A 275,949-nucleotide genomic window follows, 5' to 3' on the forward strand; every position below is an offset into this window, starting at 1 on the left:
GGTGCAGGGCCCAAGCACTTGGGCCATCCTCCACTGCACTCCCGGGCCACAGCAGAGAGCTGGCCTGGAAGAGGGGCAACCGGGACAGAATCCGGCACCCCGACCAGGATTAGAACCTGGTGTGCCGGCACCACAAGGCGAAGGATTAGCCTAGTGAGCCGCGGCGCCGGCCTTGTCATTTACTTTTAATGGATTCACTGAAATATTTTTGTAGAGACAGTCTTCCAAAAATTACTGTTTGGTTACAGTAAGGGATAGTTCACCTAGAAGAGGCAGGATGAATGTCTGGTTTCTTTGCTGTTAATCAGTTCTCAAATAACCATATGGTTTGACAGTCACTCTGAAAGTGACCAACAGTTGTTGAATTGAAACATATCATGTTTAATCTGTTACAGTTGTTATTCCTGTAGATGCCTAAATTGTGCCACTTCTCCCCAGTGGAGTCATTTTTGTAAAGATTTGTTTATTTGAGGAGCTGGCACTGTGGCATAGTAAACTTCCACCTGCAGTGCTGACATCCCATATGGATACCGCTTTGAGTCCTGGCTGCTCCACTTCTGATCCAGCTCCCTGCTGATGGCCTGGCAAAGCCGTGGAGGATGACCCAAGTGTTTAGGGCCCTGCACACATGTGGGAGACTGGAAGAAACTCCTGGATTCAGATCAGCCCAGCTCCTGCTGTTATGACCATTTGGGGAGTAAACCAGCACTTGGAAGACCTTTGTCTCTCCCTCTCATTAAATAAATAAATAAATAAATCTTTTTATTTATTTATTGAGAGGCAGAGTTAGAGAGTGGGTGAGTGAGCAAGCGATTTCTTCCATCTACTGCTTCCCTCACCAAATGGCTGCAGAGGCCAGGGCTGGGTTAGACTGAAGCCAGGAACCCGGGACACCATCTGGGTCTCGCACCTGAGTGGTAGGGGCCAAGGACCTACACTGTCCTCCACTGCTTTCCTAGACACGTGGGCAGGGAGCTGGATTGGAAGCGGAGCAGCCGGGACTGAAACCATTGCTCAGAGATGGGATGTCGACGTTGTAAGCCATGGCTTAATCTACTGTACCACAACTCAGGCCCCAGTAGATCTTGTTTTTAGTGTTGTGTTGTATCTTTCCATTTTTGTTGTAAGCTCATATACTAGGCCATTTTAGAAAGTTCATAAAAAATGGAAATAAAAGATGTTTATTTTGATGCAAGAAAATTTTGAAATCTATGCTTGTGAGGAGAGTCTTCAGGAAGTTCATAGAAAATGCATATTATGAAAAACTGAATTTCAAAAAAAATTTTTTTTAAAAGATTTATTTTTATTTATTTGAAAGACAGAGTTACAGACAGAGGCAGAGAGAGAGAGAGAGAGAGAGGTCTTCCATCCGCTGGTTCACTCCCCAGATGGCTGCAACAGCTGGAGCTGTGCCGATCCAAAGCCAGGAGCCAGGAGCTTCTTCCGGGTCTCCCATGCGGTTGCAGGGGCCCAAGGACTTGGACCATCTTGTACTGCTTTCCCAGGCCACAGCAGAGAGCTGGATCGAAAGAGGAGCAGCCGGGGCTAGAACCGGTGCTCTGCTCCACAGTACTGGCCCATCAAAAAAGAAATTTTTTTTTAATTTATTTGACAGAGTTATAGACAGTGAGAGATAGAGAGAAAAAGGTCTTCCTTCCGTTGGTTCACTCCCCAAATGGCCACTCCGGCCAGAGCTGTGCCAATCTGAAGCCAGGAGCCAGATGCTTTCTCCTGGTCTCCCATGCGGGTGCAGGGCCCAAGCACTTGGGCCATCCTCCACTGCCCTCCCGGGCCACAGCAGAGAGCTGGACTGGAAGAGGAGCAACCGGGACTAGAACCCAGCACCCATATGGGATGCTGGCGCCGCAGGCAGAGGATTAACCAAGTGAGCCATGGCGCCGGCACCGCCCCTTGGAATTTTCACAATCCCTCATGGGAATGCCTGGGTTCGAGTCCTGGCTCTCCTTGCAATTGCAGCTTCTTGCGAATGTGTACACTGGGAGTCAGCAGATGAGGGCTCAAGCAGCTGGGTTACTGCCACCCACACGGGAGACCTGGACTGAACTCCAGGTCCCTGGTTTTGGCCTGGCCCAGGCCTAGCTGTTGTGGGTATTTGGGGAGTGAACCAATGGATGGAAGATCTCTCTCTCCCTTTCAACAAAATGAAAGTAAATAAAATGATAAATAGGTGTGGCCCCAGGTAGCCTCCACCTGGAAAGATGCGGCTGCTCCTTGATGGAGTAAGAGCAGCCAGGCCTCAGCGCTCTCCCTGCCCCCTGCCCCCGCCCCCTTCCACGCAGCACCACTGGCCCGGAGCGGGAGAGGCACTTTGCTCGCAGTGAGGATCTAGGTAACGCTTCTCAACAGCCACAGCCGTGGAAGTCCAGGCATATTGGCAACGTGGGGCTGCACGTGGCTGTCACTTTCCTGAGGATTTTAAGCCCATGGTTCACAGTGTGGTTCAGTCAGGTTCTTTTCCACTGCTTGCATGGGCAGGCAGGATGGTCTGTGCATCGCTCCCTCCCCTCAGGGGCTGCCTCCTTGGAAGAGTCTCGTCTCTCCTCCTCAGTATTCTCGCACTGTGTTGGGTACCTGCCCCCTCCCCAGGGCAGCGTTTGGCAGCAGGTATTACCAGGAGTCAGCGTGCTGAGTTTGCATTCAGTGTGGGTTTCCAGAAAGCTTCTTACCAGGAGGGCACACCCGCTGTGAGCATCTCCCTTCTCCCTCTTGGCGTGCTGTGGACTTATGTTGAGCTGTGTGTCAGGTTTAATACTTTCTTGCTGGCAGGAATCGTGTTCTTTGTTTATCGGCTGCTCCCTCGTTTGGTTTTCCCCGGGCTTTCCAGTTCTTGGAACACCCTGTAGTCTGCAGACGTCCTTTTGTTTCCAGTTTCTAAGCTCCAGTTAAAGTGCAACTCAGCCAGAGTCGCACAGTAGGGAGCACGCACTAAACCCTCAGTGATGGAGGCAGAGGAAAGTGAGAGGCCTCGTCCGGCTCTTGCTGCGTTTCTAAGTTTAGCTTTGCCTCAGGTGCGAGCCAGGTGCTCTCAAGTCATCATTTGGGTAAAGTAAAGCCTCAAAATACAATGAGTTCATGCCTGAAAGTGCAGCAACTGCTAAGTAGTGTGTTGGAACAGTAATTCTGCTGAACGAGGAGAGCTGCGGAACCAGAGGTCTGGGACTAGGCTCACCGGGCACTGCCCAGGGTGCCAGCTGCAGACCGCTCTGGTAGGGTCTGGTCTCAGCTCCTCTCCAGGTGTGACAGGCACAGTGGCTCGGTGCGTGGTTCCTCTTCAGTATGATTTCCTGCACTCTACTGTTCCTGATCGGTGTGGGTGGAAGCAATGTTTTCTCTCCACATGAGATGCTCCGTAAGAACGGAGGTGAGGCATTGGCAGTGGCCTCAGGTTCCCATCCACACTTCCTTAAATCAGGTTATTAAGCATTAGTTGGCAAGTCCCTAAAAGTTGCCTCAAAAAAACATCTTTAATGCATTTGACTGAATTTACATAATTTTTCTTTAGCAACACAATAATTATTATAGAATTTCATTAACTTGTAATTCCCACATCTAGATTTTAGGGTAAGGGTAGAATTTTTTTCCTTATAAATTTACTTATTTATTTGAAAGAGTTACAGGAGAGAGAAGGAGAGACAGGGAGAAAGATCTTCTATCTGCTGGTTCACTCTCCAAATGGCCTCAACAGCTGGGGCTGGGCTAGGCCAAAGCCAGGAGCCAGGCACTAACTCCAGGTTTCCCACGTGGGTGCAGGGTGGGCTGTCTTCTGCTTTCACGTTAGCAGGGAGCTGGATTGGAAGTGGAGCAGTCAGGACTCAAACTGGTGCCCCTAGGGATGCCGGCACTGCAGACTGCTGCTTAACCTGCTGGCCCCCAGAGGGAGAATTTAACTATTTTTCTGCCCATTTATAAGCAAGCAAAATAAAGATATTTATATTGAAATTAAGAAATCTAATCTTTTTTTTAAAGATCTTTTTTATTTGAAAGGTACAGTTACAGACAGAGAGAGGGAGAGACAGAGAGAGAGAGGGATCCTCCATCCCAAACCAACAGCTAGAGCTGAGCCAATCCGAAGCTAGGAGCCTGGCTTCCTATGTGGGCCTCTGCTGCCTTCCCAGGCTGTAAGCAGAGAGCTGGATCAGAAGAGGAACAGCCAGGACAGGAACTGCCGCCCATGTGGGATGCCCTCACTGCTGGCAGAGGCTTAGCCTAGTATGCCACAGCATCAGTCTCGGGTTTTTTGTTTTTTGTTTTTTGTTTTTTAATTTATTTTTTTTGACCATTCTCTTATTGGGAAGTTCCAAAGATGTAACTTTGTATATTTCTTGCTTGTTTCTTTTAAAAAATATTAGTTTTTAAGGATTTATTTATTTATCTGAAAGAGTTACACACAGAAGAGAGAGGCAGAAAGAGAGAGAAAGGTCTTCCATCCACTGGTTTACTCCCCAGATGGCCTCAATGCCCAGAGCTACGCTGATTCTAAGCCAGGAGCCAGGAGCTTCTTCCAGGTCTCCCACATGGGTGGGAGTGCAGGGGTGCCAAGGACTTGGGCCATCTTCTGCTGTTTTCCCAGGCCACAGCAGAGAGCTAGATTGGAAGAATAGCAGCTGGGACTCGAACCGACATCCATGTGGGATGCCGGCACTGCAGAGTTACAGAGAGAGGTAGAGACACACACACACAGAGAGGTCTTCCATCCGCTAGTTCACTCCCCAAATGGCTGCAATGGCCAGAGCTGCGCCGATCTGAAGCCAGGAGCCAGGAGCTTCTTCTAGGTCTCCCATGTGGATGCAGGGGCCCAAGGACTTGGGTCATCTTCCACTGCTTTCCCAGGCCACAGCAGAGAGCTGGATTGGAAGAGGAGCAGCTGAGGCACGAACTGGTGCCCATATGGAATGCTCAGACAGAGGCGTAGCCTGCTTCACCACAGTGCCGGCCCGCAGCATGTATTCTTCATCCTGTGTGCCCACTGAAGTCTCTGTTCTGTTAGCCATGTAGCTCGTGATGAGGCACTGAATTCCTTAGGTTCCTGGAACCAAAAATATCTCCCAGACTTTCCGATGGGGTCCGTGTGTGTGGGTGCTACCTCAGCACCCAGCTGGGCAGTTGGCTTTGATCTTTAGCATTCAGCTGCAATTCACCCAGAGCCTGAAGGTCAGCTAGAGGTGAATGCTAGGCACCTACTCAGCCTGCTCTGAGCCTTCGGGTGGCCTTCTAGAGTCCTGGGAGTACGCCAGAGCCGCCAGAGTCCAGCTTCCCTGCCGTGCTGGTAAGGCTGGTAAGGCTGTTAAGGCTGGTGTTTGCCTCAGTGTTACCCATGGCTCAGGCAGCAGCACTTGCTACACTTTTCTCTGTGTGTTTCCTGTACCCTACCCTCTCACCTCCGGTAGCCACCTTGGCAGGGGGAGAGGTCCAAGTCTGGTGAGATAAAGGTACCCCCCACCTTTTTTTTTTCTTTTCAAGATTTATTCATTTATTTGAAAGGCAGTTATAGAGAGAGAGAAGGGGAGAGAGAGAGAGAGAGATCTTCCATCTACTGGTATGTTCCAAAAGTGGCCACAACAGCCAGGGCTGGGCCAGGATGAAGCCAGAAGCCCATAGCTTCTTCCTGGTCTCCCACATGGGTGCGGGGGCCCAAGCACTTGGGGCATCTGCTGCTGCTTTTCCAGGCACGTTAGCAGGGTCCTGGAGTGAAAGTGGGGCAGTGGGGACTTGAACTGGCACCCATTTGGGATGCTGGCACTGTAGGCGGTAGCTTAATCCCTTAAGCCATGGCCCCAACCCCAAGGCAAGCTCTTTGAAGCAAATTTCCAGGGACCACCAGCTGGGCTAGAACAAATAGCTGCAGTGCTTTGCATACAAAACCCACCCTGCCCCCACAGTACCAGTACTGCTGCCAGAATTGCAGCCTGGTGCTGCCCTGGGTGGAGCCGAGCTGGAGATTCAGGTGGATTCTGTTGATCAAGCATTTCTTTGATTGCTGCAAGTTTTTGGTTAGTTTCCAGAGTTCAAAAAAAGAATTTGATTCTGCCAGCTTGCCAGTTTTTTCATTGTACATATTGAGGGATGGGCTAGTGGAGTTCCAGACTCGGCTGTTTTTGCTGGTGTCACTTATTACCGTGTTCTGACATTGTGACTGATTCTGAGTTTGCCTGCTTTACGTCCATGTCACCTGATTCCAGAAGAGATTTCGGATGGGTATAAGGGTACATATCACGAAAGAGCCAGTGCACGACCATTGTCAGTATTCCCAGTGTCTGTAGGGCTGAGGGCATGTTAGTAAAAGCTTCCTTCCTCTCAACTGCTGTTCCAAACTTGTCCTACAGCTGGAAATGCTGTTTCCTGGGGTGATCTTAGGTTGTTGCCTTCCCTGTTCCATAGGTGGGAGGGATCCTGGAGCGAATTTCACCTCAGTGGTTTCTCCAGCCTCCTGGCTGTGCACATCGTCTTAAGGTGATAGTTATACCAAGGTAGTGTCCGGCATCAGGAATAGCTGGTCCAGTCACCTCTGAGTTGGTTGTGAGAAATTTGTCTCCAGTGGTTTTCCTAAATCCAAAACTCCTATTTTCTTGGGATATGGTGGGTGAGCATCCTTTTGTCCAGGTAGTTGGAGGTAGTTGCTGATTCCTAGACTTCCTGTCTTAGTGGCAGCCGATGGCCTATGGGGTCTAGGATTGACCTAACTCTGAGACGGTGCACCTCCATCCTGTCTGCTGATATCTGTTGAGGTGGTCCATCTTCTGCTTCCCTGGAGCCAGCCATGGCCCATAGGGCCATCTCACCGATGCAGACTGCTTACTGGGTCCGGCTCAGGGTCTGTGTCATTCATGCTTGAGTAGGCTTTTGTTTTTAGAAGAATATCTTCTTTGAGCCATGCTAGGCAATTTGACATAGTTAGTACTCATTTTCTAGTCTTGTTAAAAATGTTTATTTTTAAAATTTGGCCGGCGCCGCAGCTCACTAGGCTAATCCTCCGCCTAGCGGCGCCGGCACACTGGGTTCTAGTCCCGGTCGCCCCTCTTCCAGGCCAGCCCTCTGCTGTGGCCAGGGAGTGCAGTGGAGGATGGCCCAAGTGCTTGGGCCCTGCACCCCATGGGAGACCAGGAAAAGCACCTGGCTCCTGGCTCCTGCCATCGGATCAGCGCGGTGCGCCGGCTGCAGTGCGCTGGCCGCGACGGCCATTGGAGGGTGAACCAACGGCAAAAGGAAGACCTTTCTCTCTGTCTCTCTCTCTCACTGTCCACTCTGCCTGTCAAAAAAAAATAAATAAATAAATAAAATGTTTATTTTTAAAATTTATTTTCATCTACTTGAGAGAGGGAGCAGTTTTCCATCAGCTGGTTCACTCTGCAGTGCCTGCCACAGCCAGTGCTGGGTCAGGCTGAAACCAGGGGCCTGCAGCGTCATCCGGGTTCTCATGCAGGGGCCCACGCACTTGAGCCGTCACCTGCTGCTGCCATGACACATTGGTGGGAAGCTGAATTGGAAACGGAGCAGCCAGTATTGGCACCAGCATTGCCATAGGGGAAGACAGTTTCCTCAACAGTGGCTCAACAGACTGTACCACAGGTCCCACCCCATTTGCTAGTCTCATATGAGCAAATTCTGTGATAGTATTAGAATGGCTGTTTTTCTATATATACTGGGACTGTCTCTTTTGTTTTATCTTTTAGAAAAACTTATTTTATTTGCAAGATAGAGATCTCCTATGCTCTTGTTCGCTCCCCAAATGCCCTCAACAGATAGGGCCGGTCCAAGCTGAAACCACAAGTCAGGAACTCAGTCCAGGTCTCCCACAAGGATGGCAGAGATCCAACAACTTGAAGCATCAGCCACTGCCCCTCGGGGTGCACATTAGCAAGAAGCTGGAACTGGGAGTAAAGTCGGAACTTGAACACAGCCATTCTTCAGAGGATGCAGATGTCACAGGTGATCTTCATTGTGCCAGATGCCTGCCCATGAGTGACCCCTTTGATCACCACCATCCGCAAACTAATTGAACATTTGGGAAGTTCAAGATGGGGTAAATTCTACTATATAAAAATTAAGACCTCTCTTCATTAATAGACACTGTAAACAATGTTAAACTCAAGCTATGAATTGAGATAAGACATTTAAAACACATATAACAGATTAACAATCAAAATACGAGTATAGTAAGAATTCCTACCAGTGTTGTACAAGACACTAGTTTGCTTGAAGAATAAGGAGACACAATCAGGCATTTAACAGGAGGATAACAAAGGACAAACTTCCCAAGTATTTATATAAGAAAAGGAAAAGACCACTATACCTGTAGGCTTAGCAGAGATTCGGGTGTTGGTGAGGTGTGGATTAAAGAAGTGCTCAGGCTCCTGGGGCGTGCTCCTGGTTACCTGCCCTCTGGCACTTGCCCACTTGCACAACTGCATTGGCGAGTCCTCTGAACTCCAGGTGTGGACTGTAGCACAATGGGTACAAAACGTTTTTTTTTTAAACTTAATTAAAATTTTTTTTTTAATTTGAGAGGCAGAGAGTTCCCATTCACTGGTTCACTCCCCCAAATGCCTGCAACAGATATTACTGGGCTGGGCCAAAGCCAGGAACCAGGAACTTAATCCAGGTCTCCCAAGTGGGTGGCAGGGACTCAGCTGCCTGGGCCTTCGCTGATGCTTCTCCAGGGTCTGCACTATCAGGAAAGTGGGATAAGGAGCCAAAGCCAAGTGTCAAACCAGGTACTCCAGTGTGGGACCCACATGTCCTACCTGTGAGGCCGGATGCCCACCCCTGCAAACTCTTGTAAGGACAGGAGGCTGAAAGTTACAAACTGGGTCCACACGCTGTGTGTCATGTACATTTTATTCTGTTTGTCTTTACAACCTTTTTTGTTTGTTTCTTTGTTTTACAGATTCCTTTATTTTGAAAGTCAGGGTTAGAGGGAGAAACAGAGACAGAGATATTCCATCTGCTGGTTCACTCTCCAGATGGCTGCAACAGCCAGGACTGGCCGGGCTGAAACCAGAAGCCAGGAGCTTCATCCGTGTCTCCCATGTGGGTGGCAACGGCCCAAGCACTTGGGCCATTTTCCGCTGCTTTTCCCAGGCTGTTAACCAGCTGGATAAGAAGTAAAGCAGCCACAACATGAAGCAGCACCCATATGGGATGCTGGCATTACAGGTCACAGCTTTACCTGCTACCCCATAATGCTACCCTGTCTTTACAACCTTTTAAAGTAGCTGCTGGCTAGATTTGACCCATAGGCTGTAGTTTTCAAATCCCTGACACCCTCATCTCGGGCATGTACCCTAGAGAGACTTGGGCAGATGCCCAGAGATGTGCCCATGCATTCAGAGCAGTCTGTTCGTGATCACGAAAACTGGAAGCTGTGTGAAGAGGGTGGGTGTGTTCATCGTTACTACTGCAGTAAACAGTGAGTCAGATGTGTTTGCCTGGGCGGATGGGCACTCACGATGCTGCTGGCAGAAGAGCGTGTATGGCGCTATTAGAAAAAGAGGAGCAGAGGCCAGCAGTGTGGTGTAGCGGGTTAAACTGTTGGCTGCAGTGCCGGCCTCCCATATGGGCACTGGTTCAAGTCCCGGCTGCTCCACTTCCTATCCAACTCTCTGCTATGGCCCGGGAAAGCAATAAAAGAAGGCCCAGTGCTTGGGCCCCTGCACCTGCTTGTGAGACCTGGAAGAAGCTCCTGGCTCCTGGCTTCAGATTGGTGCAGCTCTGGCCATTGCAGCCAACTGGGGAGTGAACCAGCAGATGGAAGACCTCTCTCTCTCTCTGCCTCTCCTCTCTCTGTGTAACTCTGCCTTTCAAACAATAAATAAATAAATAAATCTTTAAGAAAAAGTGGAGCAGATTGGTGACTCCTCACACTGGGTGCAAAAAAATGTTAGGAAAAGAGTTGCAGAACAGAAAGGAGACAGAATACGAACTTGCAGCCAGACCGAATTTATTCAGAGAAAATAAATCCGCAGAGGTCAGCCAACTGCCGTCATGTTCATAGACTGAACACGTGGCAGAGGCCTCGACCCCAGCAGGCTAGGACCTCTTGTATCTTAGGTGGGCTCGGTTGGGGGGGCAGTAGGCAGAGAGGAGTTTCTCTGTACTGGTTCTTCCGCGTTTGGCACACTGGCTTCCAACCCTGGGGAAGAATGCAGGGGGTGGAATGGAGACCAAAACGGGGTGTGAGACAGACGGATCTCTGGAAAGAAGGCGGGGTGACAAGAAACCTAAGGCGGCTTCTGCTCATGTCCTTGTCTCATCAGCACGATGCTTTATGAAGCTCAAGATGAGGCAGGAGAATGTTATTGAAGAAAACCAGGGGTGAAGTGTGGCAAGAAGATGGACGCGTTACTAAACGCTGTAGTGAGCAGAGACGCGTTCTGGTGGTCTACGGCAGTGGTGACTGTCATTACCAAGTCACTGTGTGTCTCAGAAGAGTTGGAAGGGGATTTTGAATGTTCCCATCACCTGAAATGATGAATGTTTAAGGTGCTGGAAATGCTAAGTACACTGATTTGATTATTACATGCTGTTTGAACATAGCAAAATATCATACTGTATCCTATAAATATATGTAATCATGTGTTAATTAAAAGTGAAAATGAACAGAAAAGAACTGAAGGTACTTCAGAATATTCATGGGAAGATGAAATCAATTTTATTTTGTGCAAACATTTTGAAAACCATGCATAGGTTTTTCATAGTAGCATTTTCATGAACTTAAGACCTCTCAGTATGTATGAATTTTAGTAATATTTTGCAGCAAAATAAACTTTTAATTGCATTTTTCTTTTTTTAAGTTTATTGATTTGAAAGAATTACAAAGAGAGAGGGAGAGACAGAGAGAGGGACAGATCTTTCATCTGTTGGTTCACTCCTCAGGTAGCTGCAACAGCAGAGCTGGGCTAGCCAAAGGCCAGGAGCTTCCAGGTCTCCCACGTGGGTAGCAGGGGCTCAAGCACTTGGGCCGTCTTCCCTTCTATCCTAAGGCCATTAGCAGTGAGCTGGATTGGAAGTGGAGCATCCCAGACACAAACCGGTGCCCATACAAGATCCAGAGTTGCAGGCTGCAGCTCTACCCACTGCACCACAGCGCTGGCTGCTAATTCCATTTTTCAAACACTTTTTGAGGTACTCACGGATATGCTAGCAGGAGCATTATGGCACAAAGTTCAGGCTGTTGTTGACTGGAGAGAGACAAGGGTGGGCTCAGGTAGAAGCACACAGGTGGGTGGTAAAACTTGTCTTCAAACAGTGCTTTATACTTCGTGTGTCTGTGTGGGTGCAGACTGTTAAAATCTTTACTTAGTGTAGAATTGGTCTTCTGTATGTAAAGATAATTAAAAATGGATCTTAATGAAGAATGAGATGGGAGAGGGAGTAGGAGGTGGGACGGAAGTGGGGGTGGGAGGACAAATATGGGGGAAAAGCTGCTGTATTCCTAAAGCTGTACCTGTTAAATTTGTATTTATTAAATCGAAGCTTTCTAAAAAAATAAAAGATTTTATTTATTTGAAAAGCAGAATTACAGAGAAAGAAGAGACAGAAAGCTCTTGGGTGCAGGGCCCAAGCACTTGGGCCAGCTTCTGCTTTTCCCAGGTACATTCGCAAGGAACTGAATCAGAAGTTGAGCATCAGTGACTTGAACTAGCCCTTATATAGCAGACCAGTGCACTGCAATGGCAGCCTCTAATGGAATCTTCTAAACAGTCACGTTGTATAAGATTTGCTTAAGTTTTAATATTTTTTAAGTTTTTTTAAATGTGGAAATTTATTTTTTTTCTTTTTTTAAATTTTATTTAAGGTATACAAGTTTCATGTATTTATTTATTTAAAGGCAGAGTTAGAGAGATAGAGGGAGAGACAGAATGAGAGAGAGGTCTTTCCATCCACTGGTTCACTCCCTAAATGGGTGCATCAGCCAGAGCTGGGCCAGGCCAAAGCCAGGAGCCAGGAGCTGATTCCTGGTCTCCCACGTGGGTGCAGGGCTCCAAGCACTTGGGCATCTTCCACTGCTTCCCAGGCCACAGCAGGAGTGAGACTGGAAGTGGAGCAGCTGAGACTTGAACCAGCACCCATTTGGAATGCCGGCACTGCAGGCTGTGGCTTTACCTGCTACGCCACAGCACCGGCCCCTTTGCTGTTGTTGTTTTAAAAATTTTATTTATTTATTTGAGAGAGAGAGTTACAGACAGTGAGAGGGAGAGACAGGAAGATCTTCCTTCTGTTGGTTCACTCCCCACATGGCCACAACGGCCGGAGCTACACCGATCCGAAGCCAGGAGCCAGGAGCTTCTTCCGGGTCTCCCACGTGGGTGCAGGGCCCAAGCACTTGGGCCATCTTATGCTGCTTTCCCAGGCCACAGCAGAGAGCTGGATGGGAAGAGGAGCAGCTGGGACTAGAACCGTGCCCATATGGGATGCCGGTGCTGCAGACGGAGGATCAACCTACTGCGCCATGGTGCTGCCCCCCCTTAGGTTTTTAATTGAGATGTAATTTGCATACTATAAGTTTACTCATTTACAGATACAATTTTTTGGTTATTTGGCTGTTCACAGAGGTGTGTGGCTGTCACCACTGTGTTCCAGAGCATTCTCGTCACCCAGCAGAAAGGCGGTACCCATCAGCAGCACTCCTCCCCAGTCCCCAGCCCTGAAACCACAAGTTGACTTTCTGCCCCCGAGTGGCCTGCTCTGGGTGTTGGGTGGTTTTGTGCACTGGTTTTCCCTCCCTGTGCTGGGAAGAGGGGGGCTGCTGCTTCTCTTGTTCCTGCTGTGTCGGTGCCATGACGGACAGGCCACACTGGGACAGGATGTGGGGGATCCTGGCCAGCTGTGTGAGAGGCCCCCAGTGGCCCCTTCATGAGATGCCCACGTGTGCAGGGTGAAGCCCTGACAAACCTGCTGACCTGGGGTTTCCTGTGCCTTTCGGGACAAGGCTGCCATGAAAACAAGGACTTGAAGCTGTGTCCTGCAGGGTGCAGTGCTAACTAAGCTCTGGGTGGCTTTCACTCTCAGCAGGCTCCTCGAGGCATGAGGCTGTGAGGGTTTCCTGCTTCTGGAAGTCATTTTGTCCCAAAGATACAGTTTGGTGTGAGAGACGGGGACCTCCCCTTCCTAGGTACCTTCTACTGGTCAGGCACTGGTTTGAGTAGCTGGGGCTATGTTCTGTGGAGGAGCGGGAGGGACAGGTGGTGTGTGTGCTGAGAGGCAGGCAGTGCTGTGGGAAAGCACAGAGGTGAGGGAGGCCTGCCTGCCTGGGGCAGCACCGGCAGCACAGTGGCCAGGGCTGTGGGCCACTTCGACCCCTGAGGAAGCACACGGCCAGTGCGGGGAGCAGAGGGAGATGGCCCTGGCCACCCTCGTCTGACAGGCAAGGGCAGTGCTGGCTGCCTTCCTGCTTGGGCACGGCTCAGCAGGTCTTCAGGAGCAGGGCTTTGACTGGCGCTTTGGCAGGCAGAGTCTCTGACCTCCTGAGGTCATTTTGAAAACTTTGTTGTTTTCACAAATAAATTAATTTCTCACAAGGCTCCCAGCAGTGTTCTATTTTATCAAAGCTAGCCCAAGTGTAATAGAACACCCGTTCATTAATCTGTCAGATGTTCTGCTGCCGGCGTTCGGTTTTTTATACATCCCTAGCCTGGAAATGTTCATTTCTATCAGCCTGAAAAAGGCAGCAAAACACAGTGCAAGCACAGGGCTCAGAAGGAGCTGGCCCTGGCTCCGCCGGCCCTGGGTTGAGGGCGTAGGGTTTGCAGCCTGGCTCACCGTGCTGAGTCTCACACTGAGGAAAAAAGGCGGGGTCTCGGGTCGAGGCCTAGGACCTTGTAAGTACAGTCACAAAAACAGATGAATTGGGCAAACAGCAAGTGTTCTTGAGGAAGCCTGTGAGCTTGGAAAGAGCCCTGCCCTGCCTGTTGACCAGATGTGCTGCTGCGGAGGGGGGAAGCCTGCCTCCCTGCTTGGCCCCTCCCTTCCTCACTGGCTGGCTGTGCTGTGCAGGCTGAGCCCCAAGGTGGCGGAGGCGTGCATGCACTGGCGTAGTGGAGCTGCCTTGTAGAGAAGGGCACGGAGGGCTGAGCACACACGCTCCCAGGAAGGTTCAAAGTGTACGCGTTCCTCTTAACACTGTCCGGTGTCCAAAATGTGCTTGCTTTTTCTTTCTTTCTTTTTTTAAGATTTATTTATTTATTTGAAAGGCAGAAATCCAGAGAGAGAGAGGTGTTCCATTCGCTGGTTCACTCCCCAAATGGCTGCAACAGCTGGAGCTGGGCCTATCTGAAGCCAGGAGTCTGGAGCCTCCTCCTGGTCTCTCATGTGGGTACAGGGGTCCAAGCACCTGGGCCATCCTCCACTGCTTTCCCAGGCCATAGCAGAGAGCTGGATTGGAAGTGGAGCAGCCGGGACACAAACCGGTGGTACCCGTATGGCACTGCAGGCGGTGGTTTTAGTAGCTACGCCATAGCGCTGGCCCCTAAAATGTGTTTTCTTAGCATAAAATTATTATGTTTGGCATGTGTTTGGCATGGTGGTTAAGCCAACGGCTAACAGCAATCCAGGTCTCCCATGTAGGTAGCGTTAACTACTCCACTTCCAACCCAGCTCCCTGCTAATGTGCATGGGAAAACAGTGCAAGATGGCTCGAGAGCTTGGCTCCTGCACCCACATGGGAGACCTGGAAGAAGCTCCTGACTTTGGATTGGCCCAGCTCCTGCCATTGTGACTATTTGGGGAGTGAACCAGTGGATGGAAGACCTCTTTCTCTGTCTCTCCCTCCCTCTGTATGTCTGCCTCTCAATTAAACAAGTAAATCTTTAAAAAATAAAACTACATCTCTCAGATACTTTTTGGTTTTTTTTTTTTTTTTTTTTGAAGTATTGTTTTATTTATTTTAAAGGCAGAGTTACAGAGAGAGACTCAGAGATCTTCTGTCTACTGGCTCACTCCCCAAATGGTCCCAACAGTAGGGGCTGGGCCAGGCTGAAGCTTCATTTGGGTCTCTCACGTGAGTGGCAGGAGCCCGAGCGCTTGGGCCATCCTCCGCTGCTTTCCTGGCACTTCAGCAGGGAGCGGGATGAGAAGTGGGGTAGCCTGGACTCGAACTGGTGCCCATATGTGATGCCAGCGTCACAAGCATCACATCACCTACCACGCCCCAGCACTGTTGCTTTTCCATGGCTGTTTTTCCCTTGGATAGGATGATGGGATGACACACTACTTACTTATCTGTTTTTTTGCCTTTTTTTTTTTATTCCTGGCAGAACTTGTCTTTACTAAAATGGAGTCAAGTAAAAAGATGGACTCCCCTGGCACAGTGCAGGCAAACCCACCGCTGAAGCTGCACCCTGACCGGGGCGCTGGGACAGCTGTTTTCGCCCCTGAGCAGGGAGGCTACAAGGAGAAGTTTGTGAAGACTGTGGAGGACAAGTACAAGTGTGAGAAGTGCCGCCTGGTGCTGTGCAACCCGAAGCAGACCGAGTGTGGGCACCGGTTCTGTGAGAGCTGCATGGCTGCCCTGTTGAGGTGGGTGCTGTATGGCCCAGTGGGCAGCCCTTGCTTAGCCTGCTTGTGCCTGGCCTAGCTCCTCTCCTCACCCATTTGTTTGTTTCCCAACAAAATAAACCTCTGACGGTTTTACTCACCCTGGAGGAGGGCCCGGCTTGTGCAGCTTCGGGCGCCTCCGTGAAATCCGCATCTGCGCTTGCTGAGGTCTGTGTAGGCCTTTGTCCCTGCCCAGCCCCCGTCCTCCGAGGGCTCCCTGCTGGCATCAGCTCCTCTGTCTGCAGCCTCCGTCTCTTGTTGTGGTTTGCTCAAGCAGCTGCTGGTTCTGTGGAGGGGATGGAGGAGCAGCCATTGAGACGGCGCTGTCGAAGTTCCAGACTCTGGCGTGCAGGCGTGCAGGCGTGCCACGCCCGAGCAGTAACTCCGTCTGTGCACTTACCTCTGCCTGCGCTTTTGAGCCGTGTCAGTGCTGCCGTGCAGCCCACCGGGGAGGCTAGCGCTTACAGTCCAGCAGCGGCAAGAAGCAGCTTCCTCCGTCTCACAGCTGCTGTCCGTTTTCTGGATGCCACCCTGGGCAGTAGGGGTAGCAGACACGCCTCAAGCTTCTTGTGGCCCTAGGGCACATCACCAGGGAAGAGTTGCCCAACTCCTTCCAGTTTACCACTTGCGCCTGGGCTGCCCAGAGACCCTCTGGCAGGCGCAGCACCCAGCCTCCCTCCTTGTCACTCTCCTCTCAGTGCCTGCCCCAACCCCCAACACAGCCAGTCTTGCCACATATCCCAAACCGTCCACTCTCTTTGGCCTGCTTAGAGGTACGATGACTCTTTTTTTTTTCTTTGATTGATTAATTTGGAAGTCAGAGTTACACAGAGAAAAGGAAGAGGCAGAGAGAGAGGGAAAGGTCTCCCATCCACTGGTTCACTCCCCAGTTGGCCACAATGGCCAGAGCTGCGCCGATCTGAAGCCAGCAGCCAGGAGCTTCTTCCGGGTCTCCCACGGGTGTGCAGGGGCCCCAGGACTTGGGCCATCTTCTACTGCTTTCCCAGGCCACAGCAGAGACCTAGATAGGAAGTGGAGCAGCAGGGACTCAAACTGGTACCCATATGGGATGCCAGCCCTGCAGACAGCAGCTGTACCCGCCTCGCCACAGCACTGGCCCTGCCACGATGACTCTTGAGTTGAGCCTAGTGATGACTTGGTGAACTTAGCACCTGATTGCCCTGCCCCTCTGCCCAGAAAAGGCCTACAGGTGGGTGGGCCACTGGGGAGGGGCTGCCTCCCATGCAGTGGGCACTGGCCTTCCAGTTCGGTGGAGACGATCTGTGTGGAGAGTGTGCTGAATACTCTTAGAAAGCAGGAGCCTGTGAAGCAGCCCCGGCAAGCCGCAGGTGCCGGCGCTGAAGAGCTGCTCCACAGAGAGCCAGTGTGGTTCTGAAATCAGACTTGACTTTCATGTTCTTTGAAAAGGCTTTACTGGGGCACTGAGCTGGCGTTCTACTTAGTAAGTTCCTTTTGGGAAATCAGCATTTAAGAAAGTCATCTCTTTTCTCCTGTGGCTTCACATTTGAACTCAGCTCAAACGCTGCCGGGGGCTCTGGTCCTGGAGAGCGCCTGGCTGGAATGCAGAGCCCTGTGCACAGTGAGTGCAAAAGCCACTTCCACGCTAACGAATTGTTGTGTCTCCCTTCAGCTCCTCAAGTCCGAAATGTACCGCGTGTCAAGAAAGCATTGTGAAAGACAAGGTATTCTTGGGTTTCTGATTCATCGTGTGGTCTGGTGCTGGGCTCATCTTTTCACGGGGCTTGCAGTGCATGCACTGGCACCCAGTTCTGCCTCAGTTTGACCACTGCTGTGGCAGCTCCTACAAGGCTGGGTACCATGTGGTGTAGGCACCAGGACAGATGGCGGTCAGAGCTGTTGGCTGCTTCCCAGCTGTGTGGGCTTCAGGAGGTCCATGACAGTGCTGGCATCAGCTGCTAAGGCTCCTGGAGGCAAGGGTGAGGTGGCCCGGCTGAGGCCCTGTGAGTAAAATCCCCGTGTCTGCAGTCACGGCTGTCCCCTGGCTGTCCAGCCCAGACAGCTTATCCCTGACGCTTCAGATTTTACCTTTGAACTCCTGCTCGTCTGATGAGCTCATTTGGATTTGCTCCCCTGCTGCCCGCAGTGTGTTGTGGTCATCTGACGTGAGACAGCCCATTGTCTCCTCACACGGTGCTGGGTGTCAGCCAGAGCCCATGGGTGTCACTGCACACTGAGCACAAAGGACTATCCGGGCTTGCCTTGCCAGACTCCCTGCTGGGCCCGATCCCTCCATGACCTCTCTGACAGGTGGTCATCCATGTGCCACTAAACCCTACTGGGTGCACTCGGAGTTTGAAACAGTGCATCCTCAGTGCTTAAGATCTCAATAAAAGCATGCGTGGTTCTGCCGTCTGACGACGAGCCTAGCAAGCTTTAGATGGAGGTCGCTAGGCTGCGCAGTGAAGCCTGCTCCGGGGTTTGCCTGTGCAGGGCTTTGCGCTCGCTGGGCTGTTGGGGCAACCCAGGCGGATGCCGGGTGGAGGGCTGCTGGGTGTAGGTGTCCTTGTACTGCTGACAGAACCTGCTCTGGAAGGTCTGAGACCATGTGCCTGTTTGTTGGTTTGTTTGTTTATTTATTTATTTTAACAGGCAGAGTTAGACAGTGAGAGAGACAGAGAGAAAGGTCTTCCATCCGTTGGTTCACCCCCCAAATGGCCTCTACGGCCGGCGCGCTGCACCGATCCGAAGGCAGGAGCCAGGTGCTTCCTCCTGGTCTCCCATGGGGTGCAGGGCCCAAGCACTTGGGCCATCCTCCACTGCCCTCCCGGGCCACAGCAGAGAGCTGGCCTGGAAGAGGGGCAACCGGGACAGAATCCAGTGCCCCATCGGGACTAGAACCCAGGGTGCTGGCACCACAGGCGGAGGATTAGCCAAGTGAGCTGTGGCGCCGGCCAGTGTGCCTGTTGTTTAACACTGACCTTCTGCTAAAGGCTTGGGTGAGTTAGGGCTAAGAATACCAGGTCACTCAACTCTACTCCTTGTCCAAATACTATAAGCAACTACCTTGTTCCCGTGTGTCTAATTGATGTAGCTGAGAGACAGTTGAAACCAATGGGTTTCTGGTTAATTATTCAGAATTATTGTCTCTATTTCTTTTTTAAGATTTATTGTATTTATTTGAAAGAGTTACAGAGAGAGGTAGAGACAGAGAGAGAGGTCTTCCATCTGCTGGTTCACTCCCCAGATGGCTGCAACAGCCAGAGCTGCGCTGATCTGAAGCCAGGAGCCAGGAGCTTCTTCCAGGCCTCCCTCATGGGGCAGGGGCCCAAGGACTTAGGCCATCTTGTACTGCTTTCCCAGGCCATAGCAGAGAGCTGGATTAGAAGAGGAACAGCCGGGACTAGAACTGGCGCCCATATGGGATGCCGGCTCTTCAGGCAGGGCGTTAACCCGCTGCGCCACAGCACCAGCCCCTATTTCTCAATGACATTAATAGCCGAAGGGAAAGGAAAAAGGTTGCTGACTATCATGAGAGAGAAGGAGCAGAGCCGGCTGGGTGCCTGGAGGCCTGGTCTGCTCGGCTGCTGTTGCTCCGGCTCCTCGTGTGTGTTAAAGGAGTGGTTGGAATAAATAATCCAGGGCCTTTCTCTCTGACTGCTTTGCTCTTGTTATACTGGGGTGTGGGGTATGGGGGCTGGATGTTGGGTCTGTGTTTTTTATCTGTAAGGCTAAACTCAGGTGATTTAAGGAGAAAGGAAGCTCATTCATTCCTAGTTAAAAATACCTATTCTGTTGATACTATGTATCTTAAGTCATGACTTTTTATTTTTTATTTTTTTAAAGATTTATTTTATTTATTTGAAAGAATTAGAGAGAGAGGTAGAGACAGAGAGGTTGTTCTCCATCTACTGCTTCACTCCCCAGATGGCCGCAATGGCCGGAGCTGCACCAATCCGGAGCCAGGAGCCAGGAGCTTCTTCCGGGTCTCCCACATGGGTGCAGGGTTCCAAGGACATGGGCCATCTTCCACTGCTTTCCCAGGCCAATCGGAATCAGATTGAGAATCGGAAGAGGAGCAGCCGAGACTAGAACTGGTGCCCATATGGGATGCTGGTGCTGTAGGCCAGGGCATTAACCTGCTGTGCCACAGGGCCGGCCCCAAGTCATGACTTTTTAAAAAATCATGTTTATAAAGGATTGGATTTTACTCCATCTTAGTTTATTTTTAATTCTTAACTGTTGTTGATTCTGTTTTTTGCACTGGTGGAGGTCAGAAGGTTTAACTCCCGGTTTCTCTTACACCGTGGGTGTTATTAACAGATGGAGTGTCTTAGAAATGCCTGAGGACAAAGATGTAGACTGTGTTGTTAGATAGAGTAAGAGTATTTGTTTCTAAGGGTAAAATAAAATTAACACCTGCAAGGTTTTCATTTTCAAAGGAAAATATTTTCATTATTAGATTAACTTTTCTGATATATGTTTAAAGGAGTGTTTTTGTTACAGGAGGCCTGTGGTTCCGTTGTGATGAAGAAGTGGGTTATAAGTAGCATAACCTTAGGAGAAGAAACCAAAATAATTGTTTTATAAATCATCACAGAATATGATCTCTTCCAGGAGTCAGTCTGCTCTTAGCAAGCCATCTGAGCTGTGTTGAGGTGCTTCCAAGCCCTGCTCAAGTCGTTCTGCAGGGAGATCCTGCTCCCTACCATCCCCCACCCCGTAGCTGGCTCCTGCAAGTCCCAGGCGTGCATATGTGAAGTGGCCTCCTCTTCCCTTGACCTGAGATTACATCGGTTAATTGAAACTGTTTGGATGTTACAGAGTGGTCTTTAATTATTCAGTATAATTCATTTTATTTTGGCTTATCTAACCAAAGATGGTCAAGTTCAGGTTAGAGAATTTAAATTGTGTCATTTAGTGGGGCTCCTTCATTCTACTTGCAGAAATTAAGATGGTCCTTAATGCTTCCCGAGGTCCACTTGAGAGTTGCTCTCATGCTCTTTTAAAGTGGTTTTGCCTTGTTCAAAATAGTATGTGTAGATTAAGAACTGTTAATCCCGAAAATAAGTGCCTTTCCGTTGCAGGTGTTCAAGGACAACTGCTGCAAGAGAGAGATTCTGGCCCTTCAGATCTGCTGTCGGAACGAGAGCAGAGGCTGTGCGGAGCAGTTGGCACTGGGGCATCTGCTGGTAGGTCCCACGTGGCACTGCGGCTTTGACACAAGGAACATGAGCCCCTTACTTTGTCCAGCTGTGACATGGCACCTGAAGGCCACGTCCACGCTAGTGCTTCGGAACACAGCCACGAACTGTGGCTTCGGAACACAGGCTGCTGGTCCACGTGCTGTGCTGTTTGTATCTTCACTGACAGAGTTGCCAGTTGTTTTTAAATACTCTCGTTCTATTTAGAATAGAAAAATCTGAATTAGATTTTAATTTTGGAAGTCACATTAAAACCTTTTTTTTTACTATCAGAGTCCACATAATTTCTTTTTTTATTTTTTTAATTTACCTCATATTTTACCCTGTCAGCACATTTGATGTGGGATAAAACAGCGCTCTCAGCAGATGCCCATCTGTCCATCGACAAGGAAGAGTGACTCAGCTCTTCAACGGCAGGCACTAGATGGAACGTGGAATTTGGTGTTTCTTGGTGTATTTGCGACTCTTTGCTGTGAAAACTGGTCTGAAAGCTGAGTGGAAGCATTCCGTAGGAGTTCGTTGTGTGGTGGTTAGAGCATGGTATCTCAGATTAGTATTTTTTCTCTGCCAGTTACAGACTTGGAATGGTTTGTCCTGCAGGTACATCTAAAAAATGACTGCCAGTTCGAGGAACTTGCCTGTGTGCGCGCTGACTGCAAAGAGAAGGTGCTGAGGAAGGATCTGCGCGACCATGTGGAGAAGGCCTGCAAGTACCGCGAGGCCACGTGCAGCCACTGCAAGAGCCAGGTCCCCATGATCACCCTGCAGGTGTGCTGCCCACCACCCTCTCAGCGCTGGGGAGCTTCCTCTCAGAGGAGCTCTTTGGATGACTGTTCTTTTTGTTTTTAAAATATGTATTTATTTATTTGAAAACATAGTTAGGGAGAGGCAAGACAGAGATCTTCCATCCGCTGGTTCACTTCCCAGATGACCACAATGGCCAGGCTTCTTCCTGGTCTCCCACGTGGTGCCAGGGCCCAAGGACTTGGGCCCTCTGCTGCTGCTTTCCCAGGCAGAGATGCCAGTGCCGCGGGTAGCTTAACCTGCTACGCCTGCTACACCGCAGCGCCCGTCCCCGACTGACCATTCCGGCAGGACTAGGGAGAAGAGATGGGAGTCAACAGTGGTTTTCATCTGACTTCATTTTACAGTGAAGCTTTATTGTTTGAGCTTATTTTGATTTATATAGTTAACATTTTCTTTTGCCTTTACTGAGTATACTTTCGAGTCTCAAGAAAATAAATAGTAATTTTTTAAAAAATGTAGAATTCTTAACTTGTCCCAGGGAGTGCTCATGGCTCTACATTTTTTAAGAAATTTATTAATTTTACTTACTAGAGAGCCCCTCTGCTGGTTCACTCCCCAGATGCCTGCAACAGCCAGAGCTGTGCTAGACTGGAGCTGGGAGCCAGGAACTCAATCTGAATTTCCCACATGGGTGCCAAGGACCCAATGACATGAGATACCACCTGCTGCCTCCCAGTGTGTGCATTAGTAGGCTATAATTGAGGGTGGCACCAAGACTCAAACCTAGACACCCAGTATGGGGTACAGACATCCCAGCTGACAGCGTTCTCCTGGCTCGGCATTTTGATGGCTGGCTTGGTCTTTGTGCAGCTGCGTAAGTCATCCCGCAGTATTGAAGCACAGCTGCCGTCTTCAGAGAGCTGAGAATCTAGACTGTTCCTGCCTCAGTTGTTGGCTTGGCGCTCTACCTGTAGGGATGTGTTAGAGTCCTGCCTCTTCTGTGTGCGTCTAAGAGAGGACGGCTGTTGAAGGTGGGAGACAGGCTTCAGGAACAGCACACTCGAACAAGCGTCTCAGAGTGCCTGCTGTGTGCTGGCTGCTCTCCTGGGAGCTGTGGCCTGGGGGGAAGCTCACCTTCTAGCAGGAAGAGAGAATTCAAAAATATGTGCTGTTGGGTAGAGATGAGTGCATGAAGAAAAATCCCCTGGTGACAAGGGAAGTGGAAGTGACTGGGGCTGGCTGCTGGGGCGACAGCAAGGACTGTGTGCTCCGAGACAGTGCTCTTGGGGTCATTGGGTTTTAGGAACAGAGTTGAGATGTGAGGGCAAGGGGGGCAGCCGGAGGACACAGGAAGGCACTGGACCTTGAGTTCTGGTGGCAGAGGTGACAGGCAAGTGGGAGTGGTTGGGGAGGCAGTCCAGGGTGGAGCACAGGGTTGGCCGATGGCTCACAGGGGACATGAGGCGAGGATGACCCTGGGTCTTGTGGTGGGAACAGCTGGGTCCTGCCCCGGAGGGGGTTGGTTGGAGGACAGCAGGCAGGGGAACTGGAGGGCGGGAGGGCGGGGAGGGCCGGTGCTTCTAAGCACTGAGCACATGGGGTCACACTTGGTGACTGGTGGGCCATCAGGAGGGTGGAGACTTGGAAGCCCCGCCAGGGGCCGTGGGCTGCTCTGAGCACTGACCGTGTTGTGCATGAACTGAGGTTTGTTCCGCCTGTGTCTTTTCCTGCCATCCTGCAACTCTTCCAGGGGACACTGCAGGTGCTCCTAGTTGCCAAGAACTCTGAGGAACTGTGTCCAGCACTTGTCATAATTGGATAATTCCTGCAGTAATTAAATTCTGGGGGCTGAGACACATATCTGATGAACAGTTCTCCAGGCTTTACATATATTAGTGTATTTCTGTCAGAGTTAGACTTTGTTTCTCGCAAAAATCAATTATTTACAGAGTAGAATCTAGCAATTAATTTTCATTTGAAAAGGATGTCGATTAAATACCACATTAAGTAACAGACTGGCCCCAGCTGAGGCTGTCGAGTCAGGGGTTGGTGCAGCAGCACTGCATGTGGGTTCCCGAGACCTGACCCGGCACACCCAGCAGAGTCGCAGTCTCGCCTGCAGTCCACCCCTGGTGAAGGAGGTAGCCAAGCAGTGGGGAGTCGTGTGGCTGTAGTTAGGGTGAAGTGGTTACTGCAGCCTGAGCGGGTGCAGCTTTAGTGAGGAGTGGTTTTCAGTTTGGTCTGGGTTGTGAGTCTAAAAACAGGTGGGGAAAAAAGACAACAGGTACTCCAGCACGGCTTGATCAATAGCAAGTTTAAGACCTGAGGCCTGTAAATAAATACTTCTTTTTTTAAAAGTTACACAGAGAGAGGAGAGGCACAGAGAGAGAGAGAGAGAGTCTTCCATCCGCTGGTTCACTCCCCAATTGGCCGCAATGGCTGGAACTGCGCTGATCCGAAGCCAGGAGCCTCTTCCGCGTCTCCCACACGGGTACAGGGGCCCAAGGACTTAGGCCATCTTCCTCTGCTATTCCAGGCCATAGCAGAGAGCTAGATTGGAAGTGGAGCGGCCGGGACTAGAACCGGCGCCCATATGGGATGCCGGCGCTTCAGGCCAGTGCATTAACCCGTTGTACCACAGCGCCAGCCCCTGTAAATAAATACTTCTTACAACTTTTACTATACTACTCATAGAAAATGTTGAAACTAGAGTACACCCTAAGGTTTATGTTGCTGCATCTTAGAGTCTGTGATGGTTATAATAAGCACATGTGTCCAGGGTCACTGCTGGTATAACTCTTCCTCACCCTAACTTGATGCTGTACCCCCACCCTGAAGTGCTGGCACAGCAGGTGCACACCCACTCCTCCCTGACACTGGGACGGCAGGCACACCCACTCCTCCCTGACACTGGGACGGCAGGTGCACACCCACTCCTCCCTGACACTGGGACGGCAGGGGCACACCCACTCCTCCCTGACACTGGGCAGCAGGTGCACACCCACTCCTCCCTGACACTGGGGCAGCAGGTGCACACCCACTCCTCCCTGACACTGGGACGGCAGGGGCACACCCACTCCTCCCTGACACTGGGCAGCAGGTGCACACCCACTCCTCCCTGACACTGGGACGGCAGGCACACCCACTCCTCCCTGACACTGGGACGGCAGGCACACCCACTCCTCCCTGACACTGGGACGGCAGGCACACCCACTCCTCCCTGACACTGGGACGGCACGTGCACACCCACTCCTCCCTGACACTGGGACTGCAGGTGCACACCCACTCCTCCCTGACACTGGCACAGCAGGTGCACACCCACTCCTCCCTGACACTGGGACGGCAGGCACACCCACTCCTCCCTGACACTGGGACGGCAGGCACACCCACTCCTCCCTGACACTGGGGCAGCAGGGGCACACCCACTCCTCCCTGACACTGGGACGGCAGGCACACCCACTCCTCCCTGACACTGGGACAGCAGGGGCACACCCACTCCTCCCTGACACTGGGACAGCAGGGGCACACCCACTCCTCCCTGACACTGGGGTGGAGGTGCACACCCACTCCTCCCTGACACTGGGGCGGCAGGGGCACACCCACTCCTCCCTGACACTGGGACGGCAGGGGCACACCCACTCCTCCCTGACACTGGGACGGCAGGTGCACACCCACTCCTCCCTGACACTGGGACGGCAGGCACACCCACTCCTCCCTGACACTGGGCGACAGGGGCACAGCCACTCCTCCCTGACACTGGGCGACAGGGGCACAGCCACTCCTCCCTGACACTGGGCGGCAGGGGCACACCCACTCCTCCCTGACACTGGGGTGGAGGTGCACACCCACTCCTCCCTGACACTGGGCAGCAGGTGCACACCCACTCCTCCCTGACACTGGGGCGGCAGGGGCACACCCACTCCTCCCTGACACTGGGGCAGCAGGGGCACACCCACTCCTCCCTGACACTGGGGCAGCAGGGGCACACCCACTCCTCCCTGACACTGGCACAGCAGGTGCACACCCACTCCTCCCTTGACACTGGGACGGCAGGGGCACACCCACTCCTCCCTGACACTGGGGCAGCAGGTGCACACCCACTCCTCCCTGACACTGGGACGGCAGGCACACCCACTCCTCCCCGACACTGGGACGGCAGGCACACCCACTCCTCCCTGACACTGGGACGGCAGGGGCACACCCACTCCTCCCTGACACTGGGACGGCAGGGGCACACCCACTCCTCCCTGACACTGGGCGGCAGGGGCACACCCACTCCTCCCTGACACTGGGGAGGCAGGGGCACACCCACTCCTCCCTGACACTGGGCGGCAGGGGCACACCCACTCCTCCCTGACACTGGGACGGCAGGGGCACACCCACTCCTCCCTGACACTGGGACGGCAGGGGCACACCCACTCCTCCCTGACACTGGGCGGCAGGGGCACACCCACTCCTCCCTGACACTGGGCGGCAGGGGCACACCCACTCCTCCCTGACACTGGGGTGGAGGTGCACACCCACTCCTCCCTGACACTGGGACGGCAGGGGCACACCCACTCCTCCCTGACACTGGGGTGGAGGTGCACACCCACTCCTCCCTGACACTGGGGCGGCAGGTGTGCACTCCCTGACTTCCTGGAATGACAAGAGGTTCTGTGACTCCCAGGGCCTCCTTTCAAGTTGGGGGCATGATTTTATTACCAAGTCTTTTATTCTTTTGAGTTTTAAGCTCAAATTTTCATCCTCTCAGGCTGTAAGTATATTTTATTTTACCATTATTTTGAAAATATATTCATTTTTTAAATTTTTAAATTTTATTTAAAATAGAGATCTCCTGTCTGCTAGTTCACCCCTCAAATACTCACAACAGCTAGTGCTGTACCAGTCTGAAGCCAGGTGCCCAGAACTCAGTTCAGGTCTCCTCTCTGAGTGATAGGGGCCCAAATACTTGAACTGTTACCTGCTGCCTCCTGGGTGTTCATTAGCAGGAAGCTGGAATTAGAAACAGATCTAGGCCTTGAACCCCAAGCATCCTAATGTGAGATACAGGAGTCCCAAATGGCATCTTAATTATTGGTGTCAAATGCCCATCCCTATTTTTATTCATTTTTTTAAAGATTTATTTATTTTGGCAGCTGGTGCTGTGGCATAGAGGGTAAAGCTACCGCCTGTAGTGCCAGCATTCCATATGGGCACTGGTTTGATTCCCGGCTGCTCCACTTCTTATCCAGCTCTCTGCTGTGGCCTGGAAAAGCAATAGAAGATGGCCCAAGTGCTTGGGCCCATGTACCCGCGTGGGAGTCCTGGAAGAAGCTCCTGGCTCCTGGCTTCAGGTCAGCCCAAATCTGCTGTTGCAGCCATTTGGGAAGTGAAGCAGTGGATGAAAGACCTCCCTCCCTCCCTCCCTGCCTCCCCCCGCCCCCGTAACTCTCCCTTTCAAATACGTAACTGAATCTTTTTTAAGAAAAGCAGCAGAGTGATAGAGACAGGGAAAGAGATCTTCCGTCCACTGCTTCCCTCCCCAGATGACTCTGACCGCCAGGCAGAAACCAGGAGCCGGGAGCTCCGTCTGGGCCTCCTGCTGCGTGGCAGGGACCCAAGCACTTGGGCCACCTTCTATTGCTTTTCCAGGCCACAGCAGGGAGCTGGGCTTGAGCAGGCACTCAGATGTGGGCTGGGGGCCTCCTGAGTGGGGGCTGCACCTGACCACGCGACGCCTGCCCCCCGTCCCTGTCTGGTAGGCAGACCTAGAGCCCAGGTTGTCCCGATCTTCCTGCATTGCCGTGGTGTGTCCCACGTGCCAGATGGTGAGGAGGACTGAAATCTGCACCACAGCAGTTCTGGCAGGGACCTCCGTCCCGACTGTGGCTGCAGTACAGACGGTGTGTCAGCTGCGTCCAAACGCCAGCCTTCCTCTGCAGTTGAAGTCTGTAGGTCAGCACGATCTCAAGTATCAAGGGCAAAATTCATTTTTTACATTTAGTCTAGAAATTTTTGAATATTGGTCTATTTAAGCACATCTGTTAATTAATGAAAAATCAGGATTGTAAAGATTTCACTTTTGAAAAATGTATCATGAAGGAAGCGTATCTGGGTACAGCCACTTTGGGAAATAATCTGGCAGTATTTTATGGTGTTGAACGTTCACGTACCCAGTTAATTAGCAGCACTTCTCCTGATTATGCAAGAGAAACGCAGTGCACACCCAGAGACGTGGTCATGTGTAGTCAAAGCAGCGGACATCTGAGACAACACGGGCATCCGCGAGCAGGAGCCGCAGGAGCAGAGCCGCTGCGGGGAGCCCATGCCAGGAACACCTGCCAGGGTGCCATCACAAACCACCGAGTGTGCTGTGCAGTGATGAGCGCAGGACCTGCGGCAGTGTGCCCTGGTTGTCAGAGGATGCTTCCCTTTCTGGCTGTGCCAGGCCCCATTGTCATGTGCTGAGCTGTTCTCCAGGGGTCTTGGGGTTCAATGTCTTTATGGCGAGCTGTACTTTGCTTGTGGACAGGTGTCCAGCACTTGCCTGTGACAGGTGCCCAGCTAGTGCCCTAGCATTGGGTTTAACAGTCACTGTCATCCATGTCTGGGAAGTTAACTTCTGTGCCATTCAGAAAAGGGCTAAGCCAAGACTGACCGTATTTTCCACGTGCTAAAGATAATCTAGGTAGGATTTCTGGATCACTCAGTAGCTAGTGCTGTTTTCAAGTCTTTGAGAAGCACTATTTCCAAATTCCAAACTAAGAGGCCAGCGAGAGCCTGCTGGACACGGGCAGGAGGCTAAGCTGTGTGCGCTGAGAGGCAGTGGCCGGGGTGCCACCTCTGTCAGATTCTGCTCCCCCAAGTCACCCCCGCCTCCTGAGTTACCTGAGACCGGAGACGCTCAGACTTCGGGAAATAACGATGATCCAAGCGACGCGTGAGTGTGCTGACTTAGGGGTCGCTGGCAGTGAGCTGAGTGCTTCGTTTTGAGCGTTGGGGCTGCGGTGGGAACTGAGGAGGACAGGTGTGTTTCAGCGCTGATGGCCTCTGCTCTTCTCCGCAGAAACACGAGGACACCGAGTGTCCCTGCGTGGTGGTGTCGTGCCCTCACAAGTGCAGCGTGCTGACCCTGCTGAGGAGCGAGGTAAGGGCTGCTGGGCCGTCGGGAGTTGGGACGTCTTCGGGACTGGGCCCTGCTCTGCTGTCCGGAGCTCAAGTCCGCATCTTCACAGTCCGTGGTGGTAACGTGCGGTAGAGAACAGAAACCGCAGGGACGTGTTTGCAAGTCAGAAGCAAGCGATTGAGAACTGCAGAGCGGTAAATTCAGGGCAGAAGCGTTCAGAGTTGAGAAAACGAGGATGTAGTGCGAGCAAAGGTGACACTTGAAAAAGCTGCTTTCACATCTGTGAGGCGGGAGTCACTGCCCCGTGAAGTCAGTGCGTTCACCTAGAGACACCGGGATCCTGGTGACCACAGGCTCTGGCTTGGGCACCTGTGTCTGTCCTCACCAGCCCCCAGCCGAGGCTGTCTCTCACACCCTTCCTTTGAGAAAGGTAGATTTTGTAGTGCTTGCACTTGATCAGGGTACATCCAGATGGGAGACGTCCGGGAGTCTCCTCAGTCCTGGACCCCTCTGGCTGCCGTTGCAGGAGCTGCCTGCGGCCCTGTGGGCTCCTGGGTGTCTGCCCCGAGGAGCCTGCTCACCTCAGCCTTTCCCAGCAGCCTGAGACTGTGACACTGCACGCTGGGGTGAGGGACGGCCTCCGGCGACCCTGCTGAGTGAGAAGGCCCAGTTGGGCCAAGGGCCAGGGACGACCTCAGGAGCCACTCTGACCTAGAGTTGCCCCAGGCTTGCCTGGTGACAGATCTCTGGGATGGGGGAGGGTCCTGGCTAGTTATTTCCACGGCCAGACAGTACCCCCACTAGTGTGTAAAGGTCGTAGCACTGAGGGAATTTCCAGGGTTTTGTGCATGTTCCTGAATTCTACTCAGAGCTCTGAATTCAAAGCTGCCTCTCTATTGCTTCTCAGGTGCCACTAGGCTGTGGTATAGCTTATTCTTGTCTCTGTTTCAAAGCTCCTGCAGTCTGGTCTCAGAGTGCTGGTGATGAACCAGTGGAGGGACAGGTGTGACGCCGAGTGCGTAGCGGCACACTGAAAACAGCGTGTCCCCAGTGTGAACGTTCGGAGCGTTAGGTGGTTACATTCACAGCTGCGTTAACAGCGCTTGAAAGAAAATGTCTTGGAATTTTAAATGGACTGCTGTGTGCATTCTCCATGCTGTTGCATCATGTGCCTTCTGGGCACATACCCCACGTCCAGGGCCTGTCCCACCACCTTGACTCCACCCTGGTGCAGACCTTGCACAGAGGTTGGCCATGCTGGCTGTCATGTAGGTCTCTCGGCTACTCCCGTCTCTTGAACCCCCTCCTCAGCTGTCTGAGTAAAGCGAGAGACCTGTCCTGGGATCCTCTGTTCCCTGCATTGTAAATACCTGGCTAGCGGAAAGGACCGTCACTGTCCTGAAGGACGCCCTGCACCCTCCAGGGCGACACAGTGTCTGCACCCCTGAGAGTGAGAGCGTGTGTCCCTGGCACACAGGAGTGTGTCTCCAGGACGACACAGAGCCTACACCCCTGAGAGCCTGTGTCCCGGGCACACAGGAGCGTGTCTCCAGGGCGACACAGTGTCTGCACCCCGAGAGTGTGTGTCCCTGGCACACAGGAGCATGTCTCCAGGGCGACACAGTGCACCCTGAGAGTGTGTGTCCCGGGCACACAGGAGCGTGTCTCCAGGACGACACAGTGTCTGCACCCCGAGAGTGTGTGTCCCGGGCACACAGGAGCATGTCTCCAGGACGACACAGTGTCTGCACCCCGAGAGTGTGTTCCCGGGCACACAGGAGCATGTCTCCAGGGCGACACAGTGTCTGCACCCCAAGAGTGTGTGTCCCTGGCACATAGGAGCGTGTCTCCAGGGCGACACAGTGTCTGTACCCCGAGAGTGTGTTCCCGGGCACACAGGAGCATGTCTCCAGGACAACACAGAGTCTACACCCCCGAGAGTGTGTGTCCCGGGCACACAGGATCATGTCTCCAGGGCGACACAGTGTCTGCACCCCGAGAGTGTGTGTCCCGGGCACACAGGAGCGTGTCTCCAGGGCGACACAGTGTCTGCACCCCGAGAGTGTGTGTCCCGGGCACACAGGAGCATGTCTCCAGGACGACACAGAGTCTACACCCCTGAGAGTGTGTGTCCCTGGCACACAGGAGCGTGTCTCCAGGGCGACACAGTGTCTGCACCCCGAGAGTGTGTGTCCCTGGCACACAGGAGCGTGTCTCCAGGGCGACACAGAGTCTACACCCCTGAGAGTGTGTGTCCCTGGCACACAGGAGCGTGTCTCCAGAGCGACACAGTGTCTGCACCCCGAGAGCGTGTGTCCCGGGCACACAGGAGCATGTCTCCAGGGCGACACAGTGTCTGCACCCTGAGAGTGTGTGTCCCGGGCACACAGGAGCGTGTCTCCAGGACGACACAGTGTCTGCACCCCGAGAGTGTGTGTCCCTGGCACACAGGAGCATGTCTCCAGGGCGACACAGTGCACTCTGAGAGTGTGTGTCCCGGGCACACAGGAGCATGTCTCCAGGGCGACACAGTGTCTGCACCCCGAGAGCGTGTGTCCCGGGCACACAGGAGCGTGTCTCCAGGGCGACACAGTGTCTGCACCCCGAGAGCGTGTGTCCCGGGCACACAGGAGCATGTCTCCAGGACGACACAGTGTCTACACCCCCGAGAGTGTGTGTCCCTGGCACACAGGAGCGTGTCTCCAGGGCGACACAGTGTCTGCACCCCGAGAGTGTGTGTCCCGGGCACACAGGAGCGTGTCTCCAGGACGACACAGTGTCTGCACCCTGAGAGTGTGTGTCCCGGGCACACAGGAGCGTGTCTCCAGGGCGACACAGTGTCTGCACCCCTGAGAGTGTGTGTCCCTGGCACACAGGAGCGTGTCTCCAGGGCGACACAGTGTCTGCACCCCGAGAGTGTGTGTCCCGGGCACACAGGAGCATGTCTCCAGGACGACACAGTGTCTACACCCCGAGAGTGTGTGTCCCGGGCACACAGGAGCGTGTCTCCAGGACGACACAGTGTCTGCACCCCGAGAGTGTGTGTCCCTGGCACACAGGAGCATGTCTCCAGGACGACACAGTGTCTGCACCCTGAGAGTGTGTGTCCCGGGCACACAGGAGCATGTCTCCAGGACGACACAGTGTCTGCACCCCGAGAGCGTGTGTCCCGGGCACACAGGAGCGTGTCTCCAGGGCGACACAGAGTCTACACCCCTGAGAGTGTGTGTCCCGGGCACACAGGAGCATGTCTCCAGGACGACACAGTGTCTGCACCCCGAGAGTGTGTGTCCCGGGCACACAGGAGCGTGTCTCCAGGACGACACAGTGTCTGCACCCCGAGAGTGTGTGTCCCGGGCACACAGGAGCGTGTCTCCAGGACGACACAGTGTCTGCACCCCGAGAGCGTGTGTCCCGGGCACAGGAGCATGTTCCAGAGAGGCTTCCCTCGCGAGCAGGCAGCTGCTGTCTTTCCATACTCTTCAGGCATCCCAGCCTGATGCATGACCGCGCCTTGCAGTTCCCTGCCTCGTGCTGGGTGTCACAACTGATTTTTGTGTGATGCCCGCCAATGTTTCAGCTGAACAGAGAGGTTTTTCCTTGGAAGATGCGTTATCTGCCACCAGTCCTCCTGAAGTCCCTTCCATCAGCTAGAGGTGACAGTGTTAAGATTCATGTTGTCAGAATGGCCTGAGGGGTCTTTGAAAGGCTCTGCCACACCGTGGAGGGGAGAGACTTCAGGAGCAGAAGCCCCCTCCAGTTACCCCAAGTGTTACTGAGCGCTGGGCTGTTGAATAAGCCTGCTTGGGAGAGAGCACTCTGTGCACTGTATAGTAGGTGTGTGGCCAGTTGCATCCTAAATGCTTTCTATTTTTTTTTCTTGTGTTTCATGCAATTTTTGTTTATAGTCTTTAAATGTGCATTTCAGTTTACGTTTTTTTATTTATTTTCTGAATTCTGGCACCTCAGACAGCATGCCACATTTTGAACAATTTGTTCTAAAGAAACTACAGGCTTAAGAAATGTGACAGTGAATGTATTTCTGTATATCGGTGTGTATTTGTGTATACACGTGGTTATACTGTATGGTAACTGCATATAACTCTAGAAAGCGAGTGATATAAACACACATAGAGCTGATAAACACCATTCTGAATAGTGCAAGCCGATGCTCTCTGTGCCCTAATATGTTTGAACATTTTCATGCAAACGTTTGTGCCACAACTCATGTCTCTTTCCCGTTGCAGTTGAGTGCACACTTGTCAGAGTGTGTCAATGCCCCCAGCACCTGTAGTTTTAAGCGCTATGGCTGCGTTTTTCAGGTCAGTATCCAACATTTGTCCTTCCTAGTCACTGACATTCTGCCATGAGAGAAAGTTTATATTAACATTTTCATATGCAAGTTCCGGGCTCTTTTAGTCTTTGTCGTGAAACCGAAACACCCTGTTGCACGGGTGATGGAAGCGTGTGCAGCTGCTAGTCCAGTGACTCTTTGAAACTTCAGGTGGATCCTGTACAGAGGAGGAAGTCAGTCTGTTAGGAGAGCTGCTACATTTGAAACAAGCGAGCAGTGGGAGAGAGAGGCTGACATATGGTGGGGGTTTACATGGGTTGATACGGAACTCTTAGGTCTTCCTTGAACATAAGTGATTAACAAACCAGACAGTGTGTCAGTTTCCAGCCATAGGAATCACACGTGGCTTGTGTCATAAATATGTTTTGTGTTTCTGCCTTTGCTGACTCTGCCCCAGCCAGGGACGGATCCAAAAGGGAGCCCAGCCCCTAGGAACCACACTTCCTGGGAAGGAGTGTGGAGAGGATGTGGGCTGCTGCCGCGTATGTGGCATGAGAAACCTGCATCTGGTGGTGGTGGTGGTGGATTTTTTCCTAAACAAGTCTGAGATTGCCAGTGTGTTGGGACTGAAGTTTCATTTAAATGCAAACCTCCCAGCTGCCCAAAGGCAGCACATCTTGCCAGGGAACACTGTGTCTTCAGTGTGTCACCAGGACTTAGGATGAAGTCAGTGCAGGCACGTGGGCGCGTCAGCTCTCTGAGGAAGTGAAAAGACCGAGAGTGAGACTGGCTGTAGCCTCCCTGTGCTTTGGTCTCTGTGGAGACGGAGCCTCCCACCATGTCGTACGCAGCGTCACTCATGCTCTCTGTGTGTGTGTATATATATGTTTATATATAGCCACACTTATATCAACATATATATATGAATTTTCTATGTACAGAGTATATGTTTTGGAGATCATTAAGATGGTTTCTCTGGCTTTTTAATTTTCCAATATTGAAACAGATTATATTTTCATTCTACTTGTCTCCTTAAATACATGAAGTACTATTTCATGTGCGTATTCCTGACTAAAGTGGTCTACATCTTATGTACTCTGTAGATTGTTCATGTTCTGTGTGTGACTTCCTGAGTCCACTTAGAATGGTGAGGAGTGGCAGTTCTTAGGTGCAGTGGATTGGAGCTGTACTGAATTCTGGACACCCTACTTGGCTTAAACATGGTCGCTGGGCTGTGGTAGCAGTATCCAGCTGCAGCGACAGGTATCCAAACATTGTCAACTTACATTTTTAATGGAAAAGGTAACATAAAGAATAACAGGAGCTGAGAGGCTTAGTGTGTTGGTATCGCAAGTGTGGAACGTTGATAAGAAGGCGCTGGTGGTGAGAAGCTTGAGAAGTGGGCAGTGTGCACTTGAGGGCAGCGTTGCGAGGAGTTTTCTAGACTCTGGGTGCTCTGTTCCTCCTCACGACCCTCCCAAGTGGCCACTGGGCGGGACTCTGCTGAGGCTGAGATGCCTGCTAACTACGCATGAGAGACATCAGGAAGCCCCTTCTCTGTGTTTAGTGCCGCTTTTAAACCATGTGTGAGTGTCCTTTGAAATGGAATGATTGGCTCACTGTCTGGCACATTTGCTCTCGCAGGGGACGAACCAGCAGATCAAGGCCCACGAGGCCAGCTCGGCGGTACAGCACGTCAACCTGCTCAAGGAGTGGAGCAACTCCCTGGAGAAGAAGGTAGGCCATGGGTCCAGCTGCTGTTGGGCTTTTCATTTCTTCACATTAGCTAAAGAGGAAAACCTTTATTAGTTGTTAATGAAGAGTTGGCAGATAGATAAGTTATCTTTGCTTGATCTCAAGATTATGAATCAAGGTGCTTTGTTTTTGTGTATTCTTTGTTTTTAAATTGCCAAGTAAGCATGCTTTGCTTTTTAAAAAAATACATACATGTAATCACGTTGTGGTTATCTCAGCATTGATCGAGATCACGATGATCGACACCCAGCCCCAGCTCCTTTTGTGGATGAAGGTGATGACTGGAAAGCTGCCCCCCCCCCATTTGTTTCTGTGGACATGGCGTGTGGACGTCATGGCCCGCAGTGGTTACCACCTGGCTCCTCTGATGGGAGTGAGGGTCAAGGGTCGTCTTCAAAGACTTCTTTGTCTTTTGTGAGAGACAAATAGGCAAACCCATTTCCACCATCACTAGCTCAGGGGGTGACAGCCTGGAAGCTTCCTGCACCAGCCACAGACAGGAGCCCCTCCCCAGATTCGCCTCCTCCCGGCTGTCCTCGGAGGGCCGCCACAGGGCTGTGGGCCCCATAGCAGGCGCCCTCCTGTTGGAAGACCTCGTCCCAGTTGAGTTTGTGGTATGGTGTTCAGCACAGCTGGGTCTTACTTTCATGAGGAGAATATGAAAACTGACAAGAATTGATAGAGAAGGAGCTGTTACAAGATCTCCCATTGTGGCTTATTTATAAAATAAGAGCTTAATGCCGCATCTGGCACTCGTCTGGAAAGCATACAGCAGGAGTGCACGGAGATGAACCAGAGCAGCCCTGGAGTCGGCGTTTGGGTTTTCCAGAGATTCTGAAGGTGGATGTCTTGTTTCAAGTGTAGAGTCCAGGCTGTTTAAAACTAACTTTTTTTAAAAGACTTATTTTATTTATTTGAAAGAGTTAGAGAGAGAGGTAGAGACAGAAAGGGAGAGCTCTCCCATCCGCTGGGTCACTCCCCAGATGGCTACAACGGCCAGAGCTGCGCTGATCTGAAGCCAGAAGCCAGGAGCTTCTTCCAGGTCTCCCAAGGACTGGGGCCATCCTCTGCTGCTTCCCCAGGCACATTAGCAGGGAGCTGGATTGGAAGTGGAGCAGCCGGGACTCAAATTGACACCCATATGAGATGCAGCCCAGGTCTTCAACCTGCTGCGCCATAGCACTGGCCCTGAAAGACTAACATTTTAGATTAAAAATTTATCAGGCCGGTGCCATGGCTCACCTGGTCAATCCTCCACCTGCGGCACCAGCATCCCATATGGGTGCCGGGTTCTAGTCCCGGTTGCTCCTCTTCCAGTCCAGCTCTCTGCTGTGGCCCGGGAGGGCAGTGGAGGATGGCCCATGTGCTTGGGCCCCTGCACCTGCATGGGAGACCAGGAGGAAGCACCTGGCTTCTGGCTCCTGGCTTCAGATCGGCGCAGCGCCAGCCGTGGCAGCCACTTGGGGGGTGAACCAAAGGAAAATGAAGACCTTTCTCTCAGTCTCTCTCTCTCTGACTGTCTATAACTCTACCTGTCAAATAAAAAATATTCTCATTACATCTGACATAAAATAGTTTTTTTTTTTTTTTTTTTGACAGGCAAAGTTATAGACAGAGAGAGAGACTGAGAGAAAGGTCTTCCTTCCATTGGTTCACCCCCCAAATGGCCACTACTGTGCCAATCCAAAGCCAAGAGCCAGGCGCTTCCTCCTGGTCTCCCATGCGGGTGCAGGGCTCAAGCACTTGGGCCACAGCAGGGAGCTGGCCTGGAAGAGGAGCCACCGGGACAGAATCCGGTGCCCCAACTGGGACTAGAACCTGGTGTGCCAGCGCCACAGGCGGAGGATTAGCCTGTGGAGCCGCGGTGCCGGCCAAAAATAGTTTTTAATATAAACACTTGAGAAGAAGCTGAGAAGCAATGACAGGCTGGTGTGTTGTGTGTGCCGGCACAGGCGGGCAGGCAGATTCTGTCAGCTGTGAGGTTGAGCTCATGGTAGATGAACCATGGGTGGTTTTCCCAGAAGCGCCTACTGCTGTTCTGAACTCAGTGACGGTTCACCTATAAATCTTCTTTTCCCTCTTCTTGAAGAATGTGTTGTTTCTGCTCTTTTAAAATTATAGGCATCGATCAAAGGGATGCTTGTCTCATGGGGCTGCATTCCTCATTTGAAAGGTTCTTTTTTTTTTTTTTTTTGATAGGTAGAGTTATAAACAGTGAGAGAGAACGAGATAGGGAGAAAGGTCTAGAAAGGTCTTCCTTCCATTGGTTCACTCCCCAAATGGCCGCCACGGCCGGCGCTGCGCCGATCCGAAGCCAGGAGCCAGGTGCTTTTCCTGGTCTCCCATGCAGGTACAGGACCCAAGAACCTGGGCCCTCCTCCACTGCCCTCCCGGGCCACAGCAGAGAGCTGGACTGGAAGGGGGGCAACCGGGACTAGAACCCGGCACCCACATGGGATGCCGGCGCCGAAGGTGGAGGATTAGTCTAGTGCGCCACGGCGCCGGCCCCGGTTCTTTCATTTTAAGGGTTAGTTTTGTTACAGTGCTGCTACTTACGTAACACTAGAGGTCTGAGTTAGGTGATTACGCAGAGGACAGTGCAGGAGGGAACGTAGCGCTCAGTCGGCATCCAGGACAGGGGCTCTGTGAAGGTGTTCCAGGTCAGGTGTGCTTGTGCCCTTCTTTCTCGCCTCATCGGTTCCCCCTCAGAGAGCATGGTTGGCATCACTGGCACCCGACACGACACTCCCTAGAGCAGCCCCTGCCCCACTGCTGCACCAGCTGCACTGTTGGAACTCCACGTGCTGTGCCCTGGTGACAGTGCAGCACACGGGCTGTGCTTTGCCACGCAGTAGCTGGAATGTTTGTCCCTGGTTGTTGCTCAGGATTCGTCTCTCTGACCCTGTTCGTTAGAAAGGCCGCCCACCTCCCCTGCCCCTGCGTTCCAGCCACCAAGCTCAGGAGAACATGCACATGTGCCCCTCATCCAGAAGTGAAGGCTGGGCACATCATAGAGGTCACTCGTGTCCTGTGTCTTCTCAGAGTGTGAGCTTGTTTCTCATTGTGCACTTCCTCAGGGCCTTGTTTATTTCATGCATCTGTAATAGAAAATAGAATGGTCGAGTTGGTTCAGGAGCAGGCCGTGAGCCTAGCAGCTAAGACACCTGCATCCCGTGTCCAGGTTCCTGGGTTGATCCTCGTCTCTGAGCCCAGCTTCCTGTGAGCAGTGATGGCTCGAGCATTCGGGTCCCTGCGACCTGTGGGGAAGCTGAACTGTGTTCTGGGCTGCAGGCTCCTGGCTCCAGCCTTGGCCCGGCCCCAGCCTGTAGGGGCAGCTGAGAAGTAAGCCAGTGGATGGGAGCTCTCTTTTCTCTCTGTCTCAAATTAGTTAATTAATTTTAAGACGTACTGATCTTCACAGTCATGGTTCAACAAAAGAATGACTTTTTTTTTTTTTTTTTTGTAAAACTGAGACTGGGTCACACCTACCTTAGATCTCTTGGGGAACCTAAGTCGGAGGGACATGTAGAGTACCTCGAGTGCCTCTAGCCAGCTGGGCAGGGTGGAGGCGCTCCTGATGCACAGGGTCCTGGGGAGGGGCAGGGACTGCTTTCCTGCCGCGTGGACGCTGTGCTATGCTTCTCCAAGTCACACCTACCTGGTGGGCTTTCCCGTGCGTACATCTGCCTAACAGATACATGAAAGCCGCGATCCACGGGCACCTGGGAATTAGGTCCTTTGATTAAAACAAATAAATAAAAGGTTATGGTGTCTGTTTTGCAGTGGGAATAAAAAGTCTTGGAATTCCATCCATCTTTTTTTTTTTTTTTTTTTTTTTTTTGACAGGCAGAGTGGACAGTGAGAGAGAGAGACAGAGAGAAAGGTCTTCCTTTGCCGTTGGTTCACCCTCCAATGGCCGCCGTGGCCGGCACGCCTCGCTGATCCGATGGCAGGAGCCAGGAGCCAGGTGCTTTTCCTGGTCTCCCATGGGGTACAGGGCCCAAGCACCTGGGCCATCCTCCACTGCACTCCCTGGCCAGAGCAGAGGGCTGGCCTGGAAGAGGGGCAACCGGGACAGAATCCGGCGCCCTGACCGGGACTAGAACCCGGTGTGCCGGCGCCGCAAGGCGGAGGATTAGCCTAGTGAGCCGCGGCGCCGGCCTTCCATCCATCTTTGACAGGTGGAAGTGACCCTGTCCTGCACTGATGTGGGTTGGTCACTTGGCAGTTCATGGACATTTGAAGCATTCTGTTTTAGCAAAGAAAGCCAATTTTTGCTGAGTAAAATCCTAGGAAAGTGAAGTCATATTTTGTCTGTAAGATGCTGCAAGTTTTATATTCTTTAGTAAATATATATTTGTTTTTAAATAAAACAAACTGTGTTCATTTCCAGCGGTGCTTCTTACTTTAAATATTTTTTCCATCTTATTTGAAAGTCAGAGAGACAGACCTTCCATCTGCTGGTTTACTCCTCAAAAGCCTGCAGCGGCCATGGCTGGACCAGGCCTAAGCAAGGGGCCCGAAATCCCATTTGGGTCTTCTAGTGGGTGGCAGGAGCCCAAGTACTTGGGCCATCGTTGCCTGCTGCCTCACAGGCTGAGCAGTGTCAGGAAGCTGGCTTAGAAGCAGTGTAGCTGGGCCTTAAACCAGGCACTCAGATGTTGGGTGCAGGTACCCCAGGCGGTGACTTAGCTGTTGTGCCCCACACTGGCCCCAGAGTACTCCTTCCTTTAAGGGATACCTGTCTGTAGGCTGCTTGTCCTTCGAAGGGTAGCATCAGGACTTGCTCTTATCACACTCTGAGCTGCCCTCGGGCCATCATGTCTGCCGCCCTTGGCTGGTGTGGTGCCCAGGCACTGGTGGTCGTCGCTCATTGCAGAGGTGCCATCTGGATCGGTCTGCCTCGGAGCCAGTAGCTGTTACACCCCTGGTGGGTGGAGGTGTGGGTTGGTGGAGCGCAGCTTGTTTCGTAGGCGCAGGCGCCCTTGCAGAGAGCTGGGAGGAAGGAAGCTTGTGGGAATCGCTTCCGGACTCCTCATTCCGGGGGCTTTTGTGGATCAGTCCTGGGAGCCAGTTGTTTTTCAGAAAGAAATATTGGGGCAGGCTTTGGCACGGTGGGTTGGGTTTGTGTCCTGACTTCACTCCTCATCAGGCTTCCCGTTAACACACTAGGGAGACATCAGGCTTGGACCCCTGCCGTTCATGGCAGGCCCCATGTGGATTTCCAGGCTCCTGGCTGTTGCAGGCATTTGGGCGGTGAACCAGCACATGGAAGCTTGCTCTCGCTCACTCTCTCTCCCCCTTTAAAATAAATAAATGAAAATTAAAAGAGTTGAAAAAGAAAGTGATTTTGAAAAGGTGAAAGGTGGACTTGGGAATAGCGGCTGCGCAGGCCAAAGCTGTGTTGAGCGTCTGGGGAGAGGACTGGTGTGCTTACGGCCTTGAGGAGATCCCAAGCCACCCATGCGGTCTTTTTTTTTTTTTTTTAGGTTTAGCTTATTTATTTATCTGACAGTCAAAGTGACAGAGAGGGAGAGACAAAAAGATCTTCCGTTTGTTGGTTCACTCCCAAATTGGCTTGCAACAGTCAGATCTGGGCCAGGCCAAAGCCAAGAACCGAGACCTCCATCCTGGTCTTTTACTTGGATGGCAAGGGCTGTCCTTTCCCAGAAGCCTTAGCAGGGAACTGTATTGGAGGCAGAGCAGCTGGGACTCAAACCAGTGCCCTGATAGGTAAGAGGCAGCCTAATCTGCCGTGCCACAGTGCCAGACTACCTTCTTGATTTTTAATTTTCACACTGCAGGATGCAACCCACGGGTAGGTATTGGGCAATAACGTAGCAGGATATAACTAGGAATACTTCTGATTGCCAAATAATAGTTGGATATATTTCTGGGTACAGTGAGACGTTTTGAATAGATGTATACACACAGAATTTTTAAATCAATGTGATTAACATACCCATGGCCTCATGAGTTTTTTGAGACAAAATTTTTTGGTAGCTTTATTTATTTATTTGAAAGGCAGAGTTACAGAGAGAGAGAGAGAGAGAGAGAGAAAGAGAGAGAGTTTCCACCCGCTGATTCACTCCCCAGGCTGGTTCACAGCAGCCAGGCCCAGGCCCATAGGGAAATGCTGGTGTTGCAGCCAGCAGCTTTACCTGCTGTGCCATGACACCAGGCCCATGTGATTCAGACTTCTAAAGTCTTTCTTAGCCGTTTTGAAATACGTGTCTGACGTTATTATTAGCTGTAGTCACCACTGCTGTGGTAGATCTTCAGCAGTTACTGCTGGGGCTGGGCTGGGTTGTGCTGCAGTGGGCTGTCTGATGCTGCAGCATCCGTGTTGGAGCAGGTTCAAGTCCTCATGGCTCCACTCTCAGTCCAGCTCCCTGCTGATGTGCTTGGGGAGGCACTAGAAGGTGGCCAAGTCCATGGACTCCTGCCCCGTGTGAGAGACCCGGGAAGAATCCTAGGCGCCTGGTTTCAGCTTGGCCCACCCTGGCCATTTTGACCATTTAGGGAGTGAACCAGTGCATGGAAGATACCTCTGCCTGTGCATTCCTCTCGCTCTCGCTCTCTCTCTCTCTCTCATTCTCATTCTGCCTTTTAATAGATAAAATGAATTTTGAAAACACAAGACTTACTCCTTCTGTCCTCTGGTACCTTCTTAAGCTTTCACCAACATCTTAGCTCTTCTCATTCTCACGCAGAAGTGAGACGTGCAGTATTCCTCTTCTGTGCTCGGTTTACTTCACTTCGCATCATGTGCTCCAAAGACCAGCATTGTTTCGTTAAGTGAAATAGAATAAAATAGAAAATAGGGCGCATTGGGACTGATTAGGGCAAGTGTGGTTCTGTGAAACCTATTTTTCAGTTATACACACACATAATGTTTCTATAAATGGGGTGAAATATAAGAATGTGCTTGTTATATGTTTCCTGGTCAGAATTTGAGAGCTACTCAAATGTTTTGTTTTCAGCAAAATCTCTAGAAAAGTACCCTGTCCTAAACTTCAGTCAGTTGCTGTACTTTGCTTAAGTTCTGAGAAATGCAATGCACAGGACTCTGTCTTCTAAAAAATAAGATTTCCTTACTTACCTGAGAGGCAGAGTTACAGACAGAGAGAGGGGAAGACAGAGAGAGAGGTCTTCCATCCACTGGTTCACTCCCCAGATGGCCGCAATGGCCAGACCTGGACCTGTCTGAAGCCAGGAGCCAGGAGCTGCTGGGTCTCCCACGCAGGTGCAGGGGCCCAAGCACTTAGGCCGCCTTACATTGCTTTCCCAGGCCATCAGCGGGGAGCCGGATCCAAGCAGAGAAGCGACACCCGTATGGGATGCCAGCGCCGCAGGCAGAGGCTCGGCTCACTGTGCCACAGTGCCCGCCCCTAGGATTCTTTCCAGTTACCAGAACTTCACTTTCTGTGTGGACGGATTTTTTTTCTTCTGGAACTCCGTTGGGTTTTGTGAATATTTAATTAGTCATTATCATTGTTAATTCATTGTTTTGTGAATATTTAATGAGTCATTAGCGTTGTTAATTAATATTCAAACCACTTTTTGTTAAATTGATTGAGGCATTTCTTTTTTAGGTTTCCTTGCTGCAAAATGAAAGTGTAGAAAAAAACAAGAGTATACAAAGTCTGCACAATCAGATATGTAGCTTTGAAATTGAAATTGAGAGACAAAAGGAGATGCTTCGAAATAATGAATCCAAAATACTTCATTTACAGGTAAGCAGCTGAAGCTGTCTGGTCCACGTGTGGTGTCTCCTGGAGGGCTCCTGCCCGGAGCTGGGGACAGGGGTGCACTCCTCTCTCTCCTCTCCTGCTCAAGTGGAGACAGAGAAGGCAGCCCGGGGAGCTGCCAGGCAGCCATGGTCTCAGCCTTTTCTCTGGAGAGCAGGCCTCTCACCCCTCTGCTGTGTTGTGATCTGCTGTTGGCAAAGCAAGACTTGACGCCTGTGTTGTAAAAACGAGCAGGCGTGGTTATCTCGGACTCCGTGTTGTTGGTGAGCAGTGTGTGCAGTGTCTAGGGAGTGAGAGGCAGCTGCGTGGCTCTGCAGCTTTCTGATGTGGGGACCCGCCCCCTGCCCACACGGTCACTCCGTGTCACTCCAGAAGCACTGGAGCAGCCGGAAAGGGCACCCTTCCCTGCTGAATAGGGGATTCTGTCCGCGGGCCCAGTGCCAGCCTCTGCTGGGCACCGTGGAGTAGACTGTCTTGGAGGCCTGTCTGCACTGGGACTGGCACCTGTGCGTGGCAGTGCCCGTGGGAGGCACTGGAGTGATTTTCAGTGTGTTTCCCTGCGTGATTTCTAACAGTGCGGAGCTGTAATATCTTTGAGACTTCCTCTCCTCCCATTTTGACAGTGAGGCTTAGTCATACCTTGACTTGTGTTGGAATTTTAATTTTATCTCATTTGTATTAAACTTTGTAGTTGTGCAGAGACAAGAAATATAGGAAACATTAGATTGTCTTAGAAAAGAGTCAAGCTGTTAGTATTGAAATCAAGCCAAAAGTGTACAGTGTTCCAGTGTACCAGCAAACCTGGAAACTCGTGGCATTTTGCTGAGGACCCAAACAGTATGCGGTCAGACTGTCCCAAGGGGCCAAGCAAGCCCTGTCTCAGGGCCCTGTCCATCCACATGGTTCATCCTCACCTCCTCTGCCTGGGGGACAGGTCTGAAGCTTTGAAGTACAGCACCTGAATTTAACCTTGGCTCAGAGACCAGGGGAAGCCAGGGAAATTGATGTCATGCTAGAAACCTGCCTGTGAGGCTGTCAGCAGGGTCCAGCACTGTGGCGCAGCGAGTTAAGCCACTGTCTGCAATGCTACCATCCCATATGGGCACTGGTTTGAGTCCTGGCTGCCCCACTCACTCGCTGCTACTGTGCGTGGGAAAGCAGTGGAAAATGGCCCAAACCCTGCGCCCATGTGGGAGAATGGGAGGAAACTCCTGGCTCCCGGCTTCAGCCAGGCCCAGTTCCCCAGCTCCAGCCATTACAGCCATCTGGAGAGTGAACCAGCAGATGGAAGACCTCTCTCTCTCTCTCACTCTCACTTTCTCACTCTGATTTTCAAATCAATAAATAAATCTTTAAAAACAAAAAGACTATAACAAAAAGAATGAATAAGCAGTGAGTTAACTTACTTTTTTTTTTAAGATTTATTTATCTTATTTGAAAGAGTTACAGAGAGAGAGAAGGAGAGGCAGAGAGAGAGAGAGAGAGAGAGAGGTCTTCCATACACTGGTTCACTCCCCAGATGGCCGCAATGGCTGGAGCTGCACTGATCTGGAGCCAGGAGCCAGGAGCCTCCTCCAGGTCTCCCACATGGGCGCAGGGCCCAAGGACTTGGGCCATCTTCCACTGCTTTCCCAGGCCATAGCAGAGAGCTGGAGCAGAAATGGAGCAGCCGGGACTTGAACCGGTGCCCATATGGGATGCTGGCACTGCAGGCAGCGGCTTTACCTGCTATGCCACAGCGCCGGCCCCATCACTGAGTTAACTTATTACATCTATAACAGAAATAACATTTATAACAGAAATAATTTAGAATGTACACGATGATGTTTAGAGGCCAAATAGGAAACCTCAAGGTTTCACGTGCCCTTCTTGCAGTCAGCCGGAAGGGCTCTCTGCACAGTGTTTAGTGTGTAATCACTCTGCTACGTGTGTAGAGCATGTTCATATTTTAAAACTTTGCAGCTGAATAAACCGGTAAGATGCAAGTCAGAAAGAAAGGGGAGGTGGGTCGCTGGAGCCCAGGAAAGTGGAGCGTGAGCTCTGACGGGGGTCCATGGCCCCTGTGTGTGGGGTGAGCGGGAGGGCAGTGGCTTGTTCCTTCTCTTCTCTGTGGAAAGAAAAGCACAGAGCAAGCAGACCGCATTTTCCAAAGGAGCTCAGATCCAAGGGCACCAGAGCTTGTGCGGGCACGAGACACGGTTCCCATCACTCCTAGCCTTCTGCTCAGGGCCTCGCCAGACGGATGTGAACGGTGGGAGTTAGTTGGACCTTTGGTGTCACTGTGGGATTGGCAGCCTTGGCTGGAGCTGGGGGAGAAACTCTGGCCTGGCTTCAAGAAACGGTGATGGGAGGAGCTGCGCTCACCTGGGCTCGCCCGCCCCACCCCTGCAGCCAGGGCGCATTGCCCAGGAAAGGCCCACTGTCCACTCGTCCCCTTCCCAGCTCTGCCTCCCTCTGCGCCGCCACGTGGCCCTTTCGCGGTCCTTGAGAGGCTGCTCGCTCCTGCACAGATGTGGCCTGAGCTCCAGGGCCCTCTGCCCCTGCCTGCCTTCGCTGAGTGAGCCTGGCTCCTCCTCAGACACCCTCCAGGACGCCTTCCTCCCTCACCTCTGCCCTCAGCACTGTCCAGTGCTGTGCGTTGACCACCTCAGTGATGGCTGCCCACATCACTGCAGGTCATTCACTCCTCGTCTGACGAGGGTGGGAGTGTGGACACGGTGTGGCATCTGGTGGCAGAGAAGTGTGAAGGGTGTAGGACTGAAGGGTGTGTTTGCTCGTGCTGGCCCGCCAAGGACTGTGTCTTCATATTTCACTTCTTAAAGATCCTGGGTTTTCTTACTTGAAAAACAGCTGAGGTCTGAGCCTGACCCAGTGCTCCTGCTGTCGATGGCACTGGGTGACGTGGTTCTTGCTGGTGGTGCGACCTGCTACTGCGGCTCCACAGGTCCGCGTGCTCTGAGCCCAGGTGCACCGTGGCTGAGAGAGGTAGGCTGCAGGTGGGGAGTGTTGCTGGAGACTTACTTGTCAGTTCTGAGTTACTTTTCCTAATAAATTCGGCACTTGCAGAAGATCTGTGCTTCCAGAAGCACTGTGGCTGATAGTGGCGCCTTCCTAACGAATAAGGCGCGGCTAGAATCTCCTCCTGCCTTGAAGCTGCCCTTCACCCAGCAGGATCATCTGTTCTAAAAATAGAAAATTTCCCCTTGCTGTACATGGGAACTCCTTTCAAGTTAGTGGGTTGAGCCACCTCTCATGTGTCTCTGTGTCCGTGTGCATGTTGCAATGTGTTTGTCCCTGCACACACACCCTGACTCTGCATGCCAGGCTGGGCTTTGACACCACCTGCTGTCAGCTGCAGCTCCGTGCCTCGGGGCCCCGGGCTGTGGGTCACTCCCGCTTCTGTTACTGACAGCATCTCAGGCCATTGTGGGTCCACTTCTCTTTGCCTGTTGTCGGCATCCACATCGGCGTGGCGTGCAGTATCGGCAGAGCGTATGGAAGTGGTGGTCACAGATGTTTCCTAAAATGTGTCTGGGTCTGGATGTCCACTAATGTGAACAGTATTGGCTCCCAGGAAGAATTTTGTAGATTCGTTAAATATTCCTCTCCCAGGTGTATTTGTTTAAAATAAAGGGATGTTGGTATAGAAAGAGGTTTTTGTTTTGTTGAATATTAGCTAACATTAGATTTCTTGAAAAAAAATAGAAAGGGTAACACTTTTTTTTAAAAAAAAAGATTTATTTATTTACTTGAAAGTCAGAGTTACACAGAGAAAGGAGAGGCAGAGAGAGAACGAGAGCGAAGGCTTCCATCCGCTGGTTCACTCCCCAAGTGGCTGCAGTGGCTGGAGCTGCGCCAATCCGAAGCTTCTTCCCAGTCTCCCACGTGGGTGCAGGGCCCAAGGACTTGGACCATCCTCTACTGCTTTGCCAGGCCACAGCAAAGAGCTAGAACTGGAGCAGCTGGGACTTGAACTGGCACCCACATGGGATGCCGGCACTGCAGGCGGTGGCTTTACCCGCTACACCACAGCACCAGCCCCAACATTGTTTTTACACCCAGAAAGTCACCCAGACCTGCCGTGCTCCTTCCTTCCTGGTTGGGAAGAGCAGCAGAGGTGCTAAACCTGCGTGTTACCTGTAGACCTCGAGGGGGCAGCTCAGCCAGGGGCATCAGGGGCATCAGGGGCAGCTCTGGCGCTCAGACCTCCCCAAGCACTCAGCGGCTGACTCGGGAGCTCTGTCTCCCAGTGCAGATCCTTTTCAGAAACGGAAACACTACAGGCCCGGCTGTAGAGAGCGTGTGGTGCTCCAGGCCTGTCACACAGTCGGGGACTGCTGTCCTCACTGCCGTCACTGCTAAGCGTGGCCTGTGTTTCTGAATTAACTGAGGATAACAGGAGTCGGGCCTTGCTGTTGGTGGCCACATATGTCTGTGAGCTTTGTTCCTGCGCCCTGTCCCCTTGTGCTCTGTGTAGAGCAGGCAGAGGGCCCTCAGGCTGTTGCCTGCGTCAGTGCTGTGTAGAGCAGCCAGGTGCGTGGGGCAGCGGCAGGCCGATGCGAGCTCTCTGCCAGGGCCCGGATGAGTTCCCAGGCACCCTCTGCCGCCTCCAGTGCTGTGGCTGCACCTCCCCTGGCCCTCGGCTGATGTTCAAAGAGAAAACAGGGCCGCATGGCAGTGACTCCAGCACCCTGAGCCTGAGGCTCCATGGCAGGTAGCAGGGATTTGGAGCTGCCTGCCCTGGGCACCTGCACTTAATGAGGTGATGCCTCCCTGTGCCCCGGTCCCCTCCTCTGGGAAGCAGGGTTCCCAGTACCTGCGGGCCCTGAAGTACAGACGGATGAAACGGCTGTGGCAACCAGGCCTGGGAGGAGGCGGGGAGGGGCAGGGAGAACCACTGGTGAGTACGAGGGCGGGGTCACGTCCTGGGTCAAAGTGGAGCTGGGGGGATCAGCTGATCCTTGGATAGGACAGGTGGCTGGGCTGAGATGGAGCCGGCCGGAGCTCCTCCCGACCCCGTGTGACACAGCAGAGAGGTTTGCGTGGAACCTCCATCTGATTGTCCCAGCGTGTGTGCACATCACCTCTCTTCCGGTGGCCCTGTGTGGCAGAGCAGTGGATGCAGTGGGCCTGGTTCACTCATTCTCCATAGGAAGTGTCTTTCTAGTTCTTTCCCACCATGCTCCCTGGAGCGGGGCTGGCGCCCACCCCCTGTTCCGTCAGGTCTGGACGCTGGGCGGCTGCTCTGCCCCTGGCTGGCTAGTCCTGGGTAGGTGGTGGCACGTTTTCAGAGTCCTGACTTTCTTGTCTTTTCAACACTCGACGTGGAAGCGAGTAATAGACAGCCAAGCAGAGAAGCTAAAGGAGCTGGACAAGGAGATCCGCCCCTTCCGGCAGAACTGGGAGGAGGCCGACAGCATGAAGAGCAGCGTGGAGTCGCTCCAGAACCGCGTGACCGAGCTGGAAAGTGTGGACAAAAGTGCCGGGCAGGCGGCTCGCAACACAGGTGAGTGCAAGCCTGGGGGACCAGGCTGTGCACCCAGACGAGTGCCGTGTCCAGTGGCAGGTCGGGCGTGGGCCGTGTCCAGTGGCAGGTTGGGCGTGGGCCGTGTCCAGTGGCAGGTCGGGCATGGGCCGTGTCCAGTGGCAGGTTGGGCGTGGGCCGTGTCCAGTGGCAGGTCAGGCATGGGCCGTGTCCAGTGGCAGGTCGGGCGTGGGCCGTGTCCAGTGGCAGGTCGGGCGTGGGCCGTGTCCAGTGGCAGGTCGGGCGTGGGCCGTGTCCAGTGGCAGGTCAGGCGTGGGCCGTGTCCAGTGGCAGGTCAGGCATGGGCCGTGTTCAGTGGCAGGTTGGGCGTGGGCCGTGTTCAGTGGCAGGTCAGGCCTTTGCTGTGTCCAGTGGCAGGTCAGGCCTTTGCCGTGTCCAGTGGCAGGTCAGGCCTTTGCCGTGTCCAGTGGCAGGTCAGGCCTTTGCCGTGTTCAGTGGCAGGTCGGGCGTGGGCCGTGTCCAGTGGCAGGTCAGGCCTTTGCCGTGTTCCTGTGGAGATCCCTGCAGTCAAGATGGAAGCTTCCCCACTCAGGGTCCAGTGGGAGGCCTCAGAGCCCTTCCCAAGAGAGGCTGGGGCCACAGGGCTGGCCGACAGGCACAGGGGACGCCAGGTCCTGATGGTCCATTGCCCCAGGCCGTGCTGCTGTGGTCCAGGGGCAGGAGCTGGCAGGGCAGGCAGCAGACAAGGCCTGCTCAGCACCCCTGTGACAGCCAGGAGTGGAAGTGAGTGGTGGCCTCAGGACCGAGTGGGTGCTGAGTGTGTGTGAGGAGGGTTGGTGGTGGAGAGGAGCGGGAACGCTGTGCGTGTGGGCTGCACCACGCAGGCAGAGGGCTTGCACTGGGAGCGAGAGAGCAGCTGAGACCTACAGGTGGGAGAGTCGTGAGCACACCCTCTCCCAGGGGCTCCCACCAGGCAGACTCCAGGTGGCTCAGAGTTGACCACCCCGTGTGCTTCATCGTCAGCCCCACCCTCCCCCCGTCCACCATGGCTGCTGGGCAGAAAGGAAGACAGGTGGGTGTCCTGAAAAGCCCTCTTCGTGGCAGGCTCAGGCGTGCGCCCCGCTTTCATCCCTGGCACCCAGGTTCCCAGCCGTAGGCACCGGAGTGTGGCTGTGGAGTGCAGATGCTCGCGTGGGTTTGCGCTCGCGTCTCACCTGCCCGATCTCTCCCCGCCCGCCGCAGGCTTGCTGGAGTCCCAGCTGAGCCGGCACGACCAGATGCTGAGCGTTCATGACATCCGCCTGGCGGACATGGACCTGCGCTTCCAGGTCCTGGAGACCGCCAGCTACAACGGCGTGCTGATCTGGAAGATCCGAGATTATAAGCGGCGGAAGCAGGAGGCCGTGATGGGGAAGACCCTGTCCCTTTACAGCCAGCCTTTCTACACGGGCTATTTTGGCTATAAGATGTGCGCCAGGGTCTACCTGAATGGGGACGGGATGGGGAAGGGGACACACTTGTCACTGTTCTTTGTCATCATGCGTGGAGAGTATGATGCCTTGCTTCCTTGGCCGTTTAAGCAGAAAGTGACGCTCATGTTAATGGATCAGGGGTCCTCGCGGCGCCACCTGGGAGACGCGTTCAAGCCTGACCCCAACAGCAGCAGCTTCCGGAAGCCCACAGGGGAGATGAACATCGCCTCTGGCTGCCCCGTCTTTGTGGCCCAAACTGTCCTGGAAAACGGGACGTATATTAAAGATGATACAATTTTTATTAAAGTCATAGTGGATACTTCGGATCTGCCCGACCCCTGACAAGTACCTGGGGAGGTGGATTTAGCAGAAGGTCACTCCTCTGGGGGGGGTTGAACCAGTCTGTCTTCACTGAGGTCCTCGTGCTCAGGAAAGGACCTTGTCGGAGGAACGGAGGAGGAAGCGGCGGAAGGCAGACGCGCGGCCGGCGGGAGGAGCCACCGTGAACACCTGACGCGTTTTCTATAGACTAGCAACACTTCACTCTGAGGAATTATTTATCCCTCGCCGAGATAAATACTGCTGTCAGAGAAGGTTTTCATTTTCATTTTTAAAGATCTAGTTAACTAAGGTGGAAAACATATATGCTAAACAAAAACAAAAAAAAAGTGATTTTTTTCTTCCTTAAACTTGCACACCAAAAAAACAAAACACACGTGGGGACAGCTGGCCACCTCAGCATGTTAAGTGAAAGGAGAGTTTATGAAATAATAATGCAATTCTGATATATTCGTTCTAAAATCCAAGAGTGCAATCTTGTTTCAAATATAGTATATTGTCTATTTTTAAGGCCTCTTCTGGTCTCTGTTCTAATAATTTGTTTGTCAGAAGACCCTGAAATAACACCCAGGTCTTTTTGGAAAGTCTCTGAATTCAGAATCAGTTTTTAATTTAAAGTTCTACAGATAATTATTACTGCAAACATTTTATTTTAAAACGTTGATAGACTGATATTTCTTGGAAGAAAATGTAGAATATCAAACACTGGTTATCACTTGTGATAGGAAAGAGGATCTCCAACCTGCTGTTATTTCTCGTTAGAAATGTGAGCCTTCGTGCTGTCGTAGTCCGTGACACGCCTCAGGGGACTGCGGGGGGACCTGCTCATGGATGCTGTGCATCGTTCTGACTTACCGTGTTTTCACCCTAAAATAGGGCATCAGTTGAACTTTGAAGTTCTAAACAGAATCCTGTAGGTTTTTAAAATTCTGCCCCGTGTTCAGACAAGCTCTCTGTTGCTGACAGCTCGACCTCAGCCCGGGGGTGGGCAGGCGGCGCGTGCTGAGGGAGGCCACAGCAGGGGTGTCCCTTCATCCTGTCATTGCTGCATTCCGTTAGTGATCTCCGAGAGCGTAGATGGCGTGCAGTGCCTGTGCCTTAGATGCGCCATGCTGCTGCTTGACCCTGGGTTGGTGTTCGGCGTCACCCTGGAAGGCCATGGTTTGCCAGACTTTCTCCACCGCTAGGTGTTCTCCGCAAGGGCCCTCAGACAGCTCTGCCTGCCGAGGGGAAGCCGGGCTCCACTGTCAGCCTCCGGAGCCGCCACTGCTTAGTTGTCACAGATTTCAAATCTCTCGGCCCCCGCACGGCCTGCCCCACCCACCCTGAGGGCGGCAGGTGGGGAGCATTAGCCACACCTCCCCGTGTCCCCAGCTGGGGCCCTGGAAACCCACACAAGCTCAACGCAGAACCCTGTGAGCATTCCAGAGACCGATGCTCCGGGGGGCCTGCCCAGGCTGACCCACGGGCGGCCCCGAGCCACCACGCTGGCGGGAGGGATGGCTGGGGCCGCTTTCCCAGCCTGCGCCTGCCCGGACGGCACCCTCCACCACTGTTTACTGTTTCTCAATGGTCCAACTGTGATTGAAGCCTGGAGCCCTGCCCTGTGCCCCTTTTGCTATGCACCACGCTTCATGGTGCTCTTACCACTGATGGGTGCTACACGCAACGGGTGCTTCTTAGACAGAACCAATGTGTGCGAACCACCACATCTGTGCCACTCGCCCAAAAGACGCGCCCACGATTGGCCAGCTGGGCCGCGCACTTCAGACTGCCTGCCTCTGGGCTCTCCCCTTGGTGGCACGGGGACAGCTGGGTTGGTGCCCGGTGGCCCACCTTGTCTCTGGTGCTGCCATCTGTCCTGGGTGTGCCTTCGCCCCAGTGCCTGCTGGAAGTGCCCTCCCTCACGCACACCTATCCCTGCGCCTCCGGGAGTGACCTCCTTGGTTCAAAGCACCTGTCCTGCCCTGTCGTGGTTCCAGCGCGCAGCCGTCCTCTGCTTCCTCCGCCCTCCTGGGATGGCTTTCTGGCCAGAGCCTCGTGTCTTTGCACAGAGAGGAAGGGCTGCCTGCAGAGGCCGCCATGCCCGTGGGTGTCCCTGGCTTTTCCGGGCCTCTCCGCTGGGTTCTACCCTGGAGATCTGGAGGAAGGGCAGCTGCTTGGCCGTCCCTACCTGGCCTCAGGTTTCTCAGGCCAGGGATTAACAACAGAGACCTCCCTGTGACTCCTTGCCCTTCACAAGAAGTCTGTACGGTTCCAACAAGCGTAGGATGAGCGACATCGGGGTCTGGTGAGAAGCCAGCCATTTCCCCTTCTCGGGTTGAAGTCCTGGCCGGGACTGGAAAGCCTCCCTTGCTTTTCCAGCAGCTCCTGGGGGTGTGATGGGCCCTCCCCGCACCCACCAGAGCCCCTGGGATGTGACTGGAGTAACTGGTCCTGCCCCCTGGGAGGAGGGCACGACCTGGGTCGTGTGATCTGGTGACAGCGGAATTGGGGGGTGCCCATGCCTTTCTGCCTGTGTGCGACACTTGAGGCCCAGGACCCGCTGGCGTGGTCTCATGGACGCTGGAAGTGCCCTCCTGCTCCCTGTGCTTCAGGCGGCCCCGTCCCAGGACTCCTCGGTACCCTTGTTTGGTGCTCGCCGCGGGGCCAGCCTTGGGCTGGGTCTCCTTGCGGCTGAGGCCCAGCTGCCCTTCCTGGCAGCGCGGGGCCTCCCCACTTCACAGGGTCCTGGCAACAGGAAGTGAAGGGTGATGGCACGCTCTGCGTCTCTGGGTGTGTGCGTCTTCCTTCCTACAAGTGACATCCCCAGAAGTCAGACCCCCTGAGTCCCTGGCCCTGTGCAGGTTCTCTCCAGTGCTCCCGCCACCAGGGCCGCGGGGCAGCAGGTGGTCCTGGGTCGGACCCAGCTGCCGCTTGTGTGTGTGTGAGCCCCACCGCACTGGCTCTGGGGCTCGTGCCAGGGGAGCGTGAGGAGCCAGAGCCGTGGTGTCCACGACAGCTGAGTGGACGCTTGCTCTGGGAGCAGACAGACCCAGCCCGCGTGGGCTGGCGTTGCCGCGTGGGCCTTGCCTGGGGCTGGGCTTCTCAGCTGCCGTGTTTTTAGTGGCACAGAGGGAGGCAGGAAGGGAGTGTGTGCAGCTGTCTGTCCCCCAGACGTCAAGTCTTGCAGGAGCCTCGGAGGCCTTGGATGCCAGCTGTGTGCTGCTGTGCGGGTGGGGCTCTGGGGGAGGCCCTGAGCCGGAACCCACAGCCCCGCCCCCAGGCAGCCCTGAGCCTACCAGGAAGCTCCTTGCTCAAGCAGCCTCCTGCCTGTCCCAACTTTGTTCCTCCCTGGGCAGTGGACACCCTGCCCACAGGGACTCCCACTGAATTGGCTCTTTGACAAGATGTGCCCTTGTCCACACGTGGCCCTCCCTGGTGAGGATGTGGGTGTCCAGTGCAACCCCACGGGGACAGCCACCTCCTGACCACCAGTCTGCCTCTGGGCTGCCCAGGTCCGAGGCCTCGTGTCCCCGCCGATGCCTGCTGTCCTAGCGTTGTTACTCATGGTGCCCCCTACACTTGACAGTGCCGGGACAAGGTTGTCTGGACAGATCTGTAAACACAGGTGGGTCACTCTCTGTCAGCCCAAGGAGACACCAACGGGTGAGCTGACTCCAGCAACCAGGCCCACCCCTGCTTTCTCCCTCTGCACCCAAGGGGTGGTGCAGGGCCCCGCAGGGTGGCGGCCTGCGCCTCCCTGGGCAGTCCCAGGGTCGGTCAGAAGCGCATTCTCTCCGGGGGCCTCCCGGCACCTTCCTCCGCTTGGGGTCATCAGCACGTTGAAAGGGCTCGGTGGAGCTGTAAAATAGTGGTTTTTACTTTTACTCCAGAGCTTTACTTACTAGACTGTGGAAGGAGTGCTGGGGAGAACTCTGGGAGCTCCTTCATGTTGAGTGCGTGCGAGACGAGAGAGGGTCTGTCACTCAAATTACTTCTCAGCCCAAGACCATGGTTCTGTCTTCCGTTTGCAAATCTCTGTCACTCTGTTCCCCCAAAGTAGAAGAGGTGCCCACGGCGGGGTGGGTGGAGGGCAGTGTCTCCAGCACGCAGATGGTTCCCATCTTGTCCTGGCTGCCCTGGGGGCACCGTTGTCGTCTGCACAGGGGTCGTGGGCAGTGGCAGGGCGGCTGCGGTGCGGGCGAGGAGGCCGGGGAGCAGGGCTTGCATCTCATTTCTGCTGCTGCGCTGTATCTAGAGTCTGTCCGTCCGTCCGTCTGTCCTGTGAATTCTCGCCATGAAAAACGAGGCTAAAAGTCCAGGATCGCTGCACCACTCCTGTAGTTAGTGGTGATTGGTTTTTATAACTCAGTCCCCTTAGACAAGTAAGATAACCTTCAACAGCAAACTCAATGACTAAATTGGAAATCGTGAAAGCCGGCACCGTCCCAAGGATTTCTGTAGGAAGTAGCTCTAGAAGACCTGTGACGCGGGAAGCGTGCGAGCCGCGTAGACACCGTGTGACCCTGTAGGATTGCATTTTCTGATGGCACACCTCTTGCGTTCAGTTCTGTTACCCACAAACAAAGACCAAAGAAGGCCAATCTCTCATTTGACTCTGTATTTTTAATCTGCCTGTTTAAAAAAACAAAAAACAAAAAACAAAAAAAACAGAGCCGTCCGTAGTAGCTGTGCGCTGTGAGGACCCATCTGGACAGCCCGAGTGACCGTGACCAGTGATTCACGCCCCGTGTTTTCTGCTCTTCTAAGAAAAAACAAAAAGACAGTGTGAGTTATTGCTCAGCAATAATCATGTTGTTAATATGCGTTAGCAACATGTCTGACCTGATAGCATTATTATGTTTTATATTTTTGTTGACTGTATATTGTGTGTGGTTTTATTTGGTATTTATTTGTGTTTTTGAGGTCTTGCAATGTTTTTGTGTTTCCTATGCTAATAACTAAAGTTTGTAAGACTGTAGAATGCAAAACTTTGAAATGCTAAACTGTCTTATTAGAGGAAAATAAATCTGATTAAGGAGTCCTGGCTTCTTGTCACACTGCGTCTCCCAGGCCACACGCCGTGTGGCTCTGCACCTTCTAGAACACAGACTTCAGTAAGGACCCTGCGAATTGTGTGCGGTCCGTGGTGTGGCCTCGGGGCCTCCCTTGAAATCCCAGGCCCCGGCTCTCAGGGTGGCTGGCACGGGAGAGGCCAGCCGGTGCCGACCGCCAACCACCGGCCTGGGGCTCTCATTAACCCTTTGTGGGACTTGGCATCTCTGGGCCTGCTTCCGCATCCCTAAAATGGAGGGGCGGTCTCTGCTTCCTTCCTGGAACCAGCGGTCATTAATCAGTGGTTACTAATCAGCGGTCGCTGATCAGCGGTCACTGATCAGCGGTCACTAATCAATCCGGCGGCGGCGAGCAGGGAGGTGTGGCAGAGCTTAAGCTGCCACTTGAGACGCCTGCGTCCCACACGGGAGTCGCTGGGGTCAAGCCCACCCGTCTCCCTCCCTGCTAACAGGCGCCCCTGCCACCCTGAGGGGAGACCCAGATGGAGTCCTGGCCTCGGCCTGGCCCAGCCCCGGCCGTCGCGGAGTGAGCCTCTGGGTGGAGGTCATGCGCTCCTCCCTCCCCGCCCCTCCCTCTCAGAAGCCGAAACCCGGCAGTGCTGACCCTGCTGACCGACGCGCAGGCGGGTGCTGGAGCCCCGGGCTCACCGCCCCGCGGCCAGCTCCCTCTGTCCAGCAGTTGTCTGGGGCAGCCCGGGATGAGGAAACCCCACCTCACCCTGAGGCGCCCCAGAGCCACCCGAGCACCCCCGCCCCCAGAGTACACACTGTCCTGCAGCCTGGGCAGCGCCCTGCCCAGCCTCACTCCCTTCATGGCACTCCGTGGGGCCAGGGCCAGGGATGCCCTCAGCCATCCGGCGTGCCCCCCCATCCTCCCTCCAGAGCCGAGGCTGCTCCCAGGGGCCCTGCACTGGTGCGTTCCAGCCAGGCCCGTGCTCTCAGCCCAGCCCCAGGCTGAGGCAGCCATGCTGGCCTCGCCACAGTCCTGCCAGGCCGTGGTGCCCAGAGGCTGTCCCCGCCCTTGCAGGCCCTGAGTCTGTGAGCCCCTGTGCTGGTGGTGGGGGCCCACGCGTCAGCCTTCTCCCTGGGCTCTGGCCCAGCAAGCTACAGGTGTGGACGCTGCCACCTGGGACCCAGGCCAAGCCGAGGGACGGGCCAGGCCGGCCGAGGCGGCCAACCAGGGTTTCAGAAACTCTTCTTTCACCCCTCTGGAATCTTTTCCCCCAGGAACAGAAATAGATAGGAACCCCCGAAACTGCTGGGCTTGGGCCTGGGCCGGAGACAGATGGGACCCCTGCAGAGCCGGCTTCAGGGGGAGCTGTGCCAACCACACAGTTGGCCGGCAGCAAGAAACAGGTTTGGGCAGGGCGTTTGGTGCCGTGGCTAAGCCGCTGCTGTGTCACCTGGCATCCCCGATCAGAGTGCCCGGGTCAACTCCCAGCGGCTCTGTTTGCAGTGCAGCTTCCGACTCTGCACCCTGGGAGGAAACAGGAAGGGCCCACGTACTTGGGCTCCTGTCGCCCACATGGGAGACCTGGGTGGAGCGCGTAGCTCCCGGCTCAGCCCGCCCCAGCCTTGGCTGTGTTGTACCATCTGAGGAGTGAACATCAGGTGGGAGATGCAGCTCTTTATCTCTTTCTGATGAAAATAAATAAAAGCTCAAAAACACAAAATGATGGGGCCAGCACTGTGGCGCAGTGGGTAAACCACCGCCTGCATGCCAGCATCCCACATGGGCGCAGGTGCAGATCCCGGCTGCTGCACTTCCAGCCCAACTCCCTGCTAATGGCCTTGGAACGCAGCGAAAGGTGGCCTAGTGCGAAGGCCCCTACACGCACGTGGGAGATCCGGATGAAGCTCCTGGCCCCTGGCTTTGGCCTGGCCCAGCCTGGCTGTTGTGGCCATCTGGGGAGTGAACCAATGGCTGGAAGGCCTCTGTCTCTGTCTCTCTCTAACTCTGCCTTCCAAATGAATATTTAAAAGAAAAAAAAAAAAAACACAAAAGAAACCAGATGAGAAACTGGTATTCCAGAGCCACAGGCCCCTGACCGCAGCCTGACACCCAGACCACAAGGGGCAGGAGGGTGGGTGGCACACCCCGCTGCCGCCTTCCTCCTGCCTGTGGGGGTGCTCCAACTCCGACAGTGGACAGGGCCTGCTGAGACTGCCGTCCCACAGCCTGGGGTGCACGGGTGTGTCGCTGAGGGGTCAGTCACCAGTGCAGGGTCACCTGCTGGCAGCTCCGCCCACAGAGGCCAAAACCACCTCAGCCGGACCCCAGCCGAGGACCAGACCTCCGGCAGAAGTGGCTGTCCCTGGCCAGAGCGCTCGGGGGAAAGCCACGTGCTGAAACGTGTGTTCCAGTAAGAAGAGCGAGGCCTGGGAAGGCCAGGGTTTGCACAGGGTCTGGGGCGGCCCCGCCTGCTCTGGCCTCTAGGACAGCCAGGGACCAGCGACTGCAGCCCTGGCCCAGCCCACCTGCTCCCTAGAACCACAGAGTGAAAAGCGTTAGAGGTCAGATCCGGAGCCAGAGTCCAGGGGGTTTCCCGTTTTCTGAAAGAGCCGTGTGATCCAATCCCGAGCCAGCCGCCTCCTGGTGACACCAGCAGGAAAACCGCAGGGCGGTGTGGGAGCCGGCACAGCGGCTGGCCGTGCCCTGAAGCCCCGGCCCGAGTCCTTGGTGAGAAGTTGGGGACGGAGGGCAGGAGAGCCTCCAGGAGCTGTCCTGGACCCACTCCCTGCACTCGGGTGGCTCTCGGTGGACCCTGGAGCTCAGAGCCCACCTGCGCAGGCCCCAGGGAGGGTGCAGGGCCGTGCACCCCCGGGTGTCCCCGTCCCTCGGGGTAACGTTGGCGTCTGTGCCCTCGAGCCTGGACCCCTGCCACCTGCCTGAGGCCTTGCAGCCACCAACAGGCGCCACGGTGGGCTCCGCGGTGTCTGGGGACACGGCCTCTGTGGGCAGTGAGCTGGCCGGGGCTATCCCAGTGAGCAGCGCTCTCACTGGGGCAGTGTCTGGCTGGGATGTCCGCGCTGCCCGGGAGACCGCTCTTGGCCAGCCGTGCTTTAGCCCCTCAGACCACCCTGAAGTGGCCCCTGTCCACGCACTCGTGTCCTGGCAGAGGCAGTGACCCCGACCTCCAGCTGGGGGCTCCTTTCCTTCATCCCCAGGGGCCTGTGACCCCTGTCCCTGCCTCCCGTCTGGAGGGGAGAGGTGGAGGCCGGGCAGCGCTGGCCCCGCGAGAACCCCTCGCATCTTGGGGTGCGGCTCCCGCAGCGCGCCGAGGAGCCCCGGGGGTGCAACAGGGTCAAGAAGCCCCCTCGCCTGGAGCTCTGTTCCCCTCCGCCAGTCCAGGGCTGCAGCGCGAAGGACCCAGGCCCTTGTGCCCTGTAAGGCGGGCTCAGCTACCTCCCTTTGCAGGCGAAGGATGGAACAGGCTGAGTGGTGGAGCTCACACAGCGTTTGAACCAGGACCCGGCTCGGAGCTGGTGCGGCCACTGCTGGACGCCCCCGCGGGTGCCCCAGCTGCCCTCCGCCTTGGCTGACAGCCGTGGCAGCCCCTGGGCACGCAGCCCCTGGGCACGCAGCTCCCGGGCACGCAGCCCTGGGCACGCAGCCTCCTGGGCCCTGCTCTCAGGCGTCGTCGAACGCGGGCCCAGCAGCAAGGCGCCCAGCAAGCCCCCGGCCCGACCCAGCCAGGGACCCGCTCCTCTTCCTGCCAATCAACCTCCCGGGCAGGGCCGCGAGCCCGGCTGGCCAATCAGAGCGTAGCAAGCCTGGCCCTCGGGGATTTGATTGGTGCAGCGTGGGAAGCAGACGCCAATCAGAGCGAGCGCCCCAGCCCGGAGGGCAGCCGCCACGTCCTAGCACCGGCCTGCAGGTCTGGCCCCCCGTGTGGCCGCCAGCGACTCTGCCCGAGTGCTTGGCGGTAGTCCTGTGGCGGAGCCCCGCCGGAGGCCGGGCCGACCTCTGCAGCTGGCCCCGCCGCGCCCGCCAGCAGCCTCACCCCTGCCCCGCCCCGCCAGCCTCCGAACGGTGGGCGCATCCTTGAGTGTGGCGTTAAGGCTGCCTTCCCAGCAAGCCCCGCTGGCCGTCGGGGCGCCCCACTGCCCTCTCCAGGTGGGCAGCAGTGGCTGGGGAGTTCTACTCCCCAAGGCTCAGCGCCCCCGGGCCTGCCCTCGGGGCAGTCCACTTCCGGCCTGCGCAGGAGCCCCCACCTCTGGCCATGCCTTCCTAGCCTCTTGGGCCCTGCGGTGGAGTCCACTTGGCCAGCCCCTCGCAGCCGAGGGTGCGAACCAGGGAGGCCCAGTCAATCAACCTGCTTTCGAGAGATGCGAGATGAGGGGCAGTAGGGTGCAGTCCAGACTGCCACCAGATGCCGGGTCCCGGAGCCCAGCAGGGGACAAGGCCAAAGTCCAGCACTGTGTCCTCTCCCCACCCCGACTCTGAGCCAGAGAGATCCGAGAGTCGGGGTCTGGTGGCCGCTCCTCCCCCAGATGAAGGGTCTGTGCCTGCAGCGGCCAAGCCCAAAGCAGGGCTGCGGCACCTGTGCCCCAGGTGAGGGTGAGGGTGGAAGGTCCCACGCGTCCACCTCCACCCACCCTTCCCTGTCTGCTCACCCGACATCCAGTCCTCTAGCCCAGCGCCCCAGCCCCCATCAGCCATGACCACTGGTCTCCCAGCACCCCCTGCTCACGCTGTCCCCTAGTGTCAACTCATCATCCTCCCCACCACCCCAGCCAACTGCCACCCACAACCCACCCACGGTCCACCCACAACCCACCCACGGTTCACCCACAACCCACCCACAATCCACCCACGGTCCACCCACAATCCACCCACGGTCCACCCACAATCCACCCACAACTCACCCACGGTCCACCCACAACCCACCCACGGTTCACCCACAACCCACCCACGGTCCACTCACAACCCACCCACAACTCACCCACGGTCCACCCACAACCCACCCACGGTTCACCCACAACCCACCCACGGTCCACTCACAATCCACCCACAACTCACCCACGGTCCACCCACAACCCACCCACGGTCCACCCACAATCCACCCACGGTCCACCCACAATCCTCCCACGGTCCACCCACTCACCCATCTGTGCCTCCCAGGACACAAACCCAGATCCCCTCACGACCCCGCCATCGCCACATGCGTGACACAGAGATCCAAGCCTCCATCCTCTCCACACAACCCTCCACCCCCCACCACCCCTCCACCCCCCATCACCCCTGCACCCCCATCACCCCTCCACCCCATCACCCCTGCACCCCCATCACCCCTCCACCCCCCATCACCCCTCCACCCCAATCACCCCTTCACCCCCCATCACCCCTCCACCCCCCATCACCCCTCCACCCCCCATCACCCCTCCACCCCCCATCACCCATCCACCCCCCCATCACCCATCCACCCCCGATCACCCCTCCACCCCAATCACCCCTTCACCCCCATCACCCCTCCACCCCCCATCACCCCTTCACCCCGATCACCCCTTCACCCCCATCACCCCTCCACCCCCCATCACCCCTCCACCCCAATCACCCCTTCACCCCCATCACCCCTCCACCCCCCATCACCCCTTCACCCCGATCACCCCTTCACCCCCCATCACCCCTCCACCCCACCACCCCTCCAACCCCCATCACCCCTTCACCCCCATCACCCCTCCACCCCCATCACCCCTCCACCCCCCATCACCCCTGCACCCCCATCACCCCTCCACCTCCGATCACCCCTTCACCCCCCATCACCCCTCCACCCCCCATCACCCCTGCACCCCCATCACCCCTCCACCCCATCACCCCTCCACCCCATCACCCCTCCACCTCCGATCACCCCTTCACCCCCCATCACCCCTCCACCCCTCCACCCCCCATCACCCCTCCAGCCCCGATCACCCCTCCACCCCCATCACCCCTCCACCCCCCATCACCCCTCCACCCCCCCATCACCCCTCCAGCCCCGATCACCCCTCCACCCCCATCACCCCTCCACCCCCCCATCACCCCTCCACCCCCTATCACCCCTCCAGCCCCCTACCTTGGTCATCCATCCACCCACTCACCCACCTGCCTACACCTCTCACCAGCTGTCCACTCCCAGTTCACCAAAGTCCATTCACCACCCTTGGAGCTCCCCTGCCACTCCCCTCCCCTCATCCAGAGCCCACGCCTTTCCTGCCACCATGCGCTCCAGCCCACATCCTCCAACCCTGCACTCGTGACCGTTATCCACCTGCCCACTGCCCACCATTCCCCTCCATCCAGCCATCCCCTCATCCTGCACCCAGTGACCAACACACACACCAAGCGGCCACTCTCGGCCACTGCCCGCCACACGCTGAGACATCCACTACGCTGCCTGCCGGCTGTGTGCTGGCCACCTGCTGATGACTGCTCACGGCCCACAGTCAGCACCCTGGACCATCCCCGGTGGTCCCGGAGGCAGGGGCGGCCTGGGGGAGAAGCTGTGTCCGAGTTCTGTAGGCCGGCAGACCGCACAGAGAGGGGCCTCGCTTGCCAATCTGCCCCTGCACCCGCCCCCTTCCCAGGGCGGTCCGCCCCAACCAGGCCCCTCAGACCCCGATGGGTGGGTGTGGGGCTGCCGGGAGGCCCCTCCGGAGGGGCCCGGGCAGGTCCGGAAGTAAATGTGTAACCGGCCCCGGCGCCCCCGCCGGTCACGTGGCGCCGGCGGGCAAAGTCTGCGGGCCGCGACGCCGGGCGCAGAGGAGATGGGCGCGCCGGGCCGGCTGGTGCTGTGGCTGCAGCTCTGTGGTAAGCGGGGCGCGGGCGGGTCCCCCCGAGATGTCCTCGGCACGTGGGCGCGGCCTGGCCTCCAGCGGGGCCCCTGGGCGCCCTCCCCTAACTCCCGGAGCTCTGGAGGCACAGCGCTGGCCCTGCCCGCTTCCTTGAGCCCCGGCACCTGCTGAGAGCCAGCCCCAGTCCTGCGCCCCCAGCCCCTTCTGCCGGCGCAGCCCCTCCGGTCCCAGGTCAGACTCCTCCAGGAAGCCCTCCTGCCCATCCCCAGGGGCACTGTCCTCGACCGACCCCGACCTCTACTCTCGCGCCGGACATACTGGGGGCGGGGCGGCCACGCGGGGTGGGTCCCGCGAGCTGGGCGCTGGAGCGGGCCGTGCGGATCCGGTTGGTGTCTGCAGGAAGGCAGGGACGGGGCTCCCATAGGGCCGGCTCGAGGCGCGCAAGGACCCTGGCCCGGGCCGCACGGGACTTGGCCGCGCCCGGCGGGGACCCTCGGGGGCCGGGGCTGGGGCACGCACTGAGCAGCCCCCTCCCCAGCGCTGGCCGGTGCTGCCTCCAAACGCTGGGTTCCCAGCACCAACTTCGACGACGCCGCCAACTGGAGCCAGAACCGGACGCCGTGCGCGGGCGGCGCCGCTCAGTTCCCGGCAGACAAGGTGCTCATGGCCGGGGGTCGGCGGGTGGGGGCGCCGTGGGCGGGGTCCTCACGCCCTCTCGCTGACGCCGCTTCTCCCGGCAGGCGGTGTCGGTCCTGGTGCGCGGAGACCACGCCCTCTCGGACTTGGTGAGACGAGAGGCGGCCTCGGCTTTGGCTGCCAGGGGAGGCCTGGGGGGTCCACAGTCACAGGAGTTCGGGGATTGACCCCGCGGCCAGGCGCGGCTCTAAGGATTCTGCGTTCGAATGCTTATTTGTTTATTTCCATCTAAATGAAAGAGAGAGAGAAAGAAGAGATGCTTCCATCCACTCCCCAGTGTCTGCACCCGCCCGGGCTGGGCCAGGCCGAAGCCAGGAGCCAGGAGCTTTATCCTGGTCTCCCATGTGGGTGCAGGGGCCTCTGCTGCTTTCCCAGGTGCACTAGCAGGGAGCTGGTGGGAAGTGGAGCAGCCGGGACTTGAACCGGTGCCCGTGAGGGATGCTGGCGCTGCAGTACGCCACAGCGACGCCCTGATTGGTTTCTAGCATGAGTGGTGCCCTGCTTTTCCAAACGCTGCCCTTTAGCTGGCCGCTGTCCCCTCCGCTGCGGCCCTCTTGTTTCTCTTCTCACAGCATTGGCCGGGACCCCCACTCCTGCCCAACGGCAGCCAGGAGTCGCTCTCAGAGAAGCCGTTTCAAGTCTGTCCCCTGAGTGTGCTCACGGGAGGCTCTCGGGACATGGCTGTGCACATCCTACTGCTAGCTGGATGGCAGGTTTTTAAATTAACTTATCTGTAAGGCAGAGAGACCTCCACCTGCTGGTTCCCTCCCCAAATGCCTGCAACAGCGAGGGCTGGGCCAGGCTGGAGCCGGGGGCTCCGGCCTGGGCAGTGCTTGCTGCCTCCCCGGGTGGGCGCAGAGCCGGGACTCGAACCCAGACGCATCGCCGTCGACACGTGCCCCGCTCGCCGCTGCGGAAAATCCCACGCAGGCCATTTCCCGCGTCTTTTCCATCCCTTGAGTGCCTCACCCCACCATGTAGCCCGGGAATGAGGAGCTCTGAGGTGACCCGGGCCGCACGGGACACTCCGGGACCCTCCAGTCCGGGCAGGTCGAAGGTTGAAAGAGGCGGAGAGAATTTGCTGGCCCGAGACTCCGCACTGCCCTCTGCTGGGCTCCCCTGGCCCCGCAGCCGGAACCTGAGCAGTGCCCTGCCTTGGGGGAAATGAGTGGTTCTTGATCACCACGCATTTACAACTGAATTTTTAAAATGGTGGGTTTTTTTGTTTTCGTTTGTTTGTTTGTTACAGCAATTGGGTTCAGAGCAAAATAGAGAGGGAGTCAGTCCCTTATGCCCCTGCCCCCCAGTCCGCCCCGCTGCCATCCCCCAGGGAGCTGCACTGGTGCAGGGCACTCGTGGTGTTGCACAGCCTTGCAACAATGCCCCAGTTGGCGCCAGCCCCCAGCTCTGTCCAGAAGTTCTGCTTCGGGATTTCTGAGTAAAATGAGCACATTCTTTCCTATCCTGCGGTGGACTTGTGACCACGCTGACCCCTCCAGGTCTGACCCTGCCTGGCACGCCTGGGTCGCGGATGGAGGCAGAGTGCCGTCCACTCTGCACACCGGGGCAGCAGGGACTGCTCCAGGGCTTGGGCCGCGGCCACCCACGTGGGGCCCTGGCTTCAACCCGGGCCCAACCTGGCTGTTGGGGGCAGTTGGGGAAAGAACCAATGGTGGAAAATCTCTGCAGCTTTTGTTCAAATAAAATGCAAAAAATATTACATTTCAGCCCTGTAGCAATTGGCTGACACTTTTCCTTTCCTTTTTTTAGTTTTACAGAACGACTTCTGTAACAAGAAATTAATTGTTCCCAGAGAATTCAGCAGAGCTCACCGGTGCCAGTGTCGGGCGGGTTTCTGGGACTCCTGGCCTCCCAAGTTTTCATTTTGTAATGCTTACCAATTGTTTAGATTCTCTGCTGCTTCTTGTGTCAGCTTTGACACTTTAGAATTGACTAGAAATTGACATTTCATCCAACTTTCTTCCTTTTAACTAATTTATTTGTTTGAAAGGCAGAGTTACAGAGAGAGAGAGAGAGGTCTTCCATCCGCTGGTTCACTCCCCAGATGGCCGCCACGGCCAGGGCTGAACCAGGCTGAAGCCAGGAGCCTCCTCCGGGTCTCCCACGCGGGTGCAGGGCCCACGCTCTCCCAGGCGCGGTAGCAGGGAGACCCCTCTGGAATCCTTTAAGAAACAGCATTGCTGCTCTTGCTTCCCCTGCTCGCCTGTCCTCTCGGGCCCGCTGTCCCTTGTCAGGGCAGCCCCCAGGCCTGGGCGCACTTGGCCGGCGGGTCAGGCGCGGCGCTCCTGGGGGGGGGGGGGGGCCTGGCACAGCGCAGAGGCGACCTCTCCCAGCCGCTTCCGCGAGCGCCCTCTGCCCAGGGGAGCTCAGAGCCCGGCGGCTGGTCAGCGCTTTCTGACCCGGTTCTGGAACCCAGAGCCCATGGCCTGCACAGCTTCTGGTGAGGGGGCCCGGCGTGGTGGTGGTGCTGCAGCCTGGCCCCTCCCAGAGATGGGACGCCCCCCGCCCCCGGCCCTGACTGCGCCCAGTTTCCCGGTCACCCTCTGGGCTCCTCGCACCTGCGACTCGGGGTCCAGGGTGGGCGCGGGTCGGGCTCGGACCCTCACGAGGCGCCATCTCAGCTGGCGCCTTCCGCAGCTCCTGCCGCTGGATGGGGAGCTCGTCCTGGCCTCGGGAGCGGGGTTCAGCGCCTCGGACGCAGGCTCGGACCCGGACTGCGGCCCAGGTGAGCCGGCGGCCGGGGCGGGGCTCCGAGCGCCGCTCAGCCCCGGGGGCGGGGCGGGGGCGTGGCCTGGGCGGAGCTGAGGGGCGCGCGTGGACGGGGCGTGGCCTGGCCAGTGCTTGGGGTGGCGCGTGGACGGCGTGGCCTGGCGGCGCTGAGGGACGCGCGCCCCGCAGGTGCCCGCGCACTCTTCCTAAATCCCGACCGCTTCCTGTGGCACGACCCGCTCCTGTGGCGCTCGGAGGACGAGGCGCGCGGCCTGTTCTCCGTGGACGCCGAGCGCGTGCCCTGTCGCCACGACGACGTGGTCTTCCCACCCGACGGCTCGTTCCGCGTGGGGCTGGGCCCCGGCGCCGTGCGAGTCCGCAGCGTGGCGGCGCTCGGCCAGGTGAGCGGGGCGGGCAGGTGAGCGGGGCGGGCAGGTGAGCGGGGCGGGCAGGTGAGGGGGGGGCGGGCAGGTGAGCGGGGCGGGCGGGTGAGTGGGGGCGGGCGCGGGGCGGGGCAGGTGAGTGGGGCAGGTGAGCGGGGCGGGGCAGGTGAGCGGGGGGGGGGGCAGGTGCGCGGGGCGGGCAGGTGAGCGGGGGGGGGCGGGCAGGTGAGGGGGGGGCGGGCAGGTGAGCGGGGCGGGCAGGTGAGCGGGGGGGGGGGCGGGCAGGTGAGGGGGGGGCGGGCAGGTGAGCGGGGCGGGCAGGTGAGCGGGGGCGGGCGCGGGGCGGGCAGGTGAGCGGGGGGGGGGGAGGCAGGTGCGCGGGGCGGGCGCGGGGCGGGCAGGTGAGCGGGGCGGGCGGGTGAGGGGGGGGCGGGCAGGTGAGCGGGGCGGGCGGGCGCTGAGGCGACGCCCCGCTGCCCCGCAGACGTTCGCGCGCGACGACGACCTGGCCGCCTTCCTGGAGTCCCGCGCGGGCCGCCTGCGGTTCCACGGCCCAGGCTCGCTGCGCGTGGGCCCCGCCGCCTGCGCCGACCCGTCGGGCTGCGTCTGCGGCAACGCCGAGGTGAGCGCGGCCGCGCGGGGGGCGCCTCCGGCCGGCCCGGCCCGGCGCTGACCTCGCGCTCCCGCAGGCGCTGCCCCGGATCTGCGCGGCGCTGCTGCAGCCCCTGGGCGGCCGCTGCCCCCCGGCGCCCTGCCTCGACGCCCTGCGGCCCGAGGGCCAGTGCTGCGGCCTGTGCGGTGAGCGCGGCCCTGCGCCGCCTGACCCCGCCTCCCGCCCGCCCCGCCCCAGGCCGCCTGTCCTCCGCCTCCCGCCCGCCTCCCGCCCGCCCCGCCTGTCCCCAGTCTCCCGCCCGCCCCGCGCCCCCGCGCCTGTCCCCCGCCTGTCCCCGCCTCCCGCCCGCCCCGCCTGTCCCCCGTCTCCCGCCCGCCCCGCGCCCCCGCGCCTGTCCCCCGCCTCCCGCCTCCCGCCCGCCCCGCCTGACCCCGCCTCCCGCCGCAGGAGCCGTCGTCTCTCTGACCGTCGGGCCGGCCTTCGACCTGGCGCGGTACCGCGCGCGGCTGCTGGACGCCCTCGCGCCGGTAACGGGCTGGCGGCGGGGGCGCGGGGCGAGGGCGGGGGCCCTCAGCCTCGGCCGCCGCCCTGACGCCTGCGCCCCCGCCCGCTTGGCCCCCAGCCCCAGTATGAGGGGCTGCGCGTGGCCGCGTCCAAGGTGCCGCGCCCGTCCCGGCTGCGCGAGGCCGACACGGAGATCCAGGTGGTGCTGGCGGACTCCCGGCCCGAGGCGGGCGCTGCGGGGCGCCTGGCCCGGGAGCTCCTGGCCGACGTGGGCCAGCACGGTACCCCCCTGCCCCGGCCCCCGGCGGCGCTCAGCCCCGACCCCTGGTCCCCGGTCCCCAGCCCCCGGCCCCTGCCCCAGCCCCCGACCCCCGACCCCCGGTCCCCAGCCCCCGGCCCCTGCCCCAGCCCCCGACCCCCGGTCCCCAGCCCCCGGCCCCTGCCCCAGCCCCGGACCCCCGGTCCCCAGCCCCCGGCCCCTGCCCCAGCCCCCGACCCCCGGTCCCCAGCCCCCGGCCCCTGCCCCAGCCCCCGACCCCCGGCCCCCAGCCCCCGGCCCCTGCCCCAGCCCCCGACCCCCGGTCCCCAGCCCCCGGCCCCTGCCCCAGCCCCGGACCCCCGGTCCCCAGCCCCCGGCCCCTGCCCCAGCCCCCGACCCCCGGCCCCCAGCCCCCGGCCCCTGCCCCAGCCCCCGACCCCCGGTCCCCAGCCCCCGGCCCCTGCCCCAGCCCCCGACCCCCGGCCCCCAGCCCCCAGTCTCCGGCCCGCGCGGAGACTGAGCCGGATCCTCCCTCGCAGGCGCGGCCCTGGGCATCTTGGCGGCCACCGTGCGGGAGTCCGGCGCGCCGGTCGGGGGCGGCTCGGCGGCAGGGCTGCACGGGGCCGCGGCCGGCGCGGGGCTCGCGGGCGGCCTGGTGGCGGCGGCGCTGGCGTTGCTGGCGCTGCTGGCGGCGCTGCTGCTGCTCCGCTCGGGGCGGCTCAGGTACGCGCGGGGCGGGGCGGGGCGGGGGCTCCGGCGGAGGCGCCGCGTGGGGCTCACCCGCGACCCGATCGGCAGCTGGCGGAGGCGGGAGGAGGAGACGGCCACGGAGGTGCCCATGGGCTTCCGCAATCCCGTGTTCGACTCGGCGGCGGCCTCCGAGCAGCTGGTGAGGGCTGGAGGGCGGGCGGGGGGCCCCGTGGCAGGGCTGGGAGCCCCAGGCCCCCTGACCGTCTGCTCCCGCAGCCCCCCAGCGCAGCCCCAGAGTCGGAAGCCGGCGCCAGCCACAGCTACTTCGTTAACCCCCTCTTCGCCGAGGCCCAGGCCTGACCACCGCCGACCGAACCCCTGTTCCGCTCTGCCACCCAGGCCGAGGACCGCGGGGCCTTGCGCAATAAAGGGGTTTTCTGCATCTGCCGTGTGGCTGCAGTCCCTCCTGCCCCCGCGGGGAAGGGCCCTGGGCCGAGACGTCCCCACGTTGTCAGCTGCAGGCAGCACAGGCAGCCTGGGCGTGGGTGTCCAGCGTGTGTGGGTGGGGCAGCGGGCACCACGCAGGCGGGAAGCCGCGGGCTCCGAAGGCGCACCGAGGAGCCCTAGGTGCAGGGCTGTGCCTGGGCGAGCTGAGCAGGCTCCCCAGGAGGGCTCCCTGGGAGGCTGTGCGCGTGGCCGGGCTAGCAGGCACAGGTGGGTGTTCTGATTCTCCTTTCACATTTGCGTCTTTTGATCAAGGTCTCTCTCCACAGTGGTGGTCAGTCATCCGGACGGTAAAGGGCGTCTGACCTCGCTGCCCTTGGTGTGCACCCAGGGTGGGGCTGCGGGGTCAAGGGTGGCTCTGTTGTCCCTTGTGTAGGAGCCTCCACTCTGCTTTCCATGTGATGCCACCAAGGGTGCTCCACGCCCGGGACAGGATTGATCTATGTGGAAGGCAGAGCGAGAACTCCCTCTGTTCTCTCTGCTGTGGGATGCTGCCCCGCAAGCAGCAGCTTAACTGCACAGCAACCCCAGCCCAGCCTCGCTTGTCTCCTCTTTTTTGACAGGCAGAGTTAGAGAGAAAAGTCTTCCTTCCGTTAGTTCCGTTAGCAGATGGCCCCAGATGGCCACTATGGCTGGCGCTGCACCAATCTAAAGCCAGGAGCCAGGCGCTTCCTCCTGGTCTCCCATGGGATGCAGGGCCCAAGCACCTGGGCCATCCTCCACTGCACTCCCTGGCCACAGCAGAGAACTGGCCTGGAAGAGGGGCAACTGGGACAGAATCTGGTGCCCCGACCGGGACTAGAACCTGGGGTGCCAGCGCCGCAGGCAGAGGATTAGCCAGTGAGCCGTGGCACTGGCCCCTGTTGCTGTGGATTGGTTTCCGAGAGGAAGAGTGTGGTGGAGGCAAGAGGCCTGGAGTCACCACACAGACCCCGGGAGTCGGGTGAAAGCAGGCCCGAGGCGAGCAGCCCACAGACTCGTTTATTTCAGTTGGTACAGCAGCTTATATAGCCAAGGCAGCCAATCCGGTCAAGGGGCGGTCTATGCCCTAACCAATCACAACCTGTTGCCAGGCAGTTTCCGAAGCCATCCAATCACAGCTTATTGCCAGGCAGGCTCCGTTGTCATGTGGTTTCCAAAACCATCCAATCACAGCCTGTTGCCAGGCAGTTTCTGTTGCCAGCAGCCATCTTGGCATGGCCTTCTCATTCCACCACATTTCCCCCTTTTTGTTTATTTTTGAGCAACAGGAGCCATGATTCTTGGCCATTCCATTGTTGACCCCGTTTCCATGTGGTCTCCGTACGCAGCTGTGCCTGTTTTAGGTTGTCCCCCATGGGATCTTACCCATCGTTGACTAACCAGCACTCAAAATGGGAGACCACAGGAGTGCTTGCTCAGATGGGGGTAGGAATGAGGAACAATGGTAATCAGGAATGGCGTCACTGCACACAGGCTGTGGGCCATTTGAGTGGCTGACCAGAGCCAGTGGGGTGTAAAACAGTAACAGATGTGGCTGTGGGCGGTTTCTCAGGGCAGGATGATAAGGCAGGTGCGTCCGCTACCAAGGCGGACTCTCAGTCTTGGTCAGCTGGTCCTGGTTGACTGTCAGTTGCAGGCTTGATGTTTCTGGCTGGTACCCAAATGGGCTGTCCCACATCCTCTGGACAGATACAAGCATATGCTCGGCCCTTGGTTAGCAGGAGCCTTGCTACAGGCGTTGGAATCCAGGGCCTGAATTCTGCATCTGCTCCTACATTAACGGCAAACATGCAGGTGGGATGGGGTCTAGCGGCTGCCCTGAGAGCCTGGGGTGCCTGGGAACTGCCACAAACGTGGGGATCCTCACTGGGTGCGGATGGGATGACCTCGCATGGGTTATTGCCTTGAGGTTGTCTAAGTTCATCCCACGGATATTTGGGGGTGGCTGACCAGGCATCGCTACGTTGTCTGCTGTCATGTCATTTTCACCGTCAGAGCTCTCTTTCCCTAAGTCATCAACTGTTGTCTGTGAGACAGGGACCTGGAGTGTCAGGCTCTTATCACTCACAGATTCACTATGTTTGGTAATATGTGTGCGCCTCTGAGCGGGAGGTATCTTTCCCATGCTTGAGTGTTTAAGAGCGGCGCGCCACGCCAACTCTAGCCAAAGGAAAGACACGCACAGCACTGCCGCCATAACAATACAGATTCCTAGCACCTCAGGGTTGATGGCATTCTGCAGGGGTTCCCTACATTAGACGAACAGACAGTGGTGTATCAGATCGTACGTATGTCCTGTGCTTAGTGGGGGACTTCCTTGATTCGTTAGGTCAAGGCCGTATGTCCACACGGTGTCTCCAGAGCGTCACCTCTCTCAAGTGAGGGTAGATGACTTGGTTCCAAATTTTGGGATGATCAGTCCCTTACATGAATTCGCCAGGCGAACCGAAAGTAAAAGGAGGAGCCGAGAAGCGGCGTATGCTTCCAGGCGGTGTGTGCCTAACCTGGGGTCACTTAGACTGAGGACAAGGACAAGGAAAGGGTTGTATGAGGGGGTTCTGTGCTCATCCTCACAGAACCGAACAGCACACAGAACACTGAGGGGCCTTCTTGCCGAAATCCAGGGGGGACCTTGCCGAGTCCAACACGCTGTTTCTCAGTCACGTTGGTGTGCCAGATGTTGAAGTCAATTTCTTCTGAGAGGAGGAACGTGGTGGGGGCAAGAAGTGCGGAGTCACCACACAGACCCCGGGAGTCGGGTGAAAGCAGGCCTGAGGCGAGCAGCCTGCAGACTCGTTTATTTCAGTTGGTACAGCAGCTTATATAGCCAAGGCAGCCAATCTGATCAAGGGGTGGTTTATGCCCTAACCAATCACAGCCTGTTGCCAGGCAGTTTCCGAAGCCATCCAATCACAGCCTGTTGCCAGGCAGTTTCTGTTGCCAGTGGCCATCTTGGCATGGCCTTCTCATTCCACCACAGGCCCCCTCTTGTTTTTCTAATAAGAGCCAGTCTAGGGGCCGGTGCTGTCGTGCAGGTTAATCCTCCACCTGCAGTGCCGGCATCCCGTAGAGGTGATGGTTCGAGCCCCGGATGCTCCACTTCTGATTCAGCTCTCTGCTGTGGTCTGGGAAAGCAGTCAAAGATGGTCCAAGCGCTTGGGCCCCTGCACCCATGTGGGAGACCTGGAGGAAGCACAGCTGTGGCCATTGCAGCCATTTGGGGAGTGAACCACCAGATTGAAGAACTTTCTGTCTCTACCTCTCAAAATTTAAAAAAGAACATTATGTTGAAGAGCCAGTCTAACTGGAGTGGGATAATGTATCATTGTGGATTTATTTGTAAAATTTGTTTTGGGGCCGGCGCCGCGGCTCACTAGGCTAATCCTCCGCCTAGCGGCGCCGGCACACTGGGTTCTAGTCCCGGTTGCCCCTCTTCCATGCCAGCTCTCTGCTGTGGCCAGGGAGTGCAGTGGAGGATGGCCCAGGTGCTTGGGTCCTGCACCCCATGGGAGACCAGGAAAAGCACCTGGCTCCTGGCTCCTGCCATCGGATCAGCGTGGTGCTCCGGCCGCGGCGGCCATTGGAGGGTGAACCAACGGCAAAGGAAGACCTTTCTCTCTGTCTCTCTCACTGTCCACTCTGCCTGTCAAAAAAAAAAAAAAATTTTTTTTTGTTTTGAAAGAGAGATCTGGTTCCCTCTCCAAATGCACCCAGCAGCCAGGGCTGGGCCCAGAGCTGGAGCCGGGAACTCAGCCTGGGTCTCTTACGGAGACTGAGCCCTCATCATGCGTCCCAGGGTTCCCGTGAGCAGAACTGCAGTGTGGGATGCAGGTACCCAAGTGGTGTTAACTTTCCAACGCCTGCCCCAACCGTAGCTTTGTAATATTTTAAAGTCAGGAATTGTAATCCTTGCTTTGTTCTTTTTGTTCAAGGCTGCATTAGCTATTCAAGGTCTCTGTAGTTCTGCACAAATTTTAGTATTTTTTCCTAGTTCCGTGGAAAATGGTATTTTGATAGGGATTGCACGGAATCTGTGCATGGCTTTGGGGGTAACACGTGTCTTACAGTGTGTTGCAGTTGATTTCTCAACAATGTTGCAGTGGATTCCTGAGAGGAGGAGCGTGGTGGGGGCAAGAGGCGCTGAGTCACCACACAGACCCCGGGAGTTGGGTGAAAGTGGGCTTGAGGTGAGCAGCCCGCAGACTCATTTATTTCAGTTGGTACAACATCTTTTATAGCCAAGACCAGCAAATGTGGTCAAGGGGCGGTCTATGCCCCAACCAATCACAGCCTGTTGCCAGGCAGTTTCCAAAGCCATCCAATCACAGCCTGTTGCCCTTCTCATTCCACAACAGTGAACAGGGTGTCCTGTTTCTCCAAGTCAGTGTGACGGCTCCCCTTCCTCAGCTCTCTCACCTCTGGCCTAACTGTTCCTAGGTTTTTTACTTTTGGGGGGGCTACTGGAAATGGGATTGTCTCCCTGATTTCTCTCGCACTTATTGTGCTGCTGGTGTGTGACAGTGCTGCCAGCTTCGTATACCACTTTGTACCCAGGTCATTTACTGTGCCATCGGCAGCAGCGGCAGGTGATGGCCTCCCGCCCGGTCTGGGCGCCCGCCCTTGCCTGTGCCCAGCTGCCATGGCAGGGACTCGCAGGGTGGTGCTGCGGCAGAGGGTGTCCTTGTCTCGTCCAGGTCTTAGGGAGAACACTTCAGCTCTTCTTCACTGTGGAAGGCTCGTCACCCGTGGATTTTATATGCTCAGGTCCAACCCTTCTGTTGAGAGTTTTTAATCATGAAGGGATGCTGGATTTTATCCAGTGTCTTCTGAGATGAACATATAATTTTTATATTTTTTTGAAAATTTTATTTGAAAGGCAGTTACAGAGAGGCAGAGAGGTCTTCCAACCGTTGGTTCACTCCCCAAATGGTCGCAACAGCCGGAGCTAGGCTGATCTGAAGCCAGGAGCCAGGTGCTTCTCCTGGTCTCCCATGGGGTACAGGGCTCAAGTACTTGGGCCATCCTCCACTGCCTTCCTGGGCCACAGCAGAGAGCTGGATCGGAAGTGGAGTAGTCGGAATTCAAACTGGCGCCCATGTGGGGATTCCTCAGGTCAAGCTGTGTCAGCACCCCCAAGAGCTGCTCACTGTGAGGTGCGTGCCGCCATCGTCCTGCCGATGGAGAGGGGTCCTGGGGGGGTTCAGGGGACAGCCCGTCCCTGCACACATGCAAACCTCAAGTCCAGTGAGCACACTGTTCCCACACTTGCTTTACTTGATTCATCAGCACAGGTGGGAAAAGCTCTTAGAAACGGTTTTTGTTGTTTTGTTTTTCCCTGGCCATTTTTGTGCCAGATAGAAAGAACCACTACTGACGTGAGTGCTAGGTGTCGCAGGTGTCGGCCAAGGTCGTGAGGGTCATTCTGAGAAGTGTTTGAGAAAGTTACTTTTCCATTCACCTAGGGTTTTCCTTGTAGATCGCTATTTTTTTTCATTTACGCATATGAAAGGCGTTTTTGGGGGTGACCTGCCTGCTAGTTCTCTTCCTCAGATGACAACAGCTGTGGCTGGGCCAGGCTGGAGCCAGGGCCAGGAGCTCTGTGCTGGTCTCCCCTGGGAGGCGGGGGTGCAGCAGTGGAGCTGCCAGCTCTGTTGTCCCAGGCACATCCACAGGGACTACGGGATCCAGGCGTCCCACACACGTCCCACGTCACTCCTCCAGCACCCTGGCCACCGCTAGTCCAGGCTAAACCTTCATGTCCCCAAGCGGGGGACTCCTATGTGCTGGGTTGCTGTGGAGTCACTGTAAATCGCAAAACCATTCATTTGAGGGTTTTCCCCCATCTTTGCCAAAACGCCATGGGAAAAACTGGCAAATAGACTTTGTCCGATTTTTAATTTTTTAAAATTTGAAAGGCAGAGTTAAAGCTTCCATCCACTGGTTCATGCCCCAAATGTCCGCAATGGCCGGAGCTGAGCCAGGCCAAAGCTAGGACCTTCATCCACATCTCCCATGTGGGTGTAGGGGCCCAAACACTCGGGCCGTCTTCCTCTGCCTTTCCCAGGTGCACCAGCTGGGAGCTGGACCCGAAGAGGAGCAGCTGGGGGTTGAACCAGCGCCCACATGGGAGGCCGGCGCTGCGGGCGGTGGCTTTACCTGCTGCGCCGCGGCGCTGGCCCCTTAGTTTCTCTAAATGAAAAAGCGGAGTCAACACAAGCAGAGGGAAGAACCCAGAACTACACATGTTCCCTCACATGTACACATGTAGCCTTCACGTTTGCCTTGTTTTAAAGTTTTTATTCTGTTTATTTGAAAAGCAGACAGATCTCCCAGCCAGTGCTTCATTCCCCAGACGCCCACAACAGCCCGACGCTGGCCAGGCTGAAGCCAGGGCTACATCCAGGTCTCCCCAACGCGAGGCCAGGGCCCAGAACGCGAGTCAGCAGCTGCCGCCCCCGCAAGCAGACCAGCAGAGCTGGGGCCCGGCCCAGGCTGACGGGTCGGCGCCCCTGGGGGGCTCAGAGGTGCCTTTCCCTCGGACTACGGGACGGCGTGAGAGGGGCCTGCTCCGTGTGCCCGAGAATCCTGGCGCCCAGTCGCTCGGTCTCTTGGGGAAGAGAAGGTCCCGCAGTACTTGTCTGCGTTCCCAGGGCTGGGCCCATGGTTGGCTTCCTGGTCTTCGTGGTCCACGTCTGTGGCGCTCACCGTAGCGTGTGGTGGCCAGCCGTCTCGTGGTGAACCACTGCGTGCGTCCTGCAGCAGGCAAGGCTGTGTTGGCGTCAGGTGTCGCTGGCCCCTCACCACTGCGCACTGGGCACTCGCCAATGCGCGCGAACTGCAGCCGCGGCTGCCTCGTCTGCGCAGGGTCAGTGCTGCTCCCCACCACTCAGGGACTGTTCTCTGTCCCCTGAAGGGCCGTGTGGCCCCTGGAAGGGCAGCTGTGGGAGTAAGCGGGCTCACGGGAGCTCCTGGGCAGAGCTTTGGGAGCTGTGCCATGTTCCTTCTGGGCTAGGATCACGGAGCCTGACTGAGGTGGCCTCGGCCCAGGGGCTAGGGAGCGTGCTGGCCAGCATGGCTGTGGGGGCAGAAACTGTTCCATGGGGGCACCACGTGCTCAGCTGCGGCCCCGGCCAGCACTCCTGCTTCCGTGCACCTCTGTGGCGGTGCCGCTGTCCTCTTAGGGGCGCTGGTTAGCCGGAACCTTCCGTGAATGGCAAATCCCAGGCTACCTTGACCCATCAGGCCAGAGCCCCACCCCCACCCCTTGGCTCCTCTCCGTGCACTCTGGCCTGCCCATCCGTCAGGCTGCTGAGGGGGTAGGAGTGCGTGGGACAGTCCCCCCCTACCCTGACCCATGGCGTCTCTCATTGACCCCTGCCTGAGTCTCACAGTGGGACCTGGAGGCCTGGCAGAAGCAGCTGGCCAGTCAGCCCTGGCAGGTGTCCCCCTGGACACCCCCAACCTGGGTCTGAGCAGGTGGAAGCTCCAGTTATGGGGACCAGCTCTGCCCCAGGACTGCGAGTGACTTTGTGTGTGGCTTCTGACTTCAGTGCACGTGACCCAGAACAGCTTGGGCAGGCCAGCTGGCTTCTGGGAAGGAATTCTAGGAGCCCGGACACGGGGCGCAGCCTCAGCACAGGCGACCACTGAGAACTTTAAAACTGCCGTCTCTGCTTTATTGACAGGTAAATTGTTCAAAAATGTTCTCACGATTCAATAATTACAAAGACTCAGACTTACATTAAAAAATTAAAAACCAGACCCCCAGCAGGTGCCCGCCCCAGCAGAAGGCCCAGGAGGAGCGGGCAGGTGCTGGTGTGTGACGTGGCAGCCACAGCACTCAGCACCGCCCCCACAGACGTGGAGGGCGGGAGCACAGGCTGTGTCTGCTGCCAGTCAGTCACAAGCCTTTAAAGAGACAGGGCCACACACTTGATCACTCAACACTGGCTACAGGAAGCAGCGCGATTAATGCGTGATTAATGCGCGCCGCAGGCTGGGGCCGGAAGCAGGAGTGTATCTGGCGGTGGGTGCCATGCGGGGGCGGGGCAGGTGTCCCCAGGCCTCCCCTCAGTCCAGCAGGTGCAGACAGAGGACCCAGCTGACGTCAGCAGGTGCTGGTGCTACCTTGTGGCTGTGGCCCAGCGTGAACTAGCATGCGGGGATGCCGTGTCACTGGTCCCAGGCCTCCCCATAACCAGGTGGTCAGCAAGGACATCCACAGCTGACTATGCAGTGACATGAGGAAAAAGGCCAGATTAACCTGCATCTGCCCCCCCCCCCCCCCAATCTTCAAACTCCTGGTGACTGGGTGACCCTCCCCGCCTCTCTGCTGCGGTGCTCAGGACGTCCAGGGGAGAGCTGACAGATCAGCGCCTCCTGTGAGGGCTTCTGCTGTGGCCGGCGTCCTCGGCCCGTGCGCCTTTCGGGGAGGGTGCGGGAGGGAGGGGTGTGTGGTCCTTCATGTGCAAACGAACAGTGTCACCTCACGGCTGTGCTGACAAGTGATCTGGTCTGCTGCCATGAACAACACAGCATAAAACTGACCACTGTTACAATAAAGGTTTCCTCCATCTCCGTGTCTACATTTCTTTGAACACTGGAGGGTCCGCTCAGTCTTGGCACTGACGTTGGGGGCCGTCCAGACTCCCTGGCCCAGTGGCAGCGGTGGAGGGCTGGCAGCCTCAGGCATCGCAAGGTGGCTGCTCCAGGCCTGCGAGGGGAAGCTGGCTCCGGTGGGGGGAGTTGGGGCTTGGCGGGCCACTGGGGTTGGAGCTGTTTGACGGGGTTGAGTGTTTGGTGGAATCCGAGTCGGGCTGTAAACAAGAGGGGACATGTGAGAGCCGCCTGCCCATCTAGGTGCTGCTGTCCGTCCGGGGACAGGTGTGGGCACTGTCTCCTCCTCTCCAAGCGAGCTGCTCACGTGGAGGACATGAGACAGCCACACACAGCCACCCAGTCCCCAGTCAGGGTCGGGACCCATGACAGACAGCACTCCTGAGAAGCCCACAGCCCCGTCCCAGCAGTCACGTGAACACAAAGCTTTTCATCCTCGCTCAGGAACAAGACAAGGACGCTGCTCTCCCCAGTCTGGCCAGAGCAACCAGGCCAACAGGAAGGAAACCTGAACACACACACAGAAAACACCCATCTGCCAAAGCCTGCTTGAGTCAGCAGTGTAGCTTCAAGGTCACCACAGGTCACCAGTGAACAGCCTGAGAAGGAATTGTCTACAACGTCCAGAAGAGTCACATCTAGGAATGGACTTAACCAAGGAGGTCAGAGAGCCTCCACAGGGGAGCTCAGAGCAGCCCACCAGTGCTGAGATGAGCGAGCCTGCGTCCAGACGCGAGTGCCTGCAGGCAGCAAAGGGTCCAGCACCATCCAATGGAGAGAGCAGACTTAAACACGTGGTGCTGGACGTCCACACACAGAACGAAGCTGGGATCCTACCTCGTGCCATAAACAAACATGAACTCGACATGTATCAGAGGGCTACATATAGAAGCTAACGCATCTAAGCTGCTAGATGAAAACCCTCGAGGGGCCGGCGCTGTGGCGTAGAGGGTAAAGCCACCGCCTGCAGTGCCGCATCCCATACGGGCGCCGGTTCTAGTACCGGCTGCTCCACTTCCAATCCAGCTCTTTGCTATGGCCCGGGAAAGCAGTGGAAGATGGCCCAAGTCCTTGAGCCCCTGCACCCACGTCGGAGACCCGGAAGAAGCTCCTGGCTCCTGGTTTTGGATCGGCCCAGCTCCAGCCGTTGCGGCCATCTGGGGAGTGAACCAGCAGAGGGAAGGGCTCTCTCTCTCCACCACTGTCTCTGCCTCTCTGTAACTCTGCATTTTAAATACATAAAAGTTCCAGGCTCCTGGATTCAGACTGGCCCAGCAGGTACCACTGCCACCCAAAGGGCAGCCAATAGAGAGGGGAGAAGTGCCGGGGAGGGTATGGAGGAGCTGGGACTCCGCCTGCCACGGGGAAGTGCACACACAGCAGCTCCACCCCAGCTGTCTCCACAGGGGATGCAGGTGCCCAGACACACGTTCCCAAGGACCCGAGACGGGGTCAGCCCAAGTCTACCTGCGGGAGAACGGAAAAGCTCATCCACACACAGAGGAGTGATACCCTGACGCACGTCACTACGTGGTGCTCGTCCAGAGGAAGACACCAGACACAAAGGCCAGGCACCCAGGTGTGTGACAGAGACAGAAGGGCAGTGGTTGTGTAGGGGCTGGGGATAGAGGAAGGTGCTTATGGGTAGGGCTTCTACTTTGGAGCAATGGAGCCATGCTCGGTGCTAAGGAGGTGGCCACCTGTGTCATGTGCTTGTCCCCTCAGTTTGAGAGAAGCACACGCGGTCAGGGCCGAGCACACAGAACCCAGCGCCCTGACGAGGACTCAGCCTGTGACACAGCAGGGGTGGGCACAGAAAGATGGATGACCTCCCAGAGTGAAGTGGACATGTGACGGGGGGGGGTGTCATGGTGAGGACTGTGCCACCGTGGCTCTAGGTTGGACGTTGGGCCCAGGAATGTGCTGGCCCCACGCTGGGACAATGTCTTCCCTAATCTCAGGAGAGGGGACGTGCACACTCATTTCTCTTTGTCCCTGGGAAAGCTGGGGAGCTGGGGGAGAGGCATGGGGGACCTCTCACTGTTGATGTGAAAGAACCTGCTTTTCAGAAATGGGCAACAAAAAGGCTGGCCAGATCAGACTGGAGACGGGACCCCTGTGCACACAGCGCCCTTGCCGGGACTCTGGGGCAGGCAGGCGCTCCCTCAGGCACACGCGGGCACCGTCAGCTCGTAGGTCACTTCTAGCTGGCTCTGCACCTAGACAGGGCTAACACAGGTTCCGGCACCTGTGTGTTGTTCATGCCCCTACTTGTTTTCATTTGGAAGGCAGACAGTGTGAGAGATGGGTAGAGGTCTTCCATCTACTGTCATTTCCCAAATGCCTGCAAGTCAGGGCTGGACCAGGCCGAGGCCAAAAGCCAGAGCTCCTGCAGTCTCCCATGTTGGTGGCAGTGACCCGAGAACTTGAGCCACCATCTGCAGCCTCCCAGGGTGTGCCTTAGCGGGCAGCCGGAGTGGCAGGAGAGCAGCCAGACCCCAGGATGGGATGTGGCGTCCCAGGCGGTGACCTGGCCTCTGCACCACATACCTGCTGCTCCTCTGGAAGTCTGACAGAGTTCCGAGAGGCCTGCAGAACCTCCCACCGCAGAGCTTGGGGCGTGAACAGCCCTGACCACAGCTCGCAGGACAGCACAGAGAAAGAAAGGCACAGGCCCCCTTCCCCAGCCCGCCCTGAGCACAATGCCTGTGGCTGCCTGTGTCAAGCATCGGTGTCCTGGCACCCTGGCTTAAGCCCTGCTAGAGCACCTAGACGCGGGGGGAGGGGGCAGGGGCCTGCCTGGCACACACCTGGCTGCGGAGGACATCTGGGGGGTGAACCTGTCTCTCCCTCCTGTCACTCTGCCTTTCAAATGAATATATAAATAAAACAATTAATAATCAAGAGTGCAAGGGAATCTACTACAACTCCCTACATTAACGGGTACGAAGGTCGCTCAGTAAAGTGTGAAGCAGGCATCCGGCCGGTGCACTGGGAGTGGCACCACACACACGTGTACGTGCCCGCTGCCCTCACACACGTGCTTCCAGGATGTGATGGCAAACAGAAGAGGAGTCCAGCAAAGTTCTCGAAGAGTCTACAGGAGTATTCGTCTTCGCTGGAAAGGAGAATCTAGACTGCACAGAAAACAGATTTCTGCGTGGCCAAGCACAGGAAAGATCAGCACTAGCGAGGGGCATCTGCAGCTGACACCTGCTCAGACTCCCGACTCCGGGCGAGGCCACGGCCCAGCGGCACCAGACAGACAAGGGTGTGACACACAGCGGCCCAGCCCTGCTGCCACCTGCAGAGCGGGCACTCCCACCCTCTGCTGGGTGATTCTTAGCCCACTCGCCTGCATCTCACACCCCCCCACACATAGGGGAAACTGAGGCACAGAGCAGTGAGGCCTCAGTGGGCATGAGGTGTTGGCGCCCAACGCCTGCTGCCCAGTGCTTCCTCCTTTCTTCCCACCCTCACCCTCAGCCCCGGGACCCAGGGGCTGCTGGGCGGGGCAAGCACTGTGGCCATGGCACACGCGCCTTACCTCTCGGTCGAAGTCCTGGTCAGGGTCGGACATGCTCCTCAGAGGCCCTGTCACCCCAGACTCCGACCCCCCTAGGAGACACAGGCAGCGCTCGTCTTAGGGGTCATCAACAAAGCTGAACTCAGAACTTGGCTCTCCCACTCCAGATGTGGCCTGGGCGGCGGCCCCCTCCCTACCTGACGAGGGCCATGAGACGTAGGGCTTGTTCCTAGACGGAGGCTGCCGGGACAGGCCGGCAGGAGCAGGGCCAGGCCTTTCCTCCTGGGCAGCGGGCACGGCACTCTGGGGAGAGAACGGCTCATGAGATGGGCCAGGGGCCAGGTGCAGGCAGCCCGAGACATGATGAGTGAAACAGGGTCGAGGGTGGCGAAAACCAAAGCAGCCCAAGTGACATCCGACAGAAAACACAGTGCTGACGTAATGAAGGACAACGTGTGTGCACGCTGGCAGCTGTCTCCTTAGGGGACAGCACTAACGACACATGAAGAGGGCATTCTGGCAGGGACAAGGTTGCGTGGACACCCTGGGTGAGGGCTGTGTCCCCGGGCACGCACCAGAGGCAGGTCCATGAGCACCTGCCTGCCGTCGCCGGGGCCCATGTGTGCCACGTGGTTGAAGTTGGTTGGGTTGGAGATCATTTTGGATCTCAGTTCTGGATCTCTGAGCATCTCTCTGGGAAAAAGAAGATGATTTTGAGATTTGTGACTATGCAAACCTTCGCCTCCAGCCCACCCGCTCCCAGGGGAGGCCAGGCCAGCAGGGGGGCCGCCCTCACCGCCGCTGCTGCAGCCGCTCCTCCTCCGGGACCTTGAAGACAAAGCGCCTTTTGCTCCTGGTTCGAAGCATCTGCTTCCTGCTGTTGTCGGAGGTGTCGGGCACATTGAGCGTCGAACCTGCAGGAGGGACACAGGCCCTGCAGCTACCACCACGGCCTTGATGCAGGACAGGTGTGGGCGAGGGGAGCAGCCGCCAGACCGCTGGGAGCAGTCCATCTGAAAGGTCCCCCTCCTGCTCCCTGCAGAGCAAGGCCTACCCGCGAACTTGCTCTTGAAGTAGATCAGGCGTGGGGGCTCACAGCCAAGGAGGTTGAGGGAGCCGTCGGAGTTCAGTGGTCTTATCTGCACAGGGAACCAGACAAGGTTGGGACACAGGTGGCAAGGCCTGGCCTGCCCACACCCTGGAGGGCAGCCGGAGGCCTTACCCTCCGCAAGCCGATGGTCTGCACCCACTCCATGGTGCGCACGTCAAAGACGTCGACGCCATACTCGCTGTACACCGTGACGTGGGAAGGGCTGCAACCTGACCAGATGGAGCAAGGCGAGGTGAGCAGCTGGCGGGCTCCAGGCCTCACCTGCCTCACTCCTGAGCCAGCCTGGACCTGAGCAGGGCGTCCCCGAGGGGCACCCTCAAACCCTTCTCCCCTGGCCCAGGGTTCAGACACAGTGTTCCTGCGACTGAGTAACACCTGAGTTTCCGTTCACCTGTGACTGCTGCACAACCTATCAGTCCTGGACGAGCCCACGTGAAATTCAGAAGGGGCCGACTACCCCACTGGGAAGCTGACCCCTCCCTCACAAGACGCAGGGACAGGCTCCTGGGAAGGCACCCAAAGCCCCACACTGGATACAGCTCAGCCCCGCGCGCCCCTTGTGACTGCAAGCAGGCCCTGGGGGAATGTTCCAGGCCCCTCTCGGCTCCCCGTGTGCGGTCTGAACAAACTCGACAAGGACACTTCCTTTCGGAGCTGCAGCACTGCCGTCTCCCTCTTCCCCAGGCCTCTGCAGCCAGCTTCCTACCGTCGATTCCAGCCAGGCTGTGCGACCAGCCTTCCCCCCTCCCTACCCCCCTTTAATAAAAAACAAAACAAAACTGGTTTTGGCAGATAGAAAGGAGATGCTTAACTGGGTACCAGACTGCCTCAGAACTGATATTCACAGACAAACCCGTGGGGCCCTCTCTGAGCACACACGGAAAACTGACCCGGGCTCACTCTGCCGACAGAGCCATCAACTCACAGCCAAAGAAAACCTCAACTACAGCTACGAGTGAGACGTGGCCGTGGAGCAGCTGAGCCCAGTTACAGAACCTCTGTGGCAAGGGGCGCCCGGTCAGCACCTGCCCTGAGACGGGCGCATTTCACCAGAGCTCTGGGCTCGAGCCCCAGCCCTGCTCCTGGTTCCAGCTTCCTGCTGACAGGCACCCTGGGGGCAGCAGTGAGGGCTCAGGTGTTTGGGACCCTGCCCCCACGTGGGAGACTCAGACTGAGCGCCAAGCCCTGGCTTTGACCTGGCCCAGCCCTGGCCGTTGTGAACTGGCAGATGGGAGACCTCTCTCATCTCTCTACTCCTATTCAGATAAATAAAAGTAAACAAACGGACTTGGCGTCTACTGTGCTGGGGCGGGGGCGAGAAGACCCTCAGCAATGGAGGGCACGAGACATCGATGCGGGGTCCGTCTGGGTCGCTAGGGCCCTGTGGCTTCTCGGCCCTGACCCTTCTGTTCCAGGAGAAGGACCCTGCTCCCACGAGGTCAGCTTCCTGTACCGGCTGCCATGATGGGGTGTGGTCCCTCTCCTGCCTGCGCGGCACACTGGGGCTGCCAGCACCCACAGGCTGGGTGTCAGTCCCAGTCCCCGGGGACACTGCCGGCTTGGTGAGGCCAGCAGCAGACAGACCCAAGCACTTCACTTCAGGTAATTCAGGAAAGGAGAACACCCACCTGAGCCCAGCCACTCCCTGCCCACAGCCCCGACGTTGCCCACTGCGGCCTTCTGCCCGCCTGACGCGGTGATGCAGGCCCCTCTGAATTCACCAGTGCAAGCCTGGGGTTTAAGGCTTTAGCGTGGAGCCCAGACCCCGGTGGCGCTGGCTTTTAGCTTCCCAGACGGATCAGGGCTCTGGCTTCTGCTGGGCGTCCCCGTCCACAGAGGAGTCTGGAACTAAGCACACTAAGTGACGGCACCGATTTCCAGATGCTTGACCAAGAGGGACTGGGCTGGAACCCAGAACCCAGACTTGAACTGGCCACCGGACACCTTGAGCTGTTTCTACGCTGGGCCAAGAACGCCAGGCGCCTTCTCCTTCCGCCAACAGGTGCTGCGCAGCAGGAGGCTGCTCAAGAGGGGAGGCCCTGGGCACCCACCACGCCCACACACGCCACGTGGACGCGTGCTGTCTACACACGCTGCACCGTGGGGGCCAGGGAGCCCACCGCTCCTGACACATCCGCAGCGACAACTAAGGGAACTGGAAGACAAGTACAGCAAAATAGAACACAGCAACTGTCGAGGTGAGAAGCAGCAGCAGGGGTATGGCAACAGAAAACATATACATACTACAGGCGACAGGAGCCGCAGGCCACATGAGCTCCTGCATGCGTGACCTCCGGCCTTGTGGGTCCACGTACAGTCCCATGTGGCTGAAGCAAAGCAGGTACTCCTCACTTGTGAGTTCCACAGCACAAAGGGCATCAAAAGACTGTTGTGAGAGGAACGTAAGCGAGGGGTCATTGGGATTTACCAGGTTGAGAGCCTGCCCGTCTCCCTGGATGCTCAACAGAGAGAACCCAGAAGGGTAGCCAACACACAGCCTGTCCTTGAACACGGCCATCCACTGCACGTGTCCGGGGGCCGCGAGCTCACTGAACTTCCTGTGGAAGGGCTTAGTCCTCTGGATCTCATAGCAGAGGACCAGCCGCTTCACGGCCACGAAGAGGCAGGTCGCAGAGCTCCCCTTCAGGGTGGCCGTGGCTATGAGCTGGCAGCCTTTGGTTTCCGGGAGCTTGATATCAAAGCTGCCTTCGGCTCCATCCAGAGAGGACCACGGGTAGAGGTGCACGTGGTGGCTGCGGCCACACAGGAGGACGACCATCTTCTCTCGGGGAGCAAGCTCGATCTGGTGCACTTTCTTACAGTCGGCGGCGCGGACGATCACTGGAGCGGGGACAGGAGCGTGAGCCCCGTGAGGCGGCCCTGGGCTCTGACACAGGCACAGGAGCGCCCCGATTCCACCGGCCTCTGCCCAGCCCTCTACACCCCCAACACCAGGGCCCTGCTGGGAAGCCCTACACCCCAGCCTGGAGGCTGCTTGCTGCAGGGAGCCTGAGTTTTTCCCAGCTCATCCCCAAACCAGAGCATGTGGGGAACAAGGGTAGCTGCGGCCTCACTCTACCCACACTCACCAGACGTCCTAACTGGCTAGGCAGCTCCACTCCACACGAGGAGAGCCAGGCCTGAAGGACAGAGCCGCCCTGGGCCAGCCACGGCTCACCCTCGCTCCCCTGTCTGATCCCTTGGGGCGGCTCTAGGCCCACTCTTGTCCTGACAGGTCAGCTGTGTGGCACTCTGCCGTGATTGTCACAGGGACGCCAACGGGCAGCGCTTCTGAGAGTCCCAAAGCACAGGAGCCAGCCAGACGCACCCCGGGAGGCACTCCCTGACCCCCCCGTGCGTCCTCTCCTCGTGGACATCAGCTGTGGGCTGGCCACTGAAGGCCTTGCCCTGTGTGACACGGGGTCATGCACCCGGCCGCACTCACCGTCTCGGGTGACCTCAATGACGTACAGTCCCTCTTCCAGGCCAACTGCTATCCGGTCTCCATCTGCCGGGGATAGGAAGGTGACAAAGATGCACGGAGGAGCTCGTCGACGAGTTCAAGGGCAGCACCTCGGAGAACCCCCTGCCCAACACCTGGCTGGCCACGTGCTGGGGACCCACCCACGATGGCCGCCGCCAGCACGGCCTTGATGAGCGGCAGCGAGCTGTCGTAGGCTTCCTGCGGCACGTGCACCACCTGGTTCCTCAGCCGGTTTTTGTGGAGGATGGACTGCAGTCCTTCTAGAATCCCCACCCACTTCCTCTTCTCATTCTCATTCTCTGTCAGAATGAGCAGGGAGCTGGTCTTGGAAGGTGTACCTAAGAGAGAGGCCGTCACCTTCACGGCGGGAGACAGACAAGAACAGAGAGCAGCCGTCAAACCAAGCAGAGCCCAGGCCTGGTCCCAGGGTCCCTCTGCACCGGGCCAGGCGGACAGCAAAGCGCCTGCCTGTGGTGGCTCCCAGGGCAGTCTACAGGAGGGTGGAACCCAACCACCTCTGCACATCCCTTCCTGCTCAGGTGCAGTTAATTCCGCTCTTGCCAGACTTAGGCTTTCTTGACTAATTATAATCAAAAAGTAGATTATCAGAACGTGTGCCACGAGAACAGGATCCAGGAGACCCCCTACCCTCGCCCGGGACGCCTGGAGGGCTTCAGTCCCACGAGGCGCCCATGACCGAAGCATGAGGGCGGCCCTTTGACCGCGATGTGACTGGGTGAAGGATGGCTCTGGGTGTTTAGGACAGTGCTCAGCAGAGGCCTGGGGTGTCTCCTTCAGCTCCTGGGAGCTCCCTGGCACACAGACTCCAGCAGGGGGTGGGGGCATTCTGCCCCAGCCAGGAAACACCACGCAACAAGGTCTGCGTGTCTCCGGCCCTTTCCTATCTCGGGCGATTGGTGGGACAGTCACGGCTGACCACCAAGAAGCTGCTCATGGTGCTGAAGGTCAGACCCAGGCCGCATGGACACGAGCTCCAGAGGTCGGCTGAAGAGCAGGCTGTGGAGCCGGGCAGGCGTGGGCTGGCAGCAGGACTCTGGGGGAGGCGGGCACCCAGACTCCCTGTATTTTAACCATGGGATTTTTTCTTTTAGCGATTGGAGAAACCATCAGACAGTCCTACCCTGAATATACACGGGACGTCTCGGCGCGTGGCGTGGATGACGTCTGAGGCCAGGACTGAGCTCACAGAAAACTCTTCGTCTCTGACAAGAAAAAAACTATTCAGAGCCCAGTACAGATGGGCACGGCCTGGCCCCACCCTTTGCCAGCATGGTGCCTGCCAGGAAGGGCGCGTCCACCCCTGAGGGCAGCCCCTCTGTAGCCCAGGGCTCCGGCAAAGGCACCAACATCTTGGAGGGGCGGGCACCCCCGCTCTGGTTTTACACTGTAATGTGCCCAAGTCCCATAGCAAAGTGTGGCCTGCACTGACCACAGGTCAACCCTGGGCTCTGTGTCTGTCACAGAGCAGGCTCTGCCCCAGACGGCGCTGGGATTCGAGCCCATGCCAGGCCAGGGCCACAGAAGTGGACAGCGTCACTTTGTGGCTGACGCACCGTTGGCTCTTGCAGTGCTGGGGGGTGCCTGCCTGGTACTCCTGCTCCCAAAGAAAATGCTGGAAACTGGGTCTCTGGGCCAGGCTATGTGGCACTGGGCTGACGACACCAAGTGGCCCTCATGTATGGACGGCCTGTGTGTACTGTGTGTGGCGTGTCTCTCACGTACAGACGGCCTGTGTGTACTGTGTGTGGCGCGTCTCTCACGTACGGACGGCCTGTGTGTACTGTGTGTGGCGCGTCTCTCACGTACGGACGGCCTGTGTGTACTGTGTGTGGCGCGTCTCTCACGTACGGACGGCCTGTGTGTACTGTGTGTGGCGCGTCTCTCACGTACGGACGGCCTGTGTGTACTGTGTGTGGCGCGTCTCTCATGTACGGACGGCCTGTGTGTACTGTGTGTGGCGCGTCTCTCACGTACGGACGGCCTGTGTATACTGTGTGTGGCGCGTCTCTCACGTACTGACGGCCTGTGTATACTGTGTGTGGGGTGTCTCTCACGTACGGACGGCCTGTGTGTACTGTGTGTGGCGTGTCTCTCACGTACGGACGGCCTGTGTGTACTGTGTGTAGTGCATCTCCAGTAATTGGCTTGACCCTCAGCCCAGCCCTCTGTGTGGGCAGTGGGGTCCTTGCCGGTGTCACAGACATGGAGTCTGAGGACAGAGACGCGGGTGCAGGGCTACACTCGCACGGGTCTGACGCTCAGCCCTGGTGCCAAGCTTCCGGCACAGGCTGTGCCTCTGCCGAGTTCCTGCTGTTCGTGGGCACAGAGTCACATGCTAAATGTCTACCTGGCAATTTTTTCTTAGTTTATTTTTCATTTATTTGAAAGGCAGAGAAACAGAAATCTTCCATCCTCTGGCTCACTCTCCAAACGCCTGCAATCACTGGGGTGGGCTAGGTTGAAACCAGGAGCCAGGACGTCCATCTGCGTCCCCCACAAGCTGTCTCGAAGGTACACATCAGCAGGGGCCTGGATAAAAACCCAGGCTGGGACTTGACCCCGGCACTCCCGACAGGGGACGTGGCTGTCCCAGCTACAGACAACACCCACCGCAGCCATCTTTCCAATGCACAGACAGCCACAGCAGTGACGCTCACAGCCTCTCAGGAGTAACTAAACCTGTCCCGTGTTTGGGCTCACAGTAGTTAAGGAGGTGAAGGTGTCGATGAGGTTGAGGGTCACCAAGCACCCAACCCTCTGTGACAGCTGCCGGCAGCTGAGCCGGGTCCCCGCCAGAGCGCGTGGCCAGCACGCCGACACACACCTGAGGTCCAGGACCTGGCTGGCGACGACCCCGGGCTGGGCAGACTTCCCCTCAGGCAGGTCGTACAGGAAGAGCTTGCAGTCGCACACCACCGCGTACGCCCGCTGCCAGCCCTTCTTCACCCCGCTGGGCTTTGGGACCTGCAGACGCACAGTGACCACGCTTCGCTGGGCCAGGGCAGCGGCAGCGGAGGCCGCAGGGCCAGCTCACCACCTGCCTCTGGCGCTGTGCACGTCCCAGCGGCCAGGGCTGTATCTGGGGAAGGCTCCGCATGTGCGGGTCCACCAGCAGCTGGGCCACAGTGGACAGGAGCCTTGCAGTCCTCCCACCCAACCTGACCCTGGACACCTGGCCAGCCGGGGGGATGGGCCCCCAGTGGGTTCCGGTCCTCAGGACCCCCTGCCTCCCAGGAGCACCCCAGGTCACCTCGCATAGGCACCTCAGTGGGTTCCGGTCCTCAGGACCTCCTGCCCCCAGGAGCACCCCAGGTCACCTCACTCAGGCACCGGCTTCAAGAGCAGTGTGGTGGCCCTCAGCCACTAGCCCGGGACGCTGAGGACTGAGTGGAAGGGGCCACAGACTGGGAGGCTGCAGCCCTCTTACCTTGACGTAGCCCTTGTAGGCTGTTCCTATGCCCCTCTGTACGTCCACGCCAAGAGGCCTCTTGGACTGCTCGGGAGGGATGGGGCACACCTGGGGGGCGCTGTCTCTGCAGGAGACGTGGCACGCAAAGGAACACACTGGGAAGGACAGGAAGGCATGTGACCCTCGGGACGTACCCAGGGCAGCGTCACCACAACCCCAGAAGCCCAGCGATCTAGTGCTGCATGGACGTCCACCTGGCTTATAGGAAGGCGGGGCTTGGCTCGTGGTTACGCCATCCCACACAGGCAGGTCCCCAGTCCCCCAGGGCTGCCGTGCATATAGACCGGGGTCCTGGCAAGCAACCAGTGCTTACAAGTTAAAAGGAAAATGCTCCTGCTACCACACGGAGAACCAAGAAAACCACCAAGGCGGCGTCCACACAGCCCAGGGGCGGCCCCCCGTGTACAGCCTCACCCACAGGGCTGCCAGGCCCACCTGGCCAGTGCACACCCCGTCTCTTCCCTGCTGCTCCAGGCCGGCGGGGAGGCGAGGCCGGACACTCACCCTCGCAGGCGTAGCCCTGGCGAATGAGGCCGACCATCAGGGAGGTGCAGTGGCTGCACTGTGTGGGGCTGGAGAAGGACTTGATGCTGAACTGGTGGGCCTTGGGCTGGAGGAAGAGGGCCAAGAACAGAGGTGAGCACGGCTGAGCAGCACACGGTCCCCTGAGGCCTCGCCACGTGAGCCTGGAACCTCCTAGGGCGTGTAGGCCAGAACACATCCACCTTTGCTCACCTCAGAGACACAGGTGGGCTGAGCCGCGGCCCTGGGAGGCGGGGCTGACCCTGGCATAAGCTCCCCAAGACAGACTATGCTGGGGCCAGACTGTCTCTCCAAGCAGCCCTGCACGGGAGTGCTCCCAACAGGAAAAGCTTGGCAGGCCCCAGCGCCGCAATCCACGGACCAGAGACCAACACAGGGCAGGGCTGAGTCCCACAATGCGCTCAGCATGGCACAGGTGTGGCGAGATCGTCGGGAAGAAGCGAGGAGTGGGTGACCAAGCACCCAGGGAGGGGCGCGGGCAGTGGCTGGGCCGGTCACAGCTGTGCTGGGCGACACCCCAGCAGAGCCACTTCTGGGTATCGAATACGTTCACAAAAGGTAGGACGACCCTCTTAACGCGGTCCCTGACTCTTGAAGGCTCTTAAGGCCAAAAGCCAAAGGTCAGCTCATCTTAAATGAACCCCACTTCTTCCTCAGCGGGAACCGGGCAGACGTCAGGGCCACGCCGACGGCGGCATCAGAGAGTCCTGCCACGTGGGCTCAGAGTCAGTCAGGGGGGCTGGGCACCACTGCGAACTGAGTGCTCTGTGCTGTCTACACCAAACACAAAGGAGGCCATGGAACGCCAGGCCACGACACAAATCAGGGAGGCCTGCCTGTGCCGACGGCAGGGCCAAAACGACAAGGCTCAGAACCATGGAGCGACACCCTCAGCACGAGCACAGGCTGTGTGGACGGCTGTGTGGAGCACAGGTGTGGTGACGCCACCGCAGGCTCCTAGGCCGCCACCAACCCAGACCAGCTCGGCACAGGGCACGAGATCCTACTGTGTCCAGAACGCTGTCTTCTTCACACCAGTTATTTTCCGATCTTTCTGAATGACGCACGAGGCCCTACCTTTGGTCCAGCCAGGGCAAGGGCCGGCGTGGTGGGCAGCGGCACAGCGGGCATCCTCTGTGGCGGTCGCGCCAGGTCCTAGGAGACAGGCAGGAGAGGTGAGCATGCGCACCTTGGCGTAGGACTCCCCTCTCTACAACGGGCTGCTAGCAACATCTGTGCCGAAGGGCGAGGCTCCCGCTGCAGGCTGGGGGACAGGGTCTTTGCTCCCCAAGGCAGCACCGCCTTACCTCCTGCTGCTCGGTGCTGGCGGCCACAGAGGGCGAGGCCTCCGGCTTTGCAGCCTGCGCTTCCTGCTCACTGGCTGAGCTGCTCTGCAAAACGAAGGCGCACAGGGTCCCGTGCAGCCCACACCTGCTCCACTCCCCGGGAGCCTGAGTCCCAGGCCCGCACCCTACCCCCAGCTCTCCCGCCCTGGGCACGCCCATGCAGGGGAGCCAGGACTGGGCCACGTGACCTGATTCTTCCGTGATTTTACCTCAGCCTGGCAGTGTGAGGACGAAGGGGAGGCTCACCTGGGCAGAACCCCCTGAAGCTCTCATGCCTCATGGCCATGTTTTGTGTGGTTGCCACAAATTAGTTGCTGTTTACTGCGCATTCCTGAGAGTAAACTTTCCTCATCAAGCCAACTGCGTTTGCTCTGGTGGGTGGGGTGGCTGTGCTCTGGGACCCACACCAGAACCCTCAGTGAGCCGCAGCTGACCCCCACTCCCCATCAGCCAGGGAAGGCGCACAGGAGATGCCCACAGCTGTGCACTGAGTGCAACAACTCGTAAACAAACCACATGGGAAAGGTCTGCTCAGTTATTATCAAAGCTAAAATATGTAAGCAAATGCGCCCCGTAAATAAGGCATGTTAAATGAGCTAAGGTTTGCATCTAGAGATGAATGAGCAGAGTACTAAGTAGTGCAATTTTAGCCACGGAAAAGTCCCACTGGTCCCAGTTACTTGGAGAATTAATGGAAAGGATGCAGTTGCGGAAGAGCAGGGCTAACAAGCTGTCTGCCAACAGGGACGGGAGTGTGGGAGGCGGCACGGCAGGCACGTACTTCCTCCCAGAAGGCCGGCAGAGAAGACAGGGACGAGGAGGAGAGACAGGAGGAACAAAGCAGTCCCGGGCCGCCCGGTGCCCTGGCACAGACATCGACGCGGCCTCAGCCTCGAGCCCCATCTTGGCTGACCAGGCCACGTGGAGCAGACCCAGAGCTGGCCCCACCTGCCCCCAGGATCAGGGGCAGGAAGGAGGGGCGGAGACCGGGCCATGCCGGCCACGCCCTCCTCCCCCAGGGCTGCTGTCTCTGCACCCTGCAGACGCCACGCCTGGCCTCTGCTACCTGTGCTCGCTCCGGCCAGGGGCTCGTCAGAGGAAATACACTCGCGCCTTAAAGTGGACTCCAGCAGAGACAAAGGTCGCGGATTTTGTTTATCTTTTAATTAATGCTTTCTTCCTCTTGTAATTTTTTATTTATGTATTTGAAAGGCAGAGACACAGAGATTTCCATCTGTCGGTTCACTCCCCCCAGGTCAAAGCAGGGAGCCAGAACCTCCATCCAGATCTCTATGTGGGCGGCAGCCTTTGCCTGCTGCCTCCGGCAGTGTGCAGTAGCAGGAAGCTGCAATCAGAAGTAGAGTCAGGACTCGAACCCAGGCACCCTGTTAGGGGATGGGGTATCTTAACCACTGCGCCCAATGTCCACCCACCAATTAAGATTAAAAAAACAAAAACAAAAACAAAAAACAAAACCACATTTTGGCAAGTGGTGGTCGACACTGTGTGCCCAAGATGGCTGCTGGCCTTGCCAACCTGCTAGGAACCTGAAGTAACTAGCTGGTCTGGGTCAGGATGGGGGGTGATGCCGGTCCCCGAGAGGGGGACTGCACGGACACCCGCTGGCTGCCCCACTGATGACACAGACAAGTCTGGCGCCACCGCCTCAACCTGACAGCAGTCGCAGCATAGGCACTCTGGTCTCAGGGCCCTGCCCGGACCTAGCGCCCAGCCGTGCACCCGACACGGCATCAGCAGGGAACATCGGACAGCTCCAGGCCACAGCCGCTTCACCAGACAGTTGGTCTGGACACTCGAAAAGTATTAACATCACAGACAGTGTTGGAGATGAAAGAAACGTGGGGCCGGCCCCGCGGCACAGCTGGCAAAGCCGCCATCCACGACGCCAGCATCCTGTCTGAGCGCCAGCTGGAGACCCGGCTGCTCCACTTCTGCTGCAGCTCCCTGCTAATGCACCGGGGAAGGCAGTGGAAGACGCCCGTGGGAGACCCAGATGGAGGCCACCTGGGGAGGGAACCAGCAGGTGGAAGCCCCGCCTCTCCAACTCTGCCTTTCAAATAAATAAACAAAAAGTGAGGGAGCGAGCTAGGAACAGCGTGAGCAGTGACATCATCTCTGACTGGAGAGACCCTGCTGTGAAGGGGCTCACGGGGTGAGGGTGGCACAGGGCCAGTGCCCCCCCCACAGGACAGCAGCAGCGTGCTGAGCTGAGGGAGCGCCCTCGGCCTTACACATGCCGTCACTGTCGGACAGCTCAGGGGATGTGGGTCTGTGTGTGCAGTGAGACAGAAGCACCAGTGTGGTCCCTGTGCTACAGCGCCCACGTTTCCTAAATAAAAGTTGGAATAAGAAGCACCCCAGCGGCAGCCCCACCGCGTGGTATGCTCTTGGAACCCCAACTCCTGCTGGCTGTTGGTGGGTGCTGCTCTGGGCCCCTCCACGCCGTGTCAGACACCATGGAGCACCCGTGTGGCCTTCTGGAGCTGCCAACAGCGGACAGCAGAGGGCGGGAGCAGGACCTGGACCTGCTCTGTTGGCAGGTGCCACGCCGGATGCTGGTGCCAGGGTCCTGGCCAGGTGCTCGGTGCCGAGTTCATCTCATAACTCACCCTTCCCACCAATCGTGAGACCAATGACAAAACCGCACAAGCCATGGACGTGGCGACACGACTGAATCGTGCTAATCCGAACAATAGCAGGAAACACTCACTCCTCTGCCGGAGGCCTGTGCAGATTTCTCCCCAGAGACGCCCAACACTTCCGTCACCGACTGTTACCTCATGAGAGCGGAGGAAGCCTCTTCGGGAGCAGCAAGGCCTCGGGTGTCCCTAACCTTGCAGCTCTGACGTCCCGTGTCCGTGACGGGGTCGGCAGGACATCAAGCTAAACAGATGTCCGCTCACTGGTGCGTGGGCAGGGGCTGTTACGCTACTTCTAATTTATCTCAGTTTACTTACTCTGAACGTCAGGTCATGTGCAAGAGGTGCAGTGTTGAAGTACTCAAAAATAGCATCCTGAAAGTCTGGAAGTTTGAGCCCTACAAGAAACAGAACGGTGCACATGAGAGTTTAAGCGCTCGTGTGGGAAGACGACTCAGCGTCACCCCACGTCAGCTCCCCAGCCACGCGGACAGAGGACTCTGACGGGATCCTGGCCGAGTGGGGAGCAGGAGCCTCTGCTGGGCTCTAGCGAGCTCCCGGCCACCTCTCACACGCCACGGTCACGTGTGTGTCGGAGCCACGTGTGGTGGAGGTGAGGGCGGTCTGCCAACCATGAACAGAGAGATGCAGCTGATGGATACAGCTACTGCTCAAGCTACACATCCGCACACTCCAAAGGGGCAGCCGTCTAACCTGAGCACCGGCACCACGCAGGCGGGGCACCACGCAGGCGGGGCGGAAGCCAGGCGTGAGCCCCTGCACAGCTGGGGGAGCGGATGGCTTCCCACAACTAAGGGGGGAAAGCCTGACAAAACACTTCACTAGGAAAAAAAAAACTGAACAAGAGAAGATAAACTAAGAAATAATCAAAAGGCTTTAACCCCTAATATATAAAACACCTAACAAAAACTAACACTGAGTTCTTACAAATAGGCAAAAGATACAAACACATAACTCACCGAAGGAAATACAAATCGCCTTAAACACACGAGGAAGCGCTGAACCTCGCGTAAGAGAAGCAGACAAGCTGCACTGAGATGCGACTTTGCCCTTATTCAGACTGGCAAAAGCCAGACCTCCCAGCTGAGCAGTGGGCAGGCCCCCTCCCAGAGCGCGGCAGGAATCCATCGGCCCCGGCACACCGGACAATCCCACGTGAAACACACGGAAGTTCCGTGCGCACAGCTGGGAGGCCCTACGGTGACGGCAAAGCTGGAAACAGCCCAACAATGCGGCGACCCCAGCACGGAGGGCGCGCAGCCCGTGCCCGGCGCACTCCCAGCTGAGAAGCGAATCTGAGAAGAACCGGCCCCGAAAAGCTCAGCATCTTGGATTACCAGGGTCTGCTCTCAAGTTCTCCTCCATCTTCTTCTTCAAATTCTCCATCTCTTCCAGTAACCCCCTGTTTCTGGCTTCGGAGTCCTTCAGTTTGCTACGATAAAAAGTGGACGGCTGTGAGGGGCGGGGCTTCTCGCTGGCGCCCAGGGCCAGCAGATCCCACAGTAACAAATGCTCCAGCGTGGATCTGGCACGCGGCTGGGAGACTCGGGCTCGGGCAGCCCTCTGAGTGCCTGGCGTCCCTGTGTCCCCCGAGGCCGTGGGGCCCAGGTCACTCGCTCAGCAGGTGCAGCCTTTCTGTGCAGCTCTGCGGCTGCGCGAGGGCTGGGGCCTTGGGGACGCTGATGCTGGGGTGTGCGGGCCGTGAGAGCGGAGTGGTGCCAGGTGAGCAGAGGCGAGCAGCCGGAGCCGGGTGCTGCCACCATCAGTGGGTGACACTGGCCAAGGACCCTACTTCCCAAGCCCCTGCGCCCTGGTCAGGGGACAAGAGAGTGTGCCTGACAGTACAAGGGGGGGGTCACGGCAGTTCCCACTGCAGAAGGAACGTGATCAGTATCTGTTTCTCATTATTTTCTTAGCCCCAAACAAAAAGGATTTCATCCCTCCTGAGTGCTGCCCCCACCACCCAGCAGCGTGCCCTGGCCTACCCCGCAGGGCACCGGGAACAGCACCTGCACGCGCCACACCCCACAAGTTCTTGCTGAACTTGCCACAGGAACTTGCCACTGCTGCCACTTCGACTCAGGGAAGCTTCCCAGAGGCATGCCATCTTCTGCCTCCATTTCTAAATATTCACGTTTGTTTAGCAAACTTCTGCGCTGCCAACGCTAAGAGCGCTGAGGTGGACAGGAAGCCACAGAGGTGCGGCTGTGAGTCTTGTCTCCCAACACAGGGGACACAAGCAGCCAGGGGCCCAGCCACGCTCATTTTCTCTGCGGAACACCAAGCACACTGGCAGCAGAAGCCACACCCTCCTCAAGCCCCCTCCTGTCCTCATGGCGCCCTGCCCACTGCGAGCTGGGCTGTGCCTGTTTCCAGACAAGGGAGGCAGGGTTCAGCTGTCCCGCGTCGGACCAACACCAAGTACCTCTCGAAGGAGAGATTTGCATCTTTGACCTTCCTCAGCTCCTCCTGCACCAGCTGCTTGGCCCGGATCTCTGCCTCAAGCGCAGACTGCAACTCCAGCCGTGCAGACATGTCCAGCTTCTGACTGCGTCGGACTTTCCAAAGCGGGTCCTTCAGACGGGGGTTAGGACGTTACCAACATAGTCATATATGTACATATAACTATTCGCAAAAAACTAACACTAATCTGTAGGATCTTTTACTGTATTATTTGTTTTAAAGATTTGCACATTTAGTGGCAGAGTGGCAAAGACAAGGCGAGACAGAAAGCATCTTCCAATGACCAATTTGCTCCTCAAACGGCCACAATGGCCAGGACCCCATCCGGGTCTCCCAGGTGGGGAGCAGGGACCTGGGTATTGAGGCTATTTTATTTCCCCACGTGCATGAGAGCTGGATCAGAAGTAAAGCAGCCAGGACTCGAACTGGCGCCCATGAGGGATGCTGGGGTCACAGGCAGCGGCTAAGCCACTGCGCCACAACGCCAGCCTCAACATTTTGCTGTGTCATCATCATTGCTTGTTCCTAGGTTGTTTTTTTTTTAAAAAAGCTGAGGCTGGAATTATGGCGTCGTGGCTTAAACTGCCATTTGTGACACTGGCATCCCCCTTCAGAGGGCTGGTTCGAGTCCCAGTTGCTCTGCTTCTGATCCAGTTTCCTGCTAATGCACCTGGGAAAGCAGCAGAAGATGGCCCAAGTACTGTGGCCATTTGGGGAGTGAAGCAGCAGATGAAAGATTTCTCACTCTCCGTCACTCTGCCTTTCAAATCAGTAGTGGCCTGGCATGACGGGACAACAGTGAAACCAGCAGAATGGGCCACGTTCTCCCCGCTGCGGAGCTGCCCCTGCACCGCGAGAAGGAAACTGGGGGAGGCATTTCACAGTCATCAGTCCAAGGTGGGAAGGAGGCCGTCGCCTGCTGCCTGCCGGGGGCGCACAGAACAAGGACTGGACCCTGGCAGTGCCGTAGAGGACACGGGCGCCCTGATGGCACCAACCACCCCCCTTACATCAGATTTAAAGGGCAAACTGGCCCTGGAAAGATGGCGACGACAGGTATCTGGCCTGTGGTGAAGGCGCACAGGTCAGGCTGCCGGGTGAGCCTGGACGGTCCACCCACTGGCAGAGCCTGTGCTCCACGGCGCTTTGAGAGGAAGCCGTGTCCTCCTGACAGCTGCCCAGAGGCAGGACCCTTCCAAGTGGACTCAGCGTCAGGGGTCACATGCAGGCTTCGCCGGCGCAGGAGCACCTGGGATGCCCCCAAACACGGCCCCGTGCTGGACGACAAACCCATCAGGGCGGACGCAGGCAACACAAACGCCGGCTTCGGAGCAAAACCTACCAGTGTCCTGGACCCCAGGCTGGAGCTCCGCAGAGCCTCGAGCTCCTCCGCCATCTTAGAAGCCAGAGCCTGAAGGTAGCCCCGGGCGTCCTTCTCGTCGCTGACCCTGCAGGGGGAAACACTGCCTCAGTCAGGCAAGATGGCGCTTTCTGCCATCGCTGCTCTCCCCAGTCTCCTGGGACGGGGCGTCTACCTCCACCTGAGGGCGAGAGGGCGGCGTGGACAGCGCGGCTCCGCTGGCCCCAGTGACGCCCTCAGGGATCTGGGGAGACGGCGGCAGGCCCCGCACCCCGCCCTGGGCACGGCCACGGACATACCACTGAATGATTTCCGCGATCTGGGCTTCCCAGTGCGCGGCGGACTCCTTCTTGGAGGCCAGGTCCTGCAGCTCGCCCTCCAGCTGTCTGTTTTGAGCCGTGAGTTTGTCCACAAAGGAACAAAGCTGAAATTAAACAATTTCACCACACAACCCATTAATTTGGCATCCTTTAATAGAACAGCCCCATTAAAATCGAGACAGCCACAGTCGGTTCAAGACAGGACTTCGGCCGAGCCATTTCCCCACACACAGAAACCGAGTGGAGACAGCCCCGGACTCCAGGTCGCTACAGCTGTCAGCAGCCTGAATCCGTCCCAAAGACAAGCACATTACTTCAATTACCACGAGCACTCAAGCACACACTGAACGCCCAGTGAAGGCACCTTTTCATTCTCAGCTGTTAACTTCTTGTTTTCATCGAGCAGCATCGTTCTCTCCCGCTCGTACTTGTCTCTGACGGTGCCCACCGCCTCCTCCATCTCAGTGTGCCTGCGGGGTGAGGGAGACGCGGCTAGCGCTTCGCGCGGCTCCGGCCGTCGTGGCTCCCCGCCCGGGGCTCCTGGCTCACCGCTCGCGTTTCGCCTTCTCCAGCTTGTCTTTCAGCATCAGCACCTCCTTCTGCAGGGCCAGCTGCTGGCTCTCGGAGTCATGAGCCTCCTTCCTCACACTCTTCACCTCCAGCACGTGCGAGGCCTCGCGCCGGACCAACTCCTCTTCGTAAAACAAGACTTTCTTCTCCAGCTCAGACTTGATCTTGGAGATCTCCTGCTGATGTTCCAGGGCCGCCCCCGGCCCCCGGCCGCCCTGCTTCACCTGGACAGGGAGGAGACACGATGGCGGGCTCTGCGCTGCCCCAGGCCACACCCGGCCTCGGCGTCCCGACCCGGGGCCCTCCTAACAGCTGTGCAGCAGACTGCGGGGGAGGCGGGGTCTGCTCGCAGGGGCTCTCTGCCACACTGCCCGAGTTGGCATCCACTCTTCCACGTGACAACGTCCTCCTGAGGGCTGAGGTGTCAAGCTCCCTTCTGGTGACACCGAGGGCTCTGCTATCGCGGTGCAGGGAGGTCACTGGCACTGAGATGAGGCATGCGATCAAGTTTGTGGGTGGGGAGTGAGGGAGATGGTTAGGGAGGCAGCTGTGAGGCGTGACTCATGGAGCAGCCCGGGACAGGCGGCGAGGGCGCAGGCAGGAGGCCGGGCGCCGACACGCTCACTGGCTGCTGTACGCAGAGCAGAGAGCGAGGGAAGGAGGGAGGCTCAGCCGCAGACATGCAGGGGAGCCAGGCAAACTGCTGCCAGTGGCGAGCAGCCTGCGCCACGGGAGAGACAACAGGGTCACCGAGTGGCAGAGAGGCCCTAGCACATCCGCTTCACAGAGCCACTTGTCTGGGGCCACAGTGACCCTTTACCCAAGCCCACACACAGCCCTCTGGGCTCCCTTCCCGGTCTCCACCGTCAGCACAGGACGTGGGCTTGACTACGGAGCTTTTCCAGAACTGGACACAGCTGAGCTTAGAAAACCAGACCACAGTGAGGCGTAGACGTTAGCTTACCAGGACGACCGCGGACAGCCTGGAACTGGTACACAGGCAGGAAAGACGTGCGCTCGGTTTTGAAAGGAAAGCTAGCACAGAGGCTCTGCAGGCTCTGCCGCCAGCCGGGGCCTCCCCGTGCTGTCCGGCGATGAGCACACTGTGCAAGACCAGTCAGCGGGGTGGGGTGCGGCCCCGACCTGTACTACCCTGAGGGGTGGGGTGCGGCCCCGACCTGTACTACCCTGAGGGGCGGGGTGCGGCCCCGACCTGTGCTACCCTGAGGGGTGGGGTGCGGCCCTACCGTGGGCTACCCTGAGGGGTGGGGTGCGGCCCCAACCAAGCGCTACCCTGAGGGGTGGGGTGCGGCCCCAACCGTGTGCTACCCTGAGGGGTGGGGTGCGGCCCCAACCGTGCGCTACCCTGAGGGGTGGGGTGCGGCCCGAGACCGGGCGCTACCATGAGGGGTGGGGTGCGGCCCGACCGTGCGCTACCCTGAGGGGTGGGGTGCGGCCCGACCCTGCGCTACCTTGAGGGCCTCCAGCTCGCGCTCCACCTGCTTGGAGAAGCTCTCGCTGTGCTCACGAAGCTTGCGTTCCTTGGAGGCCTCGGCGACGGCGTCTTCGAGCTGAGCCTCCAGCTACAAAAGACCCACGGTTCCTTAACACAGAGCGAGCAGGGCCTCACCCGACACACAGGGCCACTGCCAAGTAGGCTGGGAAACACAACTCCGGGCTTCACCAGACGGCTGGTGGTGATGCAGCCAGCGCTAACGTAAACTGAGAATCTGACGCTGAACTTCAAGACAGGACGCTGATTCCTGAATACAGGCCCTTCTGATACCTGTGGAACACTGCTGCGTTTTTAAACAAAATTTCAGTGTCCATGAAAAGGAGAATAGTGGCCCGAGGCCCAGGTGCCGGACAGATGGCTCTGGCAGCGGCCGGAGCTGAGCCCACTCCGTCACTTACAGGAAACCCAGACCCCAGGCCTGAAGTGGCAGTCCGCAATTAGGGGTTTCACTAACTTAGCTGTACTTGACTGTACTACCAACATATCTGGTTAGCAAAGTAAGCTAAGAAGAAAATAAACAGGCGTTCTGAGGCGTGAGGAGAGACCCAGAACCTGGGAGGAACAAGACCTTCAGGCCTTCGAACGCTCGGGCTTTCTCGAACACATCTGAAATCAGGCACTGTCTGGAGGCCCTCGCCCGCGGACCGCAGGTGCTCAGGAGGCCCAGGGCAGCAGGTCCTCTTAGGTGCCCAGCCAGGAGCCAAGCCTTCCTCAGCGCCACACTTGCGAGGCCACAGCATCGCACGTCACCACTCAGACACTGTCCTTTTGTTTTAAAGGGGAATTTTCAAAATTAGTTGGAATCTCAGCAACTTCACAGACACGAGGGTCGAGACCTACAACTCAACTCCTGGCAGGTCCATGTACGCGGCTTCGCACAGCACGTGGGACCCCGGGCACCCTGCCGGCCGAAAGGCTACCTCTTTCCTGAGCTTCTCGGACTTGCGCATCTCCTGCCGCAGCGAGTCCATCTTCTGCATGGCCACCTCCACCTCCTCCTCTCGGTCCCGCAGCTGCCGGGACACCTTCTGCTTCTGGGAGCGGAGCTCCGCCATGCGCTCGTTGAGCTCGGAAAACTCCTGCAGGGCCAGCTTCCGCTGCTGATGCGCGTCTCTGAGTTCTTTGGCCTGGGATTTCAGCCGCTCTGACGCTTCCACCAGTTGCTGGACAGAAAGAACGGCAGCTGTCTCCCGTGAAGGACGGCAAGGCTGCAGCTCAGCTCTTGCTGTGTAACCGAGGCTGGGGTTAACTTACAGCCCTGAAAACCCGGGGGAAGGCCCTCCGCCCTGCCCTACACACAGCCCGGACCTGCACCACTGTCTCAGCTGCACAATCACACAGACAAGCACGAATCGGTTACACACAGCAGAATCAGAGAACACACATGTGCAGATGCCCAAATGTGCCAGTTCTCAAAGTGAGAAGCTGAGAGCCAGGCCCTCAGCAGACTGCAGCCCGCCGGGTCCACCATCCAGCTGTTCAGGCCCTGTCACTGCTGGTCTGGGGGCTCCCCCAGGGCAGCAGGCAAGGATCCCTGTGAGGCCTGGGGTGATGCCACACGTCCCCACCCGTACTCTAGACCCAGCGCAGACTTCAGAAACTGTGGGCTTGAGCCCCTCTCACTTCAGAGAACAGATCAGGAACCACAGGTTCGAGGGCAAAGGGAAATGAACGCGCTGCAGAAACAGGGCTGTGGTGCGGCAGAAGTCGCCGCCTGCAGACCGGCATCCCACGTGGGCGCTGACTCGTGTCCCTGCTACTCCTCTTCCAGTCCAGCTCCCTGCCAATGGCCTGGGGAAGCTGTGGAAGATGGCACAAGTGTCTGGGCCCCTGCACCCACGTGGGAGACCCAGATGAAGCCCCTGGCTTCGGCCTGACTCACCCTTGGCCACTGCAGCCATCTGGGGAGTGAGCCAGTGGATGGAGGCTCTCTCACTGTCTCTCCCTCTCTTTCTGTAACTCAGAGTTTCAAATAAATTAATAAAAAAAAAAAAAAAGAAAACAGGGTATGACTGTGGTGCTAACGTGAAGAACATTCAAAATATTAGTGGAAAATAGAATGAAAGCAAGTTAACTTCAGTGCAAAAAATGAAATTCATGAAGTTTTTCCAATAATATGCATTTTCTGTGAACTTTTTAACACTCCTCATAGGCAAGGATTTAAAAAATGTTTTTGCACCAAAACAGATGTGTCTTTTAACTCCATTTCCCACGAGCTTTCTGAAGTGGCACTGAGCATGTAGCCTGCCGTATCTCACTGGAATCAAGTTCCCACCGGCTGCAGGGCCTCAGCGGTCACGGCTGCCTGTCCTCACTAAGAAGCCCCTCCAGGGAGGCCGCTGCAGGAGGCCGGGGTGGGACAGGAGGACAGGCACTCAGACCAGCCGGCGTGGCTCTGTGGACGCTGCCGCAGCCTCCAAGTCCGGCTGCCCCCGCCCCGAGAATGGGGAGGGGGTCCTGCTTCCTCTGCAGGGCTGGGGTGCAGACCGATAATGCCTGTCAAGCGGGTGCCAGCAGCAGCCAGGGCCCTGCCCTCCTTTCCTGCCCACAGCACGGGGGTCGTCCACGGGTGAGGGTGCTGAGGGCTCTGGAGGTCTCAGGAACGCAGCCTGCCGCAGCCCAGCCCCTGTACCTTGTGCAGGTCCTCCTTCTCCTGTCGCGCCGCGCGGCACTGCTTCTCCAGGCCCTTCAGCCGCTGCGTGCAGTCCTCGTGCTCCTGGCGAAGCGAGACCGTGTCCTCCAGCTGCCGCTCCAGCCTGCTCGAATCTGGCACAGAGAGACCATCGTGCTGCTTCGCCCAGACTTCACGGGCTAACCTGGCACGTGGCCTCAGTGCCAGGGAACTACCGAACGGTGCGCTGAGCTCAGAGTTGACCAGGCTGCCACGTGCTTGCGCCTCCTCCTAGTCACCTATCCAGCGCCCAGTGCCCACGGCTTCTGAGGCCCGGCAGGACGCCCCTCTCCTGCATGGCTCTCCATGCTGCAGCTGGCCTGGTGTGGACCCCTCTCACGTTAAGTGTGAGAGTAACTGGTTCTTTCAAAGCCTTTTTCTGGAGAGGCGGCAGATTCAAGGTGTGACTTGGAGAGGGTGAAGCTAAAACATCACTGGAGTCTCTGGAATTCTTGGTACCCAGGGACCTCCACAGGAGACAGCACAGGCTTAGCACTTCAAACACTGGACAGCCCACCCCACTGGTGAAGGCTTTAAAGAGGAGGAAGCTCTGGCTACAGAGAAACAGGGAAGCACCAGATACTCTGAAAGTTTGTGGATAAAATAGTCGAGACTGGGGTCAATGCTGTGGTGTCATGGGTAAAGCCACTGCCTGTGATGCTGGCATCCATATGGGCACCAGTTCAACTCCTGGCTGCTCCATTTCCTAGCCAGCTACCTGACAATGGCCTTGGAAAGCAGCAGAACAGGCCCAAGTGCTTAGGCCTTCACACCCACTTTGAAGACCTGGATGAAGCTCCTGGCTCCTGACTTCGGCCAGGCCTGGCCCAGCCCTAGCTGTTGTGCCCACTTAAAGAGTGAACCAGCAGATAGAAGATTCTCCCTAACTCTGTCTTTTAAGTAAATAAATATTTTAAAAAGGTTTATTTATTTATTTGAAAGGCACAGTTACAGAGAGAGAAACAAAAAGGCAGAGACAGAAAAATAGCTTCCATCCGCTGGCTCACTCCCCAGATGGCCGCAGTGGAGACGAGCCAGCCCAAAGCCAGGAGCTTCCTCCAGGTCTCCACGTTGGTGCAGAGGCCCAAGCACTTGGATGATCTTTCCCAGGTACATTAGCGAGGAGCTGGATTGGAAGTGGAGCAGCTGGGACTAGCATGGGTACCAATACAGGATGCTGGCACCACAGGCAGTGGCTTTACCTGCCATGCCATGGCACCAGCCCCTATAAATAAATCTCAAAAACATTTAAAAAGTAAAGAAATAGTAGGAACTGAGCCTAGCCAACCGGGGGATAATTCTAAATACAGTGAAGTACCAGGACTCCAGCACTTTGCTCAGGTTTCAGGGTTTGGGGCTGCTCCACCTGATGAAAAGCACTACGCTAGCGCCCACCAAGGAGGTCACGGCCAGGAGCAGAAAAGCCGCGAGGCCTCAGGGCTGCTCCGCTGCCTCTCCTCAGACCGCCTTCCCTGGGTCTCACCTGCTACCTTACTCCTCAGACGTTCAATCTCTTCGTTGAGCTTTTTGATTTCTTTGTCTCGGTTGGAACTGCTCAGGGCCCGAGTGGAGCCGTGAAGAGACTGCACGGTCTGGGTGGACTCTGCGGGAGGGCACAGTGTGAGTGCGGCGGCCACAGAGCACGGCTGTGGACATGCAGCCCCCGCCCCCGGGGCCGCCCAGCACTCACCTTGCAGCTTCCGGCTCAGCTCCAGCTTCTCCTGCGCCAGCCTGCGGATCCTCCTCTCGTAGGCCTCGACCTGCAGGCTGTTCTCCAGGTCTCGCTGCACGTCCTCGTCCTCGGTTAACGTGTGGGTCTGCATGGTGCTCTTCAGACAGCCTCGATCAGAGAAACAGCTGTGGAACAAAGCAGCCGGCTGTTCTCATCTGCTGAGCCCCAACCATTCTGCACCTCTGAAAAGCCTGCCTGCGGTGACCAGTGGGGGCGAGTCAAAGAAAGAGCCTGCAGAGCAGGCAGGGTGATGTCGTGTGGCCACAGACACTCAGCTAGGAAGGCAAAGACAGAGCCGTCTGTGGAACGGCTGGGCCTACTGGGCAGCACAGGCCACTAGGGCCTCTCCAGTTCTGCCTCTCACTGGCTGGGCGATCCGGGGATACCTGCCAACCCCCTGCTCACTGGCCCCTGCAGGCTAAAGAGCCAACTCCCCTGCTCTGAGCTGCGTGCACCAGCAGCAACCACACTCGTGGGCCAACACACAGCTTCGTTCGTGGGCTGTGTCATGCATTATTTAGTTTGTGGGGTAATGTCCAGGAGACGGTTTCGAGTTACTGCACCGAGTCTGACAGAGGCACCAGCACTCACACACACATTACGTCACTGTTTCTCCAGGCTTGGTCCGACAGGGTCACAGGAAGAGACCCCTGCGATCCCTCGCACCAAAATGAAACCTTGGCAGGTGGGCCTGGAGCCGCGTGAGTGACATGTGTTTGGTGGTGGGAGGCCCCCATCAGCCTGCCCACCCAGAATGCACCAGGCGCTGTCTAACTCTGTCACCTCACGCTGAGACCTTGACAAACTCCAGCAGAGGGCCCCTCTCTCAAATTTCACCAACTCAGGTGTCAGCTGCCAGGAGAGGCCACGAACCCCACCCCCAACCTCCCCTCAGGCTCCGTCACTCTTCTCCCTGCTCCCCTCAGCCCACCTTCCGCTCCACACCCTAGGGGACACCAGGCAGCACAACCTTGCAGAGGCCCACCCACGACAGAAGCCAGAAGGCACCAACAGCTCAGCAGCCGTGGGCCGGGAGCCCACGTGGGCGGACACTCAGCGCTCTCCACCAGCACGACGGCAGTCCCAGGGACGGAAACAAGGGCACTGAAGCCAATATCCTTGAAACAGCAAGCAGTGCTCGCACGAGGCTGGCTCAGCCGAGCACAATGGCACCTGCAGCTGAGGCTGCTGCTCCAACTGTCACCAGCACCAACAGCCGATTCGGTCAGAAGCCAGCAGAACACAGCCATGGGCCAAACCCCACCATGGCCTGTTCTCACGCCACACGGCCTGTTGTCCCGCCAGCTTGCACACGGCCTGTTCTCAGGCCACATGACCTGTTCTCAACGCCAGTGTGTACACGGCCTGTTCTCACGCCACATGGCCTGTTGTCCCGCCAGCGTGCACACGGCCTGTTCTCAGGCCACACGGCCTGTTCTCAACGCCAGTGTGTACACGGCCTGTTCTCACGCCACCATGCACACGGCATATTCTCATGCCACATGACCTGTTGTCCAGCCAGCGGGCACACGGCGTATTCTCATGCCACACGGCCGGTTCCCAACACCAGTGGGCACATGGCCTGTTCTTATACCACACGGCCTGTTCTCATGCCAGTGTGCACTAAGAGTGGCTGCTACGATTTCAAATGGTTGTAAGACGAGAAGACCGTGTAAAAGAAACTACAACAACTAAACCACAGCCAGGCAGTGCTGAACGACAGGCACAGTCCTGAGATGCCTGTGTCATATGAGCACCACGGAGCACACACATGCGTGCACACACGTGATCTGACGGGACAAAGGAAGGAAGTGAGCAGTCAGAAGGAACGCACAGTCTGAAGCTGCAACCTGTGACACAGGCTGTAAGACACGCACCCCAAAGCGAGAGGGAGCACTGGTCTGGTGTGAAGAACGTATGCCAGAGCCACGGTGGTCTACGGCCTGCACCCAGCACACTCACACGTGCGACAGTGTGGCAGGTGGGTGCGCCAGCACCACCACGCGGTTTTCCAGCCCCACTGTGACCCCAATCGAGGTAGCACTGCACTCACTGCTCAGCCCCAGACAAAGACTGGGGACCCAACCCAGGGTGTCGCCCATGGTAAGCAGCTGTGTGCTTTCAAAGGACAACAGGTGCTCCTGGGGTGAGCAACACTTGTGCACAAAGTTCTCTGTTTCTTTCATGGGAAGGCAAACCCAGACGTACCTTTCTGTTGTGAATGTGAAACCAATGAATGGCAAATGTAATCCAGAAAAACCTGTGTGAGAACCGGGAGGTAGGATTTCCTGCAAAAGAACACACACCACACAAGTCAAACCCACATTCCCACAGGGAAAAAGAAACGCAGGGGAGCACAGGGAACCCCAACAGCCCGACGGGACACGGCTTTGAAACAAAAGCAGAAGTACTCCACTAAGTCCAAAACAGGGGCCAGTGCGGTGGCTCAGCAAGTGAGCCACCCCTGCAGTGCCAGCCCCATGTGGGCACTGTTGCAAGTCCTCGGTGCTCCACTCCTAATCCAGTGGAAAATGGCCCACGTACCTGGGCCCGTCACCCACATAGGGGACCTGGACGAAGCTCCCGGCTCCTGGCTCCAGTCTGACCAGCCCTGGCCATTGTGGCCATTTGGGGACTGAACCAGCGGGTACAAGGTACTCTCTCTCTCTCTCTCTCTCACTCTCACTCTCACTCTGCCTTTTAAATGAATAAACAGATACATCTATAAATAAATAAATGGCCACCGAGGACCCAGCTGAAGGCTGGAATGAAAGGTACTTTCCTAAGCCGACTGTTCCCACTTTCCAGGAATCCATGCACTTGGAGGTTGACCTGACAAGCGACAGGGGCCACTGTGACCCTCCCACTCACAGTGTTTCTCAGCACATCGTCATCCACATCGAAGTTGGAGGTGTCAGAAGGACTGCTCACGTCAGGGATGTACGGGGCTTCCAGGTTCCGGATGTTTTCCCAGTTCAGGCCTTCAAAGAACGCGTGCTTTTTGAAGTCCTCTATCCCGTTCTGCCCCAGCCGGCGCTCTCTGCTGCAGATCAACCTCTGGATGAGGTCCTTGGCTTCTTCAGAGACATCCGTGACATGGGAGGGGAACTGAAATCGCTCCTGGGTGGAGCCGCAAAAGGAGAGAGAGCAGGTGCTCACACTCAGAGAGCCACGGCCTGCAGACGCCACACTCAGAGAGCCACGGCCTGTAGACGCCACGCTCAGAGAGCCACGGCCTGCAGACGCCACGCTCAGAGAGCCACGGCCTGCAGACGCCACGCTCAGAGAGCCACGGCCTGCAGACGCCACGCTCAGAGAGCCACGGCCTGCAGACGCCACGCTCAGAGAGCCATGGCCTGCAGACGCCACGCTCAGAGAGCCACGGCCTGCAGACGCCACGCTCAGAGAGCCACGGCCTGCAGACGCCACAGGCAGCAGCACGAGGCGCAGCTCCAAAGCAGCGCAGCTCGTGGGAGCCAAAGGCACACCCAAGCCAGCCAGCTTCACATCCTTAGCTGGCCAGTTTTAGTCATGGCAGACTTGGGACCGCACTGCTGCAAGTTCCAACAGGGATAAATATCCACCTGTCAAAGTGGCAAAGGAGCCGCAGGACACGGGCCGTGGCCAGGCACTGCCTTTTCAGGGTGCTTCTGGCAAATACCTGGACCATTCCACTCCTAGAAGTGCACTCTACAGAAACATTCCCCAGAAAAACCAGGACATATTCATGACTGCACCATATTTTGGCCAATATCCTCACCAAAAAGGGAATTGTACAAAAAGATACAGAACACACAGACAGGCTTATCTCTGTCAGAGCAGATGCTGAAAATACATAGAGCGTTTCACTCCCTGCCTATTTGGCCAGGCCGCACCTAAGGACCAATCAGCCCCTCGCTGCCTTGCCTTACCTGCGCTACCCCCAGAAGCAGACAATGCAATTTATCACCTGCTTCATGGGCCGCTGTGTGGAGAGGCCGCCCGCAGCCCCAGCAGGCTTCCTGCTGCTACCAGGCACTGTTCCCACCGTGCCTCTGCAGCCCTGAACGTGGACAGGGCCACCTCCACCACCCACCTTTCGTGCTCTTCTGTGCCCTGAAGGATTTATGGGGAGTACAGTTTTCCACTTTGGGAAAGATGGTTTTTAAAATTTTAGCTTTGCCTTGATTTGCAGTTCAACGGAAAACTTTCTCTATCATAGTGCTATCTGCTTCCTCACAAGAGCTTCGAGGGAGACACAGCTGGAGGGGGCACACACGTGCTCCCAGCACGGAGGGAGACACGGCTGGAGGGGGCACACACGTGCTCCCAGCACGGAGGGAGACACGGCTGGAGGGGGCACACACGTGCTCCCAGCACGGAGGGAGACACGGCTGGAGGGGGCACACACGTGCTCACAGCACTGAGGGAGACACGGCTGGAGGGGGCACACACGTGCTCACAGCACTGAGGGAGACACGGCTGGAGGGGCACACACGTGCTCCCAGCACGGAGGGAGACACGGCTGGAGGGGGCACACACGTGCTCCCAGCACGGAGGGAGACACAGCTGGAGGGGGCACACACGTGCTCCCAGCACGGAGGGAGACACGGCTGGAGGGGGCACACACGTGCTCCCAGCACGGAGGGAGACACGGCTGGAGGGGGCACACACGTGCTCCCAGCACGGAGGGAGACATGGCTGGAGGGGCACACACGTGCTCACAGCACTGAGGGAGACACGGCTGGAAGGGCACACACGTGCTCCCAGCACGGAGGGAGACATGGCTGGAGGGGCACACACGTGCTCACAGCACTGAGGGAGACACGGCTGGAAGGGCACACACGTGCTCCCAGCACGGAGGGAGACACGGCTGGAGGGGGCACACACGTGCTCCCAGCACGGAGGGAGACATGGCTGGAGGGGGCACACACGTGCTCCCAGCACGGAGGGAGACATGGCTGGAGGGGGCACACACGTGCTCACAGCACTGAGGGAGACACGGCTGGAGGGGCACACACGTGCTCACAGCACTGAGGGAGACACGGCTGGAGGGGCACACACGTGCTCACAGCACGGAGGGACACACAGCTGGAGGGGGCACACATGTGCTCCCAGCACTGAGGGAGACACGGCTGGAGGGGGCACACACGTGCTCACAGCACGGAGGGAGACACGGCTGGAGGGGCACACACGTGCTCCCAGCACGGAGGGAGACACGGCTGGAGGGGCACACACGTGCTCCCAGCACGGAGGGAGACATGGCTGGAGGGGCACACACGTGCTCACAGCACTGAGGGAGACACGGCTGGAAGGGCACACACGTGCTCACAGCACGGAGGGAGACACGGCTGGAGGGGCACACACGTGCTCCCAGCACGGAGGGAGACATGGCTGGAGGGGCACACACGTGCTCACAGCACTGAGGGAGACACGGCTGGAAGGGCACACACGTGCTCACAGCACGGAGGGAGACACGGCTGGAGGGGCACACACGTGCTCACAGCACGGAGGGACACACAGCTGGAGGGGGCACACATGTGCTCCCAGCACTGAGGGAGACACGGCTGGAGGGGGCACACACGTGCCTGCAGAAAGTACATCGTAAGCACACACAGGGGAGTGTGAAGCCATCGTCGGAGACGCGTTTGACTAGAAAAAGAAAGCGAGGAAGATACCAGATAAAAAATAATAAAGAAGGCAAGGGAGAGAGAGAAGGAAGCAACACCGACGTGAAGAATGAACAGCTCCGAAAGGAACGGAAGAGAAAGGAGACCGTGGAGGGTGAGGAACGCCCCCTAGGGACTTGTGGCCATTTATGAGAACGGCCTCTGGGGAGCGGACCTGAGTCATGGCTGCTGTCTGACTGACCACGCCGGAGGCACAAAGTGCTCCGCACATGACTTCCCACGTCCTGTGAACCTGCCTCTGCCAGGGTCCCCAAGCTCAGCAAACACCAGACCCCACCCCCAGGGAACTCCCACTCCCCTCACGCCAGCCCAAAGCTCTCCAGGTTCTGTCCGGCCCAGCCAGCCCAAACCCCAGCACCCCGTTCCAAAATACTAGACCCCTTCCTCGCTGCTCGCCCGCCCTCCCTCCTGGCCTGTGCCAGGCACCAAGCGCACACTGTCTTACCTCATGGTTCATGATCTTGCCGTAGGTCTCCACCAGCGACTCGGCATAAAAGGGGGTTTCTCCATACAGCATCTCGTACATGCAGACGCCCAGGGACCACCAGTCACACTCGGGCCCGTACGCGCCCATGCCGTCCTCCATGGCCTGCAGGATCTCTGGGGAGATGTAGTCAGGTGTGCCCACGGCCACAGAGGACTGGACCTGGGGGGAGAAGAGTAGCTGTCATCACGTGTCTCTAATGACATTCTCTAAAACCCAGAGCAACAGAAAATGAAAAGGCAAGGCATCAAAGTGGCGAGTGACCATGATTCCGGAACCTGATGGCCCCAATTCAGTACCAGTAACGTCCTCTGGCCTTTCTGAACTCCGCAGCCCCGGGAAGCTGCGGAGTCTTGCACTCCGTCTCTCAAAACCCACATGCGGGTCCGGCGCTGTGGCATCGCGGGTAAAGCCGCCGCCTGCAGTGCTGGCATCCCAAGTGGGCGCCAGTAAGTCCCAGCTGCTCCACTTCCGATCCAGCTCTCTGCTGTGGCCTGGGAAAGCAGGCCACAGGAAAGCAGGCCTGGGAAAGCCAGGCCAAGCAAGCCCTTGGGCTCCTGCACCCACATGGGAAACCCGGAAGAAGCTCCTGGCTTTGAATCGGCCCAGCTCTGGCCGTTGTGGGAGTGAACCAGATGGAGGACCTCTCTTCTCTCTCTCTCTGCTTCTCTGTAACTCTTAAAAAAAGAAGAAAAAAGGCCACATGCCCTCCTTGGCACCACCGGACCACCCCAGTCTCCCAGGGCTGCATTTCCCACACTTTCCTCCCCTGTTCCCTGGTGGCCTAAGGAACCACGCGTGCCAGGCTGGCCTCCTGCCTGTCCCACACAGCACACAGACCTTGTCTGGGGCTCTCAGCAGCACACAGCTGTGTGTGGGGTCTGCCTCCACACTCCCAGTGGACAGGCACCCTCTTTGCCTCCCAAATAAATTAGACTTCCAAACATCTAAGAACAGAGCCTCAACCACAGCCACAGGAGGTGACCTGGACCAAAGTCCCCAGGGCAGTAAAAGGCACACTGGAAGCAACTGCTGCGCCAGACTGGGCAGTGCGGATGGACACGGCTGGTCACGCCACGGGGTGGTGGCTCCATGGAACAGAGGCCTAAGTCTGGGCCCCTGTGCACAGCTGGGGCAGGGCCAGCACCCTCATCAGCAGTGGGGACACCAGCTGCCCCTGCAAGGCTCCAAGCACCAGGGACCCCCATGCCTGGGTCCACAAAACCCTCAGAGGAAGGCGCCTGCCCACAGGAAATACCTGTCAACAAAACCAGGAACCCAGGACCGACAGCGGGGCCACCCACCTGCCAGGAACCCAGGGCCGACAGCGGGGCCGCCCACCTGACCAGGAACCCAGGGCTGACAGCGGGGCCGCCCACCTGACCAGGAACCCAGGGCCGACAGCGGGGCCGCCCACCTGCCAGGAACCCAGGGCCGACAGCGGGGCCGCCCACCTGACCACCTGGACAGGGCACGTACGGGGTGGGAGCCGCCCTCATGCTTCAGGGTTTGGGGAAGCCGGAAAACTCCCCATTTTAAAAGGCACCCATGTGACTTTTCTGAACATAAAAAACAGTAAAAATGTTTGTAAGAGGACTCATTTCTTAATCACACTAATAAACTTGGCTTCTCAATTGTTACTCAAATTCAGTGCAAAGCCCTTTCTGACCACAAGGCAGACCCACAACAAACAGAGCACACAGAACCTACAGTTCCATCGTCGCTCATCTTCAAGCACGACCCGAAGTCGGCCAGGCGGATGTGGCCGTTCACGTCCAAAAGTACGTTGTCAGGCTTGATGTCCCTGTCACAAAACACACGCACAAATGAGCTGTCTCTGGGCCACACACGAGGCGGTCAAGTCCCCGGCCAGGGGAGAGTGGGCTGGGCGCTGGCTGTGACAGCCACGTGACCACCTGCGCAGTCTGTCCCCAGGGGCGGCAGTCTCACTCCAACCCAGCTAACGCAGGATCTGGGCCTCTCCACCTGCACAGCAGGGCACGGTGCAAGCTGTGGGGAGCCCCAGGAAGGAGACAAGCCGAGGTAAGGAACGAGGAGCAGCGGGGCGGGGGCCTCTGTGGAAGAGGGCGCTGGGCGGGGCAGGGGCCAGGAGCCAACCTGACGCCAGCTGACCTACAGGCGTGGAGCGGAGCTGGGCAGGGGCCAGGAGCCAACCTGACGCCAGCTGACCTACAGGCGTGGAGCGAGCTGCGCTGTTCAGAGTGCGAGTTCCTGACTACCCATCCGCGTCCTTCCTAACCCGTGTGGTGGGGCACAGACATCGGGGCCTGGGCCTCAAAAACTGACTGAACAGTATGGAAGGGAGAAAACTTATCAAAAAAGAGAAGATTATTTATTTATTTGAAATGCAGAATTAGAGACAGAGACAGAGAGAGAGAGTTGTCCATCTGCTGGTTCTCTCCCCATATGGCTACGAGGGCCTGAGCTGGGCCAGGCCAAAGCTAGGAGCCTGTAGGTGCATCTGGGCCTCTTCTAAGGGTGGGACGGGCTGTGTGTGTGTGTGTGTGTGACAGAGACAACTAGTTGGGCCATCCTCTGCCGCTTCCCCAGGCACAATCAGAGGGACTTGGATCAGACGTGGAGCAGCCGGGACACGAACTGGCACTCAGATACGGGGTGCTGACGTTGCAGGCAGCAGCTTAGCTCCCCACACTACAATGCCTGCCCCAGAGTAAACCCGAAAGGCACGAGTGGGCATCTGGCCCAGTGATTAGGCTCTGTCAGGACACCTGTGTCCTGTGTCCGGCGTCCAAGTGCCTGGGTTCCAGTCCCGGCTCAGCTCCTGGCTCAAGCTTCCTGCTAATGAAGATCCTGGGAGGCAGCAGTCGATGGCTCAAGTAACCGGGTTCCTGACATCCTCGCAGCTCCAAACTTCAGACTCCCGGCTGTCGTGGGCATCGGGGGCATGAACCTGCGAATGGGACTGAGTACTCGCTTGCTCTCTCCCTCTCTCTCTCTCTGTGTTTCTCTGTCTCTCAGATAAAGAAACAAATAAAATGTAAAAGTGAAGGCAAAAGAAGACATCCAGTACAAGACCAGCACAAGTGTGCTGTCAGCAGCTGCTTACAACTGGCCAGAGCAGCAGCCACCTCGACACCCACCTGCAGGACGAGGGGCACGGAGCCTCACCGGGAACAACAGGCCGACCAAGTGTTCCCAACACGAATGGGAGGGGGCAACAGCTCCTGCCAGAAACAAACCCACAGGCCCGGGCAGGTGCTGCGGCGCAGCAGGGTAAAGCCACAGCCTGCCATGCCCCAGCCCAACATGGGCGCTGGTTCGAGTCTCAGCTGCTCACTTCCAATCCTGCTCCTGCTAATGCACCTGGGAAAGCAGTGGAAGACGGCACAGCTGGGAGACCCAGAAGTTCCTGGTTTTGCCATTGTGGCCATTTGGGGAGTGAACCAGAGGATGGAAGCATTCTCTCTCTCTCTCTCTCTCTCTCTCTCTGTCCCCCTTTCTCTGTAACTCTGCCTTTCAAATAAATAAAATAAATCTTTAAAAAAGAATCAAAGGTATCAAGGTGAATGCTGATTTAAAAAAAAAAAAAAATCCATGGGCAAAAGAAAACTGGAGCACAGCTCTTCACCCTGAAATGAAAGCCTTCAAAAACACGCAAACAAAACAAAACAAAACAAAATTCCACAATGAACTTTTTTAAAAAGAACTGGACAGAAGCAGGAAGAAAACAGAAACAGCTGATTTAACTCAGGGAAGGAATAGCAGGAAAAAATCTTATCGGAAACGAAGACTAAATCATAAGATCCTCAAAGGAAGATAAATTCAGAGAAAAGTCGAATGAAAGGCAAAGAAACGGGGAAGCAACAAGCATGAGCGAACGGCAGGAGACTGAAAGGGAGGATGGGAAAAATGGCCCAACACACACTTAACTGGAGTCCCTGAGGAAAACAACAAAAACGGGGGCTGACGTGGTAGGTGAGGCCGCCGCCTGCAGTGCCAGCATCCCACGTGGGCACCAGTTCAAATCTCGGCTGCTCCACTTCCAATCCTGCTCCTGCTAATGCCCTGGCAAGAAGACTAGAAGATGGTCCAAGTGCTTGGGCCCCTGCACCCTTGTGGGAGACCTGGGGGAAGCTCCTGGCTCCTGGCTCTGGCTTGGCCCAGCCCTGGCCAATGCAGCCATTTGCTGTAGGAGTGAATCAGAGTATGAAAGATCTCTCTCTATAACTCTTCAAAAAAATAAATAAATCTTTTTAAAAAATTGGAAACTGTAATCTAAAAGAACTTTCCAGAAATAAACAAAGGAGCTGAACGTATAGACTGAGAGGGCCCCTCAGATTCTGTCTCGTAACTAAATGGCTTTCTGGTCGTCACGGGGCTGACTTTGTGTCGTTCTTTCCTCGGCGATTTGAAATACCGTCTTGTGGGGAGCAACCCGGACTAGACTAAGTTACTGGAATTAAGACTTATTCTATGCATCTGCTCTCCCACAATATGGCGCTGAGAAGGGAGAAGCAGCTTCTACACAGCTGCCTCCAGTTCAACCAATAAACAGCAGGACCTACTCCTGATTGGAGGAGAGCAGCGTACTCGGCGTGTGGGTAGCAGAGTTGGGATTGGTGGAAGAGGACTATAAAGGAGGAGAGAGACAACATGCACCGGGAACATCTATCTGAAGGAACACCTGTGCAGCCCCCGAGAGAGCCGGCCGGCCGGCGGTGTGCCGCTCCCCCGCGGAAGTGGGGAAAGTGGCAGGGGGAACCGCCCTTCCACGGAGGTGGAAGGGTCGGTAGCCAACCCGGGAAGAACCAGCAGCAAACCTGGGGAGGGCCGAGCAGACAAAAGAACAGTGCAGGGTCCTGTGTCGTTCCTCCACGAAGAGGGGGAGCGACACGTCTTTGTCGCCCAGCTTCTCCAAGTGGCTGGGCTGTTCTGTCTACGAGCTAGCACGTCCTTCCGAGTGGAGCCTGGGGGTGGGGGGGTGGGGGGGCTCGCGAGCTCCTGCGCTGAGCCCACACACGCAGTGCCTGTGCTTTCGTGTCGCTCATGGGCTCAAGAACGTGGGCCCCTGCCGCCACCGGGAGACTCAGCCTAAGCCTGATCCAGCCCCAGCTGTCGCAGGTGCCTGGGGAGTGAACCAGTGGATGAGACAAATACTTTTTAACAATTAAAGGGAAGAAGGGATAGACACATGGTAAAACCATGAAATAAACATCTCATACAGCACACCCACACACAAACATATGAAAACAGGGCCAGTGTTGCGGCTTAGCGGGTTAAACCACAGCCTGTGACACCAGGATCCCATACCAGAGCCCTAGTTTGAGTCCCAGCTACGCGGCTTCTGATCCAGCGCCCTGCACATGTACCTGGGAGGCAGAAGATGGCCCAAGTGCTTGAGCTTCTGCCACCCGGGTGGGAGACCCAGATGGAGCTCCTAGCTCCTGACTTTAGCCTTGCCCCAGACCTGGCTGTCTCGGTCATTTGGGGAGTGAACCAACAGCTGGCAGATTCGTCTTTCTGAGTCTGTGCATCTGTCTTTCTCCACTTCCCTTCCCTCCACCCGTTTCTCCTAGCCTTCTGTTGCTCTGCCTTTCAAATAAAAATAAATCTTAAAAAAATAAAAATTATGTTCAAGTGTTTAGGAAAGGTGAAAAAGTATTTTTTCTACTTCTCTCATCCACCAGAAGACAGAAACTCCGAAGTCTGCACACTCTGCTGCAAGGCCAGAGCACAGCAGGCGAGACAGGGGCTCTGCACAGGAGGGAAACAGGAGGGAAACCCGCACCACAGCTGCCAGGCGTCTCCTCCAGCATCACAAACACAGAGGAAGAAGAGATTAAGAAGACAAGACACGGAAACGCAACGTGTGACCCCAGACTGCACTCTCCAAAAAGACGCCCCTGGGTTACTGGACAAAACCTGAACTCAGGAAGGAACAGGAACAAACCCTCCCGGGGCATCCAGTCTCCAGAAGTCACGCGGCCCACGCACAGGAACACCCAGCACACAAGTGAAGAGAAAACCGCACACGCTGTGTGTCTGTGTGTGTACAGGAGGGCAACATTCACATCAGGTGCACCTGGGAGACGCTAGGTGGGTGTCCTGCGTACTGTTCTTGCAATCTGTGTAAATCTCAAGTCAGCCCTTTTGAGAGTAGGCAAGCATCTGGTCTAATAACTAGCACCTCATTTAAGACTCCTGCATCCGACATCAGAGCCGACACTCAGCTCCAGTTCCTGACTCCAGGGGCTGGGACCCTGCCACCCCCATGGGAGACCTGGACTGAGTTCGGCTCCCAGCTTCAGCCCCAGCCTAGCTCAGCTGTTGTGGGCATTCAGGGAGCAACCAGAGGCTGGGAGCTAGGTCTGCACTCATACTCCCTCTCTAAATTAAGAAAATTATAAGTAAATATTTTAATAATTCTGATATCTTAGTCATAATATTTAAATAAGAATATAATATTTTAAAACAGGCCAAGACGATTTACGGCAGCCCCTAGCCACCATGGCTATTGAGGTTTAAGTTAAGCTAAATAAAATGAAGAATTCCGTTCTTAGCTGCACAGCCACATTTTGAGTATTCAGTAGCCACATGTGGATGGCGGCCGTGAACGGCACAGCACGGACTACTGAGCAATCCACCACTGCAGAAAAGCTCCAATGACCATGGGGGGCGGGGACGGGGGCAGGGGCAGGGGCAGGGGCAGGGGCAGGGGCAGGGACCGGGAGCAGTGCGGGGCTTCTCACACGGCTGCTGGCCGCCAATGAATGCATTACCGATCTCACACACTCCTCCATGCCCCGTCACACACAGATTCTAGGATAACTGCCATGGCTAGCGGTCTCAGCCCTTCTCAGAATAGCAGTTAAGTCAGGTCAGTATAACCAAACTCAAATCAGCCACAGCTCCTCTCTGAAAACTTACTTGTCCGCCATGACATCTGGGTAAGCACCAAGCACCAGTTATCTCCCCAAACTCACAAACAGTGACCCTGCCTGTGCTTGCTAAAGTCCCAGCTGCAGCAGGAAGGAGAGCTATGGGGGCTGAGGTAGGGGCGAGAGGAGGGGGATGTGGGGGCCAGCAGTGGCGTCTGCTGAGAAGCTGCCCCCAACTGCCCTTCTTTGGGCTGCTGTGACTCCGGTTAAGAGAGGCTGGGCGGAGGGGCCGCTGCCTTGGCTTGGCTTTTCCCACCCCCTCTTTCTGGTCTGCTGAGAAGGGAGGCTGGTCTTGGTCCGCAGGGAGGCGCTTCCTGCTGACCGACAAAGGGAGTGCTCTCACGCGGCGGGGGTGGCTCCCGAGCCCCTCGGACCCCTCAGCTTCACTCTCCAGCTCCTGCCTTGCTCGGATTTCTTCTACATCTTCTGCCTTCTTCGCAAGTTATTCTCCCGCATCTCTGTTTTCTGAGATCCTTTCCTTTCCTTAGGTTTGTATCCCATTCTTGCTTCATCCGGGCAGCACACCTGGGCCTCTGCGGAGACCCAGTGCCCCGTCCTGCTTTTGGCTGCAAGGCTCTCCTGGTGAGCTGTCCTTCCTGGGGTCCCCGCTGCCCACACCAGGCAGAGCTGGGGGCACAGAGGGTACCATCCACAATCACAACACAAAGGCAACCCGGGAAGGGGTGCGGCCCTGCTGGAGCAGCCTCCAGCCCCTCACAGCACCCCTCCAAGGCTCCTGTAGCTGGGCTGCCCACACAATCTAACTTTGTTCTCTTTTTAGACTGGGTTGTCTAGGCACCGGGTCTGAGGGCGGGGGATAAGAGCTCCGTATTTTCAAGTCTTTGCGTCTGGAGGTCCAGCCAATAATGCAAACCAAGAGGAAGCATTCACCTTGGAGACAGAGGTGTGAACGACCAGCAGAGCGGTCAGGCTGACGCCCCTGGACCTTGGGCTGTGTGTCGGGGGATGCCTCGTCAAGAAGACAGAGCAGGAAACCTGAGTTCCGGAACCACAGGAAGTGGTTCCGCTACACAGAGGCCACACTGACAGAAGGGCACTGCCTGGAACCTCACAGCTCGCAAAGCGGCGGTGTGTCCCTGGGGCAGCAGCCCTGGAATCTACACCCCAAGCTCCACTCTGTGGATGACCATCACAGTCGTGGGTGGAAGGAACAGAAGATGTCCAAAAAATGACCTCACACCCCTTTTCCAGAGGCCACTGACGAGGTGTGCTACCCAAAAAGGAAATAAGCCAGAGAAGGGAAGATGACTCAGAAAACAAGGATCCAGGCCCAGAAAGGAGGGCTCTCTCCCGGCAAACAGTCTCGGGATGGGCACGGCACGGTGAGGCCAAGAGCCACCGAGGCTGATGGGGGAACTCAGACCACAGCCGCCTGGGAGGCCTGGGCTGGGAGCTGGGTAATTTGTCCCTGATATTTAGGGATAATTAGCAATGGTTACACAGAAAAGGATGATCATGAAAAGCAAGAATATTATTAACTTCAAAGGAAAGAAAAACTTGTATCATATACTACAATGCTCAGTTTTAATATTTATGCAATCATTATATTATAAACACAAAATACCGATTTAACAGAAATTGCTATTTTACTAATTGAGACCATGTGGGAGAGGGGGAGAGAGAGATTTATGCATGAGAGCTAAACCCCATTTTAATCAATGTCATTTAACACCAACAGAAGGGGCAGGCCAGGCTGTTATTCAGGAAATGAAGGGACTGGGGAGGAACAAGTCCACACCGTGACTGCAGCAAGGGGACCATGATGGGACGGGCAGGGTGGCTCCTTTTTTGTTAGAAGCTCTATAGAACTACTTGACTTTTAAGAACTATTACCATAAAATCACTTCAAAAAAAATGAAACTCAGGACCGGTGCTGTGGCGTAGCAGGTAAAGCCACAGCTTGCAGTGCTGGCATCCCTTAGGGGTGCTGGTTCGAGTCCTGCTGCTCCCCTTCCAACCGCATTCTCTGCTGTGGCCTGGGAAGGCAGTGGAGGATGGCCTAAGTGCTTGGGCCCTGCACCCGCGTGGGAGATCTGGAGGAAGCGCCTGGCTCCTAGTCAGCACAGCTCTGGCCATTGCAGCCATCTGGGGAGTGAACCAGCGGATGGAATCTCTCTGTCTCTACCTTTCTCTGTAACTCTGTCTTTCAAATAAATAAAATAAATCTTTAAAAAAGGGAAAAATGAAACTTTATAAAAACAAAAATAAAGGCCGGCGCCGAGGCTCACTAGGCTAATCCTCCGCCTAGCGGCGCCGGCACACCGGGTTCTAGTCCCGGTCGGGGCGCCGGATTCTGTCCCGGTTGCCCCTCTTCCAGGCCAGCCCTCTGCTGTGGCCAGGGAGTGCAGTGGAGGATGGCCCAGGTGCTTGGGCCCTGCACCCCATGGGAGACCAGGAAAAGCACCTGGCTCCTGGCTCCTGCCATCGGATCAGCGTGGTGCGCCGGCCGCAGCGCGCCAGCCGCGGCGGCCATTGGAGGGTGAACCAACGGCAAAAGGAAGACCTTTCTCTCTGTCTCTCTCTCTCTCTCTCACTGTCCACTCTGCCTGTCAAAAAAAAAAAAAAAAAAAAAAACCAACTCCAGGACTGAACCTTGGAGTCTCAGAATGAGATCCATGTAAAAGTCACGGCAGCTGGGACTTACGGAGCTGCCTCCCTGCAGAGGGGACAGGCACCGAGCCAAGTCCCCCCTGCTGCTGACCCCAACACCCTTCCGAGTGCTCCGCGGGTTCAGGACTGCAGGCTCTCGTGGGGTCACAGGACAGACTGAAGAACAGGGCAGAGACGATGGAGACACAGTGGGGATCCAACACGAGGCACGGGGATGGCAGGCATTTTGGGGAGGGGATACAGGCGGGGAAGCAGAGCCACTGTCACATAAAGGTCAGAGGTCAAGGTGGCTTCCGCTGCCAGAGTTAGACACAACAGTTAGACCGACAGACGCTGGGGTCCAAAGAGGCTGGGGTGAATCACCCCGTGTGGCAGCTGCTCCAGGGGGCTCAGAGTGGCTTCCTGGGGAGCCCTGGCCTGGGGCGCTCGCAGGTGTGCTTACCTGTGCACGTAATGGAGCTGGTGGATGGAGTCGATGGCCAGCACCATCTCACCGATGTAGAACCTCGCCATGTCCTCCGGAAGCTTGTCCTCAAACTTGCTGAGCAGGGTCAGCAGATCGCCCCCCACGTAGTAATCCATGACCAAGTACTGCAGGGTCGGGTGAGAAGAGAAGACGCGGCTGTCACCAGGGAGCCCACAGCGAGGCCACGCCTCCCCCAGGGGCTCCGTGGCTCCTGGTCTCGCAGGATTCCTCCTCTCGGAACACAAACTCCCTGCAATGCAGCTGCAATGTTAAGTTATGCACAGGGCAGAGAAGACATGAAGGAAGCGGAAATGGGTGCAAGGTGTGAGGCTGCAGGCAGCGTTCTGACGCGGACGATCCAAAGCAGAGCCCAGTTCTGCCCGTCAAGCTAGCCCTGCTGGGCGGACATATGTCTGCAGGCCCTCGGGGCGCGGCAGCAGAGTGACCCAAAACCACTGGTGCATCAGCAGCTCCTCCTGGCGAGATGCTGCCACCCAGGACCGAAGGATAAGCACTAGCGGGTTCCCTCCTATGGACAAATCACAGAAGCTGTTGCCTAACGAGAAGTCAGAGCAACGGGAGAAGAGCCAGCTGCTCACAGGGCTTCGCCCCGCCTTACAGGAGCTCACTCACCACAGCACCACAGGCCGGCCAGGGGCAGGCGCTGCAGGCCCCACGTGAGCCCACACGGAGGCCCACCTGACCCCCTGCTTCTCAGAAGGCTCAAGCTAGGGTGGGCCTCAGGCCTTGCGGTTCAGATGCCAGTTAGGACCCAGAGAACCTGGGTTTGATTCCGTTCCAGTTCCAGTTCGCTGTGGGTGTGGACATGGGGATGCAGCAGTGAGCTCGTGTACTTGGGTCCCTGTCACCCTATGGGAGACCTAGACAGAGCTCCTTGCTCCTGGCTTTGCCCTCAGTCAAGTCCTGGCCTCTGTAGGCATTTAGGCAGTGAACCAGCAGACAGGAGCTTGGCCTCTCAAATAAATAAAATTAAAAACAAAACCAAATGTGGGTCAGGCCCTGAAGCTGAGGGCTCAGAAGTCCTGGCGGGCACACCTCCAGGAGCCAGAAGCCCAGGTCAGGGTGGCGGCCAGGGTCATGGGGCTTCCCTGGAGCCCAGGTGTGGGGAGCTGCCAGCGCCGCCCCGAGCCATCTCCTCTGGCTGCCCAGCTAGCCTTCGTTCACAGGCAGGGAATGCCACGTCCTGGTCCTTTCAACTCATTAAGGGCCACTGCTCGGTGTCACCAGCCTGTGCTGGGCCCTCAAGCACATGAGCTGCCCTCTTCCCACTCCTCAGGTGCTGTGCAGGCCCCCGCTGGCATTCAGGTAACATCCTGCTCAGCACGTCCCAACCAACCGCCCGCTGTGGGGCCTGTGTGGGAGAGGCGGGCTCCGGGCTGTTCTCAGACAGATCTCCCAAGACCGTCCCCGAACGCAGCCCCTCAGCAGAGGGCAGCTTACGGCCTCCCTCCTTGCCAGCTCTTCCCACGAGGGCGGGGCAGGCGCCCACAGGGACCAGGACGCTGCCTCTCCCGCACCTCGCCTGCCTCCTGACACACTAAACGGTAGAGGGTGGCCTGGCCAGCTGGCCCCTGCCTCCTTGGCTCACTCTCACCACAGTCACCCCCTTGGAACCTCCTGCTCCTCGGAGCTCAGTTAGTAGAAAAGGCCAGAGAGTGAGAAAAGCCATGGAAACAGCAGGCCCGGGGAATGGCCAAGCACGGAGCACCCAGCTGGTGGACGCCCAAGCAAGGGCCTGGGGGGCGGCCAGGCTGTGCTCCAAAGGGAAGTGCAGAGAGGCCAGGGGCAGGTGGAAATGGTGGCCGTGCCTGGCGGGGAGCAGAGAGGGCCCTGTGTGGGTGCCGTGTGCAGAGGGCAGTGGAGAGGGAGGACACAGGATGGATCCTGGAGGCACTGTGGGGCAGGAGAGCAGCGGACGGGCGTGTGGGGGTGAGGGAGAGCAGCGGACGGGTGTGTGGGGGTGAGGGAGAGCAGCGGGAGTAGCAGCCAAGACCTCAGGTCCCTAAAGCAGCAAGTCGGGCACCACAGCGAGCTGGGCCCCCATGGTTTTCACATCTGCCTAGAAACCTGCAAAGACAAACAAGCCTACACAGCAGTGCTAATCCGGGGGGTGGTCTTCTGGAAAACAATTCTCTAAGAGTCGACGGCCATGGCTTAGGAGGCAGAGAAGCACAAACTTATTTTTGGAGTAAGAACAAGACCAGTTATTTCCCCTGTTCCATGACACACGCAGTGGAAAAACAGGCTGACTTTCTACGACATGCAGAGCTGGACACCGACAGCAGGAACCACACCATGACCCAGCTCTGCGTGCTGAGGGCACCGACGCCCACCCAAGCCCAGCCACACGCACCGCCCTTCCAACGGGCAATGCCACGACTCTCACCAGGAGTCCTAACTGACGCCTCTCAGCTCAGGATAAACCTGGTGACGTCCAATGTCTCAGGAAGCAGCATGCTACTCATAGAAACAACACAGAAGCCACAATCGTCCTCTGTGCAGACCCACACTGCCTGGAGTTCCCTGCCAACCCCGCTCACTTCTCAGCAGAAGAGGAAACGGGAAGCAGGCACCGGCGAGAGGCCACGGTGTTGAGACGTGTGCCTTCCCTACCAGAGAGCCTGGGTTCCAGTCTCCACCCTGACCCTGATTCCAGCCCCCGATAATGCACCTGGGAGGCCGCCCAAGTACTCACATGGGAGACCCAGATTGAATTCCTGGCTCCTGGCTTGGGCCTGACCCCCAGGCATATGGCATAGGAGGAGTGAACCGGTAAACGGAAGCCTACTCTTTCTCCCCTGCCCCGACCTGCTCCTCTCCGTTGTTCTGCTTGTTGACTGTTGAATAAATCAATCTTTTTTTTTTTTTTTTTTTTTTTTTTGACAGGCAGAGTGGACAGTGAGAGAGAGAGACAGAGAGAAAGGTCTTCCTTTGCCGTTGGTTCACCCTCCAATGGCCGCCGCGGCCGGCGCGCTGTGGCCGGCGCACCGCGCTGATCCGATGGCAGGAGCCAGGAGCCAGGTGCTTTTCCTGGTCTCCCATGGGGTGCAGGGCCCAAGCACCTGGGCCATCCTCCACTGCACTCCCTGGCCACAGCAGAGGGCTGGCCTGGAAGAGGGGCAACCGGGACAGAATCCGGCGCCCCGACCGGGACTAGAACCCGGTGAATAAATCAATCTTTTAAAAAAAATTAAAAATCAGCATTTCCATGAACTTTTTGAAGCCCCTTGTATACCGTATTTTTTTTTTTTTTTAATATTTCTTTATTTATTTGAAAGGAAGAGTCAGAGAGAGACACACAGAGAAAATTTTCATCCACTGGTTGGGGAACCAACCAGGGCCAGGGCTGGACTGGGCCAAAGCCAGGAGCCAGGAGCTGCATCTGTGTCTCCCGCATGGGTGCAGGGACCCAAGCACTGGGGCCATTAGCACAGAGCTGAATCGGAAGTGGAACCGCTGCAACTTGAACTGGTCCTCACAGGATGCCAGCAGCACAGGCAGTGGCTTAACACAAGGGTCTCGGCTCCTGCTGCCCACACGGGAGACCCAGATGAGGCTTCCGGCCTGGGCCTGGCCCAGCACTGGCCACTACAGCCATCTGCTGAGTAGATCAGCAGATGGAGGACCTCTTTCTGTCTCTCCCTCTCTCTGTAATTCTGACTTTCAAAATAAACAAATCTTATATATTAAAAAAAGTGTAAGAATCCCTTTATATAAAAAGAAGTGGGCCCAGCTCACTCCGAAGAATAAACAGATGACATGAGCCAGAAACAAGCATTACCCAGCCTGAGTGACGAGGCCTGCAGGCTGGCGCAGGGGCCCTGCTGGCGACCCACCAGGCAGAGGGAGGGATGCCCATGGGGCCAGAGCCGGGGCCTTCAAGTTCCCGCGGCAGTTTCTTAGCCTTCTGTGGGATTGAGGACAGGAAACGTCACCCAAACGTAACAAACCCAGAGATCAGAGGGAACTCACTTACTCACCCAAGGCTTTCTCAAGCTCACTCTGCAGTGACAGCACAGAGCAGTGCAAATACTGAACCCTCCCGGACCCGGCCCCCAGCGCCCCAGGCCCCTCAGCCCCCAGCACCGGTGCCTACCAGGTAGTTCTCGTCCTGAAAAGCGTAGTGCAGCGTGGTGATCCACTGGCAGTCGCCATTCACCAGCACGTCCCGCTCCTCTCGGAAACAAGCGGTCTGCAAGGGCGAGGGGACGGTCAGCCCGTGTTCACCCGGAAATCCCCAGCACTGGGGGGGCTCTGCTGTGACACAGCTCCAGGGACAGCATCACCAGCTCCCCAGGCTGCACGGAGCCTGGTCTTCATCTCCCCTGGGCCAAAGGGACCCTGGCCCTGGATGCCCCCTGCAGTCCCAGGGTGCTGGCCTGGACGGCGTCACGGGCCAGAGAAGGCACGCAGCCTCTCGCCCCGCCGCTTCTCCAGAGCCGCCCACCCTGCACATGGACTCCTCCAGCCCAGGGCCACACCAGCTCCTGCAGCTGCCTGTGGGGTGCGCCCTGTCTCACACCATTGCCGAAAGCACACACATCTGGTTAGCGACCCGAGTCCGTTACGTCCCAGAACTGTGACTTCCTCCCGCACACTGGTGAGGGCTGTCACCCATTATGGACGGCCAGTGGCGTAGGGGCGAGGCTGCGACGCTGCCTGGCAGCCTGGCATCTCTGCAAGTAACCAGTCTCTGGCTTAACTGTAACAGTTTCTTCTCTACTGAGCATACAACATACTAAGATTTAAACTCATTCTTCCATCTAAAGCTTATAAAGCTTAACAAAAATCAAAGCACTTTCAGGGCGAGGGTTTTAGCGGCTCTCTCACCAGTCTCGGTGGCCTTTTTCATTCTGAAACTTTCTAAGTCTGTCTTTCACAATGAAATGACTGGGGCTGGTGCTGTGGCGCAGTAGGTAGTCCTCTGCCTGCAGGGCTGGCATCCCACATGGGCACCAGTTCTAGTCCCCGCTGCTCCTCTTCTGATCCAGCTCCCTGCTGTGGCCTGGGATAGCAGCAGAAGATGGCCCAAGTGCTTGGGCCCTGCACCCTCACGGGAGACCCGGAGAAGCTCCTGGCTCCTGGCTTCGGATGCTCCGGCCGTTGCAGCCATTTGGGGAGTGAACCAGTGATGGAAGACCTTTCTCTCTGCCTCTCTCTGTCTGTAATTCTACCTCTCAAATAAATAAATAAAATCTTAAAAAGAAAATGACTGAGGTAGATGTGCCTCAATTCTACTAATTATCACATGCGGGGAGGGGACCCGCAGCCCGCTGAGGACATTCTGACACAAAGGGACAAGCAGTTCCCATGAGACTACCTCCCACAGGGAACGGTGTCACAGCAGAAGCCTGTCCCCTGTTCTAGGTGCAGACAGCCGCCTGTCTCGTTCTGTGTGTACATGGTAACCTGTCCCATTCTACCAGTACTGACGGCCGCCTGTCCCCTGTTCCACACGCTGACGGCCGCCTGTCCCCTGTTCTACAGACGGTTGCCTGTTCCCCGTTCCACACGCTGCCAGTCGCCTGTCCCCTGCTCTACAGATGGCCGCCTGTCCCTGATCCACACGCTACCAGCAGCCTGTTCCCTGTTCCACGTGGGTAGTTACCTCTGCTCTTTTAAGCATCTCCCACTTGTTGAGGATCTTCATGGCATAAATTCGTTCAGTGTTCTTCATTTTGACAACAGCAACCTAAAACACAAATGTGAGTTTAACAGAAAGTTAACAGACCCTGTAACACAGCTACAGCCAATACCAACTGCCCGAGAGCTGTCGAGGAAGGAGCAGCTTTCTACGTGGACAAAGCTTTGTCCTCCTGTGCCTCAAAACTCAATGGAACCATCCTGCTACTGGAATGCCTCCTGGCTCAGCTCAGCTCAGCTCTCGCCCCAAGCCATGGGAACACGCAGCTCTCTGTACTCTGCCTGGAGAGACTCATTTAAAACAAAAAGTTTTAAATGTGGCACAGCAGGTTAATGCCCTGGCCTGAAGCGCCAGCATCCCATATGGGTGCGGGTTCTAGTCCCAGCTGCTCCTCTTCCGATCCAGCTCTCTGCTATAGCCTGGAAAAGCAGTAGGAGATGGCCCAAGTCCTTGGGCCCCTGCACCCACGTAGGATACCTGGAAGAAGCTCCTGGCTCCTGATCGGCGCAGCTCTGGCTGTTGCAGCCAACTGGGGAGTGAACCATCGGATGGAAGACCTCTCTCTCTGCCTCTCCTTTTCTCTCTGTGTAACTCTGATTTTCAAATAAATAAATAAATCTTTAAAAAAAATAGTTTCAAAATTCGTTCATGACTCCCAAGCTTCGATCCCTCACACCTAAGCTCCCCCTCCCACTTCTGGCTCTCACTCTAGCCAATCTGTGCCTGTGCCAACTCCTGCATCTGGAATCTTCTTCCACAGGGGCAGCAGTTTCTGGTGTTCTACTTGGCAAACTGACTTCAGCCTCAGTTTCCACAACTCCAAAAGGGGATCAGAGCAGGACTGGCCTCCCAAGACTGCGGTGTTGGTCACCTGAGTCATTACATTTCACACCCTCAGACCAGCTAGGCACAGTCAGCACTCAGCATGACTGTCAGCCATGTACTTAAGGCAAAACTGAAAGGCCACCTCTTCCAGGAAGTCCTCCTGGATATTTCGGTCTTTGCCAAATCTTGAAAGAGCTCTTCCATCACTATCAACACCCACACACCCATGGTGATGTCTGCGCCACCGCACGGTTATGTCTGATCCTCAGCTGTCAGCCACGCACTGGCCCACATTCCTGCCTTGACACTGCTGCAAGTGACTTCAGTGCGCCTGGCTGCCAGCGGCAGGGTCAGCAGTCGCCTGAACACAGCCGCCAGACAGAGCTGAGCAGTGGAAGCATCTGCTCCCTGCCTTTTTTTTTTTAGGTTTATTTATTTAGTTTGAAAGGCAGAAGCAGAGAGAGAAAGACAGAGAGAGAGAGAGAGAGAGACAGAGAGAGGAAAAGACAGAAAGAGAGGTCTTCCACCCGCTAGTTCACCCCCCAAAATGGCCGCAACAGCAAGAGCTGTGTTGATCCGAAGCCAGGAGCCAGGAGCTTCTTCCAAGTTTCCCATGCAGGTGCAGGGGCCCAAGGACTTGGGCCATCTTCCACTGCTTTCCCAGGCCACAAAGAGCTGGATCGGAAGTGGAGCAGCTGGGACTCGAACCAGTATCCATATGGGATGCCGGCACCACAGGTGAAGGCTTTACCCGCTGAGCCACAGCGCCGGTCCCTGCTTCCTGCCTTTCTAAGCATCATGGCTCACCCAGTAACATCGCCAAGGCAACTGCGGGTGCCAACACACCCAGAGCCCTCCCCACACACCAAGGACAGCACGAGGCAGTCCCCGTCCCTCATTTAATGCTCACGTCAGTCCTGGGTGGTAGAGAGTTTTAACACCCATTTCTTTTACGTGTGTGGAATTTGAGACTCAAAGTGTTCACATGAAGCAGCCAGGCGTCTCCCTTTCAGACACGTGCTGTTGCAGACCGCACCGTGACCACGGTGACGGCGTAGTTAAGTATGCTCCCCTGGGCAACAGCAGGGGTCCACAGTGACCAGGGTCACAGAGGCCTGGGAGCGCCTACTTTCCCTCTGGTCCTGTTTTGGTGCTATGGTCTCAGAAACTAACAGCCGAGCTTGCTGAAATTCTGAATTAATCAGAAACAAGTGGTGCTCCCTGATGTGTCAGGAGTGAGGACTCAGAGGCACACACTCTTCTCCTGAGAGCCACTACAACCCAGGTACGTGGGTATCAGCATTTCAAGGAGCTAGAGTACTTCTACAGCAACGCTCTAACTGGAAGGGACGGCAGAGGTGGGGACTTGCTAAGGAAACACTGGGGCCAGTGCTGTGGTGTAGTGGGTGAAGCTGCTGGCTGCGATGCCAGCATCCTACAAGGGCTCACATCCTGGCTGCTCCACTTCCGGTCCATGTCCATGCTATGGCCTGGAAAGCAGCAGCAGATGGCCCAAGTGCCTGGGTCCCTGTACCCACAATGGAGTTCCTAGTACCTGGGTTTGGCCTGGCATAGCCCTGGCCATTGTAGCCATTTGGGAGAGAACCAGTGGATGGAGTCTCTCTCTCTTTGTAACTCTGCCTTTCAGATAAATAAAAGAAATTTTTTTTAAAGATTTTTTATTTATTTGACAGGTAGAATTATAGACAGTGAGAGGGAGAGACAGAGAGAAAGGTCTTCCTTCCGTTGGTTTACCCCTCAAATGGCCACTACAGCCGGAGCTATGCCGATCCGAAGCCAGGTGCTTTTTCCTGGTCTCCCATGGGGTGCAGGGCCCAAGGACTTGGGCCATCCTCCACTGCCTTCCCAGGCCACAGCAGAGAGCTGGACTGGAAGAGAAGCAACCGGGACAGAATCCAGCGCCCATTTGGGATTCCGGTGCCGAAGGCAGAGGATTAGCCAAGTGAGCCACGGTGCCGGCCCAATAAAAGAAATTTTTCTCAAAAATTTCTTAAACAGGGGGCGCTGAGGGCACAGAAAAAAGGCAAAAGACTCTGGTAAAATCCATGAGGAATGGATGTGACCACAGAGATCTTGCCAAATCAAGAATGCATGGAAGCAAAATTTAACACGGAGAACAATCCTGTGCATTAAACAAGTTTCCTCTATTACAAAACAACTTATAATTTATAAGCAACTTGTAGAAAATCTTGCTTGGCTTACCAGAGAATTCTTCTTGTCCAAAACCTCAATTGTAATGGTTTCAAAAAGAGGTCAAGGAACTGGCGTTGTGGCACAGAGGGGTAGGCTGCCACCTGAGACACTGGCATCCCACTTGGGCACCGGTTCAAGTCCCAGCTATCCCTCTCCTGATCCAGCTCCCTGCCAATGGCCTAGGAAAAGCAGCAAAAGATGGCCCAAGTGTTTGGACCCTTGCCACCCATGTGGGAGACCAGATGAAGTTCCTGGCTCCTGGCTTCGGCCTGGCCCAGCACTGGCAGTTGCGGCCATCTGGGGAGTGAGCCAAGAGAGAAAATATCCCCTCCCTCCCACCACATTCTGATTTTTAAATACATACATACATATATACATGCATCTTTTTAAAGATTTTTTATTTATTTTTGAGAGGTAGAGTTACAGACAGTGAGAGAGAGACAGAGAGAAAGGTCTTCTGTCCATTGGTTCATTCCCCAATGGCTGCAATGGCCAGAGCTGCACTGATCCGAACCCAGGAGCCAGGAGCTTCTTCCAGGTCTCCCATGCAGGTGCAGGGGCCCAAGGACTTGAGCCATCTTCTACTGCTTTTCCAGGCCACAGCAGAGAGCTGGATCAGAAGAGAAGCAGCTGGGACTAGAACCAGTGCCCCTATGGGAGCCGGCACCGCAGGTAGAAGATTAACCTACTGCACCATGGCGTAGGCCCCTATACATAAATTTTAACATGGCCCAAGTACCTGGGTTTCTACCACCAACATGGGAGAGACCTGAATGGAGTTACAGGCTCCTGGCTCAGCCCAACATTGGTGGCCACTTAGGAAGTGAACCAACAGATGAAAGATTCTCTCTCTTTCTCCCTTGTCTTTCTCTCTCTCTCTCTCTCTCTCTCTCTCTCTCTGTAACTCTGCCTTTCAAGTAAATAATCTTGGGGCGGGGGGATGATCAGAGTGGGTATCATGGCAGTGAGGTAAGCCACTGCTGGAGATGCCCACATCCATATCAGAGTGCATGGTTCAAGTTCAGGCTGCTCTACTTCAATCCAATTGCCTGCTAATGTGCCTAGGAAGGCAGCAAATGATGGCTCAAGTACTTGGGGCCCTGCCACCCACATGAGAGGCCCAGACGGAGTTGGGAAGTGAACCAATGGATGAAGATATCTGTCATTCTATGTTTCAAATAAATAAATAAAACTTAAAAACTAAACTAGTTTCATTCTAAAGCTATCTCCAAAATTAGCCAACTAGCAAAAAAAAAAAAAAAACTTTACACAACATTAAAAAGTGATCCAAGGGGCTAGTCCTGGCTGCTCCACTTCGATCCAGCTCTCTGCTTCGGCCTGGGAAAGCAGTAAAAGAAGGTCTAAGCCAGAGGAGGCTCCTGGCTCTTGGCTTTGGACTGGTGCAACTCTGACCATTGCAGCCATCTGGGGAGTGAACGAGCAGATGGAAGTCTCTCTCTCTCTGTGCCTCTGCATAACTCTGCCTTTCAAGCAAATAAATAAATCTTAAAAAAAAAAAAAAAACCAGCAGCAGAGGAGCCAGGAGTCCACCTGGCACTCTGTATGTCACACTGGCACAGACAGCAGCTTAACCCACTGTACTGCAACAGCAGCCCAGGAGGTGCCCTCTGGTCCCTGTGCCAGCGGCTCAGCACCTGGTCCTTCTCTGCAGCAGGGCTCACGGCAGCGCCTGGCATGGCCACAGTGCCAGGTGCACACAGCAGCCTCTGGTCCAGCAGTAACTCAGGACCGCGTGTGAGGAACACGTCTGTCTCCAGAGCTGACACCTCCCTCACATCTGTGATTTGCTCAGTGTTTTCAGAGACCAAGACTGAACTGGGATGTGACTACAACAGCAGCCCGTGGGGGTCACGGGGAGACAGCAACACAGCTGCAGAACCCAAAGGCCTAGCTCACGTGGCAGGGAGGGCTGGTGAGAACCTGGACACAGGAGCAAGCAAGAGGAGTGGGCAGCAGCAGGAGCTGGATATGGAGGGCTGGGGCAGAGTCCAGCCACAGGGGCCCAGAGAGGACACCAAGGGATGACCTGGGTGGGGTGGGATCTAGAAGTTGCTAAGGGGGCAGGTGTGGCACCGTGGTTAGCCCATCGCCTGCACGATATGGGTGACAGCACCCATATTGGAGCACAGGTTCACTGAGTCCTGGCTGCTCTTCTTCTGATCCATCTCCCTGCAGGAGGGCCTGGCAGAGATGCCGTGATGGCCCCTGCCACCCACGTGGGAGACTCAGAGGAGTTCCTGGCCCCTGGCTTCAGCCTGGCCCAGCACTGGCTGTTATAGCCTTTTGGGGAGTGAACCAGTGAAAAGATTCTCTATCACTCTACATTTCAAATAAATAAATAAAATCTTAAAAAAAAAACAAAAAAAAAAAACAAAAACCAGCCAACCATGGTAGTTGCTACAGGCTACGCAGGGAGGGAAGCAGAGGAGGGGCCCGTAGAGGCAGGGCCCTGGGCAAGCCCACACTGGTCTTGGGCAGCAGGAGCCTCCCAGGGGCTGACCCCTCACAGATTGGGCTCTGACAGCTGTCTCACCCCCCGGTGGGCCCTTCCTCGACTTCTGAGCCCGCTCCTGGTCAGTGAGGCTATCACTGGGCCCTGGACGGCCCTGGCTCTTGCTCCTTGCCGCTGCCACACCGGCACAGGGCCTGATGCAAGGACGTTGGGCTGTCAGCAGACAGCCTCAGTGCAATCTGGTCCCACTCTGAAAGGCTTTCTGGTTCCTCTCGCCAGCACAGAAGCCTCGAATCACAACTGAATGAGCTGTGTGCCCCCAGGAGGGCTCTTTCGTGTGGACTCCATTCTTCCTGTGGCTCCTTTTATGGAAAATTCCTTGCTGGTGGCAGAGTTGTCATCTGGCAGTGGGCAGGGCCTGGCACAGGGAGAGGCCTAGAGAGGACTGGGGGACTCTGTATTGACGGGAGTGCGGGTTACGAGGGTAAGCTGTCAACTCGAACTACACACTTAGATCTGGCATTTTATGTAACTATATTTCAGGATTTTTAAAAAATTTTAAATTTTCTGTCCCACCCCAACCCAAAGTAAACTGAATTTGGCTGGGAGTCCTGAGTCCATGGCGGGCCAGGCCAGGCCCAGGGGGAAGCTGCTCCCCTCTCCCCCTCTGGAGACAGTCACAGGGCTGGTGCTCAAAGACAGGGCTGGGCCAGACAAGAGAAGCACAGGACAAGAGACACGGAACCAGGCTGGGGTCTAATCTGAGGCCACGGCAATTTTCAAGGGAGAAATGAAGGCCGGCTCGGGCAGGCAGTTTCTCATTCGAGTATTTTTGAAGCACTTCCCCAGGAATGCTTTCTCCTGTGTAACCTACGTTAGACCTGCAGGTAAGGCAGGCGTCAGCAGGGACGTTTCAGTCTTCATAGAAGACACCAGGATGTCTTTCACAGCAGCCCAGGCCTGGTTCTCCTCAGTATTTACCTGTGAGGTATCCCAGGCCAAAGAGGCATCGCCAAACCACATGCACCACTCTGGTGGCTCTTCGGGGAGGCTGGGCAGAGCAGCCGCCACGACGCGACTCGGGCGTCTGGCATCCAGTCGTCCTCAGCGAACAGCACGCACGCTCCACGGCTGGGCAGAGCCTCGGGGTGAACGCACTTCACCGCTTACAAAGCAAAGCTCTTAGGGTGCTGTGGGCTGCCCGGGGTCTTGGCAGAAAGGCCACGCCGTGCGCCCCCGCCTCCCAGGCAGGGCCCTGATGCAGCTCCCCCAGCCGGAGCCCCACCCTCCTTCAGCGTGAGGCCGGCAGCACGCTCCACACTGCGACAGCCTCACTGAAACCTCCGACGTGTTTTAGGAAACGCCAACAATTCTTCAGTTAACGTGTTTTAAAAAACTTGTGTTTTTAAGAAACTATATCTTTCCACACAGCGTTCAGGGTTTTTTTTTTCCTCTCAATCTCTTTCAGAGCGTAAGGTTCAGGAACTCCCCTGACACCAGTGGGCAGCCACGGGAGAAACGGGATGCACCTTACCTCACCAAAAGCGCCTCTTCCGATCACTTTAATTATCTCAAAGTCTTCTCGATGAAGCTGCATTTCTTTCACCAGCTGTGTGAACGGTTTAGCTACAAATTTTTAAGAAAAGTAAAATTAACACTTTCATCTAATAGACACGATATAAAAATGCAACTGAGCATCTCACTATATTACACTCTTTTTTTAATGTTTACTTTTTTAAATATTTACGATGTGAAAAGCCCTGGAAAGTCTGTGTTTATGCTAATGAATGTAGATGAATACCAGCAACTCTGAGGGGTCTTCAAACAAGTTCATAAAAACATGACGACGAACATGAAGAAACCATGCATGGAGTGCATGCAAACTGTTTTCTGCCAAAATAGCTCACTTTCTAAATTCCATTTTCCCATGAAGCTTTACAAGTACCCACGAGCACGTCACCATCTTCTATAACCAGCGCCATTGCTACAAAATTTCCTGGTAGAAATCTATTCCCCTCCAGGCCTAAGTCCAAGAGTGACACAGGCAGGTGGGCTGCACTGCCCTGCGAAGGCCACCTGCCCCAGGCCAGGCAGCTCTCAGCCCCACAAGCCACACAGGCTCCAGGACCACAGCAACGGCAACCTTGAGAGTGCTGGCCACACCCCAGGCACCCTAAAGGGTCCTGAAAAAGCCAGATGGAGTCTCACAGGGACACGCAGGGACCAGGCACTTTAGGCTGCTGCTCACACCCTCCGTGCAGGGGCTCTCTGAGCCTAACCTGTCCTTAGCATGTTTCACACACAGAACACCCAGCCTTGCCGCTGCAGACCATGCACGAGGGTGAACGGTGTCCCCACGACGTGTGTCTTCATAGGCACAACCACGTTCAGATGAGGCCACAACCTGGAAGAGGGTGGCGCTAGCTGCGACATCACCGGTGTCCGTATAAAAGGGAGAATTCTGACGCAGAGACAGAGTGGGGAGAGCCGCGTGAAGACGCGGGCCGTGGCTGGAGAGATGCAGCCTCACCAAGCAGCGCCGAGGACAGCCAGCAGCCACAGAAGCTGGGAGAGGCAGGCAGGATCCTCCAGCACTCGGGGCGCAGTCCTGCCCGCTCCTCCTGTGACAGGACCGTCGCTGCTGCTCTCAGGCCCCCGGTCTGTGGTCACTGTCTCAGCAGCCCAGGACACGCCTACAGAGAGGTTAGGCTTCCTCCCAGGAGCACATCCTCATGGCCACGCCCACCTGCCCATGCTCCAGCCCACCGAGCTGTCAACTACATTTCTTCTTTTTTTTTTTTTTAAGATATTTATTTTAAAGTCAGAGTTACACAGAGAGAGAAGGAGAGGCAGAAAGAGAGAAAGTGAGTCTTCCATCCACTGGTTCACTCCCCAATTAGCCGCAAGTGCTGAAGCTGTGCCGATCCAAAGCCAGGAGCCAGGAGCTTCTTCTGGGTCTCCTATGCCAGTGCAAGGGCCCAAGGACCTGGGTCATCTTCTACTGCTTTCCCAGGCCATGACAGAGAGCTGGATCGGAAGTGGAGCAGCTGGGACTCCAAACAGCGCTCATATGGGATGCCCGCACTGCCCACTACGCTACAGTGCCGGCCCCTCAATTACATTTCTTACACCCGCTCTTACATCACCATCGGGCCCAAATCCCTAAGTGTATTAGCACTGGGAAAACTGTGCCAAGTGTATAGGAGATCTCTCTTTTACTTTTTTTTTTTTTTTTTTTTTTTTTTTGACAGGCAGAGTGGACAGTGAGAGAGAGAGACGGAGAGAAAGGTCTTCCTTTGCCGTTGGTTCACCCTCCAATGGCCGCCGCGGCCGGCGCGCTGTGGCCGGCGCACCGCGCTGATCCGATGGCAGGAGCCAGGAGCCAGGTGCTTTTCCTGGTCTCCCATGGGGTGCAGGGCCCAAGCACCTGGGCCATCCTCCACTGCCCTCCCTGGCCACAGCAGAGAGCTGGCCTGGAAGAGGGGCAACCGGGACAGAATCCAGCGCCCCGACCGGGACTAGAACCCGGTGTGCCGGCGCCGCTAGGCGGAGGATTAGCCTATTGAGCCGCGGCGCCGGCCTTACTTCATTTTTTTTAAAGATATATTTATTTATTTGAAAGTCAGAGTTACACAGAGAGAGGGGGGAGGGAAGGAGGGAAGGAGAGAGAGAAGTAGAAGACAGGGCTTCCATCCGCTGGTTCACTCCCCAGTTGGCCACAACAGCCAGAGCTGCGCCGGTCCGAAGCCAGGAGCCAGGAGTTTCTACCAGGTCTCCCACACGGGTGCAGGGGCCCAAGCACTTGGGCCATCTTCTACTGCTTTCCCAGGCCACAGCAGAGAGCAGGACTGGAAGAGGAGCACTCGGGACTAGAACCTGGTGCCCATGTGGGATGCCGGCGCCACAGGTGGAGGATTAACCAAGTGAGCCGCGGCGCCGGCTCCCGATTATGATTTCTACTAAGTGACATAGTTAAATGAAAAAAGACAGTAGCATGGAGGAAAGGCATTTACAGCTATTGCATCTGACAAAACCAAAATCAAACCATCATACGCCTGGTTAAAAAGATGCAGAAGCGAGGCAGGTGCTGGGGTAGCCGTGCAGAGGCCGCTTGGGGTGCCTGCACCCCCCAGACTCAAGTCTCAGCTCCACTCCTGCTTCCATCTTCCTGCTGACGAGCTCACACGTGAGACGTGGATGAGGTGCCTGGCCTCGGCCTGGCCCAGCCGTCTCTTATATGCACTCGAGAGACTTCTGTCTCCTTCTTTCTCTCTGCCTCTCCAGTAAATGAATAAATAAAAACTCTAACAAAATAAAAGACCAAGATGCGACCCATGCGCAGATGTGCTGGGCAGACAGTGAACAGGGTGCGTGTGGGCAGCCAGGCACTCGGCACTGGGCACCAGGGGCTGTGCCGCAGGGGCAGAACTTCGGCGCCTCCTGTTTTGGAAGACAGACCGGAAGCCTCAGAGCACGTTAACCCTCTAACTGCACAGGCCAGGAACGTCACCCTTGCAGTTGGTGAGGACGACGAGAGAGCCACGTCTCTGGAGTGCCAGCTGTGAGGAATGAAGTTAAGCTAACCGTGTCCAGCGGACACGTGATTCAATCGCGCAAGATGAGGCTGAGCGGCGGACGACTCTGGGCTCTGGCTCAGGGCTTTCTTTGCCCTGGACTTTGGTGTTCCGTGGTTCAGGGCTCTGTCACCTCCTGTGTGCTGGTGCAGGGCAGGGCTTTGTAGTCCCTCGCGCGGCGGACACTGAGCGTCTGAGAGCTCCTGTGGTGGTCCTCAGTGCCGTGACCGTGGTGATGACACCTTAGGGCTGCTGAGCAGCCACGTAAGGAGAGAAAGTCGGGTCTGGTGTTGCGGTGAGTGGGTTCAGCTGCAGCTCCTGTTGTCAGGATCCCATGTGGAGGGCTGGTTCAAGTCTCAGCTACTCTCCCAGCTCCCTGCTAATGTGCTGAGAAGGCAGTAGAAGAGGCCATGTGGTAGGCTGTGATTTGGCTCCTGGCTTTGGCCTGCCCCAGCATGGGCTGTTACAGGAATTTGGGGAGTGAATCAGAGGGTGGAAGATCTTTCTCTCTGTTGCTCTGCCTTTCAAAGAAACAGGTAAAAAATTTTTTGAATAATTTGGAACTCAGAAAATTTTAGGTTGTACATTTTTTAAAAAAAGACTTACTTATTTGAAAGTCAGAGTTACAGAAAGAAGGGAGAATTATATAAAGAAAAATCTTCCATCCACTGGCTCACTCCCCAAATGGCTGCAATGGCTGGGGCTGGTCCAAGCCAAAGCCAGGAGCCAGGGGCTTCATCCAGGTCTCCCACGTGGGTGTAGGGGCCAGAAGACTTGAGCCATTTTCCACTGCTTTCCCAGGCCATAGCAGAGAGCTGGATTGGAAGTGGGGCAGCCAGGACTCAAGCCAGCCCCTAGGTTGTACAATGTTGAGGAGTGAATTATAGATACACTTGCAGTAGTTAGAAATAAAAGGGAGAGGGGGCTGGCACTGTAGTGTAGTGGGTTAACGCCCTGGCCTGAAGTGCTGGCAAAGATATGGGGGCTGGTTTGAGACCGGCTGCTCCACTTCCGATCCAGCTCTCTGCGATGGCCTGGGAAAGCAGAAGATGGTCCCAAGTGCTTGTGACCCTGCACCCACATGGGAGACCTGGAAGAAGCACCTGGCCCCTGGCTTGGGTTCAGTGCGGCTCCAGCCACTGCGGTCATCTGGGTAAGAACCAATGGTAGGGCCGGCACCGCCGCTCAATAGGCTAATCCTCTGCCTGCGTCGCCAGCACACCAGGTTCTAGTCCCGGTCGGGACACCGGATTCTGTCCCGGTTGCCCCTCTTTCAGGCCAGCTCTCTGCTATGGCCCAGGAGTGCAGTGGAGGATGGCCCAGGTCCTTGGGCCCTGCACCTGCATGGGAGACCGAGAGGAAGCACCTGGCTCTTGGCTTCGGATCAGCGCGGCAGGCCGGCCGCGGCGGCCATTGAAGGGTGAACCAACGGCAAAAGGAAGACCTTTCTCTCTGTCTCTCTCTCTAACTGTCCACTCTGCCTGTCAAAAAAAAAAAAAAAAAAAGAACCAATGGTAGGAAGACCTGTCTCTCTCTGTCTGTAACTCTACCCCTCAAATAAATAAATACAATCTTTAAAAAAAAAAAAAAAAAAAAAGGCTTACTCATTCATTTAAAAAGCAGAGCACCAGACAGGGAGAGACAGAGAAATATCTCCCATCTGCTGGTTCACTCCCCAGATGGCTATAACGGCCAGGGCTGGAGGAGCCAGGACCTCCACACTGGTCCCACATGAGTGGCAGAGGTCCAAGTGCTTGGGTCATCATCTGCTGCCTACCCAGGTGCATGAGCTGGATCAGAAGCAGGACAGCCTGAACTTGAACTGGCGCTCTGACATGGGATGTCAGCGTCAAGTGGCAGCTCAACCCCCTGGACCACAGTGTCAGCCCCAGGTGCCCCTCTTTCCATATTAATTAATTATCCTAAAGTCATCTATCTCCTCTATCAAGCATTTCCCTCACTCTTTTAATTTTTCTCCTTATACATTGTAACAGTTTTGCACAAATTCCCTTGAAATTGGGTAAACAGATCCATCAGGGCCTGCCTGATACACAGGAAGAACCAACAAACCCGAGAGGAAAGTTCAAAAAAGGAAGAAAACGCAAGTCTCCAGCAACGGAAAATCATCTATGCGAATGAAAGCTGACTTCTTTAAATAAAGGGCATTGTAAAGAATGATCCAGAAAGAAGTCTAAGGGGAAACACTTCTTAAAAAACACGTATTTTCAAATAGATGTGAGAACCAACTAACAGCACTGCACTAGATTGTAAAAATTAAGCTAAATTTAGCTAAAATCAGACAAGAAAACCCAATCAGAGAGCAGTGCTGGCCACACTGGTGCTAAGGGGAGGGGGGGCAAACAGCGTGGACGGGGCGCAGCAACTGGAAAGGACAGAGGGGCGGTGCTGGGTGCAGGGGGTACAGCCCCCCCTCCAGTGCTGCATCCCATGTGGGCGCCAGTTCACATCCCGGCTGCTCCACTTCCCATCCAGCTCTCTGCTGCAGCCTGGGAAAGCAGTGGAGGATGGATGGCCCAAGTGCTTGGGCCCCTGCACCCGCATGAGAGACCCAGAAGCTCCTGGCTCCTGACTGACGCAGCTCCAGCTGTTGCGGCCATTTGGGGAGTGAACTGCTGGATGGACGACCTCCCTCCCTCCCTCCCTCCCTCCCTCCCTCCCTCCCTTCCTCTCTCTCTCTCTCTCTCTCTGCCTCTCCTTCTCTGTGCAATTCTTTCAAATAAAGACAGAGGGGCACGCCAACGTGAGGACAAGGTGTCTGCAGGGATGGAATGGGCACAGTTAAGAGACAGAAGCCAGCCACTTACTTGAACAAAGAAAATTCTGCATAAAGAACTGCTAACCAGGTAACTCAAAGTAAACCAGGGCACCCACGTTTCATGGAGACGGCACTGCAGGGAGCAACCGCAGTGATCCTCAGGCTTGGGAGGCAAAGGGGAAAGGTTACAGACACCCGGGCCAAGGGCCCCCAAGCTGGAACTCCATCTCCGGGGTGAGAGGCCGCAGGCAGGCCCCCTGTGCTGGGGCCCGCCCCTGTGCCTGTATCAAAGGGGGCGCCGGCTGGCTGCTCTGTGACTGTGGGGGAAATGTCCACTCCCAGAAGGGCTGCACTGCCAGGACGGAGTAGTACCAAGGTGTCGCTCAAAGGAAGTGGACACGGGCAGTCTCTCTCTAGTGCCCCCTTCAGGCTGAGCACAACAGGAACAGAGCCAGAGCCTGCCCCACTGGCGGCTGATGCAGCGAGGACAACTATGCTGCGATGGGGAAGGGATGAGGGTGAAATAAGCAAATTCTGCTCCCGTGAAGAGAACTGAGTCAGACGAGGGAGGAACTAGGGTGAATCCTACAGGCCTTGACCAGACGGGAGGTGCCATTACAATCTCCTGTCTTGCGTATACGTGGACAGACACAGAAGTGACTACAGACACAGGGGCTAACAGCCCCAGCTCTGTCCACTGCATGGACCCTAACAATGAGCGCATCCTACACCAGACCCGGTTTCCAGCACCACTGTCCAGCGCAAGAACCAGGGTCCCCGGGCAGTTCCAGAGCTGAGTCAAGAAAGTACAAGGTGGAGCAGGCCTTGTGGCGCAGCAGGTTACGCCACTGCCTGCAGTGCTGCATCCCATATGGGCGCTGGTTCGAGTCCCGGCTGCTGCAGTTCTGATCCGGCTCTCTGCTGTGGCCTGGGAAAGCAGTGGAGGATGGCCTACGTGTTTGGGCCCCTGCACCCACGTGGGAGACTCCGAAGAAGCAGCTCCTGGCTCCTGGCTTCAGATCGGCACAGCTCCAGCCATTGAGGCCATCTGGGGAATGAACCAGTGGGTAAAAGACTTCTCTCTCTCTCTCTCTCTCTCTCTCTGCCTCTATCTTTCTCTGTAACTCTTTCAAATAAATAAAAGGGGTTCACACTCTTCATGTTAGAGAGAGGGAGAGAGAGAAAAGAAACCTAAGCTGAAGGGGCATTCTGCAAAGTGACCAGCCGACAGTCTCCAGAGTCACGGAAGCCGAGACGGCCCAAGGAGCCGCTCACCCTGCAGGGCCTGGGACACAAGGCACAGTCACCTTCTGCTGGTGATGCCACCCTGCCCTGTGAGCACCAGACGGCAGCAACGGAGCAGCGAATCCCTGGTTTTGATAAAGAGCGCCCCCGTTTGGAGGAAATACTAATATGCTCAAGGGAAATGGGGTTATTGTGAAAGCAATTTAAATACTTGGGGGAAGAGAGTTCTTTGTAACTTGCTACGTTTCCATAAGTTTGAAACCATTTCAAAAAAATGTTTAGCTTTTTAAAAGGTCATTTGTTGGGGGCCAGCAAGGTGGTACAGGGGGTTAAGCCACTGCCTGTGACACCAGCATCCCATATGAGCCCCAGTTCAAGTCCCAGCTGTTCCACTTCCAATCCAGCTTCCTGCTAACATGCCTGGGAAAGCAGAGATTGTCCACATGCTGGGTCTTGATCCATGTGGGAGACCCGGATTTCTAGGGTCCTGGCTTTGTCCTGGCCAGGTCTGACCACCATGGCCACTCGGGGAGTCAACCGGCATACAGAAGAAAGCTCTTTCTCTGTCTCTCCCTGTCACTCTGCCTTTCAAAAAAATTTAAATTTCTGTTCTTAAAAAAGATTTATTTTTATTTCAAAAGAAGAGTCAGAGGGAGAGAGGGAGAGAAAGAGAGAGGGAGAGACGGAGAGAGAGAGAGAATGAGCTCTTCCATCCTCTGGTTCATTCTCCAAATAGCTGGAATGGCCAGGGCTGGGCCAGGCCAAAACCAGAAGCCAGGAGCCACGAGCTTCCTCCAGGTCTCCCATGTGGGTGCCAGAGTCCAAACAGTTGGGCCATTCCCCGCTGCCTTCCCAGGCCATCAGCAGGGAGCAGGCTCGGAAGTGGAGCAACCAGGAGTGGAACTGACGCCCATGTGGGATCCCAGTATCACAGGTGCTAGCTTAACCTGCCACACAACAACACCAGCCCCAATTTAAATATCTTTAAAAAAATAAAAAAGGGTTATTTGTTGCAATTTGGAGAACAGAACAGGCTGTAGACAGACAAGTCTGGAAAGAAGAGCCCAATGGATGGAGCCCACTCCAGCAGCAACCATCAAAACGCCACTGAGAGATTAAACTGACTGATGCTGAAGGCGGTTTTCAGTGGGCCAACACCACTGAGCTGCAGCCTGGGACGCTCCTCCGTAGGGACACAGCCACCAGACCCTCGCTATAAGTATCTTTATACTCAGATCCGCTTGGCAGACGGGAGACAGTGATAGCTTGAAGAAAATCGATCAGCGTGAGACAATGCTGGACTCTACAGCGACAACAAACTTGCAGGTTTTGAGGTAAGCCCAATATAGCTATGTTTTTAAAAAAGGTTTTATTTATTTATTTATTTGAAAGTCAAAGTTACACACAGAGAGAAGGAGAGGCAGAGAGAGAGAGAGAGACAGACAGACAGAGAGGCAGAGAGGTCTTCCATCCAGTGGTTCACTCCCCAAACAGCTACAATGGCCGGAGCTGGTCTGATCTGAAGCCAGGAAGCAGGAGCTTCTTCCAGGTCTCCCACGCAGGTGCAGGGGCCCAAGGACTTGGGCCACCTTCCACTGCTTTCCCAGGCCAAAGCAGAGAGCTGGATGGGAAGTGGAGCAGCTGGGACTCAAACTGGCACCCATATGGGATGCCTGCCCTGCAGGTGGCAGCTTTACCCGCTACGCCACAGCACTGGCCCCCACGTATTCAACATGAAGACCGCAGATTTCAACTTGAACGTTTTCTAACAAAAATGGGCTGGGTAGGGCTTTAGCCTTTAGAGTTAAACTTTTACTAGGAGAAATACCCTCCTCATCTCTTTATTCCTCTATAATCCAGACTGCCCCCTTCAGAACTTCTAGAAGCCCCAGAAGATAATGAATTAATCCACCTCTGGTCAGCAGTGACAAAGATGAGATCCAAACTGTAAGGAAAAGGTGCACTGCAATGTTCCCTTTAAATAGGAGCGGCTCAGCCAGGGAGAAGGGGGCAGAGCTGAAACTGACGGAAAATCGCTGTAGAAAGAAACCCCCATCCCCATTTTTTTTTTAGATTTATTTATTATTTAAAGTCAGAGTTACACAAAGAGAGAGGGGAGGAGAGGGGAGGGGAGGGGAGGGGAGGGGAGGGGAGGGGAGGGAGGGGCAGGCCCTCCATCCGATGGTTCACTCTCCAAATGGCTGCAATGGCCGGCCAGAGCTGCACCGATACAAAGCCAGGAGCCAGGAGCTTCTTCCGGGTCTCCCACATGGGTGCAGAGGCCCAAGGACTTGGGCCATCTTCCACTGCTTTCCCAGGCCATAGCCGAGAGCTGGATTGGAAGAGGAGCAGCCAGGACTCAAACCAGTGCCCACATGGGATGCTGGTGCCTCAGGCCAGGGTGTTAACCCACTGCACCACAGCACCCATCCCCCCCCCCCCAATTTTTTATAAGAAATCTTATCAGGCCGGGTGGGAGGAGCGCCCCAGAAGGCGGGGTCTCAGGACTGAGGGTCACAGCGCAGGGCAGCAGCCCACAGGATGGCAGGTAGGAAGTCCGCAGCCCCCTCCAGCTGGAGCCCCACTCAGCCCCGTCACGCAGTCTCCCCACTGCTGTGGCCTCAGCCACCTGTGCTCAGTCGGTACACAGGACCTGGAAACACGCTTACATACTGTCCCGCAGAGACGAGCCATGCACCAGTGGAGAAACAGGGCCCCAAGGGCCAGCTGACACGCAGAGTTCACGAGGGACAGAGGTCAGTCACCCCTGCCATGGGCTCGCTCCCCCTGTGTCTGCCACTGAGTTCTGGCCCCTTCAAGGGACAACAAAACCAGTATCGCCCAGGTAGCCACTGCACAGCCGGCTGAGCAGCGGGTGGCCAGAGGGAGGCACCTACGGAGGCTCTGCGAGGCCCACAGGTGAGGCCCAGGCTGGCAGCCAGGCCCCAGCGTGCCAGCCTCCAGAGTGGGGAGGCCAGAGCAGCAACCCAGTGGCAAAACAATGTGGACAGGGAACAGGTAAGCCCCAAGAGGGCGTGCGGCCAGAGCCGAGGGTCACGCTCGTCTCTGGCATGTGACAAGCGGCATGCCACATCTCACGGTGAGTCCAAAGTCCCAAAACCACCTGCAACTTGGACAGCTCAGGCTGCTGCTACATCAGACTCCACCTCTAATCACAAAGGTTTTGAAAAGTGTGTTCAGGCCGGCGCCGCGGCTCACTAGGCTAATCCTCCACCTTGCAGCGCCGGCACACCGGGTTCTAGTCCCCGTCGGGGTGCCGGATTCTGTCCCGGTTGCCCCTTTTCCAGGCCAGCTCTCTGCTGTGGCCCGGGAGGGCAGTGGAGGATGGCTCAAGTGCTTGGGCCCTGCACCCGCATGGGAGACCGGGAGGAAGCACCTGACTCCCGGCTTCGGATCAGCGCAGTGTGCTGGCCACAGCAGCCATTGGAGGGAGAACCAACGGAAAAGGAAGACCTTTCTCTCTCTCTGTCTCTCTCTCACCGTCCACTCTGCCTGTCCAAAAAAAAAAAAAAAAAAAAAAGTGTTCCAACTGCATAAGTACATTCTGTCTGCTTCGACAACTAAGATCCTTATAAAGTGATGGAACGTCTTCTCAGAGAGTGTCGGCCATGAATCCTCTTCATGAACCTTCCCAGAAGCCCCACAGACGCCCGAACAAAGCTCTAAGCATGAATTCGTCCACGCAGGCTGGTGATCAGGAACCATGTGTTAAAAGAGCATTAAAATTCAATCCACTGTAATTTACGGTTTTGGAGGATTCAGAAGGAAGCCCTCTAATAACAGTGATTCAGGAAGACACAGCTGAGTCAGTGAGATGCTGAGCGGCTGAGTCAGCTGAGACCTGGGCTCGTGCCTGCCGCCTGCTGTCACAGCAGGGTGGCCGGCACCGCCTCGCTCAGACCCCGCGTGGTGCTGGTGCCGAAGCACTGGGCCACACGTCCCTGTAGCTTTGCCAAAACTCGGTATTTCACAGGTTTCTTTCCTCAGCTCACTTTCGTCTAGCTGGACTCCTCATGACTCAGTCCGCTGAAGCGTCTGTCCTGCTCAGAACGGCTCGTCCCACCAGACCCCGAGCCCCACAGCACAATTCCTGTGGCAAAGCCAAGGGCCTGTGCGATGACCTCACAACAGCTGGCTGCCTGCTGTAGGACAGAAACACAAGTCCGACGTGCGGAAGGACAAGAGCCACAGGGCAGGCCGGTGCCGCGGCTCAATAGGCTAATCCTCCACCTGCGGCGCCGGCACACCGGGTTCTAGTCCCCGTCGGGACACCGGATTCTGTCCTGGTTGCCCCTCTTCCAGGCCAGCTCTCTGCTGTGGCCAGGGAGTGCAGTGGAGGATGGCCCAAGTGCTTGGGCCCTGCACCCCATGGGAGACCAGGAGAAGCACCTGGCTCCTGCCTTCGGATCAGCGCGGTGCGCCAGCTGCAGCAGGGGGTGAACCAACAGAAAAGGAAGACCTTTCTCTCTGTCTCTCTCTCACTGTCCACTCTGGCTGTCAAAAAAAAAAAAAAAAAAAAAAGAGCCACAGGGCGCAGCACGCACGTCCCCGCCCTGCCCGCTCACAGCAGCTCCTCAGCCACTTCCAGGCCACTTTGTCCAAGTCGTAACAGCGTCCTGAGCCTGCTCTCCACCTGAGACCCAGAAACCCAACCTGGCTGGCGTGTGGGGCACTGGCTTGGGCTGCTGCTCCCGATGCCTGCATCCCGTTCGTGAGTGCTCTCTGCTCCCAATCCAGCTGCCTGCTAATGCACCTGGGAAGCAGCAGAAGACGGACCAAGTGCTGGGGCCCTGCACCCACATGGGAGACCAGGATGGAGCTGCCAACTCCTGACTTAGGCCAGGCCCAGCCCTGACCCTCGTGGCTATTTGGGGAGTGAACCAGCAGAGGGAAGAGCTTTCTCTTTACTCTGCTTTTAAAATAAATAAAAATAAGTCATTTTAAAAAATTAGAAAATACATTTAAGGATTCTAAAATATACCAGAATCCACTGAATAATTACTACTAAACAGCTGCTACTTGGTAAGAACTGCTCCAGGCAGCAGACAGCTCTGTGAACAGAACCTCTCTGGAGCTTACATCAACAGAGTAAGACAAAAAGGAAACAGAAACCACGAGGAACAGTGAACACACAGAAGCAGTAAGCTGAGAAATCCGGCCAGCAGGACGGGCTGGGAGCAGGGGCTGTGGTGTGGACAGTGTCTCCTGAAGGTTCCCTGTGGGAAGCCCAGGTCCCCAGGGAGGCAGTGGGAGCTGCTGGGCGTGCTGGGCACAGGGCCTCCCCCGGAGGCAGCACTGAGTTGGTTCTCCTGGGAGGCAGGTGTTCTGAAGACCTGGGCCTGAGCCCCAGCCTCTCTCCGGTCTTCTGTTTGCAGATGTGAGCTCTTCCTCCCAGCTTCTAAAACTGTGAGCTAAATAAACCCCTTCTTTATAAAATGGATTGGAACTGCTCCAAGGACTTTGTTTTGGGTAGCAAACACTATTTTGTTATTAAAAAAGTTATACAGGTATTTATTCGCGGTGTCCCCCCCAAGGTATTTCTTATACACAGAATATGAACGAATACAGTTCATGACACAAGGCGGGCAGTGGTCTGTACAGAGCAGGTGAGCTGCTGGACTGGCTGTGCCCAAAGGAACCAGCCAGTGCCACAGCCTGAGTAGCAGGCTGAGCTGGCCACAGCCAGGAAGGGAGGGATGAAGGCAGGGGTGCACTGTGGTGGTGTAGACAGAGGGAGGCAGTAGGATGAGCGTGTGTGGGCACTCAGTGTACAGCTGGGATTAAGTTTCCAGCCTGGAGAGTATCACCCACGCAAGTGGGGGCGGGGCTACATGAGGAGGCTGGGAGAAGGGACACACCCACAGGTGCAGAGAATCCAGGACCTCCACTGGGAAGGCAGGGAGCACAGAGGATTAAGACTTTGCCACATGGAGACCATAAGTGCCCTTGACCAAAGTGGCAGCAAGAAGAGACAGGGGACGAAAGTCTGAAGAGAGGCCAGCACTGTGGCTCGCGAGTTAAGTTGCTGTCTGCAGCGCTGTCATCCTGTATGGGCGCCCCACTTCCGATCCAGCTCCCTGCTAATGCGCCTGGGAAGGCAGCAGAGGATGGCCCAGGTCCTTGGGCCCCTGCACCATGTGGGAGACCCAGAGGAAGCTCTGGCTCCTAGCTTTGGCCACTGCAGCTATTTGAGGAGTAAACCAGAAGATGGAAGACCTCTCTCTGTCTCTCTTCTCTCTTTTTCTCTCTCTGTAACTCTGACTTTCAAATAAATAAATAAATCTTTAAAAAAAAAAAGTCTGAATAGATTGTGTTTGCGAGTTGGAAGGTAGGAGGTGGGATTAGCAAGGACTGACAACTCTTTAGTCTTACTGTTAACAACAACAACAAAAAATACCACAGGCTGGATGCCTGAAATCATTCTCATCAAACATTCTAAAAAAAAAAATTTAATTAATTAATTCAGGGGCCAGCACAGTGGTGTAGCAGGTTAGGCCACCACCTGCAATGCTGGCACCCCATATGGGCACCAGTTCAAGTCCTGGCTGCTCCACTTCCGATCCAGCTCCTTGCTAATGCACTTAGTGGCAGCAGATGATAGCCCAAGTCCACAGGTCCCTGCACCCATGTGGGAGACCCAGATGGCGCTCCTGTCTTTAGCGTGGCCTGGCCCTGGCTGTTGCGGGCATTTGGAGAGTTATCCAGCAAATGGAAGATGTATTTCTTTCTTTCTCTCTCTCTGCTTTCAAATAAATCTTTAAAAAAAATCTTCATTTTTTTCTGGCTTACAGACTAACAATACTTCACAAAATTCTAGAATTACAAAATAAACATCCCAAGCTTCAACAAGCAACCAACAGAATACAGCACTTCCTTAATGAACGTGGCCAGCAGTCGCTCCAGCGGTGACCATGCGCCCACCTGGGGCAGCCGCTCACCGAGGCCCACTGCGCCCATCCTAGCTGTGCTACTGTTCAATGGGCTGTTACCTGCCACTCCCAAGTACAGCAGCAATCACACAGATGTAGTTAATTTTTTTCCTTTGGTGGAAATTAATGATTTCACTTACTGGGTTTTTCTTGATCTTTCTTTACTGAATTCTGGTGAAATACATTCATAGTTTTATTAAAATCAACTACCAGGAATATGTGCACACATTCTGATGATACACACCAGAGAGAGGCCTCCAAGCTCATGTACGACAAGAGCTTGCTCTAGAGAGGACTGTGTAACTCCACGTCTTGTCCCACTACCGAGATATCCAGGTATCGTAACCGGCTGATTTTCTCCTTAGCATTCCAACCAGTTACCGTGAAGACAAAAAGCAGCACGCAGTGCTGGGCACCCTGTGGGATGGATCAACTGCCAGACCAGCAGGGCAGGGCTCTGCTGACCAGCACAGGAGCCTGCGAAACCAGCTTGGCAACTGCCCTGCAGGGGCAGGAAACAGGAAGGGACCTGTCTACACCTCTTCCTCCAGGGAGGACCTCAGGGAGTACCCGAGCTCTGCCCTCAGAGTCCCCTCTCCCAGGCCCTGAGACTTGCTGATACGCTCCTAGAACTCACAAGACTCCCGGCAAAGTGCACTGGTAAAATGGAATCTTTTCTTAGCTGCGATTGAGGGAGTGGGGAAAGAATAGGATAATCTGAGAAGCATCAACAAAGTAATAAAATTCAAATGAAGGTAATTTAATTTCGGTCATCAGTAAACTAAAAAATTCTGGTGGGGCCCATACGGCCACTGCCTGCAGCACCCCACCGCAGGAGGGCAGCCGTACTGGTGAACATGCAGCGTGGGGGAACCCTGAATTGAAAGAAAGCAGGCACAGGCACGAGGTTGAGACGCCCCTGGAGCGTGCATGTCGGTGTCAGGCCACCTGGGCTCAGGCCCCCTCGGCTCCTGCTCAGATTTCCTACTGAGGAGCACCCTGCAAGGCTGAAGGCTCAACCACCTGGGCTTTGTCACCCACATAGGAGCTGGAGCCTGCCTCAGCCCTGGCTACTGCAGGCATTCGGAGAGATGAATCAGCAGATGGAAGACTTCTGTCTTTCAAATAAGTGAAAATAAGCAAAAGTTTTTAAGAAGAAAAAAAAAGCCACGCACAGAAGGTACACATTGTATTTACATGAAATGTCCTCAACAGGCAAATCCAGAGAGACAAAGAGAGAGCAGCGGCTGCCAGGGGCTGGGGGCTGGAGCCTGGGGCCTGGGGGCTGGGGCTGGAAGTCATGGCCGCTGGGCACCTTCCACCGAGGTGATGACATGATCTAGATGAGCCAAAGGTGCCAATGCGCCAACAACCACTGGACTGCCTACCTGAACAGAAACAGCGCCAGGCACTACGCATCCGGAACACGGACTACCAGGGGCTGAGGTTACCCAGCAGGGCTGCACAATGCACCACTCACTCATTGTCAAGTGCCAGGAAGCGAGGGACACAGTGGCCGCACACAGGCACCTGAGCTTCGATCCAGCAACCCCACTGTGCCACAAGTATTCGGTTCCCTCCTGGACAGACAGTGAGGCGGCATCAGCAACACCACAGGAACCCTCCCGGTGCTTTCCCTGTTCCCACAAAACAAGGTGGCAGTGGCTCCCAGGGACACACCTCTGTACCCACAGCAACAGCACCGGCCCCTCGGTCCCTGCCCAACCTCCCCCGCGTGCAGGCCGCTGGTCCTCTGGCCATCTCTGCACTCTCTTCACAGCACTTCTGGAAGGCCCACTCCACACCAGACCCCAAGGATGCTCAGCCAGCGAGAGCCCCCGGCCTGACCCAGAGGCCTTTCTCAGAGACGCCACCTGCCCCTCCCCGTGCCCCCTGCTCACGCCTACGCTTCGGAGCAGGCTTTTATCTGAATACAGTGCATGGGATTCTAACTTAGCAGATCTGTTCCTCATTTTTAAGCTCACTGAAATGGAAAACACTACTAACAAGAAACACCAGGAGTTTTTTTATAATTCTAGCATAATCCTGAAATCAGTAGACTCTACCTAAGCTGCTAACTCGTCTGCCTACAAACCATTCATCAATGATCTTAAAACTGCTCCGAGCCAAATGCTCAATTATCCCAATCTTGAGTGCCAGTCTTTGGAACTACATAGCCCACACCGGCAGGCAGGAAGGGCTCACGGACAAGGATCCTTCAAGTCTCTACTGTGGCTGGCGACTAACCCCGTACTTTCTGCACAAGGAGTAAGTGTCTCTGGAGGGGGAAAATGTTTCTAACAAAATTGTGTGAATGTTCCAGAGCCCGATCCACGACCAGACAGACACCCAGGGCGAGAAGGAGACACCAGACTGAGGCCAGGGCAGGAGGTAGAAATGAGAGCCTCAGGGCAGCCCCGCAGCCTGTCCAGCAGCTCCAGGATCCCAGAGACCCCCAGGCAGGGGCTTCTGGGCCAGGGCAAGAGCGAGCTGCTCAGACAGAAGCACTCCCCTCTCCCCAAGACGCAAAGACAACGTGCAGCCAGCAGGCAGGAGGCTGCCCTGGCGAGGAGCTGCCGCGGGTGTTCAACCACGAGACCGCACTCCGGGCACCACAGACCCAGGGCCTCGCTGCTGAGTCTGGGGTACCGGCGCCTTTTCAAAACGCTCAGGAACCTAGCGAATCGAGGAAAACAGCTACCTGCGCTACTGTCGCGTTGACAAACTGCTGGAGGATGTGTACGGCAGGGGCTACGGCAGGGGCTACGGCAGTGGGGCTACGGCAGGGGCTACGGCAGGGGCTACGGCAGGGGGGCTACGGCAGGGGGGCTACGGCAGGGGGGCTACGGCTGGGGCTACGGCAGGGGCTACGGCAGGGGCTACGGCAGTGGGGCTACGGCAGGGGGGCTACGGCAGGGGCTACGGCAGGGGCTACGGCAGTGGGGCTACGGCAGGGGCTACGGCAGGGGCTACGGCAGGGGCTACGGCAGGGGCACTGCTGCTGAATTCCACCTGCTTCCCTCCTGACTTTGCTCGTCAGTATCTCTAAAGTCTCACAGGAAAAGAAGGCACAGCTTGTGTGACTGACACACACCACATTTACACTCGAGCTGCTTTTACCAACCAGCTGAAAACCAGCATCAGCGTAAAATGGACATGAGACACAGGCAAGCGATTCATCGATAAATAGTACAACGGGAGACAGCACAATTAAAAAAAAGTGCCAAACGTCTTAGTAATTAAATCAAACAAAACAATATGCCATTCTTCCATGTTGGATCCACAAAAATAATCAACTGTATGTAGGAACAGCATTCCTCCAACAAAAGTAGCTGGACTCGCTGATATAAGCATTTTGAAGGTGTTTGTCAGTAAAGAACAAAAACTTTTAAAATGTGCACATGCTAGGGGCAGGTGCTGTGGTATAGCAGGTAAAGCCACCTGCAGTGCTGGCATCCCATATGGGCGCCAATTCATGACCCGGCTGCTCCATTTCCAATCCAGCTCTCGGCTGTGGCCTGAAAAAGCAGTAGAAGATGGCCCAAGTCCGTGGGCCCCTGCACCCACATGGGAAGAAGCTCCTGGCTCCTGGCTTCGGATCGGTGCAGCTCCGGCAGTTGCGGTTGGTTGGGGAGTGAACCAGCAGATGGAAGACCTCTCTCTCTCTGCCTTTCCTCTCTCTGTGTAACTCTTTCAAATAAATAAATAAATCTTTTTAAAAATAATTATTATTATTTTAGAAAATAATCAGAGAAGGGTAACAAATTATGTTTAAGAGTATTCAAAAAATATTAATTATGAGATGTCAGAAAATCTCAATGCCAGTTAGTTAAAAGACAGTAAGTCTATGTTATAAAGAAATGCTGTGCAACCATTAAAACAACAACAAAACCATTGAGGAGGCTGCCACTGCGGTGTAGCAAGGTAAAGCCGCTGCCTGCGACACCAGCATCTCACATGGGCGGCGGCTGTGGTCACAGCTGCTCCACTTCTGATTCGGCTCCCTACTAATGCGCTTGGGAAAGCAGAAGAAGATGGCCCAAGTCCTTGGGCCCCTACACCCATGTGGGAGACTTGGAAGAAGCTCCTGGCTCCTGGCTTTGGTCTGGCTCAGCTCTGGCTGTCACGGTCATTTGGGGGGGGGGGGGCAAACCAGTGGATGGAAGACTTCTCTGTGGAACTATATCAAATAAAATAAATAAATCTTTTTTAAAGAGCCCATCAAAGTATCTAGCCTATTAAAAGAGGCATATAACGCTGTTTAGCCATTTGGGGAGTATATGAGTGGATGGTATATCTCTCTCTCTCCTGCCACCTCTATAGCTCTACCTTTCAAATAAGTTTAAAGAAAAAAAATTGTGCCCAGACTGTGTCCCATCATCCACACTGAATGGTATCCCACTGAGCTACGCATCTCTGAGACACTTTTTTAAAATAAACAAACCAACCTGTGCTTGGTATTTTCTCATTAATATAAAAATGTCAGCATAAGGAAATGAAACACAAAAGCGAACAATCCAGCCACCAAGCAGAGAAAAAGCTGCATCTCCCGTCTTCAGCTCACCATCCCCAAAACAACCGGATTCACAGGAAGGAGAGGAGGCTGCGCTTCCACAGGCCGAGTCCACAGAGGCACCGGGCGCCCCAGAGCTGCCCTGCCCACCAGGGCCTGCAAGGGGACACAGAGCCTTCCAAATCATTACCAGGATTTCACTAAAGCCTGGCAAACGTTCTGACATTTTAAAAGGAAGACCAGCCTGTGACTGCACCCATCTACAGCTGGGCGGGCGGGGAGCCACGGCCCTCCCCCTGACACAGGCAGCGAAACGGGAGTGTCACAGCATGAGCATTTCATGAATTTCATGGTAAAAAAGCGTCCTGACTGCCAGGGAGCCCCACGCCGACCCACACCCACACTCAGCCCCTGACATCTGAGGCACAGGCGTGGCTCGGCCTCGTGTGCAGGCAAGAGCTGCACCGCGGAAACAAATTAAAGAGCTGAACGCAGTGACCCTGCAGGTCGCAGACACAGCGTTGGCTCATTCTTCTTAAGCTCAGTAAGGAAACAAGAAGCTTCACACACAACTCGCAGAGCAGTCTCCATATCATCAGCTCCTCGGACCTGCCTCTCCGTTTCTGCAAACCAAAGGCCGCACGCCCAGCGCTTTCCTGATGAACAGGCACACTGGTGTTCCAGCACCGGTCACCAGGGCACCTGGCGTCCTCCAGGAGCGTGGGCACTGCTGCCCCACTCACACTGTGGGCTCCTTGCCCTGGGAGGACCCAGAACAGGACTGAGACTGAGTCACCCCAAGTGTGACCTGGCCCCACAGACCCCTCCCAGCCCCAACAGCCACACACCCACCTCAAGAGCTGCAGCGCGCTCCCAAGAGGACACTGAACACTGGCCCTGCCAAAGGGTCTATGGCTGGCGCCGACTCCCAGCGAGACAGGAATGCTCCAGGGAGGTGGACGCCTGGCCAACCCTGAGACAGCAGGCTGCAGCTGAGGGGGCTGCGCAGGACATGCTGCACCTCCCATCACAGCCCAAGACCCTGGCCTCTCCAGCAGCTCTCCAGCACGCCTTGGCTTCACCTGCCACCAAGATTCCAGCCCTCAAGAATCCCAGGGGTCAGCAGACATGAAAAATGCAATGCACTTCAAGAAAAATGACATTTTCATGCACGGCACCATCTACTCCTTTATAATATTTTTAAATTTTTTTTTATTATTTGGGTTTTTACTTTTTTAAAAAGATTTATTTATTTATTTGAAAGTCAGAGTCACACAGAGAGAAGAGAGGCAGAGAGAGAGAGAGAGAGGTCTTCCATCCGCTGGTTCACTCCCCAATTGGCTGCAATGGCAGGAGCTGTGCCGATCTGAAGCCAGGAGTCAGGAGCTTCTTCCATGTCTCCCACGTGGGTGCAGGGGCCCAAGGACTTGGACCATCCTCTACTGCTTTCCCAGGCCACAGCAGAGAGCCAGATGGGAAGTGGAGCAGCCAGGACTCGAACCGGCGTCCATATGGGATGCCGGCGCTTCAGGCCAGGGTGTTAAGCTGCTGTGCCACAGCGCCGGCCTTATTTATTATTTGAAAAGCACAACAACAGAGAGAGAGATACACAGAGCTCTTCCATCTGCTGGATCACTTCCTCAATGTCTGCAACAGCCAGGGCTGCCCCAGGCCACAGCCAGGAGCCAGAACTCCATCCGGGTCTCCTCCGTGGCTGGCGGGGCCCCAAGCACTCGAGCTATCGTCTGCTGCTTCCCAGGCGCATTAGGAGGGAGCTGGACTGGAAGTGGACGTGGCTGGGACCTGCCCAGACACCCCTAAACGAGATGTGGGCGTTCCAAGCTGCGGCTTCACAGCTGTGCAACACCCACTCCTACTATTCTGTTAACGTGGCTCTACTGCAAGAAAGCTGAGGGCACAACATGGGGTACTGCACCAGAAACTTGAGAACAAGTTTCCTTTTGCAAATACTCAAAGCAGGAGGACTGAACCCAGTCTACAAGCTCTTGTCCCACACGTGGCAGCTTCCTCCTGGAAGCGCATCACAGGAAAGCCAGCTCACGCCCAGCGTGCTCATCCTGAGCTCATCTGTTTTACCGCTGGCATCCTTCTGGGCCATAACCAGTTTTATGAGCTGGTGAAACTCCTGTGCAAACCCTCAAAGCTGGCGTGGCTCCTGGTCTCGGCGCTAGCAGAGCACACCGTACCTGCTGACCCGGCAGGACCCGCTGCAGCCTCCCGCACAGGCTGCCACACACGGAGGCCCCTTGACACACCCACCACACGGGCCACAAGGAAAAGTGAGAAACAGTAACATTCTCCACATAAACTGTATTTTTTAGAACACTGAAACTTCATTTTACTTAAGAATTTACTGAAAACAGTTCTCTGATATTGCAAATGTAGTATTTTAAGCACCATTAGATTAGTTTCAATCAACAACCAGAAGTCTATGGCAGGAAAAACTAAGCCATCAGAAAAAGGTGCTGTGTGGAACTACAAAGTGTGTATTAAGTTTAGGGCAGCATGAATTTTTAGTTTTTCTCCCTGGCGCTGGCACTGTGGCACAGAGAGTGAAGCCACTGCCCACAACACCAGCATCCCATATGAGTGCCTGTTCAAATCCCAGCTGCTCCACTTTTGATCCAGTGATAATGCACCTGGGAAAGCAGCAGCAGGTGGCCTGAGTGCTTGGGAGACCCAGACGGAGTTACTGACTCCAGGCTTCAGCCTGACCCAACCCCAGCTGTTGTGGGCATTTGGAGAGTGAGCCAGTGCATGGAAGATCTCTCTCTCTCTGCCTCTCCTTCTCTCTCTGTGTGACTCTTTCAAATAAATAAATATATCTTAAAAAAATTTAATAGTTACCAAGAATGCTACTGCAAAAGGAAACTATAAAATCTGATCAACTGAGGACCTAGCAGTACTCGAAAATGTCACCATTCAATTTTCTTTTCTTTTCTGCAACACCGGCATCCCATGTGGGCGTCAGTTTGTGTCCCAGCTGCTCCACTTCTGATCCAACTCCCTGCTGATGGCCTGGGAAAGCAGAGGAATATGGCCCAAGTGATTGGGCCCTTGCCCCTCACGTGGGAAACCTGGAAGCAGCTCCTGGATCCTGGATTCAGATCGGCCCAGCTCCAACCATTACAGCCATTTGGGGAGTGAACCAGTGGATAAAGACCCCCCACCCCCACCCCCGTCTCTGCCTCTGCTTCTGCCTATGAAAAACTTTGTGACCTTGGATTCAACAATGAATTCTTAAATGTAACACCAAAAGCAACAATGAAAGTTAAATTGTACTTCATCAAAATTAACTTTTGTGCTTCAAAGTCTACTATTAAGAAAGTGAGGGGTGGGCACTGCAGCACAGCGGGGTAAGCTGCCACTCGCGGCACCCAAATCCCAGACTGGAGAGCAAGTTTCAGTCCCAGCCACTCCACTTCCAACACAGCTTCTTACTGATGCATCCTGGGAAACAGACAATGGCTTAAGTGCTTGGGTTCCTGCCACCCACATGGAGACCCATATGAAGAGCAGGATCCCGCCTTCAGCCTGGCCCAGACCTGGCCCAGACCTGGCATTTGGGGAATAAACCAGCAGAGGAATGACATCTCTGTCTCTACGTCTCTCTCTGTCACTCTGCCTTTCAAGTAGGTGAAAAAAATTTTTAAGATTTATTTTATTTGTTTGAAATGCAGAGTGACAGAGAAAGAGGAAGCCATAAAGGGGGAGGACAGGGTTCCTCCATCCACTGGTTCATTCCCCAAATGGCCACAACAGCCGGGGCTGAGCCAGACCAATGCCAGGAGCCAGAGCCTCTTCCAGGTCTCCCATGTGAGTGCAGGGGCCCAAGCAGGTCGGTCGTCCTCTGCTGCCTTCCCAGGCCATTAGCAGGGAGCTGGATCAGAAAGGGAGCAGCCAGGACTCAACCGGTGCCCATGTGGGATGCCAGTGCTGCAGGTGGCAGCCACAGTGCTGGACCCCAAGGTAGGTGAAAATAAATAACATTTTTTTTTTTAAAGTGAAATGAGAATCCAAAGATTGGGAGAAAATATTTTCAAATCATGTCAGATATCAAACTCGTACCGAGAAAAAAAAAAAATATATATATATATATAAAATTCACCAACAAAAAGACAAATATAGGCCTGGAGTTGTGGCACAGCAGGTTAAGCTGTCACCTGCTAGGCCTCTATCTTATGTGAGGGCTTGTCCCAGTCTCGGATGCTCTGCTTCCGACCCAGCTCCCTACTAATATGCATGGGAAAACAGCAGAAGATGGCCCAAGTGCTTGGCCCCTGCCGTCCACATGGGAGACCCAGATGGAGCTCCAGGATCCTGGCTTCAGCCTGGCCCAGCCCTGGACATCGCAGGCATTTGGGAAGTGAACAAGTAGAAGATATCTCTCTCCCCTCCCCCTGCTCTGTAATTCTGCCTTATAAAATAAAAATGGGCACAGAAGAGCAGGTGTTTGGCACAGTGGTTAAGACACCACTTGGGCCGGCGCCGCGGCTCACTAGGCTAATGCTCCACCTAGCGGCACCGGCACACCGGGTTCTAGTCCCGGTCGGGGCGCCAGATTCTGTCCTGGTTGCCCCTCTTCCAGGCCAGCTCTCTGCTGTGGCCAGGGAGGGCAGTGGAGGATGGCCCAAGTGCTTGGGCCCTGCACCCCATGGGAGACCAGGATGAGTACCTGGCTCCTGCCTTTGGATCAGCACAGTGCGCCGGCCGCAGCGCGCCGGTCGCGGCGGCCATTGGAGGGTGAACCAACGGCAAAAGAAGACCTTTCTCTCTCTCTCTCTCTCTCTTCTCTCTCTCTCTCACTGTTCCCTCATCCTGTCAAAAAAAAAAAAAAAAAAAAAAAAAAAAAAAAGACACCACTTGGGGGAGGGGAGCAGCACTATGGTGCAGCAGGTTAACACCCTGGCCTGAAGCGCCAGCATCCCATATGGGCGCCAGTTCGAGACCTGGCTGCTCCACTTCCAATCCAACGCTCTGCTATGGCCTGGGAAAGCAGCAGCAGATGGCCCAAGTGCTTGGCCCCTGCACCCACGTGGAAGGCCTGGAAGAAGCTCCTGGCTCCTGGCTCCCAGATCCGCGCAGCTCCACATGAAGATCACTCTCTCTGCTCTGCCTTTCAAATAAACAACTAAGACTTTTTAAAACATTCATTTCTGACGCAGCTGCAAAATTAATTTTCAAGGATTGCTGCATACCATTAATCACAAAACAACATCTTTCTCACAGTGACAAATCAACACAAACAGCATTTCAAATCAAAGTAAAGTAAAGGGGCTGGCATGGGACCACTTGGGGAGTGAACCAGCGGATGGAAGACCTCTCTCTCTCTCTGCCTCTCTTCTCTCTGTGTAACTCTGACTTTCAAATAAATAAATAAATCTTTAAAAAAAAAAAAAAAAGACACCACTTGGGGGACCAGCGCTCTGACATAGTGGGCTAAGCCCTTGCCTGTGGAGCCGACATCCCATGGGGCGCTGGTTCAAGTCCCAGCTGCTCCACTTCTGATCCAGCTCTCTGCTATGGCCTGGGAAAACAGCAGAAAATGGCCCAAGTGCTTGGGCCCCTGCACCTGCGTGGAAAACCCGAAAATGCTCCAAGCTCCTGGCTTTGGATCAACTCAGCTCCGGCCACTGCAGCCATTTTAGGAGTAAACCAGCAGATGGAGGACTTCTCTCTCTGTCTCCCCTTCTCTCTGTAACTCTACCTCTCAAGTAAATAAATAAAAATCTTAAAAAAAAAAAAAAAAGGACACCAATTGGGATGCCCACATCCCATATCGGAGTGCCTGGGCTCCAGTCGTGGCTCCGTTCTCCATTCCCGCTTCCTGCTAATGGACGTCCTGGTAAGCAGTAGGTGACGGCTGGAGTACTGTGTCCCTGCCACCCATGTAGGAGACTGCATGGCGTTCTGGGCTCCTGGCTTCAGTCTGGCCCAGCCATGGCTGTTGTGGGCATCTAGAGTGAACCAGCAAATGGAAGATCTGTCTGTCTCTCTCTCTTTCAATAAAATACAAATAATAATTTAAAAAAAAAAAAACTTAAATCTTAACTCTTGGGCTAGGTGAAAATAAGTCAGCCACAAAGGTCACATCTTGTATGATTTATAAGACATGTCCAGAATTCGCAAGTTTATAATGAAAGTGATCAGTGGTCACTCAGGGTAGCGGTGCAGGGGAGAAGGCTAGGGTGAGGGTGAGGGTGAGGGTGAGGGTTAAGGTTGGGTTAGGGTTAGGGTTAGGGTTAGGGTTAGGGTTAGGGTTAAGGTTGGGTTAGGGTTAGGGTTAAGGTTGGGTTAGGGTTAGGGTTGGGTTAGGTTAGGGTTAGGGTTAGGGTTAGGTTAGGGTTAGGGTTAGGGTTAGGGTTAGGGTTAGGGTAGGGTTAGGGTTAGGGTTAGGGTTAGGGTTAGGAAATGTTCTGGATTTAGACGCTGCGGAGGTTCCCTGACTCTAGAACACACTAAAAACCACTGAAGCATACACCAACTGTATCTCAATAAAGTCGTTATCGAGAGGGAAGAGAGAAACCCCTGGAGTCGCAGAGGAAGTTCGCTTCATCTGTTAGCTGTGTAATTCAATTTAGATTTCTGTCACACTGCTGGGAGACATCCGGCTTTTGTTCAATAACGCTCTGAACATCCTATCTCACAAGGATTATTTAAACTTCATAAACACTAAGCTTGCTTCCTAAAAAAATAACTAAATATTTGCAGAAGGAAATACATCCAGGCTTATCACTTTAGTTACATAAAACCATGAAAATGCCTGCTGTTTTGGGAAACGCATCTATCCTGACACAGTCCATGTGCAAACACCACCCCTGACATTCACCATCCGGTGAAACTGGAAATCCACATCCCAACAACTTCCTTATTTGCTGCTAGCTACACGGTAGCTTCTACACATCTGAAGGCGGAATTCATCAGTATCTTCCCAAATTCACTTTAAAGGTACATCAAGAAAGTTGTTTTGTCAATATAACCCCCAGCAATCTGGTTTCAAGTCCTTCGGGTTAAAAAACACCCAGGGGCTGGAGCTGCACAGTGAGCTAGGCTGCCCCCTGCAACCCCGGCACCCCATATGGAAGCGCCAGCTCAAGTCTCAGGTGTTCCACCTCCAATCCAGCTCCTCGGGAGGCAGTGGTGGGCCAGGTACTCGGGCAACTAGCACCCACAAGCGACACCTGGATGGAGCTCCAGTCGCCTGGCTTGGGCCTGGACCAGCCCCAGTCATCATGGCCACCTGGGGAGTGAACTAGCACATGAAGATCACTCTCTCTGCTCTGCCTTTCAAATAAACAACTAAGACTTTTTAAAACATTCATTTCTGACGCAGCTGCAAAATTAATTTTCAAGGATTGCTGCATACCATTAATCACAAAACAACATCTTTCTCATAGTGACAAATCAACACAAACAGCATTTCAAATCAAAGTAAAGTTAAGGGGCTGGCATGGTGGTGCAGTGGGTTAGGCCACCGCATGCAACACCCGCATCCCACATTGGAGTGCTGACCCAAATCCTGGCTGCTCCGCGTCTGATCCAGCTTTCTGATACCTCGCTGAGGGAGGCAGCGGAAGATGGCGCAAGTGCTTGGGCCCCTGCCACTCATGAGGAAGACAACCCAGATGGAGTTCTGGGGTCCTGGCTTTGGCCGGTCCCAGCCCTGGCTTTTGCAGCCATTTGGGGAGTGATCCAGCAGAAAGATCTCCCCACCCCCCACCAACTCTGCCTGTCAAATAAGTAAATAAACAAATATTTTTTAAAAATAAAAATAGGAAGGCCGGAGCTGTGGCACAGTAGTCTAAACCTCCACCTGGGGTACCTGCATCCCATAAGGGCACCAACTGTAGTCTCACTGCTGCTCTTCCGATCCAGCTCTCTCTGTGGCCTGGGAAGCAGTAGAGGTGGGCCAAGTCCTTGGGCCCTGCGCCTGCGTGGAAGAGCCAGCAGAAGCTCGTGGCTTGGGATCAGCACAGCTCCAGCTGTTGCGGCCTTTTGGGGAGTGAACCGGTGGACAGAAGACACCCCCCACCCCGGTGTGTGTGTGTGTATGTCTGACTCTCTCTGTAACACTGAATTCCAAGTAAATAAATAAGTAAGTAAATAAATAAGGGGCAAGGGAAGGAAAGGCATGGACAGGCTCTTGGTGCTGAGACCCCACACCCCATACTGGAGTTCCTGGGTCCATGAGCTCCGTCTCATTCCCGCCTTCCATGAACCCCGAGAGGCAGCTGCTGATGGCCCAAGTACCTGAGTCCCTGTTACTCAACCTCAGATTTGAGTTCCTGACTCCTGGCAGTTACAGGCATTTGGGGAGTGAACCAGTAGATGAGTGATCTTTGTCCTTCTGCCTTTCAAATAAATAAATAAATAAAATTAAGAGGAAAGGGGCTGGTACTATGGCGCAGTAGGTTAAGCATCTGCCTGCAGCGCTGGCACCCGTATGGGAGCTGGTTCGAGTCCCGGTTACTCCACATCTGATCCAGCTCTCTGCTATGGCCTAGAAAAGCAGTGAAGGATGGCCCAAGTCCTTGGGCCCCTGCACCCATGTGGGAGACCCAGCTCCAGCCTCTCAAGTAAAAAATTAGGAGAAAAAAAAAAAAAGAAAGATATGACAGCAGCAACAGAAGTTCAATGTAAAGACTAGAAGCTGGGCTGGGCATCTGGCACAGCGGCTCCGTTGCTGCCTGGGAATCCTACCCCCACACCAGAGTGCCTGGTTCCCTCCCTGCCCCTCCGCTTCCAATCCGCCTTCCTGCTCATGTGCATCCTGGGAAGCAGCGGATGGCCCAGGTATTCAGGTCCCTGCCTCCCATACGGAAGTTCTGGGTCCTGGCTTTGGCCTGGCCCAGCCCTGACTGTTTGCTGCAGACATCTGGGGAGTGAATCAGCAAATGGAAGATCTGTGTGTATGTCTGCCTTTCACATAAAACAAAAAAAAATGAATAAATTTTTTAAATGTTTCTCCTTTTAAAATAACAAGAGAAGATAAAGTTATGGACTCGCCCCCTCAAAATAAAAAGACAATGAAATAAAAACGGAAAACTGGAGTTCAGGACGCCCCACGTCTGAACAACACGAGACGTCTGAGAGTCAGAACAGAAATGCTTCCCAGGGCTGAGGACGCGGGACTCCGACTAAAAAGATCCAGAGGGGCCGGCGCCGCGGCTCACTAGGCTAATCCTCCACCTTGCGGCGCCGGCACACCGGGTTCTAGTCCCGGTCGGGGCGCCAGATTCTGTCCCGGTTGCCCCTCTTCCAGGCCAGCTCTCTGCTGTGGCCAGGGAGGGCAGTGGAGGATGGCCCAAGTGCTTGGGCCCTGCACCCCATGGGAGACCGGGAGAAGCACCTGGCTCCTGGCTTTGGATCAACGCAGTGCGCCGGCTGCAGAGCGCCGGCCAGGGCGGCCATTGGAGGGTGAACCAACGGCAAAGGAAGACCTTTCTGTCTCTCTCTCTCTCACTGTCCACTCTGCCTGTCAAAAAAAAAAAAAAAAAAAAAAAGATCCACAGAGGAACACCAGGACTAAATAGAACCACCTGGAACCTTCCAGATCAAACAGTAGCAATCAAGGCCTGGGAACCACAACGGCCCCAGACTGCTCCCCTCAATCTTCTGTGACCTAAAATTCCATACCCAGGCAAACTCTCTCTCACGTGAGGGAAAGAAAGGCTAAATTCTTAGGCCAGGCCTCGAAAACCATGCCTCTGAGTCCTGCGCAGGAAGGCCTGGAAGACGCCCTCCACCAGAAGGTGCCAGGCTGGCTCCAGACACAGCACTCCCAGTAGGAAGGGGAGGAAATCACGGTGCTGCTTAGCGGCAGGCCTACGGGACAGGCCCAAACAGAAACAATGCATGGAAGACTCCGGAAGGGATGAAAGCGCCAGACCGCCCGAGGTGGCTGCCGGCGCTGGAACTGAATTCCCGAGTGCACTGAAAACCACGCCAAGCCCAGGACTTAACTGTGTCCTGTGTGCTGAATGTCAAACTCAACAAACTGGTATCCTGTACTGGGACAGGGGAGAGAGGAAGGGTGGTCTGTGTGGGGCAGTGGGGGAGAAGGGATGGTCCCATGGGAGCCGCCGCAGCTCTTCCACGCCAGGAAGTCACAGACGACATCCAAAATGGAAAAACCAGAAACAGGGAACCCGAGGCACGAACTGCAAGATCATTAACCACCGACGTTCCAGATTCTTCCACAGTAACACAACACCTCCATCCCTGGGAGGGTGGCCCCTGCTGATGCTGGGGTGCAGGGCAGGAGAGACCCAGCCTCCCAGAGGCTGTCCTACCAGCCTCCCACTGCTGACACTCGATTTAACACAAGGCAGAAATCGTTACTTGGTTCTCCAGTACTGGAAGCTGAGTGTGGTCCTAATTAGAATCAGGAGGGAAAGCGGTTGCCTAGGGGAAGCTGCAGCCCCAGGGCGGCGGGGGCGGGGACCGGGAGGCCTGTGTTCAGCACTCAACTCTGTAGCATCACTCGGCTTCTGAAACCACCAAGAGGGGTAGGCATGGTGGCCAGTGAACTAAGATGCTACCCCAGACACCCACATCCTGTATCAGAGCTGTGGATGGACAGTCCACCTCCACTTCCGATGCAGCTTCCTGCTTTTCACCTGGGAGGCAGCAGACGACAGCTTCCTGCTATGGGAGACCAGACAGCGCTGGGCTCCTGGCTTGGGCCTGGCCCAACCCCAGCTGTTGTGGGCATCTCGGTAGTGGACCGGCAGATGCAAAGTCTGTTTCTCCCTCTCTGTCACTCTGGCTTTCAAATAAACCTCAAGAAATAAAAATAAAACTTGGGGCCGGTGATGTGGCATAGCAGGTAAAGCTGCTGCCTGCAGCGCCAGCATCCTACATGGGCTCTGGTTTGAGACCCGGCTGTTCCACTCCCAATCCAGCTCTCTGCTAAGGCCTGGGAAAGCAACAGAAGATGGCCAGGTACTTGGGCCCTTGTACCCACATGGGAGACCTGGAGGAAGCTCCTGGCTCCTGGCTTCGGATCGACCCAGCTCTGGCCATTACGGCCACTTGGGAGAGTGAACCAGTGGATGGAGGAACTCTCTCTGGCCCTGCCTTTCTGTAACTCTGCCTTTCAAATAAATAAATAAATAAATATCGTTTTAAAGAAATAAATAATAATAAACCAAGGAAATGTGTCATGTTAATAAGGCCAAATTATATTTAGGGAAAATCACCCCACCAGGTAGCTAAGTCGGAAGGGCCATTACCCTCAACTTCCAAAACTAAGGTCAGATGATCTTTCCAGGTCTATTTTAAATGCCAACACTGGACTGTGGATTTCAGACCTGATTTGGTTTTGTTTTTGTTTGAAGGCAACAGAATATGAAGCCACTGTAGAAGTATTTGAACAAGGGAGTCATGAAATGAAGGGAAGTGCCTAGGACTGATCTGACAGAGGTTTAGGGGCGGGGGGCCGATGCAGCAAGTCACGCTGCCGCTGGGATCCTGCTCCCTATCACACAGTTGCCTGGGACGCAGTCCTGCCACTGTGGAGCCACCCAGCCTCCTGCGAATGCAGCTAGGAGGTGCAGGACAGCTCACAAACTTGCGGCCTGCCACCCGTGTGGGAGACCTGGACGGAACTCCAGTCTCCTGGCTTCATCCCGGCTCAGTCCCAGCTGCTGCAGGCATGTGGGGAGTGAATTAGTAAGTGGAAGATCTCGCTGTCTCTCCCGCTCTCTGCCTTTCAAGTAAATTTTTTTTTCTTTTTTTTTCTTTTTTTTTTTTTTTTTTTTTTGACAGGCAGAGTGGACAGTGAGAGAGAGAGACAGAGAGAAAGGTCTTCCTTTGCCGTTGGTTCTCCCTCCAATGGCCGCCGCAGTCGCCGCGCTGCGGCCGGCGCACCGCGCTGATCCGATGGCAGGAGCCAGGTGCTTTTCCTGGTCTCCCATGGGGTGCAGGGCCCAAGCACTTGGGCCATCCTCCACTGCACTCCCTGGCCACAGCAGAGAGCTGGCCTGGAAGAGGGGCAACCGGGACAGAATCCGGCGCCCCGACCGGGACTAGAACCCGGTGTGCCGGCGCCGCTAGGCGGAGGATTAGCCTAGTGAGCCGCGGCGCCAGCCAAGTAAATTTTTTTTTTAAATTAGCGTTGTGGAACAGCAGATTAAGCCATGGCTTGTGACACGCGCATCCCATACAGGTGCTGGGTCCAGTCCCAGCTGCTCTGCTTCCGACCAGCTCCCTGCTAATCCCCCTGGGGAGGCAGCAGAAGACAGCTCAAGTACTTGGGTCCCTGTCACCCAAGTGGGAAACCTGGGTAGAGCTCCAGGCTCCTGGCTTCAGCCTGGCCCAGTCCCAGCCATTTGGAAAGAGAACCACTGGATGGAAGATAGATTCTCTCTCTCTCTCTCTCTGCCTTCCAAATAAATAAATCTAACTAAAAACTTCAAGTAGGAAAACTTTAAAAACTAAAACTTCAAGTGGGAAAAGCATTCACGTAGGTCTGAGGGCCTGGAAACTTCAGGTAGGCCACTCACAACAGGACTGGAAGGAAAACGCACCAGGCCAGCAGTGGTGTAGCGAGTAATGCCACCGCCTGCAAAGCTGGCACGAGCTCCGGCTTGTGTCTTGGCCGCTTCATTCCTGACCCAGCGCTCTGCTGACGGCCTGGGGAAAGCAGCAGAGGATGGCCCAAGAGTCTAGGCCCCTGCTGCCCAAGTGGGAGACCCTGATGAGACTCCTGGATCCTGGATTCGAACTGGCCCAGCCCTGGCCGCTAGGGAGTGAGCCAGCAGTTGAGAGCTCTCTCTCCCTCTCTGTAACTCTTTCAAATAAATAAATAAAAACTGAGGTATTTCAGAGCAGGCACCAGTGAGGAGGTCAAGAGCGCGATGCTGCCCTGGCCAGAGCACTGCCTGCTCATGCAAGGGGGAGTGGGGCTGAGGACCGTCCCAACAGCGTCCCCACCCGCCAAACAGGCACCAACCCCAGGACAGAAAGTGAATGACCAATTCAAATTTCTCTTTGAATTTCTAATTCTTTCTTAAGCATAACAAAAGTCCAAAGTTCCCTAATATGTAATCGATCCTTTTTGGAAAGTTTTAATTTAAAAACAATTTTGCTGCCACAGTTAGCTACCAACCAATAAAGCTGACCAAAACCCTGATTGCTTAAAATCAACCTACAAGGTGTGTTCATAGGTAATATCTATTTTATTTGGGGGATTATTTGGTAATTTTAACTCCAAGTGAAGAATTTCCACGAGACGGCCACACGGAGCTCACCCTGTCCAACACCCGGGACATGTGTTTTCCTCTCCCCATCTTCTTCCGTGAGAGCAGCCTGCGGGAGCTCGTCACACACTTTTCTTCCTTCCATTGGTTCACCCCCCAACGACTGTTACGGCCGGCGCGCTGTGCTGATCTGAAGCCAGGAGCCAGGTGCTTCTCCTGGTCTCCCATGCAGGTACAGGGCCCAAGCACTTGGGCCATCCTCCACTGCACTCCCGGGCCACAGCAGAGAGCTGGACTAGAAGAGGAGCAATCGGGACAGAACCCAGCACCCTGACCGGGACTAGAACCTGGGGTGCCGGCGCCACAGGCGGAGGATTAGCCTAGTGAGCCGCGGGGCCAGCCTTCCTCACACACTTTAAAAGTACCCTTAACATCTGTCACCCCAAACATTCCAGGACTAAACACAGGACAAGGACCCAAAGGGGCTGTGACACGGGTACGGTGACCACACGGCCACGGCCATGCAAGGTTTTCTGCAAAGCTTATTTAAGCCCCCTTTTGTGTAAAGAAAGTAAAAAAATCCATTATTTGTTCTCTTCCAGCAGGATCCTTCGACTCAGGCTCAAAAAATACTTCTTGCCTCTACGTCAGAAAACATTCACTGGTTTCCCTGAACTTAACAGAGCTGGGAATTAACAGCCCCACCCGCCCAGTGTCAGCACAAACAGGAGACTCCTGGGGGCCCTGGCTCTGTGAGAGGCGCTGCCTGTCAACCCTCCACTGTGGGTACTTTAACTCACACTTGAGTGTTGGGCTGTCCCTGCCCATCATACACTTCTCCAGGCAGCTCAAGCAGCAGTATCTAAGTGAGAACCCTTTCTTCAACTCCAATCCTACTGACCCAAGTATCTAAGTGAGACCCCTTTCTTCAACTCCAATCCTACTGACCCAAGTCCAGATCCAACACTGGCACCGCCGTGCACCGTGAAGCTCAAGCGTCCCTCAAGGTCTCCAGCAGACAGGCCCGTTCTTCCTGGCTGCAGCCCCCCCTCGTGTCCTGTGGTCAACACCAGCCCGCGTTTCAAACAGCTGCTCAGAAAATCCAAGCCATACCAACCTAATTTTTATCATGCAATCCTGACGTCACCCTACAATTTAGATTTTATTCAAAAGATTTCCTAAATCTGTTATTAAAAAAAAAAAGCATGCCCATGTTACACACTCCACCCAGAGAAAACATAAAGGTTATAATGTATTTTTTTAAAAAAGATTTATTTATTTATTTGAACATCAGAATTACACAGAGAGAGAAGGAGAGGCAGAGAGAGAGACAGGTCTTTCATCAGATGGTTCACTCCCCAATTGGCAGAAACGGTGCCGATCCAAAGCCAGGAGCCAGGGGCTTCTTCCAGATCTCCCACGCAGGTACGGGGGCCCAAGCACTTGGGTCATCTTCTACTGCTTTCCCAGGCCACAGCAGAGAGCTGGATCAGAAGTAGAGCAGCCAGGACCCAAACTGGTGCCCATATGGGATGCCAGCACTGTAGGCGGCAGCTTTACCCACTATGCCACAGCACCGGCCCTGTATAATGTACTTTTTTTTTTTTTTTTTTTGACAGGCAGAGTGGACAGTGAGAGAGAGAGAGAGAGAGAAAGGTCTTCCTTTGCCGTTGGATCACCCTCCAATGGCCGTCGCGGCTGGCACGCTGTGGCCGGCGCACCGCGCCTATCCGAAGGCAGGAGCCAGGTGCTTTTCCTGGTCTCCCATGGGGTGCAGGGCCCAAGCACTTGGGTCATCCTCCACTGCACTCCCTGGCCACAGCAGAGAGCTGGTCTGGAAGAGGGGCAACCGGGACTAGAACCCAGGGTGCCGGTGCCGCAAGGCGGAGGATTAGCCTACTGAGCCGCGGCGCCGGCCATGTATAATGTACTTTTTTTTTTTTTTGACAGGCAGAGTGGACAGTGAGAGAGAGAGACAGAGAGAAAGGTCTTCCTTTTGCCGTTGGTTCACCCTCCAATGGCCGCCGCGGCCGGCGCGCTGCAGCCGGCGCACCGCGCTGATCCGATGGCAGGAGCCAGGTGCTTTTCCTGGTCTCCCATGGGGTGCAGGGCCCAAGCACCTGGGCCATCCTCCACTGCACTCCCTGGCCACAGCAGAGAGCTGGCCTGGAAGAGGGGCAACCGGGACAGAATCCGGCGCCCCGACCGGGACTAGAACCCGGTGTGCCGGCGCCGCTAGGCGGAGGATTAGCCTAGTGAGCCGCGGCGCCGGCCCCATGTATAATGTACTTTAAAAAATTATTTTCTTGGCCGGCGCCATCGCTCACTAGGCTAATCCTCCACCTACGGCACTGGCACCCCGGGTTCTAGTCCCGGTCGGGGCACCGGATTCTGTCCCGGTTGCCTCTCTTCCAGGCCAGCTCTCTGCTGTGGCCCGGGAGTGCAGTGGAGGATGGCCCAAGTGCTTGGGCCCTGCACCCCATGGGAGACCAGGAGAGGCACCTGGCTTCCGATCAGCATGGTGCGCCGGCCGCGGCGGCCATTGGAGGGTGAACCAACGGTAAAGGAAGACCTTTCTCTCTGTCTCTCTCTCCACTCTGCCTGTCAAAAAAAAAAAAAAAAAAAAATTATTTTCTTGGGTCCGGTGCTGTGGCACATCAGGTTATAGCCCTGGCCTACAACACCAGCATCCTATACGGGTGCCGGTTCAAGTCCTGGCTGCTCCACTTCCAATGTAGGTCCCTGTTAATGTGCCTGGGAAAGCAGCAGAGGATGGCCCAAGTCCTTGGGCCCCTGCACCCACATGGGAGACCCAGACCCAGACCCAGACCCAGACCAAGCTCTTGGCTCCTGGCTTCAGCTCAGCTTAGCTCTGACCATTGCGGCCATTTGGGGAGTAAGTCAGCAGATGGAAGACCTCTCTCTCTCTCTCTCTAGCTCTACCTCTTTCTGTAACTCTGTCTTTCAAATAAATAAAATAAATCTTTTAAAAATTAATTTCTTTTTATTTATTTGGAAGCAGAGAGACAGAGACAGACAGATTTCCCATCCAGTTTCAATTCCCAAATGCCAACAACAGTTGGGGCTGGGCCAGACCAAAGCCAGGAGTCGGAAACCCACTCCAGGTCCCCCACAGGGGTGGAAGTACATCACCTGCTGTCCCCCTGGGGTGCACACACCAGAAAGCTGGAACAGAAGCAGAGCCAGGACTGAAACCCCAGGACTCTGACATGGGACACAGGCAACCCAAGAGGCATCGTAACTGCGGGGCCAAACTCCTGCCTCCTGAAAGGTACTCTGAGACGTTCACCACCATCAGTGTAGGCACCGAGGGCTGGGCGCCCACACAGCTATGGACACTCACACCCAAGAAGGAGAATCGGAGAAGGTTCTGTCCCGTGCACGACAAGAGGGAATTAACAGAAAGTCTAGAAAGGCAAAGGGAGCGCCTGCTGAGACGAGGCCCTGGGCAGGGACGGACAGCAGGTCTGCCTCGCTCCTGCCCCGCGGTCTCTCCAGGGACCAGAGCGGAGGGCCCCAGGCTGTCCATCACCAACAGGCTGGGGCTGCAAGCATCAGCTCCGTCCAAATGAGACGCTAGCTGTCGCATTTAAGCTGTGAAAAAAACCACCGAACACATGAAAAAAGTATTTTTACATTTGGTTGTATTTACTTGAGGAAATTTTAAAGTGTTTCATTCGCTCTGCTTCAAATGGCATCAAATTTACATTTTAAAAAAATTTGTTTAAAGAAATACACATGCAAAACAGAGCATTTCCAACTTTTAATTGAGGCCCAGGATTTCAGAGGAAGCCAATCAAATTATAAACACAATCAAAGGAAAATTAAACAAAAGTCCAGAGAGCTGAGCTGACTTTTGTCCGGCACGCGGGTGCAGCGGGAAGTCACGCTGTGCACGTGCATCAATGCCGCACCGCAAGTGTGTGCAGGACTCTGATGTCAGTTAGAAATTTAAGGGCCAGAAACAAACTCCCTTTGAAACTTCAGAACATGATAACCTACACTTTCCAAATTCCCTCAAAGCCTTCCCAGGAAGTCTCAAAATCTAAATGGAGTCAACTGCTTTCCCTTCTTACATGTCAAGAATCCTATGTAACTGTCCCTGGCTACCTGGCACAGACGTGGGAGGTGGAGAGAGGCCGGCCGGCTCCCCACTCCCCAGGGCGGCCAGTCCCTCGCTCCCCTGCACACAGACCCGGTGCCCTGCGAGCACCCGTGACCCCCACCCCGGAAGCTGGGTGCCTGATCACGCCCCACAGTCGGGTCTGAAGAACAGCCCTCATCCTCCAGCGGAAGTCACCAGGCCGTGCTACTGCACACGGCCAGCGAAGGCCCTGGCTCGAACCATGCCGTGAGTCACGGCGGCGGCATGCACTGCCTCGAGATTTTCATGCTGCTACAATATTTTTTTCTAAGATTTTATTTATTCATCTGAGAGGCAGAGTTACAGACAGTGAGAGGTAGAAACAGAGAGAAAGTTCTTCCTTCCATCGAGCCAGGAGCGTCCTTCTGGTCTCCCACGCGGGTGCAGGCGCCCAGCCGCTGCGATGTATTAACGGCAGCAAAGCACCACCTGGAGAGTCCCTGCAGTCATGCAAGTCACTCGTAACCGGGATCTCCAGAGAGCCAGACCCTCAGCACACAGCTCTGCCTCTGCGCAGCCTCGCACAGGGACTGCCGGCACACGCCTGGACGCCCTGCCCCGGCGTCCCGCACACCGCACCAGCTAGCCCAGCCCTTCCTCTGCACCAGCCCAACCGCTGAGAGGCCCGGCCGTCCGCGTCCCAGAGGCCCCACCCGCAAAGCAACCAGAGCCGTCCACTGTTCGGCTGGACATCAGGGCGTGGATAAGGAACCCCGGAACCTGGATCGGTGGCCCTGAAACAGCAGGGCTGCTCCACCACATCCATCCCACACCGAAGCGCCCACAGCAACTCCAGCTCGAGCACCGCGGCGCAGAGGGGGCCCAGTGCGGACCCCACTCACTGTCTCTTCGCAGAAATATCAGCTGCGTGGGCCCAGAGACGAGAACTCGCGGTGCTGGCTGCATGGTCGGCACCCAGCACCAAACGTGGCCCAGCGAGACGCCTTCCCGAGGTTCGGCCGGAACGGAGGCACTGCTTCCTCCTCCTCCGTCCTGGGTCTCTCCGGTCTCACCTTACACTCCCACCAGCCTTCGGGATTCTAACTACCCCGTAAAGCCCTAACCAACCTGCCCACCAGCATCCCGGGTCAGCCTGGCGCCGACCGCGGCCGTACAGGTGCCTCCGCGTGCGAGGAGCAGAAGCCACACTTCCGGCTACCGCCAGGGCACAGGGGTCTGGCACAAGTACAATAGGGGGAAACCAACCGGCTCGAGCATGGCGCAGCCGAAATAAAGCCTTCAGCCTTGACACGCTCTCAGAAGGGCTACGGCAGAGCGGGCGTCCAGGGCCCTGGACAGCAAGGGGACGCAGCCAGGACGTCACCTGCAAGGGGCGGTCGAGCCGGACCCCCGCCCAGGAGATAGCTCCGCGCCGCCCGCGGACCCCAGAGGCGAGTGCGGGGCGAGGATGCGGGCGGATGTCCCAGGGAGCTGCAGGAAACGATATCCGGACCCGGAGGGTGGGTCTCGGAAGCCGCCAGGCGACGGCCGGGCGGGGGAGGGGATGGGAGCCGGGATGCGGCGCGCGGGGACAGGATGCGGGGGCGCGCGCGGGCGCGGCACTTACCCCACTCGAGGAACTCGGCCACGTACTTGTCGCGCCGCAGGGCCGAGTGGCTGCACTCGGTGTACAGGCACACGAGCACGTCGAGCAGCGTCTCCACGCTCAGGGCGCTCTCGTTGCGCCACGGCCCGTCCAGGAGCAGCTGCTCCAGCTTCTTCAGCCGCACCTTGGCCGACATGGTGCCGCGCCGCCCGCTCTCCCCGCACCGGCCACGCGCCGCCCGCTCGGCCAGCCCGTCAGCGCGAGCCCCGGGGGGCCCGGCGGCCGCGAGTCCCCTCAGCGCCCGGCCGCCGCCCCGTCCGCGTCGCCGCGCCCCGGCCTAGGCCGACATCTTGGGCTCCGTCCCCGCGGCGCAGAGTCTGAGGCGCCGGGCCCCGCGGGTCCATGGGCCGGCCTCCGCCCCTCGGCCACCGCCTCCCGCCCGCCCGGGCCTCAGCCCCGCCGGCGGCCGCGCCCTCACACGGCCGACGCCGGGCGACGCGGAGCCGAGCGCTGCGCAAGCCCGGCCGGCGCCCGAGCCCGACCCCAGCCCCGACCCGGCGGCCCAGCCCCGCGGCCCGCAGCCAACCAGGGCGCGGCCAGCGCGGCGCAGCCAACCGCGGCGGGGCCGGCCCTCGCCGCGCTGACCTCAGCGCGCCGCCCCGCCCCGCCCCGCGCTCGCGGCTGGCTGCTGCGGGCTCGGGCCTCGCCGCTCGCCGTAGCCAGACCGGACGCCGGCGGGGCGGGTGGGCCGCCGAGATTGCGGCCGGCGCGTGCGCAGAGCGGCCGGCCTGCGGGGCGGCGGCGCTGGGCGCGGCGGGCACGAGGGCTGGCCGCGCGCGCTGCCCGGGAGAGCGGCCTCGGGAGGCTCCGGCCCGGCCGGGGCGTGCCGCCCGCGCGTCGGGAGCGCGGGATGCCCCTGCCCACCGCGCAGCCTGCCCTGCCCGCAGAGCTGGCGGGAGGCGGGCCGAGGCCCCGCGCTCGCTGAGGTTGCGGGTGTGTCCGGGTGGCCAGGGAAGGCGGCTGGCGGAGACCCCAGCCGCACCGCCGCAGACCTTTGGCGTCGGGAGACTAGGGCTCCGGGCGTTTTGGGAGTGGGAGGTCGCGGCGGGGGGCGGGCGGCCGGGGGCAGAGCCGGCCCTGGAGATGGGAGTCGGAGGACGGCCGCCTCCGGAGGGGGTCCCAGGGCAGTGCGGGCTGCAGGCCAGGTCCTGGAGCTCGGTCTGGGTGCGGGGTACCCAGGGGCGTAAGTGCACCGCTCTCAAGCCGTACGCTGCCGGCAGTGCGAGTCCCCGGCATCTGAAACGTTCGGGCTCGGCCACCTTTGGGGGCGCGAGGCTGGAGGGGCTCGCAGCGTGCCCCGGCTAGGTCTGGCCCGTCCAGTTAGGTGGAGCTGTTCGTACACAGGTCACGCACTGTACCCTAAATATTTGTTCGCTGTACCGTGTGTGTATCAAGTCTCAATTAAAATAATAATCCCTAGTCGAAACTCGCGCTTTAGGATAGAGCCCAGACTCTGCCGTGGCCCCTGGGGAGGGTGAGCAGACTCGGAGTCTGGCCAGGCCCCCAACCCCCCGGTTTTCACCTTTGTCCCCGGGTAGTGACCTCTGCTCCCACGAGTGTCCCTGTGGACAGCGTGTTCTGCCGCCTGCCCAGCCACACCCCCTTTTCAGTCTCACTGTCCTCTCGCTGGACCTTCGATCCGCCGGCCCTGCCGCTGCTGGCCGTGCTGCTCCTGCAGCGCAGCCTTGGCCGGCGTCCTGGGCAAGACCAGGCCCCCCTGTCCCGCCCAGCACCTGGCACCGTGGGTGCCTGTGAGACCTGCCCGTAGTCTGGAACCACACATCTTCCTGTCCCTCAACGAGTGCGGGCGTAGTAAAGAGAATAACTGGACCTACCTCTGCATTCCACTGAGTTTGAGACAACTGAGTGGGTTAACACCCTTGGATCAGTCCATACTGGGCCTGAGTGCCCGCACGCCAGTGGCGTTTTTTAAGACATTTATCTGAAAGGCTGAGTGACAGGGAGAGGAGGAGAAACAGAGAGAGAGAGAGATCTTCCATCTGCTGGTTCACTGCGATGGCCAGGGCTGGGCCAGGTTGAACCCATGGGAGCCTGGTCTCCATCAGGGTCTCCCACATGGGTGGCAGAGGCCCAAGTACCAGACCCGTCATCTGCTGCCTCCCGGGCGCATTGGCAGGGAGCTGGATCAGAAGCCAAGCAACCAGGACTTGAACTGGCGCTCTGATAGGGGATGCCACAACACTGGTCCTGTGCTCTAGGCACTGTTTCAGAACCCAAGGACTGTGTGACCGGCTGGCTCTTAGCCCCCAGGCCAGAGAGACCCAGTGCACCCGAGAGGTTCCACTGTATCCTGACCCTAAACTCCTCACTTGGGCTGACTCGGTGGATGTCTGATCAGCCCACAGTGGACACAACATCTGGCTGTTACACCTCTGAAGTTTGGCTCTGTCTCCTTGCACCCAGATTGGCCCTTTAGGGCCTGAATTGACAGAACATTGCAAGTGTCCCCTTCTGCCCCTCTGGGGCTGTGCCCAGGGAGGAAGGAAGGGAGAGGGGCTGCAAGGGCGGGGTACCGTCTCTGTGCTGGCAGGAAGTGAAGCTGGCCCAGTGGGGACAGCCACGTACCCCATGCTGGGTCCCTGCTGCTCACTCCTCTGCCCCCTTAACCCAAGCAGATATCATCTGTCTGGGTGGGGCCCTCCGTCCTCCCAGGGGGACTGCCAGGCCTGTTAGCCCCTTGCTTGTTCACATGTGTCCACAGGACGCTTCATGCACCCCTTGCCCCCAGCAAATGGTAGGGAGCAGGCAGCTCCCAACCCGACGTGTTCCTGGCTCTGCTTCCAAAGCAGCACGTGCGCAGGTCCTGTTTGGGAGTCAGCGCCGCAGCCACGGTGCCCCCCAAGTGGAGGGCCACAGCTTGGGCTCTAGAGGAATGTCCTGGAACCCCTCTCACCAGGCTGAAGGCAAAGGAAGGAGCGCCCCATCCTCTCGCCCTCGCAGGTGCAGGTCAGGTTCCCAAGCGCTTGCCTTGACAAGCTACATGGCATGCGAAGTGGGAGGGGCGGCACAGCTGCTCCGTGCAGTGCCAGGGCTTTGGAGCTGGCCGTGCCACCCTCTGCCTGCAACGCCCCCTGCTTCCGAGGCGGCTACTAGGTCCTAGGCTGAACGCCAGGGAACTACAGGGAGGTCCTTTGGCCTAGTGTCAAGACACCTGCATTTTATATGGGAGTGCCTGGGTTCAAAAGGGAGTTACAGAAAGGCAGAGAGAGAAAGACGGGCATCTTCTGTCTGCTGGTTCACTTCTCAAATGGCCACAACAGCCAGGTCAAAGGCAGAAGGCTGGACCTCTATCCAGGCCTCTTCCAGAGAGCTGGACAGGAAGTGGAGCAGCTGGGACCTGAACACCTGCTCCTATGGGATGCCAGCATCGCACAGCACCAGGCTCCTACTATGCTTCTGATCCAGCTTCCTACTAATGCATCCTGGGGGGTGCCAGGTGACGGCTCAAGTATCTGGGCCCCTGCCACTCATGCGGGAGACCCAGATTGAGTTCCAGGCTCCTGGCTTCAACCTGGCCCAGTCCAGGCTTTTGTGGGCATTTGGGAAATTAACCAGTGGGTGGGAGTTTCTCCCCCCCACCATAGAATAAGTTTTAAGAAATAGGTGTTGGGGTTCTAGTCCCAGTCGGGGCGCTGGATTCTGTCCTGGTTGCCCCTCTTCCAGTCCAGCTCTCTGCTGTGGCCCGGGAGGGCAGTGGAGGATGGCCCAAGTGCTTGGGTCCTGCACCCGCATGGGAGACCAGGAGGAAGCTCCTGGCTCTTGGCTTCGGATCAGCGCGGCAGGCCGGCCGCGGCAGCCATTGGAGGGTGAACCAACGGCAAAAGAAGACCTTTCTCTCTGTCTCTCTCTCACTGTCCACTCTGCCTGTCAAAAAAAAAAAAAAAATAGGTGTTGTCCCCACTAAGCTGTAAAACCAGATATGTAAAACGAGACCAGGTGCACATACACACACGTACTGGACGGGGTGAGTGTCAGCGTGAGAGGGGGTGTAGCCTCCACCACACTCTTTGCTCCAGCTGCCTTGCTTACTTCTCCACCTGCAGCTGTGCCCTCGCAGGAGGGTCTCTGTGAACCACCAACAGAGGGTGAAAAAGCATACACTTGCTATAGAGGGGTCTGCATTGGGTCGGCGCTATGGCGTAGCAGGCTGCCACCTGTGGCTCTGGCAACCTATATGGGCATCAGTTCAAGTCGCAGCTGCTCCACTTCTGATCCAGCTCCTTGCTAATGCTCATGAGAAAGCAGCGGAAGATGGCCCAAGTCCTTGGGCCCCTGCACCCACATGGGAGACCTGGATGAAGCCCCTGGCTCCTGGCTTTGGATCGGCACAGCTCCAACTGTTGAAGCCAATTGGGGAGTGAACCAGTGGATGGAAGACCTCTCTCTCTCTCTCTCTCTCTCTCTCTCTCTCTCTCTCTCCTCTCTGTGTAACAGTAACTCTTTCAAATAAATAAATAAATCTTAAAAAAAAAAAAAAAAGCAAGGGGCTGGTGCCATGGCTCACTTGGTTAATCGTCCGCCTGCGACGCCAGCACCTGGGCGCCGGGTTCTAGTCCTGGCTGCTCCTCTTCCAGTCCAGCTCTCTGCTGTGGCCCAGGAGGGCAGTGGAGGATGGCCCAAGTGCTTGGGCCCCGCACCCGCATGGGAGACCAGGAAGAAGCACCTGGCTCCTGGTTTCGGATCGGCACAGCGCGGGCCGTAGCAGCCATTTGGGGAGTGAACCAGCGGAAGTAAGACCTCTCTCTCTTGTCTCTCTCTCTCACTGTCTAACTCTGCCTGTCCAAAAAAAAAAAAAAAAAAAAAAAAGAACCAATGGATGGGATATCTCTTTCCTCTGAGTTGCTGTAGCTTTGACTTTAAAATAAATAAATGAATAAATGAATCTTAAAAAAAAAAAAAAGGAGGGCTCTGCATGAGGTGCTGGCTGCAGCCAGAGGTGCACGGCCCCTGGGTAAAAGCTGCAGTGTGCAAGAGCCCCACCAGAAGGCAAGACTTTTGTGGTGAGGCACAGACAGTGGCTCAGGGCTGAGTCCAATCAGAGGTAAAAGGGTGAAGTTTCCCAGGTGGCCTGGGGGAAAGGCGAGTGGGTGGGCTTGGCCGTGCCCACGGCTGGAGGCTCACCACAGCATTTCCTGCGGTCTGCTTCCTCCCCCACCCCAGTGCTTGCTCCAAGGACCCTTGCACACGTGACCAGGGGGGCAGGGACAGAGTCAGCATGGCTTCCCCTGCCAGGGCTGACTTGGCCTCCATGTGGCTGGGTGCAGGGGGACCAGGGAGGTGACACTGGGCCCCTCCATCGCGATTCGCTCTCATACACACCAGCCACGTCACTGCTGCCAGCACCACCATTTGCAGACTCTGTTTATCTATCACCATGGCAACTCCAACACACGGCCTTGGACTGCAGGATTCGGTTTATGGTGAGGAAGTATGGCAGAGAGCTCGTGCCGGTGAAATTCCTGGACTTACCCAGTGTCCCACTGCCCGGAAGTGGCTGGCTTGAGAGAATGGTGGGGGTGGATTGCAGAAACCCTATGAGGTCTACCCACCATTAACGTGGTGTGGCGTCTGCCCCAGTAGCTCAAGTGCATGGGGCCAGGAGCCCACCCACTCTCACTAAAGAACCTGCTGCAGGAGTTCTGCTTCCCTGCCCGTGACCTTGGGCTAGTGTCCAGGAAAGGAATGCTCCCAGCAGGAAGCACAGGCCAGGCTGCCCTCCCCCACTCCCAGTGTGCTGGCTCCTCAGGCAGAGAAGGGACCTCTGTCCTGGCTGGGAGGGTCAGTCGTGGCCGGCAGGCCGCCTCCTGATGCCAGCATCCCACATTAGGGTCCTGGTTCAAGTCTGGGCTGCTCCACTCCCAAGCCAGCTCCCCGCTAATGTCTCTGGGAAGGCACGGAAGATGGCCCAAGTGCTTGGGCCCCTGAACCCACGTGGGAGACCCGTGTGAAGTTCCAAGCTGCTGGCTTCAGTGTGGGCCACACCCGGTAGTGTGGGCATTTGGGGCATGAACCAGCAGATGAGAGGGCTCGCTCGCTCTCCCCCCCCCTTCTCTCTCTCTCTCTTTCCCTCTGTGTTGCTCTGCCTTTCAAATAAATTATTTCCTGAAAAACGGGTGTAGACCGAGCGATTCTTCCAAAGCACTAGCAGCTCCGAGCGCCCACGCTGCACGGTGCTGTCTCAGGACAGCCGAGCGTCTTCTAGTCACAGGGGACAGGCCACAGAGCCGGGCACCGAGGAATGAAAAAAGAATTCAGGGCGTGGGAAGCCATGAGGAAAATGCACCGGGTAACTGGTGACACGGGGGGGGGGGGCTCCCTGTGGATGGACTCCCAGGAGGTGGCAGGGGGGCTGTCCTGTGAGCAGAAGGCAGCCAGTGAGCGATGGCAGAGGGGAGCAGGGCCAGGGGCCAAGGCCGGAGCTGCAGGGTGGGCCCGGGCCTGCGGGAGCTCCTGCGGCGGCCGTGACCGCCGTGACCCCGGCCGTGGTTTCTGAGGTTTCCGGCCGCCTGAGTCTCTGGGTCGCAGCGCTTCCTTCAGGGCGTTGCTCCTCCTCGACCTCGACACCCAGGCCGACCACAGCGAGGACGCTGGAGGTCAGGGGCACGGGCCAAGACCCTGCCAGGAGGAGGCACACAGACACCCCCGCATAACCCCTGAGCGGAGGCAGGAGGCAGGAGAGGGACCCCATCTGTCACAGGGCTTTTGCTTCAGGCCGAGGGGCAGGGGCTTCTCTCCTGCTCTTTGTTCAACTCTGGCTGTGCAGGAGGGGACGATGGAATTGGGCAGCCATGGTCACAGAGGCCCAAGTGGCCAGGGCCAAGCCATCCTGCAGACCCCCCAGCCCCCAGGAGCAGAGCCGGACAAAGGCCAGAGAGCCTGCATGTGGATTTAAGGCCCAGGCGCGGGGGCAGGCATCTGGTGCCGGGGTTGGGACAGCCTGGGGCGCGTGTTGTGGCAGGTCGCCTGCGTGGCACACTGAAGTGCCCGGGCGCAGCTCTGCCTCCGCCCTGCTTCCTGTCCAGTTTCCTGCTATTGTGCCTGGGAGCCAGCAGTGTTGGCTGAAGTGCTGAAGCCCAGCCAACCCCACAGCAGCCCCTGACGCGTTCCTGGTTCCCGGCTGCAATGTGGCCCAGCCTCTGCTCCTGCAGGCACTCGGGGAGTAAACCAGCAAGCCAGCAGATGAAAGCGTGCATGAACGTGCACGAATAACTAAATAAAACCGCATCTAATCAGTCAGGGGCCCAGCAGGAAGCAGCTTGCTCCCTCAGATTAGGCTTACTCTGAGAGGTTCTATTCGTAAAGCCCAGTGACAGAGCAGGAGGCTGGGGGAGGGGGCTGGCACAGCCGCTGCACCTGTGCCCCATGGCTTCCGAGGCCCCTTGGGGCTCCCCTACTCTGCTACCTGCTCTGTGTTGGCAGAGCTGTGTGCGAGCCCAGCGACTCTGCACGGAGGCTCCGATAACAGTGGCGGAAGGGGGGAAGGAGACAGAGTGGGGCGTGCCTCCCCGCCAGGCCCCCGGCGTGTCCGATCGAAGGTCGAGCTCCGGTGAGTCTCCCTTCTGGGTTCCAGCTGAGGGTGGCCTTGGCCTGCTGCCCCAGCCCAGGGCCGGCAGCTCTGCCCAGCCTGCACAGACAGGCCCCAGCGCACCCCGCCTTCCTAACCCCTCCCACGTGTCCTTGAGGGGAGTGCACCGTCATAGCCGGCAACGTGCCCTGCACCCAGCAGCGCAAAGTCCGGCAGCAGCCAGCAGTGCCCCTCGGACGGCCGGGAGCCAGCACCCCAGCTCCCCGTCTGAAACGAGAAGGGCCCGCCCCAGCGCCTGTGTGGCTCACGGAGGTCACAGGCAGCAGGCAGCCGCGCTGGGCACGGCACCTGCACGGAGTTAGCTGTCATCACAGGCAGCAGACGATAACAGGCCGGAGGTGCAGTGCGCCTGCGGCCCGGGCCCCCCGCCTGTCCGCCCTCCTGAAACCTGGGGCCGGGGGCTTCAGATGCCTCAGCCATAAAGGCAGCCCCCAGGCTGGGACCCAGGCGCCCCTGATCTGCAGAGGGCACTGCTTGTACCCGGGAGGGGTGGGCAGGAACAGGAGTTCAGGGAGGAGGCGGAGCGGGGGCGGGGGGCGGTGGGGCGGGGGTTCCCGGCAATGCTGCAGACACTGAAGTGCACTTTGCTCCGCTCGTTGCAGACTGCACTTCCACTGGCAGTGGGAACCTGGGAAGGCAGGGACCGGAACAGTCCCCATTGCACAGAAGGGCAAACTGAGGCTTGCAGAGGTGGAGTCCCTGCTGGCCGGTGGCAGGGCCCAGTCTTGAGCCACAACCCTGCCTTTCCCCAGAGCACCGGATGTCTCCCTCCAAGCGTGGCTGCTGCTCTTCCTTGGAAAGAAAGAACAAGCCCCCTCCCCCCCCCATGGCCTCTGGCTGCCCACTCTGCCTCCCCCTGACTCTGCAGACTTGGAAACTGAGTCTCAGGGGTTGCCACAGACCTGTCCAGGGGCCCACAGCAAACCGAGGGAGGAGCCAGGGCTCCACGGATGCCCGGGCATCAGCCCCTGAGCACAGGTGTCCGCAGAGCAGGCCCGAGGGGCAGACTGAGGATGCTCTGTGCCTCCGGACAGGGCCAGCATCCGAGCACCTGGGAGCTCGGAGAAATGCAAGCAGACCCTCTCCGCCAGCCCCCAGACGTGGCCACTGCCCACCGAGATCCAGGACGGCCGGGCCCCTCGCCTACCCCTGTGCTGCTTCACTCCAGGGCCCCATCTCCAGGCCAGGGGTGGGGGTGGTCACTGTTTTAGTCAGCTTTTGGTCAACAAAACAAAATCCAAGAAAACTCACAGTACAATCATCTTAGCTCAGTCTTGAGGCTCAAGTCCTAGGCGGCCCACACACAAAAGGGAGGGCTCCGGAGTCAAGGCGCCAACCCAGCCCGATGGCCTTGCAAAGGCCTGGGGACAAAGCCTCAGGGGATGTTCCCCCATCAGACTCCCTCCCGATGGCAGCACTGGCCTTCCCCGGCCCTGCCCGTGCTGAGCGAGAACGGAGGGAGTCGGGGGGCTGTCACCCGAGGGCTGCGCGGGCTCGTGGGCAGCCCGCGGCCACGTGTGCAGCACCCTGAGCAGGGGTGTCGCATTGGCCCTCGGCGCCTCCGCGCCTCCCCGCGTCCCCCGCTCCCGACTCCTGGCGCGGGAACTCCACGGCCGCCGCTCCCACCGGACTCCTGGCCTCCTGCACCTCCACCCCAGCACCCGGGGAGCGCAGCGCTCGGGGGTTCTACGCGCCCACTCCCCAGGTTCGCCGGCGAGAAGTCGCCCCGCGCTGGGGAACCCGGGAACCGCGCCGCCGAGGCACCTGCTGCTGAGCTGGGGAGGGCCGGGGCGGGCGCGGCGAGGCTCCCGCGTACTGCGGCCGGCCGGGACCGGCCTGGACCCCTCCAGGGCGGAGCAAGGCTGTACCGTGGGGTCTGTCGGAGACCGGCGCGCCCTGGCGCCCCCGCACGGAGGAGCCCCAGTGCCTGCGGCCGTCCTGGGAAGATGTAAGCCCCCGCCCGCAGTGCCGCTGTGGGGCCGGGGTCCCAGGCAGCGAGGTGTGGCCGAGTGACCACGGGTGGCGTCTCGGCCTCCCCGCGCTCCGCTGGTGGAACGATACCGGCCCTCCGCCCCCGCCCGGGCTCAACGGCCGAACGCAGGGATTGTGTATCCGGACGTGTCTGTGCCGTACGAACCCGTTTGCACGCAGGCGCAAGTATTTGAAACTTCGCGCTTCTCACCCAAAGGAAGCTCGGGCCTCAGCCACTGCCCATTTACCCACACGTCCGGGGCAAGGGTCCGTCCCTGCCGGTGTAACCGGAGCTGCCCCTCCGTGGGATGGGCCTGGGGTGTCTCGGGGCTGGCAGTGGTGGTGGCAGTGGCCCTCGGAAGTCCCTGGAGACTACCACGCGCAGGGCGACTTGGAGGGGCGGGCCTGCCAGGCTCTGGTCAGCGCCGCGACGTGGGCTGGGCCCAAAGCCCACCGCTTTCAGGCCCTCGCCGCGCGCTCCACGCGCCCCGCGCTGCCCCCTCGCTTCCACCCCAGGTGGCCTGCCCTGTAACCGGAAATCAAGCAGCTCCAGGCCCCAGTCCCGAGTCCCCCGACTTCCCAGTCCGCGCGACGGGAGACGGGCCCCCGCCGAGAGCAGGGGTCAGCACGGCGCGGGCGCGCGCTCCCGGGTCCGCCGTCCGCGCCGAGCCTCAGCTTCTCAGGGGGGCGCCGAGAGCCACGGGGGTCACCCGGGCTCCCCTCCCTGCCCGGGACGACCCGAGCCCCAGGTGCACGGGAGCGAACCCCGAGGCCTAACGCTCCCGGAACCCCGGGCGCGGGCAGTGGACGCCCCGGGGCTCGCGGCGCCGGGCCGGCCGGGGCGGGCGTTGGTCTGCCGGGCCGTGAGGGGGCGCGGAGAGACCCTCGCGCTCGCCGTCCCCGCCCAGCCGTGACCCCCGGGAGTCTCGCTCCGGCAGCCCCTTCCTCCTCCGTTAAAGCTGACGGTTTTCGGGCGGGAACGTCGTGCAGCCACAGCATTCGCGGGCTGAGGATCGAGTGTGGGGGCGGGCAGTGAGGCCCCCGCCGCCCACTACCGGTCCCCTCCACCGCGCCCTGTGTGCTTTCTCGCGGACAGGCAGAAGCGGGGACAAATACACGCCCACGGCGCTCTCCAAACCGCAGGTCCCCGCCCGCGGGCCGCGTGCTGTGCCTCAGGATGGCCGCAAGAGGACGCTCAGGCCTTGGGCTGGGGAGGGGGCCCCTGCAGCCGCGGCCTTCCCCTTCCTTTACTCCACAGGGAGGCCCCGAGAGGGCCAGGGTCCCCAGGTTACACCGCAAAGACGGTGTGGCCAGGACGCAGAGCTGCCGGCAGCGAAGCCTGTCGCTTTGGAGCAGGTCCCGCGAGGGCAGGAGAGGGGCAGGAGCAGAATCTGACCCCGAGGAGGCCTCTGCAGCCTCTGGTGTGGGGTCCAGGCCCACTCTGCAGGTGCTGCCTGTCCCCAGCCACGCAGCGTCGGCCTCAAGGGGCCTGGCAGGTAACACCCAGGCCACAGCAGCCCCTTAGGGAGGGCCAGCTCGGCACTGACACACAAGGAGAGCACTTCCCGTCCAGTGCCCGGAGGCAGGGGTGGCCTTCTGGGGGCAGCCAGTGGAAGGGGAGCACGAAGGTACTGGGGTGATGAGATGGTGCAGGCACGGGCACGTTGGCCGGGTCCCAGGTGTCAGGTCCACGTGGGACTCCTGGGACTTGCCGGCCGGGAACCCGCACCCCCACCCCACCATGAGCTCCTGGCCTCTCCACTCAGGCCAAGTCCCTGGGCCATTTCCCCGGCCTCACAGGATCTCTGCCACCCTCTCTTTCCACTCACATCACCACTTCTGCCACGCCGCAGCCACAGTGCCCAGCGGCTGACCCTGCTGTGCGTGGGACCCGTGGGACCCTGGAGACTCCTGCAGAGAGCTGTGGCCAGCCCACGTCCTGGCCTTGGAGGCTGCGACATTCCAGCATTTCTGTTAATAAATGGATGTTTACTTTATAAATTAATGGTAAACGAATGGTGAGGAAGATGAGTGGTGGAGAGACAGACGTCAGAACAGTTGACTAATGTTTACATTTTATTATTTATTTGCAGATGATGTAAGAATATAGTGTAAGGTAGTAGATGAATACAAGGAGAATGACGGGTGGCTGAGTTAGATGGCTGAATGGCTGATGGGGGCGTGAATGACGAGGTGGGTCTGAATCAATGGGTGAATCACGGAGGCGGTGAGAGTGAGTGTGTGGATGACGGCTGGACACAGGCTGATTGCATGTGGTAGGTGGTGGTGCTTCGTGGTGGATGGACGGAACACAGTGGGAGCATCTAGGTAGTGGTGGTTGGTCAGGTGATGTGAGCAGACAGATATATTGAAAGATGGGGTGGATGGCTGTGGATGCTGAACTGAAGAGTCGGTGGACATGGAGTGAATCCATAGATAGTGGGTGAACTGCAGGTTATAGTGGGTGGATAGTGGACGCTTGGTTTGTGGATGAATCATGGAAGTATGGGTGGATGGATGGTGGGTGCTAGATAAATTGAAAATGGATGATTGTGGGCCGGCGCCGCGGCTCACTAGGCTAATCCTCCGCCTAGCGGCACCGGCACACCGGGTTCTAGTCCCGGTCGGGGCGCCGGATTCTGTCCCGGTTGCCCCTCTTCCAGGCCAGCCCTCTGCTGTGGCCAGGGAGTGCAGTGGAGGATGGCCCAGGTGCTTGGGCCCTGCACCCCATGGGAGACCAGGAAAAGCACCTGGCTCCTGGCTCCTGCCATCGGATCAGCGCGGTGCGCCGGCCGCAGTGCGCCGGCCGCGGCGGCCATTGGAGGGTGAACCAACGGCAAAGGAAGACCTTTCTCTCTGTCTCTCTCTCTCACTGTCCACTCTGCCTGTCCAAAAAAAAAAAAAAAAAAACAAATAGTAGAAAACGGATTAATGGAAGGTGAACATGGATGAGGGACGGTAAACAGGTCACGTGTGGCTGCAAGGTGCATGGTAGGTGGGTGTTACATGAAGAGATGGATAGATGTAAAATGGATGATGAACGAGAACAGCTGTTGAGCGATAGCGAGTGCTGGGTGGGGTGATCACAGGCAGTGACTGCGGATCGTGCTGGTGGACGCATGCCCTCTGCTCTCTCTTCTCTGGGTAGTGCCCAGTGCCGAGGTTCACACGTGGCACTTAGAGGGATGGACGACACAGTACTGAGGTCGATTTGGGATGCTAGTGATTTTGGCTACATAGGTAGAGGAAATGCTGAGACTGACATTGAACAGACAGACATGGAGATGAGAGATGGTAGGTGGTAGAGAATTGGTGGTTGGATGATGGTGGACTGTTGTTCATGGAAACGTGGCCGGGTGATGCATGGTGAATGGCTGATGGACGAATTATGGTTGGTTGGATGGATACATCAGGATACAGGGATAGTAAGTAGATGGGTAGACTGGTGATTGGCAATTGGATATGTGGTAATGGATACACGAAGGGTGGATGGACAGATAGCTGTTAAATGTCTGTGGAAAGCTGTTGCATGGTGCATGACGGATGCATAGAGGTGGGTGGGTGGTGAAGGAATGGTGGACTGCTGGCTATTCTCACGGTGTGAATGGTGGGCATGGGTAGTCAGCAAATGAAGGCACGGTGGATGAATGGTGGCTGGACAGTGAATGGTGATGGGAGGTCACATAATGGTTTGTGGCTGGTAGATAGTGGATGAGCCTTGGCCATTGGATGGTGATTGAGCGGTGGCTGGTGAACAGATGGACGGTAGTTGGACAGGGGAAGGTGATGGCGGATTTCGGACAGGGAGGATGTTGATGATGGCTGGCTGGTGGTTGATGCTGAATGGTGGCTGAATGGTGGTTGAGTGGCAGACAGCAGATGAGAGCTGGCCGGGTGAGTAGTTGCTGGTTTGTAAATGTTGGATGGCAGCTGGATGTTAGCTAATTGATGGTGGACATTAGATGGTGAAAGATGGGAAAGTATGTGGCTGAGAGAGTGTGCCAGGTCTCTGAACTGGACTGACACCTATCGTCTGTCCTTTTGGGAGACGGGACTGGGACGGAGAAGAGAGGGGAGCTGTGGGGTGACTCCCTGCTCCTCGATACTCATTCCATTTTGAGGTCGTCCTCTTCTTTTCCACTCCTCATTCTGCTGTCCCAGGTGTCCTCTGGCTATGTGTTTGGTCCTATTGAACTCCGCACTCCAAATTCCTGAACCCTAAACCTTGGAGCCCAGCATCTTAAGTGGCCGGGGTCAGATTCTCAGGGCACAGACTCAGGGGATGGGCTCAGCAGGAGGCTGAGGTCCTGCCTGGGAGCCGGAGCCGGGAGGGTGGCAGCGCCGAGGGCTGGCCAGAGTGTGAATGAGAGGCCAGGCAGGCAAGGAGCAGGGAGTGGGCGGGAGGCACCGGGGAGGGAGGGCTGGAGGGAAGGCCAGCCGGCAGGCGCAGCACAAGCCGAGCGTGGAGGCCCCGGTGCCTGCTTCCAGCACGGGCGGGTGAGTGTGAATGATGCCCCCACCCCGCCCTGTGAGTGCCCCCCACCTCATGCACCCTGGCGACCAGGTGTGGGGGAGCAGGAACAGGGGGTTGAGGAGTTCTGAGTCGGAGCTCTCTGGGGAGAGGGAGGACATGGGTTCCCCAGGACCCAGGCTCTGGGCCACAGCAATGGCTGGGGGGCGGGGGGCTGTGCTGGGTGCACCTGCCCCTCCACACCTGCCTGGGGGAGCTGCAGTGCCTGCTGCCCATGCTGGCATTGGCCCCTGGCACTGGTGGAGACTTGCTCTCTGCTGGCCCCTTGGTTGGCTCAGGGTGACAGCCCCGTCACCTGGCCCTCCCGTCACTCCTATCGGGTACCCTGTGTGTTCTCTCCAGGTTCCCCACCCTGGCCCCTCCCCCGTGCCCCTCCCCTTCTCTGTGGCCAGTGGTTTTCCCGCCTCTTTCCCCCAACTGTTTGGTGCTTGAGTCCACACAGGCCTCTGTCCTGGCTGCCCTGGGCTTCAGGGTCCTGAGATGCGACCCCAGGAGGGGCTTTATGGAGGGGCAACCCCAGGAGCAGCGAGTGTGAGCACTGGGATTGGATGGAGGCGCAGGGTGTGTGGCCTGGCTGCCCACTGCCCCTGCAGGGTGTGCCCCTCTCCCAGTCTTCCCTGGGCCTCTATGGGACCTGAGCTGACCTGGGCTGGGAGTTTGGTGACAAAATCCCATTTCCCACAAGAGCAGCCGTTCCCCAGCTGAATGCCCACAGCGCCCCCTCCCCACACCCAGCAGGGCATCACGGGCGCCCCCTGCCCCATCCTTCCTGGACCTTGCCTGTGACCTTGCCACCTGCCAAAACTGGGTCCCACCTACCGCACCTACCCCTGTTTTCCCCTCCCTCCTGGTGTGTCGTCAAGCATGCAGGTGGGGGCAAGGCTGGCCGTGACCTTCCAGAGTGAGTGCTCGGCCGGTGCGGGCAGGGTGTCAGTCTCCTTCCACGATGGGTTTCAGCACCTGCCCTGGTGTGCATGGAGGGCTTGTGGCGGGGGTATGGGCACCTTGTACCCGGCTCCCGCTCCTCCCAGCCTCCGGCTCATCTGGGTCCCCCAGGCGCTCTGTGCCCTCCCTTCGCTGCTCCCTGACTCAGAACAAACCTCGGCTCCCACCCGGCCCAGCTGCCTCCTGCTCACCCCTCAGGCCTCGAGCCGGCTTGCTTTCTTCCAGGAAGCGTTCTTGGGTCCTCTCCCCCGCAGCCTTGGATACAGAACTGTACATGAAGGAGTTCAGCCGAGTATGGGGTGAGGTGGGGCTGGCTGACCGTTGCAAGGCCTCTGGGGAGGGGACCCAGACAGAGTGAGCAGCCCAGAGTCTCAGGGCCCAGCCTGGAGCCTGGGGTCGCAGACACAGCACCCTGGCAGGTGGGATCTGGCCCCAGCCCTGGTGACACCTGCCTTCTGCCCCCGTCTTTGCAGGTGGCAGCGGTGGCCACAACATGGGTACCCCCCAGCCCGCGGTGCCAGAGCTCCATCCCACTGAGGGGGCTGGCAGTGTGGCAGGGAAGGTATGTGATTGGGGTCCTGAGGCCACTGAGGTGGGGCGGGCAGGCAGGTCCGGGCCACGGGGTGCCAAGGGACGAGGGAGTGCAGTGGCCTCCACCTGCAAAGGCTTTGAATGGGAGGTGGAGAAGCCGGGAGGCGCCCCGCCCCGCCCCCGCGCTCTCCTGGACTCTGAACAATGAGTAGGAGCAGCCTGGCAGCAGCGCGGGTTGCCATGGCAACAGATTCCCAGCGCCTCTGAGCCGAGGGAGGTGGCCAGGGGCCCAGCAGGGAAGACCCCGGGGAGGGGCTGTGCAGGATTCCAGGTACAGGAGGCACAGGGTGGCCGTGTGCACAGCAGCCCAGGGATCACGCCTGGTGTGGACTTGGCCCCTCCAGCTGTAGGCTGCACGTGGGGGCTGAGCCCAGGTGGGGCCTAGGAAGTCCCCAGGGAGAGCCGCGATCCCTAGTGGTGGGGTGAGGGGGGCTGGGACTCGTCTTGGGGAAGCCTGCGTGTGCATTCCCATAGGCACGCACACATGTCTGTGCGTGCGCACATGGTCATATCTACCTTGGGCCTGGACAAAGAGGCCTCTGAACCTCCCAGTGGGACAGGTGCTGGACAAGAGCGGGAGGGAGCTGGAGCCCAGGGCCTGGCGCAGCCTTGACCCCTGCCCACCCGCCCTGCAGGCTGTAGTGGGTGCCCGGGAGAAGGGCCCTCGGCTGGGCCAGCGGCTGCCCTCGATCATGGTGGAGCCCAGTGAGGCCGGTGCAGTGGAGAGTGGGGAGCTACGCTGGCCCCCAGAGGGTGCCCAGAGGGGAGCCCCTCAGAGCCAGACCGGTGAGTGGGGGCGGCCTGTGAGGGGAGCTTGGAGGCCTACGGTGACCTGGCCTTGACCTCTCTCCCACCTGCATGAGAGCTCCCCTCATCCAGCGGCCCCAGGCCTGGCAACCGGGAGGGCACGGTCAGCACGTGCTGAATGACTGCGCGTCATTGCCCCATTCTGCCCCCCTCCCTGTGCACCCTCGCTTGGTCACCTTCAAACCAAGTGCCCACCAGGGCCTGGGAAGGGACAGGTGCAGCTGTGACGAGACGGCTGGCCCAGCGGCTGCAGGAGCCCTGATGAGCAGCCGACGCCCCTGAAGGAGGGGGCCGGCCAGGGCCAGGACCGAGGCGCAGAGCAGACGGGCTGGGCAGCGGGGGCCTCTGTGGAGGGCCCCCAAGGCCCCCAGGAGCCGGGCCCTGAAGGTGTGGTCCCCTGAAGTCCCCTGGAGAGGAAATGAACTCAGCCAGCTGGGGCCCCTCCAGCCCTGCCTGCCTCTCGCTGTCCCTGGACCTCGCCCTCTGCTGGTCAGCACCCCTGGCTCTGTCAGTTTCTGCCCGGGGCTGGGGACAGCATCAGGGACTGCCTCAGGCATCCATGGGGATGTGAACCTGGGAATGCCCCGGGGTCTGCCCTGGACCCTTCACTCTGTCATCCACTGGGCCTGGTGCTCCTGGGCCTGCCTCATCTTCCCTCCCTTGGGGACACCCTGGCCTGCCCTTCCTCTCCCCCAACAGCTGCCTGCCAGAGACCCCTGGGCTACCCCGGGTTGCAGCCCTCCACTAACACGGAGGCCTTCGTGTCTCCACAGCCCCCTCGTCAAGTTCCCCGGGTGCTCCAGGGATGACTTCAGATGACGCTGCCAGCACCGGGGACCAGTGACGGGGTGAGGACACAGCCTGGCTCGCTCTCTGCCCGTTGAGAGCCCCACCAGGGTGGCCCGGCTGCTGCACAGACCCCCGCAGGCGGGCTGCGCTGCAGCTTCCTGTCTCGGCTGCGTGGCCCGGCTGCAGCTCTGCCCCTGCTGCCGCTGCTCCGGTCTCACCACACCCTCCTCGTCCCGCGTTTTGGAGCAGAAATAAAAGCACCTCTCAGTGGCCGACGGGTGTGTACTTGTTGAGGATTCAAGGGACTGAGGATTTTGGTTCTGATGGTGGCCTTCCGGGCAAGGGCTGGGAGCCAGGTGGGGGCCACTTGGTGTGCAGCAGGGCGGGCTCTGCGAAGACCCTAGGGCTGGCACTGAAGAAGTCAGACACTCTTTCTGCCCTGCCCAGCCCAGCCCAGGCTGCCCTGGGCAAGACCCGCCTCCCCCGGGTTTGTCCCCACTACCCCTCCCCCGCAGGAGCCCCTCCTGTAACCCCCCACGGCAGCAGGGATGGTGTCAGCCCAGGGTGATGCCGGAGTGGGGGTCCCCCTCCAGGATGGAGCTCATCACATCTTGCAGGGGAGGAAACAGGTGAGAAGTGAGGGCCTGGGACGAGCGGTGGCCAGGGCTTTGAAGGGATCCCTGAGGCTGGGCATGGCCAAGCTGGCCACAGGGCCCACATGGGAGGGTCCTGTCCCCCCATAGGGTCCATCGACATGGTAGGGGCAGGAAGGGAGCCATGCTGCCTGGGCAGGGATGGTATGGGGAGGGCAGGGTCCTGCAGGTAGCCCAGGGCCCACTCCCTCGCTGTGCAGCTGCTGTCCTGCCTGGTCCCCTGCCCTTGGCCAGCCTGAGCCAGGCTGCAGGCAGGGCCTACCGTGAAGAGACAGGAGGCAGGAGACCGGCCCCCCTGGTCTCTCCTGGAGCCTGCTAAGGTCCAGGATGAACGAACGTGCTCCACCCCCCAAACGCCAGAGAGGGCAGCCAGAGGGGCGAGGGTGCCCCTGGCAGCGCGGGAGCTTTGCTGCAACTTTGCCCGCACAGACCTGGGCAAGATCTTCCCGGCCCCTCCTGTCGGCCCGGCAGCCGGGCTGGGAGCCCAGAGGGAGCTGACCGGCCAGGCCGGGGATGGGTCAAGCAGGGTGCGCCTCGAAAGCGCATCGCTAACACGGCCGTGGCCTCCCCTGCCGATCTCACCGTGCATCTGGGCGCCGAGTTGGTCCAGGCCTTGGCTTCCAGCTGGAGCTGGGGTCTGCCCGAGGGAGGAGGCCCCGTGCGGGCGGCCAGAGCGTGGAATCCGCCGGCAGGACCGCAGGACCCTGTCCCGCAGCTTCCTTGCGGTCCTTCTCCGTGAGCTCGCACAGCCCTGCCCCAGCCCCACCCGGTCCACACGCGCGACCTGGAGCCACTCCCACGGGATCGGTCCGCGGCGCCCCCTGGCGCCCGTTGGGGTCACTGCCGGGAGCGGCGAGCGTGGTGGGGCCGCGGGGCGCCCTGCCCGGTTCTGGGCGCCAGAGCGGAGGATGGAACGCGGGCCCCTCCCCGGCTAGGAGCCGGGCGGGTAGGATTTGCCGCCTCTGGCATCCACATTCCCGTGTGACAGCCCGGCACGGGCAGGCAGGGGGCCTCTGTCCACCCTTCCCCACCTGCAGAGGACCACATACCCGGCCATGATGAACCCCCCGGACCCCAACCACAGCCCCACTTCCTGGAGGCGTGGCCTGAGGCGGAGAGCCGGGAGTGCTTCTCCCAGGGTCAAGGGGAGCTGGGCTGTCCTGTGCTGGGTCTCCCGATGGTCATCCCCTTCTCTGGACCCAGCCAGGCTGGCCCTGGCCCCAGGCTCCTCTGAGGCAGGCTGGGACTTTTCTGCATGGATTTTACTGGGAAAGCTGGGGCAAACAACTTGGACATGGACTAAGCAAAACATCACGTTGGTGTGGTGAAAAGTGGGCACAGGCTTGGGCAGGCTTCTTGGGGTGCAGCAGAGTTTGGGGGCACCCAGGAGCAGCCTCCAGGCCCTGGGCACCACCAGCTTCTAGGTCACCGGTGCCTGTGATTTGGGGCCCACGGCCCTCATGTGACCAGTGAATGGGGGCGAGGGGTCAGATTGAGAAGCCCCCCGGGGTCCTCCAAGTTCTGGCCCCATGGGAAGACAGAGCCAGAGGCATGGACGTGGCCCTGACCTCTCTCTCACCAGCTGTGTGGCCCAGAGCAGGTGGCTGAGCCCTGGTGGTCACTCGTGTCCCCTTGTGTCTAACTGTCGGGGACATGAGCTAGGAGGCCAGCCTGAGTGGCAGGAAAGGCACACTGGCAAGCTGGGCGCCCCCGGGTTTAAACTGGACTTGCATTTACTTGAAGATTTGTTTATTTGAAAGTCAGAGTGACAGAGAGAGAGGCAGAGAAAGATCTGCCTGCTGATTCACTCCCCAAAGGCTACAATGACCAGGGCTGGGCCAGCTCACAGCCAGGAGCCCAGAACTCCATCTGGGTCTTCCAGGTGGGTACCAGGGGCCCGAGCAGTAGGCCATCCTCTGCTTTTCCAGGCACATCAGCAGGGAGCAGGCTCAGAAGTGGATCCCCCAACACTGGCCGGTGCTCTGATATGGGTTGCGGTCATCGTAGGTGGCAGCTTAATCCACCGTGACACAACTCGGCCGCTGAGCGGAGCTTGTGTTGCTCCCCTTCCCAGAGGGACCCATTGCTTACGGTGGCCTTCTCATGCCACCGCAGCTGATGACCCAGGAGGTTGACTGGAGGGCTTCCTGGAGGAGGTGCTGGTGGCTCTGGGTCCAACTAGGCTCAGCCGCGGACGGCAGTGGAGGACAGCGTATTTCAGGTGGCTTCCAGTGTGACATGGGCTGGATTTTCTGCCCTCAGTATTCGTGGGCTGAAGTCCTATCCCCCCATACTTCAGAATGTGACTTGTAAAGAGTAAGGAAAAGCCAGGGCCACAGTGAACCTTAACCCACAATGAGGAAATCAGACACAGACACACAGGGAGGCCATGCAGAGTCCAGAGAGAAGCCGCACAGGCAGCCCAGCCTGGGCCCAACTACCACCTGGGTCTCGGGGAGGATAAATGGCCCCTCTCCCAGAGGCTCCAGAATCATGTCACAGGGGCCTGGGGACAGCTGGAGCAGCCACACTGTCACAGGGCCCTGGGGACAGTCAGAGCACCACACTGTCACAGGGGCCTGGGGACAGCTGGAGCAGCCACACTGTCACAGGGCCCTGGGGACAGTCAGAGCACCACACTGTCACAGAGGACAGGGGACAGTTGGAGCAGCCACACCGTCACAGGGGCCTGGGGACAGTCAGGACAGCAACACTGTCACAGTGGTCTGGGGACAGTCAGAGCACCAAGCACCACACTGTCACAGAGGACAGGGGACAGTCAGAGCAGGTGACACTGTCACAGGGGCCTGGGGACAGTCAGAGCAGGTGACACTGTCACAGGGGCCTTGGGGCATTCAGAGCAGCCACACTGTCACAGGGGTCTGGGGACAGTCAGAGCAGGTGACACTGTCACAGAGGACAGGGGACACTGGGCACAGCTTCATGTCTCCTCCGCAGGGCCCTCAGCATGCCCCCTGCCCTCCCCACCCGCCAAGCAGGCACTGCTAGCTCGGGACGGGCCTGGATCTGGTCTCCCTGGATTTTCCCTGCATTTCTTTCCTAGGACGCGGGCAACGGAATCCCCCATGAAGGGAGCCCCACTTCCCGCTATGCGTCAACCCTGACAGGCTTGGCGTCGGGGGCGGGGGAGGGCCACGCTCAGCTCTCCAGGCTCAGGCCCTACCTGCTCCTTTGTTCTTGGGCTGGCTCCTGTGTGGACAGCGACCCCTCACTCCTGGGTGTGCCCACTCCATCCTTCCAGCTCCCCGTGCTCTGGGGCAAGGACAAACGGCAGTCACCCTGAGTGCCCCCACCCCTGCCACCAAGGCCCAGTCCCACCCTCTTGGCTCAGCCTCCTGTGGGGTGCAGGGGGTCTTGGGATGAATTCGATAGAGCCCCTGGCCTGGCGGGAGGTGGACGTTCCCCAGGCCAATGCCTGCAGCCCCTGGCCTCTGAGGGGGGCCGTCGTAGTCCCTGGGCACACCCACCCCCTGCTGCCCAGAGCCCCCCTTGCTGTCTCGCCTGTCCTTCTCCTTCCTCGTTCCCTGAGTGCAGGCTGCCTGCGACTAAAGGTCCGCGGATCTATAACCTCTGGAATGAGAAGGGGTGGGAACTTTCTGAAAGTGAAAGCAGGGGATCAGGGCTGGGGGTGGGGCCGGGGGTGGGGCCGGGTGGGCCCAGCAGCGCTGATCACGGCTGGGAAGTCCCAGCTGCCGGTCACTCACGCTGGCTGCTCCGGAGGCCCCAGGGCCTGGGTCCAGCGCTGAGGGTTTGCTCTGAGTCTCCCGGGGCTCCTGCAAGGGCCCAGCGTCTGCTCACTCCGCAGGTACGTTCCGGGCAGGTGGGCTGGTGGCAGGCGGGGCACCGGGTGCTAACGGGCGGGGACTGGAGAGAGGCCTGGGCTCCAACTCAGGGCCAGGCGGACTACAGAGCACCGGCTCCGTCGCAGTGCACACACCGACACCACACACACACCTGTAAACACACACACTCACAAGACATGATGGAACGGGTGCAGGCACAGCCACACACTCGCGGCACACTCTTTGGGGCACACACAGGCCACAGCAGTCGTACATACAGGGAGACACAGGTGCCAAGCCAAAGACCCCCGACCCGGGGGCCCGCACTCTTCCCCTGATACCTGGCGTCTGTCGGCTCCCGCCCCCTCCCTGCCCTGCCCTGCCCTGCCCTGGGGGCTCCTGCCAAAGGGCAGAGACACTCCGGATGCTGTAACGGCCCCCAGCAGAGGGACTGTGACCGGGCCAGCATCTCGGAGGAGCCACGTGTGCTGGGCTGGCAGGGGCTGGGGCTGAGGTCACTGGGGCAGAGGGGACAGCCTGTGCGAAGGTGCTGGGGAGAGGAGAGAGCTTCCGCGGCTGAGTGGCGAGGGTCGGGCTGGCGAGGAGGGGCCTTGAATGTCAGGAGGCTGCGCTTTGCCTGGTCGCGGCAGCCCTGCAGGTGCCGCGTGCGCTGCTGGAGAGGGGAGTCTCTAAATGTGTCGGTTTTTTTTTTAAAGATTATTTGAAACACAGAGTTACAGAGAGAGAGAGAGAGAGAGAGATCTTCCACCCGCTGGTTCATTCCCCAAATGGCCTTGACGGCCAGGGCTGGGCCAGACCCAAGCCAGGAGCTTCTTCCAGGTCTCCCACGTGGGTGGCAGAGGCCCAGGTGCCTGAGCCACCTGCTGCTGCCTTCCCAGTGCGTCGGCAGGGAGCTGGCAGGAAGCGAGGCCGCTGAGGCCGCAGCGCGGGCGCCACCCAGCCCGTGAGGGTCTCTTTCTGGGCTACAGGAAAGCGACTGATCATGTCTGCCTAACCAAGAACGAACGTACCAATTCTTTCGTCAGCTTCAGTTCATTTCAGTCTCAGGCTGAATCACATCACCTTTGAGTAGTGAGTTCTACCTGTCACCCCCCTATTGACAGCTCTTGCTGACCTTGCTTTACTGCCATCCTGGCAGGGCAGTTAGGAGGCACCGACAGGTGTTGGTAGGTGGCAGCTGGCCAGGCAAGAGGCGGGACGCAGGCCCGCTGGGTCACTGCCAGGGTGCAGTGGCTGCCTTTGGAGGGGTGGTGGCCCAGCCCCAGGGTAGGTAGGGAGGCGGGGCCGGGCACCAGGGACAACTGCAGAGGAGGAGCTGCTGCCAAGCGGGCATCTAGGAAAAGAGGGGCAGAAGAGAGGCTCAGGAGGCCGGTGGGGGAAGCCCAGGGTGGGAGTTCCAGGAACCATGTCTTCTGGTGGCACTCCCGGCCCTGCCGTGGTGTGCACCTGACCCCGAGCACGGGCTGGGCCCACTGTTGAGACTGGGCCTGGGTCTCCAGGGCTGTGGGGCTCAGCCAGCGTGGCACGCAGCAGAGTGGCAGCACAGGAGCCTGGGCCTCCCTGGACAGGCAGGGAGCCAGGTGTGGGGGTGTGGGGTGAGAGGGACCTGCGGCTCTCAGCCCAGGAAGAGGGGCACCCCGTACACAAGCGGGAGAGGCGCACAGGCTGCCAGGCCAGTGCAAGTGCAGGAAGCCCACGTCACCCCCAGGACGGTCCCAAGTGCCCACAGGGCAGACAGGCGGTGAGAGTAGGCAGTGCAGTGGGATCTCCTGAAACCCAAGGCAGATTCGGGGAGCAGCCTGAGGGGAGCTGGAGGGCTGCAGAGCCGGGTGCACCATCCTCGCACCCCAGAGGTGCAGCTGAAGCAAGGCCAGTGCAGGAAGGGAGGGCTTTGCCTGGCAGCGAGCATGGGAGGAACGCAGGGGAGTGACCCATTTGCACTGGGGAGGGTCAAGAGTCTTGGGAAGGGGCCGGCGCCGGGGCTCACTCGGTTAATCCTCTGCCTGCGGGGCCGGCAGCCCATATGGGCGCCGGATTCTGTCCCGGTTGCCCCTCTTCCAGTCCAGCTCTCTGCTGTGGCCCGGGAGGGCAGTGGAGGATGGCCCAGGTCCTTGGGCCCTGCACCCGCATTGGAGACCAGGAGAGGCACCTGGCTCCTGGCTTCAGATCGGCGCAGCGCCGGCCGTAGCGGCCATTTGGGGGGTGAACCAGTGGAGGAAGCCCTTTCTCTCTGTCTCTCTCAAGTTGTAACTCTCTCTCTCTCTCTCTGTAACTCTCTTTCTCTCTCTTTCTGTCCAAAAGAAAAAAAAATGTCTTGGGAAGCTGCTGGGAGCTTCATGGTCCCAGGTGGCATGGGCTGGAGGCTGGGGGGCTCTGGGGGCTCTGGGGGGCTCTGGGGACTCTGGGGGGGCTCTCGGGGCTCTGGGGGCTCTGGGGGGCCTTGCCGCTCTGGTCTGGGGCTCGTGTGTGTGCAGGCCCCCAAGAGACCCACCCGTCCAGCAGCCCTTCCTCGCCCCAGAGTCTGATTTGGGCTCCCAGGGAGGGAAGCACTGACTCCATCCCCACCGTGACCCACCCCTGCCTGGGGGCCTCTCTGGGACCAAGGAGTTCAGGGGAGCAGCCCTGCCTGCCTGGTGCTTGGAGACCCAGGCCAGTGCAGCCCTTGCTCCCCGTCCCCAGGCTGTCCCTGAGCCCTGGTTCCTTCTGTGGCCTGGGAGAATGAGGCCTTGTCCTCCCAGGGATCTGATCTGTGTCGGGTGCTGGGCTCTCAGTGCGAGCCCCCTGCCAAGGCTCGCCCGCCTCATTCTTGCCCTGGGCCCCTCCATGACAGAGTCCAGAGCTGGCAGCAAGAGCACAGCAGGGCTGGGGCCTTCTCTTCCTCCCACTCCCACCCTGCTGCCCCAGAGAGAGGAGTGGGGAAGCAGGGAAGGACCTGAATCAGGCAGGGTCCCTGAACCCAGTGTCCACGACAATGACCTGTGGCCAGGGTGGGACTGACAAGTTCCGGGTCAATCATTGCAGTTTGTCCTGCCTTTCCCAGGGCCTCCTAGCGAGAGGGGGCCTCAGGTGACCCCTGTACTGATACCTGGCTGGAGAGCATGGGCTGGGGGAGGGGCCGGGCCCTGCCCAGGGCAGTCATTCCACCCAGGCAAGCCCAGGCCTGGGGAGGGACAGTTCCTGCCTGAAGTCGTCCAAGGGTCAGGGGCTGGCCCCAGCCTGGGCCTTGTGGCCACCTGGAGCCCAGCTCGGGGCTCTGCCTCTGGTTAGTCTGCAATGCTAAGTTTCTCCAGGGTAAAACAAGCCCACTGGCTTCAGTGATACCCTCCCCCCGACCCATGGCCCAGTTTGCTCAAGGGGGTGGGTGGAAATTCCCTCCTCTCTGGCGCCCCCAGCCAAGCCTGCAGCCAGGAAAGCAAACATGGGAGACAGCTCCGGCCCCCTCATGCCCTTGGGACCCCTCCACGCACCCTGTGCGGGAGGAGCCGGAGCACGCTGTGGTGGGGATGGGGGGACGGAGAGAGGGGAGATAGGAACCCCCCAAGTCCTCCAGTTAAATATAGACCCATGGCTCCTCCCCTGCAGGCTGTGAGGCCGTGATAAGTGGCCCCGACCAGAGCCCTCAACCCCACAGCGCCTGCCTCCGGCTCAGCAACGCCTAGAAGAGGGGGTGGGCTCCGAAGGCACCCCGCTCTCCGCTTTGAGCGGCAGCTGCCAGACCTTTGGGGCTGAGGGGGTGAGTGGAGGGTGCTCCTGAGGGCAGTGGGGTGGGGGTCCTCAGGCCTTGGCACCTGACGTGCAGGAAGTCCTGGCGTGGGTCCTGTCCCTGCCTGCTGGTGTTGGGAGCTGGGCCCGTGGACCTGCGCATTCAGCACCTCCCGTTCTGGTGGGAGGGTCCGCCTGGCAGCCCAGTGAAGGCTGCCCAGGGCGGGACGTGCCCAGGGTGGGAGGCGCTCCTCAGACAGCCAGGGGCTTGCCTCCTGGAAGCCTCCCCGACAGAGCCCCTGGGGTCCGGCCAGGCCCCACCTGGCTTGCTCAGGGTTCTGTCTGCCCCCTGGGCCTGGGCACCCGTCAGGCCTCCTGAGCCCCCTGTGTGCCCCCCAGCTCTCCTGCTGCCAAGATGCCATCACCACGGACGGTAACCCCCGGGCAGGAGCCGGGAAGCCCCAAGGAGCCTGGGGAGCCCCAGAGTGCAGCTCAGGGCGGCCAGCAGGAGCCGGGCGCCCACCACGAGGACAGCACGAGGCCAGCGCTGAGCACCCTGAGGCGGGCCTTCTCAAGGACAAGCCAGGCGGCCTCCAAGGAAAACTCAGGCCGGCGCAGAAGCTCCCACTCCCTGTTCTGGCCTTCACGGCATGGCCCGGATGAGAGCCCGGGCACCGGACAGTCCCAGGTCACCGCTGTGCCAGAGGAGCCGTGGAGGGCCACGGAGGACGCTAGCCGGCGGGCGTCCACCAGGGTGGAGCCGGAGGAGCTGGGATCCCCCACAGGTGACAACCTCACTGGGCAGGAGCCGGGAAGCCCCAAGGAGCCTGGGGAGCCCCAGAGTGCAGCTCAGGGTGGCCAGCAGGAGCCGGGCGCCCACCACGAGGACAGCACGAGGCCAGCGCTGAGCACCCTGAGGCGGGCCTTCTCAAGGACAAGCCAGGCGGCCTCCAAGGAAAACTCAGGCCGGCGCAGAAGCTCCCACTCCCTGTTCTGGCCTTCGCGGCGTGGCCCGGATGAGAGCCCAGGCACCGGACAGTCCCAGGTCACCGCTGTGCCAGAGGAGCCGTGGAGGGCCACGGAGGACGCTAGCCGGCGGGCATCCACCAGGGCGGGGTCGGAGGAGCTGGGATCCCCCACAGGTGACCACCTCACCGGGCAGGAGCAGAGCATGGAGCCAAGGCTTCCTGGGATCCAGACCCCCCAGGCCTTGCCCCGGCACAGCTGCACCTTAAATTCTTACAGCAGCACAGCAAAGGGAGCCCCCCCCAGCCAATAAGAAAAGTGAGGCTCGGGATTTGACGCCCGATCCGCGTGGCTCCAGAACCCTAACCTCTCCACTGCCTCCCATGGCTTGGCTCCTGGCCAAACTAGAGCCACGGGGGAGACCATGGCTCTGTCCCGGCACAGGGTCACAGAGGGTGCAGGGGAGCCGCGGCTGCCTGGGTGGGGGGTCAGGAGGGCAGCTCAGAGGAGAACACAGTGGAGCAGGGCCCTGAGTTGGGGGGCGGGGAATGGTGCCAGGCTCCTCGGTGGTAGGGGCTCGCAGAGAGCAGGAAGCAGCTTAGAAATACTGGAGTTGGCTCCCCGGGCAGGTCCCTGGATGGCACAGGGCATGACCAGCCAGAGCTCCGACCCGGTTACACTTGCTCTCAGGCCCGCCCACAAGGCCAGCAGGGGCAGGGAGCAAGGAAGGTGAGGGCTGATGGGGGCTTCTCTTTGCCCCAGGGGGCGGGTGCCTCCCGTGGGGCTTCGGGGTCTGCCCGCCTTAGCTTGGGCCCAGGGTCCTGGAATGGCCCCCCTCACAGCCCCTCTTCCTACCTGCTCTCGCAGAAGGCAAGTCCCTGGCCGACCTCATTACTGAGAGGGAACTGCGGGCTGCCTTCGAGCGGCTGCAGCGCCTGGAGACGCAGCTGGAGAACGAAAAGGCCTCGGGCGCCTTCAAGCAGGACCCCACGGCCTTCGCGCGGCGCGCCATGGACCTGTGCCTGCACTACGACGGCCTGGCGGCCGAGATCAGCGCCATCGTGCAGGAGACCCTGGGGCCCCAAGGGGTGGACGCGGCCGCGCTGGGCGAGCTGGCGCACGTGGTGCGCGCCGAGGAGCAAGCCCACCCGGCGCCCCCCGCCGACGGCGACTTCCTGCGCACGCCCCGCCACTGGCGCCGCCACTGGGAGGACGCGGTGCAGCGCAGCGTCCGGGAGCGCGTGCGGGCCACGGCCCCGCAGGGCGCGGCGGGCCTGGCGCAGCTTCTGGTGGAGCTGAGGGACTTGGTTCGCCAGGACCTGCAGAAGGTGCTGCAGGAAGTGCAGCCCGCGTGCGCGGCCGCCGGCCTTCCGGCGTGGGAGGCCTACGTTGGAGCATTCCACGGCGCGGTGGCCCAGCGCCTGCAGGAGCTCGCCCGCGACGCCCGCGGCTGTGAGCAGTTCTACCTGCTGCTGGACTGGGCCGCCAACGTGTACGGCAGGTGAGGCCTCAGCCGGGTGCCGCGAGGGCCGGGTGACCCTGCTCACCGGGCACTGGGGACCTCGCCCTCCGGCGAGGGCGGGTGACCTTTGACATTCTTTCTGCTGTGTCGGGCCAGGTGCGCCAGCCGCCCCAGATTGCCCTGGGGGGCCTTCCAAGCCTGCCTTCCCAACGCTGGAAGCTTCCCTGTTGGAGCAGGGCGCTCCCTGTGCTAGCCCACAGAGTGCCGCGGGCGGACAGGCGACGGCCACCTCTCCAGGGCGAGCACCCCTGGGGGCAGTGCTTGGTGGGGTCCACCCTCATTTCCCCTTTGGACTGGCATCTAGGGGCAGGGGGCAAGCCTGCTGGGGGCTTCCACCTCCCTCTGCCTCACTGCGAGGGGCTCCAGTCCCACAAGCGGGAGTCGATGCCCAAAGCCCCCAGCTCTCCCTCAGTGGCCGTGTGGCCCCAGGTGTGCCCGCCCCTCTCCGGGCCTCCCTGGTGTGGGTTGGCCACTGGCCGGTCCCTTAGCTGTGGGGTCTTTGGAGCCCAGTCTTGGTTGTACCCCGAGCCACCGTGAGGGTAGAGGGGCGAGGTCACCCGGAGGCAGGCTGGCCACAGCCCATGGGCGCAGCTGTCTTCAGCGGTCTGTGCAGGCACAGCCGGTTGCCAGAATGCCAGGAGAGCCGGCTGTTGCTTGCAAGCGTCTGGGGAAGGCGTGCGATCGGAAGCCCAGGTCCCGGCTCTGCAGAGGGGAGCGGGCCAGCCTGCCACGTCACAGCCCTGCCTTGGCCCTCAGCCCCCTGCCCTGCCTTCCAGTCCTGACTTCCTGAGCACCCAGGACCTGGCGCTGCCGGCTGAGCCACTGCCCCCTCTCCTGGAACCCCACGTGTGGGCCCAGCTGGAGAGCAACTACACCAGCCTGCTGGAGGTGAGGCTGGGGCGGTGCCCGGGGCTGCCGGTGGGGCTCACTCACCCTCTGGCTGCAGGGGCCTGGAGGGGTGGGCCTGGCCCCAGGGGCACAGCGGTGGGTTCGGGAGGACCTCTCGGGGGCGCGTCCCATGGTGCCCGCGTCTCCCTGCCCAGACGGAGATCGCCGGGTGCTTGGACAGCATCCTGCAGCTGGAGCGGAACCACTGGGCAACTGCCGACGGCCCCGAGGTGCTGCAGGGCCTCTACCACTCGCAGCTGTCCATCGACGTGCACATGGTGCGGCCGGCGGGGCTGGGCGGGGCTGGGGGGGGCATCCAGAGCTGCCAGACCCAGTGCTTACCGCCTTTCCCGCTAGATGGGCCGCTGAGGTCCCCGGGAGGTGGGGCGGGGCCCGGGGAGGCGGAGGACGGGGCGCAGGAGTGTGAAGAGGGACCCTCAGCTTGGGCTGCTAGCAGGGAGCTGGATCCCAGACTGGCGGAGTGGGGTGGCGCGGGGTGCCCAGGCGGGGTCAGCGTGTGGTCTTGCTCGCAGCTGGTGGCCCAGCACGTGAAGGCGGCCGGCGCCATCTCGGCGCAGCTGGAGGCCACCATCCTGCGGATGTGCGCGCAGGCGCTCAGCATCTTCGTCCCCAGGTGCGGGCACATCCTTGGCCGGGCGGGGTCCCGTTTGCCCAGGGCCGGGGTGGGGGCGGGGCGAGGGCCGTTCCGGCCCCAGCTCTGTAGATGGGCAGTGGGGCCTCAACACGGGCCTCTGCAACGCCGCCCGCAGGTTTGAAAAGGCTTTGCTGGAGTCGCCAGCGGTGAGGGCGCCGCACCTGGGCGCCTACATTAACGCCTGCGCCGAGATCAGGTAGGCGCCTGCGGCTCCTCCAGAGGGCGTGTCCACGCTGGCCAGCAGGGGGCGCGCGCGCTCCAGGAACATGGAGGAGCCGCCTGCGGTGTGGGGTGCTGGTGGGGAGGGAGACAAGAGGCTGGGCCCTGCCCTGGAGTGTGGACCTAGTCGAGCTTCCCCGGAGGCACCAGGGACCGGTTCCTTCGCTGCCCCACAGTGAGGTCCTCCCTGAGCCCAGGGAAGCTGGGCCCCGGAAGGGACAAAGGCCGGGTTTCCAGGCTAAGCAGAGGCCGGGATTCTTCCTCCTCCTCCTCCTCCTCCTCTTCTGGGAAGCCCTCCCTGACTCCTTGCCCCGGGCTGTGCTGGGGTGGTCTGGGGGTCTCTGTCCCCAGAAGGAAGAGGCCCGCCCACCCTGGGGACTGGCAGTGCTGCCTGCCTTCTGTGTCCTCAACCCCAGGGCCCCAAGGACTACAGGCATGGAGCCCAGTGTCCCCCACAGCGGATGCACCATGCGCAGAAGGCAGTCAGTGAGGCAGGGCACAGACACTCTGTCTCGGATGGGGTCCTGGGCTGCCACCTGCTGCGACGTGCCCAGGGCACGTCCCTTCCTCTGTGTCTTCTCATCTGTCAGATGGGACCTGGGCACCTGCTTCCTAGGGCTGTGGGGACACGGTGCCTTAGAGGACCCTTCCTCTGGCCCAGTGCGAGCGCTTGCGACGCGCCAGGCCCTGTGCTGGTTGGTCTTCCCCAAGTGCAAGGCACCCGCGTGCAGTCGGGACAGGAAACACTGGTTCTCCACGGCCACACAGCCAGGCTGCCTGTATCCGCCACGCTGCTTTTCTGGGTCTCTGCCAGGCGGCTCCTTGGCACTGGGGTCTCTGAGGGCTTAGCCCAGGGGCCGTCTTGGCCCCTCTGGAGGCAGCCTCCGGCTGATTCCTGAAGGAACTTCAGCTCTGCTGTTTCCCTGGGCATAGCCCGGCCCTCGGGCTCCCAGCACCCTCGGGGGCTCAGTGGGGGGCGTGTGCCAGGCCTGGCTGTGCTGCTTGGCCAATTACTGCAGGGCACAGAGGGTTTATCCCGGAGTGGCCACGGAGCCCAGCCAGTGCCGCCCGCCGACCTCGGCTCCGTGACTGGCTCTGGGGCCTGACCTGACGCTGCCCCTCGCAGTATAGTCCAAATGGGTGGGGTTGGGGGCTGTGCGCCAAGCCTTGTCCCCCAGCCCCAGCTGCTCCTCGTGATGTGTCCCGGCCACTTCCCAGGACTCATCTTCTGGCCAAGTTCCCAGGAGCCCTGGAGGAGCTGACGCAGCCCCTGGAGGCTGCCACCCAAAACTTCCAGAAGCACCTGCTCCAGGGCTTGAAGAGGGACGTGCAGGTGAGCGGGCAGGCCTTTCCCTCCCGGTGAGCGGGGCAGGTGAGCGGGCAGGTGAGCGGGCAGGCCTTTCCCTCCCGGTGAGCGGGGCAGGTGAGTGGGCAGGCCTTTCTCCCCCGGTGAGCGGGGCAGGTGAGTGGGCAGGCCTTTCTCCCCCGGTGAACGGGGCAGGCCTTTCTCCCCTGGTGAATGGGGCAGGCCTTTCCCTCCCAGTGAGCGGGGCGGGTGAGTGGGCAGGCCTTTCTCTCCCAGTGAACGGGCAGGCCTTTCTCTCCCTACTCGCCATGCCCAGCAGGTGCCCAGGGGCCAGGCCCAGCGCTGATTTACCACAGGGGTGTGAGTGAGGGGTAGGAAGGCACACAGAGGACTTCCCAGGCTCCCCTTCGTAGGGGTCAACAGCCAAGCCTGGGTCAGTGCGTTCACAGGCCGGATCAGGCCGAGGCCTCTCCTCTGGCCCCTCAAGACCCCCAGGGCACCCCTGAAGCTGGGCCTGGCTGGATGCTGCACCAGAGCCCGGCCTGGAAGAGGCGTTGTGGGAGAGACCCAGTGACATAACCTGTGGCTAAGGCGAGGAAGCACCGTGAACCCCGAAGAGAAGGGGTCAGAAATTGGGTGGGGCAGGGAGAGGGGGCTTGAAGGACTGCCCCTGCCCTCTGTCCCCAGCCACTGTTCAGGGCCGTGTGCACCAAGGGCTGGCTCACGGAGGACCTGCTGGGGCCCCTCATGGACAGGGTGGTGGCCTTCGCCCGCCACCTGGAGCACGTGGTCCCGCCACAAGCGCAGGTAGGCGGTGGGGGGGGGGGTGTCATTGGTTGGCTGTGCCCAGGGCTGGGGCCTTGGACCCTGACCTGGACACCACCTGCCCAGGAGATTCTGCAGGAGGTGCACCGCTACGTGGTCCGTGAGTACCTGGCACAGGCGCTGAGACCACAGGAGCGATTCCGGGGCACGGACCGGGTGAACGGCTCCCAGAAGATGAGTCTGGACGCCCAGGCCATTAGCAACACCTTCCAGGGCTTGGTAAGAGCAGTGTTTACTGCCCTGCCCTCACTGCTGCTGGGCTGCGAGGGGGCGGGGCCAGGTGGGCTGCACTTTGCCCGTATTTGCATACAGCTTGTGGTGGGGTGGGTGAGGGTCCCAGCGGGGCCTGTGGAAGGTCTCTCTCCAACCCAGACCCCGAGCCCTTGGGGCGGGGGCCCTGCCGCCCTCCATCCGTTGTCTGAGCTGCCCGAGAGGGAAGTGCATGTGGGCCGCTCGGCTGCGGGCGGGGACGCAGGGGCTGCGGCAGGACGGCCTGGCCCGCACACAGGTGCGCCTGTCCCGGTCTCCGCAGGGCTCTAAGGCCACGTGGCTGGACCAGGCCATCCCGTGCGTGGCCGAGATCCTGGGCGAGACCTACAAAGACGACATCAGGAAGCATCTGCAGACGCTCATAGAGACCTACCCCGACTTCAGGTTCGTAGCCACCTGTTCCCCACTGGGGGAGGCTACGGGTCCTGGCGCTAGCCCCTTCCAAGGAGTCCCGGGCCCACAGGCCGGCGGGAGAGGAAGCCAGGGTGAGGGGCGCGGCCCGGCGCTGGCCGGGGTCCCGACCGCCCCTCTGCCATGACCTATTACTCCTCACGCTCCTGGATCGGTCCCGCGGCGCGACCCCGACCCCGGGGGAGCCCGAGCCTGCCTGGAGGCAGGAGGTCCGGGGAGTGCTGGGGCCGTGGAAATCCCAGTTCAAGTCTCCGTGACCTTGGAGAATCCGGAACGACGCAGAGGCCGCCCGAAGCCCCGCCCCCCCGGCGCTCGCCCCGCCTTCCCTCCCATGGCCCGCCCCCCTGGCGCGGCGCTCCGGGCCCCCCCCCACCCCGCCCCGGGTCGGCCGGCGAGCCCCGCGCCGGGACCCCGCAGGGAGGGGGCTCTCGCCTCGCGCTTCGCCCCGCTCCGCCACGGCCCCTGCGGAAGGAGCCCCCACGGCCCCGGGCCTGCCCCCGGCTCCCGTGCGCCCTGCCCAGCCCCCGGAGCGCTGGGGGCGTGCCTCGTGCCGGCTGCTCGGGCCAGCTCGCCCTGACCGCGCGCGTGTCCTCGCAGGCGGGACCACGTCCTGGCCGTCCTGGCGCTGCGCCGCCTGGGCCGCCGGCGGAACCAGAGCCTCCTGCGGCACGCGCAGGCCCTGCTGAGAGCCGCGGCCCAGGCCCGGGGCCCCGCGGCGCCGCCCGCGCGCGTGCTCTTCGACGAGATCGAGGTGCCCGCCTCCGTGGACGTGCTCCTCACCTGTGTCTAGTGCGGCCGGCCTGCGGCGGCTGGAGGCCGCGCGCGGAGCCCCCGGCGGGGCCGAGGCTCGCTCTGGGCCGGCCTCCCAGCTCTGAAGCCGGCAGTTGCTCTCAGCCCTGCACAGCTGCGGGACCCGCCGGGAGGAAGCCGTCCCCGGCGTGTGTGGGGGAGTGTTTGGGGCAGCGGGGTGCCGTCCACGCGGCAGGACTGTCCAGCACCAGCCCCAGATGGAGAGGGACAGAGTATTTATTTTTAAAATAAATGAATTAAAATGGTGTCTACCTAAGGAAGACGTGGGGCCAGGCTGGCCCTTTTGTGCCCGCTGTGTGGGTGAGAGGACCGAGGCCCTGTGACTGCAGAACGGACTAGGTCTTTTTTTAAAAAAAAAAGATTTATTTGTTTATTTGAAAGTCAGAGTTACACTGAGAGAGAAAGAGGCTGGTTCACTCCCCAACTGGCTGCAACGGCCCGAGCTGTGCTGATCCGAAACCAGGAGCCTGGAGCTTGGGCCATCTTCTACTGCTCTCCCAGGCCATAGCAGAGAGCTGGATCAGAAGTGGACCAGCCAGGACTCGAACCGGCACCCATATAGGATGTTGGCACTGCGGGCAGCAGTTTTACCTGCTACGCCACAGCGCCAGCCCCAGACTAGGTCTTGACCATGAGGAACCCTGGGCCCACCGGCCTTGTGTGTCAGGTGGGCTCCCCCATCAGGGTGGGCACAGCCTGGGCCCCTCCTGGGCAGGAAACAAGGAGAGGCCAGGCCCCTTCTGAAGCTTGGGGTTTCTGGGCCAGATGTGGGCGGGGCTTCCCAGCAGAGAGTTGTCCCAGTACTGTAGGGGATGTCACTCGAGGTGTGCGGAGGGGGCGGGCCCTGCAGGGAAACCGCCTGGGGTGCACCCCCCTCTCCTGGAGCCTGGCGCCACCATTTGGCTGCAGTCTTAGGGCGAGGCTGCTGGGAATCATTTGCATATTTACCTTGGCAGCCCCGGGCTTTCCAGGAAGGCTGGGAGCCGAGCCGGGAGATGTCCAGGGAGAAGCGGGGCTGGTGGTGATGGATGCCCACCACACCCCTGCACAGCGGGCCTCACCGTGTCTGGGCCTGACCTGAAGAGAAGGGGGTGGGCGGTTGCCGGAGACCAGCTCCAGCCGGTTCAGGGGCCCCAAGGTGTGAGAGGTGTCGGCGCAAAGAAATGAGAGGCACTCACAGCAAGGCTGACGGCACGGCTCTGGCTTTTGGGCACCAGATTTCATTTTTATATGATTTTTTCTTCTTACAATGAAAAGCCTGTTGTCCATTGTGGGGAGCAGCCCGGACTGGACTGAGTTACTGGAATTAAGACTTATTCTATGCATCTGCTCTCCCACAATATGGCGCTGGGAGAGAAGTAAACAGCTTCCGCACAGCTGCCTCCAGTTCAACCAATAAACTGTAGGACCTGCTCCTGATTGGAGAGCAGCGTACTCGGCGTGTGGGCAGCCGAGTTGGGATTGGCGGAGGAGGACTATAAAGGAGGAGAGAGACGGCATGCACTAGGAACATCTAAGGGGAACATCTAAGGGGAACATCTGAAGAAACACCTGTGCAGCCCCCAGAGAGCCGGCCGGCGGTGTGCCGCTCCCCTGCGGAAGTGGGGAATGTGGCCAGGGGGAACTGCCCTTCCATGGAGGTGGAAGGGATAGTAGCCAACCCGGGAAGAACCAGCAGCAAACCCGGGGAGGGCCGAGCAGACGAAAGAACAGCGCAGGGTCCTGTGTCGTTCCTCCATGAAGAGGGGGAGCGACAGTCCATTTTTCCTAATTACATGTTTTTGATTTTCAAGGGCATGCTCAGAGCATGGGTTACAATCACAGGCAGGTGCAAGATAACAGGCTGCCCACACAAGCCACGGTGAACTTTGCAGAAATTGCTACACAAGCTAGAACGGTACCTTCCTAATCTAATCTTTACTAAAGCCCCAAGTTCAAAGCACACCTTTTTTAAATGGATCCCCTCTTTGTAATTTTTTCTGTAACTCTTTAATTTCTTTACTGCACTTATTTAAAAGTTTACTTAGATTTATTTTGCAGTCTTGACATCCTAACCATGGTAGTGTTTGTAGCATATAGTGAATTAAAGCTTTAGTAACATCTGTCTTTATTCCAGTGGGAAGTATATACCAGAGAGCCTGTCGCCTTTTAATTCTTTTCTACAAATAGCTCAACCTCACATAAGGCATTAACCCTTTCTTCTACACTAACATTCTGCTTGATGAAAGTTCTACCAGGCAATGGACACTTTGGAGGTTATGAGACTAAGTGCTCGGAATACAGCAGTCATTAGCAGGACCACCAGGAAGCTCCAGCTTGTAGTTCCCACCAAACCTAAAAGCACCAAGAGGACCGCAGCTGTCCTTCTCATGCCTGCTGAGACAGGCCTTCTGCTGTGACCTTGTCAGCAGCTGAAGCTGCCTTGGCCTCGGCAGGCGGTGACAGCAGGTGGGCCAAGTCCCAAGAACAGAACCAGGTGTCCTGCGGGTGGGACAAGAGCCCAGGAGGCCGTGGTGTCTGCACAGGTCCTCCCTGTGCCCTGCACCAGGACCGGGCAGAGTTGAATCTGAGGCTGCTGGGGCCCTGGGCTAAGTGGGTGGGGAGCCCAAGGGTCCTTCGTCTCCTCCCGGAGGGGGTGCCAGCTCAGTGCCCCTCCGCAGGCCAGGCTCTCGATGCCAGGGGCAGGGCCAGCTTGTGGGGTCTGGGGAGTATCCAGACCTCCTGGGTGAGGGGGGCGGGGCAGGAATGAGGAAGTGGAGGGGCTGGGGGTGCAGGTGCTGATAAGCAGAGAACCTGATGCTGACGGGTGTCATCTTCCCAGCAGGGGTTCAGGCTGTGCCAGAGGGAGGGCAGGTGGTGAACAGGCCAAACTGTCCCCTGCTTGACCCCACTTGTATGTCCAGAGGCCATCTGTGGCCAGGGTGGGAAGACTGGCAAGCTGTGGAGCACCTGGGAAGCCTTGACCTGCTCTGGTCCTGGCCAGGAACCCCTGCCTTGAGCCCCAGGCCCCTCCCTGAACCCCTGGCCCCTCCTGGGGAGTCAGGGGAGGGTGTGGGGAGGGGTCTGCCTGGCTCTGCTGCCATCCAGCTGTAAGGCAAGTACTTGGGTCGCTCTATGCCTCCGTTATCCAGCTGCCAAATGGGGGTGCTGTCAGCGCCTTCTGGGCTGGGAGGCCTAGGCCCCTGGCCTTCCCGTGACCCCTGCCCAGGGACCTGGCCCTGGGGAGGAGAGGGGAGGCTCTAAGTCCGGGTCACTGCGTGGGGGAGGTGCCCAAGGGGAGCAGCCTGGCCTGAGCAGAGCTTCCCAGCACGGGGAGGGACTTAGGCACGGACCCTCCTAGACATGCAGGACTGTGTTCCTGAGGGTTTCCAGGCTCGAGACAGGAAACCAGGGTTTTCCAGGCACACCTGTGGTACCTGTGCCTCTGTGTGTGTGTGTGCGTGTGTGCATCTGCACCTGTGGTACCTGTGCCTCTGTGTGTGCGTGTGTGTGCACCTGTGGTACCTGTGCCTCTGTGTGTGTGTGTGTGTGCACCTGCACCTGTGGTACCTGTGCCTCTGTGTGTGTGCGTGTGTGTGCACCTGCACCTGTGGTACCTGTGCCTCTGTGTGTGTATGCCTGCACCTGTGGTACCTGTGCCTCTGTGTGTGCATGTGTATGTGTGTGTGTGCACCTGTGGTACCTGTGCCTCTGTGTGTGTGTGTGTGCGTGTGTGCATCTGCACATGTGATACCTGTGCCTCTGTGTGTGTGTGTGTGTGCACCTGTGGTACCTGTGCCTCTGTGTGTGCGTGTGTATGTGTGTGCATCTGCACCTGTGGTACCTGTGCCTCTGTGTGTGTGTGTGTGCACCTGTGGTACCTGTGCCTCTGTGTGTGTGCATGTGTATGTGTGTGTGTGCACCTGTGGTACCTGTGCCTCTGTGTGTGTGCACCTGTGGTACCTGTGCCTCTGTGTGTGCGTGTGTATGTGTGTGTGTGCACCTGTGGTACCTGTGCCTCTGTGTGTGTGCACCTGTGGTACCTGTGCCTCTGTGTGTGCATGTGTATGTGTGTGTGTGCACCTGTGGTACCTGTGCCTCTGTGTGTGCGTGTGTATGTGTGTGCACCTGTGGTACCTGTGCCTCTGTGTGTGCGTGTGTATGTGTGTGCACCTGTGGTACCTGTGCCTCTGTGTGTGTGTGCACCTGTGGTACCTGTGCCTCTGTGTGTGCGTGTGTATGTGTGTGTGTGCACCTGTGGTACCTGTGCCTCTGTGTGTGTGCACCTGTGGTACCTGTGCCTCTGTGTGTGTGTGTGCACCTGCACCTGTGCACCCAGCAGTGCCTCAGGGCTGGGCTTGGCTTCCCAAGACCACGTCAGGTGAGCGGGAGACTAACAGCAGCCCCCACAAGAGCATAGGGAGGCTGGGAAGGAGGGTGGGCTGGGACCCAGGCGTGCGGGGTCAGGCCCCTGGTTCTGGCCCCTGGTCATTTGACTCTAGGGGTGGGAATTATACTCAGGACCCACCACCCCCTCTACCCACTGCCATGTCCCTTGAGGCCTGGTGAAGGGGCTAAGGTGTTGTCTTGGCCATCTTGTCCAGGCACGCACTGGGGAGGGGTCTGGGGGTGTGGCTCCCAGCTGGTTCTGGGCTCATTGACCAGGCACCCAGCTGGTGAGAGTGTGTGTGTGTGCCCTGCTGGGGGGAGATGTGCCCATCAGCACCCCTGGGATGGAGGGCCCTTGCCCAGCCTCCTGGCTCCACACAGGGTCAGGACCATCCCCCTGGCCTCTCAGGCTCACATCTGGGCCCCGTCAGCTGTGCCTGGCCCCGGGCTCTGCCCTGTGAGGTGCTCTCCGCCCTCCCCCTGCAGGCCGCGTGCTGGAGCGAGCTCCTTCTTGGGTTCTTTTCCTTAGCTTCAGTTAGAAGTAGGCAGCTTGGAAACCATTTGCAGAAAGGAGCAATCGCTGTATTTCAGTGTGCAAAGCCGGAGTGAGGGGTCTGGTCCGAGAGGAGGCCAGGCGGACTGCCCCCTGGGGACACTGGCTCTCAGGAAGCACGCAGGGTGTTTAAGGCATTGCTGTCGGCCGGCGCTGCGGCTCACTAGGCTAATCCTCTGCCTGCGGCGCCAGCACCCCGGGTTCTAGTCCCGGTCGGGGTGCTGGATTCTGTCCCGGTTGCTCCTCTTCCAGGCCAGCTCTCTGCTGTGGCCCAGGAGTGCAATGGAGGATGGCCCAAGTGCTTGGGCCCTGCACCCCATGGGAGACCAGGAGAAGTACCTGGCTCCTGGCTTCGGATCAGCTCGATGCGTCAGCCGCAGTGCACTGGCCGTGGCAGCCAGTGGAGGGTGAACCAACAGCAAAAGGAAGACCTTTCTCTCTGTCTCTCTTTCTCTCTCTCTCACTGTCCACTCTGCCTGTGAAAAAATGGCATTGCTGTCCTTCCATTGGGCCATTCTATGGGGGTGCCCATTGGACAGGGGTTCATATACTGTGTGTTGATTGGCATGGGGGCACCCTAGAAACAGCCCAATTCCCCTTAGGGGCTCAGCCCCCTCCTGTGCTCTGGGTGGAAGATTCCAACTTGGCTGTGAAAACCACAGACTCACGGATACAGAAGGCTAGTGTGGGGGAGACGCCCCAGCTCTGGGGAGAGCTGGGTCCTTCAGGACAGCCTGCGTGTACAGGACACTCTGTCCCAGGGGCCTGTGCACCCCCTGGCCCCACAGGATGGCCCCAGATCCTGCCTGTGTCCGGGGGGCTGCCTCTGTCCCCGAGCCTGGGGCTCCAGCCTCGGCCCTGCTGAGAGAGCAGTGAGAGAAGGCACAGAGGGCAGGTGCCTGAGGGCCTGCGTGCAAGCGCGTGTGTATGCACATGTGTGTGTTCAGGTGTGTGTGTGTGTGCATGTGTGTCTGTGCAGGAGGAAGGGACATTGGTGTCCCCCCAGGACTTGGGCCCAGGAAAGACCAGGGGGGCTGAGTCCCACAGAACTGTGTCCCACCGGGCTGGGGCCTGGGGGTCCCTCCCCTGCTGCTCAGCCTCCTTGAAACACGGAAGGCAGTGCTCACTCGGGATGGAGCTGGGGGCTTCCTTCCTCGCCTGGTGACCCCAGCCCCTTCCTTCCTGGCCCCAGCCCTCAGCAGGCCCCCGCACAAGGGGCAGCACCCCCAGTGGCTAGGAGGTGGCCCCCCACAGGTGGGAACTTGAGGCTGCAGGGTCCCAGGCTCGCTTCCTCCTTAGCTCCTCTGCAGACTGCAGCTGGCCTGCAGGGTCCCGGTCAGCCTGCTGGCTGTCCCCTGGCCTGGGCTGTCCCCAGCCAATCCGGAAACCTGAGCGGGGAGGCTGTGCCGGCCACTGTGAGAAGACAAGGCCGCTGCAGGCAGATGCCACAGCACCCCAGGTCTGGGGACTGGAGCCTGTGGTGTGTGGGGGGGGACTGCCGGGAGGCGGGAGTCCTGGGCGGAGGGCCGCCAGCCTCAGTCTGCTCTCCCGGATGCCCTGCTCCTGGGAGATCCTCACAGAGAACTGAAACCTCAGCAAGTGACACCACCCCTCGGCCACGCCCTCTGGGACCCCAGCTTCCGGACTGCTTGTGGCAGGGCCCTGCCAGCTGTCTGGGCTCAGACCCCACCCCCCCAACTACGGGCCATTTCACTGCGTGTTTTGGGTAGTAATACAACCACACAGGACAAAATTTAAAAGGTCCAGGCAGGATACAAGGCAGAGTCTCCTCTTTTCCCTCCCACGTAGCAGCCACAGTCGCCTGCAGGACACGGGGCCCGCCCGAGGAACACCGGGAAGAGTGGACCTGGGAGCCATGCAGGAGAGGGGCTGGGCTGCGGGCGACAAGCAGCCCCTCCTGTTGGCGAGAAAGCACTGATAAGCCCAAGACCCTTTATTTCAAAATTCTTTTTAAGGTTTTATTTATTTTATTTGAGAGGTAGAGTTACAGACAGTGAGAGGGAGAGACAGAGAGAGGTCTTCCATCCCCTGGTTCACTCCCCAAATGGCTGCAATGGCTGGAGCTGAGCCGATCCGAAGCCAGGAGCCAGGAGCTTCTTCCAGGTCTCCCATGTGGGTGCAGGGGCCCAAGGACTTGGGCCACCTTCTACTGCTCTCCCAGGCCATAGCAGAGAGCTGGATCAGAAGTGGAGCAGCCGGGACTAGAACCAGCGCCCGTATGAGGTGTCGGCACCACAGGTGGAAGATTAACATGCTGCGACATGGCGCCGGCCCCTATTTCAAATATTTTTAAAAGAATTTGTTTGAAAGGCTGTGTGGGCCGACGCCACAGCTCACTAGGCTAATCTTCTGCCTGCGGCACCGGCACCCCAGATTCTAGTCCCGGTTGGGGCGCCAGATTCTGTCCCGGTTGCCCCTCTTCCAGGCCAGCTCTCTGCTGTGGCCCGGGAAGGCAGTGGAGGATGGCCTAAGTGCTTGGGCCCTGCACCCCATGGGAGACCAGGAGAAGCACCTGGCTCCTGGCTTCGGATCAGTGCAGCGCCGGCCGTAGCAGCCATTTGGGGAGTGAACCAGCGGAAGGAAGACCTTTCTCTCTGTCTCTCTCTCTCACTAACTCTGCCTGTCAAAAAAAAATAAATAAATAAAGGCTGTGTGGCAGAGGGAGGGGGAGAGCAACCACTGGTTCACTCCCCAAATGGCAGCAACAGACAGGGCTGAGCCAGGCTGCAGCCAGGAGCCAGGACTCCACATGGGACGCTGGCCCGAAGCAGGGCAGCCTGGACTTGAACCAGTGCTCTGACGTGGGATGCGGACGTCACCAGCAGCAGTGTTACCCGCGGCCCCCCTCCAGCAGAGCACAGGCCTTGTGGGTGGGCTCCCCAAGCATGGGAATCTCCTGGCCTGGGAAGGAGAAGTGCCGTGGTTTCGGGGCACCCGCAGGCCGGCGCTCTGGCTTCCCGTGGGCTCAGTGCAGTGGTCAGAATCGGTTTCTGGATCCGGGCACCCTGGGTGCCTGCGTGTCTAGCTGCTGGGCTCTGCCTGCCTGCCATGGGAGGGGGCAAGGCAGGAGCGGGCAGGCGTGTGGTGGTTGTCATTCCTCCTGCGCCCAGCCCCACAAGGCACAGACACGGATGTGAGTTTGTGGGAGCTTCCCAGGGCCCAGATGTCACTGCCCCCAGCCGCCCTCACTGTGCCTCCCCCTCTGAGGCTGGGGAGCCCGGAGAGGCCTCTGTGTGGTCTGGGGGAGCCTCCCTCCCCTCCGGCCCTGGCTGAGCCCCAGGGAGTATGGGGATTCCCAGGGCTCCTGCCTCTGCCTGGAGCAGCAGCCGGCAGCTGTCTTCCGGGAAACTGTGCCGTTTCCATGAAGGCCCCGCGGGCTGCTGGGACTGGGCAGCCCTGGACGGAGGAGCGGGTGCTGAGTCAGGCGCTGTGTCACAGCTGACATCCCTGTGAGGGGCTGGGCTCTGCTAGGAGAGAGCTGGGTGCGGGGACGGCGACGCCCACGTGTGACTGGCCCAGCGAGCCCCTGCGTCCCCGAACTCTGGCAGGGCCCACTCCTCCAGGGAGCCCTCCCACACTGGTTCTAGGGCCTTATCTCAGGGAGGGAGGTGGGCCTGGCTCTTGGTGCCTGCAGAAGTCCTTGGGCCTCAAACACCAGCAGCCCTTGGCCTGCCTCATGCCCTCCTGGGAGAAAGGGGAGGAGCTGTTGACAAGTAACCGGCTTCCCCTGCGGCGTGCCTGGGGGCCCTACTTGTGTAAGGGGCCCTGTGAGGGTGGCGCCTGCTCTGCTGCGTGGCTGTCCCGTGATGCCCAGCGGGTCAGCAGACTGACCAAGGTCACGTGCAGCTGCAAGCGATCCTGAACCGGTCACTTCCCTCTTGGGGCAGGCTGTGTGTCCCCAGCCTTCGGGTCTGCTCACTCTGTTCACCTGTCAACAGGGCGTACCTGTGCGCGGGCAGTCAGTGAGCGGGGCCTCCCCAGGACGCAGCGGCCTCAGGAGGCGCCCCAGGACTGGCCCTGGCCTGAGACCCGCGAGTGCGGAGCACGGTGGGCGCCTGCATCCCCTGAGCCCAGGCAAAGGCAGAGTGGGAAGAAGTGCAAGTCATGGGGAAGAAGGAAGTGGGCCGTGCTGGGGGAGGGGCCGAGCTCCTGGAATGCACTGGTTCCGCCTCCTGGGGAGCCCACCCCAGGCCGCACTGCGCCCGCATGGGCGATCCAGGCACCAGCCCTGCTTCCTGGCCAGGCTTCCTGCGCCGGGGCCCTGTGATCGCAGAGCCCTGTGCCCTGCCTTTGCACCTGCTGACCCCTGCCCCAGGAAGCCTCTTCCCTCTGCCGCCAACTTCCTCTCTCCAGAGAGCTTCCCTCCAGCCCAGGGGTGAGCAGAGAGAAGGGCACCAAACACACCCTGCCCTGCTACCAGTCTCCGGCCAGGGCTGGGCCAGCCCCTCCTGCCGGGTCGCAGGGTGGGCGCGGAAGTCTAATTAAGTGACTGAACAAGGAGTTGAGTGAAAAAGGTTGGAAACTTCTTATTGTTAAAGATGGAAGAGGTGCAAACGACGGTCCAAGTTTCCGTGTCTTCATTTGAGTTCTCTGGCCTGGAAGTCCCTGTGTCTGACTTCAGTACGTCAAGCTGCATTTTATTTATTTTTATTTTTTTCAAGTTGCATTTTAGACACGGAGCAACACTGGACAAGAAGCAAGATGGCACGGTGCTGAGTGAAGGGACTCCCTCTCCAGCTGAAGGCGCGTGATTGAACCCATCTGTGCCTCGGTTTCCTTACCTGTGAAAGGGGCACAGTTAACCAGCACTGCTTCATTAGGTGCCTGACATGCAAAGCGCCAAGAGCGGAGTCGAGCACCGGCGAAGGTCAACAGGTGTCAGCTGTCCGCCCAAAAGAACTGGCAGCAGGAACCGAACATTAGCGCGCCCCTGTTCACGGCATCACTGGCCGTGGCAGCCACGCGTCCGTCCAGGGATGAACGATGCATCTAGCGTGTGGGTTACGCCACCGCCTGCAGCACCAGCGTCCCAGCTGCTCGCCTCTGAGCAGCTCCCGGGAAAGGCAGAGGGGGTGGACAAACCCAGGGCCCCTGGGGAGACCTGGATTCCTGGAGGGAGCGCCTGGCTCCTGGCTTCAGATCGGTGCAGCTCTGGCTGTTGCGGCCATCTGGGGAGTGAACCAGCGGATGGAAGACCTCTCTCTCTCTCTCTCTCTCTCTCTCTCTCTCTCTCTGCCTTTCCACTCTTTGTGTAACTCTAACTTTCAAATAAATAAATAAATCTTAAAAAAAAAAAAAAAACCAGAATCTTAGACAACAACAAGAGTCAGCTGTGAGTGCTCCAGCAGAGGGAAGGGAGGGGACCTCCTGCGGGTCTGGGGAGTCAGAGCCAGGCTGCTCTTGCCCGCTGGGTGCAGCTGGCCCACTGCCCCCAGCCTCACCCGTACCCCCCACAGAGCTGGGGAATGGCCCGGCTGCTTGCTGGTCGGGAACTTCTAACCAGCATCAGTTTCCGGCTGGAGGAGGAATTCTTGGCTGGCCTTTGTCTCCCCTGGAAGGGCCTGGCTCTTGGGGCTGCTTCCTCATCTGTCAGGGGTGTGACAGCAGCCCCTGCCCTGGGGTGCCCGAGCTGTCACCTCTTAGGCGGCTTCAGAAGGGTTCCCTGGCGCTGGGGATTTCAGGGACGTCACTGTAAACCCCCAGACGGGAGCTCAGAGGTGGAGCAGTGAAGGTGACGGGGCCCTGCCCATGCTGGGGGCTGTCCTTTCTGTGGGCTGCCGATTGCGCAATGCGGCCCCAGCAGGCAGCCGCAGAGGCAGGAGCCAGGGCCCCCTCGACCGCGTTCCCATCGTCCCTGTTTGCATGGACTTGGCTGGGCCTGGCCCTGGACTTCCCATCTGTGCGGTGAGGAGCCCGGGGGCCCTGTGGCTCTGTGGGCTCAACTGAAGAAGTCTTTTTTTTCTCTTTTTTTAAGATTTACATATTCATTTGAAAGGTAGAGAGTGAGAGAGAGAGAGAAGGAAAGACAGGGAGAGGAGGAGACCTTCCATCCTGTCGTTCACCCCCCAGGGGGCTGCAACAGCCAGGGCTGGACCAGGCTGAACCAGGAGCCTGCAGTTCCATCCTGGTCTCCCACGCGGGTGACAGGGACTCAGGTACTTTGGGCCATCATCCGCGGCTTTCCCAGGCACGTCAGCAGGGAACCAGGTCAGAGGGGGCACCGGACTCCAGCCTGCGCCCCAGTATGGGATGCGGGTGTCACAAGCAGTTGCTTAAATGGCTGTGCCACAATGCCAGCCCTCTCCCTCCTGTTTTTAAATTTTTAGTCATTTATTTTCATTTTATTTGAAAGGAAGATAGAGATCTTACATCCACTGCTACACTCCCCAAATGCAGGCAACAGTCAGGCCAGAGCCAGGAGCCAGGAACTCCGCCAGGGTCTCCCACGTGGGGACGGGGCCCTAAGTACCTGAGCCATCACCAAGACGCTGGGACCAGGAGCAGAGGAGCAGGGACTGGAGCCAGACATTCTGAAGTGGGGTGCAGGGTCTTAGCTGCTGCCCCAGAGGTGGGGCTTCCTCAGGAAGAGGGCGGTCGGGGCGGCGCTGTGGCACAGCAGGTAAAGCCGCCGCCCACAGTGCCGGCATCCCACCTGGGTGCCAGTTCAAGTCCCGGCTGCTCCACTTCTGATCCAGCTCTCTGCTGTGGCCTGGGAAAGCAGCAGAAGATGGCCCAAGTCCTTGGGCCCCTGCACCCATGAGGGAGACCCAGAGGAAGCTCCAGGCCCCTGGCTCCTGGCTCCTGGCTTCAGATCGGCACAGCTCCAGCCACTGTGGCCATCTGGGGAGTAAACCAGCCGATGGAAAACCTCTCTCTCTCTCTGCCTCTGCCTCTGCCTCTCTGTAACTCTGCCTTTCAAATAAATAAATAAATAAATCTTGAAAGGAAGAAAGAGAGAGCGGGCTGACCTGCACTGTGGGAGGCCCTGGCCTCCCCGGCAGCGCGCTGGATGAAGCATGGCCTTCACCTGTTTGGAAGGCTCAGCCCCAGCTGTATTCAGAGCCCAAGTCCCCACAGCCGCTATTTGGAGAACAGACAGAGCCCCTCTTCTAGGGGCCCATTTCTCTGGTGTTCGCAGTCACCTCTCACACCCAGACTCTCCCCTTGGGGAATGCTTCTAGGGGTCTCTCGCTCCTGGGGTCCGCGGCGGCCCCCGGGGCCATCCGCGTGGGAGCACAGGCACCGCTCCTCCTGCGGGTTTCTACCTTCACAGACTCTCTCTGTCTCTCTCTCTCTCACACACACACACCAGGGGCTTTCTGGCCTTGGTGTCCTGCCCCCAGGGTCTCTCTCTCTCTCTCTCACACACACACACACACACACACACACACGAACACACACCTGCAGCTCCCCCCACCCCCACAGCCAGTGCATCACACACCAGGATTCACCCAGAGCACCACTGGTCCTGAGACTTCTCCCTGCACCCAGCTGGCAGGGGGCGCCCAAATCCAGCCCCCTTTTCTCCTCAGCCCTCCCTTGGCCCGAACCCCAGGCCACCCGCTGGGCGCTGCTCCGATCAGGGCAGCTTTGGCTTTCAGCGCTCAGCACGGCTCCTCCTGCCCCGCCCCCAGCAAACTCCCCCAGGACGGGAGGCAGAGTCGCGCGACCCGAGCCAGCCGGGCACTGGGCCACGTCCCCAGGAGGAAGAGGAAGTCCCCATCCCAAGGGGCAGCCCCGCTCCAAGCACCCCCGCCGCTGCTCCTCCCCAGCCTCGAAGACCCGAGTGCCCAGGCCGGTGGGGGGGGGGGGGCGGGAGAAGAAGGGCCAAACAAAAGGGGGAGGAGCAGAGGCTCCCGCCAGAAAGGGAAGCTGTGCCCGGCCGGGAAATTCCTGGCTGACAAGGTCCTTTCCAAAGGGCAGGAATTCCTAGGACGCGAAAGGGGACAGGGAGGGAGTCCGCGCAGGGCCGCCCCACCCCGCCCTCCTCCGCATCTCACCGCCCGCGAGGCACACCCCGGCAACCAGGGTTTCGGTGGGGGAAACTGAGGCGCCACCGCCAGGAGCCCCGTGCTCCGCGCGCGTGTCAGTGCCGATCGGCCCGCGCCGGGAGCCCACCGCCCGAGCTGGGAGCCGGCTCTGTGACGCGGGAAGGGGCTGCGAGCGCCGGGCCCCTTCCCCGCAGCCAATCAGCAGCCCGGCCGGCGCCTCGCCCCGACGGGAACCCCACGGGCGCCACGGCCCGGCCTCCGCCCGCGGGTTTTCCGCGGTCGCAGGGGCGGGGCGGGGCGGGGCGGGGCCTGCCGCTACTTCTGGCGGCGCGGCGCGCGGCGGGGCCAGCTGCGGCCGGGCCAGCACGCAGTAAGTGACCTCCGCCGCCGGCCCGGTGCCCCGCGGTGCCGGCCGGCTCCCCAGGGCGGGGCCTGGCGCGTCGGAGGGGACGCGGCGGGAGGGGACCCCAGGATCCCGCAGCCCCAACTGCTGGGGAAACTGAGGCCTTCGCGCCCCGAGCAAGGCAGGGGAGGGGGGGCTGGGCAGCCGGGGCCCCGGGGCCGGGTCACTTCCTTGCCTGCGCCTGGCCACCCGCATCGCCCTTTCCGTGCCCGGGGCAGAAGGAGCCGGGGCCCTGGCGCTTCCTGTGGCTCTCAGGGAATCAGGAGCATTGCGGGGGCGTCACCCGGCGGGACTGAGCAGACCCCTTCCTGCGGAGGGGGGCGAGCCTGCGGGCAGAGGCAGGGACACAGGACTCTCGCCCCCTCTGAGGCCCTGCTGGGTGCCCAGCGTCGTGCCACATCCGCCCGCAGCGCTGGGAGTAGGGGTGTCCCACTGCACAGACTGCGAAGGGAGGCTGTGACGAAAGGGGATGTCCAGTGGCGCTCTGCTGAGCCCTGCGTCTGAGGCCAAAACAGTTTCTCTTCTCACTGCCCAGGACCTGGTCCCAGGCCCAGGGGCTGCTGCCAGACCTGAGGCTGAGGGGCTGGTGTCCCAGGGGTGGGAAGGAAGCGGCCCCTCACCCGGCCAGCACAAGCGGGAGTCATGTGGGACTGTGCAGGCAGCACCGCTGGCCAGGCCCCCCCCCCCCCCCGCCAGGCGAGCAGAGTTGAGGTCTGGGTGCCAGGGTGGGGCTGAACAGTCCCCCTCCCAGGCCAGCTCCTGCGGGTGCCTGGCCTGGGAGGAGAAGCAGGCAGTGTTGGCTGGGTGGGGCAGACGTGCTTGTGGCCTCCCCCATGGTGACTGTGGCTTGGGGCGGCCAGCACCCTCCCTGCTTGGCTAGCGTGGTACTCTCAGCCCAGCTGGCACCAAGCTGTGGGCCAGGAGTGCGAGCAAATGGAGGGGCTGGGAGTGGGAGTGGGGGGAGCCGGGATTCTTGCTCCCCAAGTGGCTCTGGCCAAGCCCCTCGGAGGACGGGTGTCACGGGGGCTGTGGGAAGGGACTACCCGCAGTCCCCATGCCTGCGCTGCCTCTCCCACGTGTAGCCACAGTCCCTCCTCCCGGCTGTGTCCCGTCTGACCCGGGAGTGCCGCTGCAGGGTGCTCCGAGTGACAAGACGAAGCTTGAGGTGTTTATTCTGAGGGGGGCAGGCGGGCGGCACCACGGCTATGGGTCACCCCGCTACCAGGGCCCCCAGCCCTGCCTGCTCCCTCGCTGGGTGTTGGCCACGCTCTGCTCCTGCGATTCCGGCCCGGCTCCGACCACAAGCAGGGTGCCGGGGGACATGGGGAGGGATGGGCTGGGCTCTGCGGCCCGGTGTTGACCTAAGGGTTCCGCCTCCTTTGGAGCCCTTCGTGGATAGAGAGGACGAGACGGGCTGGGCACCCAGGAAGGGCGGGGAGAGGAGCTTTTGTGGCGATGGAGTCCTCGCTTGGCAGCAGGGCGGGGCCGTCAGGAAGCCCGGATGCTCGGCCCGGGAAGCTCCGTGCCTCGCTGAGCTCCTGGCCGCTGTTGATGTGTGGAAGGCTCTCCCTACCCCCCCACCTTCCCAAAGTTTGGGGGTCCCGTGGTTTCTGTAGGCCTGGTCTCGAGGCTGCACAGGGGGTGAGGCGCTGCGCCCGCTGTGTTTCAGCTCACGGCAGTGAGAACTGGGCCAGGTGGGGAAGGGGCCTGCGACAGGGCAGGAGTCCGTTCGGCTTCTGATTCTGTGAGCTGGGGCCTGACCTTTCCCACCTCTGTCCTTGCTTGGCCGGGGTCGTACCCAGCCTCTCCCCTGGGGCTCGCGGAATCCAGGGAGGGACTTCCTGCGCTCTCTTCTCTCTGCCCAGAGGGCAGTTTGCCCGGGAAGTACATTCGTCCACAACTTCGTGGATACTGCAGCCTCTTGTACAAAGTGCGTAGAACCTGCCCACGTCTTCTGTGCACTTAGAGTGCCTGCTACAGTGTGAACAGTGGTTACACTGTATCGTGTAGGGGAAAGTGACCCCCCAAGTGCAGCCATGTTCAGTCCAGGTGGGCATGGAAGCCCTCCTGCAGGGAGGACTGCATTGGCCTCTGTCTGGGAGGCTTGTGGTCCCCAGCCTCTCCCCTGCCTCAGAAGCAGCTTGGAGGGCCTGGGGGTCTGAGAGGATCTGCGGGGAGGAGACACGGCAGGGAGGCGCAGTGTGAGCGCTCATCCGGGAGGGGGCTGGCGGCCATGTAAGAGCAGAGATGGAGCCTGGTCGGTGCTCCCGGCTGAGCCCACAGCCAGCCCCCCCCCCATGGCTGCTGACCCTGCCTCTGCCCCCGCCCCCCATGCAGGCCTGAGCCCGCGATGCTGAAGATGATGACCTTCTTCCAGGGCCCTCCAGGCCAGCGGCCTGTACCAGGGACCCTCGACTTTCTCGGAAGCCCCCCAAAGCCGCGCTCCCCATCAGAGGCAGAGTCAGAGGCCTCCATGTTGGAGGCCTCCTCTGAGGACCTGGTGCCACCCCCGGACGCCGGGACAGCCCCGGATAAGGAGGAAGAACAGGCTGCCAAGAAGAAGAGGCCCAAAGGCCTGGCCACCATGTTCAGCGTCTTTACCAAAGGGAAGAAGAAGAAGGGCCAGCCCAGCTCGGCCGAGCCCGAGGCCGAGCCGCAGGCCAGGCCGGGGCTGGAAGGCCGCCTGCCCTCGGGTAGGCTGGGGTCTCCGGCAGCACCGGGTCCTGGGTCACGGCTGGGGCCACGGGGCGGGGGGGGGCAGGCAAGGCGGGCTCCGAGGGCGCCCATGTGCCCACCCTGGGAGCTGGGGGGGCGGGGCAGGGCGTTGCTGCGGCTCAGCCCCTCTCTGCGGGTGTGTGCGGAGGGTGGCTGGCGCCGACACGGTTTTCTGGGCCGCAGTGGAGGAGCTCAAGGCGGCGCTGGAGCACGGACGGCTGGAGGCAGCGCGGCCGCTGCTGGCGCTCGAGCGGGGCTTGCGGGCGGCGGCGGCCGCGGGCGGCACGAGCGCCGAGGAGCTGGTGCGGCGCCAGAGCAAGGTGGAGGCGCTGTACGTGCTGCTGCGGGACCAGGTGCTGGGCGTCCTGCGGCGGCCGCTGGAGGCGGCGCCCGAGCGGCTGCGCCTGGCGCTGGCCGTGCTGGCCGAGCAGGAGCGCGAGGACAGCCAGGCGGCCACGGAGCCCGCGCCGGGGGCGGCCGCACTGGCGCCCACGCGCCCGCGGGGCTGGCTGCGGCTGTGGCGTCGCGGCGTGGCCGAGGTGGCGGCCGAGCGCCTGAGCCGGCGGCCGGCCGCGGGCGCCGACGGCCGCTCGGAGACGGAGAGCGCGTTCCTGCACATGGGCCGCACCATGAAGGAGGACTTGGAGGCCGTGGCCGAGCGGCTGAAGCCGGTGTTCCCCGCCGAGTTTGGCGTCGTGGCTGCCTACGCCGAGAGCTACCACGAGCACTTCGCCGCTCACCTGGGCGCCCTGGTGCAGTTCGAGCTGTGCGAGCGGGACGTCTACATGCTGCTGGTCTGGGTGCAGAACTTCTACCCCAAGTGAGCGGGGCGCTGGGCTCCCCGAGGGGGCACAGCTGCTGAGCCTGGGGGCGCGGGCTCCAGGGCACAGGCTGCAGGGGGCTGGGGCTGCTTTGCTCCTGGAACCCTTGGTTTTCTGGGCCTCTGCCGCAGTCTACAGTTGGGGAAACTGAGGCACAGAGCACGGCTGGGACTCGGTCATTCATTTGTGAACTTGCCACCTGGGGAGGGGCTGCAGCAGACAGTGAGCACCCAGCCCAGGAGGGGCCCTGAGCAGGAGCCGGGGCCCCGCATCCCCAAGCCCGGGCAGCAGTACACCTTCTATCGGGTGCAGGGGAGTCAGCCAAGGGGAGGGACTTGGCAGGCAGAGAAGAAGATGCAAGGGACATTGCTGCTCCCTGCAAAAGCTGTGTCATCTCCCAGGGCCTGCGGCTGGGCCAGGGGGCATCCTGGGAGCCGAGCAGGGCCTGCCCAGTGTTGGCGTGTATCTGCGGGCTCTGGGGTCAGGCTAGGACCAGGCACTGGGTTGGAAAGAGGCCTCTTGTGCAGGGTCACCCGTGAGCCCATGGCAGGATGGGCCCCGAGGCCTCGAGCCCCCAGGTGGGAGCTGGTGTTTGGCTGGCTCCAGGCTCCGGCACTGCCCGGTTGGTCCAGACTCCACCTGTTCCCCAGTGGGCCCATCACTCGCACAAGCTGCAGGGGTGCATGCGCAGGCCACAGGGCAGGGCGGGGGAGGGAGGGACTCCCCTTGGAAGGACTCGGCCCTGCTTTCCCCAGGCCCTGGCGTGAAGTCTGCAGGAAGGACGCTTGGAGACGCAGACAGAATGAGCAGTGTCTGAGGGTCCTGGGCCCCTGGGCGGCCAGCAGGTCCTGCTGGTGCGGGAGGGCACGCAAAGGGGCCATGCAGGCAGTGAGTGAGGGGCCAGCAGCTCCCAGGGCCGGGCTTGTGCGGGAGACAGCCTTGCCCCAGGCCAGTTCTTGCTGGCTGGTCCTGACTCACCAGTGCACTTGCACCTCTGCCCATCGTGAGCTCAGGCCCAGGGCGGTCAGCAAAGCAAGAAACTGAGGTCATTCTGGGCTCTGAGCTGGGGGAGGGGAGTCCAGGGAGACGTTGTTTAGGCCTGAGTGGCCAGAAGTGTGGGGAACAGAGACACAGCTGTCCAGACCGGCCGAGGGGCAGAGGGTCATTCTTAACCTTAGACACACAAAGGCTCCTCCGGAAGGGCCAGGACTGGGCAGGTTCCCCGGGAGCTCTTGGAGGGGAGCAGGTCGGGGGAGCCCTTCCTGTCCAGACCGGCCCACTCCCTGGGCACAGCAGGGCTGGCAGGGGCGGGGCGGGGGGCAGGTCTGGCGAGATTCCCCAGGTGTTGGGTTCTCTGTGTGAGAGGGGAGCCTTGCTGGGGAAGATTGGATCTGAAAGGAGGCTGCAGGGGAGGAGCCATTGCTAGGGAGGGGCGGGCAGGGAAGGCGGCCATGGCGGCGGCAGAGGTGGGGGTCCTGCCACAACTGGTGGTGGCCTGCCGAGGACTGGGGTGGCTGAAGCCGATGGATTTCAGGGCAAGTGGGGGAGCTGAGAGGATGGGTGGTGAGGGAGTATGGGAGGCGCCCTGATACCCGACTGAGCGGCCAGATGAGGCCCAGTCATCTGAGGTGGGGACTGGCGGCGGGAGGGTGTGAGGAGGTGGGCTCTCGCCTGGCGGGCGGCGCTGGGCGGGTGCAGCGTCCCTCATGCCAGCCTCGCCCTGTCCACAGCGACATCCTGAACAGCCCCAAACTGGCAGGCGAGCTGCAGGGGCTCAGGCTCGGGAGCCTCCTGCCCGCCCCGCAGATCCGGCTGTTGGAGGCCACATTCCTGTCCAACGAGGTGGTGAGTCCGGGAGGGGCTGCAAGGAGCCAGACAGGAGGCTCAGAGCCGGGCAGGGTGCTCGGCTGAGACTTCCGGTGTGCTGAGTGAGCTGGTCAGTGCTACAGGCACCTGCGCGTCTTCTCCCCTGCAGGCCAACGTGAAGGAGCTGATGTCCCGTGCCCTGGAGCTGGAGTCACAGCGCTGGGCCCAGGATGTGGCCCCCCAGAGGCTGGACGGCCGCTGCCACAGTGAGCTGGCTATCGACATCATGCAGGTACGAGAGCCTGGCCCCGGGACAGCCCGAGTGCCTGCAGGCGCTCAGCACTCCCGCCTGCGTGCACATCCCCCCTCCAGATGCCCCCCTGGCTCCTTGGCAGGATGGCCTCCCTGCCCCGGCCGCAGCCCACCCACTGGGCCCCAGCTCAGCTCACACCCGCCCTCTCCCCACCCCCCAGATCGTCTCCCAGGGACAGACCAAGGCCGAGACCATCACTCCTGACCTGGGCTTGCAGACACAGAAGGTGCTGCTGGTGGAGCTGGCCGAGTTCCTGAGGAGGTGGGCGTCCGTCCCAGCAGCCAGCTGTCCCGGAGCCACGCCCCTCCCTTGCCTTGATCAGCTCCCTCCCAGGCAGGGTCTGTCCTTCCCTCTGCCCGACCCCCACCCTGCATGAGAGCCTCAGGTAGTCCCCCCTCCACCAGAATCAGTGTGGGAGCTTCCAGCAGCAAAATAGCATCTGGATTCCAAGAAGACAGCCCTGGGGAATTGAGGACTCTGCCACCCCTTCCCACGACGGCCCCTCCCCCTCACCTCCACCCCAGACTTGCCTGGCTGCCTCCCTCCCCACTCTGAAGACCTGTGTCAATCACAGCCCCTTCTGGCCTCCCAGTGATTGCAAGACCTAGAGGAGGGGTGGCAGCCCTGGAGGGGCCTGAGCGTGTGCAGCCGCGGACGTGGCGCGGGGTGGTAGCCCCTTCCTGGGCTGTCGGTGGTGGGCAGGAGTGGAAAAGCCCTCTGCTTGCCCAGGGAGACGCGGTCCGGCTTGGCAGCTGCTGTTGTGCTAGCCTGTGTGTGCCGGGCCCAAACGTACCCTTCTTGCTCCACCAGCTACCAGGCCAGCTTTGCCGAATTTCTGGAGAGAGGCAGACAGCTGAGAAATTACAGGGCCAATGTCATTGCCAACATCAACAACTGCCCGTCCTTCCGGTGAGGGTGCTGGGAGGGGCTTGTGTACTGGGGAGAAGGTGTTGGGGAGGGGGCACTGGAGGGGAGGAGGGACTGCTTGAGCAAAGGGAGTCGGCAGTGCGGGGGGGGCAGCCCACACATTTACCGCGCTGATGGGGTCAAGAACTCTTCTTGCCTCTTGTGGACGCTGTGAAGTGGCCATGGTGGTCGCGCCTGTGAAGCAGGTGGGCGAGGTGAGGCATTGAGAGGCTGAGAAGCCTGCCCTCGGCTAGAGCGGGTGTGGTGTTGGTGCGTGCCGGGGACACAGATGGCGTGGGGGTCCCCAAGGGGGATTCGGAGCCATCGAGGGCTCAGGGTGAAGGGTTGTTGAGGTCCGACTCCCTGGGTGACCGCCCCGCCTCCGCCTTCCAGGACATCCATGGAACAGAAGTGGCAGACACTGCAGGACCCCCCGAGCCGCCTGCTGGACCCCCTGAGTGAGCTCAAGAGCCAGGGCTTCGACGCGCTGCTGCAGAGCCTGTTCTCGGACCTGAAGGTGGGCGGTCTCTCCCTGGGGCTCGTCCCGAGCCTGGCGCCGGAGGGAGGGCACAAGGGGGGCTGCGGGGAGGGGGCATGGCGGGAGCAAAGGTGAGGGGTAAGCTCTGTGAGGCTGGGGGTGCCTGGTGATGGGGCACCAGAGGGCCTCTGACCTGGCCAACCACTTGTCCTGGGCATTGGCCTGACCCGTCCCCGACTTCCCCCACCCCCTGGAACCCGGAAGCTTCCCCATCTCGAGCCAGGCCGGTCCCCACATTTGCACCCTTTTCCACGACTCCCCCAGGCCCTGCTGCCCACCCCTGGCTCCATACCTGACTCCCAGCTCCCAGTCGCACCTGCTGGGGACCTGGAAGTGCCCAGAGGACGAGACAGGTCCCTTGAAAGGAAGAGGAGGGGCTCCTTGCCCAGTGTGCAGGGCTGGAGGCCTGCGGGCGCTGAAGGCCCGGCGGTGACCCCGGATGACTTGGCACCAGTCTCCCAGATGCAGCCAAGCACAGGGCCTTGTTTATGCAGGAATTTATTTATTTAAGAGGGAGGCAGTGGAAAGGCCTCGGGGCCAGCAGACGGGCTGTCTTCACTCCGGAGCCACAGCTGGGTGACCTTGGAGACAGGAACAGGGTCCCGCCTCCACTTCCTGTCTGTGGACAGGACCTGCGGCCTGCTTGCTTTCCCTGGAGTCCCTGAGTCCCTCGGCGCCTCCCACACGGGCGAGGGGGTGGTGTCTGTGCCTCTGGGGCTGGTGGCCCTCGCTGCCCAGGGCGTGACCAGACCTCCTGCCCGTCTCCTGGCCCAGCCGCTGTTCAAAAGGTTCACGCAGACCCGCTGGGCCGCCCCCGAGCAGACCCTGGAGGAGATCATTGGCACCGTGCTCACAAGGCTGCCCGAGTTCTTGGAACTGCAGGACTGTTTACGGCAGGTGAGGGGCTCTGGGCTGCTGGCATGGCCTGGGGTGGGGCAGCTCGGGGACATGTGCCAGCACGTGTGTGTCCTCCCTCATGCACACGAGCACACATGTGCGTGCACATACACACGCCGACACACGCTCCCCATGCACGCCCTTGCTCTGGCATCTGCCCCTCCCTGGCTTCCTGGCTTCTGCGGCCTCCCGGGAGGTGCTGAGCTCCCGGTCCCCGGCGGGCCCACACGGCTTGGCCCTCGCCCTCAGGAGCTCATGGAGGTGATACACCTGCACCTGGTGAAGGAGTACATCGTCCGCCTGAGCAAGCGGCGCCTCGTGCTCAAGACAGCCGAGCAGCAGCAGCAGCTGGCCAGGCACGTGCTGGCCAACGCCGAGGTCATCCAGCGCGTCTGCACTCAGCACGTGAGCCCTGCCCCGGGGTGGGCTGCTGCTGCTCCCCCAACTCCTCCGGCCCCAGGCAGCCCTCAGGGCCTCTCCAAGCCTGCCGGTTACTGACCTGAGCCCCCCTGGGCCCCAGCGTGTCTGCGGGGGTCTCAACCAAATCTGTGCCTGCAGGGTTCCTCTGCGACCTGGCTGCACCCTGCCCTCCCCACTCTCGCTGAGATCATTCGCCTGCAAGACCCCAGTGCCATCAAGATCGAGGTGGCCATGTATGCCACCTGCTACCCCGACTTCAGGTGAGAGTGAGGGGCCCCTCGGGGCCTCCGTGGTCAGCATGGCCCTGCCAGGCCTGGCTGTGGTCCAGGAGCAGACGCTGGTGCTCTGCCGCGGTGAGTCCTGGCAGCTCACGCCGGCCGCCATGCTGAGATCTGTCCCAGGGTTCGCTGCTGTGATCTGCCCGGCAGCCCCGAGAGGCGGTCACAGACGAGGTCTGCAGAGCTTAAGAGGTGTGGCCAGAGTCAGGATGACAAAGTCAAGCCGTCTGCTCCACAGACCGTGCTCTCTCCTGATACTCAGGGGAAACTGAGGCCGGGAGACCAGTGTCCACCACTCACCCAGCCTAGGGCCCCTTGGGGGCTGGAACCTATGCCCTGGGCCCTGGAGCTCCTATTGGGAAGTGGAGGCTTGGCCTCTGGCTGCCCCAGGGTCTGGCAGTGTTGCCCCTGGGCAGGGTCCTCTGACGTGGTGAAGGGAATCTGGGTGGGCTTGAGTGGGCTTGACCCATCTTGGCCCAGTCCAGTTCCTGGCTGATCTACTTCACCCATCCATTCATCTGCCCACTGGTAAAATCACCCTCCGTCCACCCATCTGTCTACCCGCTCACCCGCCCAGGGACCCCAACCATCAACCAACAGTCTGTTCCAGGCACCGGGGTGCAGGCAGGTACAAAGCAGCCAGGCCTCAGCCCTCCGCTGTGGAGCTGGCCGTGTGTTGAGGGCCAGCAGTAACGATGCTCTCGGGCGAAGAACTACAGGTGCAGGTCTTGAGCAAGAGCCGCCCGATTTCGGCACTGGGAAACCATCCAGGGTCGTGACTGCTCAGCTGAGACCCGGAGGCTGGGCTGGAGCTGGTCTCTCAGAAGCGGGGGCTGGAGCTAGGCTGCTCCCAGGGGCCAGGTGGCCAGGGGGGCAGGGTGGATGGGCCGGGGCAGCGAGGTCCCCATGTGGGTAGGGGCTGGCCGCAGGGCCCGGGGCACTGCCCGGAGCCCGGGGAGCCGGGCGGGGTGAGAGCAGGGGTCCTGGGGGCTGGGCTGGGCCCGACAGACCCCCTCTCCTCAGCAAGAGCCACCTGAGCGCCATCCTGGCCATCAAGGGGAACCTGCCGAGCAGCGAGGCCAAGAGCATCCGCAACATCCTGGACGTCCACACGGCGGCGCAGGAGCCTTCCAGGTCCCTGTTCTCACTTATAAACGCGGGTTAGCCTTTCCTGCCTCCTGCCCTGCTCGTGCCGGCACCGCGCCCCCTGTTCACACCGGTGCTGGCTCCGCCACCCTCCGGGCCTCCTGCGGCCTGCTCTGCATCTGCTGACCTTGGCCGGGCCCCTGGGCAGCTGGAATCGGACAGACCTTGGTTCGGTTAGGACTCTGGGCGGGGGGCAGGAGCACCCAGTGTGGGAGCCACCAAGGCAACATCTGAGAAAGCCTAGGGGCCAGGGACCCCGGGCCCCTCCCGTGCAGAGGGCCCTCCCGCAGTCCGCCTCACTGCTGTCCCTCCCCTAGGCCATCCTGAGCGCCCCTTCCAGCTCCCCGGGCCCTTCTTGCTTTCCTCAGTCCAAGGCCACAGGAGCTGGGCTCAGTGAGTCTGGAATCAAAGACGGACCTGGACTGGAAGGAAGTGGGGATGAACTCTTACCTGGGGCCTGGAGAGGGGCGCGTGGGGGCCCGAGCTGAGCTGGGGCACAGCCAGCACCAGGGCCCACGTCCAGGCTGTCCCCGGACCCCCAGGCCTGGGTCCCCTCGTCTCCCCCAGGGATGGTCCCCAGGAGGCCTAGGCGACCACAGCAGCCAGGCCCAGGACCTGGAGGACGCAGCCACTCTGCTGTGGTGGAGGCTGGGTGGGGGTGGGGCAAGCTCAGCCCCCTGTCTACGTCCTATTGCTGCTGTCCACCAACTTGATGGAAACAAGGGCTTAGAGCCGGGCTGACTCGGGACGCACAGCGAGGTGTGGGAGGGCTGCGCTCCTCCTGGGGGGGGGGGGGTGCGCATCCTGGTCTTTTCCTGTTGTTAGGGGCCACCCCTATTTCCGGCCTTGCATCTCTTCCATCTTCGGAGCCAACCAAGCCTAGTGAATCCCTTCACCACCTCCCCTCCTGCCTCTCGCCCCAGGGGGTGTCCCTGAGCAGGGTGGGGGGCCGGGGTGGCTGTGAGCCACCAGGGAATCCAAGATCATCTCCCTACCTTAAGTCAGATGAAAACCAACCCTAATTCCATCTGCAACTCTAAGTCCCGTTCGCCGTGCAACCTCACAGAGTCACGGGCTCCAGGGGTCAGGATGCGGGCAGCTTCGGGGTCACGGGCTCCGGGGGTCAGGATGCGGGCAGCTTCGGGGTTCCCTTATTCTACCTGCCACAGCCTCCCTCCCTCCCCCCAACCATGGAAAACTTGGATTCCGTTTCCCTGCTGGGTCTCTGCTCCCTGCCCCCCTAGAGCCTTTAAGACTGATCACTGAGCCCTGAGCCCGGCCGTGATCCCCAGGGCTTGCCAGGGGGTGGGCCCCGGAGGACCCGCCCCCACTGCTGCCTGCCCGGCCGGCCCAACTTGGCCTCCCCAGCCCAGGTACTGCCTTACGAGACTTGGCCAGCAGCTGGCCAGTGTGAACCGTGCACTGAGGTCCTTGTACGTTTGTAGGAGTCGGCTTGTTTGATGTTATTAATATTAATATTATTTTTATAGTATTACTTTTGTATGTGTGTAGTCTGGACAGGATCTGGGTTTTACAGTTTGCTATTAAATTTTGATTTCCACAATGGCTGTGCAATGGTTTCTTTGGGGTGCTGCAAAGTGGGGTGGGAGTCCGAGGCTTGGCCCCCAGGGTCGGGCCAACTGGGTCTTCCCAGGTGGGTGTGGAGTCTCCCAAGGCTCCAGCACCCTGAACACAGTCCACACCCTCCTCCCTTGGGGGTGAGCTTTGGGTGGTCCGGCTGAGGCCATGCCTGTCTGAGCCTGTTTCCTCATCTGGCAATATGGGTGGGGGCCCTTGGGGGCCTCCCCACCGCCCTTCCGCCCTTCCTTGGGGATGAGGGGTGGTGGGAGGGGGGTGGGCTCTGGACCATTTCAGCACTGGGAAGCTCTGGGCAGAGGGGTCCCTGGTCCACAGGGTGACCAGGGAGGGTGGTCCTGCTCCTCCCTCCCCCCCCAGCACCACAGCAGTTCCAGCATAGGGCTTGGATGCGCATGGCCTAGGGTCCTTCGGAAGCGCCTGGGCACCAGCTAGACGGTGGAGGGAGCTCACCCGGCAGGAAGCAGGGGGTCGAAGGGGTGGGGCTGAGGGGTGGAGTGGGAGACCCCTGCCGTGGGGCTGGGCGTGGGGAGCAAGCCCCTGGGGCAGCCGACCCAAGTGGGACCAGCACCCCCGGGGCGAGCGTGGAGGAGAGAAGTTGTCTGGGAGGGGAAGCGCGATCCCGCCCGGGGAGGGTGGCCCGCGGCTCCGCCCGGTGCCCGGCTCTACCTCGGTGACTTCCCCAGGAAAGGCCCAGAAGGGGCAGGCTTTGTCCCAGTGAGTCATGGGCAGGGGCGCGGCAGAGCCTGGACCGGGTGGGGCCCTCTGGGAGGAAACGCTGCGGGTCCCAGTCCAGGGGCTGATGGGGGGGGCTGGCACGGGAGAGGCTGCGGGGTGGCTTGCCGAGGAGAGGACCCTTGATCGGGAACCCCAGACTTGAGGAGGTCCCTGGTGCCCACCAGGGCAGAGCCTGCAGGGGAGGGGGCAGCCTGGGGACTTGGGGTTTTCAGGGAGAAAGGCAGGGGGCTGCAGGGATGGGGGCTTGGGGTGAGACCCTGCCAGGAGGGCAGTGGCAACTCTGGGGCTTGCGGGGAGGCCTGCAGCGAGCCGGCTGTGCTGCTGCTGGAGCAGAGAGGGGCCCAGAGCGGGTAAGGGGCTCTGGGGCACGCTAGTGGAGAGGACAGTGCCTGCTCCGGCGTGGGGTTGAGGGACTTAGGGCAGGCTGCCGGTGGGTGGAGGGAGAGCAGTTCACCGACCTGCGGTGCCGGCATCCCACATGGGCACTGTTTTGTGTCCACTGCTCCACTTCCGATCCAGCTCTCTGCTCATGTGCTGGGAAAGCAGAGGAGGATGACCCAAGTGCTTGGGCTCCTGCGCCCGCAGGGAAGCCCGGAAGCTCCTGGCTCCTGGCTTTGGAGTTGCAGCCAGGGAAGGCGTGGGGGAGGGGCAGGGGGCCGGAGGAGACATTTGGCCGAGTCTGCAGAAAGGGAGGAGGCTTCGAAGACAGACGGACGCAGGCGAGTGAGGACGTCCTGCGTGCTGTGCCGGCCCCCAGGGGCACTCTCACGGCTTCCAGAGCAGCCTTTGGTACAGCCCCCATGGAGGGGGAGTTGGCAACGTGGGTCCAGCTGACGTGCGCGCACACCTGGGAGCTGGCCCTCCCCCCCGGGGACTCTTACCCACACTCTCACATCCGTGGAAGTGGCACAGGTCCCAGGGCAGTCACTGGACTGTGGCACTGAAAATGCTAAAGGGCTGTGAACTCCCTGCACGTCCATCAGGAGGCACCGGGGAGCTGACCGCAGGGCTCCCGGACACGGAGGTGCCGTGGAAATCAGAACTGACACCGCTGAGGGGGAGCACAGCAGGCAGCTGGCCGTGTGCTGGCTTCACGGAAAGCAAGCGGGAAGGCAGAAGTGGACATCCCAGTGTGCACGAAGGCAGGAACCATGTCAGTCGTTGCTTGTACGTGCACCTGCCTGTGTGCGTGTGTGCGTGTGTGAGTCCGTGTGTGCAAGGTGGGCAGGACTGGACCCGGCGGAGGCAGGCTGGGGAGCAGGTGTCTCTGTGTCTTTACCCCTCGTTGGGCTTGTTCGTCCTGAGTGTGCTGTGTGTGAGCAGAGAGACCTGTGCCACCAGTCGAGTTCCATGATGCAGCCTCTGCCAGGGCACAGCCCAGGGCTGGGAACCACGTCCTCCACAGGCCTGATGCTTGTGGGGCGGGAATACCGAGGAGCGAGAGACCAGAAATACAGGACTTGGTGCAGCCGCTGCCCTGGCTGAGGCAAGCACGAAGGGATGAGCACACCCGGAAGGGCTCTCCCGCCCCGGAACCAGCGCGGCACCAGCTGGACGGTGGCCCGGGGCGCTGCGCCTGCAACCCCGTGAGCACCCCGGGAGGCAGGCGGGAGTCCCGCAGCGCCTTCTGCTGGCCAAGCCCAGGGTCTGAGGCTGGGGAGTGAGGCCAGGAAGGACAGTGAGGCCGCGGCGTGATAAAGCGGCCAATGGCTTCCCCGTTTCCCAGAGCTCTGCCGGACACCACGCGTCTGTCCTTCCGGCAAGTGAAGACTCACCCACCCGCTCCCCAAAATGAGGAGAGGCCCCCACCATTATGTCTGCCCCTGTTTACTGATGACGTCACAAATTCAGCCCCAGCCCACTGAGTATTCTGTTGTCTAAAGACTGCACTGTAGGGGCCGGCACTGTGGTGTAGCGGGTGAAGCCACCACCTGAAGTGCCGCATCCCATACAGGAGCTGGTTCCAGGCCCGGCTGCTCCACTTCTGATCCAGCTCTCTGCTAAGGCCTGGGAAAGCAGTGGAAGACGGCTCAAGTCCTTGGGCCCCTGCACCCACGTGGGAGACCCAGAAGCTCCTGGCTCCTGGCTTCAGATTGGCCCAGTTCTTGCCGGAGTGAACTAGCAGATGGAAGACCTTTCTCACTCTACCTCTGCCTCTCTGTAACTCTACCTTTAAAATAAATAAAATAAATAAATTTAAAAAAAAGACTACACTGTAATGTTAACCTCCAACAAATCATACAATATTGTGAATGTATAAATGTAATTATACTAATACAATACAATAAAAAAGACAAGGAGAAAAAGGAGAGACATAGAGGCAGGAATTACGGCATAGCGAGTTAAACCGCTACTTCCAAAGCCTATATTTCCTATCAGAGTCTCTGTGTTCAAGTCCCCACTCTGCTCCCCATGCAGCTCCGTTACTGCACATCCTGCTAATGCGCTGCCCAAGTGCTTGGGTCCCTGCCGCCCACGTGGGAGACCTGGGCGGAGCTCCAGGCTCCTGGCTTCAGCCCGGCCCAGCCCTGGCTGTGTGGGCATTTGGAGTGTGAGTGAACCAACAGATAGAAGAGATCTCTCTCTCTCTATTTTTTTTCTCTGTCTCTGTTGCTCTGCCTTTTAAATAAAAATATATAGATAGATAGATAGATAGATAGGTAACTTTTTAGGTCAGCATGTACAAGACACGCCCTGGAGTGGGTGTCTAGCCTGAGAGCAGACGCCTGCGTCCTACTTCCGAGTGCCTGGGTTCAATTCCCTGCTCTGCTCCCTGACCCCAGCTGTCTGCCAATGCAGAGCCTGGGGGGCGCTGGTGGTGCCCCAAGTAATCGGGTTCCTGCCACTCATGTGACGGACTGCAGTTTAGCTCCTGGCTCCTGGTTTCAGTCTAGTTTCACCCTGGCCATTTTAGGAATTTAAGGAATGAATCACAAGATGGGAGATCAATATCTCTCTCTCTCTCTGAAATAAATAAATGAGTAAGTAGTAATAAGCCACACATACATAAAATAAAAGAAAGCAGGAGATGGCACTGTGGCGTAGCTAATAAAGCCACCACCTGCAGTGCTAGCATCCCAGATGGGTGCTGACTAAAGGGAAAACTTCAAATGTGGGAAACTGGGGACCGGCGCTGTGGCATAGCAGGTAAAGCCGCCTCCTGCAGTGCCGGCATCCCACATAGGCTCCAGTTCAAGACCCAGCTGCTCCACTTCAGATCCAGCTCTGTGCTGTGGCCTGGGAAAGCAGTGGAAGATGGGCCAAGTCCTCGGGCCCCTGCACCCGCGTGAGAGACCTGGAAGAAGCTCCTGGCTCCTGGCTTCAGATCAGCACAGCTCTGGCCATTGTGGCCATTTGGGGAGTGAACCAGCGAATGGAAGACCTCTCTCTCTCTCTCTCTCTCTCTCTCTGCCTCTCCTCTCTCTGTGTAACTCTGACTTTCAAATAATTAATTAAAAAAGAAAGAAAAGAAGGCAGAGTCCTGGTTTTGTGGGTGTCAGAGCCCAGGCTCGGTGTCCACGGCTTCCCCCACTCACCCAGTTTTCTCCTCCTCAGCCACGGTCCTGATCTCTGGGGACCTCTACCCGATGGAAGGGCCCCAGCCGTTGTCCCCGGAGCCCCGAGAGCTCCATTCTGCCTCCCTGCGCTTGGTGCACAGAGGGGAAGCTCTCCTGCTCCAGAGGCAGCCAGGTCAGCGCCGAGAGCCCAGGAGGGGCCGGAGCGGGAGCAGGTCCGTGGGCTCGGCTGCGCTCACAGAGCCGGCTGCACCTGGGGCACACTGCACCGACAGTCCCCGGGGACTCAGACGCCAACGTTCTTTCTCGGTTTCTTTGAGCGTAAGGGCTAAGCAGTGAGGCGCTGAGGCAGAGGGAGATGACGACGGTGCCTGTGGACTCCGCTCGGTTGGCTGGGTCCCCACAGGCCCCGCCAGGGACAGGCACAGCGGCTCTGCGAGACTCGAAAGTTAACATGGAGAACACATTAGCCGGGCCCCTGGCGGCTGCCAAATGCCAGGGCTGGCTGACTTGGCTGCAGCGGGCGTGCTGCCTGCCTCTGGCCAGCAAGTGGACTCCCCATGTGACCATGGTCAGTCCCAGTCTTTACCAGCTGCCTGGCTGGACGGGCAGGCCAGATGCATGGGACTGAGATGGGCACGCCCACCCCTGCGTCTCTCAAGTCTTCAAGGGCTGACACTGATCTCCACAGGGAGCCAGGGATGTGGCGAGGGCCAGCATGCATGGGAAGCAAGCGAGGGCCCAGGACGCAAACAGGGAGCCTCGCTTGCAGGATCACGCAGGAGCCGAGCCCCAGTGCCCCCCGACCTCCCTCCCAGGGCTGGAGACCGAGCTGCACACCCGCCACTGCCAGGGCTGGGCGCCGGCACCGAGTTCCTGCAGCGCATTTCACTGCTTTCTCCCCAAAGTTTAATCCCAAGGCTTCAAAATTATCTCATCATCTTGAAATTTTTTTTTTTTTTTTTGTGGATTTGAAGGATTTCTGTTTACATTTTGGTCACAGCAACACATGGACAGAATTTGAAAACTCGCACGAGAGTTCTGGACTTGTGACGTCAGTGCTCTGCCCCGCTCCGACAGCCCCTTTCACCTCTGCCTGCGTCTTCCAGTCCTTCTGGGATCTCAGTCATAGCCTTTCGCTGTTGAGTCGTTAACACGCAGGTCTTTTTTATGTGCATTATTTGAAAGGCAGAGGTACACAGAAAGGGAGGGGCGGAGACAGAGCAAAGTCTCTCCCATCCACTGGTTCACTCCCCAAATGGCTGCAACAGCCGGGGCTGGACTGGTCTGAAGCCAGGAGCCGTGAGCGCCTTCCAGGTCTCCCACGCGAGTGCAGGGGCCCAAGCACTTGGACTGTCTTCTGCTGCTTTCCCAGGCGGATTAGCAGGGAGCAGAATCGGAAGTGGAGCAGCCAGGACTCAATCAAGCGCCCATATAGGGTGCCAGTGTCTGAGGTGGTGGCTTAACCCACTGGGCTACAACTCAGGCCTCATTTCTCTTAAAATTTATCACCAGGCTTTTCATAGCTTTTGGTAATATTGTGAATCATACCTTTTCCCCATAAAATTATTTTACTAGGTGCTGAGCATAAAATGTATGCCCAGCGAGTTTTGTATGTTTGTCTTGTAACCAGCAGTCTTATGCGATCAAAGAAGCTTTTGATTCAATCTCTGATTTTCTGGGGAACAATCCTATCCGCTGGGGGTATTGCACATTCGTTGTATTCTATCTGCATAAAGCCCACATACCTTGTGTAACGGGTGTGTAAACGGTAGATATACGATCACATTGGTTTTTAAACCTTTTAAAAATGATTTATTTATTTGAAAAGGAGAGACACAGATTGAGAGAGAGATCTTCCATGCATTGATTACTCCCCGAGATGGCCACAGCAGTCAGGGCTGGGCCAGGCCCAAGCCAGGAGCCCAGAGCTGCTTCTGGGTCTCCCGTGTGGGTGGCAGACGCTGAGGCTCTCAGACCATCTTCCACTGCTTTCCCGGGTGCACTCACAGGGAACTGGATTGGAAGTGAGGCCAATCTTCGCGTTGCATGAAGCAGCTTAACCTGCCATGCCACAACACTGGCCTCCAATTTTAAATTTTTTTAAAATGTATTTTCATTTTATTTGAAAGAGAGAGAGGCAGACTGTGCCCACACCCGCTCCCCTCACTCCACGACCTGAGAGCGGCAGACAGGTGAGGAGCGAGACATCATCAGCACTGGAAAAGCCCGGGGAAGGACGAGGCCTCCGCCCGCAGGCCAGGGGCTTCCGGGGGGGCCCCCACTCCCCCGTGGGCGGTGCCGCTTCCCTCCCTTGGAGATGCGTGCAGACAGGCAGAACAAGCTCAAGACAAAGCAGAGAGGAACTGGCTCAATGCCTGCCCCTAGCTGTCTTCCCTGGGCGGGGTGGTGGAGCCCAAGAGAGCCAAGGTCAAGGCCACAGGTCTCGGGCGTGCCCAGGGCCTCCCGCTCCCCCCCCCCAGCACGGTCCCCCATCAGGACGGAGGCATGGTGCCGCCGCACACTTCTCCATTGTTCCTGTGCGTGCAGTGACTTCCCTGGTGGCTGCTCATGGGCACTTAGGGAGTTTCCAGTACTTTGCTGCCACCTCGAAGTGACCGCTGTGGGACCTGCGCCGTGTTGCGTGGCTGTCGGAGCACAGCTAAGGCGGGGCCCTGCACGGGGCTGTGTGACCCAGTGTCCCGGCCCCCTCCACAAGCCCAGATCCCAAGGCCGTGTGGGGATGTGCCTGGCAGCCGGTGGCCTCACCGCCGTCAACATGAAGCACTCTGGCACAGGCGGACCAGCTGGCACGGGGTGGGAGGCACGGATCAAAGACGGGCACGTGGAGGCTTTATGGGACGAAGGCCAGGCTCGTTCTCTTCCCAAGGACACAAACGCACACACAGACACTGATTAAATGGAGCACTTCAAGTGTGGGCACCTGAGGGCTGGCGCTGTGGCACCAGGTAAAGCCACCGCCTGCAGTACGGGCATCCCACTTAGCTCCAGTTCAAGACTCGGCTGCTCCACTTCTGATCCAGCTCTCAGCCATGGCCTGGGAAAGCAGTGGAAGATGGCCCAAGTGCTTGGACCCCTGCACCTGTGTGGGAGACCTGGAGGAAAATCCTGGCTCCTGGCTTTGGATCAGTGCAGCTCCGGCCGTTGCAGGCATCTGGGGAGTGAACCAGCGGATGGAAGATTCTCTCTCTCTGTAACTCTGCCTTTCAAATAAAAAAAAATAAATCTATAAAAACAAAATAAGACAAATGTGGGCAACTTCTTCTGTGTTAGTTGCATAACAACAAACTTTTGGGGACTTTCTTGTCCGGAGATTGCCACAAAATGGACAGAAAATTGCCTCTGGTTCTGGCACAGCCGCGAGGGAGCCGGCTACCATCCTCGGTGCTGGAGCGAGCCAGCAGTCTTCTGTGGAATTGACCTCTGCAGCGTGGCAGCCCCCCCAACCTGAGGGAGGTGCGGTCCCAGGCCCCCAGGGGACGCCGCTGTTCTCAGCGCCGTGTTGCTGCCCGTCCATACACACCCACAATAAAATTCAGTCTGTAAGTTAGATACAGGAGCAGAGGAACATCAGTAAAGAATAAAATAGAACAATATAATAATAACACATGGTAATAAAAGTAACGCAAACTTATGGGTTGTCCATTTCTGGGATTTTCCATTGTCAGGTCATAGGTAACTTTTTTTTTTTTTTTTTTTTGCACCAGCTCCCTTGCGCCCCCCCCCCCCGCTCCCTCCACAGATGACCCCCATTTTAAAAATATTTATTTATTTATTTGACAGGTTAAGTTATTTAGAGAAGTAGAAACAAAGAGATCTCTATCTTCTATCTGCTGGTTCACTCCCTAAATGGCCACAACAGCCAGAGCTGGGCTGAGCCAGGCCAGGCCAAAGCCAGGAGCCAGGAGCTTCACCCAGGTCTCCCACGCAGGTACAGGGCCTCAAGACCTGGACCATCTTCTGCTGCTTTTCCCAGGCCATCAGCAGGGAGCTGGATGGGAAGTGGAGCAGCTGGGACTCAGACCGGCGCCCATGTGGGATGCTGGCATCACAGGCGGCAGCTGTACCGGCTGCGCCGCAGCACCGGCCCCCAGACCACAGCTTTGAGGGAGACCCTGGCAAGCGGGGCCGAGCCGGGGGAGTCTGCCGTGTGCCTCTGCCGTCTGGGAGATGAGAGCACTCTTGGCCGAGCTGTCGCTCAGAGCCTGTCGATTCATTGCTCCTGTTGCCTCGGCAAAACTGACCTCCCCAGGCAGGGCTCTCTCCTTATTCAGTTCCTTTTAGTTATTTTATTTGTAAGGTAGAGACAGAGACAGAACGAGATCCTCCACCTGCTGGTCCACTCCCCAAATGCCTGCGGTAGTGGGGCTGGACCAGGCAGAAACGCCAGGAGCCAGGAACTCAAATCCAGGTCCCCCATGTGGGTGGCTGGGACCCCAGTGCCTGAGCCACCCCCACTGCCTCCTGGAGTGCACGTTAGCAGGAAGCTGGATGGCGAGCAGAGCCAGGACTCGAACCAGCACTCAGATACGTGGTGTGGGCATCCCAAGTGGCCTCTTAAGTGCTGTGCCCACCTCCTGTTTCTAAGGCCAATTCTAATGAATTCCAGAGCCTGGCCTTAAAAACAAAGATGCACAGATTTAACAAAAGGATTTTTTTTTTTCAAGATTTATTTATTTATTTGAAAGGCAGAGTTACAGAGAGGCAGAGGCAGCGAAGACGGAGAAGTCCAATCGGCTGCAACAGCCGGAGCTGTGCCGATCCGAAACCTGCAGCCAGGAGCTTCTTCCAGGTCTCCCGCGTGGGTTCAGGGGCCCAACGGCTTGGGCCATCTTCCACTGCTCTCCCAGGCCACAGCAGAGAGCTGGATCTGAAGTGGAGCAGCCGGGACTCGAATCAGCGCCCACATGGGATGCCAGCACTGCAGGCAGCGGCTTCACCCGCTACGCCAGGGCACCGGCCCCCAACAAGAGGAATTTAAGAGAGCGAATGACATCTCCTCCCCTGAGATCCTGGGAAGGAATCATTCTGTTACGAAACGTGGTGAGAAGACTCCACGGGAGAACACGAGGACACGTCTTGCCTTCCCGTGTGAAGTGTCGCAACTCTGAGCAGCTGGCTCGTTTCTGGGTCACGAGGAATCTGATGTTTGAACAGCCGAGCCGCCCCACTTTTCCAAGGCTTCAGAACTTGTTGCTATGGCCTTGACAATAACTCCAAATAAAAAACTGGGATTTTGCTTGCCTGTTTTTCTCGGGGAAGTGTGGCCTGGGTACGGGTACCGGGGTCACATCGCTGGATTCTGAACTGTGAGAGCGCCTTGGGCACGTCTCAGATGAAGAGAACGGGGCTTGTCTGTGCGCTACACCTCTTACTTAGAGGCCCTGGGTCTCGAGTCGCCTCCACTTCCAGGGTGGCTGTGGTACCAGACACGAGAGGACAAGCACAAGCCGTCGCCTGTACAGGGGTCTCGTTGCAGGGTGGCCTGGAAACTCTCAGGACATCTGCAAGAAGTAAACAACCTCTCTTTCAATCTGTAAAGATTTATTAATTTGAAAGCCAGAGTTCTGAGAGAGACAGAGAGAGAGAAAATGAGAGAGAGAGAGATCTTCCGCCTGCTAATTCACTCCCCAAGTGGCTACAATGCCGGGCTGGGCCAGGCCGAAGTCAGGAGCCTGGAATTCCATCCAGGTCTCCCATGTGGTTGGAGGGGTCAACTTCCACTGCTTTCCCAGACGCAGTAGCAGAGAGCTGGATCGGAAGAGGAGCAGCCGGGACTCGAACCAGCGCCCGTGTGGGGTGCCGGCGCTGCAGGCAGTGACTTCACCCACTGCGCCACAGCGCAGGCAGGGGAATAGCCATTCCGCTCCGCCATGTTCAGAGGGAGCCAGCGCAGCGTTCTCTGATTTGGGGGAGCACCCGTGACCGGACATCACGGGGAGCTACCAACCTGTAGGGCAACTCTAGGGATGCTGTGTAGCAGGGTACGACGGCAGCACGCTGGGACAGATCTGCCCAGGGAAGCTGGACCGGACGCTGCCGGCCGTGCGGCCTGTACCTCACAGTCAGCAGGCCCGAGAACGCCTCTTCTCTCTTCAGGGGCTGGGACATCTCGAAACAGGACTGACCAACCCTCCTGTCAGTTATCCATGAAGGGTTTGGCCAGGCCAAGCCTTGGGCCAGTGGGCATCTTTTCCCACTAAAGGCAGGGTGATTGATCTGTGGCCAGGCCCCAGCCTGCAGCTGTGCAGAGCACACCCCACAGGGGCGGGAGGGGCCCCGACTGGGACCCCAGGGCAGGCTGGGCGCGGGCTGCGCTTGTCTTGGCTTCTCTGGAGTTCCTTCTCTCTCTACTGCCTCTGATGCTGCAGTAAAACCTCGGCTCATGGCCGGCGCCGCGGCTCACTAGGCTAATCCTCCGCCTGCGGCACCGGCACCCTGAGTTCTAGTCCCGGTCTGGGCGCCGGATTCTGTCCCAGTCGCCCCTCTTCCAGGCCAGCTCTCTGCTGTGGCCCAGGAGTGCAGTGGAGGATGGCCCAGGTCCTTGAGCCCTGCACCCGTATAGGAGACCAGGAGAAGCACCTGGTTCCTGGCCAGCCACAGTGCGCCGGCCACAGCGGCCATTGCGGGGTGAACCAACGGCAAAGGAAGACCTTTCTCTCTGTCTTTCTCTCTCTCACTGATCTGTGGCCACTCTGTCCACTCTGCCTGTCCAAAAAAAAAAAAAAAAAAAAAAAAAAACTCGGCTCCCTCACTGCCCGGTCTCCGCCCGCTGCAGCTCCTCTGGGGTTGAGGCAGACTGGCCGGAGGAAGGAGCCTGTGCCGGGCCTGGGGCAGCAGGGGCAGCACAGGGGACCCCAGCCCTGGGCGCAGCTGCTGCTCAGGATTGAGCAGAGTTCCCGGGCACCAAGTCCCAGGCCCAGCCCCACCGAGCCCCTGTTGCCAGCTGAACTGCGAGACCTCCTCCCCCCAGGAGAAAGCCAGCAGGCCCACCCGCCCAGCGGGGAGAACAGGGAGGCCCAGTCCCTCGGCTCTGCACTGGGATGACGTCTGAGACTGGGGACACAGGGCTGGGTTCAGGGGCAGGGACACTGGGTCACCCCTGGGGGGTCACATAGGGTCACATAGGTCACCCCCTGCACACAGGGGCTGGGGGCTCAGCGGGGCCTCTGTTCCCCTTCCGATGTGTCCTAGGACCACGCTGGCCACCAGGTTCCCCGGGACAAGGTGAGCCTGTGCCAGTCCTTCCCGAGCCCCTGAGGCCACCGTCGCAGCTCTGTCCCGGGCTGGCAAGACAGGTGTCGCCGTTAGGCTGAGTGCCTCTGCCGGGCCTTGGAGATGCTCAGCCTCACGGAGGGCGAGGCCCGAGCTGCAGAGAGCGGCCGAGGTCACCCCAGCGGCGCCCGCGGGAGGGAAGGCAGCCTGGCCCGACCCGGCCTGGCCCTGCGGACCTCGGACGCTTGGCGAGGGAAGTGCGCGTGCGCCGCTCCTCTTCCACGAGCTGCCGTCGCCCCCTGCTGGTGGCAATCGGGCCCACCTGGGCTCCTCCCTGCGCCCCGCGGAGGAGTGCGGGTTCGAGGCCCGCGACTGTCTCCTGTTTTGATAAAGCACTCGCTGAAATGAAGTCCACCACGTGGATATCAACATACAACTTCTAAGTTTTATTTTTATTTCTAAAAGATGTATTTATGATTTGAAAGGCAGAGACCGCGAGCAAGCAAGCTACCATCTGCTGGTCTATTCCCCAAATGCCTGCAAAGGCCAGGCTGGGCCAGGCAGAAGCCAGGAGCCTGGAGCTCCATCCTGGTCTCCCGGGTAGGTGTGGGACCTAAAAGAGGGCCCCCAGGGAAGTCCTCCCTGAGAGGCAGTTTGCCAGGCTTATGGCCGGCATGGGGCACCCTGCAGCCCCCGCCCCCGCCCAGCCCTGACCCACACTGCTCTCTGGCAGCTGCCCCTGCCCGTGCAGGGCTGGCCCCTCTGAGCCCAGTGTCACAGCGTCAGCCTCCCTGTCAGACTCCTGGCCTGTTCCCATACCCCACACTCAGCTACAAAATCAGCCTCCCGGCCGTGTCCCCTGGACAAAGGGCTGCCCTCTCCGTGCTGGCCCCCGCCTGAAACTGACCCTGACCAGGGCACCTGGCTGCCTGGCTGCAGGGGAGGGGAGCACCCGGGCACTCAGAGGAGCCAGTGCAGCCCCTGTGGAATCCCGAGCTCCCCGGCCTGCAGGTCCCCTGGCCTGGCCTGTTAGGGGCGTCCACCGCACACCACGTCAGGCTCAGGGTGAGATGGGTTTGCGGAGAAGCATGGGAAGGAAGCAGGGAGGCACCGAGGCGAGTGGATAGAGGGGACCCCAGGCCCTCGCTCGACTGCTCTCCACAGACTGCCATGAACTGTCCCAACGTCAGTCACAGGCCCCCCAGCCCCTTGCTCTCTCCCAGCCCTTGCTGCCCCCCCAGGGACACAGGGGGAACCCCGGGAAGTTATTGAATGGTGGGGACTGACCTCTGGCTGAGGGCGGAGGCTGCAGCCTCCAGGAACCTCTGCCCTCTGTGCTCTGGTTGCCCCAAGGACCAACCAAACACACCCCGGCCAAACACGTTATTTCCCAGTGGGGAGGGCAGGGGCAGGGGCCTATCCCGTGCGGGGTGCTGGCAGCCTGGTCCTCTGCGGTGGCCTGAGCCCTCAGGGCCTCGTGAGGCCACCGCCAAACTAGGGCCCCAGAGAGCCAGCCCGTGCTCGCAAGGGGCACCTGGTCCTGGACCCTAGCCCAGGCCAGGCCAGGTCCACAAGAGGCTCAGTGGCTGCTCTCCACTCCAACTGCACCCCTGCCCACGATGAGGTGGGAGAGGCCCCTCCGGGCCAGGGGTGCATGCATGCACTGGGGGCTCATGGGCTCCCAGGGCCGGAGGGTGCAGGATGTAGAGCGGCTGTGTGAGGCTGCAGGACCCTTGGCTGACGGGGAGGCCAGGCTCTGACTCCGTGTGGTGAGGCCCCCACCAGCCCTGCCTCCCGTGGGACCCTCCAGAGAGAGACCACGGAGCAAGAGGAGGTTGGAAGGCAGGGGCCAGGACCCGTCTTCCTCTCCCAGGAATGGAGGAAGTGGCCGCCAGCACACTGGGTTCTAGTCCCGGTCACTCCTCTTCCAGACCAGCTCTCTGCTGTGGCCAGGGAGTGCAGTGGAGGATGGCCCAAGTGCTTGGGCCCTGCACCCCATGGGAGACCAGGAGAAGCACCTGGCTCCTGCCTTCGGATCAGCACGGTGCGCTGGCAGCAGTGCACCAGCCACAGGGGCCATTGGAGGGTGAACCAGCGGCAAAGGAAGACCTTTCTCTCTGTCTCTCTCACTGTCCACTCTGCCTGTCAAAAAAAATATTTATTTATTTATTTATTTGGGAAAGGTAGAGGAAGAGAGAGAGAGAGAGAGAGAGATCGTCCATCCACTGGTTCACTTCCCAAGTGGCCACAGCAGCCAGGGCTGGGCCAGGCCAAGGCCAGGGGCCAGGAGCTCCATCCGGGTCTCCCACGTGGGTGCAGGGGCCCAAGGACTTGCGTCACCTTTGGCTGCTTTCCCAGGTGCATCAGCAAAGACCTGAATTGGAAGTGGAGCGGCCAGGACTTGGACGCGGTGCCCGTGTGGGATGCCAGGATTGTGGGCGGTGGCTTTCCCACGACACCACAGTGCCGGCCTCCTGGGTGGTTCTTGTCAGGCCCCCGTGCAGGCATCTGCGCCCTTGTCACCTCCAGCTTCCATGTGTCTTCCTAGGGTTGGACCCCAGTGACTCCACTTTTGCCCTGAAGCTTTTGTAGCCGCTTTGCCCATGGGGGGGTCTTCCCACCCCAGCACACGCGTCCCTCCCCACGGTGGCGTGAGCCTTTCCTGTGCTCCAAGGGTTTCCCTGGGGCAGCCCCCCCCCCCCAGGTCACTGCTGGCTCTCCTCGGGACCGCCCACCAGCCCTCTGTGCCCGGGCTGCAGCTGCGGTCCTGTCCCAGCTGACCTGCAGCGAGGCACAGCCCGCGGCCCACCAGGAGACGTCCCCTCCGGCAGGATGTCCCGAGTTTCCCGGCCTCTGCCTTAGAGCTCCAGGGCCACAGAGGGAGAGCGAGGGAGGCGAGAGAAGCAGGAAGCTGGGCGGGCTCTGGTTTCGGTGCAGCCAGGGGAGCCGGAAGGGGCCGGGACAGCTGGTCCGTTGGGTGGGCTGCGCGTTGCACCAGAGGATGGCCCACCGAGGACAAACTGGGAGCATTCATGCAGAGGGGTGTGGAGGCTCTGGAGGCCGGCGTGCCAGCGGATTTGCCTGGAACGTGGGGTTCCCGCCAGTCTCTGGGAGTGAGTTTGCACCGGAGTCCGGCAGCCCTGAAGAGCCTGTGTCTGGGGCAGCCCCAGCCGGGGCACGCAGCCGCCGGACTGGGTTTCTGCGAAGAACGGAGGTGTGTTTTGGACAAGCAGAGCACCGGGAACACACAGGGGCTGGAGCTATTCTGACACAGAGACCCTGGCTACAAGGGGCGGTGGGCAGACGTCTCCATAGCAGCTTCTGTGCAAGGCCGTCTCTAGCAAGTGCTCCTGTTAGCACAGGTGTGAGGTCCGCCATTCACCTCTCCCAGGTCCACTGATGCCTCCGGCCAGGCCTGGACTGAAGGCACCGCGTCTCCTGCCCAGGACTTTCCTGGTCCACTGGAGACAGCAGATGGGACGCTGGCTTTGCCTTGTGGATTACGCCTCCAAGACTCTGGGACAAGTTCTTCCCAGCTCCTGTGTCACAGGCTTTCCCACGTTTTTCACTGGTGCCTGCTTTTACCTGTTACAGAAACCCTTTCCCAGACCACAGGTGGATGAGGGGCAGATGGGGCCCAAGACGGCCATGTCGGAGCCTCCTGGGGCCTCAGTGAGGCTCCCCAATGCCGAGGGGCAGCGAGGGTGCCCCAGAGTGACCCTGGCCTCCACTTGGTGCACCTGTCCCGAGCTGAGCAAGAAGGCCCCAGGGCCGCCCCAGATGAAGCTCTGTGCTCTCTGAAGCCGCAGCAGGGGGCAACCTTGCAAGGGGCTCTCAGTCACAGTGAAGTTCACGGCCGAGATCTGTGGCCCTCTGAACGGACACTTCTCCCAGAAGACTGTCCCTGGACTAACGGAGGGAAACCCCGGGTGCTGCAATGTCTGGGCTCTGGCGCCCTCTGGTGGGAGCTGGGTGCCCTACTTGCAAAGCGCCAAAGGACAGGACAGACAGCAAGCAAGCCAGGAGGGTCCTGCAAAACAGGCAGCAAGCTCAGGAGGGTCCTGGCTCCGCCCCCACACCAACTCTGGACAGCAGGTGGCCCTGGAGAAGGCACTCCCCTCTCTGAGCCTTGGCTAAATGGTGACGCTTCCATCCATCCAGGGACAGAGACGCACAGCTGAGACTGTGCAAGGGGCTGTCCCAGGAGCAGGCGTTGCTCCACCCTGCCCAGTCCTCCAGTTTCCGCTGACCCCAGGACCAGGCCTGTTTCTCGAGGGCCTGGGATGAGCTGCACGCCCCCACCCAAGCCTCCAAAAACAGTCTTGGAAAAGAAGGAAGACTGCAAGCTTCACACTTTGATTCCGGAACTTACTGCAAAGCTACAGTCATGGAGAGGACAGCCAGCCAGGCCGGCGGAACAGAGCCGAGAGGCGAGGAACAAGCTCTCCGGCTCACAGGTCCCCCGGCTTGACGGCAGCGTCAGACGGCGCCGGGTGCTGGAGTCGCTGGCCGGGGCTCGCCTCGCCTCACACACAACCGGGAACTTGAGAGGTGTCGAGACCAGGATGGAAGCAAACACAGGCACAGGCTCTCATGACCTCGGGGTTGGCAGATTCCTCAGGTTCCAGGAGCGAGGACAAAGGTTGTGTCACCAAAAGTTAGGGCTCTGTGCCGCTCAGCAACAGGGACAACTCCCCCGGGGGCAGGAAGGCGAGTCTGGGTCCTGGCGCCCGCCTTCCAACCTCCTCTGGTTCCTCAGTGTCCGGCACAGTCACTCTGGAGGGTCCCACGGAGGCAGGGCCGGTGGGGGCCTCAGCACACGGGGTCAGCGCCAACGCCCACCTAGCCCGCTCACGAGTCACGGCCCCGGTGAAAATGCTGCCCCAGAGACAAGCTCTGGCAGCAGGCAAGACTAAGCTGCCGAGGCTGGAGGCTGCCCAAGGCACCAGGCCGAGCGCACGGACGCCATGGCAAGGCCCAGCCAGCCAGGAGGCCGGCCCTGGCGGGTCCCGGTGGCAGGGACAGTGCCTGGCCCCGCACTCTGCCTGCTCTGGAGGCTTCAGTGGTGGCCCGGGGTCAGGCTTGGTGACCAGGCCTCACAGCCAGGGTCCCAGAGCCCAGTGGTTGGCCCCTACATGCCCGTACCCGGGAGACAGGCAGTCAGATCCTAACCAGTCTCCTTCAGAGACAACCCCCGAGGCCCCCAGGAAACTGCCTCCCAGCGCAAGGAGTGCTAGTGCGAGCCTGCACACCCATGGCTCCCCGGAGGGCCTGCTCGCCTGTCCCTACATGACGAGGGACACTTGACCCAAGTGTCTCCTGCCCAGCTCTTCCGACCGTCCTTGGTCAGGAAGCGCCCTACCTCCAGACAGCTGGGAACGCATCCCACACGCCCCCAGCTCCTGGAGACAGAGGGAAGGCAGAGCCCCTGACGCGCTCCGAGCTCACGCAGGAACCCACTATAAGGACTCATTTCATGTTATCGTGCGCGCGTGCACACACACACACATACACAGGTTTCAAACACTGAGCAACAGTGGAGGGGTTCCACTCAAATAACTGGCGCCCTCTCCGGGGGCCAAAGGCAGAGTGGGCAGCCTCTGTCCCCACACAGGGCTGCCTTTCGGAGGGGGAGGGCCAGGGCTTCCCATGTGCCCCTCCCCAAGACGGACCCTCCCCCAAGGTCAGTGGGATGATTCAGCCTCCATTTCTTGCCCACGCAGGAAGAACCCTGGGGGAGACCTCAGGCCTGCACCCCAGGAGCCTGCATGCAGCTGCGGTGGGGGGGCCTCCTCAGCCTCGCGTGTCCCCCCCACAGGTGATGCAAGGACTGTGACACAGGCGCTGTTGCAGGCCCCGCGGAGTGTGTCAACCGCGTCACTTACTCCACAGATGTCTATGAGCTGTGGCATAGCGGGCAAAGCTGCTGCCTGTGGTGCTGGCATCCCATGTGGACGCCGGCTCAGGACTCGGCTGCTCCACTTCCAGTCCAGCTCTCTGCTGTGGCCTGGGAAAGTGGCAGAAGATGGCCCAAGTCCTTGGACCCCTGCTCCCACGTGGGAGACCCGGAGGAAGCTCCTGGCTCCTGGCTTCAGATTGGCCCAGCTCTGGCCGTTGTGGCCATTTGGGGAGTGAACCAGCAGATGGAAGATGCCCCTCTCTCCCTCTTTCTGTAACTCTGCCTTTCTAATAAATAAATAAAACTTAAAGAAAAAAGAAATTATCAATTACTCCATCTGCAGAGCCAGCACCGGTGCTGAAAAAGGCAACATCGACACCAGCACTGTTCCAGAACCTCTCAGAGCCCAGCCTGGAGCCAGGACAGAAGCTGAGTGACCAGGGGCGGGGCGGGGCGGGGCGGGGGGCAGTGCCAATGGTGGCCCAGAGGAAACTATGGCAGAGAAGGCCGGGCAGACTCAAGGCCGTGCCGTGAGCAGGTCTCGCGTGTGCCTGGCTGAGGCCCAGCCCCAGGGCAGAGGCCGTGCCCCGGGCAGAAGTGCCAAACAAGGGCGGTCAGTGCACAGTGGCTGCCACAGGTGACTGCAGGCTCCCTGTGGGGCCCGGGAGGGGGCAATGCTCAGAACCACAGCACTCGGAGAACTAACCCGAGCAGCACTGGGCAGAGGGCACAGCCGTGAGCTCCTGGACTAGTCCCTTCCTGTGTCTGTCCCTCCCCAGGCTTGTCCCCTGCCACCCAGGGGGACCCACCGGGTGCCAGCTCAGTTCAGCAGATACTGTTCTTACAAACAGCTGACCCAGATTCTCAGCTGGAATTAGGACGTCTCCCAGGGAGTCAAGGACATACAAAGATTAACTTAAATGGGGCTTAAAAGCGTAAAAGCTTGAAGGCCTCCTGGCTGTGCCACACCACGCACAGCCCAAGGTGGGCAGGACCCCCGGAGTGGCAGGGTGCACGGTCTCACCTCTCCCTGCAGGTCGACCCACGGGGCCTCGCAGAAAGGTGTGTGTTTCAGACGCTCATCAACCTGCATTCCTTCCTCGACCTTGGGATCTGATTTTCCATTTTGACCCCGATGCTCATCCAACAAGGGGTTTGGCCCCCAAAACAAGAGAGCATTGGGAGGCAATGAGACACAAGTGACAAACGCATCGCTCAGGGTCACTGTTCCCCAACCCTTCACGTGTCACCGCAGAGGTGGGGGTGGGGGTGAGGGGACAGGTCCAGGCTGGTCACGCCCAGGAGAATGTGGTGGCTGTGAGCGTGTCATTGGTACAGGGTGCCCATTGCTGAGATCCCACGGCTGCTGCCAGGCAGTGCCCGGTGAATGTGGCAAAGACACTAGTGCAGGCCTGCCCCTAGAAGACGGGAACACTGCTGGCCGGCTCCGGCTCCGAGTCTCCTCCCTCCCTGCCACCTTCTTCAGCCACAGGGCCCTCAAGGACCCGGCCAATCTGCTACCCTTCCTAGGAGCCAGGCCTGGTCTCCCCAGGGACCATGCTGCAGCCCAGGAGCTGCCCCAGGCATGCTCACACCCAGGGCTTTCTTTTTTTTTTTTTTCTTTTTCCTTTTTTTTTTTTTTTTTTTTTTGACAGGCAGAGTGGACAGTGAGAGAGAGAGACAGAGAGAAAGGTCTTCCTTTTGCCGTCGGTTCACCCTCCAATGGCCGCCGCGGCCGGCGCGCTGCGGCCGGCGCACCGCGCTGATCCGATGGCAGGAACCAGGAGCCAGGTGCTTTTCCTGGTCTCCCATGGAGTGCAGGGCCCAAGCACCGGGGCCATCCTCCACTGCACTCCCTGGCCACAGCAGAGGGCTGGCCTGGAAGAGGGGCAACCGGGACAGAATCCGGCGCCCCGACCGGGACTAGAACCCGGTGTGCCGGTGCCGCAAGGTGGAGGATTAGCCTAGTGAGCCGCGGTGCCGGCCTCACCCAGGGCTTTCATGTGGGACCCATCCACCCACCCCGGCCCTGATCCATCAGCCTTGGCCGCCATGCACAGCCTGGCTCAGGCCAGGGAAGCTGGGCACAACAGGCAGAGTGTTCGGATGCTGACAGAGCATGACGGTCGACAAGACACCAAGCACAGACACAGAAACATTAGAAGAGAGGCAACAGCCCCTGGACACGGCCAAGGAGAGAGGGGGCGAGATTAGCGACACAAACGCTTCTCACAAAAGCGCGAGGAAAAAAGAGCCAGGGCCAGGTAAAAACGTCAAGCGTGAGAAATACGTTTGAAAACGACACTGGGAGTAAAGAGCAGACCAGACATGGCTGCGGAGAGAATCAGCAGAGGGAGGACCAGCTGGAGGAGATGCCCCAGGAGGAGGAGGAACGGGGCGGAGGAGGGGAAGCGGAATGCCGAGAGAAGCGGGGAGGGACGCAGCTTCCAGCCTTCGGATGTGCAGATCCAGGAGCGAGAGACACACGCCTGAAGGGGTCATGAGGGTGAATCAAAGGTAAGTAATTAAGCAAAAGACCTCCAATGGGAGGGGCGGTGTTGTGCTGCAGCAGGTTAAGCCACTGCCTGCAATGCTGGCACCCCATGTTTGAGTGTGTGGTCAAGTCCCAGCTGCTCTGCTTCTGATCCAGCTCCCTGCTAATGCGCCTGGGAGGGCAGTGGAAGACGGCCCATGTGCTTAGGCCCCTGCCCCGTTTCCTGCTGCTTTCCCAGGTGCATTAGCAGGGAGCTGGATCGGAAGTGGAGCAGCTGGGTTTTGAACCAGCACCATGTGGGATGCTGGCATCGTAGGAGATGGCTCCACCTGTCACGCCTCGGCGCAGGTCCGCAGCTCCTGAGCTTTCAAACGCCAGCAGTGGCAGCAGGGATGGAGGTCTGGAGCCCAGTGGACGACCTGTACAGAATTTTGCAGCCCACAAAGAAGCCCCAGGGGCCACCCCCACCTGTGCTCAGAGACGGTGCCCGAGAGCGTCTCAGAGAGCGGCTTTACCACTGGCCAGGTGGACTCTAAACCCTGGCGTGTGGGGAAGAACGAAAACTGTCGGAGGAGAAACCCTCAGATCCAGCTAGAATATTCCAGAGGGGATGTGGCCACAGCTGCCTGAGAAAAGATGCTAACGTCCAGGTCCGAAAGGCACAGGCCTTCGCTCTCCAGGCCCCAGCACAGACATTGTGCCCTAGCCGAGCACGTGAGGCTGACGTGCAGAGCTAGAAACAGGGGCTACCATGTGCGTGTCTCAGGCTCTCAGAGCAAAAGTCAACTTTATACACACCTGTCGCTCCTGCACTCGCGGAGGAACGACACCGGACCCCGCGCTGTTCTCTTTCCCCGGCCCTTCCCGGGCTTGCTGCCGCTCCCCCCCCCCCCCCCTGCCTCCGTGGAGGATCGGCACCGGCGAGCTCTCCAACCGACTCTCTCAGGGGGGCGCGGCCGCACATGTTGTCTCTCTCCCCCTTTTAAGGGGCTGGGCCAGGAATCAGCTAATTGACGAGGCAGCTGTGTGAGATTTGTTTACTCTCTCTCAGCGCCATATGATGGGAGATCAGATGCATAGAGTTAGTCTTAATAGTCTCAGTGGTCTAGTCCAGTCTCGGTAGTTTCAGTACTTATTTGTCCATAGTCTCAGTACTTATCTGTCTCCCGGGCGCCCCGCCATGTTGCGAGAGATGGGCCCTGCTCCCCACAACACCCAGCACCAAGGAGCCACCCCTCCTGCCCAGCCCCTTCTGACACATGTGGCTAGGATAGGGCAGGGCTGTGTCACATGGGCCATGAGGAGGCAAATGGTGCCTGTCGCTCCCCATCTTCGTGGAGGAACGACACAGGACCCTGCGCTGTTCTTTTGTCTGCTCGGCCCTCCCCGGGTTTGCTGCTGGTTCTTCCCGGGTTGGCTACCATCCCTTCCACCTCCGTGGAAGGGCGGTTCCCCCTGCCACTTTCCCCACTTCCGCGGGGGAGCAGCACACCGCCGGCCGGCTCTCTCGGGGGCTGCACAGGTGTTCCTTCAGATAGATGTTCCTGGTGCATGTTGTCTCTCTCCTCCTTTATAGTCCTCTTCCACCAATCCCAACTCTGCTACCCACACGCCGAGTACACTGCTCTCCTCCAATCAGGAGCAGGTCCTGCTGTTTATTGGTTGAACTGGAGGCAGCTGTGTAGAAGCTGTTTCCTCCTCTCCCAGCGCCATATTGTGGGAGAGCAGATGCATAGAATAAGTCTTAATTCGAGTAACTTAGTCTAGTCTGAGTTGCTCCCCACAGATCCCCCTTTCTTTTTATTTTTGGCGTTGATACGCGCCTGTCTTCGGTGCCCCGCAGCACACACTCTGCTCTGCTTGCTAGAGTTGCCCACAGGTGCTTACAAGCCCTACCAATCAGGCAAACCGAATCCGGGTCCTCTCTTTGCCATGTTGTGAGGTTTTTAGGCGCTGATGCATGCCTGTGTTCGGTGCCCTGCAGCGCATGCTCTGCTCTGCTAGAACTGCCTGCAGGTGCTTACAAACCCTAACAATCAGGCAAACCGAATCCAAGCCTTCTCATTGCCGTATTGTGGGGAGACTTATTGGTGTTGATAACGTGCCTGTCTTCGGTGACCTGCAGCCGCCCACAGGTGCTTATCGTCTTACTAATCAGGCAGACCGAATCCAAGCTCTCTCATTGCTGTGTTGTGGGAAGGCCTTATTTTTCCCTATTTCACTACCTCCGGGCATTCCTATTTCTATTTTGCTTCTATCTGCCAGCATTCCTATTTCTCTCATTTTACTTCTAAACTTCCCGCGGTTTCCTGGTGCCCGCCCCGAGGCTGCTTCTCGGCGGCTTCCCGGCTCTGAGCCGCTTCAGCCCGCGCTTCTCTCATCTGCGCGGCTTCCCGGCTTCGCGCGCGCACTCCGCGGTCTCCGTGCCCCTTCGCGTCCGCACCACGGCCTCGCGCTAGCCCCGGGTTCCCTATCTACTTGTGCCCTGCGTGCTCTCTCTGCGTGCGGTGGCTTCCACGAGTCACACAGCACAGCTCACGTTTCCGCCACCGGTATTCAGTCCAAGTTCCCTGGGCTAACCTGATGGATTCCAACCTGGCGGCCCATGTCTCTGCCTCTGGTTCCAGATTCTCGCCTTTTGCTCCCCGGGCTGACTTGAAGAATCCCAAGATAGCTTACGTCTCCGCCTCGGCCTGCACTCGCGGCTTCATCCTCCCTAACATATTTTTCTCTACCCAGTATGTTTCCCTAACTTTTCTTCCAACAACAATATTCCCCTCTCATTTCTCCTGGCCTCTCCCCACAGTCCGTATCCAAGTCTAAGTTTCTTCTAGGTTTCACTTTCGCTTTCAATCTCCTAGCTTCCCCGCCATAGTCCGCATCCGAGTCTATGAAAGCTTTCACTTTCGCTTTCAATCCTAACTTCTTTCCCACAGTCCATATCCGAGTCTATGCCTAGGCTTTCGATAGCTTCTTCCGGCACCTTTTCCGTCCGGCTTTCCCCTAGGCTCTTTGCTAATCTCTCTCTCCGGTATTTTCCCACTTTTTCCCGCTTCTTCTCTCCTAAGTTTCTTATCCGAGTCACGGCACCATTATGTCGCTCCCCCTCTTCGTGGAGGAACGACGCAGGACCCTGCGCTGTTCTTTTTTTTTTTTTTTTTTTTGACAGGCAGAGTGGACAGTGAGAGAGAGACAGAGTGAAAGGTCTTCCTTTTGCCGTTGGTTCACCCTCCAATGGCCGCCGCGGCCGGCGCGCTGCGACCAGCGCACCGCGCTGATCCGATGGCAGAAGCCAGGAGCCAGGTGCTTTTCCTGGTCTCCCATGGAGTGCAGGGCCCAAGCACCTGGGCCATCCTCCACTGCACTCCCTGGCCACAGCAGAGGGCTGGCCTGGAAGAGGGGCAACCGGGACAGAATCCGGCGCCCCGACCGGGACTAGAACCCGGTGTGCCGGCGCCGCTAGGCGGAGGATTAGCCTGTTGAGCCGTGGCGCCGGCCATCTGCGCTGTTCTTTTGTCTGCTCGGCCCTCCTCGGGTTTGCTGCTGGTTCTTCCTGGGTTGGCTACCATCCCTTCCACCTCCGTGGAAGGGCGGTTCCCCCTGCCACTTTCCCCACTTCCGCGGGGGAGCAGCACACCGCCGGCCGGCTCTCTCGGGGGCTGCACAGGTGTTCCTTCAGATAGATGTTCCTGGTGCATGTTGTCTCTCTCCTCCTTTATAGTCCTCTTCCACCAATCCCAACTCTGCTACCCACACGCCGAGTACACTGCTCTCCTCCAATCAGGAGCAGGTCCTGCTGTTTATTGGTTGAACTGGAGGCAGCTGTGTAGAAGCTGTTTCCTCCTCTCCCAGCGCCATATTGTGGGAGAGCAGATGCATAGAATAAGTCTTAATTCGAGTAACTTAGTCTAGTCTGAGTTGCTCCCCAGAGTACCCACCACAGATTCCCACACAGTGCACAGACTCATGGCTGGGCACAACCCCGGCCACACCCCGGCCCCTCCTGAAAAGGCCCAGCCCAGCTCCTCACCACAGCACAGCAGTAAACACACACACGTGCCCGGGTCTCCTACCGTGCTACCTGGAGCACCGTCTGTCCTCAGGCGGCCCCTTCCCCACGCCCCCGGGGACTGTCTGTGTCCCCGCCCCGTCCTGGACCCCAGAGGAAGCTGGCAGGAGGCAGCCTGTGGAACCAGGAGACTCGGTACGTGAAAGTGACGAAACGGCCACGGCACAGAGCTGGGCGTCCTGCTGCCGGATCTGCCCAAGAGCGGTCTTTGGTAGCCTGGATTGGCTGGAGCGCACCTACCCCCTTCCCCGGCCCAGCGCCGCAGCTGGGCTCCGAGCGCCTGTTCTTGTCTTTGTATCATGGACAGAGACCCACCCTTCTCCCTGGCGGCCTGCTGGGCGCAGGTCCCAGCTGCGCAGCGAACACAGGACACAGGCCTCGGGGAGCACAGCGAGGGCTCCACTCTGTGCCCACCAGACCCCCTGGGCAGTCCCACACAGCCAGGTCCTGGCCCAGGGGGAAGTGGGCAGCCCCTCCAGGGAGCCTGTAACGTCTCTCTGGATCTAAGCCACCTCATTCACCGCATTCACAAGGTGTAGACATGGCAGCTACTCTGGCCTGGCCTCCGCTCTGACCCCACCATGTGTCTTCCCCTCCCCGGAGCCCAGCTCACTCGTTCCTGACTCCGAGCTTCTCGGGTGCTGGCCCTGCTGCCTGGGCGCTCCTCCCCGCCCCTCTGCAGCCACCCCTCCTGCTCAGTGTCTGGGTCTGCGTTCACTGGCTGGCGTCTGGAGGGAGGCTCGGCCTTCTCCTTCCCTCGTCACCCGGGCCCTCCTTGGCGCCGGCCCACCCTGTTCCACGGCCCCAGCAAGCACGTCCACCAGGCCGCAGCCTGCATACAGCTGCTGGCTCACACGCATCCAGCCCTTAATTAATCAAAAGCATGTACTCCTCTGCCTCGATGCCGCATTCCTCAGGGCTCGGCCCCACGCTCCTCCCAAGCCTCTCCAGCCTCCCCCGTAGAGGCCCGGGTTACTCATGTGGATGCTGAGTGACAGCCTCTGCTGTCACTCCTCCACCGTGCTCCTCCCTCACGGCCCCCCCCCCCCGGCCACCGGCCCCTGTCACACCCCTCCCCTGCGCTCCAGGTGTCCTGGTCCGCGGTTCCACATGCCCCCTCACTGCAGCTTTTCTGAGGCACAGGCTCTGGCACTGCTCACGCAGGGAGCTGCTCTGGGTGTGGTCCCCAATTAACAAGGCGGATGTCGACTCGGGGTGCCTGTGCGCCCCAGCATTGCCTTCCCTCAACCCCAGACTGAGGAGTGGCTTCTCGGGTGCCCCGAGACTAAGTGGCCTCGGCGACAGCAGTGGTGGTGACCTCTGCCCTCTGGCACTTGTGTGGGTAGCTTGGCTGCCGTCTGCGCTGCTGGCGGGGTTCCCGTGGCCCCGGGCGCTCCAGGTGTGACAGTGCCTGCATCACGTGAAGGGGCTCAGGGCCTGCCTGCGGGGAAGGACAGCGTCTAGGATGCCAGCATCCCACCTTAGAGTGCTGGGTTCAATACCCGGCTCCGGCTCCTGACTCCAGCTTCCTGCTAGCACACAGCCTGGGAGGTGACAGCTTCAGCAGGTAGGCTCCTGCCACCCAGGTGGGACAACTGGACTGAGTTCCAGCCCCAGACTCCAGCTTTGGCACAGCTTCAGCCAAGCCCCAGCCTTTGCAGGCATTTGGGGAGTGAACCAGCAGATGGGAGCATGCTCTCTCTCAAGTGAATACATTTTTAAAAATTTTTTAGAGAACTTGTAGTGCAGGGTCCCCTGCTGGCAGCAAGCAGGGAGACTCGCTGCAGCTAGTTCACAAGCAGGAACCAAAAATAGGGCTCAGCAAGGTGGTGGGGCCTGGGGGGGGGGGGTAGAGCTCCCGTATGAGGGCACTGGCTTCCTGGCACAGAGGTGGGAGCAGCCTGGGGGCCCAGCTGGGCATTAGAGTGACCACTGTCAGCCAGGTGTGCCTCTGTGGGAAGTCCGGGGCCTTGTGTGGGTCTCCCTGCAGCCACAAACATTCACGGTCTTCAGCCCTCCCTGCCCCAGGGTCAGTGTGTGCACCCTGAGCCAGCTCCGCACAGCAAGATGGTGACGCTGCAGCCACCCAGCAGACAAGTGCCCCCAGCACCCACCCACACCCCACGCCTGCCCTCTGCCTGCCGCCAAGCCATGCTAGAGAAGGCTGCCCGCAAGTCTTCCTGGGCCGAGCCTGGCCCTGACAGTTACAGAGCCCTCCCACCCTCCAGCCACACCATAGAGGCTTTCCAGATAGGCTCGGCCGCCGCACCGACCACAGCGTGCTGCGGATACAGACATGAAGCAATGGACAGGTTTACCCACCTGCGGGGTTCCAGCCGCAGCTCCTCCTGGTGAACCACAAAACCAGGTGCAAGGTCCTGCCGCAAACCTCCCTCCTCTCCCTCCTGGGGGGCCCACCTGCTCCTGCTGTCCCAGCCCTGCCCGGGTACTCCTGGGCCTATCTGGGGTTTCTGCTTGCCCCCGGCCCCCTAGAGCCCTCATGGGTCCGCCCGGCCTGGTGTGCCCCTCTGTTCCCTGACCTCTAGAGCAGTTTCTTGCAACCTTCTGTGACCACAAGTCACAGTTCAGTGAGCATCTCACACGTGACCAGCACCTACGTGCTGACAGAGAACCAGAACAAACATGTTTCGGGACGGCGCTCACGGCCGCCCTGTGCGGAGTGCGCCGATCGTGTCCGTTCTGCCTCATTACATTTGTCAAAACCACACTACAGTGTACGGCGCGCGACAGCCAGACAGACCCTAAGGCAGACCTGGGCCGTGGGTGGGAATGGCGATGCACCACACAGGTGCCTCAGATAACACAGGCCCTGCCCGTGCCGGTGCCGGCGACACAGGAGCTCCCTGAGCCTCGCTCTCGGCGGCCCTGGGAACCCAATCTGCTCTAAGCACTGAAAGATGAGGGGCCAGTGCTGTGTTCCTGGGATGCTGGCAGCCCATTGGGGCACTGGTTCAAGTCCCGGCTGCTCCACTTCTGATCCAGCTCTCTGCTATGGCCTGGGAAAGCAGCTGAGGATGGCCCAAATGTTTGGGCCTCTGCACCCATGTGGGAGACCCAGAAGAAGCTCCTGGCTCCTGGCTTCGGTGCAGCACAGCTCCGGCCATTGTGGCCAATTGGGGAGTGAACTGGCCAATGGAAGACCTCTCTCTGTCTCTGCCTCTGCCTCTCTGTAGTTCTGCCTTTCAAATAAATAAATAAATCTTTTTTAAAAAGAATTAAAAACATTAACAATGATCTCCTTCCTGCTCCACCAAAATGGATTTTCCCCTCGGCTGCCCCCTGCAGTGGAGACGCTGCCCCAGCGAGCCTGGGCCTGCTCATTCTTGAGGGGCAGTTCCTTTTCATTCCACTTACTTTCCACTCATTTGTCTTCGTCGTGCTTCAGTTTACACCAAGTGAGCTCAGTAACACTCACGCCCCTGCCCGGGGTGAGGAATGGTTCTACCCTGCCTGGAACTATGGGAGTCCCTGTGCGCAGGGACTTAGGGTGCTGAGCAAACCCAGACAAGGGGGCCCCCAGTGCGCCCACAGGAAGAAACTCCGCTCAGTACGGCCCCTAGGATGCTGAATGAATGCAACTGCTGGGTTCCCTGTGCCACAGAGCCTGACGGGAGCCAGGGTCTCTGTAAACGCAGACTGGCCGCCCCACACTGGAGGGGCTTTGCATTCCATTCCCCAGCATTTGGGGTCTCCTCTGCTGCCCGCTGGGGCTGGCCAGCGTTCTGGCACGGCAGTGACATGAGCTGACATAGACCCTGTGCAGCAACAGGTGGGCTCTCCTGGAAAATACCCCCATGGGGGTTTGCAGGGCTCACACCGGCTCTCGGGAACCTCACCTTCACCGCAGGGACCGTGACTCACACATCCCCACCGGCAGGGAGCAGCTCGGTGACTCAAAAAGGCAGGATGATGCTGTGGCAGAGTGGGTACACAGCCCTGAGCTCATGATGCCCTGAGAAAGGAAAAGAGGCATTTTCAAAGATTTGTTTATTTGAAAGGCAGAGCTACAGAGAGAGACACAGAGAATCTTCCATCTGCTTCATTCCCCGAATGGCTACCAAGGCCAGGGCTGGGCCAGGCTGAAGCCCAGAGCTAGGAACTCCATCTGGTCTCCCACGTGGGTGCATGGGCCCAGGCCCTTGAGCCATCTTCTGCTGCTTCCCAGGCACACTAGCAGGGAGCTGGATCAGAAGTGGAGCAGCCGGGACTCAAACTGGCACCCGTGTGGGATGCCACAGCTGCAGGCAGTGGCTCAACCTCCTGCACCACAGCGCCGGTCTTGGGAAAAAGGTATTTTGCCACCTGGTGCTGGCCACATACCACACATTTGCAGGTGCCGTGTCATCCTAGGCCTGCCAGTTCCTGCCCCTGGGTTAGAGTGCCACCAAAACAGTCTGAATGTGTAAGAGCTAAAGGAGGCAAGCATTCTCAGACATGAAATCTCACACAAGGCCAACAGATTCAGAGGTGCAGGAAGGCCACCACTGCCTTTGCTTTTCAATCCAACAACCGAATAAAAGCCATTGCATTTAAAGCCAAGCAGGGGTAGGTGTGTGGCACAGCAGGTTAAGTCATTGGGAATCCCACACCTGAGGGATGCCTGGAGTCCTGGCTACTGTGCCTCTGAGTCAGCACGTGACCCATGTGGGGAAACTGAATGGAGATCTGGGCTCCTGGCTTTGGCTGAACCCAGTCCTGGATGGTGCAGGTATTTGGGGAGTGAACCAGCAGATGGAAGATCTCTGTCAGTCTGTCTGTCCATCATTCTGCCTTCCAAATAAACAGCAAAAAAAAAAAAAAAATTCTAGCAGGCAAATAGCATGCATATTAACATTTCTGATAAAAAGTACCAGGTGCTGGTGATTTGGGCAGTAAGAAGAACAAATGTATCCATGCATTTTTAAAAAGATTCAAACTTGGGAGGCTATGTATCAGCAGGGGTGAGGTGAAGGAAGAGACAAAATGTTTCTACTTGGCAGTGAGGTGGACAAGGGCCCAGAAAATGTTGTCTGAGACTCTAGCCCAGCTCTTTTTCTTTCTTTCAATGTCTATTTATTGAGAGGCAGAGTTACAGACAGAGGGAGAGACAGAGAGGGAGGTCTCCCATCCGCTGGTTCACTCCCCAAATGGCCCCAACAGCTAGAGCTGAGCTGGGCTGACCTGAAGCCAGGAGCTGGGAGCTTCTTCCGAGTCTCCCACACGAGTGCAGGGGCCCAAGCACCAGCCCCTAGAGCAGCTCTTTCTAACACTGTCATCTCTTGGTCACCTTATTTTTTTTCCTGAAAAGCCAGGGTTGAGACTCACAGGTCTCTCATGGCCATTCCACATCTGAGTCTCACTCTAAGCAGAAGGGCAACAGGTAGGGCAGCACTGTGGAGCAGTGGGTGAGTCTCCGCCTGCAGCGCCGGCACCCCACACAGGTGCCCCACACAGCAGAGTCCCGGCTGCTCCACTTCTGACCCAGCTCCCTCTATGGCCTGGGAAAGCAGTGGAAGGTGGCCCAAGTGCGTGGGCCCCTGCAGCCACATGGGAGACCTGGAAGAAGCTCCTGGTTCTTGCTTCAGTCTGGCCCAGCCCTGGCCATTGTGGCCACTTGGGGAATGAATCAGCAGACAGAAGACTTCTGTCTCTGTCTCTGCAACTCTCCTTCTCTGTAACTCCACCTTCCAAATAAACACATCTTAAAAATAGATAAAAATAAATAAAAAAGGGCAACGGGTGGCTCACTGGCCAGACACAACCCTTTAATGTTTTGTGTGGCCTTCAGGGGTTGTTTTCATTCTTTTTTTCTGTTATCAGGTGTATTAGCAGGGAGCTGGATCAGAAGTGGAGCAGGCGGGACTCAGAACTCAGGGTTCCCGGCCCCTGTGGGATGCTGATGCTGCAGCAGTGGAGTCGCCTGCTGTGCCGCGGCGCCGCCCCTGTTTTCATCCTTTGGTTGCACGTGAATGCCTTCAAGCCGGGGTCCCAGCTTGCCACAGTCCCTGCCGTGCCTTACTGTCTCATGTCTGCCTCACTCTGCTGTCACCTGGGCTTACAACGCCGCTCTACCGTGGAGGAATCTCCAACACTGCACTTGATTCTGCTACCACGTGACCTTCATGAGGGTCTTCTCAAGGTACTGTGGTTCCTGGTTACGCTGCTGAGTAAGCTTTATGGCTTAGACTTCTTTATTTTTGCTGATCCCATAGAATATTTTCATGCCTATTGCACAGGATAATAGCTCAAAATGCTAAAATGGCTTTTGAAAAGTCAGAGTTAGGAAGTTAGAAAGTTAAAATTATCTCTATTTTCCAAGGAAGGTTTTAATCTGAAAAATGTGGAAAAATACAAGAGAATTTTCATACAAATATATGCATTATAATTTTTTAAAAAATTATTTATTTGAAAGACAAAGTCACAGAGAGACAGATCTTCCATCCACTGGTTCATTCCCCAACTAGCCTCAACAGTCAGGGCGGGGCCCGGCAGAAGCCAGGAACCTGGGCCTCCACCCAGTTCTCCCATGTGGGTGACCTGGCCTTAAGTGCTTGGCCATCTTCCGCTGCTTCCCCAGGCGCATCAGCAGGGAGCTGGATTGGAAGTGGCACAGCTGAGACTTGAACTGGCTCTGATGTGGGATGTCAGCACTGCAGGCAGCAGCTTAACCCACTGTGCTGCAACACAGGCCCCAGTGGTTACAATACTTAGAATAAATTATAAATAAGAGGCCGGTGCTGTGGCTCACTCGGTTAATCCTCTGCCTACGGGGCCAGCATCCCATATGGGCGCCGGGTTCTGGCCCCGGTTGCTCCTCTTCCAGTCCAGCTCTCTGCTGTGGCCCGGGAGGGCAGTGGAGGATGGCCCAAGTGCTTGGGCCCCTGCATCCGCATGGAGACCAGGAAGAAGCACCTGGCTCCTGGCTTTGGATTGGCGCAACATGCTGGCCATAGTGGTCATTTGGGGGGGGGTGTAAACCAACGGAAAGAAGACCTTCCTCTCTCTCTCTCTCTCTCTCACTGTCTGTGAAATAAAAAAAAAATTTAAATTTAAAAAAAATTATAAATAAAACATCCTTAAACATTGAAACTTTTAAAGATTTATTTGAAAGGCAGAGAGAGAGAGAGAGAGAGAATTGACCAAGCAGTTAAGACACCAGTTAAGATGTCTGCATCCCATACCAGAGTGCCTAGGTTCTGGGCCGGCACCCCGGCTCACTAGGCTAATCCTCCACCTTGCGGCACCGGCACACCGGGTTCTAGTCCCAGTCGGGGCGCCGGATTCTGTCCCGGTTGCTCCTCTTCCAGGCCAGCTCTCTGCTGTGGCCCGGGAGTGCAGTGGAGGATGGCCCAAGTACTTGGGCCCTGCACACCATGGGAGACCAGGAGAAGTACCTGGCTCTTGCCATCGGATCAGCGCGGTGTGCCGGCCGCGGCGGCCATTGGAGGGTGAACCAACGGCAAAGGAAGATCTTTCTCTCTGACTCTCTCTCTCTCACTGTCCACTCTGCCTGTCAAAAATAAAATAAAATAAAATAAAAAAAGAGTGCCTAGGTTCTGCTCCCACTTGGACTCCTAATTCTACCTTCCTGCTCATGCGCCCCCTGAGAGGTGGCAGGCGGTGGCTCATGTAGTTGGGTCCCTGTCAGCCACGTGAGAGCACTGGAATGAGCTTCCCATTCCTTGACCTCAGCCTGGCCCAGCTCTGGCTGTGAGCATCTGGGGAGTGAACCAGTGGATAAGAGCTCTGTGTCCCTTTCAAGTAAGAGAGGGAGGCCAGCACTGTGGCACAACGGGTTGAGCTGCTGCCTGTAGTGCCAATTTGAGTCCCAGCTGCTCCACTTCCAATCCAGTTCCCTACTAATGGCCTGGGAATGCAGTACATGATGGCCCAAGGGCCCTGTCACAAACATGGGAAACATGTCACAAACATGGCTTCAGCCTGGCCCAGCGCTGGCTGTTGCAGCCATTTGGGGAGAGAACCAGCGGATGGAAGATCTCCCTCTCTCTCTCTCTCTCTCCTTCTGTTACTCTGCCTTTCAAATAAATCAACCTTGAAAGAGTGGAAGAGCACACTCTCAGTTGCTGATATGCCCCTAAATGCTAGAGCCAGCTGTGGCACCCAGGCACTCCAACAGGGGACAGGGTCGTCCTAGCCAGCATTTTAACCAAGGCCTACCTGTAAGTCATCTTCGATTCCAGGAATGTGAGCTTCTAGTATACCCACCACCAGTGTGTGACACAGTCACGCTTAGGCCGTTCTTGTAGAGCTGTGGGTTTTTACTGTGGCACAATAGACACAGCATGAAATCTGCCATGGTAGACATGTTACAGCGCACAGCTCAGTGGCACTGAGCACACTCCTGTCCCTCTCCAGGGCTGCTGTCACCCTGTGCAGAAACCCTCCGTCAGCCGTCCGCCACTCTGCTCCTCCAGCCCCACAAGTCCCTCTGAACTGGCCCACTCCTGGGACTTCTGTGGTGGCCTGGGCAGCACCTGTCCTCCTGTGACCGATGTCCTTCCCTTCGCGTGGTGGAGAAGCCGTGAGGACACCATGCTAAGGGAAATAAGAACTCGTGGTTTTCTGTTCTATCTGTGATTTTAGGGCAGAAGTAGTCGTGAACTTTGTAAATACCCAGCGAATGGGCCCTGCACCCCATGGGAGACCAGGAGAAGCACCTGGTTCCTACCTTCGGATCAGCGCAGTGCACCAGCCACAGCGCGCTGGTTGCGGCGGCCATTGGAGGGTGGATCAACGGCAAAGGAAGACCTTTCTCTCTGTCTCTCTCTCTCTCACTGTCCACTCTGCCTGTCAAAAAAAAAAAAAAAACAAAACAAAACAAAACAAAACAAAACAAAAAAAAAAAACAGCGAAGAGGCCAGAATGTGTGACCTCGCCTGGGTCTGCCTTCTGCATGAGGTACACAGACATACAAGCGGCCTTCATGAACTAAACGGAGACAGGAGCTCTGAGCACGGCTCCTGGCACAGAAACTCAGAGCAGCTGAGCTTCACATACCAGGTGTAACAGCACAAAATGTCACGCGGGGAGAATGTGAATGCAGGGGTTCATTACCCAAGGAGAGAAGAAAGCCTCTCACCTAAGTGAAGGAAACTCAAAATGAATGCATTTTTTGGTAAAAATTCCACATTGCAGGCGCTGGCACTGTGGCACAGCAGGCAAAGCTGCCACCTACAATGCCGGCATCCCACATGGGCGCTGGTTTGAGTCCCAGCTGCTCCACTTCTGATCCAACTCCTTGCTGATGCACCTGGGACAGCAGTGAAAATGGCCCACGTGCTTGGGCCCTGCACCCATGTAGGAGACCTGGAGGAAGCTCCTGGCTCCTGGCTCCGGCCTGGCCCAGCCCTGGCCTTTGCAGCCATTTTGGGGTGTAAACCAGAGGCATGTCTCTCTCTTTTTCTCCCCCTTGCTCTGTAACTCTGATTTTAAATGAATACAATAAATCTTATTAAAAAAAAAAAAAAAGGACAGACATGAAGGCACACAGAGGGAAAGACAGATCCATAAAAAGGGAAGAAAACCACTTGGCAACAGGGGCAGAGATGGGAGCTCTGTAGTGGCCACACAAGGAACACGAGAGACTGCCAGCAACGCCCAGAGCCTCAGCGACAGCATGGCCCCACCAACGCCTGCATTTAGGACTTCTTGCCTCTGGAACTGTGAGAAACAGTGTGTGCCGCTTGTTTGGAGTAGTCCTGGGAAGCTATTACCATGTCTTAAATGGTAAGGTTCTCTGGGGCTGGCACACACGGGGCATGTGAGGTACCAGTATACCGGGTGAATGAATGAATGAACAAGATGAACACTTGTGGAGAAGAGTGCACGCACACCTGGGGAGAGACAGGGCACACACACACCTGGGGGGAATGGTACACACACACACACACATGTCGGGGGGAATGGTGCACACGCACACACCTGGGGGGGAATGGTGCACACACCTGGGGGGGGGAATGGTGCACACACACACGTGGGGGGGAATGGTGCACACACACACCTGGGGAGAGACAGGGCACACACACACCTGGGGGGAATGGTGCACACACACACCTGGGGGAGAGACAGGGCACACACACACCTGGGGGGAATGGTACACACACACACACACACGTTCGGGGGAATGGTGCACACACACACCTGGGGAGAGACAGGGCACACACACGTGGGGGGGAATGGTGCACACACACACCTGGGGGAGAGACAGGGCACACACACACACGTGGGGGGGAATGGTGCACACACACACCTGGGGAGAGACAGGGCACACACACGTGGGGGGGAATGGTGCACACACACACCTGGGGAGAGACAGGGCACACACACACGTGGGGGGGAATGGTGCACACACACACCTGGGGAGAGACAGGGCACACACACACACGTGGGGGGGAATGGTGCACACACACACCTGGGGAGAGACAGGGCACACACACACACATGGGGGGGAATGGTGCACACACACACCTGGGGAGAGACAGGGCACACACACACACACCTGGGGAGAGACAGGGCACACACACCTGGGGGGGAAATGGTGCACACGCACACACCTTGGGGGGTGTGGGGAGCAACTCGGACTAGACTAAGTTACTGGAATTAAGACTTATTCTATGCATCTGCTCTCCCACAATATGGCGCTGGGAGAGGAGGAAACAGCTTCTACACAGCTGCCTCCAGTTCAACCAATAAACAGCAGGACCTGCTCCTGATTGGAGGAGAGCAGCGTACTCGGCGTGTGGGTAGCAGAGTTGGGATTGGTGGAGAGGACTATAAAGGAGGAGAGAGACAACATGCACCAGGAACATCTATCTGAGGGAACACCTGAGCAGCCCTGGAGAGAGCCGGCCCGCGGTGTGCCGCTCCCCTGCGGAAGTGGGGAAAGTGGCAGGGGGAACCGCCCTTCCACGGAGGTGGAAGGGACGGCAGCCAACCCGGGAAGAACCAGCAGCAAACCCGGGGAGGGCCGAGCAGACAAAAGAACAGCGCAGGGTCCTGTGTCGTTCCTCCACGAAGACGGGGAGCGACAGGGGGGGAATGGTGCACACACACACCTGGGGGGGGGAATGGTGCACACACACACCTGGGGGGGGGAATGGTGCACACACACACCTGGGGGGGGGATGGTGCACACACACTTGGGGGGGGGAATGGTGCACACACACACCTGGGGGGGGGAATGGTGCACACACACTTGGGGGGGGATGGTGCACACACACACTTGGGGGGAAGGGAATGGTACACACACACTCCTGGTGTGTATATATCAGGATTTCAGAGTTTCCAACTTCCTAACGAACAAGAAATCTAGATTTTTAGGTAAAATTTCCAAGTTTTCAATTCACTCACGCAAGTGGATCCTGTAGCCCTGGGGTCACTTGACCCGTGGAGCCTGGCACTTCCTGTACAGGGTGCTCAGGGCTGACTGACAGCCACTGGCATGGAGGAACAGGCATCCTGGCGGACCTTCTGGGGCTCACAGCCAGCCTCAGGACTCTGCCAAGTGCAGCCAGACACCTACGGGGATGACCTAGAAGACACCTCTACCCAAGCGCAGGTGACGTGGTGCACACAACCTAACCAGAGGTGCTTCCAGGTCAGCGTCTGGGCCTTGCTCCCCTTCCCTGCCAACACTGTGACATAACCGAAATGCAACTAAAGGAGACACGAAGCCAGTTTCTAGAACCTGGGCACACCATGTGGCACAATGGTCCCTACACAGTGAGAGGATCCTGGGGCTGGGAGTCAGGATGTCCGACCTTGAGACTGGAGACCAACTGTGCTCCTGGGCCTTGCATCTCAGCCATGCCACCTCCGCAGCTGTGTGAGTGTGCCAGTGACAAGGGTGCAGACGGCTGGGCCGCCTCAGCACTACAGGGCTGTCAGCACCCACCGTCATCCTAACTCCGAGGGGCATGGTCAGCAGGATGCTGGCGCCAGCACTTGGCCATCAGCCCCGGGGGACACATCCACCATGCTCTCATCAGGTGGGCAGAGCGGTCTCCTCCGCTAACTCTTCATGCTCAGACTGGCTGCTGGATGAGGCACCTGGAGCCCCTGCTGAGAGCCCAGCGGGGAGGGGAATCCCCTGGCTTCAGGGCTAAGTGCAGTCCGGGAACAGCAGCGCCTCCCTCCCGGGAGCTTTCTCAGAAATCTAAATGGTCTGTCCTCTGGGGCGGGCCCGCAGCACTGAGCTCCAACCTGAGAAGCACCGTCTTGCGAAACCAGGCTGTGCACAGCCAAGTCAGAAGTGCAAGCACAGGGGCTGCACTAGGGGTGGAGCTGCCGCCTGCAGAGCTGGCATCCCCTGTGGGCACCGGTTCAAAACCCAGGTGTTGCACTTCCAATCTGGCTCCCTGCTAATGTGCTTGGGAAAGCAGGAGAAAGATGGCCCAAGTGCTTGGGGTCCTGCCTTCACGTGGGCCACCTGCAAGAAGCTCCTGGCTTCAGATCAGTCCAGTACTGGCCACTGTGGCCATCTGGGGAGTGACCCAGCAGAAGGAAGCTCTCTCTGTCTCTGCCTCTCTCTATATATAATGCTGACTTCCAAATAAAGTAAAATATAAAGTAAAAATAAAGTGGCACAAGTACAGCCCAGAAGGCAGACGCAAACATCTGCACTAAAGGTGACCCCTCTGCCCAGGTCAGGTGATGCAGAGCTGACAGCCTAACCACCCTCCCCTAGGGGCGGCCAGCCTGCCCAGAAGGCCAGAGAATCCACAGAGGATGACGGGCTTCAGCGAGGTGCCCAGAAGGCGGCTACCAGCCTGCACTGTGCACACGTGACTTCCCTGGGCAGGGCCTGTGGCGCAGATGGGTCGAACCCTTACTCCTGGCACAGAAATGTTTGCTCTTACTATGTTAGATACCAGACCTCATGTCAGCCAGTGCCTCTGGACTCACCAGATAAGCCTGGGCTCCCTTCCAGCAGCTCTGAATGTCTGATCTGGGCACACTGTGCCGACAAGCCAGCGCTGGAGGAGAAACTGCAATGCCGGGTAGCTCGCTGTTGGGAGGGCGCCTGACTCCGCACAGCTTTCAGACTGAGAGGGGCAGGTTTGGCCGGGCAGTTGAGACCCTGCTTGGGGCACCCACCCCCGTGTCAGGTCCTGGGTTTGAGTGCTGCTGCTGATCCCAGCTTCCTGCTCAAGCAGCCATGGCTGCACCTGCACAGGGGACGCAGACTGAGCTCCCGGTTCCCAGCTCTGGGTGGGACGGTGGACATTTGGGAAGGGGCCCAGGGGCTAGGCGATCTCTGCCTCTTTCTCTGCCTTTCAAATAAACAAATAACTTTTCGATTGTTTTCTAGATTTATTTGAAAAGCAGAGTGTCAGAGAGTACGACAGACAGACAGACAGACAGAGGCATCTTCCATTCACTGGCTCATTCCCCAAACGGCTGCCTCGCCAGGAGTCCAGAACTCCAGCAGAGCCTCTCACCCGGGCCACCGTCTGCCGTCTTCCCGGGTGCATTCAGAGAAGATCGGCTGAAAGCAGAGCAGCCGGGACTCCCACCGGCGGTGCGACGCAGGACGCCAGTGTCACACGCGGAGGCTTACCCTGCCAGGCAGTGCCGGTCCCTAAAGAAACTTCTGAAAAACTGAAAGCTGGGAGAGAGGTGTCACAGGAGGCCAGGGGAGCAGCCGACGACTGCTTTTGATTGCCCTTCACGAGGTGCAGACCGGGGGAGCCGGGCCACAGGCCCCGTCACCGTGGGCACTAAGGTACTGGACAGGTGGTCTCCCGAAGTCCGCGTGGGGCTGATCCTGTGCAGTGAGGGGCTCGTGCACGGCAAGACAACGTCTCAACAACCAGAGAGCTGCCTGCCTCTCACGTCTGCCATTCAGGCCACGCGCCACACTCGTCCAACAGGCATCCAGGCGCACCTGGTGCCCGTGCATCCTTTAGTGGACGGTGAGCACCTGACTGGAGGACGTGACACAGCCAAATGGGCACAGGCCCAGACATGGGAGGCGGAATTGTGCAACAGGCCTGGCGTCACACAAGCCGGAGTTCAAACAGTGACAGGCGACTTCGGGAACACCGCCTCCCCTTCCCGAGTCTCCTCGCCCGTAAAATGAGCGTGAGGACGCCCCGCACAGGCCTGCCGGTGTTCACGCAGGTCTGCCTCCCCGCACAGGCCTGCCGGCGTTCACGTGGGCCTGCGGGCTGCGCCCCTGCTGTTCAAGGCGATGGCTTTGGGACCCCGCAGCTCTGGGCCTAAATCCTAGCTCTGACCTTCACTGGGTCTGTGAGGGAGTCCAGCTTGTGAGAAAATGAAATTAAAAGGTTGTTTTGTCACAAAAAAGCCTGCAATCCAGGCACACAAGGGGTCTTCAAAAATTTCATGGAAAATGCATACTACAAAAATAACTATGCATGGTTTCTACATTTTATTTTCACCAGACGTGTCAGTCAAAATTTTCCATGACTTACTGTTTAAATACCCTCGTATGACTTTGGGCAAGTTGCTTAAATTTTTCCACTAGGCCTGTTCGCACATTTGCAGAATGGGAATAAACGTTGTCCTGGGGTCTAGCAGTGAGTAAGATAGCGCCGCCAGAGCACTCGGCTGCGAGGGCGCGGGGAGAGCCTCACAACGTGGCTGTGAGTGCCACACACCAGAACTTAAAATGAGCTCAAACTATTACAAACTGGGCAAGGGAAAAAAGGCGCCTTGTATTTATTTAAAACTTTCCTGAGGACAAAGCCTCTTACCCCAGGAGAGCTGCGCGCCCTTCCTTTCCAGGAGTTTCTAAAATAACGTCACGCGTGGGCAGCCACGCAGAGCCAACCGGCCTCAACCCTGCAGTCACGCGCCGCCGCGACCCTGCCCAGCACGGCCGAGTTACTCCCTAACCCGCACTAGGCGGGCCGAACGGCTTACAGAGCCCACAACACCAGGAAGAGTAACCCTGCACTGGAAGGGGAGAGGGAGTGGGAGAGGGGAGCGTTGTGGGTGGCAGGGAAGTTACGGGGGGGGGGGGGGGGAGCTATTGTAATCCATAAGCTGTACTTCGGAAATTTATGCTCATTAAATAAAAAAAAATAAATTAAAAAAAAAAAGAGTAACCCTGCACTTTGATGTAAAAAAAAAAAAAAAGCCTCTAAGCTTGCAAACTGCACGGGTTAACACCCACGCTGTCCACTCCAGGTGCGGACCCGGGGAGCCCGGCCAGGAAGCAGCCAGCAGTCCGAGTCCAGCTCAGACTCGGACGCAGAAGCCCGAGTTCCTGGAAGCACAGGGAAGCTGCGGCAGAACAAGACGCGAGCCCTGTCGCCACAGCCGCCCTGGTCACCCCGGGGCCCCATGCGACGGGCGGTCACTCGGGGCAAAGCGGCAGAGGGGCAGCGAGGGTCGGGGCTCTCCAAGCCTGGGGCAGCGCAGCGGACACTGCGCCGAGGCGGGGCGCTGCCAGGAGGCCCCGCTACGAGCGAGTCCGAGGTTTCCACTTCTGAAACCGGGGAGCCACGGTGTGGGAGGGGAGCGGCCAGGCTCGGCGCGACGAAGTCCCTGGCCTGCCCCATCCAAGGGCCAGGGTCCCCCGAGGCCACTCGGCCCAAAGAGGCGGATAAAAGGCAGCACTCGCGATCCAGGAGCCGGGCAGGGGCCGGCGGGCGAGTGCCCGGCCCCTAGTCGAGCGCGCCGCCGCGAGGAGCGGCCCGGAGCGCTGCAGGCCCGAGCCAGGCCCAGGCCCAGCCTCAGGCAGACGGGGGAGGGGAACCAACCGCCATCTTTCCCAGAGTGCCGTAACCACTAGACGAAGCTCCGCCGCGGCGGCCGCTCCCTCTCTCGCGAGATCTGGCGCCTGCGCCGCGAAGGCCACTGGGAAAAGCGGGGGGAGGGGAGAGGAAGGAAGCCGGGACCCCGGCTGGAGGCGGGCTGAAGCGGCGACAGGACCCTCAGGAAGAGGGGGCGGGGAGAGGGCGCGATTGACGCGGCGTGCAGGCCAATCAAAAGCGAGCTCGGGCGGGCCTCCGGCCAATCGGTAGTGCGGCCTAGCGCGAGGGGCGGGCGCTGGGGCCGAAGGTAGCTTGAGCGCGGCGGCGGCGTTGTTCAGTCAGAGCGAGAACATTCCAGAGGTGAGTCCGCTGGAGGGGCGGCGGCCCCGCGCCCCCTCCCCGCCCCCCGACCCCGCGGGCCGCTGGCTGGCGGGGCAGGCGCGCCCGCCCGGCCGCGGCTCACGGCGCCGTCTCTCCGCGCCAGGTCGCCGCTCCGCGCTGCCCGACCGCGGACGTCTGGGACAGCCCCTCCCGCTGCTCGGCGGCGGCACCTGGCCCGGCCGCTCCCCGCGCTGCGCTGCGCTCCGCTCCGCCGCCTCCGCCGCCCCGGACTCGGACTCGGGTTGAGACGCGCCTCACTTCATCCCAGTCCCGGGCGAGCAGCGTTGGGTTTATGTCTTTATTTGACGAAAACGGTGAGTCGCGGGCGGGCGGGCGGGCGGGCGGACGGGAGATGGCGGCCGCACAAGATGGCGGCGCCGCCGCGTGACCCGCCGCGGCGTGTGGCGCAGTTTGGGGGGCGGGCGGCCCGCGGCCCGCAGCCGGCGCGGCCTCTGCCCTGCCGGCGGGAGCGCGCGCTGCCGCATCTGTGAGTCACCGCGCCCGCGGCGGGGGTGGCCGGCGGCCCCGGCGCCGCGGCGGGCCCGGGATGGGCCCGGCGCCCCTGAGCGCCTCGGAGGGCGCGGGGCCGAAGGTCAGGCGCGCGGGGCCGGGCGGGCCCTCGCGCCCGCGGCCGGACGCTGGAGTAAGCCGGCGCCGCGGCGCCAACGCTCCGCTCGGCCCCGGACTGCGGCTCGGGGGGCAGGGCTGGCCGCCCCGGCGGGTGGGGGCGGGGCGGGCTTCCGCGGGCGGCGGCCGGCGTTCCCGGGCCCGGGCCGCGGCGTCGCCAGCGCGGAGGCCCCGTCTGTCGCCGGCGGCGTGCGGGGTCGGGGAGTCGGAGGCGCCCCGCCGGGTCCGGGGCTGTGTGTGGCGCGGGCAGCCCGTCGGTGCGGGAGTGACGTTACACCTGCGGGGATCGGGTGTGTTCTTTGCTTCTCTTGCAGAGCTGTTGCGCAGCCATTGGTACCTGTATTGGGGACACATAGCATACAAGCAAGAAGCTTGCAGCCTCAGTGGCGAAAATTTTTTCATGTCAGAGACCGAGAACTCTTGCAGTCGTTTATGTCATCCCTTCTTCTCCAGACAGAAGATACCAAAAAGTTGCAATCAAAGATCTCTTCATCTTATTGATAAAGCCACTAATAAGCCAAAATGTCTGTCAACGTCAACCGCAGCGTGTCAGACCAGTTCTATCGCTACAAGATGCCCCGTCTGATTGCCAAGGTAATGCTGATCTTCGATTTTGTAGGAAGACTGTAGATGTTTAAGTAGATTAAATGCAAAAATAAAGTTCGTGTTCTCTTTAGGTTGAGGGCAAAGGAAATGGAATCAAGACAGTTATAGTCAACATGGTTGACGTTGCAAAGGCGCTTAATCGGCCTCCAACGTGTAAGTAAAGCTTCTTGGAGAAGTCTGAAAAGGTATATGACGAATATATATTGTCTTGATCCTCTTTAAGCTGAAAAACATTTACGAATTCTTTGCTAATTAGTTGAAAGGGTAAGGAGTGGAACCTCTAACAAATGTAATAGTTGTCTTAAGTTCACAAAATTACCTGGGCAGCACATTAGATTTAGCACGATTTTTTTTGTTTTAAAGATTTGAGAGGCAGAGAGAGGGGCTGTCCATCTGCTGGTTCACTCCCCAAATGGTCACAACAGCTGGAGCTGAGCTGATCAGGAGCTTCTTGTCTCCCAGTTGGGTGCAAGGGGCCACCTTACATTGCTTTCCCATGCCATAGCAGAGAGCTGGATCAGCTGGAACTCAAACAGGCGTCCATATGGAATGCTGGCACTGCAGGTGGCAGCTTTACCTACACCACTAGCTCTGTGCCCAACAACTTAAAAACAGTGATTTTTGTGTAAGATATGAACAAGCAGCCAGACATTTAGTTAACTGTAATGAGGCAAATCTAATTGTTTTTCTCCAAATAGATCCCACCAAATATTTTGGTTGTGAGCTGGGAGCACAGACCCAGTTTGATGTTAAGAATGACCGTTACATTGTCAATGGATCTCATGAGGCGAATAAGCTGCAAGACATGTTGGATGGATTCATTAAAAAATTTGTTCTCTGTCCTGAGTGTGAGAATCCTGAAACAGATCTGGTGAGTGAATGCAGCAGGGTTTTTGTTTGGAACAGACAAAACCATCTGCCTGCCTCTGAGCAATCCTGTGGTAGCACTGCCTTTCCTGGGAAGGCAAGGCACACTTTGCTGTTAGAAAACAACGCACCTACAATTTTTTTTAAGTAGGTCGCCGTCTCTCATTTCTTATGATGGTTTTTTTTCCTTTTCCAGCATGTCAATCCGAAGAAGCAAACAATAGGCAATTCTTGTAAAGCCTGTGGCTATCGAGGCATGCTTGACACACATCATAAACTCTGCACGTTCATTCTCAAAAACCCACCTGGTAAGGCTTCATACTAAACTAATAAGATTTTTTTTTTTAAATTTATTTATTTATCTGAAAGTCAGTTACATAGAAGGAGAGGCAGAGAGAGCTCTTCCATCTGCTGGTTCACTCCCCAGTTGGCCGTCGCTGATCCGAAGCCGGGAGCTGCTTCTAGGTCTGCCACTCAGGTGCAGGGGCCCAAGGACTTGGGCCATCTTCTACAGCTTTCCCAGGCCATAGCAGAGAGCTGGATGGGAAGTGAAGCAGCCAGGTCTTGAACTGGCGCCCATATGGGATGCTGGCACTGTAGGCGGTGGCTTTACCCGCTGTGCCACAGCACTAGCCCCACTAATAAGATTTTAACAAAATTTCTTGGAAACAAAGTGGGAGATTTTCTGTTGCAAAAGGAATATGGGAACACCACGTTGCATTACATGTAAATGTTTGAAAAGTCTACTATTTTTTTTTTTTTGTGCCATTAAAGTTGAATACAGTAGATTTTTCCACCATACCATCAACTTTTGAGATGGGCCATCTTAAGGTGAATGAGACACTTAAGATTAGTGTTGTTTGGTAAACGGAGAGCTTGTCTTAAGATTTAAGGGTCTTTAAACTGCAAGCAACACTCTGTGGCAGACTGTCAAAACTGTCTGACACAATTTGAGCTTGCTATAGCAAGGAAGTCTAACCTATTCCGGTGTTCTCTTTCCTGTGAGACAAGCCGTTATATAGACTTAAACAGTGTTCAACTGTGTTGGAGAAGGCTGGTTTGAGATAGAAGCCTTGTTCAAGGTCACAAGGCCTATGTTGAACTTCTTGGGCATTTGAGACATCATCACTTCATGTCTATTCTCATCCAACAATTGATTCCCAGGATTTTCCATTCTCAGACTGAATTTCTCAGCTTTGAAACACAGTGGGATAAGTATGATCTATAGAATTTTTCAAGATTTGTTTGAGAGGGAAAGACATCCTCTTCTGGTGGTTCACTCCACAGGTGGCCGCAGTGGCCAGGACTGTGTCCTGCCTGGGTGTAGAGGCTTTGGGCCATCTTCCACTTCTTTCCTAGGTGCATTAGCAGGGAGTTGGATTGGAAGGCGCCCATGTGAGATGCTTGTATTACAGGCAGCATTTTAACCAGCTGCACCATATCACTGGCTCTAATCTAGAATTATAAGCGTTTTGTTTGGTTTTCTGAGGGTGATCCATAGCAGACAGACAGGACGGTGGGCACTGAGATGTTCGCTATGAGATTAAACTTGTATTTCATTCTGTTTCCATGTAGAGAATAGTGACAGTGCTACAGGGAAGAAAGAAAAGGAAAAGAAGAACAGGAAGGGCAAAGACAAGGAGAATGGCTCCGTATCCAGCAGTGAAACACCACCGCCGCCGCCGCCAAATGAAATCAGTCCTCCTCCACATGCTGTGGTGAGTGCAGTGTTGAAGGCCCTGGGATACGGTTGATGTGTGTTGCATTGTGTTTCAGATCCCAGGTACTGTTGGTTGCTTAAAATCAGAAGAACTTAATTTATTTTAGAGGTAGAAAGTGAATTTGATGTCATTAACTTGGCATCATCTGCAAACATTTTTAATGCCCTTGACCAAGTGTCTTCTTTTGTAAACAGGAGGAGGAGGAGGATGACGACTGGGGAGAGGACACAACTGAGGAAGCTCAGAGGCGCAGAATGGACGAGATCAGTGACCATGCGAAAGTCCTGACGCTCAGTGACGACCTGGAGAGGACTGTGGAGGAGCGCGTCAACATCCTGTTTGATTTTGTTAAGGTGAACATCTGCTCCGGCTGTGAACCTGTGCTCCTCAGGTTCTGCCTTTCAGATAATTACTGTATTCAGCTGGCCAGCAGGCAGGTGCATTCTCGATACGTGTGAATATTCTGGTTAATGGCCGTGTAGTTCTCGCGTTCTCTGTCCATTCAAGAAGTGACGTGGAGCGTAGTTGCCAGAATGCAGGGGCACCTGGAGTCTTGAGCAACTATCAAAATAACAAGTCCCTTTCTCTGGTTTTTCTCTGCAGAAAAAGAAAGAAGAAGGTGTCATTGACTCATCTGACAAGGAAATCGTCGCTGAGGCAGAAAGGCTGGACGTGAAAGCCATGGGCCCTCTTGTTCTGACTGAAGTTCTCTTTAATGAGAAGATCAGGGAACAAATTAAGAAATACAGGCGCCATTTTCTAAGAGTAAGGAAACAGATTCATAAATGAAATGACAGCTGTTTCTCCCTGGGCCTGCCATCTATCACTTTAACCTCTTCGGCTCATTTGTTAGAAGTTGTCAGCCTAGATCATGAACGAAAAGTTTGTTAATGCCAAAATCTCTGTTTGCAGTTTTGTCACAACAACAAAAAAGCTCAGCGGTACCTTCTTCATGGTTTGGAGTGTGTGGTAGCAATGCATCAGGCTCAGCTCATCTCCAAGATTCCACACATCTTGAAGGAGATGTACGATGCAGACCTTTTAGAAGAAGAAGTCATCATCAGCTGGTCGGAAAAGGTGGGGACCACAAGAGTGGACTCTGAGAGGTCAGGAGTGTTGCGCCAGAGCTGCTGGGGGTTTTTCGGGTGGAGGAGTGACTTGGGACGGCTGGCGATTCCTGCCTTGTCAGTTTTGTATCTGCACTAACAAACTAAGAAAATCGTACTGATCGGTTTTTAGGCTTCTAAGAAATACGTCTCAAAAGAACTTGCCAAAGAGATTCGTGTCAAAGCAGAGCCATTTATTAAATGGTTGAAGGAGGCAGAGGAGGAGTCTTCTGGTGGTGAAGAAGATGATGAAGATGAGAACATTGAGGTAAACTCTGGAGAAAATAGAGCATTGATGATGGTGTTTTGTTAAAATGTTTGGACAGTAGTTTGGGAAATAATCATGAATGGATTGTAGAGGGTGATGAACATCTCTCCCTCTGTGACCAGAGACTGTGATCTGCAAAGAAAACGAGGAAAGCAGGGGAGAGGCAGTGTACACGTGTACCGAGAGTGTACATGCTGCATCTGCTTTGTGACTGTATGTGTTAAATGCAGATTGATTGGGACAGGTTTACAATCATAATTTATTTTATCAGGTGGTGTATTCGAAGACTGCCAGTGTACCGAAAGTTGAAACTGTGAAGTCTGACAACAAGGATGACGACATTGATATTGATGCCATTTAAAGGGCCGGATGCAACCTAGCTTAACAGTGTAATGCTGCAACTTTTTCTCCATTATCAGCCAGAAGTGCAACATGTATGTGCAAAAGCTAAAATAGCTTAACATCATGCTACACTTTATACTCAGAAAATCTATTACTGTGAGTGATCTGTATTTAAGCCCAGTGAGACATCTAGGGAGTCCATACACATCAGTGAGCAGATAGAGTTTGCTTATTTTATAGCATGTTTCTTTTTGAAAAACTAGTGATGGACACATTTGGATCACATTTATACAGTTAACAAAAATAAAGATTTGATTTTGGTCATTCTTAAGATTTTTGGCTCTGAATGACTTTGGCTGAAGTAATTGGCTCCTTTTATAATGTACCATCATTTAACCTGATAGGATTCTTGGAGCCTGTGATACGTTGTTAGGTGCTGAGACCATAATGAGGTCTTCAGAGTGTGTGTGTATTTGTAATGACTTTATTCAGCCACTAAGAAATACAGTACTTGGAAAGTTTTACCTCTGGTCCCATGGATTGGTGTTTGGTAATGCACGTTTAGGCCAAGGTAGACTGCTGATCAAATGACAGCGCAACATCTGAGGAGCAGACGTGACCTGAGTGTCCTGTAAACGTTGATTAAGAGCAGGTTTTGAAACTTGAAGTTTTGTTTTTCCAGTTTGTGTACAATTTCCCCAAATTTGTAGTCTTTGAAGTCGTGTGCATTGCACGTTGGATGAGCCAGGGAAATGACTACTACATTAACAAGCAAGCATTGTATGTGTGTGTAGTGGTTGCTTTGTACTAAGAGAACACAAATTCTGAGGTGTGATTACATAGTCAGCTGATTTTATTTGGGGGAAACAGGTAAAGGTGCACTTAATCTCTAGCAGAAACTGAGCATAGTTTTTAGCTTTTACCATTATGGTTTAAATTATAACTTCCGAATGCTTAGACATACTGTATATTTCGTTCAGTGTGATTTTTCCCTGAATACTAAGGTTGTTCTTGAATGCCTTTTCCACTTGAACCACATAGCTTACGTACGCTTTCTAGATTTTGGTTGCTAGCTTGCCAAAATAAGTGTTACTGTGTTTCAAACTTGATTTTTGTTTTTCTGTCTTATTTTAAAAATAAGGTTAAAAGCATATTTCTAAGTCGAAGCCTCTATTTTGGTGTAAGACTTGGGATATTTTTTACTTCACATTGAATCTAGGCAGACACCCGAGAGGTCTGTGACGCTGGCTCTGAGTGCGGGTGACTGGGGCCTCTGCCGGCCCTGCAGGGCTTCGGGTTTGGACCTGTGAGAGAATTCCTTGCCCAGTAGTTAGCTAATGTAAACTCACTTGATCCGAGTTCTGACTATATTTGAGTAATCATCTTCAAGATGGAAAATTGTTGTGTTTATTCCTTTCTGCAAGAAGTGCACTGTGGGAACTGGGAGTCCGTATGGTTAAGCTTGTTTGGAGGATTTTCACAGCGTTTCCTTATTTCCTTGTGACCCATCTCACAGATTATGAGACTTTAACAAATGTATGTAAAAATTTTTTCACATTGAAATTATACAAACATTTGATAAAATAAAACCTTGTTAGCTTGATATTTTAAGGAACTGAAACCTAGCAATCTTATTTGAGAGAGTTTATTTACAACTGCCTTTGGTAGATTCTGATGAGAGTGGAACAGGAGCCATATACCTGGATGGAATGTGCTGTGTCACACCAAAGAGGGGAGTTTTGCAAACGCATATGTCGCCTAGGTTTCAAATTTTGCTGTATGGCCAGTTTGCTTTCATCAACTGAAATACCCATAGGAGATCCTGGTGACCTAAGTTGTACTCAACAGTGTCAAGCTAATGAGGTTCTGTTATAGAGCTTTTTACTTTTAACCTGAAGGAAAATATGTTTAGGGCTTCTCAACACTAAAGAGAAAATTTTGGCTTGGACTAATGTTCAGTCTGGTGCCAAGTTTCCAGTGGAATTCCAGTTCACGTAATCTGTTGAATTTTATTCATGGAGGGTATCCTAATAGAGTGATCCTTCACTGCTCTATTGAACTGTCTTAAGATTTCCTGTTCCAAACAGCTACGTTACTTGATTAAAACAATTAAAATTATGTTTTGTCTTTGCTTTAATACTGAAACCCTAAGTTTTCATTTCACAGTGAGGTGAGAGCTTTGAGATCAGCCCGTTCAGTAGCTGGTGCTTTCGATTCTTCACTCAGACTGGCCAGCCACACACAGCAGCTGTCGCATGCACAGCGGGGCACTGGGAAACGCGCCTCTCAGCTTGAACGAGGGACTGGGGGAGCTTGCTTTGTTCTGTCACAGTCCACACAGTCCTCGTCCAATTGCCTGCTGCTGAGGTGGAGTCGGCCCTGTCCTGAGCTCTGTTTTTGAGTCTCAGCCTTTGTTGACCATGCCAAGGGTTCTCGGTACACACAGTGTGCTGTGCCCTCCCCCCTGAGGGAGTGGGGCAGAGGGCGCACTCATGAGTCCCCTGGACAGACCTTGACTGACGTGATCATCTGTATCAAAGGGAATGGGCAAATGACTGGCTGGCTTGT

The 275,949-nt window shown here is 58.0% G+C and overlaps 7 protein-coding genes, 2 long non-coding RNA genes and 1 other non-coding gene across 28 annotated transcripts in view; 7 read left to right on the top strand and 3 right to left on the bottom strand.

The window, feature by feature from the left end:
- Positions 1 to 54,710, top strand: part of TRAF3 (TNF receptor associated factor 3) — a 133,390-nt gene extending 78,680 nt beyond the window's left edge. For 6 of the 10 annotated variants that reach the window (XM_051834870.2, XM_051834863.2, XM_051834862.2 and 3 more), the window contains 10 exons: positions 15,273 to 15,534; positions 17,204 to 17,255; positions 20,619 to 20,723; positions 21,336 to 21,503; positions 28,531 to 28,611; positions 32,838 to 32,912; positions 34,529 to 34,621; positions 42,235 to 42,375; positions 47,722 to 47,896; positions 49,118 to 54,710. In XM_051834870.2, the coding sequence (XP_051690830.1) occupies positions 15,290 to 15,534; positions 17,204 to 17,255; positions 20,619 to 20,723; positions 21,336 to 21,503; positions 28,531 to 28,611; positions 32,838 to 32,912; positions 34,529 to 34,621; positions 42,235 to 42,375; positions 47,722 to 47,896; positions 49,118 to 49,689 (1,707 nt within the window). In that variant the 5' untranslated portion in view covers positions 15,273 to 15,289 and the 3' untranslated portion in view covers positions 49,690 to 54,710. Of the gene's footprint in view, positions 1 to 7,691; positions 7,948 to 15,272; positions 15,535 to 17,203; positions 17,256 to 20,618; positions 20,724 to 21,335; positions 21,504 to 28,530; positions 28,612 to 32,837; positions 32,913 to 34,528; positions 34,622 to 42,234; positions 42,376 to 47,721; positions 47,897 to 49,117 lie in introns of all 10 variants that reach the window. The other 4 variants (XM_051834867.2, XM_070065423.1, XM_051834868.2 and 1 more) reach the window with 3 other exon arrangements.
- Positions 54,711 to 61,445: 6,735 nt separating this feature from the next.
- AMN (amnion associated transmembrane protein) lies at positions 61,446 to 67,834 on the top strand. The gene is made up of 12 exons (XM_070065427.1): positions 61,446 to 61,533; positions 62,056 to 62,174; positions 62,258 to 62,302; positions 64,872 to 64,959; positions 65,133 to 65,344; positions 65,811 to 65,948; positions 66,016 to 66,124; positions 66,387 to 66,466; positions 66,562 to 66,724; positions 67,242 to 67,425; positions 67,501 to 67,591; positions 67,669 to 67,834. Exons 1-12 carry the CDS (start codon positions 61,491 to 61,493, stop codon positions 67,750 to 67,752), a joined length of 1,356 nt encoding a protein of 451 aa, XP_069921528.1. The 5' UTR covers positions 61,446 to 61,490; the 3' UTR covers positions 67,753 to 67,834.
- LOC138847269 (uncharacterized) lies at positions 64,191 to 65,133 on the bottom strand. The gene is made up of 2 exons (XR_011384990.1): positions 64,793 to 65,133; positions 64,191 to 64,396 (listed from the first exon to the last, which is right to left on the bottom strand). It is a non-coding gene; the product is annotated as an uncharacterized lncRNA (long non-coding RNA).
- Positions 67,835 to 74,160: 6,326 nt separating the features above from the next.
- Positions 74,161 to 170,224, bottom strand: CDC42BPB (CDC42 binding protein kinase beta). 6 transcript variants are annotated; one of them, XR_011384989.1, is made up of 37 exons: positions 169,668 to 170,224; positions 132,189 to 132,280; positions 125,107 to 125,190; positions 123,595 to 123,690; positions 119,454 to 119,602; positions 111,171 to 111,264; positions 109,422 to 109,622; positions 106,179 to 106,427; positions 105,516 to 105,595; positions 103,266 to 103,432; positions 103,059 to 103,178; positions 101,537 to 101,670; positions 99,825 to 100,067; positions 98,861 to 98,971; positions 97,368 to 97,612; positions 97,183 to 97,288; positions 96,798 to 96,922; positions 96,481 to 96,586; positions 95,101 to 95,249; positions 94,013 to 94,107; positions 92,973 to 93,052; positions 89,956 to 90,039; positions 89,726 to 89,803; positions 88,610 to 88,715; positions 88,064 to 88,200; positions 87,461 to 87,600; positions 85,757 to 85,838; positions 84,756 to 84,972; positions 84,577 to 84,639; positions 83,560 to 83,972; positions 81,243 to 81,340; positions 81,075 to 81,159; positions 80,817 to 80,934; positions 80,621 to 80,713; positions 80,218 to 80,323; positions 80,042 to 80,112; positions 74,161 to 76,694 (listed from the first exon to the last, which is right to left on the bottom strand). XR_011384989.1 is itself a non-coding variant. In XM_070065425.1 (37 exons), exons 1-37 carry the CDS (start codon positions 169,840 to 169,842, stop codon positions 76,563 to 76,565), a joined length of 5,112 nt encoding a protein of 1,703 aa, XP_069921526.1. In that variant the 5' UTR covers positions 169,843 to 170,224; the 3' UTR covers positions 74,161 to 76,562. The 6 variants fall into 6 exon arrangements, 3 of the variants coding, with proteins under 3 accessions (XP_069921526.1, XP_069921525.1, XP_069921527.1); XR_011384988.1 differs by having other exon boundaries at positions 80,596 to 80,713; XR_011384987.1 differs by having other exon boundaries at positions 83,376 to 83,972.
- A 7,030-nt stretch (positions 170,225 to 177,254) lies between these two features.
- Positions 177,255 to 187,219, top strand: LBHD2 (LBH domain containing 2). Of its 4 annotated transcripts, none has more exons than XM_070065428.1 (4): positions 177,255 to 177,273; positions 185,233 to 185,321; positions 185,986 to 186,136; positions 186,931 to 187,219. In XM_070065428.1, the coding sequence occupies exons 2-4, from the start codon at positions 185,253 to 185,255 to the stop codon at positions 186,999 to 187,001; spliced, it is 291 nt and encodes a 96-aa protein (XP_069921529.1). In that variant the 5' UTR covers positions 177,255 to 177,273; positions 185,233 to 185,252; the 3' UTR covers positions 187,002 to 187,219. The 4 variants fall into 4 exon arrangements, with proteins under 4 accessions (XP_069921529.1, XP_051690851.2, XP_008246866.2 ...); XM_051834891.2 differs by lacking the exon at positions 177,255 to 177,273 and adding an exon at positions 179,126 to 179,260; XM_008248644.4 differs by lacking the exon at positions 177,255 to 177,273 and adding an exon at positions 180,187 to 180,779.
- Positions 187,220 to 191,268: 4,049 nt separating this feature from the next.
- Positions 191,269 to 203,248, top strand: EXOC3L4 (exocyst complex component 3 like 4). 2 transcript variants are annotated; one of them, XM_051834845.2, is made up of 13 exons: positions 191,269 to 191,425; positions 195,006 to 195,156; positions 195,525 to 196,267; positions 196,959 to 197,592; positions 198,390 to 198,501; positions 198,657 to 198,779; positions 199,035 to 199,135; positions 199,272 to 199,352; positions 200,594 to 200,708; positions 201,369 to 201,488; positions 201,573 to 201,725; positions 202,039 to 202,160; positions 202,785 to 203,248. In XM_051834845.2, exons 3-13 carry the CDS (start codon positions 195,541 to 195,543, stop codon positions 202,975 to 202,977), a joined length of 2,481 nt encoding a protein of 826 aa, XP_051690805.2. In that variant the 5' UTR covers positions 191,269 to 191,425; positions 195,006 to 195,156; positions 195,525 to 195,540; the 3' UTR covers positions 202,978 to 203,248. The 2 variants fall into 2 exon arrangements, with proteins under 2 accessions (XP_051690805.2, XP_051690807.2); XM_051834847.2 differs by lacking the exon at positions 195,006 to 195,156 and having other exon boundaries at positions 191,279 to 191,425.
- Positions 203,249 to 212,570: 9,322 nt separating this feature from the next.
- On the bottom strand, positions 212,571 to 216,079 carry LOC127487878 (uncharacterized). The gene is made up of 2 exons (XR_007915143.2): positions 215,940 to 216,079; positions 212,571 to 212,720 (listed from the first exon to the last, which is right to left on the bottom strand). It is a non-coding gene; the product is annotated as an uncharacterized lncRNA (long non-coding RNA).
- A 79-nt stretch (positions 216,080 to 216,158) lies between these two features.
- Positions 216,159 to 227,737, top strand: TNFAIP2 (TNF alpha induced protein 2). Its single transcript, XM_070065429.1, has 12 exons — positions 216,159 to 216,300; positions 218,671 to 219,026; positions 219,232 to 219,868; positions 221,600 to 221,714; positions 221,845 to 221,967; positions 222,149 to 222,249; positions 222,799 to 222,897; positions 223,288 to 223,411; positions 224,207 to 224,329; positions 224,579 to 224,734; positions 224,888 to 225,009; positions 226,051 to 227,737. Exons 2-12 carry the CDS (start codon positions 218,684 to 218,686, stop codon positions 226,190 to 226,192), a joined length of 2,085 nt encoding a protein of 694 aa, XP_069921530.1. The 5' UTR covers positions 216,159 to 216,300; positions 218,671 to 218,683; the 3' UTR covers positions 226,193 to 227,737.
- A 39,947-nt stretch (positions 227,738 to 267,684) lies between these two features.
- Positions 267,685 to 275,499, top strand: EIF5 (eukaryotic translation initiation factor 5). Its single transcript, XM_070065430.1, has 12 exons — positions 267,685 to 267,823; positions 267,948 to 268,158; positions 268,786 to 269,065; positions 269,149 to 269,230; positions 269,776 to 269,948; positions 270,141 to 270,252; positions 271,520 to 271,662; positions 271,860 to 272,018; positions 272,269 to 272,430; positions 272,578 to 272,742; positions 272,905 to 273,039; positions 273,311 to 275,499. Exons 3-12 carry the CDS (start codon positions 268,994 to 268,996, stop codon positions 273,398 to 273,400), a joined length of 1,293 nt encoding a protein of 430 aa, XP_069921531.1. The 5' UTR covers positions 267,685 to 267,823; positions 267,948 to 268,158; positions 268,786 to 268,993; the 3' UTR covers positions 273,401 to 275,499.
- LOC127487896 (small nucleolar RNA SNORA28) lies at positions 270,852 to 270,977 on the top strand. Its single transcript, XR_007915164.1, has one exon. It is a non-coding gene; the product is annotated as a small nucleolar RNA SNORA28 (small nucleolar RNA).
- Positions 275,500 to 275,949: the final 450 nt, after the last annotated feature.

Source organism: Oryctolagus cuniculus, chromosome 20, assembly GCF_964237555.1.
Source record: "Oryctolagus cuniculus chromosome 20, mOryCun1.1, whole genome shotgun sequence".
Taxonomy (NCBI): domain Eukaryota; kingdom Metazoa; phylum Chordata; class Mammalia; order Lagomorpha; family Leporidae; genus Oryctolagus; species Oryctolagus cuniculus.

What these genes read in the sequence shown, in the direction of transcription:
- EXOC3L4 (XM_051834845.2), top strand. Translation starts at nt 195,541, where the DNA reads ATGCCATCACCACGGACGGTAACCCCCGGGCAGGAGCCGGGAAGCCCC. An exon ending in TGGTCCCGCCACAAGCGCAG is followed by an intron (nt 201,489 to 201,572) that starts GTAGGCGGTGGG and finishes CCACCTGCCCAG; the next exon opens with GAGATTCTGCAGGAGGTGCA. An exon ending in GCAACACCTTCCAGGGCTTG is followed by an intron (nt 201,726 to 202,038) that starts GTAAGAGCAGTG and finishes CGGTCTCCGCAG; the next exon opens with GGCTCTAAGGCCACGTGGCT.
- EIF5 (XM_070065430.1), top strand. Translation starts at nt 268,994, where the DNA reads ATGTCTGTCAACGTCAACCGCAGCGTGTCAGACCAGTTCTATCGCTAC. An exon ending in TGCCCCGTCTGATTGCCAAG is followed by an intron (nt 269,066 to 269,148) that starts GTAATGCTGATC and finishes TGTTCTCTTTAG; the next exon opens with GTTGAGGGCAAAGGAAATGG. An exon ending in TCATCAGCTGGTCGGAAAAG is followed by an intron (nt 272,743 to 272,904) that starts GTGGGGACCACA and finishes ATCGGTTTTTAG; the next exon opens with GCTTCTAAGAAATACGTCTC.
- CDC42BPB (XM_070065424.1), bottom strand. Translation starts at nt 169,842, where the DNA reads ATGTCGGCCAAGGTGCGGCTGAAGAAGCTGGAGCAGCTGCTCCTGGAC. An exon ending in GAAGAGGCGCTTTTGGTGAG is followed by an intron (nt 125,191 to 132,188) that starts GTAAGGTGCATC and finishes TTTGTGTTTTAG; the next exon opens with GTTGCTGTTGTCAAAATGAA. An exon ending in GCAAATCTCTCCTTCGAGAG is followed by an intron (nt 94,108 to 95,100) that starts GTACTTGGTGTT and finishes TTTTTATCGTAG; the next exon opens with CAAACTGAAGGACTCCGAAG.
- TNFAIP2 (XM_070065429.1), top strand. Translation starts at nt 218,684, where the DNA reads ATGCTGAAGATGATGACCTTCTTCCAGGGCCCTCCAGGCCAGCGGCCT. An exon ending in CTGGCCGAGTTCCTGAGGAG is followed by an intron (nt 222,250 to 222,798) that starts GTGGGCGTCCGT and finishes TTGCTCCACCAG; the next exon opens with CTACCAGGCCAGCTTTGCCG. An exon ending in TGCAGGACTGTTTACGGCAG is followed by an intron (nt 224,330 to 224,578) that starts GTGAGGGGCTCT and finishes CCTCGCCCTCAG; the next exon opens with GAGCTCATGGAGGTGATACA.
- AMN (XM_070065427.1), top strand. Translation starts at nt 61,491, where the DNA reads ATGGGCGCGCCGGGCCGGCTGGTGCTGTGGCTGCAGCTCTGTG. An exon ending in CCAGTGCTGCGGCCTGTGCG is followed by an intron (nt 66,125 to 66,386) that starts GTGAGCGCGGCC and finishes CTCCCGCCGCAG; the next exon opens with GAGCCGTCGTCTCTCTGACC. An exon ending in GGCCGACGTGGGCCAGCACG is followed by an intron (nt 66,725 to 67,241) that starts GTACCCCCCTGC and finishes CCTCCCTCGCAG; the next exon opens with GCGCGGCCCTGGGCATCTTG.
- LBHD2 (XM_008248644.4), top strand. Translation starts at nt 180,461, where the DNA reads ATGGCCGCAAGAGGACGCTCAGGCCTTGGGCTGGGGAGGGGGCCCCTG. An exon ending in CTGGCAGTGTGGCAGGGAAG is followed by an intron (nt 185,322 to 185,985) that starts GTATGTGATTGG and finishes CCCGCCCTGCAG; the next exon opens with GCTGTAGTGGGTGCCCGGGA. An exon ending in AGCCCCTCAGAGCCAGACCG is followed by an intron (nt 186,137 to 186,930) that starts GTGAGTGGGGGC and finishes GTGTCTCCACAG; the next exon opens with CCCCCTCGTCAAGTTCCCCG.